The 257,181-nt window shown below is 39.7% G+C and overlaps 10 protein-coding genes and 2 pseudogenes across 27 annotated transcripts; 6 read left to right on the top strand and 6 right to left on the bottom strand.

Annotated features, from left to right (window-relative positions):
* Positions 1-2,928: 2,928 nt before the first annotated feature.
* Positions 2,929-24,774, top strand: ATR (Ataxia telangiectasia-mutated and RAD3-like protein). 3 transcript variants are annotated; one of them, XM_088948250.1, is made up of 15 exons: positions 2,929-4,165; positions 4,241-4,385; positions 6,255-6,367; positions 7,338-7,672; positions 7,785-7,909; positions 8,461-8,605; positions 8,719-9,291; positions 9,367-9,442; positions 13,755-14,070; positions 15,251-16,507; positions 16,950-20,340; positions 20,437-21,000; positions 22,282-22,905; positions 22,999-23,193; positions 24,147-24,774. In XM_088948250.1, the coding sequence occupies exons 1-15, from the start codon at positions 4,006-4,008 to the stop codon at positions 24,312-24,314; spliced, it is 8,187 nt and encodes a 2,728-aa protein (XP_088804376.1). In that variant the 5' UTR covers positions 2,929-4,005; the 3' UTR covers positions 24,315-24,774. The 3 variants fall into 3 exon arrangements, with proteins under 3 accessions (XP_088804376.1, XP_088804375.1, XP_088804377.1); XM_088948249.1 differs by having other exon boundaries at positions 8,455-8,605; XM_088948251.1 differs by lacking the exon at positions 6,255-6,367 and having other exon boundaries at positions 4,026-4,165; positions 8,455-8,605.
* Positions 24,775-44,503: 19,729 nt separating this feature from the next.
* On the bottom strand, positions 44,504-91,181 carry LOC148849375 (Wound-responsive family protein). Of its 9 annotated transcripts, XM_088950840.1 has the most exons (11): positions 90,173-90,406; positions 89,975-90,062; positions 73,371-73,583; positions 73,201-73,253; positions 73,038-73,094; positions 62,968-63,033; positions 62,732-62,803; positions 46,648-46,757; positions 45,239-45,316; positions 44,985-45,037; positions 44,504-44,764 (listed from the first exon to the last, which is right to left on the bottom strand). In XM_088950840.1, exons 1-11 carry the CDS (start codon positions 90,176-90,178, stop codon positions 44,616-44,618), a joined length of 945 nt encoding a protein of 314 aa, XP_088806966.1. In that variant the 5' UTR covers positions 90,179-90,406; the 3' UTR covers positions 44,504-44,615. The 9 variants fall into 9 exon arrangements, with proteins under 9 accessions (XP_088806966.1, XP_088806965.1, XP_088806959.1 ...); XM_088950839.1 differs by having other exon boundaries at positions 45,225-45,316; positions 89,975-91,181; XM_088950833.1 differs by having other exon boundaries at positions 44,973-45,037; positions 45,225-45,316; positions 89,975-90,443.
* A 1,114-nt stretch (positions 91,182-92,295) lies between these two features.
* AKRP (ankyrin repeat protein) lies at positions 92,296-117,239 on the bottom strand. The gene is made up of 7 exons (XM_088952482.1): positions 116,299-117,239; positions 112,877-112,953; positions 94,908-95,006; positions 94,687-94,785; positions 94,006-94,104; positions 93,812-93,910; positions 92,296-92,915 (listed from the first exon to the last, which is right to left on the bottom strand). Exons 1-7 carry the CDS (start codon positions 117,023-117,025, stop codon positions 92,817-92,819), a joined length of 1,299 nt encoding a protein of 432 aa, XP_088808608.1. The 5' UTR covers positions 117,026-117,239; the 3' UTR covers positions 92,296-92,816.
* Positions 113,592-114,334, top strand: LOC148849374 (large ribosomal subunit protein eL36x pseudogene; annotated as a pseudogene).
* A 2,123-nt stretch (positions 117,240-119,362) lies between the features above and the next one.
* Positions 119,363-123,787, bottom strand: LOC148849372 (RNA-binding (RRM/RBD/RNP motifs) family protein). The gene is made up of 7 exons (XM_088948917.1): positions 123,306-123,787; positions 123,159-123,178; positions 120,966-121,079; positions 120,779-120,878; positions 120,545-120,694; positions 119,827-119,896; positions 119,363-119,718 (listed from the first exon to the last, which is right to left on the bottom strand). Exons 1-7 carry the CDS (start codon positions 123,306-123,308, stop codon positions 119,501-119,503), a joined length of 675 nt encoding a protein of 224 aa, XP_088805043.1. The 5' UTR covers positions 123,309-123,787; the 3' UTR covers positions 119,363-119,500.
* Positions 123,788-127,235: 3,448 nt separating this feature from the next.
* On the top strand, positions 127,236-134,562 carry LOC148849371 (uncharacterized). 3 transcript variants are annotated; one of them, XM_088948915.1, is made up of 5 exons: positions 127,236-127,742; positions 129,307-129,558; positions 131,140-131,283; positions 131,582-132,334; positions 134,097-134,562. In XM_088948915.1, the coding sequence occupies exons 1-5, from the start codon at positions 127,623-127,625 to the stop codon at positions 134,340-134,342; spliced, it is 1,515 nt and encodes a 504-aa protein (XP_088805041.1). In that variant the 5' UTR covers positions 127,236-127,622; the 3' UTR covers positions 134,343-134,562. The 3 variants fall into 3 exon arrangements, with proteins under 3 accessions (XP_088805041.1, XP_088805040.1, XP_088805042.1); XM_088948914.1 differs by having other exon boundaries at positions 127,246-127,742; positions 133,773-134,562; XM_088948916.1 differs by having other exon boundaries at positions 127,267-127,742; positions 133,375-134,562.
* Positions 134,563-146,606: 12,044 nt separating this feature from the next.
* Positions 146,607-157,024, top strand: LOC148849370 (Zim17-type zinc finger protein). 4 transcript variants are annotated; one of them, XM_088950827.1, is made up of 5 exons: positions 146,607-147,031; positions 147,109-147,200; positions 147,340-147,597; positions 147,694-147,884; positions 156,828-157,024. In XM_088950827.1, exons 1-4 carry the CDS (start codon positions 146,917-146,919, stop codon positions 147,859-147,861), a joined length of 633 nt encoding a protein of 210 aa, XP_088806953.1. In that variant the 5' UTR covers positions 146,607-146,916; the 3' UTR covers positions 147,862-147,884; positions 156,828-157,024. The 4 variants fall into 4 exon arrangements, with proteins under 4 accessions (XP_088806953.1, XP_088806955.1, XP_088806954.1 ...); XM_088950829.1 differs by lacking the exon at positions 156,828-157,024 and adding an exon at positions 149,510-149,959; XM_088950828.1 differs by lacking the exon at positions 156,828-157,024 and adding an exon at positions 148,598-148,972.
* Positions 157,025-169,437: 12,413 nt separating this feature from the next.
* On the top strand, positions 169,438-170,915 carry LOC148849369 (plastocyanin B'/B''). The gene has a single exon (XM_088950825.1). The coding sequence runs from the start codon at positions 170,113-170,115 to the stop codon at positions 170,611-170,613; it is 501 nt and encodes a 166-aa protein (XP_088806951.1). The 5' UTR covers positions 169,438-170,112; the 3' UTR covers positions 170,614-170,915.
* Positions 170,916-173,013: 2,098 nt separating this feature from the next.
* LOC148849368 (plastocyanin B, chloroplastic-like) lies at positions 173,014-175,564 on the top strand. The gene is made up of 2 exons (XM_088950824.1): positions 173,014-173,677; positions 174,798-175,564. The coding sequence occupies exons 1-2, from the start codon at positions 173,335-173,337 to the stop codon at positions 175,325-175,327; spliced, it is 873 nt and encodes a 290-aa protein (XP_088806950.1). The 5' UTR covers positions 173,014-173,334; the 3' UTR covers positions 175,328-175,564.
* Positions 175,565-177,714: 2,150 nt separating this feature from the next.
* On the bottom strand, positions 177,715-190,326 carry PLDDELTA (phospholipase D delta). Its single transcript, XM_088950796.1, has 10 exons — positions 189,106-190,326; positions 184,954-185,070; positions 183,574-183,768; positions 182,478-182,759; positions 182,303-182,374; positions 182,008-182,155; positions 181,270-181,418; positions 179,917-180,084; positions 178,495-178,695; positions 177,715-178,258 (listed from the first exon to the last, which is right to left on the bottom strand). Exons 1-10 carry the CDS (start codon positions 190,063-190,065, stop codon positions 177,965-177,967), a joined length of 2,586 nt encoding a protein of 861 aa, XP_088806922.1. The 5' UTR covers positions 190,066-190,326; the 3' UTR covers positions 177,715-177,964.
* Positions 190,327-216,677: 26,351 nt separating this feature from the next.
* Positions 216,678-228,255, bottom strand: LOC148849366 (uncharacterized). Of its 2 annotated transcripts, none has more exons than XM_088949098.1 (15): positions 228,034-228,255; positions 227,732-227,939; positions 224,379-224,490; positions 223,125-223,237; positions 221,461-221,583; positions 221,119-221,321; positions 220,482-220,557; positions 218,651-218,737; positions 218,480-218,560; positions 218,310-218,342; positions 218,035-218,088; positions 217,903-217,944; positions 217,551-217,629; positions 217,401-217,471; positions 216,678-217,155 (listed from the first exon to the last, which is right to left on the bottom strand). In XM_088949098.1, exons 2-15 carry the CDS (start codon positions 227,891-227,893, stop codon positions 217,075-217,077), a joined length of 1,317 nt encoding a protein of 438 aa, XP_088805224.1. In that variant the 5' UTR covers positions 227,894-227,939; positions 228,034-228,255; the 3' UTR covers positions 216,678-217,074. The 2 variants fall into 2 exon arrangements, with proteins under 2 accessions (XP_088805224.1, XP_088805223.1); XM_088949097.1 differs by having other exon boundaries at positions 228,056-228,255.
* Positions 228,256-232,238: 3,983 nt separating this feature from the next.
* LOC148849365 (uncharacterized) lies at positions 232,239-233,860 on the bottom strand (annotated as a pseudogene). The gene has a single exon (XR_016101053.1). The product of XR_016101053.1 is annotated as an uncharacterized LOC148849365 (transcript).
* Between the last annotated feature and the right edge of the window lie 23,321 nt (positions 233,861-257,181).

The following is a 257,181-nucleotide window of genomic DNA, read 5'->3' as shown; positions in this document are numbered from 1 at the left end:
CCAGCTAACCAACCCTAATTCGTCTAATATGTCTATTATGGAGGCTATGCAGCTGAGCATTTGAAATGCAAGTTACCCATGGTCTAATATATTAGTTACTCCAACTTCTGGCAGTCAAACATGCAAGGTTAATACTAGGGGTGCAAGTTAAATACTTGATTTGAAGAATTTACGTTATGTCAGGTTTTTTGGGCAGAGCTCGTTCAAATCTTAACAATAGAAAATGGTTTCTAATTCCTTGAAATCGCTGGACTTCGGCTTCTATTTTCGGTGTAAGACCTTAAAAACTCTTAAAGTTTGTAAGCTTTTAGAGCCCATAGAACAAATCCCACATGTCAATATTAATGTTGCTACTACCACCAGAAATCAAGATACGCTTTGGTTAGAACATTTAAGTTTCAATAATTAAGCCAGCCAGCATATATGAGTGGGTTTCAAGAACCAATACGTATCATACCATTAGCACCAATACCTATGTTTGCTTTAAACCTAGCTACTAATAATAAATCTTGTTTGCTTAACACAATCTTTTTTCTTCTTCTTCTTTTTTTTATTTTTATTTTTATTTATTATTATTGTAAGTCTGTTGTAAGATAAAAAAGCTTAACCCAAACTGATTGGAGATCGTAGACTCTCTCTAGCTAAATGAGATAGGCTTGAGGCTGAGGCTCAGCTCATTGATAGTCCTTCATTCCTTTATATGGGGGCTATATGGGTGGGTTTGGATTTTTGGTCTTTGGGCTGAATTTGGACAAAAAAAATTCGGGTTATTTAATTATTTTTAGCTGGATTCAGGCCTAGCCCTTTATGTAACCCAAATCCAATCATGTCCAGCTCAACCTTATCTCAATTCAATTCTAGTCCGATTATATACATGTATATATGTATATACATGGTTTTTTAATAAATTATATATATACACATATATGTATATCAAATTTTAGTGTGGACTGATTTACTAACCCAAGTCTAACCCAAGCCCAAACCCAACCCAAATGCATCAAATTTTAGTGCAGGCCAGGCTTGGATTGGATGGTTTAGGCTTAAACTTTAGGCCCAATTCTTAGGGATGGGCTTGGGTTAAGCTAAAACCGCCCCAGCCCACCCAACTTGCACGCTTACCTGCAGAGTTCGGATGTGGATGTAATAGCCTTCTCAAAATTGAGCCTGGAATATGAGTGGCAATGGGGCAGAAGGTTCCTATCGCTGCAAAAAACCCCATCCCTGTCCCCAAGGGGATCTCAGTGCCTGTGGGGATCCCCACTCCCTGCCATTTTTTTTTTTTTTATGATTTCATGTTCACTTTATTTTTATTTATATTTCATTCCATTTTTCAAATAAAATAGTTATAATTTATAATCATATTAAAACATATGCAATTATATTCAGTCATATTTTTAAAGATATTAATACAAATTCTTAACATAAATCCATAGGAATGCTCTCTTCGTCTCCGTCCCATCCCTGCTAATAGAAATGAAAATTTCCCATCCCAATTCACATAAGAGAAAATCCTCCCACTTTAGTAGGAAACGGAGAAATGAGAAAAATTGTCATCCCTTGTCCGAATCTACTGCTCATACTTCTTATATCACCTGTTAGGAAAAATCTATGATATAGAAAAGATATGGTATGAAAAGAGTATTGAACAATCAAAACCCACCCATAAATTTTAATAAATAATACCTGATTGGCTACTTGGCTACCGATCAGAAAATTTTCAGATATCATATCTTTTCCATAAGTAATTGATTATTTATCAAGTAATATACACAGCGGTGTCAGCAGCAGATCTTAGTGTACAAAATCACCCTTTACCTTGAGCAGTATTACAGCCCTACTACTTTTTTTATTATCCACATTAATTCTAATTTCTATAGCTAAAACTCCAGCGCCACGCTCGGAGGATTTATCCATAAAATTAGAAAATTTCCGGCAAGTCTCCCTATTATCTTTTTTAGGCAAGGGTAAGTCTCCTTATCCAACCAACGTAAAAGTTAAAACGTCATATTAATAATTCGTTCCTGTAAAGCCAATCAGTATAGATAGAGCAGATGAAAATGAGAGCCTTCATTGCAGTAACAGCAGAGCTCCGGGATGAGTAGGGGGTAAGGCCATTTCAGGCTTCTTGGTTTTCAAGTGTTAGGCCGCCCGGACGCCGGGAGTACTTAGGACCGGTGATGGGTCAATGCGCTTCGAGGCGATCGATGGACGGAGAAGGGTGGGACGAATCTCCGTTAGACAGACGTGGGTGTTGGGCGATGGCGAAGGAACGACGAGCCAGATTTTACATTTTGAGGAAATGCGTGCTTATGCTTCTCTGCTGGCGTAAATACGACAAGTATTCCAAGTAATGACGTGTGTTTTGTTCTTACTATCTGGTTGTATATTAGAAGACTGAGTTAGCAAGATCTCGTGTATTTCCAATTTTCCATATGAAAAATGAAATTTACAATCTGTGATTTCTCCTTTTTCTCTGCCTTTCTGAGTTTTTCTTCATTTTTGAGTTGGTGTTTGAACCTTGAACCGAAATATAAGTGGGAAAATCGACACACACCAGAGATGGTAAGGATTAATTAAGGTGCAGTTTGGCAAGTCTTTTAGGAAGATCTTCTAACAGCTTAATCTTGTCTATAAAGATCTAAATCGTTTGGTAAGTATCGTGGTCTGTCATGATCTGTTAAATGAAAAATTTTAGGTGCAGAAATACTATTCTGTGAGTTTTTTGGTTTCTTGTTATTTTATTGCGAAATACAGAAAGGCCAAAGTTTGATCTTCCAACTTTGAAAATCTCAGAAGACCACACCAAAAGAATTATCAAAACGCCCCGTATCACTTTTTGAATACCTTGATTCAATAATTCATAAAAAAAAAACACAGATTTAAAGATGGATGCCACCCATTAAATCAAGGCAGGATGGACAAAGTGAAGGGTGTATGAATGTATACAGTCTCATGTGATAGTGTCAGCACTCAACATTTTCACGTGCTTCTCTCAGGTTTCAGCTACTTGGGTTCTTGATAGGGACCGGCCACCGGGTGTGTATGGGCCCTAGGGTCAACGAAGCAGCGTATCAACTGTTAACCACGGCATAAACATTCGTTCTCAACGTCTTACTGTTGTATGGAAACTTTTGATTCAATCAAAACATAATGGGAGATGCAGATGAAAGTAAATCCTTTCTTGTCTATACTGATTTCTACTTTGGCACTCGAAAGTTTTCAAAATTGGCTAATGGCCTATCAGAAGAAGCTCTCAGGCGTTCTATTATCGTCCCTCCTCAAATTGTCTTCACGAAAAACAACATATTATCATCAAATTCCAAGAGACGATTTCTCGCTTGCGCATTTCGCCTAACAGCTGATGCGCTTTGGCGATCTCAGTGTCTTTGACGCATCCACCGATCATGGAGTTCCACGTAACAGTGTTACGGTGCTGCATTTCGTCAAAAGTTCCCCTCGTTTCGTTGAGTCGAGCAGTTCGAATTCAATGGGAGATTGTCTACATCCATGGACGGAAATCTTGAATTTTCGGATTCCGAAGAAGTGACGACATCTTAATTTTTACACGTCCATTCGTGTGAACGCATATAAAGAACGTTGAGAGTTGAGACATCTTATTTTCATGGTTGATTCACCACCGTGCCGATCCACCAGGGATGAACGAGTCACGACTGTCCACTGGAGTTTAGTGGACTCGGAGGAGTTAGGATTAGAGTACGTCCTATCATATCTCCTGTTTCTACGATTACTTTTACTTCTTCGTTGCTCATTCTACTGTATACACGTACAAAACGTCATTGTGGCCCACGGCAACGCGCGAGTAGGAATGGTGGGTCCACCCAGAACTCGGTCATAATCTCGAGAGTCGAGAGTCGAAACTCGAAAGAGAAATGAATAGTGAAAATGTCGCTTAGGTCGGTTGTTTTAAAATAGGGAGGGAAATACCGGAGGAGGGAGACTTGAGAGTAGAAAGGGAGAATTGTGCTGGAATGTGGAGGGGCCATGGCGAACCTCTCCAGCCTCATTCACGAGCTACGCGAGCGCATCGCTGCTTCTTCCTCATCACCTCCAAACAACAATGGCGAGGATGATCCCTTGGAGAGCAGGTTCCGTGCAGTACTTCCAAATCTCCTCCAAGCCTACGTCATCCCTTCTTCCTCAGGTCTCTCTCTCTCTCTCTCTCCCTGAATTTCTAAGACAAAAAGAAAGAAAGTTCACTTCTGGTGTTTTGTTGCAGCCAAGGAGAGAGAGGTTATTGCAGTCCTGAAGCTCCTCTCTCAAACCGCGAAGAATTTCCCTGGAGTCTTTTTCTATGGCAAAGCCACTGCTGTCCTCCCAGTCGTTGGTCGTATCTTGCCCTTCTTTGCTGAACCTGCATTTCGGTAACCCATTTCTGGACATATTACCTTGTTTATCGGAAAAATTGACCGCATTTTCTTTTGTTGAGTTTGTGTTGGATGTATTGTGATAAAGAAATAGTATCATTCCGATAGATTCGAACTCTTTTTAAGTCCAAATTTAAATAATACAAATGATATCGGTGTTAATTGCGAGCATGCTTAATCCTATGGTCCGATGCAATTCCTTGAACATTCCATTCTAATATCATCTTTTACCCTGGAAAACTTTGGTTACTTTAGCTATTGCATGCTGAACATTATTTGCAAGTTTAGGAGTTTTGTATAGCGAGATTTGACAATGTTAATGTATTTTATACAGATTAGACAACAGCCTAAAACTTACCTCAATGAGTCAATGTGTAGAGAATGAAGACCACTATTATGAATTTTGTTTATCACAAAGTAAATGGTAATTGACCTGATAAACTGCTTACCTAATTATTATGTAAGGTGTTTTGCCTTTTGATTTTCCATTCAGTTTAGTTGCTAATACTTTATGCAGAGGCTACTGGAATGATTAATTCCAACACTCTTTATTTTATTTGCTTTAGCAAGGACTGGCTGAAGATAAATGTTACTAATGAATCCATCAATAAACATAGTCTTCTCCTACCCATTTAGGGTCAGGTACAAAAATCCTGTTCCACACTTTGGCTCCATTCAGTGCAATCAATCTTATGTTAAAATGGCAGTTTGAATTGCATTTTGGAATCGAGATTCTGTCTAGAATCAGATTCTAGTAATTGTGTCTGTTTTGAATTCTACATGTATATTCTATATCCAATTCTAACTTGGCATTATCCAGAATCCACCTGTAAGTCTGTAGTGCATTTATGGGATTGTTTGGAAGTAGATTTTGGCAAATGATAAGAATCTAAATAGTCCATGTCATATGGGATTTCTAATCAATCCAACCAGATTTTAGGATGTTATTAATATGCATAGTTGTCAAGACGTTGTCTTGGTGATTAGGCTTTCTTTCGGACTGCTTTGTGCCTTGCCTTGGTGTTTCCATATGGGAGGCACAATATTTTAGGTACAGTGCAGCTAAACCATATCACGATACAACTAAGGTAGAAGGGTGTAAAAGGGCATTATAAAAGACATTTTCTTTTTCAATTTGGAGATACAAAATGGGCTTTGCCTTTTCTATTGTTCCTTTTTCTTTGTAAAATCCTTTGTAGTTACTTCTTGTCCTTTTCCTTGTGACTAGATTAAGGGCTCTGCCCCTTCATTTTCCCCCTTTTCTCTGCAATTGATGCATCCACATATTCTCTCTTTTATGTTGTTGCATTCAAAATGACAAGGTTCTGTCTCTTCATGTGTTTGTTTTCTTTAATTCTTTGATCTGACACATGCATATTCTCTCTGTATTATTCTCCTGTCTTAACAGAACACAGAGCCATTCCCTAGTTCTTCGTAGGCTGTACTGTTGTTTTACACTTTTAGTTCTACTTTTAAATTTTCTCTTTACTATAAAAGATGTTTTGTCATTGCTACACAAACTAGGGAAACAAGCTAATTCATAAGAGAATAGGGAATCATCCAAACTTTATACATAAAAAACGCCCAGTCACCTAAATCCTTTTTGGGTCTAGCCCTTGTCTTTGTCCACTACTGATTTTTTTTTTTTTTTTTCTTGTGAGTCTCTTTTTGGATTTTTCTCACTATTAGGAGAGGAAAAAAGTTTTTCTCCTGGTACATGCAATCATGTATTTTCCTGTTATAAAATCATAACTTATAACTATGTTCTTCTTTATTATTCACCTTTTTATATTGCTACAATGTACAATAGAGAATATTTGTCTTTCTTAATCATCCTTTGAGGAATCATACAATTTGTTCTTCCAGCTCCCGCCATGGAGTGATTTTCGAGACAGTTGGTTCTCTTTTATCCTTACTCCGTACTGGAGAACGAGAAGCATATTGCCAGTTTTTCTTAGATGGGATGTCAGTGGTTGAAGGTATGACACCTTTGAAGTTATTCATCTAAAAAGACAGTAATCTTGTGTATTCTAGTTCATTTCATAGTTGGTACACAGGCTCATGAAGGGCACAGTGTTGGAACTACCACATCATGAATTTCATGTGCTGATACTGTCCTATGAACCTAGATGGTTCTATCTTTCTGTGGCGTTTTGCTTGCAACCATGTTAATTGGGTTGGTTGCAGGCACCTGGTGCAGATATGTGTCAAGGAGTCAGAATTGTTTGCTCTCAAGTCTTGGAACATAAAGCTCTGCTATGTTAAGATTGGTCCACCAATGAATTCAAAAAACAAATGTGGTAAATGAATTTGTAATATGATAGTTCCAAACTAAACTATAATAAAGCATTTGGAGTATACCATCACATGACACTAACGGAGCCCTCCTGGTTGGGAATTGCATGGATCTAAATTTCAGTTTCTAATTCTGATAGTCTTTTAACAATATGAATTAATAGTTAATACCAGATGGCAGTTGGCAGATGCATGCCCAATTAAGGTTTTACCTGCAGAATCTGTCAATTGTCAAACTTCACATTGGAAAAAAAGGGTACAGATTTGGTGGTTTGAATACATATCCCATATCCACACTCACCTGTGTGCTTTGTTGTCCAGCATAGGTACTTGGGTAAAATGGAGTCAAAAGAGTGGGATTGGCCCAGAAGTTGTGCAATATGAATCTCATTAGGATTCATAACCATCCAAACTCCTAAATGGATGGTCATGATTGATGGGCTTTTGGGTAGATGAACAACAGTTTGGGGGTCTAGAATATTTATTTTCTAGACCATCTGTATATAAAGGGCAGAAAAATATTTTTTGTCCAACCTTTAGCCTTGTTTCTCTTATTCATTTATTGCTATTTTTCTATTCCTTAAATGCTGAATAGTCATTAGTTAAGATTTTATGAAAAAAAAACTGTGTCCTTTACTCCTTGCTTGTGTGCAGATCTTTTATATGTAGCATCAGTGTGTGTTGACAAATCGAGTATTGCTGCTTCCACTAGAGTGTCTTTGAGGTGTTTCTGTGAGTCCCTTGCTAGAATTGCTAAAAGTCCAGCTCTTTTTGGTGATCTTCCAACATGTTGCAGACCTACAGATGGCCCTGGAATCTTAATTGATGTCACAGATAAGCCAAGGTGGAAGCTTTTTGCCACATGGGCCATTAAGATTCTTAGCAAATGCCTGACTGATGGAACCCTATATGTGGAAGGACTCATCAATTCATCATTTGTTTCTGCTGCATGTGCCCTTTTATGTTATGGAGATGCTGATTTACATATGGTGGGTAGCATCTTAATTACAATTTAGGTGCTGGTTCTCTTTGTTATTTAATGGCTAATTTGTCATTTCACTTTTTTTTTTCATATTTCTCTAATTTTATATCCTGTGGTAGGCTTGTTTTGATTTTGCCCGAATTGCAACAGCAGTGATGGATGTTGAGTTTGTTCCCTGTGAGAAATTTATTCGGTCAATCTCCACTATATTAGGTGAAAATGAGGAGGAGCTTTCAGAATTCAGGTATAGAATTAAAATGTAATCCCTAATGTTTATAATCTCTCAAATTTGGATGTCATGCTGCTTAAAATCTAACTGGAACAAGTAAAGAATTAGAACCTTTGGCCCTTTCACTATCTCTGTCTGCCTGAGTTAGAGAGAGAGAACCCATTTTCTTTTGCAATCTGAAGCAACTTGCTTTTAGATCTTTGTGTCAAAGGTTGGTAAAAGAATTAGCATCTGCATTTTCGTCAAGTCAGTAAAATTAGTATAGCTATTACGACAGGTAATTTATACTTAGAATTTAACAGTATTGTATATATTATCAATCAAAAATAGTATTGTATATTTTGAAAACAAAATGGTTGGGATCTGCCATTCATTGCAACCAATTAGGAGATCTTGTAGTTCAAGTGAAAGTTGTGTTGTTGTACCATGTCCATGATTGCAACTTGTAGATCTTCACATTATTTTTGCTTTCACAAGATCTGGGAAATGGTCCAGGTAGACACATATGGTACATACTTTTTTTTGCTTATTTTCTTCTAGGAACTTATAATGGGCTTTAGTTGCAGAAGCACAGTTTATGATTCCTCCATGGGAGCATGCCTTCATGCACTATACTCTATTTGTTCGGATGATGTTGTTGAATGCACAGCTGGAGATATAATCAATATTTTTCCTCAATCATTGCAAAGCACTGAAAGTCCAGAACTTAAGGTTAAATTGATATCTCAATTGTGTTATTTTAGATAAACATTGTCTTTGTTTCTGTTCCATTCATTGGTTAATATATCTGTTGAAAGGAGTTAATTGATTGCTTTGACTTTCAGGTAGCCATGTGCAGTGCATACATTCGGATTGCTAAAACTTGCCCCGTTCATCTATGGAGGCCAGAATCTCTTCTCAACATGCTTTGCTACTCAAATCCTTGTTTGCCATTGATAGATTGCATTTGTATAGTGGTAGATCTACTTGGGCCTGATCTTCTTGGAGAGGGAGCAACCAGTGATTGCAATATATCAGTTTCAAGTGGCAAAGCAAATAAAAGCTTGAAAACTGAAGAGAAGAGACCTGGTCAGAACTTGGCCTCTATGAAGATTAAGCGCCAAAAAGTGGATAATGATATATTGGTTTCCAATCCTAATGCCCAAATGGGGTTGGAGCTTAGTTGTAGATATACATGTGAAAGAGAGAGAGATTATGCAGATTATATGCGGAGATTACTTTTTCTGTTTGTTGGCCTTCTAAAACCTCTTGAGGATAAAGTTGATTTGTTGAGACCAGAGGTTGCCTTAAGGGCCCTTAGCATACTTTCAATTGTGTTTTGTAACTATCCGCAAACCAATTTGTCACTATGCTTTTTTCAGCAGATGCACTTGTGGATGCCTTGGATATGTGAGCAGGTACACTGTTATTCCTAGAATAGATTCACTGGCTTGACTTTCACTTTTTTGCTAATGGAGAAATGCATTTTGTAGGCAAAGGAAAAAAGTCCGATCACATTTGACTTATCCATATATTTGGAAGCAGTTCACAGCATACTACTTTTGCAAAGTAAGAGAATAATCTTACCTTCATTTCATTCTGAGACATGATTTTATTAAAATTGAATTCACTAATGCCTCTGCTTGTTATATCATATTTTTTAAAGTCCTGTAAATCATATTTCACAGGAAAGGATTCAGACATAAGGTTCAGATTGAAACCCTTTGGATTTATGATTTGAATTGTTAATTGTATAGTGAAGTGTAACATTATGATATAGATGTATATGCACACACTCAGCTAAGCCTTAATGCCTGTATGTCACCTATTTTGGGTTGGCTGCATGAATACTGTCCTGCCATTCTGCTCTACAAGAGCCATGTACCTTTCTCATTTATCCCATACTTATTTTTGAGAAAGAAGGTAAAGTATTGTATTACTCGTAAAAACCACAAAAGTCAAATCTGCACAGAAAGGAGCTGTGCAGTGCCCAAGTTAATTCTGTTGACCTTCTATTTTGTGTATTCGGTGTGCATAGATACAAAAAAGAGAGCCAAAGTAGAAAAAAGAGCTAAGTGGCCTATTCCTGAAAAGTTTGTGTGTTCCTACCCAAGAATAGGGGTGTCAATTGGACTGGATTTGGTCCAATCTAATCCAATCCAATACTAGTCTATTGCAGATGGATCAGTTTTAATCCAATCCGATGAATAGTCTGGACCATTTTGGACCAGTCCAATTCAATGTCTAGACCATCCAATCTGTTCAAATTGGTTTTAATTTAGATTTGTTCCAATCCAGACCTGGTCCATTGACACCTGTATTCTTATCTTCTATCAATGGACCAGATATTGATTCAACCCAACCCAATCGGCCAATCCAATATAAATCCATTACAGATGGACCAGGTCCAGTCCAATCCAATAAATACTTTGGACCATTAAGTCTGGACTGGTCTAATTAAATATGTCTTATTGGTCTGTCCAATCCGTTCAAATTGATTTTGATTTGGATGGGGTCCAACCTAAAACTGATCCATTGACACACCTACCCAAGAATACAGCCTACCCAAAAAAATTTTCAGCAAATTTTCTTCTGTAATATATTTATTTTCAAACAATCTCTTATTTTTTCCACCCAAATTGTCAAAACAACTGTAGCATGTCCTATCCCCCAAACAACCTTATCTTCTTTTGATAGACCATTCAGCCTCCAACCCCATAACAATGCCATCAAATTTTCTAGAAAGCAAAACTGTACCTCAAACAGCCCCAGAAACTTTGCCCATAGACTTCTTGCAACTCTACAGTTAAAAAACAATGATCTGAATCTTCTGAAGCTTCTTCACACATACATACCTACTGGGCAACCTTCTCAGATCTCTCACTGTCAGAACATTCGCTGTTAAGCATTTTCCCAACACTGCAATCCATAACAGAAAAGCAACTTTTGGAGGTGCTACAGTGTTGCACACTTCAGCTTCTGGAAAGCCCTCCATCTCCACTTCAGCGAGTCTGTTGTAAATCTTCCTGCTTTGTCTCATTTCCAAATTCGTTTGTCCCTACTCAGATTATCAGTACAATGGCACCGATTTGCTGCATCAGCTCCAACCACTGCCCGACCTCCCAATCATTTAGGTTGAAGGAACCGTTCATACTCATCACGCGGAACACTCACCATCTCCCTCCCAGAAGTAGATGTAGATGTGGGAGGTGTTAGGTCTGCCAGTTTACTGTCACTAATAGCAACCTCGCCTGCTACAACATGATTAGCCCATTTAGAGGGAGGGCCATGTAGGTCATAACAGAAATTCACTGTGTATCCATCCCTACCACAATGAGTACACTTCCTTGTAGAGTTATTTTTTCCTCTACCACGACCTCCCCTGAGTCACGGCCACCCCGACCAATCATGGAATTGCCACGACCCCCTCTGGAATGACCTCCCCCCCTTGTACTATGTCCACCACCTCTAGTTGTCACAAGTGCTGATCTATCATACTGTGTGGGGTTCTCTGTCTGGCCCAAAGAGATTCAACGAAGTCTTGAGAATACTTTCTCAAGTGTAGGAAGAGTAGAGCCCCCCAATATTTGAGCTCTAACTGGTTCATATTCCGACTTCAGCTTCATTAAAAATCTTGTAACATCTAGTTGCTCCCTTTGCTGTTGCTGAACTTGAATATCTGGAGTAAGGGGATGATAGACATTGAGTTCATTCCTTATATTCTTCATGCAGGCATAGTACTCTTCTAGTGTTTTGGTTCTTTGTTGTAAATCAAAGTACTCCTGATACAGCTGATATACTCTTGTTGTGTTATCTTGTATAGCTTCTTAGCATGCTCCCATATATCTTTAGCCGTATCAAGGAACATGAAGTTGGCACTGATTTTGGGTTCCATACTATTCCACAGTCAAGTCATGATTTGAGCATCTTCTTGTTCCCAATCATCAAACCCTGGAGAGTCAACCGGTGGCTTCTCATCTCTAACATGCTTTACTTTCTTCTTTGCCTTGAGAAAAAATTCCACTGATTTAGCCCATGGAACATAGTTCTCCCCATTTAGCTTAATTGAGGTCATTTGTACCCCTAGGTAGTCGGAGGAAATTACTACACTAGGTTTCTGATCATTGTAGCCATCTCCTATTGCTGCCATTGAACTCTTTCACTGTTATCTCTAACTTTACTTCTCAACTACAAGCTGATTGATGTTGTTCACAGTTTGATATTTCAACACCTATTGCAGCCTCTACACACCACTGCTGACTTCACACACTTGTTCTTATTCACACTACTGCTGACTTCACACACTTACGTCCCACATAAGCATCAGTTTACCATTCACTAATCACAAGTAGAGGCCCTCTTACAACCACTCAAGCACCACAACACAGCCAAATCTGCTGCACCCAGTTCAGACTTGTTTAACACACTTAAGAGGGCATTACACAACCACAAGGAGTTCGGCAAGGTCACTGCATTCTACCTTACACCACTCGGCCACTTACAGCAGCTCTAACACCATTCAACAACTTACAGCAGCCCTACACCATTCGGCTACTGCACACACAACCCTTCCTAGGGCAACAATGAACCTAGTCCTCTAGGTTCTACTTAGTACTAACAACTTCTTGTAGGGTTTCTACCTAGAAATATAAGTAACACTAGAAGAAGAAGAGAGAACCGACCTCCCTTTGAGAATATCAATCAACCATTCACTGCTGAAGTCACTTTCCTTGTTGAAGAAGGTTATGCGCAACAGAGAGACAAGCTGTAATGTTTCTGACCTAGAGCGAACCAGTTCTTCTCCATCGACTGACCATAAACGAAGGTGAAGAGTCACGAACAATGCTGAGGTGCTTTACCAACTGACTTAGGTAAGGAGCATGGCTCTGATACCATGTTTCGACTGCTGCTACAGTAGTCCGAACATGAAGAAGAAGAAGAAGAAGAAGAAGAAGAAGGGTCTGTCGAAAATCTGATGGTTAATCCATCCAGTCGACCCCCTTAATCTATATTAGATTCTAATAATGTTTACGAAGACAGAAATGCCCTTACTTAAGTGTGGGGCAGAGTAACTCTAATAACACTGCCACATAAGCAAGTTACTTAATAAACAGAAGAAGGGCATTTCTGCTACATCTCCTTAACACTACTAAATACAGGGTACCAAACTGCTACATCTCCTTCCCAAGAAACAGCCTCAGCTACCAAAAATTATTTATTTTGTGCGATCTCAAAAAGGATGGGGAAACTCTCTTTATGCAGCTGATCTCCACTCCAAGTATCACACCAAAATTTTATCCTTGTACCATCTCCCACCATATACTTAATCCATTTATCACATACCTGGTTGCTGATGCAGCATGTCATCATTTGGAGAGAAAGTCCTAGCATTTTCAAACATGAATGACGATTTGTATTAATATTGAATATGCTAAAGTTTTTTATTCTGGCTGGCATCCTGACACAAGCCTTTTTTATCCTGCTTGGGACTGTCGGTGTAAGACAAGCTAAAACTGGCAGAGTTATACATGCATAATCTTTTAGATTAAATCTGCAACAATATTCCTTTAATTTTATTTTCTTGAAAAAAGCCTTATTTTCCATATTCCAATATTGCACTTTTCCTTTATAATTGTTCTGGGTTTTCCAGGTAGAATAAAAAAAAAAAACACAACAACATCATCATAATCACTATTATCACCACAGCAACAGACAATGTTGTTGATCTTGATGACAAGATTTAAGACTGACCAAGTGTTGCAACCCTTTGAAATTGCCCTCTAATTAAACTTAGATCTTATACTCTTGAAACCTGTTATTTAAACTTACTTTTTATATGCTATGTTTTATGATTTATATTAAGAGCATTCTTTTTATTTAGGTTCCCTTCCTATGGAGAACAGAATTTTCAGAAATAAAGGTGATGATGCAGATCATATAATTTCAGTGCTAAAGCTTCCATGGACACATTCTCTTGCCATTCCTCAAGCTCATCCTCTTTGGAAGGCAAAATGTATCTCTATTCAAATTTTCTCCAAGATTGGCATTAGATTAAATACTGAAAATGACCTTGAGATTTTTGATTTGGCTCTTCATGATGGAGCTGAGGAAGTTAGAGTTGAAGCTGTTTTGTCTATTCCAATGATTGTCTTATGGTCTGGTTTTGACCTGCTAGTACATATTTTTGAAAAGCTAGAGTAAGTAAAATGGATTTCCACATGTTTATACTTTATTTTGTAAGAGAAGCTACAAGATTTAAGAGCAAAATATGTGAACATTTGGATGCTGATTATTTAAATACTTTATTCACAAATTACTAACTTCTTTTTTTATCACTAACAGATATAAACCTTATCTATGAGAAGTAATTTACAGTTAGTAATTCATTTTGTACATTCTATTTTCAAATGTTATATAAGAGCCAGCTGCTTCCCCGCAGCTCCAGATAATGCTTCAGACTTAGTTGGATCATTCTGTCTTGTAAAATTTTCTTTTTAGTCTAATTTGGTTATTCCAGTCATATACCATACTAGGTACACCACTCTATTTAAACCCCCTAAACTAATTTTATGGGCAGTATCCTCTATAATGGAATTATGTTGGATTGGGTCGGGTAGAACAATTATCTAGTCCATGACAGAAGCTAAGGGTAGGGGTGTCGATGGATCAGGTTTGGGTTGGACACAATCTGAATTAAAACCAATTTGAACAGGTTTAATGGTCCAATAAGATATTGAATTGGACCAGTCCAATCCAAAATATTTATTGGATTGGATTGGACCAATATCCGGTTCATTGACAGTCTCATGTTTATGAGCCATTTAAAATTTAATACAATACTTTACCATTTCTCAAAAAAAAAAAAAAAACAGAGATGTACTAGGGTTTCTATACTATGCTCAATATGAGAGGAAAGGAAAGGTTATATGAAAAAATCAAGAGTAAAGGAATGATATAATCTTTAGAGACAAAGCTCAGACCAAATAATTACTGATAGAAAGTGCTTCTGTGAAGGTAGCCCATTAGATGATGACATTGGAAGCCTTTGAGCCTTTCTCCACTGATGACATCATCCGGAATTGGCACATTGTGACACATTAGTTGTTGACTAGGGTGGTCACATTAAACTACCGGCTCTACCAAAACTAACTATTGAACTTTATTTCCTTGCCTTGTTCAATCGTCAGATGTCTATTTTGCTTTATTTGGCTTTTAGTTAAACTATGTTATGATGGACGCATTTTCACATTATAATCTCAGACACTAGGTGATATCTAGTGTGACATATAAGGGCATCTGGGTCCTGTCACAAGATGGTCTTCTAACTCATTCTTGTTCCTCCTTAAAGAGCAAACTCATTATCGTTCAATTTTGCAGAATCCTAGTGAAAGAAAAGCATGACCAAGTGAACAGAATTGTCCCATTTTCTATTGGGTTTTTGGCTTGTCTCTTTGGATCTTCTGATGCTATTGATGATCAAAATGGAGGAATGTGTAAATTGTTCTTAAGTGATGACAATGTGAGACATTATCGGACAGTTAATCACCTATTGCAAGGATTCTGGTGTCCAATGTGTGATAAAAGAATTGTACAGGATCATAAACAATGTCCTAAAGTCATTAAGTTGTCCAACATTCAAAGCTTGGAAAATGGTCTGGACTGTGATTTTGGTAACTTGCAGTCTCTATTTTTTGAACTTCTTCTAAATGAGTCATCAGAAGAGGTTCAAGTTGCATGTGTGGGAGTCATCCAAAGGATACTGATGCATGGGACCAAAGATATCCTGCTTAAAACAAGGTCTCAATGGATTCAATGCATTGGATTTCTACTCCTCAACAGGAAGAAGGCTGTAAGAGAAGCATTTTGCTCACAGATTAGTTGGTTCATTGAAGGTCCCATTTTGAATTGTTTGTTTGAGGATGGGGAGGCATCAAATAAAACAAAAGAACAGAAATTTCTGGACCAAATAAAGCATGCTTTGGCAGTGGCAGAAGATCCCCAGATCTTTGAAACTCTTTTGGAATCAACAGCTGAGATTATGAATGCAGTTGATATCCATGCACAACTTTTCTTTTTCTCACTTATTCTTTTGGTTGATCAGCTTGATAATCCACATATTACAGTGCGGATAATTGCATCAAGGTTAATACATCGATCTTGCTACTTCCATCTAAAAGGAGGATTTGAACTTCTTCTTTCTAGGGTTGTCCATATTCGCAATGAACTGTTTGATTATCTATGCATGAGGCTGGTGAACCGTCCTGCAATGGTAAGAGAGTTTGCAGAAGCTGTTCTTAGTGTTAAAATTGAGGAACTGGCCAAGAAAATGGTTCCTGTTGTTCTTCCAAAGCTTGTTGTCACTCAGCAGGATAATGATCAAGCACTTGTCATACTGCATGAGCTGGCCATGCATTTGGACATGGATTTGGTGCCATTGGTAGTCAATTGGTTACCTAAAGTACTTGCCTTCGCTCTTCTTCAAGTTGATGGGCGAGAATTATCCTCTGCTTTACAGTTTTACCAAGCACAAACTGGCTCTAACAACCAAGAAATATTTGCAGCAGCATTACCAGCCCTTCTAGATGAACTTGTCTGCTTTCTAGGTGATGGTGATTCAGATGAGACCAACAGAAGGTAGGAGTACTCTGTATCAGTTTTCTTGTACTAGGTAATCTTAGACAGAACTTGGCAAACTTATATTCTGATCAGTTCTAAACCTATGCGGTGTCAGATCCGCCAAATCTATGCCCATTTTGAGTCCTATGTTCATTGAATTCGGTACATATCCGCTTAATTGGAATGTACCCAAAAATAAGTTATCCACTAATTGATTTTTAAACAAATATGCAATTCTCAATCAGTATTTTTTTCCAACTTAATGCAGTGGTTTTTTTTTTCTTTTTTTGGTAGATATACAGTTTGATTTTCCTTCTAATTTGAATTTTCAAATATCATATTGGAACTTTATTTATTTCATCTGAAATATAATAAATAACTTGTTAGCATGTTTGGCAATTAATATTGGTTATCCAATATACCATGTATTCATATATTCATATTAATTTTCTATTTGTAGGTTGGTGAGAGTTCCTCAGATGATACAAGAAGTTGCAAGAGTCCTGACAGGTTCCGATGATCTTCCAGGATTTTTGAGGAATCATTTTGTTGGTCTTCTTAACAGCATTGATAGAAAAATGCTTCATACAGAAGACCTATTTCTCCAGAAACAAGCCTTGAAACGCATAGAAATGCTGATTGAAATGATGGGTTCTCAACTTAGCACTTATGTGCCTAAAATTATGGTTCTTCTCATGCATGCCGTTCAGAAAGAAGCACTTCAAAGCAAGGGTCTCTCTGTCTTGCATTATTTCATCAAACAGTTGGCAAAGGTATCCCCATCCAGCACTAAGCATGTTGTCTCTCAAGTCTTCGCTGCTCTCATCCCCTTCCTGGAACGAAATAAAGACAACCCTTCTTTGCATTTGAATAAAGTTGTTGAAATCTTGGAAGAACTCGTGGTTGAGAACAGGGTTCTTCTAAAGCAGCATATCCGTGAGCTTCCTATGTTACCAAGTGTCCCTGTTCTAACTGAAGTAAATAAATTGATACAAGAAGCAAGGGGGTCAATGACTTTGAAGGATCAATTGCAGGATATGGTTGATGGTTTGAATCATGAGAGCTTGAATGTAAGGTACATGGTGGCCTGTGAGTTGTGTAAGCTGTTGAAATTAAGATGGCCGGATGTTGCAGCAGTGATTGCTGCAGAAACTAGCTCTGATCTGGATGTCTTAAGCTCTTTGGTTTCATCCTTGCTTAGAGGATGTGCAGAAGAATCAAGAACTGCAGTGGGACAGAGGTTGAAATTAGTGTGTGCAGATTGCCTTGGAGCACTTGGTGCAGTGGATCCTGCCAAGGTGAAGGGGATTTCGTGCCAGCGCTTCAAAATTGAATGCTCAGATGATGATCTTATCTTTGAATTAATCCACAAGCATCTGGCTAGGGCTTTTAGAGCCGCATCTGATACCATTGTCCAAGACTCGGCTGCATTGGCCATACAGGAACTGCTGAAGATTGCAGGTTGTGAGGCATCAATGGATGAGAATGTTTCAGCTTCTACCTCACAGGCACCAAAGGGAAAGGAAAATCTGATAATTGCCTCGTCTGGGAGTAGGAAAATAGATAATTGCAGTGAGATGAACAAGAGGGGCCAAAGATTATGGGGCCGTTTCTCTAATTATATTAAGGAGATAATTGCCCCGTGTCTTACCTCAAGATTCCAACTTCCCAAGGTTGCTGACTCCACATCTGTAGGCCCCATATACCGACCTTCTATGTCATTCAGAAGATGGATATTCTTTTGGATCAGGAAGTTGACTGTGCATGCAACAGGATCTCGTGCAAGTATTTTTAATGCATGTCGGGGTATTGTACGCCATGATATGCAAACAGCAATGTATTTGTTACCTTATTTAGTCCTTAACGCTGTCTGCCATGGCACTGAGGAGGCACGCCATGGCATAACAGAGGAGATACTATCTGTCCTCAATGCTGCAGCTTCAGAGAATAGCGAAGCTGCAGTCCATGGAATCACTGGTGGACAGAATGAAGTTTGCATGCAGGCTGTGTTCACTCTTCTTGATAATCTTGGACAATGGGTGGATGATGTTAAACAAGAAATGACTCTTTCCCATTCTCTTCCTTATTCAGTTTCTAAACCACCCTCCAAGGCAAAAGTTCAAATTGCAGATCCTTCAATGGTTCCAGATCAACTCCTGGTGCAATGTAATAATGTGTTGGAGCTGTTGGCTGCTATTCCAAAGATTACCCTTTCCAGGGCTTCCTTTAGGTGTCAGGCTTATGCTAGATCTTTGCTATACTTTGAATCTCACGTTCAGGTGAAGTCAGGGTCCTTCAATCCAGCAGCTGAGAGGAGCGGGGTATTTGAAGATGATGATGTTTCATTTCTAATGGAGATATATAGTAACTTGGATGAGCCTGATGGCCTGTCTGGCTTGGCACATCTAAGGAAATCAGCCAACTTACACGATCAGCTCCTAATCAACAAGAAAGCAGGCAACTGGGCAGAAGTGTTAACTTCCTGTGAACAGGCTTTACAGATGGAACCTACTTCGATTCAGAGGCATTCAGATGTGCTCAATTGTTTACTAAACATGTGCCACCTTCAAGCTATGGTTACTCATGTAGATGGATTAATTTCTAGGATTCCTCAGTACAAGAAGACTTGGTGTATGCAAGGTGTCCAGGCAGCTTGGAGACTTGGTAGGTGGAACCTAATGGATGAATACCTTTCTGGAGCAGAGGAAGAAGGTCTACTTTGTAGCAGTGCTGAGAGTAATGCTTCCTTTGATATGGATGTGGCCAAGATTCTCCAGGCAATGATGAAGAAAGACCAGTTCTGTGTTGCTGAGAAAATTGCCCAGTCTAAACAAGCTCTGCTTGCACATCTAGCTGCTGCTGGCATGGACTCCTATGAGAGGGCTTATCCTTTTGTTGTAAGACTTCACATGCTACATGAACTGGAAGACTTCCATAATCTCCTTGTTGATGATTCTTTCTTAGAGAGATCATTCCATCTTGACGACCCAGGATTCTCAAGAATAATAAAAGAATGGGATAATCGGCTTAGACTTACACAACCTTCGCTTTGGACAAGGGAGACACTATTGGCCTTCAGGAGGTTGGTATTCAATGCAAGTGGTCTTGATCCACATGCTGGAAATTGCTGGCTTCAATATGCAAAGCTTTGTCGTTCTGCTGGTCATTATGAGACAGCCAACCGAGCAATTTTGGCAGCCCATACTTTAGGCACACCAAATGTTCACATGGAGAAGGCTAAGCTCCTTTGGAGCACAAGACGATCTGATGGTGCCATCGCAGAACTGCAACAGTCTCTCCTCAATATGCCTGTAGATATTGTGGGTTCTGCAGCAATCTCATCAATTACTAGCCTCTCTCTGGTCCCTCTCAACCCACCGTCACTTTGTTTAACTCAAGTTTCAAATAAGAACAAAGATGTTGCCAAGACCCTCCTCCTATATTCCAGATGGATCCATTACACTGGACAGAAGCAGAAGGAAGATGTGATAAATCTTTATTCCAAGGTGAAGGAACTGCAACCCACATGGGAAAAAGTATACTTCTATATGGCAAAATATTTTGATGATGTGCTTGCTGATGCCAGAAAGCGGCAGGAAGAGAATCTTGAACCAGGAACTAGAATCACACCATCATCTTCTTTTGGTGCTAATATAAATACAAATACTGAGAGACCTTGGTGGTCTTACCTCCCTGATGTCATGTTAAATTATGCAAAAGGACTTCATAGGGGCCACAAGAATCTTTTTCAAGCTCTTCCAAGGTTGTTAACATTATGGTTTGATTTTGGGAGCAAATATCCTAGAGTTGATTCGTCATCCAATAAAGATTTGAGAAATGTCCATGGAAAGGTAGAAATGTCAGTGCCACAATGAATTTGATTCCTGATTTCTCTGGTTTCTTTCTTTACTGTCTCGTTTATTCTTTTCTGTTCCCTATTTTTTCAGGTCATGAGCATCATGAGAGGCTGCCTTAAGGATTTGCCAACATATCAATGGCTAACAGTCCTTTCACAGTTGGTCTCTAGAATTTGCCACCAAAATGATGAAATTGTCCGGTTAGTGAAACACATTATCACTTCTGTTCTCCGTGAATACCCACAGCAAGCTCTTTGGATGATGGCAGCAGTTTCGAAGTCTACAGTTTCTGCAAGACGTGAGGCAGCAGCTGAGATCATACAAGCTGCACACAAAGGGTCCCGTGAAGAAAATAGTAGTTTGTTTGTTCAATTCTGTAGCTTGATTGATCATCTAATCAAGCTGTGCTTCCATGGGGGACAGCAAAAGGCAAGGGCTCTTAACATTTCAACCGAATTCAGTGCTTTGAAACGGATGATGCCACTTGGAATCATAATGCCTACACAACAAGCACTTACTGTCGCCCTGCAAACATATGATACAAATCTGGCTGAACCACTTAAGATTGACATATTTTCGGCCACTGATCTTCCTACCATATCTGGAATAGCTGATGAGGCGGAGATCTTGTCTTCTCTTCAGCGACCTAAAAAGGTATTTCTAGCTACTATCATTATTAGTTTTCATTATTATTAGTTTAGAGGTTTGGTTGTCATATATTTTTTATACCTTAATGGGTCCATCAAGGAGAGCTCTCTTTCTCTGCATCAATGTTTTAAAATGTGGAGGCATGACACAAGGCATTCCACTACTTGGAGGCCTGAGGCATAGTTCAGAATGTAAAAGCTGTAAGCCTCCTAATACCCCTAAACATAAGGAGGCTTACACCTCCTTGTGGAGGGGGATGAGGATGGAGGGTGAGGAGGAAGAAGAGGAAGGAGGATCTCATCTCTCTCTCTCTCTCTCTTAATAAAGATCTTTCATATTAAGAAGAATGAAGATGTATAATACTTTCTTTCCCATTCTTTTTCCTTCCCTTCCCTTCCCTTCCCTTTTCATTTCTTTCTTTTCTCTTTTTTTTTCTTTTCTTTTGTTTCTTTCTTTTTTCTTACCCTTCCTTTCATTCCTATTTTTCCTTTCTTTTGTCTTATTTTGTATGAGTGGGTGAGGCATATGAGACATAAACCTCTTGCACCTGAGGGCGTTTTGGGGGTGCCTCGCCTGGAGGTGTGCCTCTAGGCATATGCGGTATGCCTCCCACACCTTTTAGAACATTGCTCTGAATGTCTGTTTGCTTGGATTGATGTATAACTAAATTGAACCATTCAGATGATTTTGCCCTTTCAGTCATATTTCTTAATTTCATTGTTTTTTATATTTTTAAGAACAAAAAAAAATGAAGAAACATGTCAAATGTAGCTTCAATATTTTATTGAAGCCTTGGTGTATTTCAGCCAAACCGTTCAGCTTGAATTTTGATAGAACAAATAGAAAGATAAAAATTTTATATAAACATATTTATTTAAACCTTTTATAAAGGGTTTTTAAAAATTAGGATGAGAAGAAAATGGAATTTTGATTTTGTAACAAATGGTATAATGAAGTTATATAATATACATGTAGTAAAAATGTGCCAAGGCTTTCTTGAGATGTCTATCACACAAAGCAACTCTCTTTGTTAAAGTTCTGAAAAGCAAGACCATCACTACCAAGGTTTTATACAGATAGGAATGTAGAACTGATGGTACTAAGTCATGTCAGTTTTTTAGACCATTTTTAGTTTTGTTTCTTTTACCCTATTCTTTGATCTCTTTGGAGACCCTTATTGAATGGCTGGTTGTATCACCTATTAATCTTGGTAGATTGTCTTTATGGTCTATCAATTTGGTCCCGAGTTTCCTATGCATTAAAATGACTACTATTTTGGATTTTCAGGTGGTTTTTCTTGGTAGTGATGGTGTTGAACGTCCATTCCTCTGCAAACCAAAGGATGACCTTCGGAAAGATGCACGTATGATGGAATTCACTGCAATGATCAACCATCTATTATCTAAATACCCTGAAAGCCGTCGGAGGAAGCTCTACATACGCACCTTTGCAGTGATTCCACTAACAGAGGACTGTGGCATGGTAGAGTGGGTTCCCCACACCCGTGGGCTTAGACATATACTTCAGGACATCTATATAGCTTGTGGAAAATTTGATAGACAGAAGACAAATCCTCTGATTAAGCGAATATATGACCAGTGTCAGGGGAAAATCCCTGAAGATGAAATGCTGAAGACCAAGATTTTTCCCATGTTCCCTCCAGTCTTTCATAGATGGTTCTTAACCACATTTTCTGAGCCGGCTGCTTGGTTCAGGGCTCGGGTTGCTTATGCACACACGTCTGCTGTTTGGTCAATGGTTGGACATATAGTGGGACTTGGTGACAGGCATGGTGAGAATATCCTATTTGATTCCACAAGTGGTGATTGTGTTCATGTTGATTTCAGTTGCTTATTTGACAAGGGCCTGCAATTGGAGAAACCTGAGCTGGTACCATTCAGGCTAACACAGGTAAATAGAAAAGCATATTTCCTGTGCCCATTCTGACTATAGAAGCATGAGTGATATGAGATTTTCATTAATATTATTTGATGGGGCATGCAGAATATGATTGATGGATTAGGTATTACGGGATACAAAGGGATTTTCTTGCGGGTTTGTGAAATCACACTTTCAGTACTAAGGACACACCGGGAGACTTTGTTGAGTATCCTGGAAACTTTCATCCATGATCCTCTTGTAGAATGGACAAAGTCTCACAAGTCCAGCAGAGTAGAAGTCCAGAATCCCCATGCTCAGGTTTGAACCTTCATCCATGTGTTCTGGATTTAACCATACTTGGAAACATCATCTGGTCAATTTATGATATGTTTAGATTGACACTTAGGGGCTGTTCTTTTTTGAGATTTTGAGAGGGGGAAAGTTGGTCAATGGGATTTTGGTTCCCATTGGCCAAGAACCCCATGTTCTTTTTTCAGATTTATGTGGAGACCAGGGAAAGCTTATTTTCCTGGGTACCATCCCCTAGGTGGGTAAATAACTTTTCCACCTAGAGGGAAAATTGCCAACACCTGAATGGGACAAAAATGCCCCTTTTAATAGTGGATTTTTATGGCTAAAATGGTCATTGCATTATTTACCTGGGAAATAAAAGAACATGGGTAAATGCACTTACCCAGGTAAATGTTTTCCAGCAAAAACTTACTCAGGTAATTGCATTTACCTGGGTAAATACTTTACTGAAAAGCGAACGAGGCCTTAGAAGACAAAATGGAATGGAAAGTGACTTGTTTAGGGTAAAAAAATTTGTCCCAATAAAGCTTCGGGGAGTTACTGCCTTGAATTAAGGTTGCCAACTCACTGAGTTGACAATGATAGTTCATGACTCGTACTTTTAGCATTTTTCGTTGCTTTTATGGAAAATGAAATAATGGTTAGCATTAGTTTGTATATTCTTCTTGGCAAGAATTGTTTTACATATATTTATTTCAACTGAATGAGATGGGAGTGCTAGAAGCAAATGCATGGAATGCACATTGATAACCCACATATATATATTATATTATTCCATTCATATAGTCATAATCCTTGTATTCTATTATCTGTGCTTAATGCACATTTTGTCAGCATTCCTGGATGGGATGTGTATCTACTCAATCTTTTTTGGGATCCTGTTTCCAACAAATTGAATTATAAGAAAAGCATTTATTGGGTTAATTAACTAGGAAAGTTGTGATGTTTGAACATTACAGAGGGCCATCAGCAACATTGAAGCACGGCTGCAGGGTGTTGTGGTTGGTGTTGGAGCAGCACCATCTTTGCCTCTAGCTGTAGAAGGCCAGGCTCAGCGCTTGATTGCTGAAGCAGTATCACACAAAAACCTTGGGAAGATGTATATATGGTGGATGCCCTGGTTTTAGGTCTTCATATACTAAGATATCCTGAATGTATCATCAGTGATTGGTATGTCGCATCATTCCATTGTCTTGGCATTTTCATGGCTGTGGTTGTGTTAGAAGAGCTTATGGCAGTCCATTTATGGAGGTGGCATTTTGGATTAACCATAGGATAGGTCTTCTCTTCTAATATGATGAACCAAAGCGTATATAATTTATATTGGTTGTTAGAAGCAACCTAACTAACTGATAATCCAAAAAAAAAAGAAGCAACCTAACCAACTAATAATCCAAAAAAGAAGGTTATCTTGTATGATAGAAGTCGAGGTGGAGTTTGCTGCCTACTTGGATACTAGTGTTGTGGATAGTTATTATGATCTAAAGCCAGTGAGCATTCAAATGTACATAGATATTGCTTGTGTTATTGAAACTTGACATGATCAATTTATCTAATCAGAAATTTAGTTTCCCTATTTTTTTATCAGCAATTTTAGTTTCCTTTTTCATGCGTCTTTTTTATGTAATATCATTGAGTTATTGAACCTCCAATATTTGTTCATTTACCACAGTTGCTCTTCGATCTTGTAATTCCGAATCAGAAATTAGGTTTTCGAACACTCCTACCCAGTGTTAGTCTGTTAACTGCCCCTTCGTTTTTGACCAGTCTTCCTCCTGTGCAAATCGTCAATATTTTGGTCAACAGGTTATCCTTTCGACTGGACATACTTGTTCACGGGCTACCCAATCGTATCAGGGGCTTCCCAATACGCCCTTACAGGGGGTGTTTCGGGTCAGACCATGGTTCAGAGGGTAGACGGCCTGAAACTGACCCTCTGAATCAGATTGAACAAAAAAACTAAAAAAAATGGACAAATGAGCCTTGATATATGGCCTATATATATATATTTTTATCAGTAACAGTGAAATTTTATTAATGATAAAAACACGATTACAACGGGATGGAGCTAACAAGTCTAAACTCCAGTTACTCTGTCTCTATTTACCCTTGCCTAGCTAGTCCGTTAGCCAATGCATTTTCACTTCTCTTAATCCAATTACATTGAATTTCCATTTCCTTGGTTAATCATTTATATTTTCTCTTTTCATTGCTGTATTTCCACATCATAGCACTGTTGTCTTCTGTTAGTCATTTCACCACCTTTGCAGAATCACTTTCTATAACCACCTTTTTGATATATGGCCTACATCGATATTTTGAACATTGCTTGGATTGACTAGGGTCCAAAAGTTAGTTCTCCTTTTTATTATTTATTTTTTGAGCAATAGAGTTTTATTGATTGGGACTAGGGGTGGCCAGGAGTGGAGTTTTTCACGAGTTATTCAAGCTCAATTTATGAGGCTCACGGTATATATATATATATATATAAAACGTTTGGCTCACAGTTGAGCTCGAGCTGAGCCAAGCTTGAACTTACACCTAATTAGGGCTGAACATCATAATTCAATGTTACCTGCAAAGCTACAACGCCAAATCAACACTCAACTGCAATAAGGTCTTATCCCGTTCCCATCTATTTGTGATTGGCTTCGTAAATCCTATGTTGGCATTTAACCTAATTGTTAACAATTAGACCTGGCAATTGGGTTGGGTGGGTTGGGTTTGGCTTGGGTCAAGACACTTCGGGTTGATTTCATGTTGGGTTGCCAAATGCTACATCCTAATCCTAAATTTTTAGGTTAGAGTTGACCCATGGGTCAATTCGGGTCATCCCAAAAAATAATTAAAATTTATAAAATAAAGAATAAATATATGAAAAATGCCAACTAAATAGTAAAAAATAAAGAGTGGAAGCTTCTAACAGTGCAAAAATAATCCCAATTAGACCTGACAATTGGGTCAATGGGTTGATCCATGACCCAACCCAATTTTTCCAGGTTGGGTTGGATTGGGTCATTCTCAAATTCAGGTAGTTCAATATGAGCCCCTAACCCTATTTTTTTGAGTTGGGTTGGGTCGAGTTTGTGAGTTGGGTCAACTTTTTGCCGAGTTTAGTTACAATTGAAATTGAGACAATTCTTCATTCGCGCATGTAATAAAAAGACTATTTAATAGTAAATTAGTAAGAAAAAGGGAAAATGTCTTTAATGGGAAACTTTAAAATGCGACAATGTAGTAACCGAAACTTTCATTTTGCCATAATTTAGTTCATATCTTTAATGGGTTTTGAAAACGTCAAAATTATTCTTCAAAATAAAATACACTGTTCATCATCTTCTTTCTCAAAAAATTAACAGAATCCAAAGAGTTTGCCGCTCTATTGTTGCGTAGCGAATTTTTTATCTGCTTTATTGTTGCGTATAAGCCTGCTAATGCTGCTTGGCGGCGTTTTTTCGCCTTCTCTTCGCTTTGGATGGGAGCACTAATGGACACGGGGAGAGAGCAGGCGAAGCGTGTCGTTCGTAATGGAAAGAAAGATATTTGCCTCTTTTTTGGACCACCAGCGCGAACACTGTGGTCTCTGAAGGAAAAGAGGAGTGCCGCCGCTGTTCAGGAGACGATGAACAGTGGCGATGAACAGTCAGAAACCATGGGCGCAGATGACCCCGACGAAACGAGGAGTGGCACCACTGTTCAACGAAGGAGACGATGAACAGTGACGGTGAACATTTTAGAAACGATGGGCGCAGGCGACCCCGACGAAACGAGGAGTGCCGCCGCTGTTCAATGAAAGAGACGATGAATAGTAGCGGTGAACAGCCCGGAAATCACAGGCGCAGGCGACCCTGACGAACAAGGAGTGCTGCCACGATGAACCGAAAAGACTCCACGACGCCGACGAAACGAAAAGACGCCACGTCGCCGGTGTTTTAAACCAAACAGCAGTTGATGTGATTTTTCCTTTTTTTTTTTTTTCTTTGAAACATTGGCGTATTCGCATTTTATTGAGGGGTGGTCTCTCTGAATTATCATCTAACGATGTTTTTTTTTTTTTTTTTTTCTTTTGATTTCTTCTATCATCTAACATCTAATGCTATCTTCCCTTCTATTGTCCAATAAATTTGAAGGCTTTTGTGGGTTAGGTTTACTTGGGAGTTGGGCTGAAATTAAGCCTAAAACGCAATTTTAGGGGCCGAATTTTGGGATTCTAGACACAACAAAAAGCTTATATCAAAATTGTCCTTTAGTGTTGGGTAATTGGAAAATATAAAAAGAGTTTTTAGTTTCTCTTCCACTTTCTCTCTATCTATCTCCCTCCCCCTCTCTCACTCTCAAAGTCGTCTCTCTCTCCTCACGAGTATGTGATTTGAAAATAAATAAAAATGGTTTTTAGTTTTTGTATTTGCGTTCTCTCTATCAATTTCTCTTGTTCTCTTTCACTTTCTACCTATTGTTCTTACCCAATCTCTCTCATTCTCTTTCTTGGTCGATCTCTCATTCTCCCTTAGGCTCCATTTGGTTTGTGGGATGGGGATGAGAAAATGGGAGTATTCCAAAAATATTCCCTTTTCTCTTATTTGTTTTGAGGGAAATAGAGGGATGGGATGAGAAAAATGTGGGATGTGAGATCCCAAAATCGTGGAATTGGGGTCACACCAAAACAGTACGACCCCGGTGGAAAAACTCAAGAAAACTCAAGTTTTCTTCATTCGTGGGATGGGCCTTCTTCTTCAACTGTAGTAAGGTGACGAACCAGCAACGACGAACGGCAGAGGAACCACTGGTTTCTATTATCCACTGTTTTCTTCAACTGGAGTAAGGCGACAAACCAGTGACGATGATGAATAGTGCAACCCAATCTATTCTCCTATGTTTTCTTCACCAGATATTGGCAAGGAACCACTGTTCATTGCCTTCCCCGCTCGAATAAAGGTGGTAGCGGTGGCAAGAGAACCAGTGCGAGGGGCAACAACGATCTACTATCATCGAACAAAAGAGGCGACGACAGAGGACGCGGCAGTGGCAAGAGAACCAGTGTGAGGGGCAGTGGCGATCTACTACCATCGAACAAAAGAGGCAATGACAGAGGAAGCGGCGGTGGCAAGAGAACCAGTGTGAGGGGCAACAACAATATGCTACCTTCCCTATTCTCTGTCTCTCCCTCCATCTCCCTCTTCTCTCTTCTCTCTTCTCTCTTCTCTCTTCTCCCTCACCTTCTTCATCCTATTCTTCTCATCTTCCTCCCTCACCTTCTTCTTCTTCTTCTTCTTCTTAATTTTACATGAATCTGACAAAGAACCAGGTCGTGACAGTGCTTATTATTTTCCCATATATAAAACCAAACACTAGAAAGTTAAATTTTTACACTTTCCCATCCCATCCCACCCAAATCTTCCCACAAACCAAATAGAGCCTTAATTTCTATCATTCTCCATCAATTTCTCTCCCGCTCCCTTTCTCGTTCTTTTTTAATTTTCTTACACACTCATATGGTATTTGATAAAGGAAAATTTGGCCCGACCTCTTTATTATGAGACACGTGGCAGAAACGACAGCTCGACAAAAGGGGTCAAGCCAAGGCGGCAACAAGGGCACACTTCGCCGAACTAACCCACCTTGTAACACATCGGGGTAGACTTCGCCCAACCGCCTTGTAACAGCTCGGGATAGACTTCGCCGAACTACCATCTTGTAACAGCTCGGGGTAGACTTCGCCGAACTGCCACCTTGTAACAGCTCGGGGTAGACTTCGCCGAACTGACCGCCTTGTAACAGCTCGGGGTAGACTTCGCCGAACTACCACCTTGTAACAGCTCGGGGTAGACTTCGCCGAACTGCCACCTTGTAACAGCTCGGGGTAGACTTCGCCGAACCGCCACCTTGTAACAGCTCGGGACACACTTCGCCGAACTGACCCACCTTGTTACAGTTCAGGATACCTTCGAGCTCAAGACCACCTCGCTCAACACTTCGCATCATCTTCTAGGCACCAAAGCCAAACAAGTCGTACCATGCCTGGCACCAGGGAATTCCGTGCCCGAGGGCGCCACGCCTAACTGACTTGGGATCTGACGTTTTGGCAGCAGCACTCTAAACGGCCACCTGCCACCGCCACTGACGCCGCCATCTCCAGTTAAACGGTTAGGCAGTGACGGTTCTGTCTCAGCAGAAGGGACGACAGCCGAGTTGACAAGCGCCAGAGTAATCATACCCGATCTGACAAGGGCCTCGGGACGAGTACGCGAAGCGACTATAAGAGCCCCCTGCCCCCCGATAAGAGAGGTATGCAAAAACTTTGCGCTATCTGGTATTACCTTGCTTTTGAAAGATTCTAACTTGAGCTTCGGAGCCTCTATACCGGGTTCCCCCCGGAGCTTTCCCATCTCTCCCATTTCAGGATCCCTGCTACCTCGTTCGAAAGCAAGGCAGCGGACAGCTAAGACCAGCCGGATCGCGCTCCATCAATTGGCGCCGTCTGTGGGAACGCTTCAAAAAGCCTCCCTCCAAACTTCGATACCCCCTTTCTTCTTTAAAAATCCCAATACTCATGGCCTCCTCCAGCAACACCAGACGCGGCACGGAGACAAACGCCACCGGGGAGCAACTTCAGGTCCCCGTAGTGTGCGTTGGACAGTTCACCATCCCCCTTTCGGCGGATGGGATCCCCATCCTGAACACGACACAAGCAGTGGCACCCGTAAACCCTCCTACCACAAACGTCCCCTTTCATCTCCCCATTGAGACAACTTTCACTGAACCAACTGCCGTCCCCCTGGCAGCTAGCCAAGACCGGTTGGAGGACCTGGTGCAGTGCATGCGGGCAGTGCAAGCCCAAATGCAACAGTTCCAGCAACACCAGCTTCACCAGCACCAAGTGCTGCACAACATCTCCCAGTATCACTACCAACAGCAGTTCCCCCAACTGCCACTGAACCAACCACTACTTCCACCTCGCCACCCCGCTCCGAGGCCGGTCAAGGCCTCCCCGCAGGATGGGCGTCCCCGCCAGGCGAAGGCCTCCCGGCCCCAAAACCACCCCAACAGCCAGGCCTTGTCCCCAGGCCGAAGAGAGAGAAATGTCATCCCCGCCTCGCAACCCACGGGTGGGTCGGGAACCTCGCCCGCGAGGTCGGCACCCCGGCACTCCAAGCCCGAGCTCCCGCTCACCGAAAATCGATTCAGCGCCCTGGCGGCGGACTACCAGCATTCTGGGCCCATCGAAGTCGGTAACACGGAGGCCAGCAGCGCCAGCACAAGGCCCGCTCAACGGCGAAGGCACCGGCGAAGCTGCCAGACCGCCACCCGCGCCTTGTCGGAAGTCAGAGGCAAAGCCACGAGCTCGGACGAGGTAGGAGCTACCCCGGCTCTCTCCGTTCCTTCCCCCCTCGCATCGGAACTCCCAGCGGTCCCCTTACCCAGAGACTTCAAACTCCCACCTCTGGACAAGTACGACGGGTCCTTCGACCCCAACGACCACGTTGACGCCTTTCAGTCACAAATGCACCTCGCCAGGGCTAGCGAATCGTGCATGTGCGTGGCCTTTACCACCACCCTCAGGGGGGTAGCCCGCACTTGGTACAGGAACCTGGCCCCCGGGTCGATAAAGTGCTGGGCCCAGTTCGTGCAAGTCTTCACCACACACTTCGTCACCAGTCGACGGTGCCCCAGAACAGAGGAAAGCATCTTCGGAGTGGTCCAAAGAGAAGGAGAGTCTATTCGGGGCTACATCAAGCGGTTCAACGAGGCATGCTTGCAAATACCACGGTTGGACCCCGCAGTGCAGCTCGCGGCGGCCAAAAGAGGGGTGACACACAAAGAGTTCAAATGGCACATGGTGGCCAACCAGCCCACGACCGTGGCCGAACTCCTCAAACTCGTGGATAAGTTCATGAGGACTGAGGAAGAGATCAACCAACGAACCGAAGGCGGGAACGAGAAAAGAAAGAGAGAAGGCGAGCTCTCTAACCCGGTGAGTAGAAAAAACCCGACCCGGGAGCCGAAGCCGAACCAGTCCTTTCGGGCCCCCTTAGCAGTTCGGACGGACTACACGCAGTTGAACACGAGGCGGACAGAGATCTTAATGACGATCAAAGACGCTCCGTACGTTAAGTGGCCACCTCGCCTGAAGGGAAATCCGAACGATAGAAACAAGAATCTGTATTGTAGTTTCCATCGAGACCATGGTCATAGCACCGAACAGTGTAATAACCTCCGCGACGAGATAGAGGGACTCATCCGTCGCGGATACTTGAGAAATTTTGTACAGCACAATAACAATAAAGCAGGTCGGCAAGGGGAGCAAGAAAATGATGCACCCGAGTCTAGCAACAGACCTGCCGAACCGTTGCAGAAGCAGCCTCCGGAAGAGAGGCCAGTTCGGGGAACCATCCATGTAATAGTGGGAGGATCCGTAGTAGCGGGGTGTACCTCGGCAGCAGCCCGGACTTCAGTTCGCGAAGTGTCCCTCGAAGAAAGGAACCCCCCAAAGAGGCCAAAGACCGAAGAGCCAAATCTTTTTCACGGAGGACGACGCGTGAGGAGTCCACTACCCCCATGATGACGCGCTTGTCATTAAGCTAAGGATTAGCGATTTCGAGGTTAGGCGCGTGCTCGTAGATTCGGGCAGCTCAGCGGACATCCTCTTCAAATCGGCATTTGACCAGCTGCAGTTAAAGAGGAGCAAGCTGAAGCCCGCGAACACTCCCCTGGTAGGTTTCAGCGGAGAGGAAGTTAGGCCCCTCGGGAAAATAACTGTCCCTGTGGAAGTCGGCACATGGCCTTGTGCGGTCAGACTCAACCATGATTTCCTGGTAGTCGCGACCCCCTCCCCATACAATGCCATAATAGGGCGGCCGATCACGCATGTCCTACGGGTGGCGGTCTCCACCTACTATTTGGCCATGAAGTTCCCTACGGACTTCGGTATAGGGGTAGCGCGGGGCGACCAGCTCGAGTCCCGCAAGTGCTACGTTGCCGCCCTAAAGGGAAAAACCAAGACGGACGACGACCTCGAGCTGGAGCGGCCGGTGGAGCAAGGTGAGGAGCGAGCTTCGCCCACGGAGGAAACAGTCGCAATCCAGGCTTCAGCTACGGGCCCAGCTCGCACACTAAGCATCGGAGCTTCCATCGAAGATCCCCTACGAGCCGAACTGGTAAGTTTTTTACTCCAAAATTTAGATATTTTTGCCTGGTCCATGGCCGACATGCCCGGCATTAGCCCCGGACTGATAACTCACAAGCTTAATACTGACCCTGTAGTCAGACCCGTTAGACAGAAGAAACGCAACCTAGCCCCAGAACGCTGGAGAGCGATCGACGAGGAGGTTGAGAAGCTCCTCGCAACAAACTTCATACGGGAAGTCCACTACCCGAGCTGGGTGGCCAACCCGGTGTTGGTAAAAAAGGCAAACGGCAAGTGGCGCATGTGCGTCGACTATACCGACCTGAACCAAGCTTGCCCGAAAGGCTGCTTCCCCCTCCCCAGAATTGACCGCCTAGTGGACGCGACCTCGAGAAACGAGTTGCTAAGCTTCCTGGACGCCTACTCGGGCTACAACCAAGTTAGGATGGACCCATCCGACGAGGAAAAAACCAGCTTCATTACCGAGTTCGGCCTGTATTGCTACAAAGTCATGCCCTTCGGACTAAAAAACGCCGGGGCAACTTTCCAAAGACTTGTAAATAAGCTATTTCGGCCCCTGATTGGTACGAAGATAGAGTGCTATGTAGACGACATGGTCGTCAAAACTCAGTTTTCACAAGAGTTAATACAAGACTTAGATTCTGTTTTCCAAATCCTGCGACACTTTAGCATGAAGTTGAATCCCAACAAGTGTGTCTTCGGCGTCACCTCGGGCAAGTTCCTAGGCTACATTGTCAATCGGCGCGGTATTAAGGCCAACCCGGACAAAGTAAAAGCCGTTCTAGATATGAAACCACCTTGGAAAGTAAAAGAGGTCCAGAGGCTAAACGGCCACATAGCCGCTCTAAGCCGCTTCTTATCCAAGTCAGCAAACCGCTGCCTACCCTTCTTCAAGGCAGTCAAAGGCAAAGGGTTCGAATGGACCCAGGACTGCCAGTTCACGTTCGACGAACTAAAAGGTTACCTCGCTAGTATACCAACCTTAGCCCGGCCCGTGGTGGGCGAGGTCTTACAACTGTACCTCTCGGCGAGCGACGAGGCGGTCAGTTCGGTACTAATAAAGGAAACAGACCGGGTCCAACGACCCATATATTATGTTAGTAAGATTTTGCAGGGAGCAGAGGCAAGGTACCCGGAGATAGAAAAACTAGCATACGCCCTAGTAATAGCAGCTCGGAAACTCCGCCTGTACTTCCAGGCTCATACAGTCATCGTCCTAACTGACAAGCCTCTCAGACAAGTTTTACTCAAACCCGAAGTCTCCGGTCGACTGACGAAATGGGCCATCGAACTCAGCGAGTATGATCTCCAGTACAAACCAAGAACCGCTATCAAGGCCCAAGCTCTGGCAGATTTTATCGCCGAGTGCACTTTCAGCCACGAAGCCCCGCAGGTCGAGCCCGAGGTCCCCATTTGCGGCGAACCCGGAGCTCATGAGCCCATAGAGTTCGAACCCCGTGAAGTAGCATCCAGTGTGGCATCTCTCCTGATCAGGCGAAGAGTGAATTGGGATGAGGAGCCCTGGATCCTTCACGTGGATGGTTCCTCGAACCGGCAGGGCAGCGGAGCTGGAATAGTCTTGTGCGGCCCGAGCGGCACAAAAGTAGAGTACGCGCTATGCTTTGAGTTCGCGGCATCCAACAACGAGGCAGAGTACGAAGCACTAATCGTCGGGCTGGACCTAGCGCGAAAGTTAAAGGCAAAACACTTGGTCATCTGCAGCGATTCTCAGCTCGTGGTAAACCAAGTTACCGGCGAGTATGAAGCACGCGATCTCTCCATGATCGCATATTTGGCCAAAGTAAAAGAAGCCCTGCTCAACTTCCGGTCACACATCATCAGGAAAATCCCGAGGTCCGAAAACACTGAGGCCGACGCCCTGTCCCGGTTAGCCAGCACGAGTCACAACAATATGAGAACCGTGTACATAGAGGACTTACCTCGGCCTAGTATTCTCGGGGGGACAGAGGAGGTCGCTCCCATCTTAGAAGCAGAGCCGAGCTGGATCGATCCACTCGCGAGCTTCCTGATAGACGGAACCCTCCCTGTAGAACGCAATGCCGCCAAAAGGGTGCAGCGCCAGGCGTATGTCATAATAGACGAACGGTTATACCGACGGTCGTACACGCTCCCCTATTTGCGGTGCCTGCGACCTACCGAAGCCGAGTTTGTACTCCGTGACACTCATGAAGGCCTGTGCGGCGGACACTTGGGGGGCAGAGCACTCACCCAAAAGGCACTTCGACAAGGATACTATTGGCCAACGATGAAGGCAGAAGTTGTCGAGCTCGTCAGAAAATGCGACAAGTGTCAGAAGCACGCTAACATCCACCATCAACCTGCCTCCGACCTCAAATACCTCGCCAGCCCGTGGCCCTTTGCACAATGGGGCATCGACCTCCTCGGGCCATTCCCACCAGCAGCAGGCGGGCGAAAATTCTTAGTTGTTGCGGTAGATTATTTTACGAAGTGGATAGAAGCCGAACCTCTGGCAATTGTTACGGCCCGAAACATACAGAACTTCTTTTGGAAGAACATAGTATGTCGCTTCGGATTACCTCGGGTTCTAATTTCCGACAACGGCAAACAGTTCGAGGATATCAAGTTCCAAGAGTGGTGCCAGGACATGGGGATTCGGAAAAATTTCACGTCAGTCGCGCACCCACAGGAAAACGGTCAGACGGAAGTAATGAACAGAGCCATCCTACGCGGACTGAAAGCACATCTGGATCGAGCTAAGGGATTGTGGGCCGAAGAGCTACCAAGTGTCTTATGGGCTCACCGAACGACCGAAAAAGCAGCCACGGGAGAAAACCCCTTCAACCTCACCTACGGCACTGAAGCGGTGATCCCGACGGAAATCGAAATACCAACGTTGCGATTAGAAACATACGACGATCGGACGAATAGAGACGAGTTACGCACCAACCTTGACCTACTGGACGAGGTAAGGGACCTCGCGCACATCCGAACAGCGGCACACCAGCAACAGGTAGCCCGCTACTACAATAGCAGAGTAAAGCGACGAAGCTTCCGAGTCGGCGACCTGGTCCTCCGAAAAATTATGGTGCCCGAACCCGGCGTCGGCAAGCTTGGACCTAATTGGGAAGGTCCCTATAAAGTAAAAATAGCGCTCGGGGGCGCATATGAACTCGAAACCTTGGAAAGCAAACGAGTACCCCGAACGTGGAACATCGTGAACTTGAGGTGATACTACCTATAAACCACCTAGCGAAGTGGACAAAGTCAGGCCGTGCCACAAGGCAAGCCGAGGAACTTCAGCACATTATCAGCTCGGCAAAAAATCAGTTCGCGGCATAAAAGACCACGAAAATCTAAAAACCCGGCAAAGAAACAGCACGGGGAAGATGAGCAAGGGGAAAAAGACACTCCATTGCAAGAAACAGTACATTGGCAAAAAAAAAAAAAATTACATGCCCGGAGCAACTTCTTCGCCATCGGAAGACACTTCAACAACACCCGAAGGCCCTGCCTCTCCTTCAGAGTCCGGCTCGCCATCGGCAGCATTGGCCATCTCCTGAGTTATGCGCGAAGTGGTTATGGCACTTACATCGAGGTCGGGGTATGTATTCCGGATCATCCACCGGCTCAACTTGAACCCCCTCCTGTAAGAGTCCACCATCAGATCGTCAAAACGCAGGGAGGCAATATAGTCTTCAACTGCCTTCTTTTTGGCATCTTCAATGCCTTGGGAGAATATCTGTGTTCTCTCCCTAATGTCCTCCTGAAGATACTCGACTTGATGCTGCAAATCCAACTTTAAGTCTGCCATGTGCTTGACAACTACCCCCATGGCCTCGGCGTCACGCTGAGACCTCGCCTGTCTGGCCATCGCGACGCGAGCAGCCTTTTCAGTAGTGTAAGCAGCCGCCTCAGCAGCCCGGGTATTTGCCTCTGCAGCACGGAAGGCTTCTTCAGCCGCATGAGTAGCAGCCTCAGCAGCTCGCGCCTGTCGCGAGCTCCTCTCCACTTGGGCAGCCAAGGCATGAATTGAAGAATTCACCTACCAAAAGAAACAAGTGAGCAAATAACAGCAGAAGCAACAGAATAAAAAAGGAAGACGGCATCTCACTTACCACCATGGCATGTGTTACGGCGCGGCAAGCGACCTGATTCAAGGGAAGATCGGTCCACGCCGCGACCTCCTCGGGGAAAGTAGCATCCCTACTCTTTTGAAGAGCGTAGTTCGGCATCAACATGCTCCTAAACTCCCCTTGAGCTCCCGAGCCTGAGGGCCCAGCCCGCGTATGAGCAGACCTGGAGTGAGGAGCACTTGAGTACGCAGGAGCGCCCGTATGAGTGGTTTCAGCGAAAGGCGTCCCGATAGTCTCGTGCACCGGTGGAGTCACTTCGGGCTCCCTGGGCAGATCCTCTGTCGTATGGTCTGGGGCTTGGGGCTCCTCATCTAGGGGCAGCTCGGTACGAGTTTGCTCGGCGACCCGCTTCCTCCTCTTCATACCTTGGAACAAACGCCCGCCGCGAGTTCTCTCCGCATCCATCACACCTGCAGAACGAGTTCGACATCAGAAAAAACGAAGGAACAGAGCAAGCAAGAAACCGCATAGCCAGAAACCTACCCGGACTTAGGCCGGCTGCAAAAAGCTTAGCCTCCGTTAAGTAGTGGTGGCACTTTAAGCCTTGTCGTGCCCACTGCTGGAGACCCTTCACCGTCTCTTTATCAAGAGTTACGCCCGAGTCGGGAGCGGCCTCACCCCACCCGGTCTGAAAGGACCATCCTTGTGCACTTCGCACGCCGAAATAGTCCCGCTTCCAAGCCGGGACCTTGTTAGGGAGATCGTGCAGAAGCTTAAAACCCTGGTGAGGAGTAAGGTAATACGCCCGTCTCCCCCCAGGAAGAAGACCCGCCTGTCTCTTGAGCATCAAGATAGAGGAGAATATCTCCAAGTCCAAGGGGAAATTCTGCTCGCAAAAAAGGGATATCGTCCCCACCAGGTTCCGAATAGAGTTCGGATGAAGCTGGCCAATGGTGACACCGAAGTGGTTTATGACTTCGACGAGGAGGGGATGGAAAGGAAGTCGCAACCCTGCGGCGAGCTGCTCTCGAAAAATCACGATCTCGTCAGGACCGTGTTCCCAAGGAAAGCTACCCGAAGGAATGAAATATGTGTACCCCCCAGGAAGATTGTAGCACAGAAGTATGGATTGAAGCCCCTCAGGCGTCATGGTCGAAGGACCAAACCTGTCTAGCATCCGACCTCGGCGGGAGGTAGACGCCAAACTGCCCGAAGCAACTCGGCTCGCTAGTTCATAGTCTTCAAGCTCCACCTCGGGGTCACTGAGGCAGTCTGGGGACACGGCTTGGTTGGTGGAACCTACGTCGGCCCTACTCGAAGAATCGTCTGAGCTATCAAAGCTAGACATTAAGGAAAAGATAGGTTCAAGAAAGTACTCACCGGAAAGTTTGAAGAACAAGCTAAAGAACCGTGAAGACTGTATAACCAGCCTTGACGCGAGCTGGAAGAGAGACGCGAGTTGGAAGGTTGGACGCGAACTCGATAGACAACCGCAGAAGTGACAAACCAACCGGGGTCCCCCACTATTTATAGCTACAGTAACCAAGAATCGACCGTGCAGACTGAAGACGATCCGACGGCCCACGTTCTTACCAACCGCGCAACCCTTAAAGTCGAGACGTGATTGGCGCACGTCTTTCCGAAAAAAGCGAAACGTCAGCACGTCTTTTTGAAACCGACGTCGCTTCGACACGCGTCTCTTCGAATCTGACACGCCGCACGTCTCCCTGACAGTCGACGGCGTACGTACAGCAGTGGCGTGCCTTTTTGAAATGACCCGCTGTCACGTCCCAGCGGCGCGAGTTGGTTTGAAATTTAAAACGCACGGTCACAACCACCAGCATTTTTGAGTAAGGCACGTTTCTAGCCTTCTCGAAAACCGAAAAAACCCTAGCCAATGCGTCTCGTACAGTGAAGGTTTGAAGGACGGGACAAATCTACAACCACCTCGTGAAAACTCCCCGCACCATGGCAAGGCCCTCGGTGCAAGGAGTGGGGGGCAATTGATAAAGGAAAATTTGGCCCGACCTCTTTATTATGAGACACGTGGCAGAAACGACAGCTCGGCAAAAGGGGTCAAGCCTAGGCGGCAACAAGGGCACACTCCGCCGAACTAACCCACCTTGTAACAGCTCGGGGTAGACTTCGCCCAACCGCCTTGTAACAGCTCGGGATAGACTTCGCCGAACTACCATCTTGTAACAGCTCGGGGTAGACTTCGCCGAACTGCCACCTTGTAACAGCTCGGGGTAGACTTCACCGAACTACCACCTTGTAACAGCTCGGGGTAGACTTCGCCGAACTGCCACCTTGTAACAGCTCGGGGTAGACTTCGCCGAACTGCCACCTTGTAACAGCTCGGGACACACTTCGCCGAACTGACCCACCTTGTTACAGTTCAGGATACCTTCGAGCTCAAGACCACCTCGTCAACACTTCGCATCATCTTCTAGGCACCAAAGCCAAACAAGTCGTACCATGCCTGGCACCAGGGAATTCCGTGCCCGAGGGCGCCACGCCTGACTGACTTGGGATCTGACGTTTTGGCAGCAGCACTCTAAACGGCCACCTGCCACCGCCACTGACGCCGCCATCTCCAGTTAGACGGTTAGGCAGTGACGGTTCTGTCTCAGCAGAAGAGACGACAGCCGAGTTGACAAGCGCCAGAGTAATCATACCCGATCTGACAAGGGCCTCGGGACGAGTACGCGAAGCGACTATAAGAGCCCACTGCCCCCCGATAAGAGAGGTATGCAAAAACTTTGCGCTATCTGGTATTACCTTGCTTTTGAAAGATTCTAACTTGAGCTTCGGAGCCTCTACACCGGGTTCCCCCCGGAGCTTTCCCATCTCTCCCGTTTCAGGATCCCTGCTACCTCATTCGAAAGCAAGGCAGCGGACAGCTAAGACCAGCCGGATCGCGCTCCATCAGTATTAATCAGACCATATAAAAGAACATAATACTAACTTGGTATGGTTCAAAAATCATTACGCCAATTTGATAAAAATTCACAAGAAACACTTGGTTGTGAAGTTTACACCAACTTGATAGGAATTTATAACTTGATTATACAAGTGTTGGTATCTTTAGTTCTTTTATACGGTCTAGTTAATATTATATATAAGTTTGTAAGAAAAATAAAAACGAATGAGAGAAAGTCTAAGGGAGAACGATAGTGGTTGAGGGAGAAGGAGATATTGATATATATATATATATATATAGAGAGAGAGAGAGAGAGAGAGAGAGAGAGAGAGAGAGGGAAAGAAATAGAAGTTTTGATTTGGCTACAGACCAAAGCTAAGAGAGTGGGAAAGACAAAGGGAGCGACAAATCGAGACATGACTGTGAGAGTGAGAGAGAACGGATGGAGATTGAGAGACAGACGGAGCGGGATAGAAATTGAAAACCTATTTTTGGTATAGGCTTTTTGCTGTGTTTAACATGAATTAAGTGTCTCATGTTGACAACAACCACATAAGCCTCCGATGACATGGCATGGGGTTTTTATAATTTGAAATGTAGAGTCAGTTGTCAAAGTTTTGTTGGTTTCTAGGCCATCCTACAACCTAATTTTAAATGTACAACTAGCTTTGACTATAGTTTTCCCTTTAAACTATATATTTCATTTACATTATATAAATAATTTTACTTATTACACTTAATTTTTGTTTGTCTATGATATGATTGGACCCAAACCACTAACCACCATCCAAAAAGAAAAATAGTTTAATTTCTAGGTAGATATTAAATTTTGTATTACATTTGCATAATTGATAAAATTATTTCTTATGTATAATACTTATTTTTGTTTAATATAACGAATGCATAATATTAGAGATGTACCCAATATTTTATTGTATATATGCATCCAAATTTTTTCTATTTTTATTTTTGTGATTCTTTGTATTTTCTATTTTTTTAAAATTTATTATTTGACTATGAAAAGCCTTTCTATCGTAATTATTTTTCCACAAGAAATCTCTCTACTTCTTGTCTAATTCCTCAAGGGCACTTTTTGGGATTTTAAAAACCCTCATTATGTACTAAAGAACCATATTTGTTGATGCTTTTATGAGGGTGATTTTGCCAGCAAGGGACGGAGAGGTTTTCTTCCAACCAGCCAGCTTACTTGTGATCTTCTCATTTAGAAACTTGAAAGTATTCTTACAATATCTGCTATTAAAAACGAGTACACCCAAGTACAAGCCATTTTTTGCTTATAGGATTTTGAGCATTCTTGATAATATTTTCTACAATCTAGGATGAATACTTTATTGAAAACATGATATTCGACTTAGCAAAATTTAGAGTTTGCCCTAAGGCTCTGGCAAATCAGAAAAGCAATTAGGAATGCAGCCTTTGGAGGAAGCCAAACTTTTGTGATTTATTACACATAAGCACCACTAGGCTTTACATAGGTAAAAAAGAAACGCAACAATGAAAACCTCAAATGATATTTCCTCCCAAAGTGAGCTTCACATAATCCAAGACAGAACATTTATACCTAATTAACCTACCAAATAAAAGTCAAATATGTTTATATAGCGTTGATGTATCATTAAAACAGAATCATAAACACATGACACCATGATACTAAAAACTTATATATTCGATTAAAGTTCCATACTACTGCACCCAGGTTTGATCTATAAATGCATTAGGTCGGGTAGCCAATCAACTGGTATCATCATAAACGTGATAGTCAATCAAGTGCTATTTATCAAAATTTATGAATGGGTTTTGATTGGTCAAAACTCTTCATATGAATTTTCTCATCCAACAAATGCCGTTTCAAAAGCAATTTGCTAGGCTGACTCGGGGAAAAGTTGGGTATTTGAATTTGAGCGTTTTAAGTGATATTCATAGTTCGCACAAGGTTTAACAAACCAAACTAACCGGTACAATATGGCTGATACATGGCGTGTCGTATCGGATTTTCAAGGGATTAGCATTTGGCAGAACGTCCTATCGGATTGTCAAGGGATTTCATTTGGTAGAACCGCACAAGTGAAATACAGGAATCGGATGCTACAGTGCAACCAGAGAATCCAGGGTCCTTGGATCTTTTTGAAATGCATCTGGATATTGGATCTCATTGATAAAAAATTCTCCCGGCCGATATCATAGTCGAATCCTATAACAATTACAGAGGTTTTTCCCTTAAAAAAACTTAAAGGAGGACTTTAATTAGGGATAGCAACAGGTCAGCTATGAGCCTACGAAACCGATTGGGCTTTAACCTGAACCTAATCAAATTCATTTTCATTGATACCTGATCTTGCCCCGCTCCATTATTAGACAATAGAGCAGCACCAAGCAGTGCCGTAGCATGAAGAGGGGAAAGGTGGAGCGAGATAAAATATAAAAATACTAATAGAAAAAAATAATAATAAGAGAAAAAGTACGACATTTTAGGGGGCTTCAATGGGTCATGTCCATCCGATAGATTTGAACCGACTGAATCAATTATAATGATTCTGGTTTCATGATTTTGTCTTGGATCAGTTCGACTTCCGATTCTTGCCCATCTCGAATAGATTCAGGCCCAGAACCAATTATTTTATTAAACATATAATACTTTATTAATTTTTTTTTATAATTTTTATCATATTTCAAGTTTAAAATGATAAATTCTATAGATAATAAAATTTATTAATATATAAAAATTTAGTATTTTTCTATGAGACTAATTCTCCTCTAGACCCGATCACGGGTTGAATGGCAAATTATGGGTGGCAGACACTCTATACCATAATGAGAACCCATCACGGGTTGGAATCTATAGATGCCTATTTAGCTCTTTCACGAAAGTAGGCTGTAGGCACTTCCATTGTTGACGTGGATGTTAAAGCCATCTCATCTAACATTCAATTTTTTTTCAAAAATAAAGAGGCATGGCCTTATCATCAAGTTCACATTGGCAGCCCACAAGCGCCCCACATGCATTGGGAACATCTTCAACACTTGTCATTGGGAGATGGGAGATGTTCCTAATACATGATTGGGATGTGACGTGGGGTGCCCATGGGGCGTGCTCTGTGGGGCATTGCAATTGATACGAATTCTTTGTCATGCGGTGTGAAAAAAAGTGGAAGTACCCAGTAAGCAATTGTTTTTATTTTTGGAGATTTTGCAACCTGAACCCAACCACACTAACATTAATATCAAACCGAATAGGAAGTGCAACACAACACTCTGCATGGACTTTTGGGAATGCAGCCTTTGGAGGAAGCCAATTTTTTAGCTTCCTCAGATACCCGAGCTACTCAGCCGACATATCATTGACATGTCATCATCCTACATGGATACAATGGTTATCATCAATCCAATCCGGTGCATCGCAACCATACACAATCTCAAGAGCCCAATAAATACGAAACATGAAACATTACTTGGCAGTTGGCACTACCAGCTCTCCGGTCTTATTTAAGGTTTACCGTGCAAACCGGGCTTACCATCCGTAGGAGGGCCTCAAAATTCCGGATACAAGCTCCGCCATCACTTAAATATCTTAGACATCTCTGTTTCATCTTAATCTCTTCTGTAGTTTACTAGATTTTGTTCAGTTTTATTATTTTTTTCTTGATTTTGGTTTCCCAGTTTTTGACTTTGCATTGTTTTCAATCTGGGGTTATAGGCGAGTTTACTGAATAATATTAGTGACTTTGCATTGTTTTTAATCTCTTCTGTAGTTTACTGAATAATATTTGCTTCGACTGTCACAATTGCATCAAATCTAGCAGTCAATAATAGCCCTTCTTTGGCTTTTGGTTTGAAGTTTGATGTGAGGAGAAGAAATTGGGGATTGAAACAGCTGCAGGAGCTGTTTCTGAAATTAGTGACAAGAAGGGTAGGAGGCTGGAAGTATAAAGGATTTGAATCAAGAGGCTGAAAGATTTATTGCAGGTGAAGAAGAATATAATCAATTTGACAGTTCACTGTTCCTAGTGTTCAAACTTTTCATGAAGAATTTCGTGCTACTTTTTGCCGTGGTTGGTTGAGATGATTAGCAAGTTAGCTCTTGTATGAAAATAGTGTGTCAGGTCAGACGGGCAACTTGGATTTTGAAGGGAGGGTACCAAAAGCCCAGGAGTTTGTGAAGAACATGGATGCTAGAGCTAATGAGAGGGTAGCAAAAGTCCAGGTTCAGGTGGATGTGTTGGATAAGAAAATGAGAGAAGTTGAAGAGAGAGATGGGTGTTTTGCTTGATGGCAAGGTGAAGAACATGGATGCTAGAACTAATAGATTGGATGCATCATTGAGAGAATTGAGGGATGTTGGTTTCATTACAAAGGAGGATTTCAATACATTTTCTGAAGTTGAAGAAGGGTAGTATCAGAGAAAAGTGACAAGATTTATTTATTACTTATTTAATTTTTTTGGTAACAAGAAAAGTGACAATTAATGGAGCTTGGATGATACAAGGCTTCCGCAAGGGAAATTATCAAGAAAGAAATTATTGAAAAGAATGCAATGGATGTTTTATGTACGGATTTTTGTGGTGATGACCACTGTTTGATATACAAAAAAAAATCCTAATGGGAATATGGGATATGGATAAAGATCCTACGATTATTCTCTGAATTTCAAGCAGGTGAATTATATTTGATGTCATTTAGGAACTGCTGTTATATAGGATCTAGCCCTCTCTACTAACTACATACCAACAGATACCATCAGGAGTAGTGTTAAATTATATATTTTCAATATACGGCAGTCCAAGTTTTATGAAATAAATAATATTGTTAGTAATAATACTAAAGAAAAATTTATGAAATAAATTTCCAAACAATGAGAGACATTGAAAAGGAACCTTCACTGCAAATGGATTGAATGACCAATGAAAAGTGATGTACCCTATTTAGGTGTGAACAGTTTTAAATGTTTCAATATCATCCAAACAGGTTGCAACTTTAAACATTGCAAAATCGCCTAATCAGCACACTACACTGCCAAACGTGTTTCAACCCAAAACGTCGACACATTATTGTAGGGGTTGTGGTACTAATGCAGTAATGCCAAACGCCCACTAGGTGGTAGAACTCAATGATGCCACGTTTAACAAGTAAAGCAAAGAGATGGTTATTCTTAGAAAATCAGGTCAAGGGAAAGACTTGCTAATAAATTTTATCAGATATTTCATTTACCAAGACATACATATATTTTGTCAGAAAAGATGGATCACCCAACAACCTAGAACCAATAAGAGTTAGCATCATTTCATATTTACATGGTAAAAACATTTCTATTCATAGGAGCTGTACATACCATTCTCTGGAAGATACAAAGTGTTCTATCATGTTCTGCAGGATTATGGTTCCTCTGACTCCATTTAAGAGGAAAACACCCAATCAGAAACACAAAGTAATATGCACCTGTTAAAGTTGCAGATGGTAAATGCCAATAACAGTAGTCACATAAACCTAAACATCAACTACTCTAACAAAAAATTAACGTGATAGCAAGTCATATTAAAATACCATCCAAAACTCGCCTGGTCTTCTCTGGACTTTTTCAATTCTAATAATAATAAAAAAATGGAAAATATTGTAGCAAGCATGCAGCCAAATTAAATGTTTGTACCTTAGGACCTACCTAAGGTTCTTTGCTTGATGCCCACAGCCTTGAGAGTCTGTCTCTCCACATTGCTGCAGGAACCAATAACCAATTATATTTATCAATAGTAGCTGATAATAAAAAATTATATTTATCACTAGTATGACAGTGCCACATCAGTAACCATTTCCAGGACAATGCAAGATCAAAAGAATACAATCAATGGAGCAATACCATCCGTTATGTAAAAAAGAATGGAGGCTGTTTTATTTCTAATACCTGCATCTTTGTACCTTTCCTCTTTAACGGCCAAGTTCATATTCTTCACCATATTGAGTTCCTCAGCTAGTAAATCAGGACCATCTGCAGCACTGGAGAAGATATGCTCCATGTTTAGAATTAAGCCTTGTTCATATTTCTCACCAATAGAAAGCCTTAAAAGGCAAGCAGAAATACAGTGAACAGTTGTTATTTAGGGGGCATTCTACAACATGAATCATTTTTCTTGTTACCAGTTACAAAAACAAATCAAAACCATCTTGTTTGAAAACATATTGTTTCTTAAAACAAAAATATAAGAAACATGTTCTTGATTGTGTATGTGTTTTTTGTTTTCAGAACTGAAACCAAAAGCACATTCTTGAATCTAGTTTTAAGAGCATGTTTTCATTTGATTATTCAACATCATGTTCCATAAATCATATAATTTCTATACTAGAAAATTATTTTTGTTTTAAAAACTAATATTTTGTTGATTCCAAAAAACATGTATTGTTTTTTGAAACAAAATCAACTTGTTTTTTCCCTTTGAAAACAAAAACAGAGTTCAAAAACATGTTTTTGTTTTTCCCTTTGTAGAACACCCCCCTTAATCTCTCCAATAGAAATGCCAGACATTGTAGAATGGCATAGGCACACTTTCTGTCATATAGCTCTATAATTTGGTTTAGACCAGAAAGAACCCATAAGAATTATAAAACATTTTCTGAAATTTAGCCACATTGGTTGATTCGTTATCTAAGCAAGGGATAATGAGGGATCAGTTGTTTGGGCACACTTGTAAATTTCATGCTGTTTTTTCTTTAAGAGTGAGGCTGCAGCTCGCGCCTCCCTTTGGGATGCTTGTAGCAGTTGCTTATCCTTTTCTATATCAATGAAATTTTAATGAACTTTTACTTATCAAAAAAAAAGCCATGTTGGCCACCATGTCATATCATGCGCCATAGAAATGCTCACACTAGAATTTTTCACCAATATGCCTCTTGTTTTCAGTTCATTCAACAAATTCCCATGTGCATTGACTACTCAAAAATGCGTACTTTCATATCACATATTTGGATGAACTAAAAATGATGTTGGAAGAATGACACAAGAACTAATTGTGAGGATGAAAACTAGCTAGTTGGCAAAGTCTTTGGGGAGTAATTATTCCTACACCCTGGGATCAAATTTTGTCATTCTGTCCTTTCTTTCTAACAAACTGACTACTGCCCTGCTTGACCACAAAGGGAAATTGGTAAATGAAATAATCCATATAGGCATTTTGTACATTGATGCACATATTTGTTGTTCTGAAGGCAAAGGGAAAAAATAACTGAAATAGAAGAAAAAAAAAACATGATAAAAGGCAGATATGCTGGAATTACAAATCACAGAAATAAGACAGCAGCAGCAATAGTGAAGTCTAATAATGATTATGTACCTGTCCAAGGATACATCATAAACTGATTTCACATTGTTTCCTCTTGATGCTCCATAAAGAATTCTAATAGCATCAGACAAGACAATTCGTCTGTTTACATAAATTGGCACCTGCATTCAGTACAATTATAAGAAACCATGCTTATGAAGCAAATAAAACGTGTCCAATTTAAATTACATTACACTTCCAATTCAGTAAAATTTAGAAAAAAAAAATCAAGAGCTTCTAATATTCCTTTGAATAGTTTAACCAAGATGGTCTATAATTTATTATGCACTTGTATTTGGGAAGTTTCGAGAGTGAGCCTTGGTGCAATGGTTGGGTTGCTCCATTGCAACCTGGGTGACCAGGGTTCAAATCTTGGAAACAGCCTGACTGTATGTGCAGGGGTAAGGCTGCGTACATCTGTCCCTCCCCAGTCCTGTTGGCAGGAGCCTTGTGCACTGGGATACCCTTTCTTATTTGAGAAGTTTCAGAATAGTAAGGTAGAAAATTATTTGAAAAATGACTACTATGAATGCATTGTCCAGAGTGAGCCATCCTAGTTTGTTAATGTCTTTTTTTTTTTTTTTTTGAGCAAAAGTAACTGAGATTTTATTAAAAGAAAAGCGGTACATGAGAAGATGTACATCAAGGTGCAAATCCAAAGAAAGCAAAAATTACAAAAGCAGAAAACTGTCACTAAACAAGAAGGCTCTATGAGCACCAGTTTTAGGTAGGCCATCTACTAGAGTGTTTTGTTCCCTGGGTTCCAACTCAGCTTCACATTCATTGAGCCAATGATTTCTCTAGCTACTGCTAAAAATAAGCCAACCTCCAAGGTACACCCGCTCTTTCCTTTAGCCATCTTATAGTATTAGAAAAATCACCCTCAATTGCTAGGAATGGCAACAGCGGGGGGGGGGGGGCTGGGTTTTGGATGCCCTGTCCCCGTTCCCGAACTCAAATGCCCCACCCCGAGCCTCATCGGGGCTAAAATCCCAATCCCATCCCCATCCCCGTCCCCATGGGGAATGGGTATCCCCAAATTATCCCTGCCCTACCCCTGTACTATATTATATTTTGTAATAATATAATATTATAATATAAAGTAATATATATATTAACAATTATATATATGTATAATGTAATATAATATAGTTAGGGCAGGTTCAGGGCCGGGGCCGGGTGGACAAATACAAATCCCTGCCCGGTTCCTGGTCCTTGATCCCCAAAGTTTCGGGTTTTCCAGAAACACGCTTTGGACCTTGATCAATGGTCAAAAACCCTGCACTGATCGAGGCAGGGCAAGGCGGAGCCCCATGCGGACGGGTCAAATTGCCCTCTATCAATGACTAGAGAGGAAAAACCTAACATTTTAGCACAACGAAGCCCGATGAGGGCCGCCAAAATTTCTGCCTTTGTAGAATCAGAACTTCCTATCGGACCACTGAAAACCCAACAAATATTCCCCTCTCTATCCCGGATAATACCTCAAATCCCTGCTAAACTAATGATCCCTTGGGTGCTTCCATCAAAACCTAATCTCGTCATGATTTTTACAGAGATCACTGAAAGAGATACCAAAAAACTCTTCTAAATTAACTGCCAAACATTACAAAGAAAGGTGATAGAGGATATCAAGTCTTCAACTGTTCTGGCTTTATTCTCAAAGGTCCTATTGTTTCTTTCTTCCCATACACCCCACATAATTGCTTGGTCTACCAAACTTCAAATCTTTTTTTATCAATAACAGCAACTTTTATTAAGAAAAGTACAATATGAAGGGAGGGGTAAAAGCTCTTAACCCTCCGTAACATTAAAGATCAGATTACAACAATGCCCAAAAAAGATTTGCTCTTCCCACCCCTTGTTTATCCAAAGTGTCTGCCAGAGAATTAGCACTCCTCTTGGCCCACTGAACCTGAATTTGCGTGTTTCGAGTTAGCTGGTTGATTTTCTTTTTTTTTCATTGGAGAACATCCACAGACTAGAATCTTCCTTCTGCAGCCAGCTAACAGTCAGTCTAGAGTCGCCTTCCACCAAAAGCTTGCTGATTTTCAGCTGCTAGGCTCTTTTAATCCCTTCTAGAGCTGCCAAAATTCCAGCTCTCAATGAATCACCCCAGCCTACTGGTCCTGAGAACATGGCAATAATTCGACCTTCTTCATCCCTGAATACTCCACCTATACCTGAAAGGCCTGGGTTTCCTTCACTGCTGCCATCAAAGTTCAATTTAATGAACCCCGAAGCTGGAGGAGTCCAAGCTGGACTAAGGGAAGTAGTCAAGGGAGCAGACCAAGCCACTTCTTTCCATTTTCTAATGATGTCTCCTGCTGAATAACCTTCGAAGAGCTTCATAGACTTGACCCAGTGAACCACCCTAACATAAATTAATTCAATGATGGCTTCCTTATTTTTTTTCTTTTTCATGAAAAGTTCTTTGATTTCTTTCCTCCCACACTGTCCAGCATACAGCTGCTCTAACACATCTTCACAAGATTTTACCTCTTTTTTAAACCCCTCACTGATGTAGAATTAAGCAAGCTCTACACACTTGAAGGAGAGGGCCACCTGCAACCAAAAAGAGAGAAAAACCAACACCAGATTTCTGATACAAGGGCAAGAAACTAATAAGTGATAACAGCTCTCACCACTCTTCTTGCATAAAATGCACCAGTGTGGGGATAAACACCAATTAGGCCTTTTCTTTTGAAGTAGGTCACAAGTGTTACACATTTCTAAGATAGCTTCCCAGCAAAAGGCACCTACTTTGGGAGGAATTGGTCTACCCCAAACTTCCAAGACTGGGAAAGGAGAACCAAGGACCGGATTGGATTGTCTTAGTTCTTTGAAAAAATAAGAGCAAGAGAAGATACCCGACGAAGCAAGAGACCAAACCCTACTGTCCACTTTGGAGAGGTCAATAACTACCTCGTCCAAAATCTTAAGCAAGTTAGAGATGGAGTCCAATTCAGAATCTCTAAGAGGACTTCTAAAACCCAGATTCCAATTAACAGTAGAATTAGACAAGGTTAGGAAGGTGGCTACGGGCTCATTTTTAAACCTTGAGACAGAAAACAAAAAGGGGAACTGCTCTTTCAAAGGAGTGTCTCCCACCCAAATATGTTCCTAAAATTTCACAAACATACCAGAGCAAAGTTCATACCTGATAAAAGGAAGAAAGGAAGGAAGGATAGCATGAATAGACTTCTAGGGAGAAGCTCTCGTGGCCCTAGATGAGATCCCGTATCCCAACCATCTGCCTCTTGCCCATGAATACTTAGGATTATTTTAGCCCACAAATTCTCCCTTTCTTTAGTCAATCTCCATAACCATTTCCCCAAAAGAGCTTCATTCTTCTTCTATAAGTTACCCAAACCATCACTTTTGGCTTTTGTAACCATGTCCCACCTAACTCTATGGTCCCTTTTCTCCTCCCTTGATTCCCATAAGAAATCCCCCATTAGTTTTTCCAAAACCCTACATACTCCCACAAGAATTCTAAACATAGACAGAAAGTGAACCGGGAGGTTTGCCAAGGTGAACTTAATCAAAGTTATCCTACCACTAAAATTGAAATTCAAATTAAAAATTATGCATTAATTACAGGAGTAATTAACTAGTTAATGAGAGAGAAATTGCACTTAACCATAGGAGTAAATATACAATTAATGAGAGGTAATTCGGCCCTAAATATAATTTAATGAAATTAATGAGAGAGAAGGGGATTTGTATCAGGCTGTATCGGACTGTTTCGGAACCGTATCGCCTGAAACAGGACTGTTTCAGAACCATATCGGCCGATACAGACTTGAAACAATCTGATACAGGGCCCAATATAGACCGATACATACGTAAAGGAACGCTATAGATAATTTCTATGCGTTCCATGTATCGGACTTATATCGGAACGATACGTATCGGCTGATACGGTCTAATACGTTGCGAAATTTTGAACCTTGCCTACCACCCAAAGAAAGGTAGTTTTCTTCCAAGAGGCTAACCTTTTTGTGAATTTGTCAATTACCAGGTTCCAAAAGCTCCTCTTGCTAGGATTATCCCCTAATGGAAGCCCCAAATATTTCAATGGCCATTGAGCAATCTCACAACCCAAAACCTAATCCCTTTCTTCCACCTCTCCGGCACTCATATTAATGCCAATCACACAACTCTTATCAAGGTTTACTTTGAGGTTAGTCACTTGTTCAAACACATTAATCACCAACTTTAAATTACTAACCTACCTAATCTCATTCCCACCATAAAACAGAATTGTGTCATCCACAAATTGTAAATGAGTGACCGGAACCCTATCCCTCCCAATTCTCCAACCACTTACTAAGCTTCTAGAATCTGCCCTCTCAATAAGCCTCCCTAAAACTTCAGCAATCAGGGTAAAAACGAAGGGGGAGTGGGGGTCCCCTTGTCTAATACCCCTAATAGCTAGGAAATGATCTACCACCTTGCCATTCACCAGTATAGAGTAGTGGCATGTTCTGATACACCCTTTTATCCACTTACACCACTTACCAAACTTCAAATCTCCAATACAATTTGCCTCTACTTCCTAACCCTCTACCTTACCATTGCCACATAAACTCTAACACTCAACTGAGACCAACTAACCTGAAGAAGTGCACCAAATCCCCTTGGTTATAGAACAATGCAGAAGAAGGTGCTCAACTAACTCACCATCACTAAGACACAGAGAGAATACATGCAGAGAGATACACCATCTACCTTTGTTCTTTTGTAACAGGTCACAAGTATTTATTTTCTTTACGCGTGCCTCCCACACAAAGAAAGAAACTTTAGGAGGGATGGGAACACCGTAATTTTTTGATAAATAATTTAAGATTTCATTAAGAGAAAGAGAACTGGAGATACAAGCTTCCCCCGAAGAGGCGCAAGCTACATCCTCTCCAAAGAACAAGAAGAAACAGAAAACAGAAACAAATTCAAACTACAAATGAGCCCAATACAATTGTTCTCTGTTTACCCCTTGCTTTGCTAGACAATCAGCCAAGGCATTTGCTGATCTCCCCACCCATTGTATTCTTACAAGTTACAATCGAGCTCCTTATGAGCTACTTAAATTTTTTTATTTCATTCATAAATCACCACACTATAGATTCTGGATCCTGTAGCCAGCCCACTACCACCTTGGGATCCCCTTCAATTAGCAGTTGTTGCACACCTAGCTGAAGTGCAAACTGTACTCCCTAGATGGAAGCTAGCAATTCTGCCCTAGTAGAGTTCCCAACACCTAGAGGACCCCAGTAAAAGAGAACCACATGACTAAATTCATTCCTTCGCACCCCTCCCATTCCAGAGGGGCCTGGATTACCTTGACTGCTACCCATCAAAAAACCTTCAGGAGAAGGCTCCCAACTCAACCTCACTCTAATCTTTAGAGAGGAGTAGCTTGCAACTGCTGACCAATTCCTCCAGATATCATTAAGGCTCAGTTTGGAAGCAGTACAAATGCAAATATGTACAGCGTAAATACATATAAAATAATACAAAATATAAGGTTTTGCACTCTACATATTTGCATTTGTACTGCTTCCAAACTGAGCCTAAAGGAATTGGTGGAATGAATCCAGGGGTTTTAGCCACCAAATCACCCTATTTGGAATGCACTCCTTCAATTCTTGTACACCTCCACATAATTCTTCCTCTTTTTTGACGCCAAGGGAAGGTAGAAGGATCAAAAAGCAAGCTTACTTCTGTTGGCCTATGCCATCTACACCCAAACATCAAGAAGAACCACTTCCATAACTCTCTAGTAAAGGAACAAGAAATTAGTAAATGGTAACAATCCTCACCATGAAGTCTATAGAGGATACACCAATTAGGTGAGAAACAAAGGAAGGGTCTTCTCTGTTGTAGAATATACAAGGTGCTTATTTTCCCATAATACATACTTCCTAGCAAAAGGCCATGACCTTAGGGGGAATAGGCTTGCACCAAATTTCCTTAACAAGGAAGAGCTGGTTGGAAGGAGACTGAGAAAGGGACTTGAAAAAAGCAGCACAAGAAAAAGACCCATTCAGCTGGGTGTCCAAACACAATTATCTACTTCAAAAGGGTCCAAGCAAACTTTATCAAGGAGGCTTAAAATGCTAGTTAGACAATCAATTTCCTCCTCCATTAAGCCTAAACGAAACCCAAAATCCCAATTAAGTGCCAATGGATTTTCTAGAGGGGAGAAAAATCTTGATACAAGGTCTTTTTTATACCGAAAAACAGAGAATAAATAAGGGAAGAGATCCTTCAAGGAGCCTCTTCTACCTAAATATCCTCCCAAAAAAGGAGTTACCAGCATAGACATCATACTTGGCAAACCTGAGAAATTGAGGAAGAATACCATGAATCACATTCCATGGTGTTGCCGATGTTGCCCATCACGATACTCCAACATCCCACCCATTATACTTCCTACCACCTCATGCCATCTCTCTCCAAGGGACACTTCCCCAGTAATGATGTATTCTTTTGAAGCAAGTTCCTTAATCCCAATCCCCCCTCTTCTTTATTCCAACATACCACCTCCTACTTTATCAAATGATCCTTCCTACTTTCCACCAGTTCCCAAAGAAAGTCTCGTATCAATTTCTCCAATTTATTGGCTTCCTTAGGTGGAACCGTAAAGACAAACAAGAAGTAGGTTGATGGGTTAGCATGTGTGGCTCTTATCAAAGCGATTCTACCCCCCAACGAAATATAATTCTTTTCCCATGAGGCCAACTTCTTTTGAAACCTCTCTACTACTGGGCACCAAAAGCTACTCTCCTTAGGGATTGCCCCTAACGGAAGCCCAAATTAGGTCACGGGCCAGGAAAAGCTGGAACACTATAAACATCTTGCAATAGCCTCTACCTCATTAGTCTCTATATGTTGACACAAGCTACACAACTCTTTCTAAGGTTGATTCTCAAATTGGACAAACTGTCAAAGCTTCTAACCAACTCCTTAAGATTGTTCACCTTCTCAAGATTACCCCCATCATAGAAAATCAGCAAATCATCTATAAATTGGAGATGGGTAACCGGAATACCATCTCTTCCTACTCTCCACCCTTGCACTACATCCTTCCCGCCCAGCCTTTGAGATCATTCTACTAAGCACATCTGCTATTAAAGTGAAGAGGAAAGGTGAAAGAGGGTCCCCTTGTCTAATACCTCTACAAGCTGGGAAGAAATCCTTCACCACTCCATTGACCAAGATAGAGTAATGACGGGAGCTAACACAGCCAAAGACCCAGTTACACCACTTGTCCCCAAAGCCACAATTTCTCAATACTTGTAAAAGGAAATGCCAATCCACCCAAAGATTTAAAAGGCGCGCCTAGGTGCACAAGCGAGGCACATTTTGGGGTATGCGCCTCGCCCAGGTCCTGGGCGCACCCCTTTCAAAAGGTGCGCACCTGGTGCGCCTCAGCCCAGGCGTGTGCCTTGCGCTTTTAAAACACTGCATTAGTAAGCACCCAACAAAAACCATCTTCCACATTATTCAATTTAATGGAGATAAAGAATCTCCTTATTAGTTCCTCCACAACTTCCACGACCTCATCCCTCCATACTGTATTGAGTCCCCCGAAGGCTCTCTAGGACGAAGCCAAAGACCAACTTACTCCCCTGGACCTCCAAAAGCTTTTGACCCGATCAAAAAGCTTCATCTCTTGTACCATCACATTATCAAGTTTTTCTCTCTTCAAAAGATCTTTAATCACCCTCCTTTTTCTAACACTTCCAAACCTCTCACAATTCAACTAACAATCTTCTTCATAGCTATACTTCACAAATCAACCCTCCTTAAACCGAGCTTCTTACCCAGTGTACCTTCTCCTCTCTCTCCCCTTCTGCCAAACTCAAGATCACCTTCAATGTCAAAAATTAACCTGTGTACCTCAATTCTTTTCTTCTTTTTCTTTTTTTTTTTTCTCAATTTTCCTATGGCATGTTTTAACACATCCCTTGCCCACAACAGATTCAGCATTTTGGATACACCTTCCAATTTTAGGAGTTGATTGTCCCCTTACAACCTTTCTCTCTCTTTTTTTTTTTTTTTGATAAGTGTCATATTCCATTAATTCAAAGATCGATTACATGAAAATCCCCTTAGAGAGGCACGGGGTGCTGCCTCTCCATACAGAAAACACAAAAACTACATCAAAAAGTGCATGACTGTTAAAAAGACACAAATTGCAGTTGCACCCAGAACAACGTTTCCCTATTTGTCCCTTGTTTTTTCCAAGACATCAGCAAATGCATTAGCTGATCTCCCAACCCATTGTACTGTTACAGACATATTCCTTGTCAGCCATTTGAATTTCTTTATCTCATTCTTGTAGTCCCACAAGACATCCTCTGGATTATTTAACCAGTTCACCACTGTCTTAGAGTCCCCTTCAACCAAAAGTTGCTCCACACTCATTTCTTTTGCAAGAATTATTCCTTGTATTGCAGCTAACAGCTCTGCCCAAATAGAGCTCCCAACACCTAAAGGGCCAAAGTATAGTAAGACAGCATATCCAGGATACTTCCATCAAAATTCAGCTTCAAAGAACCGTGAGGAGGGGGGACCCAGCTTGTCATTGCCTTTATCTTTGAGGAGGAACAACTTGTTACTAATAACCAATCCCTCCAACAGTCAGTAAAGGAGAAATGATCAAACCAATCCAGAGTCTTTAACCAATGTATTGCCCTATACAAAATGCAGGCCTTCAAGGTCTAACTACTTCTCCCCTTTTCCTAGAAGATCCTGGCATTCCTTTCTTCCCAAACTGTCCATAACAATGCTGCTCGTGCAAACCTCCACATTTTCCTTCCTCTTTTATGGGGCCAATAGAACATAGAAGGGTTAAAGATTGTACTTACTTCTGTTGGCATATCCCATCTACATCCAAACAATGATAGAAGCCAAACCCAAAGCTCTGTAGTGACACTACAAGATAAAAATAAGTGATAACGGTCCTCACCATGAGATCTGCAAAGAGTGCACTGGTTTGGAGAAATACAAAGGAAGGGTCTTCTCTTTTGTAGGTTATCCATTGTGCTTACTTTACCATGCCACACTTCCCAACACAATGCCATAACCTTGGGGGGAATTGGTCTACACCAGACTTCTTTAGAAGGGAAACTTTTTTGAGAGGAGGTTTGGCACAGGAAATTAAAAAAGGAACCACAAGAAAAAGACCCATTAGGGTGAATGGCCCAAATCCTCTTAACAGGCTTCAAAGGATCCAACCAAACATTATTGAGAAGACCAAGAAGAGCAGACAAACAATCAACTTCATCCTCCCTAACCCTCTACAGAAACCAAAATCCCAAGACAAAGATGACAAATTTAAAATTGAAGGAATTAATTTTGAAATCACCTCTTTTTCATACAAAGAAATAGAGTACAAGGACGGAAAAAGGTCTTTTAGGGGAAGATCTCTAGCCCAAATATCCTCCCAAAACCGAATAGAGTTACCAGAACAAGCATTATACCTGATACAATTGAGGAATTGCATAAGAATTTTGTGAATTGCTTTCCAAGGTGTTGCTAGGTTAGCCCTCCTTGAAGCACCAACATTCTATCCACTCTCTGAGCATCCATGAATACTCTTCACCACTTCATGCCACAACCTATCTTGCTCCATAGGCCACCTCCACAACCACTTCACTAACAAAGCTCAAGCCCTAATCCTCCTTCCTCTTTGCTTCTACCCACAGCCTCCCAACTGATTAAGTGGTCTTTTTTACCTTCCTCTTCAACAGCCTCTCCTTCCTCACTAACCAAACTCTCCTTCTAAGAATTCTCTTCCAAGTAACCTTCCTTCTGCCTAAGTTCCAAATTCTATACAAATTAGGCTCCATATTCTCTCCACCTCCTCTCCAAATCCCTCTAAAAGTTTCAAACCATCCTACTCTTTAATCTCCTGGTTACAACCCTCAATCCCTCCCTTGGATTGAAGGGAAGGGAGATCCATCATGTGGATGGCCGAACCTTGCAGGGAGGTTGGGTGAAATTTCAAAAATTTTCTTTTTCCCTTCCGGGAATCCAATTCCCCAATTTAGAAAACTTCATTTTCAAGGTCCGTTCTTGAAACAAACCGGACCAAATCTGAAACCAAAAGGAAGCAAGTAGGGATGTACCTGATACAGAATAACAGTAACTGAATTCTCAAACTGTCCCAACATACCCAGGTTTTGACCCCCTCTGAGGATCTCACTGATTGGCATATCGAAGACAGCCCAATCCACACCTAGTGCAGTACCTTAATTGAGACTAGGGGTCAGGTGTAACATTCCAGTTTTGCCCATCTATCTCCAAGGTCCAGGGCAATACTGGAATTTGGTCCGGTTCAGGGTTTCAAAAAAACCCACACTGCATGTACCTCAGGTCTCACCTTGGCAGCTGAAACAAGCCACCCCAACCCACTTGGCGGCACGTCAGTGTCAGCCTTGGCAATATAAATCTACCTAGATCTATCCAGCGATTGTGAAGATTCTAAACTAACACAAGTCTCATAAGTGTCTAGTTTAAGGGTATTACAAAGAAACACACCAAAATAACATGAATCAATTATGCACCTTATTCATTTACAATAAATGACAATAAGTATATCAATCTGATTGGAGCTAAGGGCATACACTATCTAACATGGATGCCATATCTACCCCTTTAAGGTGAGACACTAGAGTATCTGTAGCAGGTTGAATACACAAGTTAGTAACAAAAACAAATAGGACACCCATACCTGAAGGCAAAGTAGTTGAACACGGAATACTAGAGTCTTGCAACTAATAATTTACAACTGATGCCTAGTCCTTTCCCTTAACAGGTGTTTGCAGTGAAATGGTTACAGTTAAAGTTACACTCTTGTCTAATCTAATCATTGGAGAATCTTGTCCTTGTTCCTTCCTAGCCTATCTTCACAAACCACCAGAGAGTCATGTCCCCCTATACTAATATCATTTCTAAACTAAAATGCTGTAGTAGCTCCCTTGAAGGGGAATGTATTTAGCTCAATATCAGTAGTCTTTTCAATCCTTCGCCCCTCCCTAGCATCCCCGTTAGAACTTACTTCTTCTAGAAATAGTATTTGTGTGTTGAAGATCTCTTCCTATAGTAAGTCCACCTTTGCTTTCAGATCAACACTTCCTAAGTTCACTGTATCACTGGAATCCGAATCATCGCTACCCTCTTTCACCAAATCAATCACCTTTTTCTAGAAGCTCTAGATTTCGTCGTTTAATGCACCTAGGATTTTGTTTATCCAGCAAGAGAATCTGCACCATCTTGACTGAAAACCACTGCAATGAACTACTTGAAGTCGAACTTGCACCTAGAACACATAATCGAGAGGAGGAGCTCAAAGAATAAAAGTTAATACTGCCCTCCATTATTTCACAGAACCAAGGAGCTTTTGTGAAAAAGGGGAGACAAATTACTGATCAAATCTTAATTGCAAATGAAAGTGTGGAGAATTTTAAGAAGGTTAGGAAGAAGGGAGTGGTTTGTAAATTGGATTTAGGAAAAGGCCTATGACTTGGTTGATTGGTTCCTTTTGAGGGAGGTGATAATCAATTTTGGGTTTGGGGGAAGATGGTGTAAATGGATCATGGAATGTGTTCGGAATTGTCACTAATTTGTGTTAGTAAATGGGAAAATGGTGGATTTCTTTCCAGCTATAACAGGAATAAGACAAGGAGATCCACTCTCTCCCTTCTTTTTTACCCTGGTGGCAGATGTTCTAAGAAGGTTGATTCAGAGAGCAAACTCGAGAAATTTGCTACAAGGGTGAAGACTAGGAAGGGAGGAGGTTCTACTTACCCACTTACAATTTGCAGATGACAATCCTATTTTGTGAGGGAGGGGACCCAAGTTGGATTAGAAATCTGAAAATGGTGATACAACTCTTTGAACAGATGTCCAATTTTAAGGTGAATTTTGAGAAGAGTTGTGTAGTGAGTGTGAACGTGGAGGAAGGGGAGATCAGTGAGTATGCAGATTTGCTAGGTTGTACAGTCTCAAGTTGGCCCCTAAATTATTTAGGCTAACCCCTAAGAGATAATCCCAAGAAAAGTAGCATTTGGAGTCCAATGGTAGAAAGGTTTGAGAAGAGACTTGCTTCCTGGAAGAAGAATTATCTATCTCTTGGGGGGAGGGTCACATTGGTTAGGGCTACCCTAGCCAATTTACCCATATATTTCTTGTTTGTGTTCAAGATTCCAGCAGAGGTGTCTAATAGGTTGGAAAAGCTAATGAGGGACTTTTTGTGGGAGTCAGGAGAGGAAAAGAGGGACCATAGAGTGGGTTGGGAGGTGGTAACGAAAAGCAAGAAATTAGGAGGGCTCAGGATAGGGAACATTAAGAAAAGGAATATCGCTTTATTGGGAAAGTAGTTATGGAGGTCCCCTCTACAGAAGGAGAAGCTATGGCTAGGATAATTGTTAGAATTCATGGGCTCGAGGACAATGGATGGGATCCTGAAATTCTAGCACGGATTGCAAGTGCTTCACCTTGGAAAGCCATTCATGATCTGCTACCAGCCTTCTCCCCTCTGATTAGGTACGATTTAAATTCGGGCAACCTTATAAAGTTTTGGGAACAAACCTGGGTGGGGAATACCCCTTTGAAGGACCAATTCCCTTCTTTGTATGCTGTTTTTGAACTAAAAAATGAGCCCATCTCCTCCTTCATTGTCCCTTTTACCTCCAATTCTGGGATTGGGTGGAATTTAGGGTTAAGAAGAGCTATAAGGGATACAAATATGGACAACACCTTGTCTTTGTTGGGTATTCTTGAAAATGTGTTCTTGGACCCTACAAAGGAAGATGCCAAAATCTGGACTCCATCCCCTTCGGGTTATTTCTCTTGTGCCTCCTTTTTCCAAATCTTAACTCAACCATCCGGTCCCATTGGCTTTTCCTTCCCTGTGAAAGAGATCTGGTGTAAGCCAATTACCCCTAGGATTGGGAGTTCTTGTTGGAAAACTTTCCTAGAAAGAATCAACACTGGTGATTTGCTTCAAAGAAAGAGACTCAAGACTTGCTTATCCCTGCATAGGTGCATTCTCTACAAAGCTGATGGGGAGATTGGTTATCACCTTTTAGCTACTTGCCATTTTGCCAAAACAATTTGGGAGTGGGTCTTCTCCCTTTTTAGGTGTAGGTGGAACCCCCCATTGAATGTGCAAATTTTATTTTCTTCCTCTTATCTCAGGTGGCATTTGAAAAGAGGAAGGATCATATGGGGATGCTTAAGGGCTGTTGTATGTTGGACCTTGTGGGAAGAAAGAAACTCAAGAATCTTCTCAAAAAGGAAAAGGGAACACTGAAAATGTAATAGAACTAATCCACTTAAGGGCGGCAGAATGGCTGAAATCATCAGCTTTAATTACTGACTTTACTGTAGATGACTTGCTGCGAAAGTGGGAAGAGATTGCCAGTTCTGCCCAGGTTAGAACTGGGCTAAGTCCTTCTTGGACCCCTCCCCCTACTGGATATATAAAGCTGAACTTTGATGCCAATAGTAGAGGGAACCCATGGCAATCTGGTATTGGGGGAGTATTCAGGGATGAGAATGGAAATGTTTCAGCCATGTTTCCAAGCCCAATAAGTGTAGGTGATCCCCTCAGGGCTGAGATTCTTGCGGTATCAGAAAGAGCCCGAAGGGCAAAGGAATTGAATATAAGGAGGCTTGTGGTTGAAGGTGACTTGGAGTTGGTAGTAGGGTGGCTGAAAGAAGATAAGGCTGGATTGTGGAACTATAGCAATGAAAAGAAAATTTTCAAGTGGCTGGCTAAGGATATGGAAGTAAAGTACAATTGGGTGAAGAGATCTGCCAACTCTTTTGCTGATGGGTTAGCCAAGCAACGGATGGTTTGGGAATCTATGTTTTGGGCTCTTTTGTAATTCTGTTTTATTCCTTTTCTGGGGGCTCTTGCCCCTGCCTGGGGAGTTCAGATAGGTCATCCCCCCCTCCTTGTAATTAATATTTTTATCATTTAAAGGAAAGCTTCTATTATAGATAAAAAAAGAGAGATAGATAGGTCTTACCATCTATTAGAGTTGCCCCTCCTTCAATCACATGTTCTTTGAATGAGTTGTGTGTCGTGCCTTTAGAGCCTTCAGGCACGAGGCTTTTGGTTGGGTCATAGGTCACAGGTCACAGTTTGGGCCGATTTAAGTCCATTGCTTGGCCCAACAATCATCTGTAGTGAGACCAGCTTGTTTTAGTAACCCACTTGAAATTGCCTGCACTGGCACGTGAGCCTTTAAAGTGTCATGCCTGACTGCCAATAGGCCCAGTTTAGGCCCCCTTTGCTTGGTTCAATATTGTTTAAACCCCTTGTCCCCCCTTCTTTTACTGATTTTAAAGAAGAGTTTTACTGCCTTTTACCACTTGAGCATAAGACCTGCTGCTTCTATGGAAGAGGCCAGCCACACTGAGTAGAAGCAACCCTTCACTCTTATCTCCATGTTCCTTGGAATTTCTTATGGTTCTACTCCATTTAATAAGAGTTGTTGAGCATAGGTCAGAAGCCTTCCACAGACTGAATGAAAGGCCAAATACTCTCAGTTCAACGCTCCCTTCCTCCATCTCTTTCTCATTACATGATGGGATCCAGTTCTCAATCAGTATGAAGCCTTCTCTGGTGTTCAATCAGACCACTTCGGTTATTGTCAAAATGAATCAACCTCATTATGGCAGTGACCAGAAGAGCCTCTGAAATTTCAGCCAGCATTCCTTTCCAATCCTCCACCTTGTTTGCCCTTACCACCTTTCTATTCCTCCAGTCCTCGACCTTCCCTGCAAACAAGACTTCTGGTACACCTGAGAGGCCACAAAACACTTCATCCTTCAATGTTCCTGACCTGTCCTTTTCACCCTCCTCTGTTTCATTCCCCATCACATTCTCCAACTTCATCTGTTCCTTCGTCAGTATACTGTTTGCAGTCTGGAAACACTCTCTTCTACGTGCGAACTCATCCAAAGCTTCTGAAACTTTATGCCACCCCATTTTTCCCCTCCCTTCTGGAAAACAAACGATCTGTCTCCTTCCAACCCCAAATCTTTCAGTGAGCATGATGAATGAACCCTTGTCATTTCGCTTAATTCCTGCTATGAAAACCTTTCCTTCATTCCTTCTACACTGCTTACACATTGGAACATAAGAGGCCTATCTAATAAAGGAAAGGAGTTTCTATGTAGGATAGTTGGAACTATAGTATTCTAGAGCCTGGTTCACAATGAGATTTTTGAGCAGCATACAACTCTGCTTAGGTTTTGAAAATTTGACAGAGACAAATACAGATAGGAAAAGAAGCATACCTGTATATCTCATTGCACATAATCATTTTGTACGCGGATTATGTTTATAAATAAGTATTCTCTTACTGAAAGATACACACATGCATACATTACATGAACATGACCATATATCCACATGCAACACACAAAACACAAACAACACATCAACTTACACAACAAGTATCTAGCATTTTATACAGGGAGGGGGGAAGTTTATCCCTCCTCAGTTTGCCTTCCCATGCCTCTGTCCCCAACTAGAGCCAATTACTAAGAACTGGTAAGATCATGAAGCCTCTTGGCCTCATTATCTTGGTTTATTTCTTTTTATCTTCTCAAGTTAACACATTGTCTCTTTCCATCAATTTTGTATATACACACGCTTAGTTGAGAGGTGATTTCTTTGTGTTGATCATTACCACACCTTAAGGAATTTAGGGTTACTTCACTACAATCACCAACTCCATATGGTCAGGACAAGGTTTAGTTGAGTTGAAGGTTACTTCACTACAGTGCTAGTGATAATTCAGTGATTCTCCATTGTTGGTTTTATTTAGTTTGAGGCTACATTCTTGTGCAATTTGTTCATTGAGAAATCAACCTTGGGAGTTCAAACCTTCTGCTGCAAACAAGCAGTCCAACCCTTTTTAACTGAACCACCACAGCTTCATATGAATCAAGAAGCATCTTTAGGACTCTGAGTGCTATTAGATAAGCATACCAACCATCTCCAGTGCTTCCAAACTTAATAACATCAGTGGTTTTCAAGCAACAGAAAATGTGCTATAAACATTACCTTGCATCTTTTTGCTATATTTATGGCATCTGATGGGCGTGCATCCACGCTTAGGAGCAGCTTTTCTCCTGGCTGCAGATATAGAAGCTTCATTAAGTTTTAAAAATAAAAATGAGATTTCCCAATTAAAATTCTTATGAAAAGGAAACTAAAAGTAACTGGTGCAAGGCAATTTCAATATCATGACCATGCCAACAAACTCTAAGAAACTTGTTTAGCAAAAGTTTTACATTTACCTTGCTAAAGTATATTCTGGCATAATAAGTATTTACAACCCTTTCAGTAATACGAACCATTTTTACCTGAAATTGAAGAAAAAATGAATTCAAAATAATAGAAGAGAGTACAGCATCTCATAGACACACTCAACACTCTATATAATCAAAACAATTACGTTTTAGACTCTCAGCAAATTCTAAATGTCTAGTATAGCTTGAAAAGTTTAACAAAATTGTTGCCTTCATGCAATGCCTATGCTATAAATTGCTTATCAGTTATCAATAATTATGATAATCAGGTTCCCAACTTTGAAGACTCTGAATTATTGAAGTTCCAAAAACTCAGAAGTTTTGTACGACTGCTAAACTTCTTTTAGACCAACTACAAAGTTAGCATTATCCATCATTATGTTGTATGTCTACTACATCATCACACCTATCAAGCATCAGGGCCAAAAGAATTGAATTTCCAATGCCTTAGCAATAAGATTCTAAACCACCATCAGGCCTTAAGAAAGTGTACTAAGATGTTATCATGATACAAACCTGTGCAGCAGAACATTCAAACCAACTTTACTAATAGATACATAGTAATTTTCTGTAGATATAAGCATAAATGTAAATGTTCAAATATTATCAGATAAAATCAAATTATATCAGATCGGATTGGGGTAGATCCATATTTGATAAACAGATCAAATTCAGATCACCTTAATCGGATTGGATTTGAATTCAAAATTAGAAAAAAGGATACTGATGAGGGGTAATTTGGCCCGACCTATCAAGACCAGGACACGTGGAAGCGACCTGCTGACTGGAAGACAACTCGATGCTCCTTGCCACCTTAGCAAGCCAGGTCAGCTAGGGTACCTCAGGCACCTCGGCCAAGACGGAGGTCCGAGCAGCTTGTAATGGCCCGACCTGTCGAGATGACACGTAGCCAACTTCTAGAAGCTTGCCAACTGTCTCCGGTCTCTCTGGGATCATGTCGCACATTTGCAAACCTTATCCTTATCCCACCCAGATCGGACGGACTCAATAAGCCTTATCAGCCCACCTGAAGTCCACCTCCTGGTGCAGAACGGATTCCTAGTAGCACGCACTGGGGATCTTGGAGGTGTTTCATAATACCTACTACAGCTCACCAATATAAGGGCACCAACCCCAACATCACAAGGTACACGCGATTATTTGCTTACTAGCCTTCTAGCATACAAGCTTTCAGCTCGCATACCGGATTACTAACTTAAGCATCGGAGAACCCACACCGGGTAAGCCATCCCGGGTCCTCTAAGCCTTCTTCTTTTGCAGTTCGACCGGCCAACAAAGCAGATTGGCATCCGAGCTGCCCTCCAGCTAGGAGCATTCAGATCGTGCACCGTCAAATACCATTTGCAGCCCCTGACCCGATTGTCCTTTTCCTTGGGGCCAAACTATTTCACTGCAATTTAGAAAAGTATAATAAAATCATCAAGGCCAAAAGGATACCTCGTTGTACTGATAAAAAAGAGGCTATCTCATGGTCAGTTTCAGCAGTTCATGATTTCATGGGTGTCAAAGTTGAGAGGAAGGACCACAATAACATAAACAACCCCCAGGCTGATCCCAAACCAAGTCATCTATAAATATACTAATCCAACAGATCTACCCAGCAATCTAAAGAGTCTCTCATGTCTCGAAAAGATACTTTCCAAGGAACTGAACAACCTCAGAATTTAATTAAACAAGAATTTCATTCCAGATGCCAACAATCTTGCCTCCATGAAGTGATGTTGAAGATTGAAGACTTAATACTCTCTCTAGGCCAAAAATGTTGAAGACTTAATACTCCAGCCTTACAGGAGACAAATGGTCCCTTCCCTTACAGCCATGCTTTCCCTAATAGGGCCAAAGTATGCAACAATGACTACTCAAATGTCCCCAAAACGTTTCATGAACCTGTAATGAGCTTGGGGTCTCTAGAGAGCAACCATCAAAATTGAGTTTTAATCCAGCCTTGAGGAGAGAGGCCTCCCTTTGTACTAGTTTCCTATGACTAGAAAAATAGCAACCATCCACCAATCTATCAAAATAGAGTAAAGGAGGAATCCTCTAAACTCTTCTCTCATAGAGATCTATAGAGAAGATGGGCCGAATGGCCCATAGGCAGTTTATCCTTCTTTATTTTTTATGTTCTTTGCTGTAATGGACCTTAAATCTGGGCTTTATTCTTTCTTGTGCTAGTTTTTTAATTTTCTGCCCAACTAAGGGCCTCTCTGTAAATTATTAAAGTTTAACTTAATGAAATGGAATTAGGAGTGTAAGAGAGAAGGTTATGTTTGAAAATCTCTCTCTCTAAACCCTAGTTGCCGCCACCTTCTTCTTCTTCTCTCTTCTAGAAACCTGATTTCTACTACTTTCTTTTGATTTTCTTCAACTTTTTAAACAGTCCTTTCTTTTCAAAAGGCTGTTTTTCTTCTTGGTATCAGAGCAGGCTCGTTTTTCCTACTTTTCACCTCTTTTTTCCCATACACAGTGTATGGAGAACTGAATCATATGAATAGTTAAAGAAACATATTTCAGCCCAATTGTTAGTGGTTTCTGGAGAGAAGGGGACTGGTTTTGTCGTCCTCCTGACAGATTCAAGTGTGTTGCCCAAAACCCTAATTTTTTGGAGAAATCTGATTGCAGGCCCCATAGGGAGTTTGACCTGGGCTCTCAGTGATTGAAGGTCTCCTCATCCTTCATCTTGAATATCGAATCAAGTGGATTGGTGTTCTGTGAAGTCTACAAGGAGCGGCTGAGATTTCTCTGTATCTCTCGGCTTCTAGGTGTGATGCAGGTAGCTGGTACGGCTACATAGAGGTTGGCTCACAACACGGTTTTTGTTCAGTCTTCATTTGTTGTTATTCGAAGCTGTTAGAAGTTATTTTCGAAGTATTTAAGGAGATGACCCCTTCAGAAGTTGAAAACAAGCATGTTGCTGAATCCGGACAGGTTCTGGGAGCCTCTATAGACACTCTACTAGTTGTGACCACAGTCAAGCTGGATAGAACTAATTATCTGGCTTGGTCACAATCAGTAAAAATTCATATCTACAGTAGAAGCAAATGGAGTTTTATCTCCGGGAGCAAGAAGGCTCCTTCGGAAGATGATCCATCATATGAAAAACAAATGCAAGAAAATTATACTGTTATTGGATGGTTTGTGAACTCAATGCAACCACGTATTAGTCAACACTATTTGTGGATGAATTCAATAAAAAGGAAATTTGGGATAGTGTTGTTGAAACCTATTCCCAGAAATTAAATGTGGCCAGGGTTTACAAGCTGAGAAATGATGTGAAGAATTTGAGACGGGGAGAAACCATTAGCTGTATATTTCTCAACACTGAAGTATTTATGGCAAGAAATAGATTTGATAAAACCTGTAGCCTGGGACACCACTAATGATGTTGAGACCTACAGGAAACTTGTTGAGAGAAATAGGGTGTTTGAGTTCTTGACAGGGTTGAATCCAGAGTATGACATCACAAAGCAAAATATTTTATCCAAGGATAGTGTTTCACTGCCTCAAGCCTATGCCTTGGTAAGTAATGAAGAAAGAAAAAGACTTGTCCAGGTCCAAGAGGCTGGTCTAAATGATCACTTGGCTAATATGGGAGTGAAACCCAAGGGAGTTGCAAGGACTCCAAGTAGCTCAGGGAAGAAAGAGATTATTTGTGAGTACTGTAAAAAGCCAAAACACACTAAAGACAAGTGTTGGAAATTGCATCCTGAACTTCTTTCTCTTCGGTTTCAAAAGAAGTCTGATAATATGAAGGAAGGGAGTGCCAATATTGCTACTAGTCCAGATAGTAACAGATACCAAACTGAAGAGATGACAACTAGTGAGCAGTTAGCAACTATGAAGGAAGAATATGAAAAGTTTGGGAGGATGATTAGTCACCTAAAGGGTGTGGCCTCTTCTTCCAACCCTCCAGGAAATTTGACCTCTTCTGCATTTGCACATTCAGGTATACGGGCTTCTGCCAATCATGCAATTATTTCAGGTAATCGTAGGATCCCTTGGATTATTGATTATGGTGCTTCTAATCATATGACCAGCCTTTCCACTTTGTTTGTTTCTTATGATTTACTTCTTGGTCGTGATAAAATCACCCTAGCCAATGGCTATCTTGCCCCTATCTCCGGCAAGGGAACCATCAAGGCTACAGATTCCTTGGTACTTCCTTTTGCTCTTCATGTACCCAAGCTAAATACAAACTTGTTATCTGTAAGTAGCCTAATTAAGTCATTGAACTGTTGTGTATCCTTCTTTCCTTCCAACTGTGCCTTTTAGGATCTGGAGTCTCAGAAAGTGATTGGGTGTGGCCATGAGGCGAATGGAATATATCTGCTGGACAATCCTGGATAGAGCCATGAACAACCTAGAAAAGTTGCTTTTGGGTCTACATCTATAGAGTCCATCAGTCGAGTCATGTTATGTCATTTTCGTTTGGGTCATCTTTCTTTTTCTGCATTAAGTCATTTATTCCCATAATTGTTTAAGGGAATTAGTCTGTCCAGTCTTCATTGAGTCGTGTAAATTTTCAAAACATTGTAGAAACAGTTATCCTCTGAGTAATAAAAGATCTTCTCCTTTTCATATTGTGCACTCTGATGTGTGGGGGCCTTGCCATTTACCTTCTATGGGTGGCTACAAATATTTTATCTTGTTCATTGATGACTTTTCTCGATTCACTTGGATATTTTTTATTAAGTCCCGTGATAAAGTTCCCAGACTTGTGAGGCAATTCCATGAATTTGTCCTAACCAGTTTGATACCAGATTTAAAATTTTCAGATCCGACAATGCAAAAGAATATTTTCAGAAAAACATGACCTATTATCTCACTGATTTGGGGGTTATTCACCAAACCTCTTGTGTTAGGACCCCAGAACAGAATGGAGTTGCTGAAAGAAAAAATAGGCATATTGTTGAAGTTGTAAGAAGTATTCTATTTGCCTCACATGTCCCTACAAAATTTTGGGGTGATGTTCTCACTGCAACCTACCTTATCAACCGTATGCCATCCAAGGTTTTGGGGTTTAAGTCTCCCTTCAGTCTTCTTCATCCGGACAAAGATCTTTTTCCTATTCCTCTTCGTGTCTTTGGTTGCACTTGTTATGTACATATCCCAAATGTCCAGAGACATAAATTTGAACCAAATCCCCACAAGTGTATCTTACTTGGTTATTCCCCCACACAAAAGGGTTGTTGTTGTTTTGATCCGAAGACTGGCACTCGGTATGTCTCAATGGATGTCACCTTTGATGAGCTCTCCTCCTTTTATGATTCTTCTCAGGAGAGGCATTGTCCAAAGGGGGAGAATTTGTCACAGTTGTTTGCTCTTCCCCTTCCTGTCCCAGTTGAGACTTTTGCTGAGACTCTTCCTCCTTCAAATGAGTCGAGGAACAGTCATTTCACTCTCATTCAAGTGTTCCTATTCCTCCTCCTTTACCTCCTTGCTATGGGCCGGGCGTAGGATCTCGTCATGGGTCGGTCCACGGGGAAAACTCCTAGCCTTCCCTTGCCCGTCCCTTTGCGTGCTGACCCTATTGTGGCGAACTAGGGGGTGATTTGTCCAAGAGATCACCCGAACTCTCCTTATACCTTTCTTGGTCGAAAACTCAATGCCTTTACTTCAATTCGTAGCTCCTTAAATAGGAGGTTACAGAAGGAAATTCCTTGTTGGATTTGACTAGGCTAGGGTAATCCAACTCAAACTCAAACTCCTAATTACCTACTCCTAATGGTAACACAACTCTTACTTAAGAAGATAAGATAAGGATAAGGGATGAGGAATGATGTAGCTGGCGGCGAGTTGGCGAGCAGAGCTGTTGTGGTAAGATGAGTGTGGACCCACCCTGATGAGCTATCGTGTGGGCCCCGCTCTACTGCTGCTACCGGGCGGTGAACGCGTCTCACAGTGCTACTGCTGTGTGGTGCGTACTGCTGTCGTGCGGTGTGTGTTGTTGTCTAGTGTTGTTGTCGTGCAGTGCGTGCTGCTACCTAGTGCTGCTGCCGGGCGGTGCGTGTTGCATGCTGCCGGGCAGTGCGTGCTGTGCGCTGCCGGGCGGTGCGTGCTGCGCGCTGCCGGGCGCGGTGGTTAGGCTCACCTACGAGTGTGTCTACTGCTTTTGTATCTGCAACACTCCTCACCCTCTTTTTAATCCCAGGTTGTACCAACGATAGAGAACCAGAAATGAGCAGATTGTTTCTCCTACAACACATGAGCCTCTTGCACTTCCAATCACAAAAGAGACAAAAGGTACTGATACAACCCCTTTGGAGCCATCCTTCCCAGACCTTGATATCCCTATTGCTATTAGGAAAGGAAAAAGGATGTGTGTTGCACATTGCATTTCCAAACACCTTTCTTATAGTTTGCTCTCTCCTTCATATTTTGCCTACATTTCTTCTATTGCTTCTAACCCAATTCCTAGGTCTATGTCAGAAGCTCTTACTATTCCAGAATGGAGGGATGCTATGAGAATAGAAATTGATGCCCTGCACAAGAATGACACTTGGTAAGTGGTTGATTTTCTTTAAGGGAATGACCCAATAGGTTGTAAGTGGGTTTTTACTATCAAATATCATGTTGATGGCACCATTGAAAGGTACAAGGCTAGGCTGGTTGCAAAAGGTTATACACAGACATGTGGGATTGATTATCTGGAGACCTTTGCTCCTATTGCCAAGATGACTTCTGTAAGAGTTCTGTTATCTCTAACTGCACACTTAGACTGGCCACTTTATCAGCTGGATGTAAAGAATGCATTTCTGAATGGAGAGTTACATGAGGAGGTCTATATGTCTCTTCCTCCAGAGATGTATGAAACAGATATGAAAGGAAAGGTCTGTAGGCTGAAGAAATCTCTTTATGGACTTAAACAGTCCCCTAGAGCATGGTTTCAAAGGTTTAGGGCTGCCCTTGTAAGCTTTCGCTATGTACAGACAGTCTGATCATACCCTCTTTGTGAAGAGGAGAGGATCATCGGTCGTTTACCTGATTGTGTATGTTGATGATATTTTTGTGACTGGTAATCATGTATCAGGGATTAATGATCTCAAATCCTTCCTTCATATAGAGTTTGAGATCAAAGATTTGGGGGAATTGAGATACTTTCTTGGCATAGAAGTTGTCAGATCCAAAGATTGGATACTTATCTCTCAGAGAAAGTATGTATTTGATTTGCTCTCTGAAACAGGGAAGATGGGTGCTAAACAGTTGCTACTCCTATTGATATGAGCGATAAACTCTCTGCTTCAGATGGACTATTGTTGAAAGATAAGGGAGTCTTCCAGAGACTACTTGGAAAACTTCTCTATCTATGCATGACTCGACCAGACATTGCATATGCTGTCAATTGCATTAGTCAGTTCATTCATGCTCCCAGGGATACTCACCTGGCAGCAGTAGAGCGGATTTTGTGTTATTTGAAGGGTTCCCATAGAAAGGGAATTCTATTTGCTAAGCATGACCATATGAAGCTTGAAGCCTACAAAGATGTTGACTGGGCGGGAAACATTGATGACAAAAGATCTACCTCTAGGTACTGTAGCTTGGTGGTAAGTAATATCGTCTCTTGGATAAGTAAGAAACAAACAGTTGTTGCTCGATCTTCAGCCGAAGATGAATATAGAGCCATGGCTCATGAAGTTTTTGAACTACTATGACTTAAATCCTTGATGGAGGAACTGGGTATTGAGCATTATAAGCCAATGATGTTATATTGTGATAATCAAGCTACCATCAACATTGCTCACAAACCAATGCAACATGACAAAACTAAACATATTGAAGTTGACAAACACTTCATTCGAGAAAGAATGGCTTCTGGAGAAGTGTGTCTCTACCTTTCATCACCTCTGAAGGACAGTTAGTTGATTTCCTCACCAAGGGCATTCCCAAGGCTAAACTTCAGCATGATACTGGCAAGCTTGGCATGATTGACATCTATTCTCAACTTGAAGGGGAGTGTAGAGAAGATGGGCCGAATGGCCCATCGGCTGTTTATCCTTCTTTATTTTTTATGTTCTTTGCTGTAATGGGCCTTAATTTGGGCTTTATTCTTTCTTGTGTTAAGTTTTTTAATTTTCTGCCCAACTAGGGACCTCTCTGTAAACTATTAAAGTTTAAATTAATGAAATGGAATTAGGGGTGTAAGAGTTATGTTCAAAAATCTCTCTTTGAACCCTAGTTGCCACAACCTTCTTCTTCTCTCTTCTTGAAACCTAATTTCTGCTACTTTCTTTTGATTTTCTGCAACTTTTTAAACAGTCCTTTCTTTTCAAAAGGTTGTTTTTCTTCTAGATCCAATGAAATACTCTTGCAGTGACCAGTCTACGAAGAAATTGCCTCCCCACTCCATATAATCACTACTCTAGTGCATCTCTACATAACAATATAACATTGTATAGAACATCTATTATCAAAGGAACAAAAATAGTTTCAATGGAAGTTAGTCTTGGAACTGATCTTTTTTCCATTGACAACAAAATTATCATTGAAAAGGAAAGAGCAAGCTACAACCTAGTACAACCAAAATCAACTATAATAAACTGATTCTGTCATCACATTATCCAACCTTGGAACAAGGGATGATAAGTTGCTCAAATAAAACCATGACTCCTTAAAATAATTCATTATGTAGGAAAGGACCTGTTTTTTTCCTTGGATCCCAACAAAATGTTGTTGTTAAAATTGTTGTTGTTCATAAATGTGAACCCATTTCTAAGTTTGCGAATTTCTCAGCCTCAAGGATAAATTGGGATTTGAGATTTAGAAGAGGTCTAAGGGAAATGGAGTCTGATTCTCTCATCCTCCTTTTGGCCAAACTTGATTCCATTTTTTAGGATCAAAGTGATGAGGACAACAGAGTGTGATCCATTTCCTTAGATGGTCAATGGTCTTTTTACTTGTTCATCCTTTTTCAACTTCCTAATTCAGCCTAATGCCTTGGGGGTGAATTTCCCACTGAGAAATGTGGAACAAGAAAATCCCTCCTAAGATTCAGGTCTTTTGTTGGGAAGTTTTCCTTGGAAAGATTAACACCAATGGCATGCTGCAAAAGAGAAGGCCAAATACATGCATTTCTCCTCACATGTACTTTCTTTGCAAGAACAATGGTGAAACTATTCCCCATATTTTCTTATCCTGCCCTTTTGTGCTTTGTATTTGGGAGCATCTTTGTTCTCTCTTTGGGTGCAGGTGGTCTCCTCCTCAGGATGTGGTAGGGCTCTTTGATCCAACCTCTTGAGACAATCAAAGTTTAGAGAAAGGCTGATGTGGAAAGCTGTGAGAGATGCATTGATTTGGACTGTTTGGGAAGAAAGAAATGGAAGGATATTCAATGAAAAGAGTAGGACAGAATTGGAAGTCCTGGAAAGACTAAAATAAAGGTAGCTCATTGAGTAAAGTCAATGGAGGACTTAAATCTCTCTCTAAATGATGTTCTGAGAAAGTGGAAGGAAGTGGCGATGTCAGCTCAAAACAAGGAAAGAACAGTGATGGAATGGAGACAACCAACAGCCAACTGTGTAAAACTCAACTTTGATGGAAGCTACATAGGCAATCAAGCTATAGCTGGGATGGGTGGGGTCTTTCAAGACTCAGAAGGGAAGGTGTTTGCATTATATTCAGGACCTGTAGCCAATGGTGATGCAGTGACAGTAGAGTTGTCTAGTCTTCTTCAGGATCTAAAATTCGGTAAGCAGATTGGGTTTCTTAACTTGGAAGTGGAAGGGGATTCACAAGTGGTTATCTCATGGGCAAGGAATAGTACCCAAATATCCCATGGGATTTCACAGGCATACAGTTTGTGAAATAGAATCGTTAGCAAGGGGGAAGAACTTCCCACCTTGATGTAATTCCTTCTTTTGATGTTAATAAAATTATATCTTTATTGATAAAAAAATGTTTTCGTTCACTAAAAGAAATTTATTTTTTCAAAAGATCTGTTAAATCCTTTTTCTTTTTTGTGAAACGGCAAGTAAAAATTAGAAAAGCTTGAGTGGTGCAATAAATAATATATTGAGATGAATAACATGTATCTAGCTCCTTACTTCGTAGTCAAGTTTCTCAACAAGATTTCTCACAAACTGGAACTGGTCAGGAGAATGCTGCACCAAGCCCAAAATTTAGTGCCAACTTGAAGGTCAAATAGCCAAAATTGTGCAAATTGGAAACTCAATTAACAATAAATGAAACTGAACGATGAAATTTTACCCCATTGACATCCTCCTTGAAGGCATCTATTAATTTTTCAACAGCAAATTCACCTGCACTAGTAGTCAGAGTTACCAATACATAAAATTTGCACAAAAAATGGTAATGAAAATACCAAAAGCAATGATTAATAGGCATGATACTAAAATGCAGCAACATCATCTACATACCAACAATAATTGGCAACAAGAAGTCTCCATCACAAGAAACTTTTAGAAAAATTGTGGGGTTCTGAAAACGACGGAGAAACCCATGACCAACCAAATGAAGATCAGCTTTGGACTGGTTTCCTTTGATGGGGAAAGGAAGTAATTGACCAGATGATTGCCACTTTGTTTCTTCTACAAAACCCTGCCTACGCAACTGGTAATGCCTGGTAGTCTCTGCACTAGTTAAGGTAATGAAAAGATGACTTTCAAGAGTAAAGAAATATGCCTAGAACTAGATGGAGGAAGAAACCTTTAATTATCAGTATAATAATATTCTAAACAATGTTAAATAAAAGAATGAGAAACTGGAAAAGAAAAAGATGGTTGGTTTTTAAATAATTTCCTGAGGTGCTTCTTAAACAGTGCATGAAAGGTTCTGTCATAAGAAATCTTCCCTCTTTAAAACTTTCACAAACATGTTTATTAGAGCAAAATATTAGTGACAGAAGAGTGAGAAACCACAGAAGTCCTCATGTCATATAAGGATAAAATGTAAACAGTTTTTTTTCTTGCAAATATGCTGGGTTATGGGTGTCTTATGTCTTGTCCTTCTGCAATTTCAAGGCTTCCATGGTGTTAATTCCTGTAACACAAGCATGAAGCCATTTATTAAGATGCCTTAGTATCTCCAAAAGGATTATACCAATAAAGTAAAATAGATCTAGAAAACATTACTCTTTTGTTCATATGAAGACAAAATTTGCAAGAATAATTATTCACCCTGATTTGTTTAAGATAATAGAAGATAATAACAGATATTGATGCTAGAAATTTGAACATTATTTTAATCTTAAAAACCTAAGTAGGACTAGTTACAAGGTGTTATATATATATATATATACACACACACAAAAAAAAAAACATGAAATGCCAGTAAGCAACTCAGCCACCTTGTAACCCTGCTAACACAAAATAGCCCCATGTGAAGACAACTAAAATATTACTTTTCTTGCACTAACCCTGTCTATTGCAAGGCTGAAAAAGTAGCTGAGCTTCCTGATAGCATTATACATATGAAAAAGGTTCCCTCATCAGGTCAAGTAGGGAACATTTCTGCCACATGGAGGGATCATGTCGCCAGTTCCGGTTGTCGACCAATTAAAGGACCCTCCAAATTGGCCACCTGTTCAATCCTCTAATACAAATCAGCCCTGTACATCACATCTTTTTTTTATGAATAACAGAAACTAATTTATTATAATAAATAATGAAAGTGTACAAAGGAGATAAGGGGAGAGGAATTCTCTTAACTCTCCCAAATACAAACAGAAAATTTACAATACAGCTCAAAATAAACGATCCTTCCCACCCCCTGCTTTGCTAATGTATCAGCGAATGAATTAGCATTTCTTTTCACCTATTGCACATTGATGTCCATTCCCCAAGACAGCCAAGTACTCCTTTTCTCGTTAATATAGCACCACCATCCATTCTCCTCTTCCTTCTTCAACCACTCAATAACTAACTTTGCCCTCAATTACTAGCTTCCGAATGTTCAGTTCTTCTAGCCCTTTGAAGACCTTCCATCACAGTCATTATTTCAGCCCTCAAAGAATCTCCAACACTAATCGATCCTGAGTAGACAGTAATGGTTCTTCCTTCCTCGTTTCTAAAGACACCTCATATGCCTAAGGGACCCGGATCTCCTTCACTACTCCCATTAAAATTCAGCTTAACAAAGCCACGTGGAGGAGGCAACCAAGTTGGTCTTACCATAACCTTACTAGGAGCTGAATCAACAACTTTCCAATTCCTCACCAAATCATCTGCCAAGATTCCTTCAAAAAGATCAAGAGACTTCACCCAATGGATAACCCTAATTGTAATGATTTCAATTAGGGATTCCCTACTTCTCTACTTATCAAGAAAGATCCTCTAATTCCTTTCTTCCAATGCTGTCCAACACACAGCTGCCCTTGTACATCTCCATAAATATCTTCCCCTTTTCTTCGGCTAACTAAAAAAGGTAGAGGCAAACAAGCTTCACACATTTGGCGGGAGGTTCCACCTACACCTAAACAAAGAGAGAAACCATTCCCATATTGATGAAATAAAAGGGCAAGAGTGAATAAGTGGTAGAAAGACTCACCATCCACATTACAAAGAGAAAGGTTAGGGGATAAGCACCAATTTTGTCTTTTTGTATAAAGCAAATTGAGAGTGTTATTTCTCTCCAAATAGGCTTCCCAACAAAAAGCACCCACACAAGGTAGGATAGGCTTGCTCCAAACCTCCCTAATAGGAAAAGGCGTCCCCAAACTATCTCCTGGCTGAACTAAGGCTGAAACGAAAGAGGCACAAGAGAATGACCCAGAAGAACTAAGAGTCCAAATTAGACTATCCCATTTAATGGGATCCAAGAAAACCCCAACCAACCTCTGGAGTAGACACAACAGCACTCATTTCCAACTCACGAAGCCCTCTCCTGAATCCCAAGTCCCAATCAAAACCAGATGCAAACTAGAAGGAACAATGAAAGAAGAAATAGGCTCATCCTTATGATTGGAAATGGCATAAAGAGAGGGGAATTGCTCCTTCAAAGGAGAAATATCCAACCATGCATGATCCTAGAATTTGACAAAATTTCTAGAATAGGGATTATACCTAACAAATGGCAAGAAAGATGGTAAAATCACATGGATGGACTTCGAGGGAGAAGCTCTAGAGGCCCCAGCCAAGATCCGGGAATTCCAACCATCAGCTGCAAGCCTTAGGTAATCTCCACAGTCATTTCCCTAACAAAGCAGCATTCCTCTCTTGGATGTTCCCTAACCCTAATCCACTAAACTTCTTGCTTCTACTAACCACTTCCCACATTAATCTATGGTCCTCCTCACCCGGCTACCAAAGAAAGTCTCTCATCAATTTTTCAATTTTTCTACTAAGCACTTCAGGAATCCTAAATACTAACAAAAAATACACCAGCAAGTTAGCAAGAGTAAACCTAATAAGAAGCATAATTCTTCCCCCAAAGATAAGATAACTCCTCTTCCAAGACACCAGAATCTTTGTGAATCTTTCACAAATAAGCATAATTCCAAAAACTACTTTTCCTCGGATTATCCCCCAACAGTAACCCCAAATAGGCAAGGTTCAAAGTATCAATATGATACGCCCCGTATCGGGTGTATCGCATCGTATCTTTTGGTCTCGATACACCTATTTACAAGTGTTTCAGGACCCTCATTTATTTTAGTAAAAAAACACTTAGAAAACATCTTCAAAAATCAAATTTTGAAAAAAAAAACACATTGAGCGGTGATTTTTTAGTACCGATACACAGGGGCATATCGATACTTTGAACCTTGCAAATAGGTCAAAAGCCATTGAGCCACCTCACAACCCAAAACCTGAGCATTTTCATCTATCTCCCTCTCATTCAAATTCATTCCCACAAGAAAGCTTTTATCAAAATTAATTTCCAGGTTAGACATCTACTCTAAAACATGGACGAACATCTTCAAATTCCTTACCCACCCAAGATTACCACCTTTACAAAAAAAAAAAAAAAATAGTATCATCAACAAGCTGCAAGTGAGTAAGAAGCACATCATTCCTACCTACCCTCCAACCCCTCACCAAGTTCCTACTGTTAGCCCTAGTCACAAGTCTTCCAAACAAATCAGCAATCAATGCGAACAAAACGGCTGACAAGGGATCCCCTTGTCTAAGATCTCTTAGCACTGGAAAGTGGTCCACCACAAATCCATTCACCAAAATCAAATAATAAGTCTTCATGCACCCTAAGATCCATTTGCACCATCTATCACCAAACCCAAAATTCCTCATTACTTCAAGCAGAAAACCCCAATCAACCAAATCATAAGCCTTCTCCAAATCCAATTTATAGATGAAGCCCTTTTTCTAGTCCTTCTCATCTCCTCAATACTTTCATTGGCAATTAGAATTTGATCAATGATTTGTTTATCATTTATAAAGGCCCCTTAAGATTGTGAGATTATATGAGGGGGGACCACTCTAATTCTTCGAGAGAGAACCTTGGCAATGATCTTGTATAAGCTACTAACCAAGCTAACCAGTGTGAAATCCTTTGGGTGCAAAGCATCATCTTTTTTGGTATCAATGTAATAAATGTTGAGTTGAGCCTTGAAATAATCGTTGCCCTATCATAGAACTCTTCAAACACCTTCCACAAATCACCTTTCAATACTTCCCAACAATCTTGATAGAAAGCCATAGTGAAACCATCCAATCCAGGAGCTTTAGATCTATCCATAGAGAACACAATTTCCTTGATTTCATTCAACTCAAACCTTCTCTCAATTCACTCTCCTCTAATCTTGACCACTCCAGACCCTCAATCCATATTTTCTCATTCAGAGGTCTCCTAAAAATAGCTTTAAAGTGATACACAAAAACCCAGCCAATCTCACCCTGTCAGGATATGGTCATACCATTCACCACAACTTTAGAAATAAAGTTTTTTTTTCTGCATCCATTAGCCAAAGCATGGAAAATTTTGGTATTCTTATCTCCCTCCTCCAACCATTTAACCCGAGATTTCTTCCTCCAACTAACCTCCTCTTTAAGTAAGATATCCTCCAAATGTTTCCTCAAAGACCACCTCTCTTCCTTATCTCTTTCTTCAAAATGCCTATAGCTTCTTCCAAGTCCAGATTCCCAATCTTGTTTATTACCTCTTGCTTTTTCTCTTCCGATCTCCCAAATTGTTGGATGTTCCAATCTTTAATTTTGGACTTAGGGTCCTTCAATTTCCAATGAAACTTCATTCCTTCCCATTTGGCCCTAGGATTGCTACCTTCACCTTCTCCACAAATCCCATGTTATACAACCACATATTCTCAAACTTAAAAGAAACCGGACGCCTCCCACCATCATTTTCTTTAAAGATGGATATTGGCCAATGATTTGAGAAGACTCTTGGTAAAGATTTGGACCCAATGCTCCCCTAATGTTCCTCACAATTTGTAGTAAACAAGAATCTATCCAGTTTGAACAAATTGGGTTAGCTTGCAAATTTGACCAAGTAAAATTGTTGTAGGCAATGGGAAATTCCTTGAGTTCAAACCCATCAATGAACTGATTAAACTTCCCCACGCTTGTACTTGTTCCCTACCTCGGATTATTTGACTCATCCGTGAATCTAATCACATTAAAGTCTCTTCCGAAACACCAAGGCCCATCCCAAAGACCCCTAATATCTCCCAATTCCTCCCACAATTCATTCATTTCCCTATATCCATTGGGGCCACAAACATTAGTTAGAACCTACTTAAAGTCATCTTCAACTTCTTGGATTTGAATTGAAACTATAAATTTTCCCACAAGTTCTTCAACTCCGACCACAAAGTCATTGTTCCAAATTGTCACAATGCCACCCGAGGTACCCAAAGCTAGGGACATAGCCTAACTAAGGCCCCTTCCCCTAGCTCTCCAAATGCTTTTAGCCCACCTTCTATCAAAATCAGCCAATTTAGATTCCTGAATTAATGCTACATCTGGCTTTTTTGTCCTTAGTATTTCTTTAATGGTGGTTTTTTTTTAGCCTTCCCTAACCCTCTGGTATTCCAACTAATGATCTTCATTACATCACCTAATTTCAAAACACCCCTTAACTCTACACCACCTATTTGTTTCCCCTGACCCTTCCCCTTCTCATACTAAACTCCTTGTCCCATTCTACAATCTACATCTTTCTCCAATCCATCAACCTCACTCATCTTCCTTTTCCTAACCTTGCCTTCTTCCTTATCTTTCTTTAGGAAAACTTTCAAATCATTTGGGTTCTTTAGCCTGCACCCTTGCTTAGATACGAACTCAATCACTTGTCTCAACACCATCCGCCTCCTCTCTTGGATAATCAAAGAGATCTCTCGACTTTCCTTCAGTGATCAATGACTTTTCCTTTCCCCTACTTCCCCCCAATTCTCTCTCATGTTCTAATTTTGTCTTCCTGTACACCACATCTTATTAGTGTTTTCCCAAGTAGACTTGACTATCAAAAGTTTCATTATGGTAAATTACTCAAAGAAAAGATGGGTTTAATTTGGCAATGTGGCAAGGGGTTTGTGCTCAAATTTGCCCTCATTAAAAGAGGATAGTAAGAGGAGCATGCAGGGGCATTTAAAACTGCAAATTAAGTTTCCACTTGGATTCCTTGGTCATTCAACTTTCTTTGTAAAATGGCAAGACTGGAGACCAGCTCCCACATATAAAAGTGCTCATGCAAAAAAATGACCCACTTCCTATCAAGTAAAACTAAAGTAGAAATTCTTTTTCCTATGTCCCAATATACAACAATTACCCCTTTTAACTTGAAGATCCAACTTATGTAACAAAGAAATTGCCAGATTTTACAATGGAGATGTTTGGAAAGAATGTGTTTCACAACCAATTCATTGCACCAGCTTGCCACATCAACATTTATGTAGAATCAGTAATGTATCAAATTTGGTAACACTAATTCCTACAAAAATGGTGGTGCAAGAATCAACTTAGAATTTTGGGATCAAAGGTGATTCTTTAATTACCATTCTTAATGTTTAAGTAGAAATCTGCTGAATTAAAAAAATATAAAAGAAAATTAGTTTTTTGAAGAGAGAAGAAAGAGAGAAGGAGAAGAAGAGAAGAAGAGAAGTTGGAAAGAAAAGAGAGTTGTGATCTGGCCGCCCCCTTACATTTATTATTTATACTAAAATAATAGAACAGTACAAAGACAACTATGCCCTTATAGGGCGGCAAAACATAAAACAGCCTATATAACACTCAAAAACATAATAAAATTTGGACTCACATAAATATTGTGGTCCCCACCCCCTATCTAACAACCTAACATAAAACATCTACTTAGAAAAGCATCATAAAACCAATTAATCTTCAGCACTCCCCCTCAAGTTGGGAGTAAATGTCAGACATTCCCAACTTGCATAGATCATGTTCAAGCTTGTTCTTTGCCACCCCTTTAGTGAGAACATCAGCCAGCTGCAACTCTAAAGAGACATAAGGCAAACAAACTTCTCTGGTTGCTACCCTTTCTCTTATAAAGTGTCTATCAACTTCAATGTGTTTTGTCCTATCATGCTGAATTGGATTGTGGGCAATATTGACTGCAGCCCGATTGTCACAATATAACATCATAGGGTCCTCTACTTTCACCCTAATCTCACTCAAAAGAGATATAACCCCAAGAAGTTCTGAGACACCATGAACCATGGATCTATACTCAACCTCTGCACTTGACCTTACCACAACTGCTTGCTTCTTACTCTTCCAAGAGATCAAGTTTCCACCTACAAAGGTACACACTCCTGATGTAGACCTCCTGTCATCTAAGCATCCTGCCCAGTCTGCATTTCTATAGGATTCCAGCTTCAGATTCTCATGATTTGAGAAAAGAATGCCTCTGCCAGGGTGCTTTTTCAGATATGCAAGTATTCTCACAATAGCTTCCTAGTGTTGAACCCGAGGTGCATGCATGTACTGACTCACAACACTGACAGCATAAGAAATATCTGGTCGTGTCAAACACAAATACAGCAGTCAGCCCACCATTCTTTGATATCTCCTCACATCCGTTACCAACTCACCATCCACACCATTAATTATGTGATTTGGATCAATAGGAGTGTCTGCTGGTTTGGTCCCCAGCTTCCCAATCTCCCGCAGTAGGTCAAGTACATACTTTGATCCCATGCTTGGATCTTGCAACTTCAATCCCTAAGAAGTATTTGAGCTCACTAAGATCTTTGATCTCAAATTCTTGTTGCAATGATTTTTTGAGATCATCAATCTCCTCCAGATCATTTCTTGTCACCACTATATCATCCACATACACAATCAGAATTGACACCAGAGCACCTCTCCTCTTCACAAAGAGGGTGTGATCAGACTGTGTCTATGTGTATCCAAAACAGATGAGTGCCCCTCTGAACCTGTCAAACCAAGCCCTAGGTGACTGTTTCAGTCCATACAGAGATTTTCTGACTGCACACCTTTCCTTTACCAACATTTCATTAAAGCCTGCTGGAATGTCCATATATACCTCCTATAAATCACCATTGAGGAAAGCATTTTTGACATCAAGCTAGAACAAGGGCCATGAATAGGTGGTTGCTAGAGATAAAATGATACGAACTGAACTCATCTTAGCTACTGGTGCAAAGGTTTTCAGATAATCAACACCATAGGTCTGAGCATACCCTTTTGCTACCAACCTTGCCTTGTACCTCTCTATCTTGTCGCCGGCCTTATACTTCACTGTGAATACCCATCTACATCCGATTGTCTCCTTGTCTGAGGGGAGATCAACTATTTCCCAAGTTTGGTTTTTGACCAAAGCATCCATCTCATCTTGCATGGTTGTTTTCCACTCAGGTTTGGAGAGAGCCCCAATAACATTCCTGGGTATAGACACAGAATCCAAGGGAGAAAGAAAAGCACGGTAGGAGGGTGATAAGGCACGGTAGGAAAGATAGTGTAAAATGCAATGGGTTGTACACTTTCTCTTCCCCTTACAAAATGCAATGGGAAGATCAAGGTCAGTGGAATCAGCTGCAACAATGGTGTTAGGGACAAAAACATTATCATCAGAAAACATAACAGGCTCAGGCTCAAGAAGAATACCTGGAACTGTATCTGCCGAATCTGGAGTTTCAAAAGGACTGACGGAGAATGGTGTGGGTTGAGGATGTGTGGAGTCAACCATCATCTGCCGGTGCTGATATTTCTGTGAGGCTGCCCGTAGTGGCTCAGGTAATGAAACTAGAGGTGCAGGTGCTAGTTGAACTGATATAGATGATGGCTGAACCGATGGAAGCACCACAGAAACAGGAAGAGGAACAGATTGTGAGTTCTCCTCCCCAAAACTCTGCCCTTGAGGAGAACCACTCAAGAAGAATGTGGATTCAAAGAAGGTAACATCCATAGTGACAAATCTGCTCCTCGACACTGGGTCATAACAGCAATACCCCTTTTGGTTCTGAGCATACCCAAGAAAAACACATTTCTTGGCCTTAGGATCCAATTTCTTGCGATGAGGGCCAAGAATGTGAACAAAAGAAACACAACCAAAAACTCTCAGAGGTATATGAAATATCTCTCCATCTGGAAAAAGAAGGCTAAATGGCACCTTAAACCCCAAAGCCCGTGAAGGAACACAATTAATCAAATGCACGGCTGTAAGAACTGCATCTCCCCAGAACTGCACAAGAACTGAAGCACACACCATAAGACTCCTTGCCACCTCCACAATGTGTCTGTTTTTTCCTCTCAGCAATTCCATTCTGTTGCGGTGTATATGCACAACTACTCTAATGAACAACACTATGTTCTAAGAGATACGTGGTCAGGTCCTTCTCAAAGTACTCTCTGGCATTATCTGATCTAAAAGCCTTATTTCCCACTCCAAATTGTGTGAGAACCATCTGGTGGAACTGTCGTACCAAGTTAGGAACCTTATCACGTGATTTCATCAAATATATCCAAGATTATCGTGTGTAATCATCCACAAACAAGAGAAAGTAACGGAATCCTCCCATAAAAGGGATATGATATGGCCCCCATACATTAGTGTGAACAATATCAAAAGTAGTACTTTTATTACTTGGTTTAAAAAACTGTCTACAATGCTTTTCTAACTGACAACTCTCACACTCCAAAGTAGATAATTGAACAGACTCAAACAACTTTGGGAAAAAGACATTTCAAAGAAGTAAAAGAAAGATGTCCCAAGCGATTGTGCCAAAGCATAATCTGGTTCACTGACTCTAACCCACTACTACTGTTGCTGCTAACATGATGGTTCCGATGTCTCGGAATCTCATCCAGAAGGTAGACTCCATTCACCTCACGACCACTCCCAATCATCTTCTTTGACTCCAGATCCTGCAAAACACAATTACCAGGAAGAAAGGTCACGGAACAATTCAAATTTTTTGTCAAAGAACTAACAGACAGTAGGTTGGTATAAAGTCTAGGGACATGTAAAACAGAAGACAAAGTTATATCATCGGTCACTCTAACTGTCCCCTTCCCAGCAATGGGCATATGTGAACCATCTGTTGTTGAGACTCTGTCTCTACCAGAGCACAACTGATAGGAACTGAAAATGGTAAGGGCATTAGTCATATGCTCAGATGCTCCTGAGTCTATAATCCAGGGAGGTCCCTCCTCACCTGAAGTGGATGCAAGATTTGTAGTTGTATATGAACTACCTGCATATGTGCAAAGGAAGTGGTGTAGTTGGCTCCTGCATTCTGCTGTCCATCTGGAAGGCTAGAGCCAGGTGAATCGTTCTTACTCATAAGTTGTCCAAACCTCTCCAATTCTGTTCTCACTGCTGCTACTACAATGGATTCCCAATCAGTTTTGGAGAGAAGGGTTGAAGACTCTCCTGTAGTGGCTACATTTGCATTTCCCTTCTTGTTTCTTATCTAAGCAAGCATAAGATTTGGATGAAGCTTCCAACAAGTGTCCCTAGTATGCTTAGGCTTCTTGCAATAATCACACCAAGTCCTTCTTATCCTCCCTTCTAGTCTCACTACTCCCCCTGTCTCCATTCGGCTTAGGTTTTGTTGTACCAACCATAGCTGACTGGTCAATCCCAGGCTGTCTCAGCATTACATTCCTCCTACTCTCCTCTCCAAAGACAAAGGCATAGGCCTGAGAGAGTGTCACACCCTCCCTAGAAAGATGATGCTGCCTAGCAATGTCAAATTCAGGGTTCAGCCCTGCCAAGAACTCAAAAACCCTATTCCTCTCTACCAATCTGTGATAAGTTGGTGCATCATTTACACTTTCCCATACCATAGTTTCTAAGTGATCTATTTCCTGCCATAGGGTTTTCAGCATGGAGAAATACACAGCAAGAGGTTTTTCTCCCTGTTTCATACTTATCACCTGATTTCTTAACTGATAGAATCTGACTTCATTTTGCTTCTAAGAGTAGGTTTCAATCACTCCATCCCAAATCTCCTTAGCAGTATTAGCCCATAGGAAATTTTTTGCAATATGAGGTAACATAGAATTACATAGCCAAGACATTACCATGTAATTCTATTGCACCCATCAGGAAGAGTCTGTATCAGGTTTCTTGTCCTCCCTAATGAGATACCCTAATTTTCCACAAGCACCAATAGCCATCTTAGCTAATTATACCGACTCCAAATAATTTGTACCATCAAGTTTTACTGTAGTAATGATACCAGACCCAAAAATATCACTACTACCTCTAACATCCAGTCCCACAGTACCGGTAGATTTCATCTCAATATTCCAACTCTCCATCTTACTTCAAACAGTTCAACAGTAAGGAAAAAAATAGATTGGAGACCTTCAAAAAATAATTTAATATCTCACACACAGAAACCAACCCTTCCGAAAGAAGAAAGCCCTATCTAGAGGGAAATCTCTCTCCTCCCCACGCCTCCCAATAGAGAGAAAAGTGAATTGATCACTCCGGGAGGCCGAAAAAATTCCAGAAACCAAACCGCCCTCTTCAGAAAATCAAAAGAAGACTAACAATACCTGGGCGCCCAAGATCAGATCAAAAACAAAGAGTCCAACTTTTCTGGGACTCTTCCCTGTATTCCGGTTCTTCCTGATTTTGATGCCAAACAATAGATCACCTTCTTGATGACTAGATCCCACCAAAAACTCCAAGGACTTGGCAATCTATAGCAAATCGATCAGCCCTTTACTACTTCATGCAGTCGGCTAATCTAGGGCTGCATGGGAATGCTTCAAGAAACCCTAGTCGATGCTCTGATACCAAGTAGAAATCTGCTGAATTAAAAAATATAAAAGAAAAGTAATTTCTTGAAGAGAGAAGGAGAAGAAGAGAAGAGAAGTTGGAAAGAAAAGAGAGTTGTGATCCGACCGCCCCCTTCGCTTATTATTTATACTAAAATAATAGAATAGTACAAAGACAACTATGCCCTTATAGGGCGGCAAAACATAAAACAGCCTACATAACACTCAAAAACATAATAAAATTTGGACTCGCATAACTATTGTGGTCCCCACCCCTATCTAACAACTAACATAAAACATCTACTCAAAAAAACATCATAAAACTAATTAATCTTCAACAGTTTATTGAATCACCATTTTGATGTGGCAAAAATACTTTTCTGAGATGTCATATATCTATTGCAACAGAATGTTTAATAATAAAACGTGAGAGTAATTTAAACACCTCATCAGCATGTCTTAACAAGACATGATTTTGACAGACAATGCATAGTTGGGGGTTTTATGCTCCTAATTCATTGTGAAATGCATTAGTAGTGAAAACATCCCTATATATCACTGTCAAACGCTCTAATAGGACAAGGGGATGACCAGTAAAACAAGGGTTCAGGTACAAGTAAAGATATGAAAACAAAAAGAATTAGCTCCTAATAAAGAATATGGCAAATTTCTTAAACTACCCCTACTATTTAGCTAATTGACAAATTGTACCTTTACTGTTTAACTATTGTCTTAAACCACCCCTACCATTTCTGACAATTGACTATCCCTACCCCTGTTGTTAGCGTCCATTAATGTTCCGTCAAAATCCGTACGCACATGACACCACATGATGTATAAAATTTTTTTATAACCCTTCGTCCCTCTTTTGTAAGCTAGGCAAGAATCACCACATGTGAGTAGGAATGTTACACCAGTTTTTAGATCCAACATTTCAAAGGAGGGAGGAGGAGACACACAGGAGAGAGAGAGAGAGAGAGGATTACCCTTTGTCCCTCTTCTGTAAGCCAGGCAAGAATCACCGCCTGTGAGCGGAAATGTTATGTCAGTTTTTAGATCCGACATTTCAGACGAGGGAGGAGCAGACACAGGATAAGGGAAGGGAGAGAGAGGGTCTCCAAGAAACAATACTGACGAAGCATGCTGTCGGCGAGTTGTCGGCTACGGTCTTTTGCTCTGAGAAACAACTTAACAAGCTAATAATAAGTGGGTGGTGGCAAAGACGGGGTAGCTGGCGAAGGCGGTGGTGGTGGTGGCACTGTTGCTAAGGCTGCAACTGATGAATACACCAAGTCTAAAGGAGAGAGGAGGGTAGTAGAAAAAGAAGAAGAGTCGGTATGTAAGAAGTTTGACATGGCTTGATGCAACCATATTGGGGTCTTTAGGAACTTAACATAGTGAATGGACTCCTCTAGCATGGAAACGATGTCCATCTTGGTGCCTCCTAGTACTAAGCTATGCAAGATCTTGAAGCAATCGCTGATACGGTGCCTCCTTTGTCAGGCTGCTACACTTTGTGGGTCCGACGACAGCTTCACTCCTTTGCTTCTCTTGCCACCTCTCTTCTTCTCCTTGGAGTTGGCAGAGGCCATCGATGTCGTTGAAACAGGTGGGTTGGGTTTACAAGGGAAGTTGTCCATCCATGGGTCTATCGTAGTTATGGGGGAAATACTTGTTGATGATCTTCAAAGAACATGTCATCCAGTCCTTTCTAACAAGTAGCGGTGGTCTAGTTACGTCTTCCTCTCTTCGCTGTGGTAAGCATTTGACTGATCCTGCCCCAACATGGTCTGAAGTTTGAACAATTGTTGTGCGATCCACCAGCTCTATTTTTTTCAATTTCTTTATTTGGTGTGGCAATCTTGTCGATTTCAGGTGAACTGAAATAACAAACCATCTAGTATCATATTTGTTGCATCTTTTGCTTCCGACTTCTGAAGCAGATTTAAGAAAGCTTTCTCCACGTCTTGTAATCGCAGATTCCCCTTATTTTTGGGCAGAATCGCAAGACTTGGATTCAGACTCATTGGAATCGCAGATTCCCAGGTCAAAGTTGCCAGAGCTTCTACTTGAAGCCAAACAATCTGGGGTTGAGCAAAGGCGTTTTGATCAGAAGCAACAAGAGCTTCCCTTTCGTAGGACCCACGAAGTTGTTCAATGAGGGGATCCATATTGACTATTGACCAAAGAGGCACTTGTTGTAGTTGCAACCACTACAGCATCTGATGGTGACTCATAGAGAATGACAATGCCTCATTCATGATAGAGAAGAATGATTTGATCTAATCTACTTGTTGCTTCCAGACCAATTGTGTTTCTGAGACAAATTCTAAGGGTTGTATGAACAAGATGATGGTGATCTTATTTTCCACATATTTTGATCAGATTAAGTAGAGAATAACAAGACCTAGAGAGATGAGGTGTTTAAATCCATCGCTGAGTTTAAATCCTTTTTTGCTGCTGAGTTCACATCTGCCGCTGCAACGAGTTGCAGTGGCGGTGATGAAATAGGGGAAGGGAACAACGGAGAACAAAAGGGAAGAAGAGAGAGAGAGAGAGAGAGGGGGCATAGGTGGAGGGGGTTAACGCATCGCCGCCCATCTCTTTCGAAGAAGAGGGACTACCGTCTCTTTCAGTTTGTCGCTGTGCATATAGAGGAAGGGGAGAATGAACAGTAGAGACCAAGGGAAAAAAGGATATTTCATATTTTCTGTTGTAATTTAACGACGACGACAATTTTCATAAACAGTAGGGGTGGTTTAAGACAACAGTTAAACAGTTTGTCAATTAGCTAAGCAGTAAGGGTAGTTTAAGAAATTTGCCCTAAAGAATAATGTAGGAAAAAGATTCATGAATTTTGTAAGTCTTAATAACTACTTTTTACATACTCAGAAAAAAAAATCATGTAGCACTTGTCCCAACACAGAAATGAACTAAATAATGATGGCTACACATTACTGTATAAAGATTTAAAAGTCCTTGTACAGGTTACGTTTTTTTTTTTTATAATTGAATTATAATTTCATTAATCAGAGAATATAAGCTATTACAAGCATCCCTTGGAGAGGCGCAAGTTGCAACCTCTCCTAAACATTACAGAGAAAACAGAATAAACCAGAAAAAGTTAGACTTGCCCAGAATAGATCTTTCCCTAGATACCCCTTGTTTGGCAAGAGAGTCGATCAAAGCATTTGCCGACCAACCCACACATTGGACTCCAATTATCATGTGTCAAGTCAACCATTTTAATTTTTTTCATGAAATTCCTATAGCTCCAAGTAACTGAATCAGGGTTCTGCAACCAACCCACAATCACCTTAGAGTCCCCTTCAATCATTAACTTCTCTATCCCAAGTTGGTTGGCAAACTGAACTCCTTGTACTGCAGCCAACAATTCAGCCCTTGTAGAATCACCCACTCCCACCAGGCCTGAAAACATAGATAAGATATTACTTTCCTCAGTTCTCAAGACTCCTCCAATTCCTGACAAGCCCGGATTGCCCCAGCTGCTCCCATCAAAATTCAGTTTAATAAAACCTTCCAAAGGAGGTACCCAAACTGCTACAGATTTTTTTTCTGAGAAGTCGTGTTAACTATTACAGCCTAGTTTCTCCAGAAATCATCAAAGGAAAAAGGAGTGAAGGAGTCTAGGGTTCTCAACCAGTGTATAGCTCTAGTTAATATACACTCCTTCACTACTGGAAGGGTTCTCTCCTTGTCGAGAAAGATTCTAGAATTCATTTCTTCCCAAATAGTCCACAATGTAGCTGCTCTAATGCGTCTCCACATGCATTTCCCTTTTATTGTCGGCCAAACAAAGATAGACGAGCTTAACAACAATTTTACTTCCGATGGCAGAATTCACCTACCACCAAACAAATCAGAAATACAATCCCACAGAACTGTAGCAAAGGGATAGGAAATCAGTAAGTGGTAGCAGTCCTCACTATAGGTTTTGCAAAATGTGCACCAGTTTGGGGATAGACACAAGAAAGGCCTTTTCTTTTTCAAGTTTTCCAAAGTAATAATCTTAGCACGGTACACCTCCCAACAAAAGACAGCTATTTTAGGGGAACAGGTTCGGTCCAAACTTCTCGCACAGTGAAAGACCAATTAGAAGAAAAAGGGTCCAAACAAACCTAATCGAGAGAAGAAAGCAACTCAGTGACACAAAGAAGTTCAGCCTCCCGCAAACCTCTGTGAAATCAGAAGTCCCCGGTTCGAAGAAAGAGGGAGGATTGTACAGGTTACGTATAGATTTCATTTATTCTTTTGGGTGCCAAAGCTGGACTTAGAACAAGCAGTCTCATGGTTGATGCGGTACAGCAACCTTTTAAGCTATGGGCTACAGCACTCAGAAGCTTATAGTAGCATGATGCTTGGGGGAAAAGGACAACTTGAAGTTAATCCAGGATGCTAAGAATTTACAATTTATTTTCGCGTCGACAAAGATGAAAATGAATTTGATAAGAAAGGATAAATAAAGTAAGAGAGGTTGACAGTCGTTTCTAATGTGCATGACTACAAAGAGAGACTAAACAAAGAGAATGTTTCCAAGAAAAGACATAACAAGAAAATAAGCAATAGTGGTATGCGGCATTAAGCAGAAACAGAGCGACTGTAATCAATCCAACAATCAATTGATGACAAAAATAGATGATGACGATGGTGATAAGAAGAGGAGGAGGAGGAGGCATATCACAGAACAATAACGACAATAAATAAATAATCAAATCATGCCAATTACCTAATTTCTACAGTTGTTTACAAAATTGAAGATAATTAATATTAAAAGAATGGAAAGAAGTTAGGGAAAAGAAAAGGCGAATTCGGACCTGAAACCATGATGAAGGCTTCGAGGTATTCGTCATCGCGTTCTTTGCCATCATTGTTGGATTTCCCGCCAAAGCTTCGACGAGAAGCCTTACAATAAATGACAAACGATTTGGGTCCGTGAGATTTTCTGGTCTGGCATCCTAATTGAAATGAAAGGGGAGACGAAGAGCAACTCAGCGAATTCGAAATAGAACGACCTGCATTTGCTTGATCGATTGAAGAAGCTCCCATACCGGAGAGCGTACGAACGTGGAATTGAATTCCGAGCATTCTCTTCTCTTATCTTCTCTTCTCTTCTCTTATCTTCTCTTATCTTCTCTTCTGATGACAGCGGCAATACTCCAGGAGACACACGACAGACGGGCAGAGCTCAAAAAAGCAGTCGTGGAAGATGATCACAAACGAACAGAGAAGGGAGGAAATGGCCAACTGAATCCCGCTTTTTCTTGTATTTTATTTATAGGAGGGGGAGGGGGCCGAAAACTCCTGGTTTAATTTTCCATCTTCACAAAATCACCCCTTGTTCCAGTCGCTCTCAGTCACTGCCTCCTGCTAAGGTACACGTGTACGATAAGGACAGGATGAAAGAGGCTACAGCTGCTTGGATTGGGAAGAAAACCCTCGACTAGTCATGTTCAACAGGCCAAGCAAGCCACTTGAATAGCAGTACAACACAATAGCAAGCTACTTGGATCGGGTTATATATGATTCTTTACCCGATAAATTCGGGTCAAATCAGATCTGCCCGATCCAGATTTCCTCCTCACATCAATTGCAACTCTCCCCACGAAGGAAAACATTATGGTAGACGTTACCGAATTCTGCGAAGAAGAAATCTGGATTTGCCATGAACGCCGAGAACAAGCTCAGATCTGCCACCCACAAAGACGTTATATGTACCCATAAAACAACACCATTCATATGGTGGGAATATTTCCACGAATGACAACTGACATTTTCCGAAGTATAGCTATAGTGTTTTTGAGTATTGTTGTGGATGGCAGATCCAGACTCCCCAATGACATCCACACAAACAGCTCGTTTTAGGACCTTGTTGTGATATTAATTTTTTCCATGGCGGATGGGGACCCGATGGGATTGGGGATGGGATTGTTTTGGCAGGATAGGGACGGGGACGAGGATTAATAAGAATTCTTGATTGGGTCAAGGTCGGGGATGGGATTGAGATCCCTGCACCAATCCCAATTATTTATATTAAATATATATATATATATATTAAAATATATTTAAAACATTATTTATATTTACAATTTTTTATTTATTTTAAGTAAATTTATTTTCAAAAATTACTGTTATCTAACAAAATTTTAGGGATTCGGGTTCCCATAGGGAACCCGTCCCCTTCAGGGATTGAGGATGGAGGACAACTTTTATCCCTAATAAGGATCGGGGATGAGAACGGGGATTAATTTCAGAATCAAAGTTGGGGACAAAAAATATGATCTCCACCCCATTGTCATTCTTACAATCATTCATATTTTCTATCATTCTCACTTAGTAATTGATTACAAACCTTGTATTCTTATGCCACCGTACTGAGTTCCATGAAAAGCAAACTTTCCAAGACCGAATTTCCAATCCTGAAAACCAAAATTCTTTAAAACCGAATTAACAGAACCAAAAAAACCGAAAACCAAAAAACTGAACCAAACAAACCGAAACTGAAAATTTCAGTTCGGTTTTTCGATTTTAACCGAAGAATGTTCACCCCTAGGCCTTAGAGTTAAAACAGAAACTCAAATTAGTTCAATCACGAATTTTCTTAACAAAGTGGTTTCCTTTTCTACTAAGCACTCGTTAGCTAGTCCAAATGAGATGCACTGCATGCTCAATGAATCTGGCCTTCAAAACAAACTAGGATCATCCAAGTATATTGTGGTTTCTTGGACAAGACCCATTGAAAAGTACCGGCTAAAAAATTGCAAAATGCAAGTTCGTGATGTCTACTCAGTATGCACAATCAAACAAATGTTTTATGGCTGATATATTACACACAAGTTTTCGCCCCTTTAGCCTTTTGAACCCATTCATTCGATAGTAGATATCCATCATGTACGTAAAGTAGAAAAAATAATGAAGGAGCCATCCAAAGCTTTATTGGTTAAAGAACCTTTAATTGTACCACTTCTCTCGGTTATGTATGGTCCGTGTGCATTCACCAAATACGATCAAAGCAAAAAACCAACACAAGCACAAATGAGCAGATATGGCCGACTTTCATGTATCAACAGACCAAGGCCATATTGCCTTTGGGCTTCACATACACGTCAAACACAATTGCTATCACCTGAATGATGTATTTTCTGTGAGAACAATAGCATGAATAACGCAAAAAGATACAATATGGATGCTCAATCCTTCAAATTCCCTCAAGTCCATTATAATTCATATAAAATAAATGGCATAAAAAGATCCACCCAGAGAAATCCCCATTTTGCACCCTGATATCCTTTACAGTCAACCTCTTTCCAGTTTTAATGGACGAACAGACTGTCTTCCATCGCACAGACCTGAAGATCCATAATGGTTGATGGCTAATTCACACCTTGACAGTTGAAGCTTGATCAAACTCAGGTTGCGGTGTTCAAAATCATTACTAATTGCCACATTGCCTAAAGGAACAAAGTTTCTCTTCTCCCATCTGGCATGTCTTTCACACCATTAACTTGAGTGATCCAGATTGATGAATTGGCGGACCCATTAAACCAAGGAAAGATGTAATGTACAACCAAAGAACTCTGCAATGTTGGAACAAAGATATACAGGTTGAATTTACACATTTTACAGAGTGCCTGAAGCATGGCTAGTTGTCAAAACTGGTCACTGTGACTTGGGTAGCTGCTTCAGTAACTTGATAAGCTCATAAGTCCTCAGGTCTCGACCCAAATAGAAACAGAGGTCAAGAGGGGTTAAACCATCCTGAAAAACGAAGTTAATGTCAATTATACAGTATTTTGCAAGCGACTGACTATAAATACATTTCAAGACAACTGATCCAGATCAAGGTAGAGGGATCTCCACCCCTATCATGTTCAATTGATGTTAAGGTGCCTACACTAATTATACATGCTGGATCACAGAGCAGCAGTCCAACTTTATAGCATAATAAAAAATGAAGTAATAAATTATAAATATTATATATCCAGACATGAGACATTACAGCATTTATGAGAACAACCATAATTATATATAATATAAAGATGCACTTAGATGGGTTTTGTATTCTCCAATCAAATGGTCATCAACCAGACACTTAATTTTGCGAAGGCATCAACCAAACACTTAGAGAAGAGTTATTGTGCCACGTACATGGTCTGCAAATAATAAATGCCCTAATCGTCCACAATAAATGACACCATATGCTGTTATCATTTGGCATATTCATAGAACCAAGAGATGCATATGCTGAGATGGATTAGTGGAAAAACTAAAAAGGATAGGATCAGAAATGAAGTCATTCAAAAGAATGTAGAATTAGCTAAAAAGGTGATGACTGAGAAAAAGTACACTAAGATGGTTTAGTGACGTGCATAGAAGACCACCAACAGCACCTGTGAGAAGAAGTGATTTGTTGCAAATTGAACGGTTAGAAATGATTTTAAGTGCCCATGATTTAACAATGAATATGGCTTTAAACAGAATAGAATGGTGAAACAGGATTCATTTAGCCAACCCCATATAGTTGGGAGAAGGCTTGGATGATAATGATGACGATGATGATGATGATGATGATGATGTGATATCATGATAGACCAAGAGGGAATAAAAGACTGAATGGACCTAATCACATGATAAAGACACCAGTAAGTCATTACCTGGTTTTTTGAAGTCTTATCAGCTCCTTTAATCAACAAAAGCCTCACCAAATCTGTTCTTTGGGTTTGAACAGCAAGATGCAATGGTGTCCAACCATCCTGCACATAACAGAAACAGGTAATAGGCATATTTTCAGAAGAATTGTTGCAGCTAGAAAAAGTGATTTCAGGGCCAAGAAACAACAGAAGCGTACATCATCTGGAAGGTTTATGTCAACATTATACAGAAGAAGAATTTTAATTGTCTGGATAGATGCAGTTTGGACAGCATAGTGCATCAAAGTGGCACCCTCCTGTTGTAGGCAAAAATTGGAAGTGAAATAAAATTAGTAATCCTGCAAACACATCATCTTGTTCAACTTCGGAGTTCAATACAGGATGACTATTACCCATTACAAAATTCACCAACAGCATTGATATGTTACCAGGTCTTTTTACATTAGAATGTCAAGGGAAGGGCTTATCATGAGATGGCATGGTCATAGCAGCATTAACACTTGATATTGATGTATCAAACACAAATTAAGACAGTGTGGTAGACAGGTAGCTGGTGGCAATTATTGCCCTCTATTATGGGAAGTAACACAATTACAGCGTTTACACTTAAAACTGATGTTCAAACACAAAGAAGACATACAGAGGAGTCAGTATGGACTCCATTTTGAGAAGGAATAGCAGAAACTAAAATAAAAAGAAAACTTCAAACTAAACCAACCCTCTTTCACAAATACAAAAATAGATTCTCAACTTTAAAACAGGTGCTGAGTTTTGAATTGACAATTCTGTCAAAGGATACATAATTAATCATTAGGGAAGTGCATAGAAATTGGATAGAATTTTGATGCTTAAATGGATCTCATAAAATTGAAACTCACTTTATCTCGGACAAAAGGATTTGCAGATTCTCTCAAAAGATAGTTGATAATTGCTTGCTTTTTGCAAATTATGGCTCTGTGCAATGCAGTCAAACCATCCTGTATAAGAACGTAAGAGAGGAAACCATCTCTCAAAGCTCAAGGCAAGAGGGAATATACTAAAATAAGCAGAAAATAATAATAAAGATTTGGTCTCATTAGATTGCGATCATAACTAATACCTTATCAGCAGCATTGATATCAACATTATGTTTCAACAATGCATCCATAAGGTAAAATTCTCCTGATGCAGCAAGGGTATGCAGAGGTAGCCATTTTCCCTGAATTGTAGACCATCTTAGTTCAAAGCCAGCCAAAACATAGAAGAAACTAAAGCACATTAACCACAAAAACTCTGGAACATATAAGGTATAAAGGTTTATCCTTCATGAGAATAACATTCTCTGACAGTCCAAGGATTGAGATGCACATCAACCAAAATGTAGAACTCATTTACCATTGGAATGTGGATGTTATCACATTTCATCAATATCTGAGCATATTCTTTCAATACTGAATCACAATATTTCACATCTGTGCCTCCATAAAAGCTCTATAAGGAGATCTATCTACAAGACACTGACTTTCCTGGGTTACACAAAATTCTTAATTCACAGATTGGTTAGAGAAAATTGCACAAAATTGTTTTCTTGTTAATTGCTTGCTTAATTGAAATACTGTGTATCCTAAACACAACCTGGGTGTACATGGTCAATAGTTGAATCCTTTCTACCAAAAAAAAAAGGTCAGTAGTTGTATTCCTACTTCTTGTTAATAATACAATACTTTACCTCATCAAAAATTTTAAAAAAAAAATGCACGAATTTTGTGCATTAATAGCTGCTGCTTAAATGACATCTTTGTTGATTTCCAAATAGCAGGTTATTGACTAGCAGATAGTTCAAATATATGAAACTTTGACTGATCATCAAAGTAAAAGTGACAAAGTTATCATTAAAATTTATAAAACACAAACATATTGTTTTTAGTTTCTTCATATTTTATTTACTACAATCCATTAAGTATTATGAAATTAAAAAAAAAATGGCAGAGTAACCAGATCTTGTCCTTCTATAATCAATGTGAATGTTAAATTAGAAGATCAAGACTGTAATCAGTCTTGAATCCTAATAGATTTTAGGTTTACAAAAGCAGAAGAAGAGTGAGAGAAAGGAGAAGGAAGAGAAGAGAAATAAGAGAATACAAGGGGTTGAAAGGAGAGACAGATTCTAACACATCTGCCGCCGCCACTCTCTTAGTATTTATAGGTTATGTTCAGTACATAAAGGAAATGACAGATCTGCCCTTAGTACTTACATGATAAATAAAGTAAATAAAAACTGAAATAAATAACAACTGAATTAACAAACTGACCCAAACTGACACTACTATAACTGAAACAAATAACTACACATGCTGTCCTACGAACACAGTGGGGACCACTGCTGTGGGGCCCACATCAGTGTTCTCTACACTCCCCCTCAAGTTGGGAGTAGATATCTATCATTCCCAACTTAGATAGGTTTGTCTCTAACTTCTTCCTTGGTACAGACTTGGTGAGGATATCCGCGAGCTGCATATTAGATGTGATATACGGGAGACACACTTCTTGTGATGTGACCCTCTCTCGCACAAAATGTCGATCAACCTTGATATGTTTAGTTCTGTCATGCTGCACTGGGTTGTGGGCAATATTAATAGCTGCCTGATTATCACAATACAGCATTAAGGGCTTTTCCTAGTCAATACCCAACTCTTCAAGTAGTGATCTCAGTCATAAGATTTCAGCCACTCCGTTAACCATTGACCTGTATTCTGCTTCAGCATTGGAGCGGGAAACAACACTCTGCTTCTTACTCCTCCAAGAGACAAGGTTACCTCCCACAAAGGCACAATATCCAGAGGTAGACCTTCTGTCATCAACACTCCCAGCCCAATCGGCATCTGTAAGACCTCCACCCTCGTGTTATTATTGTTCTTGAGCAGTATACCTCTACCCGGGCATCTCTTCAAGTATGCTAATATTCTCTCTGCCGCAAGAAGATGAGAAGTTCTAGGGGAATGCATGTACTGGCTAACAACACTAACTGTATAACTGATATTTGGCCGAGTGAAGCAGAGATAATAGGAGCTTTCCAACCAACCGTTGGAACATAACTTTGTCTTCAAGAGGCTCCCCGCCCTCTGCACTATCTTGTGATTTTGTTCAATGGGTGTATCAGCAGGCTTAACACCCAACATTCCAGTTTCTGCCAACAGATCTAGAACATATTTTCTCTGAGAGATAAAAATCCCCTGTTTGGATCTAGCAACCTCAATACCCAAAAAGTACCGTAGTGCACCAAGATCTTTCACCTCAAACTCTTGATGAAGGAGCTGCTTGAGGGACTCAATCTCATGGCTATCATTTCCTGTCACCACAATATCATCAACATATACTGCAAGTAGTGTCAGAGAGGACTCCACCCTCTTGATGAATAATGTATGATCTGACTGGGCCTGTACATAACCGAACTTTCCAAGGGCTAATCTGAACCTATCAAATCAGGCTCTAGGTGACTGCTTCAATCCATACAATGCCTTGTTCAGTCGGAAAACCTTCTTACATATCTCTGTATCATAGAATCCAGGAGGCAACTGCATGTAGACCTCTTTCTGTAAGTCTCCATTCAGAAAGGCATTTTTAACATCCATCTGGAACAAGGGCCAAGGATGATTTACTGCAAGGGATAATAGAACTCGGATGGTGGTCATCTTGGTTACTGGGGCAAAGGCCTCCAAGTAGTCTATACCATAAGTCTGGGTGAACCCCTTTGCGACCAACCGGGCTTTGTACCTTTCAATAGAGCCATCAGCATTATGCTTCACAGTGAACACCCATCTACATCCCACTGGTTTCTTTCCTTTTGGTGGGTCAACCAGTACCCAAGTATTATTCTTCAACAGGGCATCCATTTCGACTTGCATTGCATGTTTCCATTCTGGAACTGATAAGGCTTCTTGCACTGTTCTTGGAATAGGGACATTGGCAATGGAAGTGAGATAGGACCGGTAAGAGGGAGATAGGCGATCATAGGATAAGAACTGTGAGATGTTGTGAGCTGTAGATGTGGTGCAATGGCATTTCCCTTTGCGGATGGCAATAGGGAGATCAAGGTCATCCACAGGTGGGAAAGTGGCAACAGTGGAAGGTGTCTCAGTAGGCTCTGGATCTGGAGCCGTAGAAGGAACTGGAACTGGCCGGGACTGCCGATGGCTAGGATCAACCTGCCTGCATCGCCTGTGATAGACTCTCAACTCCTGATCCCTCTGACCACCCTCACCACTACAGCCTTCATCACCTAGTGGAATAGGTAAAGGAACAACCCCACTCCCACTACGCTCACCCTGAGGAAAGAGACTCAAAACAGCCCCACTCTCACTGCTCTCCCCCTGAGGAGAAACCCTAGGATAATAGGGTGTCTCCTCAAAGAAGGTGACATCCATGGAGACACACATTTTCCCTGAAACCGGATCATAGTAGCAATAACCCTTTTGAGTTTGTGCATAACCGAGGAAAATGCATTTGGAGGCCTTAGGTTCAAACTTGGAATGATGAGGCCCGAGAAACTGAACGAAACAGGTACAACCAAAGGTTTTAAGGGGAACAATTAACAACTCATCGTCTGGGTATAGAAGGGAAAAAGGGGTTTTCATATCAAGAACCCAAGAAGGAACCCAATTAATGAGATATACTGCCGTGAGGATAGCATCACCCCAGAAGCGAATAGGTACATTGGAGGTAAACATAATGCTTCTAGCCACCTCCAAGATATGCCTATTCTTCCTTTCGGCAACGCCGTTCTGCTGTTGTGTATAAGGGCAAGTGCTCTGGTGAATAACTCCATGGCTAAGAAGGTAGGAGGTCAATGGCTTAACAAAATATTCAGTTGCATTATCAGATCTAAGGACTTTGATTTTGGCCCCAAACTGAGTGAGAACCATCTGATGGAAGTTTTGAGTCAGAGCAGGAACCTCATCCCGAGAACGCATAAAATAGACCCAAGAAAATCGGGTATGGTCATCAACAAACAGTAAAAAATATTTGTACCCACCCATAGAAGAGATATGATATGGCCCCCAAACATCAGTATGCACAATATCAAAAGAGGAATTATTCCTTTTATTACTCAAAGAATAAGAGGTTCTACAATGTTTGGCAAACTCACAACTCTCACACCTCAACTTTGATAACTCAACAGACAATAAAGCAGGAAACAGACTCTTCAAAGACCTGAAAGATAAATGGCCTAATTGATTATGCCAAAGCATAACCGAACTCACAGACTGAGAAACAAATGACTTCTTATCCACTGACTCCTCCCGACGAGAACTTTCTCCAAAAAGATAGATCTCGTTTGTCTCACGGCCAGTCCCAATCACCTTCCTCGTCTCCAAGTCCTGAAAAACACATCTGTCAGGGAAAAAGGTTACTAAACAATTCATGTGTTTGGTAATACTACTGACTAAAAGCAGGTTAGTATCAAGCTTAGGAACATAAAAGACAGAAGATAAAGAGATAGATCCGATGGCTTGATGTCACCCTTGCCTGAAATGGGAACAAGAGAGCCATCAGCAATGGATACTCTTATCTCGGCCAGAGGACAAGTGATAAGAAGTGAACAATGATGGCAAGCTAGTCATATGATCGGATGCACCTGAATCTATTACCCAGCAGTGGTCAGTATTACCTGGAGCTGAAGCATGGTAAGCTGAGGCTCGAGTACCTGAACGTGCAAATGCAGATGTGGCAGGAGCTGATGGTGACTGAGATGGCTGAGCTGAACTCCCAACTTCCTTTTCCAATTGTATGAGAGCAGCCCAAATAGCGGCTAAAGTCTCTAGGGATGTGTCTGATGAGGATGTTGAATCAGTGTTCACGGCCACATGAGCATTACCCTTCTTATTTCTTAGTTTTGTTGGGACCAAGTGAGGATGTAGCTTCCAACAAGTATCTTTTGTGTGCTTGGGTTTCTTGCAATGTTCGCATACCAAGTGCCGTTTATCTTCCTTCTTCCGGTCCCTTTCTGGATCACCCCCCGACTTAGGTTTAATAGCTATCAGGGCTGGGAAAGGGGGTTGAGGCTGCATCATGACTTTCCTCCTGGTCTCTTCACTATGCACCAGGGAGTATGCTTGAGAAAGGGTCACACTATCTCTTGTCAATATCTGTTGTTGCACAATGTCATATTCTGAATTCAAACCAACCAGAAACTCAAACACCCTATTTGTCTTGACTTGCTTTCTATGAGTCTGTGCATCTTTGGAACTCTCCCACTCAAGAGTCTCTAGATGGCCAATCTCATGCCACAAGGATTTCAAGGTAGAGATGTAGACAGAAACTGGCTTCTCTCCTTGTTTAAGGTTGTTTACCTCACACTTCAGTTCATAGGCTCTGGCAACATTAAGGGGTTGGGAATAGGTTTCTTTCACAACATCCCATATCTCTTTGGTTGTCTTTGCCCACAAGTAATTTCAGTTGATATGTGTCTGCACAAAATTACACAGCCATGCCATAACCAAATAGTTCTCTTGAACCCACTTGGTGTATGTTGGGTCCTCCTTGGAAGGTTCTTTCACATCTCCCAAGAAGTAACCCAGTTTTCCCCTTCCTCCAATAGCCATCATGGCTGACTGAGCCCATTCCAAGTAATTTGACCCATCAAATCTCACAGTTGTAATCCGAAACCCGGTTTCAGATACACTACCATAACTATTGTTCCCAAAACTACTTTCTCCCTGACCTTTAAACTCCATCTTTGGTCAAGAATCAATAGCTACAAATTGTTAGAGCCACTACACCAGAAAACAGAGTGAAACCAATGCAGGTCTTATCTGAAACCAATCGGCTATCACAGTATATGCAGGAAACCAACACAAATCTGATCTGAAATCAATCGGCTATTAGAGTATATGCAAGAAACCAACACAAATCTGATCTGAAATCAATCGACAAGCACAGTACCAGGCAGTCTGTCAAGTTTGTATCCTCTAGAAGGGCAATCTGAGATGCTATTTTCTAAAACCACTGCTATGGGGCCCACTGCTGCGGGAGCAAATTAGGGTTTCAACTGTAGGTCTGAAATAAGTGCTCAGCTACATTCAACAAACAGTCCGTACAAGTGGGACCTGTCGTAGGGTCAATATGAAACCCTAAAACTGATTACCTCTGAGAGAAGGGGGGTTCGGCCCAACAGTCAAACCCTAGAAATAAACTTAAAACAGTTCGGCCTCTCCTTCTAGATAGGTCCAACCTATCTCGACTGATTACAGTCTCTGAAACTAAATAAAAAACTTACTTATGGATTTCGGTTTACTGCCTTCCAGGGTTACCTGAACCCTAACCTTCGCTGCTTCTTCCTGATTACCAACTCTCTGCAAGTCGCAGCAAGTCCTCAACTGTTGTGAACCTCTCCTAGTAATCTCCAAGAATCAGCCGCCGAATACTTCTTCATAAGCTTCCAGCCCTAGCTAGTCCTCATGTGGTCGGCTGGACTAGACACACATGAGAAGCCCTAGATAGGCTCTAATACCAAGTAGAAGATCAAGACTGTAATCAGTCTTGAATCCTAATAGATTTTAGGTTTACAAAAGCAGAAGAAGAGTGAGAGAAAGGAAAAGGAAGAGAAGAGAAACAGGAGAACACAAGGGGTTGAAAGGAGGGACAGATTCTAACACATCTGCCGCCGCCACTCTCTTAGCATTTATAGGTTATGTTCAGTACATAAAGGAAAGGACAGATCTGCCCTTAGTACTTACATGATAAATAAAGTAAATAACAACTGAATTAACAAACTGACACTACTATAACTGAAACAAATAACTACACAAGTTGTCCTACGAACACAGTGGGGACCACTGCTGTGGGGCCCACATCAGTGTTCTCTACAGTTAAGAGGTAAAATGGCCTATGCATTAAAATGCCACAGAACTTCTGCCATGAAAGTAAAGTAGCACATATCTACTTATTGCTAGCTATGTGATTAATGAATTTGCTTTGCCTGGTTATTTGGTTAATGTCCACGGTGCCAATAGAATCTATTGACCATATATAAAAATCGGAATGGAAAACAAGAAAATCATCGAACAGCCTGATTTGCCATTTCCAATAGTACCCCTTGTAACTGGAGTAAAGCCTCATTTTACTTTCCATTTTTACCCTTTATGTTTTCTGTTTTCCCAGCAACTGACCAATCATGGGCCTGTAATGTGGGACACTTGTTAGGAAACCGAATAAAAGCCAACAAGTGTTCTCCTGTTCAAGAGGGAATATATAATAAAACTTTCCCAACATCTGAAGGTCTTCTCTCCGATCTCCCTTAGACTCCCACTGCAAGGTACTCTCCGATCTTTACCACTATGTTTATTTGTTATACTTTTCTTTGGGTTTCAAGAATCAATATCATTATATCAATAACCTAACAAATGTTGAAGTGTTAAAAGAAATATTGGAAGAAGGTAGTAAGAAATTCGTTTTTGCTATTATCATTTTGTAAGCTGCTTTGTAAGGTCTCTCTCTCCCGCCTAGCGACAGTACAATATTCCATTTCAGGTCTAGACCAGTTGAACATTTTAGTTGTTTTACTTCGGAATTTCAGTTTCGTCGGTGTGGTCTTCTTTTATTGCTTTATTGGGTTGCTCCATGGGGTGAGTTTGGCTTGCCTACTTTGTTGGGTTGCATAATTTGATGGATCATTTATGCGGCCCTTTTGTCAAGGTTATTTTTTTGTAGAAATTGGTTATTGCTTTAATTTCTTTTTTTTTTTGTTCTAGGAGAGTTTATACTTTCATTTGCTCTTTGAATGACTTTGAAATTTATATAATGAGTTGGTGGATTTTAGGGGTTGTAGTCTTCTATTTTGTGAGAAAAGGGATGAACCTAAATGGTTATTGTTTTAATTCATTCTTTGTTTATGGTAAGAAATTGGTTGTTGTTTTAATTGGGTTTTTGCATTTAAATTAATAATATTATCTGAATTTAATGATTTTAGGAGTGTTTTGACTCCTCTTTGAATACTCCTCTTTTAAATTTTTCTTGATGGTTATCGGGGTTTTTTTGGTAAACATTTCTTGATGGTTATCGGGGGTTTTTTGGTAAAAATTTCTTGATGGTTACCAGCTTAAGATCAAATTTTGATTTCTATTTGGAAAGCTTTTGATTGGGGTAGTGTGTTTTCTTATTAGTTTGGAATTGTATTTTCATTTTTAATTTTTGCTTGAACTACATCTTGCAATGATTTCTAGGAGTCCAAGTATGATTTTGGGCTTCTCTCTCTTGTCATTATCCTTTCTTTTATGGGTTATTCTTTTTATTATTCATTTTTTTATGAATTATTCTTTTTATTATTCATATGTTGAAGCTTGTTTTGATTGGTACGATTTGGAGATGAAAATGCTTTTAAACAAAACAAAGGGGTTGACTTCTCATTGCAACCAAGAAAACGTTTTTCAAGTTCTCTTACAAATTTTAAAATCTGTAGTTTCCTCATTCTCTCTAAATCAGTGTTTTCAGCAAGAAACATATTCCAACCTCAAAAAACTCCTTTTATTCCTAATTACACCCTTCCAATTTTCTTTATTACATGATTTATTTTGATTGTTTACCTCTTATTCCTATCAGTTTTAACTATTATTTTGTACTCATTAGAAGCAGAAAACTGTTGAAAAACCAAAAGCTTCCCCGGTGACACTTCCAATACAGACTCGATGATATATTTGTTGCTAGCTTTGACAAAAGTTTTGAAGAGCACCTAGCTATGTTGGATTCAGTTTATTTGGATCTAAGGCTCAGTTTGGAGGAATACAAATACAAATATGTAGAGTGCAAAACCTTACATTTTGTATTATTTTGTATGTGTTTACATTGTACATGTTTGTATTTGTACTCTTTCCAAACTAAGCCTAAAGCTTTCAAAAGCCATGGAGTTAGTTGATAGACACTTACAAGTGAAATGATGAAGCTGCACAGTCATTGGTTGATAATTCACTTTTATCTTTTTTGTCTTATTGATGTATGTATGCCTCCAAAGTGTGTAAAAAGATGTAGAAGAAATCTCTTCATCTACTCAATATGGCAGGGAGGAGCAGTTTATTATCTATTTCCCCATGATTTTCATATTTTTTTGTCCCTCTGCACATCTGTATGTGTGGAGTTCAAAAGCTTTTTATCAAAATCACAGAAAGAATTTCTTTTGTGCCAGCATGTTTATTTTCTAATTGCAACTTCCCGAGAGTTTTCCCTTTTTTAAGTATATAGATGACAAATATGAAAACTAAACAAGGAAAATATAATTCATTACTACTATAACTAATCTCCATTTAGACTAACAAATTTGCACATGATGTGGCCGAATAGAAGGTGCCCAAGCTAAAGGGATTAGAAGCATGAGCAGGGAAATAAAAAAGATCAGCCGACCTAAGGCTCATAATCTAATAATTGTTATGGCACTTTAGAAAATGGAATGGCAAAACAAGATTTGGGAAGACAACTCTGTATGGTTGGGATAAGGTTTTATTGAGCTGAGTTGTATACAAGTTCTGTCTTTTTAATAACAATATTTTTTATGGATCAAGTTCATAACATATTACCATTCTATGAATGGGAAAAGAAGAAAAGATACCCAATAAAACTTATGAACAATAGCACTAAACCATGGTAAACTCATGAACGGTGACTACCAGTAACATCCATCCTTTCTAAATGGTTGCTCCTTGAGATCATTGGTCACATTGTTGAGCTCATGATGGGTCCTTTGGAAATTACTTTGTCCAGAAGCTTTTTCAAGTTTGTGATGAGGACCAGAAAGTACAGATACCCCATGCAATCACTAAAAAAACTAGAGACTTTGTTAGAACTTCTTGTGACATGCATAGATCAGTTCATCTTTTCTTGCCTTGTTATGCTTTTGGTTTGTTTTTTCAATATCTTTTAACCTGCACAGAGGTTTTGCTCCTCACATTTGATATCTTTCCAAAAACAGAATTTGGACTGTGCAGAAACTGATTAAAACCACTAAGACTCTAGAACAAGTTTCCATGGTTCTCTGCTTAAGTAGTCTATTTGTACCTCTAATTTTATCCATATATTATAATTCAATGAAGATTTCTGATCTCTTGAATGATAACCTATCCATCTATCTATCTAGATTTCTACATAATTATTGACATCATTGGTCACATTGTTGAGCTTCTTGAAGTCTGTGATGAGCACCAGAAAATCCAGATACTCCATACAATCACTAGAAAAACTGGAGACCTTGTTAGAATTTCTTGTAACATGCATGGGTCAGTTCATCTTTTCCTGCCTTGTTATGTTTGTGGTCTGTTTTTCCAATAAAGATTTCTGGTTTATTTCCACAGAATGTGGAACCTGAACAGTTAGCCCCCCCCCCCCCCTCCCATCACTCAACAACTGAAATTGCATTCATGATTCCATAGAACCCAAAGCCAAAGGGTCTAGCCTTAAACCCTGAATAAAGGATAAGATCTCAGCCAAATTGAATCTCCAAGACATATGGAACCTGAATAGCCCAATTATGTGTTTACCTAAAGCTAATACAGATCCCATAGATCTAAGATATCAAATATAGTACAAATAAACAAGGCAAATCCTGAATTGTTAAGAGCTTACTATTTGACAGAAAACATGGCTCTTCAAAGGGAGCACAATGACATGATAGGAGTTTAGTTGAAGTGCCCAAATTTTCTTTTTTTTTTTATTTTTTTTGGGTAGTAGCCCAAAATGGATATGGAGTAAATATAAGGTATACATGGCTAACCAAGATTGTGCTTCTCTGGTTAAAACATGGCTAATCATGGCTAACCAAGGTATACATGGCTAATCATGGCTAACCAAGATTGTACTTTGGGGATTGATACAAGACAATAAGGTGAATATTTATAATACAGAAAAAAAAATCTTGTATTAAACCTTGTATCTTGGCTTACAGGGGACTGAAGATCCTTTCCCTGAAATACCATCCAATGGTATGGTTTTAGGCTAAAAAGTAAGCATAGAATGTGTTCCATTCCCAAAGAGGATGTTATAATGTCCCTATAACATATGCTATTAAGAGATGTTTTGCCACGTTAACATCAAAAGTGCCAAACTTGTTCAAATATTAGATAACACCAAAGATGCTCTATTTATCTACTCAAGACCTCGAGCATCATGAAGATATTATCTTTTTACTGTTTGTTCATTTTGGTTAGCATCACAATTAATTACACTTTTCTTCTATCTGTTGAATACCTAAACTGCATAATTCCATTTATCAAATCTTCCATTATGTTGATAACTTTACATCCATTTCTTGGATTTTTTTTCTTTTTTTCTTTATTTTTCTGATCTCATGACCCAGCCCCTGGTTTAGATTTTGTATGACATCTTATAATTCTTTTAAACTTTTAGTTACATAATTATACCTTTATGATTTTTTAGGACACATCTCCATTTTAATGGTAAGCATCTTCTGATTATTTTGTGGTATTTGTGGGACAAAATTGTTTTCTGTGTACAGATTGGTTTTCAAACCATAGCAAATGTTCTTGGATTGGCAGCTACTAAGGCAATTGTTGCTATCACTACCATAGTTGCTGGTGAGCGCTTCTTAATTTTCTACATTAAGATATTGCCTCTGCATGAGTAATGGTTCATAGCTTTCTTCTTATTTTGCATTTGTAGTTATAACATGTTAGAACTGTTATAACTGAATTTTGAATTAACATGTTATAACAGTTCTATCCTTTAAATTAGTATGAACTAAAACATCATGAAAACTGAATTTTGAATTAACATGTTATAACAGTTCTATCCTTTAAATTAGTATGAACTAAAACATCATGAAAACTGAATTTTGAATTAAGGTTAAGCATAGAACTGTGCCATCAGATTTTCTTAATTTATTTGAGTCCTGGTTCAAATATCACATGGGCCATTCTACTAGTTTACCAAAAATAAGCAAAAATGTAACAAATCTGAATATTCAACAATCCAAGGCACTGGAACAAATATATTACCAAAGTGATCACTGTGATCCAACCAAAACTTAACCATATGGAATTATGTTAGGGCCCAGCCCAACAGTGGGCATATATCAACAGAGGCCCAAACCAGCTCAGACCCAATGCAGCGAGTCTTTCATCGCAGGCCACGTCAACCCAAGAACCACTGAGACCATGATTGTTCACAGATGCCTTTTTTATTCTGTTATTGCCATTAGTCTGTTATGTATCCTGCCAATCATGGGAGAGAGCTCCTATATATAGCCTACCCCCCACTGTATCGAAGGAACAAGAGAGAATTACCCCAATCCCCTTTTCTTCTTCTCTAAGGAGGCTGATCTCCCTCGAAGAGGCTCCTGTGTTGGGCAGTAACCCAACATTTGGTATCAGAGCTCGGTTCTGGGCTACCATCATGCCAAACACCAGAGGCTCTTCAATGGAAGAACGAATGGACGAGATAGAAGTAGAAGTGTGCACAAGGTGACCTCTGAGCTGAAGGAAATCAAGGAGACGTCATCTGCTCTTGTTCTGTATGGGGAGAAGGCTCCACAGCAGCCAGTCATGAATCAGACATGGAGGAGAGCACTCAGGGTAGCATTCAAAGAGGTAACTTCATTCCAGCTGCCTTACTAAATTAGACTTTCCTACTTGTGCTAGAGAAGATCCAATCACATGGATCTACAGGGCGGAGAAGTATTTTGAGTACCATCAAACTCCTGGACACCAGAGAATAATGATTGCTACCTTTCATTTAGAAGGAGGAGCTATTTTTATAGTTCCAGTGGTTTCAGAGGTCTCACCCGTAGATCTCCTAGGACTTCACCAAGGCCATTTGCCTTCAATTTGGACTGACTGCTTATAAAGACTATGTTGAAGTCCTAACAAAACATAAGCAGGTCGGGACTATGAGACAGTATCAAATGAAGTTTGAAAGGTTGGCCACCCAGACGAGAAAAGGTCCTTGTAAGGTATTTTATTGGAGGGCTTCGGGAGGACATCAGAGTAGAGGTAAAGGCTTTGCAGCCAAGCTCAGTCATGGTGGCTGTGGGACTTGCCAGACTTCAGGAACAAAGATTGGGCTGCCTAAAGCAGACCAACAAATCCATGGACCCGATACTCAAAACCCCAAACCCTAAGACTGAATCAGTCTCACCTGGACCGAAGCCCCAAAATATGGTACCCTTCAAATGCCAAACATGGGCTGAGATGTAGGTCCGGAGGGAGAAGGGGCTCTGCTATAATTGTGATGACAAATTTGCCCCGGAACATAGGTGCCCTAAGACTGAATCAGTCTCACCTGGACCAAAGCCCCAAAATATGGTACCCTTCAAATGCCAAACATGGGCTGAGATGTAGGTCCGGAGGGAGAAGGGGCTCTGCTATAATTGTGATGGCAAATTTGCCCCGGAACATAGGTGCATTCCTCTTACAGTGTGAAGACTCAAAGGAGAGGGGGAAATAGGGGTAGGAGAACCCAAATTCAAAGAGGCCAAGGAAAGCCCGGAAATCTCATTACACACCCTAACTGGGGACCATGGGCCAAAAACTATGAAGGTCAAGGGACAATTAATGGGTAGGACTGTTACCATATTGATGGAGATGTAAATCAGTCCTCTAATATCAAGATTAAACTTAGTCATTAGCAGAATAAAACAGGTCTGAATAACTGTATAAGAGAGGAAGATGGCGAAGAGAAGAGGTAAGAGAAGAAGAAGTCAAATTATTCTCCCTTCTCCTCTAACCCTGTTTTATTAATATCTAAATATTTGATGATGACAAGAATACCCTTAAGTGGGCGGCCAGCTTGGCAGTTACATAAAGAAAATAAAACAAGAATAAATAACAGGCCCATTAAGTGAGGCCCATCAACATAAGATAAAAGATAAAATAAAAGATATCATGAGAGAGGCTGTTAGGGCCCATTCGGCCCAGTCTCTTTACAGATGGATAGTGGCAACACCTTTAACTTCATAACCACCATTTTGGCTCATCAGTTGGGCCTGACAATCCAACCCATTCCACATTTTAAGGTGCAAGTGGCCGATGGCAACATTCTAGGATATGAGGGAGTCTACCAAGGGGTGAGAATTAAGGTCCAAGGACACCAATTTCAAATGGATCTTCACCCATTGTAGTTCAGGGGAGTGGACCTGGTGCAAGGAGTACAGTGGCTATGCTAGTTTGGGCATGTAGTTTGTGACTGAGCCCGATTAACAATGGATTTCCCAGTGGATTGACAGTCGTGCCATTTTAAGTAGGGTTAATCCCAATTCCCCTCATATTGTGGACTTGGTTTCCATCATTAAGGACTGCCTCTATACCAATCAACCTATTCTAATACACATTTCAGCATCAAAGAACCTTCTTACCACACCACAGAACCAGCAGGACCTTACCCAGCTCCTACAATAGTACCAAGATGTTTTCTCTAAACCACAAGAACTACCACCAATATGCAGACAAGACCACTGCATACCCACCCTACCAACTCCAGACCCTACCAGTACCCCCATTACCAAAAGGCTGAGATAGAAAAACCTGTTCATGAATTGCTTACCAAAGGGTACATTCAACCGCCCACCAGCCCTATTCATCCCCCACCTTATTGGTTAAAAAGAAAGATGGCACATGGAGATTCTGCGTAGAGTATTGTTCCTTGAATAAAATTACGATCAAGGACCACTTCCCCATACCGGTAGTGGATGAGTTAAGGGCAGCTACAGTGTTTTTTAAGCTGGATTTGAGGGTAGACTATCACCATATACAGGTGCACCCTGAAAATGTGCCCAAGACAACCTTCAAGACTCACATAGGACACTATGAATTCTGGAGATGCCCTTTGGTCTCACCAATGCCCCTTCAACTTTTCAGTCATTGATGAACGAGATCTTTAAGCCATATTGGTGTACAGCCCAGATTGGACCCAACACCTAGAACACCTTGCCACTACCTTGTACACCCTCAAGCAATACCAGCTTTCTGCTAAGCCCAGTAAATGTGTATTTGGACAAGGGAAGGTCCATTACTTGGGCCACATAGTAGAAGCAGGAAGGGTACATGCCAATCCAAAGAAGATTAAGCACATGATTGATTGGACCCAACCCACCACAGTAAAGGGCCTACATGGGTTTTGGGTTTAACCGGTTATTATCGTCGGTTTATACAAGGGTACGACTCCATTGCTGCCCCCCTCACATAGTTGTTAAAAAAGGAAGCCTTCACTTGAAACCCTCAAGCTCAATGGGCCTTCGAAGACCTCAAGCAGGCTGCCACTTCACCCCCAACACTAGCATTGCCTGACTTCACTAAATGATTTGTGGTTGAGTATGATGCCTCCGGAATAGGTATCAAGGTAGTTCTGATGCAGGATGAACATCTAGTTGCCTTCTTTAGCCAGGTCCTCTCACCTCAAGCCTATGCCCAATCCTCATATGAGAAGGAACTTATGGTAGTGATGTTAGCGGTTACTGGGTGGAGATCTTATTTACTAGGTTGGCGGTTCACCATTAAGACCGACCAATGAAGCCATAAGTATTAGTTGGGCCAGCCCTCTCTCAATCCAAAACAGCAACATAGGGTGGCGAAACTCACGAGGTTCGACTATAAAATAGAATATAAGCCTAGGCCCACTAACAAGGCCACAAAGGCTCTATCACGGATAATGGAATTGAACCAACTCGCCGTCACTGAGCCCATCTACCTATTGGCTAACCAACTCAAAGAGGAAGCCTGAGTCAACCCAGAACTTGCTTGGATTTGTAAAGCCTAGGGATGGCAATTTCTACCCTACTCAATGGCTACCCGCCCTGTCAGGGAGGGTTTTGGAGCGGGGACAGGATTTAGGATTCTACAACCCATACAAGTATGGGTAGGGTACAGTATTAGGCTAAACCCGACCCTCCCAAACCCGCATATTGTTGGAAAGCATATAAATTTTATGTGTTTTTTACATGTCTTAATCAAATGATTGGAAAATTTGTTGTTTGTTTTTGTTATTTTATTTATTGCTTATATATAACAAGAAATAATAGGAAATTAGATACAAGTTCTAAACTCAACCCACCCCCACCCTTGAATGTGGTGAGGAACTGAGGATAGGGTCAAGGAGGGTTTTGCATTTTCATGTGTGGAGGAGGGTTTGGATTCTCAAAATCCAACCCACTATGGGTTTTGAGGTAGGTACGGGTTGGGAGGTTTAGGGAGGCAGGTACAGTCTAGAATTTACAAAACCTTCCCCGAACTCACCCCATTGCCATCCCTAGTAAAGCTTGGGCCCAAGACCCCTAGTCCACTCCAAGGTATAAGGTGCTTCAAGAGGATTTATTTTACAAGGAGTGCCTAATTATCCCTAATTCACCTAAGTATACATCAAAGCTTCTCCAGCTATTCCACAGTTCACCATTAAGCGAGTATTCTGGCATACTAAGAACCTATAGACACTTTGCCTCTCATTACTTTTGGAGAGGGATGAAGAAATTGGTCAGAAATTTTGAAGCCATGGCCCCAGCAGGTTTACTTTATCCTCTCAATATTCCCGAACTGGTATGGAATGAAATCTCCATGGATTTCATAACCGGACCCCCCAACTTCAAATGGTAAGTCGGTGATTTTAGTTACAGTTGATAGACTTACAAAATCTCACTTCTCAGCTCTTCCTCATCCCTACACTGCACCGCATGTGGTTGAGGTCTTCTTGAGAGCCGTAGCCAAGATGCACGGCACTCCCTAGTCTAAAGTATCAAATAGGGATGCAACCTCTATGAACAGGTTCTGGCAGGAGTATTTTTGCCTTCAAGGAACCAATCTCCACAGTTCCACCAGCTACCACCCTCAACCAGATGATCAGATAGAGGTGGTTAATCACTGCCTGAAGACCAACCTCAACCTCAAGTGCTTTCTAGGAGATGGACCCAAACAATGGGCATGGGTGGAATACTGGTATAACACCACTTACCAGTCCTCGGCAGGCTTGACACCCTTTAAGGCATTGTATGGGAGAGAGGCCCCTTCTATTGTTCTCCATGAGAAAGGAGCTACAGATGTGGCAACAGTGGAGGAACAACTCCTAGCCCAAAATGAGATAGTTAAATGTTTGAATTCAATCTACAATAAGATCAACAACAGAAAGAAGCACTATGACAAGAAGTCAGTTCCTTGAATTCCAAGTGGGGGAACAAGTATATCTCAAGCTTCAGTCTCACCGCCAGATTTCCATTTCTAAGAGGGCTTGGAAAAAACCTTCCCCCAGGTATTTCAGGCCATACACCATTTTAGAAAAGGTTGGGACAGTTCCTTACAAACTGAATTTACCCCCCACCTCAAAAATCCACCCAGTCTTCCACATCTCCCACCTTCAAAAAAGCCTGGGACCAGCTAATGTAGCATGCCAAACTTTGCCCGCATTCACTGAGGAAGGCCAGCTCCTAGTGGAATCCACGAAAATCATTGATTTTAGGTGGACCAGATCAGGGTACAAGATAATTCAAGAAGCCAAGGTAGTCTGGTGTAACTTACTGGAGGAAGATACAACATGGGAACAATAATTACAGTTACAGAACCAATTCCCTCATATAGACCTTGTGGTCAAGGTCCAACTCAAGAGGGAGAGACTATTAGGGCCCAGCCCAACAGTGGCCATACATCAACAATGGCTCAAGCCAACTCAGATCTAGTGCAACAAGTCTTCCAATCACAGGCCACGTCAGCTCAAGGACCAGTGAGACCATGATTGTTCACAGATGCCTTTTTTATTCTGTTATTGCTTTTTGGTTACTTTTTGTTATTGCCTTTAGTCTGTTATGTATCTTGCCAATCATGGGAGAGCTCCTATAATACAGCTCACTCCCACCCTATCAAAGGAACAAGAGAGAATTATCCAAATTCCCTTTTTCTCTTCTTCTCCGAGGCTGAGCTCCCTCAAAGAGGCTCCTGTGTTGGGAAGTAACCCAACAAATTAAAAATCTTAATGATAAATTTACTATGAACATTCTTAGACCAAATAAAGTATCAGCATCCAATGAAGATGCTCACAAACAAAAATTGAAATAAAGAATGAAAAACAGAAAACACTTAAAATATCTGGAGGAGTTTGGCTACATGGAAAACTTACAGATGTAGCATCAGTCAGTGTAGGTGTTCGCTTATTCAGAAGAACCTTTTCCTCCTTGGTGAACAACTTACGAGATCCTATTCATTTAAGCATACAATAACAAGATATTGGAAATTCATATTTCAAATATCATATACAATAAAGACAATAAACCGATTTTAGCAACTTAAACAGCAATTCAACTAAGGATTTCTAATGCTATACCATAACACTAGATTTATATACATACATACATACATATACATATATATATATATATATATATATATATACACATCAAATTATTTGTTAAAAAAGCAACTTATGTGTTCCTTTTGTTGTTGGGGAGTTAAGATAGTTTACCTCCCCCTTTTGTAATTAAAGTTTCACAAAACTTATTCATTAATAAAGCTTATTGTTATTGATAAAAAAAAAAGCAACTTATGCGCTCATTAAGTGCATAATAGTGAATTATGCTTTTTATCAACAACAAATATTCTAGGAGAAAAAAAAAAAAAAAAAAGAAAACATAAGTACAAAGTCTTCATTCCCCAAAAGCAAAGGATATCCAGATATTTATAGAGCCATTATGTACAACAAGATATGACAACCAACCCATTAAAAAGTGGAAATAGAGAAGATACCAAAGGTGAGGAGGAGCAGGCAATGGCTCCACAGTTTCACATTAGGGATTTCCTGAATGATCTTCACCGGATCATGTCAGGAGGAGCAAGCAATGGCTTCACAGCAGCCAAAGAGTGGCCTCTTTGTGGGATTGAACAAAGGTCATACTGTAACAAAGAAAGAATTGGCTCCACACCCATCTGACAGAAAGGGAAAAACAAGTAAGAGGGTACACTTCGTGACGAACCTGACCAGGGAAGTTGCCGAGTTTGCACCTTATGAGAAGAGAATTACTGAACTTCTCAAAGTTGGGGAAGACAAGTGTGCCTTAAAGGTGGAAAAGAAGAAGCTTGGTACTCACAAGAGAGCAAAAAAGAAGCATGAGAAATGTCAAGTGTCCTGCACAAGATGAGGTCTGCTGGTGTTGACCACAAGAAGAAGTGAGAGCATGCATCAGCTGCAAAAATTATTAGAACAAGTAGAGCTCAACTGTTTTCTGTTTTGATTCCAATGAAAGTTCATTAGTTAAGAGGTGTTTGGTTTTTGTAACTTGGATCTGAAGTGAAGATTTAAATTTTGTGCTTAACTTGTTTTAGTCTATATTCAGATCCAATTGTGGACTTCTTTAGATGGCAAGGGAAAATTATTAGATTCTATCTTTACATATCTTTCGTGATAGAATGCACCAAGTGGTCCTACAGCTCTGAATGTGTGAACTAGAGTTTGCATGTGTTGTTACTGGACTGATTATTGGTTTATGATGACCTAATCCATCACAGGATTTCATGTATTAGATTCTATCTTAAGATAAGATACAATTATGGCCTTCTTTAGATGGCAAAGGAAAATTATTAGATTCTATCTTTATATATCTTTTTTTATCAGTAAAAATCTTTCATTAATAACAGAGAGATTAAGATACAATAGTTAAAGATTGCATAGGAAATTGCAATCTCCAGCAATCAGTTACAATTCTGCCCAATACAATGAAGATCTATTTGCCCCTTGTTTTGCTAGGGTATCTGCCATCCCATTTGCATCCCTTTTAACCCAACCAAACTGAGAGTTGAACTTCCTTGCAAGTGTGTCAATTTCTCTGAAAATAAACTTGAGCTTCCAAGGTGCTGATGTGATGTTTTTGGCCCAAGAGATGACCAATAGAGAGTCTCCTTCAATTTCTAAGTCCGTTGTTCCTATCTGCCCAGCCATCTTTAGACCTTGAAGTAGGACTAGAGATTCAGCCTGTATTGAGTCACCATAACCTATTGGTCCAGAGTAGAGTGCCACCACCACACCCAGATAATTTCTAAACACACCCTCTATGCCTGCCCTTCCAGGGTTGCCAAGAGAACTCCCATCGAAATTCAGTTTTAGTTTGTACCATGCTGGTGGCTTCCATTCCATGCTTACAAGAACTTTGGGTACATCTGTTCTATCTTTATATATCTTTTGTGATAGAATGCACCAAGTGGTCTTACTGCTCTGAATGTGTGTACTAGAGTTTGCATGTGTTGTTACTGGACTGATTATTGGCTTATGATGGCTTAATCCACCACAGGATTTCAGTAAAAAAAAGTCATCATGATTAACCTTAGGGAGTTGGAGCAGAAATTAACAGATTAAGAAATGCTGCTGCAGAAAAATCACATGCACAGCAGCTTTACCTTGATACATGGCATGGATGGTGCCAAGTACTCAAGTGTCTAAAGATGCCCAACACTTCCAGGGGCACGTTGATAAATAAATACTAAATCATTATAAATATTGCCAATAAAATACTAAATTATAATAAATAATGTTAATATATTAGTAAAATAGGAAAACTAGTCAAAAATATTGAAAATCAAACCACTTAAAACTCATTGGATGTGTCATCTTTTGCGACACATTGTGTAACAGTGTTTTTCCTTTTTTTTTATTATGTAACAGTGTGAAGTATGAAAATTCACGGCCAACTTCAGCTTGGATTACTATTAGCATGTTATCCCAAGCGATGGCACAGTCTCCAAGTGCCAGCAGAACTAGACTGAATAGCTTTGGCATGCCTTGATTATACTATACATCAGATACATCACAGAAATGGGTAAACTAATAATCTTTGAATTAGTTCTCAACATTAAGCAGATATTTTAATAAGAAATGGCACCAAGCATATACAAAAAGCTAGTTGGGTTTGGAAGCTACAAGGTAAAGGCACTATTAAGGATAATGTATTCTAGGATGCTTATCCTCATTGAGAAATAGCAGACCACAATTGTGAAGTGAAATGCGGCAAGGTTTTCAATTAGTTTTCAGTTCTACCATCACTTCCTTTATACCATCCTTACGTATTACAGCCGCAGCCACCAGAATTCCCCACCCCCACTCCCAGAGAGAGAGAGAGAGAGAGAAACTTTCAAAACAATAAAGTCTTCTCAAAAGAGTCCTCCATTTATAAGTGAAGGAGATATTGATTTTTGTGATCAAATATGTAAATTAAGCAGCATTGTCTTTCCAGTTAGAATTATGCCTTGGCAATTAGTAGCTTCATGTCTATAAGTGCCCCAACCTTAAATTCTTTCTCTACAAAAACAAAGGTTATTGAAATATAACCATAGATTCAAGGTCCATGCTGAAATTCACTTACAACTATGATGTCAACAATAAGGCTATGTTTGGTTTGAAGGAAAAGGTAGGGAAAGGAAGGGAAAGACAGGAAAACCTATACAAGGTTTGTAAAGGTTTCCTTACCTTTCCCTTCCTTTCCCTACCTTTTCCTTCAAACCAAACATAGCCTAAAGGAACAAAATAACGCATGCAACATCCAAAAGAGAAGTTACCTTGGGATTTTTTGCTAGAGTTTTCCCCTGGATTATATTTCCCGCTATTAAAGAACTCTGAAATGTCCTCCAGTGTTCCCTTATAAACGGCCAATCTGGGATTCCTAGGCACCACTCGACTACTCGAAGGCAATTCAGCCTCCCCTAGTTGATTCACTTCTTTATCCTCCTTACCCACCTCCTCTTTCACAGGAAAAGTAGGATTGTCAAGAACCAACGGACTCAGCTGTGACAACTTGGCATCCCGATATGCCAAGTTCTCCTCCATATCCTTGAAGTGGGCCGCCGCCGCCGCCTTTTTCTTCTCAATGCGACTTCCAAATTCCAATTTCTGAGCAATTTTACGCTTCTCTTTTTTAGTTATATTGATTTCAGCCTGCAATTCCTTCCACTTATCAGGAACCAAGTTCTCCGGCTTCGCCACTGCAGTTGGCTTCTTCTTCTCATCGAATTTGTTTTGAAGATAAGGGTCTTCGAAGATGCCTTCCTCGAAAACAACACAATCGCCAACAACAAGTTCATCTTCGTAGTCGCCTTCTACTTGTTGCTGGGATGACTGCGAGAAGGAAGTAGAAAAAGCAGAGAGAGAAAGTGATGGGATGTTTCTTGAGAAAGTGAGGGTTTGGACTGAGAGACGGTCAGCAATGGAGAGGGAAAATGGAGAGTTGGGAATTGAAAAGAAAACTCGGGGGAATTGAGGTTTCAGTGAGAGGTTGGGCGGGGTCATCTTCTAGTTCTACGAATTGTTTCGCAAAAGAACGTTCGGTTGCTATTCGTTGCTAATAGCAACACGACGCAATATAGCCCAATTCTAAAAGGATCAAGGGTAAGGGTGCCCTTTGGACCGGGATGATCGGACTGGTTTCGGTCGAGCCAGATTTTTTGGTTTAAACTGAAATTTATGGGCGAGGATAGGGATGGATGCTTTGGTTCCTATGTATATGTTCTATAACCACATAATTCGTTCTATATATTAAAATGAAAACTAGTGTAAAAATATCTGAAATATTGTTCTTCTCTCAATGGTTGTGTGGTTCGTGATTGCTCTATGACCATTAACCAGTAAACTGATACTGAATGAATTTGGGTTCTCGAGTTTCAGTGGTTCAGCCAAGGGGCGTCAATGGATCGGTTTTGGGTTTGGCCTCGTCTAAATTAAAATCAATTTGGATGGATGGTCCAAGGTATCTTATTGGATGGACCAATAAGATATATTTAATTGGACCAGTACAAAATTAATTGTCCAAAGTGTTTATTGGATTGGATTGCATCCATAATCGATTTATTTATATTGGATTAAATCAATATCTAATCCATTGATAGAAGATAAGAATATAGGTGTCAATGGACCAGGCTTGGGTTGGAAATCGGTACCAATCTAAATTAAAATCAATTTGAATAGATTGGACAGTCCATCCATAATGGATTTATATATGTTGGATTATATTGGATTTAATCAATATCTGATCCATTGATACAAAATAAGAATACAGGTGTCAATAGATCAGACTTGGGTTGGAACCAATCTAAATTAAAACCAATTTGAATAGATTAGACGGTTCAAACATTGAATTGAAGTGGTACAAAATGATCCTAAGTATTCATCAGATTGGATTGGATTTGGACCTGGTCCGTTTATAATAGATTCATATTGAATCGGATTGAATTGGACCAAATCCGATTCAATTGACACCTCTGGTTCAACCTATAAAGATACTCAATACGTGAGCTTAAGGTTTAAATTCTAACACTGATTGAACACCATGAATCCGACCCGGTTACAGTACAGCCCTACCTACCCGGCCACCCCTTAACCCCCGGCAATGCGTAATATATAATACCAAAAGAAAAGGAGTAGAAAACATAATTTAGCCAAAAGTAGTGTTTGCGAAGAATTGCTCTTAAAAACATTACAATGTTAAGTCAAACACTTTTAGTCCCACAGCAAAAAGGTAATTGGGACTTTGTACTCTTGAGCTTTAAAATGTTGAAGCCCATCCAAGCGCAACCTTAATTAGTAATGTTGAAACGGACTACTTGTAAGGCAGCAAGACCCATACAAACGGAAGGTCCTGAAGGTTGTAGAAGACGAGACAATGGCGTAAAATAAGAATCAAGTAGAAAAGAAACCGTCCTAATGGTCTTATTGTCATTTACCAAAGCAGACTATATAACCTATCAAAAAAAAGATCATATAAAATATTCTCCTTGCTTGCACACTTTGGCAATACTTTAATGTGCTATTGAAGCATCGTATCAACCAAGGTTTATGAGCACCCCAATATGCCCCTACAGAGGGTGTATCGTGATTCTGACCAGTTCAGGGGGTTGATGAAACTTAAACCAACCCCTCTGAACCGACTTCGAAAAAATTTAAAAAATATATATATCAGATGTATCGATATTTAGAAATTTGTTTATCAACAGAGTTCCCAGAGAAGCGATATAGACAGACCTCCCAATGAAAAGTTGCGCAGTAGATGGTGTGGTAAAGAAGATAAGTTTTTCTTTTGTTGCAGATGAATGGGTTTGAGTTTCTTAAAAGTCTCCTCACCCTTGCTCTATGGTTCTCTTGTTTGCTTTCTCTACATGCAATAGGAATGTAGGATGGCGATAGAAGATCTAAGCCTCAGTGAACCTTGCAGGCATGTGACAAGTTCTTTGTAACCATCAATAATCACCATCCAGGAATCTCAAGTTTATGAGATCAGTATCAGTGTTGTTTAGAAAGAACGAAAGAAAAATAGATTCAAGACTAGATGGACATTTTGCTTTTGCCCCCACCTGTCGCAACAAGGCAGCAACACTATCTAATTAAAACTACATTACCACGCCAACTGAATAGTGGCTTGGTTGATACTTAGTCCAGGTAGTCTAGAAACCGAACTGATGATCATGTCAATGACACAGAGAGCTCATCCCACGAAACAAGTTTTAGTGATTAAATTTGGCCAAGAAAAAACCGTGATTAAAAAGAGATATAGTCCACAAGCTCCTCGTCCTTCTAGATCCAAAACCATTACGATGAGATAGTTGAAGAGGAAAATGTCTCTAACAGAAGATAGAATACCAAACTTGCTTAAATTTATACTAAACCCAAATTCAGAGCAAGGAGCGTGAATCTCTGTAGATGTGTCAAACCCTTAACTAGGTGTAGTTTTTATCAATCCCTCAAATAGGAGTCATGAGACATGAGAACCAACTATCTTGCATAAACATTCGGTCGACGGCCATAACCTCTTTCTGGGCTACCATAAGGAGAATAGGGTAGAGATCGAGAGCGCTCTCTTCTTGATCTGCCTCCATAAGGTGAGCGTCGAGGAGAATAATCACGGCCTCCTCGATATGGTGACCGCCTTGGAGACCGCCGGTACCCATAGTCATCACGACCACGGTATCTACCACGATCACCTCGATATCCTGACACAGACCCAATAACCAAAACAAGGAGAAAAACTTGTGATGACACAAATAAGAAGCAACATCCCATTGATACTAGAATCCAAGAATAAAAATTGATAAACTAACCCGATTCTCGGCTGCTTTTCACCCCAAGATAGTTTCCAGGTGTAGGTGTCCTTGGGCGCTTCCTCCTTGACTGAAAGGTAACAAAGGAACCTCAATTCTCTATTTTTCCCAACTAAATTTCAGGTTCAGCAAAGTATTTGCATCAAAATAATAGATCAATAATAAGAATTGCATACACCAGAGGCACCACCACATCAAAGACAAGGGTAAATTAAAAATAAGTGCACAAGTATAAATAACTAAACCTAACTAAGGGGAACCCGTAGTTATCAAAAAAACCAACGAGGGGAACCCGTGGAAGACACAAGAAGGCCAAAGGAAGAAAAGAGGACAAAACAAACGCACAAAACATACTCAGGCACAAGAGCAATAGCACCATTAAATGAATGCCAGGTGTAAGGTACCATAAATGCCCGATTAGAGAGAGTTGGTGGTATTGTCCGTTGATTAGTTGATAGAGTTGGAGGTGAACCCTGAGGTTGTTTAGTTGTTGGGCTATTGTTTAAGCTGATCAGATGCATGAGAAAAGCTGTTAAGCTGGCCACTGATCAAGCTGTGTGACTTAAGTTGAGATGGATGAACTCATCATCTTTGATTGCTGCCAATAAAGCTGACGCAATGTCTTCTGAATATAATCAACCAAAAACCTCCAAGTCAAAACCAATAAAAATTCATCACTCGATATTACCTCCTGAACCGAAGGTACAAAAAGATTTACCTTCTCAACAGTTATGTACCGGCCTTCCAAAACTGACTGGTTCAAATGCTTGATGCAGCGGTCCGCATCCTCGATCGTGTCCATAGTAACAAAGGCAAAACCCCGTGATGCACGTGAACGAGGTTCCACAACCAGACGACATGAAATTACCTAACAGAAGAAAAGAAGGCAATTAGAACAGTGATTATGAAATAATAATAGGAGCAGTGCTTATGCACACTTTTAGAGACTCACCTTTCCCTCTTTTGAGAAATGATCCTCAAGCTCTCTTTCTGTGACCCTTGTAGACAGACCAGTCACATAGAGTGTATTGCCAGGATTTGAAGCATTATCCCTGCCATGTAGTCGCTAATAATAGTTGAATGTTCCTTAAACAACAGTATGCTAGCTTATAAGAAATGATTCCAAAAGTGAAACAAACCTTCCACGACTTCCAGACCTTGATCTGGACTGGGATCGGGACCTAGGCCTTGACCTGGATCTGGATCTAGACCTTGATCGTGCTCTCAAAGGGGGGGAAGGAGATCTTGAATACCTGTAATATCCAGAGCATTAAAAATGTAAAATGAGGATATAAAAGTATACAAATATGGAAGACAGAGAGAGAGAGATGCTTTAATGAAATGGTCTGACAGTTTCCATCTGGGTTTCATGATGCATCTTCATACATTGGAAGTTAAGCCTAGTTTGCTTGCAATACAATGTGATTTGCAGTGGTGCAAAAGTCTGGGAGTGCAAATGAGTTGAATGTAAACTCTGATTTATTTTGTTTTAAAGTTTACTTTGAATTGTTTGATTGGTATGTAAATGAAGTAAAATAAAACCCAAAGTAAAGTGAAGTAAAATCCGAAGCAAAAGAAAATCAGAATTTACACTCCACCCACATGCATTTGTATTAGTGTAAATGAAATTGCTTTGCAAACAAATGGAGCCTTAACTGTGTTAAAAAAAGGAAGAGCAAAAGGCCAAAAAACATGGTCAGTTCGAGGCATATGATTCAAGTTTGAAGGAAGAAAAGCCTCATGCCCACCAAAATGTAACAAAATTGGAAAGAAAACTTTAATAAAATAGTGAAATCTGGTAATACTTGTATAGAAGTGCATGTGTGATATATGGATGCGTGCATGTAAAGCTGAAATGCATATTTATCATGTGATACAATGAGAGAGACAGAGAGGTCAATAGGATCAAAAGATGATTCAACTAAGATTTGTTTTTTGTCTGCTACTCTGCTTACACACCAACAAGAAGAAAATTGTTTGGCCATGCAATTGCAAAGAAAACAAAGATAGGTTATAAACCACTTTATCCTAACCCTAAGAAAAGTCTTAAGAATTTGGTGTTGTTCAAATATCTTCAAATAGATGACGGATGATAGAGAATTTAACTCACTCCATCCACCATATAGGCCTTTTCCCTTTTGAAATCTTGGGCATATTACTTCGAAATGGTCCAGCATACCGCAAAACAGAGCAACCTCCACAAAAAAATTGCTTCTTGCATCTTTTTAACAACACTAACAAGAATCCTATAAGGCTTCCACACCAACTATACCTTCATTTCATCTTCCAAAGTGCCTTTGCTTTTTTGCGATAATCCAAACCACATTTTCTTCTGAGGTTAATAAAGAAAGCAACTCCAAGTGATTGCACATTCTCTAAAGAGTTTTTTTTATTGTTTTCTACAGAGAACCTATTAAAACATCATTTATAGTCCCTAAAAACCAATATATAACGCACCTAGAATAAATTTAGAAGTTAAAACCAAATAATCTAGCCCATAGTAAAGACTTGGTATGATACCAAGCCTAGACTAAGAATTTTAAGTAATCACCAGAATCCACTACTCACTTTGAAGCATCCCAGTAACATAGTTCCTAAAATCCCAGTGCTTGTCCCTAACTCCTAACTTCTAAGAAACCACCCTGTCTCTAGAGAAAGCAGACCTTTCTAAGACCTCAAAAGTACAACTAATGCTTATGACTGTTAAAAGACAGAGAAGTCTTAACTGCCAAGTTACTGTTTTAGTGATTCAACGAGAGGGTAATGTGAGACAGAACACACATAGTAAAAGATGGATACACCGTAAGCACACATTATTAATTCACCAAACATAGAAAATCCAAAACAAGTCACCCAACTAAATGTTTATTGCATGATTACTCAGACTGAACTCTTTCATTGCAGCTTCGCGTAACTGCAATTCTATTGTTCAGTGCTTTTGGAGCTTTACTGGCGAATACTTAACCTAAATGCCTTCACTCTAAAGCGTGATAAGATAAATTAAATAGTCATTCTCGTGGTGATCGTAACCAAGGTTCTTTTTCTCTGTCGGGCCAAAAACAACAAATTACCACCAAGGTTACGTGAATTTGCAGTTCAATCTAGAACACCCGATCTTTCGCATCATATAAACCGAAAAACCCTAGATCCGTGCAAAAGAAGAAAAAAAAAAGATGAAATGAGATCGGCATATTAGCAGCATGAAGGATGTGAAAAATGCCAACAAACAACCCTAAGATTACAGACCAAATAAAGTGGAGCTTTGTTTCAGTTCAAACTGCTCTGGGTACCAGAAGAAATAGAGACCAAATAAAAGGTTTCTTGGTGGTTACCTTTTACGAGGCGAATCAGCCTGCGGCAAGAAGGAAAGAAAAATAAAGGAATACAGAGTCAAACGAAATACGTTACGAAAGAGATGGTGATTAAATAAAAAAAGAAGTAAGGCAAATTGCAAAGAGAGAGAAGGAAAAGGAGCTTGCCATCTTCAGAGTTCAGACGAGCGCAATAAAACCCTAGAATGCCAGAAAGGAAGCTAGGTTTTTGCTACAGTGCGCGCTCGGTGGGTGTTTTGCACGCCTGGATCAGGGGCTTGCTCTTTACCCGAACTTTGCCTACTAAAAGCGACAGGCTTGTTTAGATATCAAGAAATCGCGATCGGCTTCTACCAGGTCCAACCTTGCATTCAAATATCTACGCATCTAATAAAGCATACGGAGATATTCTCAATACAAGGCAGCAAAGGCTGCAAGCATTAAGTGAAGTCGAATGATACGATAAGCGTGCAAATTAAATGGTTTGCCTACTGATGATGAACCCTTGTATCCCTTGTATCATGGGGCTGGGGAGATTGATAAATCCCGTTATGAATCGTCAAGTATTAAATGTGAGCCAGATAAACCTGAATGAAGGATTCGTAATTCCTGATTAGTATCATGTATTTTGGGCTTAATGTTACTTTTCTTCCCGAGACAATTTAGTATCTAAATTTTTAAAGCATGATAATCCAGCACTTGTTGTTAACTAGTTGTTAACCAGTCGTTAAGTGGTATTTGAAAAATACATAAATGTCCTTCGAGTGTTATTAAGAGTCTCAAATCTTTGCCTCTTCTATTCAATAAATATGGGGTTACTAGAATGCCCACTCAAACGCGACCCCAACTTTCTTGAATGGAAAAGGCAAGGATTTAGGACTATTATTTTTTGTCAATGTTTATATGGTTGATAAAGAAAACTAAGTAACACTTGAAGGGCATTTGTATCTTTTTCAAATGCCACTTAACAGTTGGTTAACAACTAGTTAATGGTGAGCACTGGATTATAACATTTTAAAAGTTTGGGTATTGAGTTGTCACATTTTAAAGTCCGATGACTAAAGTGGCACTAGGCCCAAAGTACAGGGTACTAATTGGGAATTTTCCCTAAACATTAATCCCACTTTTACATGATTGGGCCCTAGCAAGATGTCGAGAGGATTGGACGGCTAAGAAAACTTGTGCAAGGGGGTTGGACGATGATTTAGCACAGTCTGCCATGAAAATGAAACAAAGGTTTCACACCATAGAAGAAGCCAAGAGGGGGCATGAAACATGTGTGTGCTTTTTTAAGGTATTTTCTAAAGGTTTGGGTAGGGGTGGCCACGAGTTGAGCTTCTCATAAGTTATTTGAGATCAACTCATGAAAAGCTTGGCTCAGCTCATTTAAACCAAGCTCCGAGTCAAGCTCAAGCCCAATATATAGGCTCGTTTGCTAATCGAGCTGTGTTCAAGTCAAGTGAAGCCCAGCTCGTAAGGCTCGCAAGCCTAATCGAGCCTAGTATAATAAAAACATAATTTATATATGCATATTTATATGTATATGTATACATACATACATATACATATATATAATAAATTATTTTTATTATATATAATAATACTTTTATTTTTTATGTATAATAGTAAATAATTTTTATAAATCTTAAAATTTTGTATGTAAAATAACAAAATTATTTTTATGTATATTTTTTATTTTTTAAAAAGCTTGACTTGTCGAGCTTGAGCCGAGCCAAGCTCAAACTTGCAAGCTTTTGAACCGAGCTAAGCTCGAGCTCAAGTCTAACATTATTTCTACAAGCCAAGCTCGAATAGCCAAGTATTCGACTCGGCACAACTCGAATCCACCCCCAATATTGGGTGTAAGTTTAAGCTAATAATATGCATATGGTAAATAATTAGATATAATTTGAGATGTATATGGTGGTGTAAATATGGAATATATAAATACAATATATATATAATGAAGCAGGACGATCCATGTAAACAATCCTCTCATTTTAGTTTCATCATAGGTATTTATCTACTTTAGGCTGATTTCTTAAACTACCTCTACTATTTAGCTAATTGACTAACTCTACCCTTACTGTTTAACTATTGTCTTAAACCCCTATTGTTTCTAACATTTTTTTTGAAAGGTAAATATTGTATTAACAAGAAGAAAGAAGTACAAAGTCCTCTACCCTAGGTATCCCATCTTGATAATCATTTAATACAAAAGATGATAATGAGTGAGATTTAGCTATTTGGGACACCTTATGGGCTAGACTATTAAAGTTTCTATGTACAAAACAGAAATTAACTTTACTGAAGTTAAGAATTAGGTTCCTAGTCCTAAATAAAAGCCAATGGCAGGACCAGGGAAGATCCGTTGCGTTTTGCAAAGCCCTTACAACTTGTTGGGCATTTGAACAAATACAGAGCACTTCTCCAAAATTCCAGCACTGAAGCTCCAGTAAGCCCTGCATAATCACAAATAGTTCAGCCTGGACAATAGAAGTAACTTGATTAGTTCGACCTCCAATAATTTTTAAACAGGATAAGTTTCTTGATAGAATAATGAAACCATAACTAAATAAAGAGTCAGAATTTTTCCCTGCATAAGTAAACACAATTAGATCAGTAGCAAGAGTTATGGCTAGGAAAAGTTTCTCTTTTGAAAAGGTGAACCCTAGGAGCTTGAGTAGCATTCAAACTACTCATGGACTATTGGAAAGATTGGTTGACTAGGTTGGTACTTGCACGCTTACTAGTGATAGTGATGATGATGATAGTAGCATATTGTTATAAAACAATGAAAAAATATAATTAATCCAATCCTATCTAATTTTGTATTTCACTCCAAGTTCTAGCACGCTTAAGCTTGGACCTTGGCCTGGTGCACCAAGTGGAGTTGAGTTTACATGCATATAAGAAAAAGTTGGTGTAAGTTTTGGCCCAAGTCTGGCCTCTTCTTGATGCATGAGTGCTAGGCTTGTCAGTGATACCTGAAAATTCGAGGCCCGATCTGACATCCGATCCGATTATCTTGGATTCAGATGATGTATTTATGTAATCAAATCGAATTCAAATGTTAGAATCTACATCCGATTAATAATCGGATTGGATTTAGATTTGACCCCATTGCTCCATTTATTTGTGAAGCAAATGCCGAACTGCGTATCTTCTAACATTTTGTACTCTAAGGAGAGAGCATTACTATGCCTATTTTTTGGATACAATTTTGTGCTCTTCATTGATTTGCTTTTTGACCAAAGTTTAAGGAATTGGAGCATAGGTAGTGTAACATTTTGTGCTATTCATAATTTTGTACTTAACATTTTTTGACCAAACAAGATGAGTGCAAAAACAGTTTAAAAATGTGAATCGCATTTACATTTATGAATTGAAAATAAAGTAATTATGCAGAGTACATATTTGTGTTTATATCGCAAACAAACACATCCCATCTAATCCGATTATATTATAATATTTATTAATTTTAATATATAAATTTTATATTATATTTAATTTATAAAAATACATCCTATATATTATATATATGAATTTATATATAATAAATTTAATATGTTATATTTATATGAATTTGTTATATAAACAAGTTGAAAAATAAATAAAATTTTACTTTTTTGATATTTTTAAATCCGAATCCGTTAGGATTCGAATTCAAATTCGAGTCTTTAAATCCGATCAATTTGGATGTAAGTTAATCATATCATATGCGAATTTTTCTGCATCCAATCCGAGTTCCCTAATGAGTGATAGTAGATTAGTACGTGGCCGGCTGGCCCGAGCCCATCTTGGTCGAGCATGGCCATGACTCATGTTCATTAACCTCAATCTGTTCATCCACAGAAAGACAAAAGCAATTTTGATTTAGGGTCACCCATCCATAAAAAGTTGGTTTAGAAACTTTCAAAACGGTTCCAACATAATCTGTGTGCGCACATCTCACCATAAGACTAAGACTCATATGAGACGTGCGGCCACAGATTATGTTGGGAGAGTTTGTATTGGCAGCAGATCCGCCCGTGATTGACCAGACACTAAACATTTTTTCATCCTGGTTAAACTTGTATCCGGAATAGAGTTATGATTATTATCAAATATCCGATGTACGTGGCCATTCCCGACATGCTTGGTTATAGTCAGCAAGAAGAGAAAGACAGAACGACAATAGTTGAGAGAGAGAGAGAGAGAGAGAGAGAGAGAGAGAGAGAAGGGGGAAAGGGGGATGTCTCTGTTATCCATAGTTCTATACAAAGCTTGACGGAAACTGTCTCACCAAAAATCTAAGTTCTAGAGAAAGAGAGAGAGAGAGGAGGAGGAGGAGTACCTGTTTGTGCAGTTCTTCCATGCCACAGCGAATCCGTGTCGTCTATGATGCCTTCGACCTGAGGAATTCCATACCTCTTATATATTGTTGAAACTATCATCCGAAGTCGATCAATTGATTGTACTGCCAGTAGATCGCCACAGAGAAGCATGGGCAGGATGTTGAAGAGGGCAAAGACAAACCCTGTAAAGGAATTCCTGGATGTATATGAACGACAGGTCGGCGAGCTCTCACCCAGAAAATTTGCTCATCGTGTTGGAGGCTCTGAGGTACTCCCATTTAATAACCTGTTCACCTTTATCAATATGTGTTTCTTTCGTGCTTTGCATTGATGGTGCCCTTTCAGTTTGTTTCAGAGTATAACATTGTTAACCCCATCCCCCCCCCCCCCCCCCGCACCCTTCTCTCTCTGTCTGTATAGCTGATGTAAAAGATTAATCTTTTATTATTAAAGAACCTTCATCTGACATCCATGGGTGATTTGGATCGGATGATGGGTCTTGTGTCTGTGCAGAAGCCTGATGTTTTTTTTTTTGTTAGTAGAATCCCTGTCTTTGATATCAAATTTAACTTAAACCAAAGATAAAAACAGATTTAACAAGGGAGGAGAGGAAAAGGAGAAAAATTGAATCTGATGAAGAGCAAAATTTTGTAACCTGATTGTTGCATTTTCACGTTCGGCCTTTACACAAGTCAATGCCCATTTATAATGTATGCTTTTAATTGTTTTAGGGGTGAATCCCGATTAGGGGGTTAAATTGTGCTGCGCAAGGAGAATTTAACTGCATTGTTGTTAATAATCTGGGGAGGGTTGTTAAGGAAGCAGAAGTGCATTCTATTCTATCTCCATAGACTCCACAACCAAAATCCGATAGACAAAAATTGAAATATTCTCAACCACCTTACCGATCAATAGAAAAAGAAAGAAAAAAAAAAAAGTGAAAACCCACCTTGCACTTGCAATATTCGTAGTATTTAAAATGTATCATCTCAAATTTCCTCCTCCTTTGCTTTAATATTCACCATTTTAGAGCAGCTGACAAAGGCGTGGACAACATGATGCTATTGGGAGTGCATTATTTCGTGCTTCATCAAATAAAAATAATCCAACCATATTGTTTAGTCCATTTTCTGAGCTTGCCTTTTTACTTCATGGACATGACGTCTTACTGCTTACTTGATCAGACGGTTTTTCATGGACTCTCCTAAATGGATGAAGTGAATGTTTTGAACACATATAAGACTTCGATACTCTGGATTCTTGAAGGACACTTCTATTTGATTTCGACATTTTTTCTTTTCTTTTCTTTTTTTTTTTTCTCTTTGCTCATTCATGTTGAATGAGAAGCTAAAGCACACAATGAATGCCATGTTTCCTATAAAATGTTATTAAGTAACAAAGTTTATCTTTAAACCTTTTTCTGCAATGTATTATGGGTTTTAATCAAAGGGCATGGTTATAATCTCTTTACATGGCTGCTATCAGCACTGAGAAATGGCCTTTTACATAGATTCAATGTCAAGTTAAAAAATACTTGATGGCATCATCCAAACCTTAAACAGATAGCATTAGGTATTTTGGCATCAGGTGTACAGGTGTCAGGTAATGCAGGGGGATGAAAAAAAAATAGCTGAGAGGATGGTAGATACAATAGCCAGAGTCATTACTAAGAACTCTTTGATGAGTGTATATTGTATAATTTCCTTACATATTGGTTTAATTACCGTGTGATGAGTGGATATTTCCTTACATACTGTTCTTTGCTTTGTATTGCCTTACTGTATAAGATTCCATATTCCTTTGCGTTAACTTGTTGCTGCTTTTCTGTTCAGAATTTTGTGCTGCGACTTGATCTCTACAAAAAACTTGAAAAGCATAGAGGTTGTGTGAATACTGTGAGTTTTAATGCAGAAGGTGACATCCTCGTCTCAGGATCTGATGACAGGCTGGTTGTTCTTTGGGATTGGGATGCTGGGAATGTCAAACTCTCATTTCATTCGGGGCATACCAACAATGTTTTCCAAGCAAAAATTATTCCATATACTGGTAATCGTAGCATTGTCACTTGTGCGGCAGATGGCCAGGTAATTATATTTGTGTAAGAGGGAACTCAATTTAGGATACCATGATGGGAGGTAGCTAATTAGCTATCTACCTCTCTTGTAGGAGGGGTTTCTATTCAAGATAGCATGATGGGAATTAACATTTACTCTTTTTGTAGTAAATATGGTGTGTACACTGCAGGCCTGGGCCTCATGTCCTCACCTTTTAATGACTGAATTCCATATAAATAAATTACAGGTGCTTGCAAGCCACACTCACACACACACACACACATACATACATACACACTTGCTTACTTTTTGTTTTATTTTTTTTTCTTCTATTTGCTGTCTATACAAGAAGATCTAGTGTTTTATTATAGATATTGTTTTGAAGATGAAATTTGATACAGTGTTTGATCATGTAGCAAGTTGATTCCAATTCCAATTCACTTCCATCCAAGCAAAGTATTTAAATCTCTGCACATGGATTTTCTAAAATTGGAATTCCAAAATCCAATTCCAATTATGTGCATAAAAAATTCATCCTGCTCAGTTGATCCTAACTAATGTTGACTAATGTTTAAAGAGTTAGAGGAACAATGCGAGATGGCTGTAAGTGTGAATAATGGAGATCTTCGAACACATCTACCTGTGACTAATGAGAGTTATAATGACTTGAGTATGATTAGACCAGAAGATGCTGATAACGAAAGAACTACAGCATTGGTTGATGCTCAGTTTTTTTTGAGAAAAACATAGTTCTGGAGCTGGAAAGGATCAATGAGAACTCTTCTTGCCCATTGGAGTCCAGGAAGATTGTTGCAGCAAATAGAAAATTTAAAAAACGAAGTGAACACAGAAATATGTTGGTTTCAAAGGCTTTTGCCAGACTAAAAAGGAGTCTCTTTGGGATTGGACCAAACAAGAAGTTGTTGATGATCAAGAAAACCGTAAGAAGGCATTAGTATTTTTCAGATCAAAGGCTGTAGTTTCTTAAGATGGTTGTGGTTGTTTGGTTGTTCTCGAGGTTAGATGTATGATGGTGGGATTTTATTTTTTTCTTGTCTTTGTTGGCCTGAGTTTTTGAGCTTTTTATGTGGGCTCTGGTTTCTGCTGGCTTTTTGGAGGCTAGGCTGGCTTGGAGTGTCTGTGTTGAGTATTGTACTTATGTTTCTCCTCTATTCTCTCTCGAGTGACTTCTGGTCACTCCCCTCTGTAGTTTCTTTTTTTTTTTTTCTTTTAAGAAATTTTATTTTATTACCAAAAAAACGTTGACTATGATTTTGATCATGGCTAATTTGTTCTGGACGTTCCAAAATGTGAAATAGGTCTAATAGTATCTTTTAAACTTTTGTAGTAGATCACAAAAGTTCTTGGTCCTATCACCCTTAACTAACTGATGAGTGGACTAAGATTTTGATCATGGTTAATGTGTTCTAGACCTTCCAAGATGTGTAGTTGATCTTGGCCCTATCATCCAGACTTGAGCATTCCATACTTCGTTCCTCCTTTTTAAAATAGATCTAGTTTTCTTTCTTCAAGAACCATCATAGATATCTTCTTTCGGTCCACATAATGTAGATTGCTAATGAGAATTGTCTTATGCTTGCCAAATTTTAGGTGAGGCATGCTCAGATCCCAGAATGTGGACGAGTGGAGATGGTAACGTTGGGAAAGCATCAGGGAAGGGCTCACAAGTTGGCTATTGAACCTGGAAACCCTCACGTATTTTACACCTGTGGTGAGGATGGGGTGGTTCAGCATGTAAGTTGTCATATTTTTTCTCCCCTCCTCTTCATCTTTGATTGACTTTGAATTTCCTTTTTATCTCATGGAATAAATCTGTGGAAGTACCTATTGGACCTTAAGGATGGTGGTATCTGGAAATTAGATGTAGGTCATACAGGATATCATGTGTTTTCTTCGATGACTTTTAGTTTGACAAGAATATGCCCAATGGAACCCTTTCTTTAGCCTCCCCCCGTTCATCTTGACTTTTCTTTGGGTTTCTATTCTTGTATGGTTTGTACTTCTATGTGATGCTAACAAAGGCTTCTTGCAGTTTGATCTGAGGACTGGAGCTTCTACAGAGCTCTTCACATGCAAATCTTTTGACGATAAGTCAAGATATGTGCCAGTTGTCCATCTAAATGCAATTGCAATTGATCCAAGGAATCCAAATTTCTTTGCAATTGCGGGATCTGATGAATATGCTCGACTTTATGACATCCGGAAGTACAGGTGGGATGGATCTACCAATTTTGGTCAACCCACAGACTGCTTCTGTCCTTCAAAACTCATAGGTGATGAGCAGGTGGGGATAACAGGTTTGGCTTTCTCGGACCAAAGTGAGCTGCTTGTCTCTTACAATGAGGATAACATCTATCTTTTCACAAGGGATATGGGACTTGGACCTGATCCATTTCAGGTATCTCGATCATTTGTGGACAGTAATACTGCTGGAATGGGATCTGATCCTGTTTCCACAGCATCTTCATCATCCAAGGGTGCTGGTAATATAGCTGAGCCCCAAGTCTATGAAGGCCATATCAATAGAGATACGGTGAAGGGTGTGAATTTCTTTGGCCCTAATTGTGAGTATGTAGTAAGTGGATCCGACTGCGGTCATATCTTTATTTGGAGGAAGAAGGGTGGACAGCTCCTACGTGCTATGGAAGCAGACAAGGATGTTGTTAACTGTATTGAATCACACCCTCATGCCACCATGCTTGCCAGCAGTGGAATTGAGAGTGACATAAAGCTGTGGACTCCCAAGAGCGCTGAAAGAGCCACCCTACCTGTAAAAGTTGAACCGGTACAATCCCTTATCTTGTTAATTGCTTGCATCATGAATCCTGAGATATGATTCTAGTTATTTTGTTGCCTCAAATTGCAAATACTATGATTACGAAGTGTTCTTTTGTATCTTGAATGTTTTTGAAGAATGAGTAGAACCAATTTTGGTGCATCTTGGCTGGGCTTCAGTGTCAGTTGAATGATCCTAGCCCTTGTGCATCTTCTTCCAAAGGCAGTCAGTAAAAAAGTGCATACCATTTCATGTAGTAGGCTCCTGCCTCTTCCTCTTCCTCTTCCCCCCAACCCCACCCCAAAGGACAACCATGCTTAGGGACCCTTGATTTGATGTTAGCATCTGGACCTGAGATTCTTTTGCTGGAAATCAACTTCACCGGATAATCATAACCATCCATTTTGAATGATTTGCTTCAACTCATTTTCTTTTTTTCCATGTATCACACAAACACCATGTTGAGTCCGGCCACCGTGAGAACGTTATCAATTTAGGCAGAGGTATCCTAAAATGGTTGCCCTACCATGTTGCATTGTGCAAACCATTCCACCCCTCCTTGGCATGCCCTGTCGTTTTCACAAGATGGTGTCCTTGAGTCTCCTCAAATTAATTTTCAGGCTATGTTAGTTTATATTCTATTGATTTAGTGAGTTCTGTTCTTTTACTAAATGATTTTGTAGACTTACCATGTTATGTTTATTTTGAATGAAATCTTCTAAAAACTTTTCCTTCTGGCAAAAGATTTCTAACTCTTCCCAGATTGTTTCTCTTTATTTGTGCGCGTTTTGTCTTAGCATTATTTCTTTTCATTTGAGCAGTAATTGAATGAGGTGACAAGGTGTCATATGTGTGGTATGCACATAACTGTGTCTCTGAATTAAATTTTCTTTAAAATGCTTTGTTTGCATGATGCTTATTTTTGCACGTTCTTACTCTTTAAGAATCGAGAATTGAAAATATGATCGATTATTTCTTTGACTGTCTAAACTTGAAGTTGAACCTGACAGTTGCTGAGATGATGGCTGTACATAATCTTGTGCATGTAGGTAGTTGAACATGTCATTGGATGTGTACTACCTAGGCGAGGTTTTGCACTCAAAGCCCAACCCATACAGTTGATGGGGTGTCAATAAAACTATTACATTCTCCTCCACTGTTTGGAATATTGTTCCAGATGCTTCCTCCACCTTAGATCAGATTTCCATGTTTTTTTGGGGTAAATTAGACCAGACTTCCATGATCGCAATGTCAATTTTCCATTATGCCATTTGACTTGGTAGAGCATGGTGTCCGAGTGCCTGTACCCATGCACTCTTCAGGTACAGGCCATGTTATTATAGACTCTAGACAGGATAAGAGTCTAAAACCTAGGATATGGATCATCTAAGAATTACTATGAGCAGCAGAGGAAGTTCTGATTTCTCTGCTGTTACTTGTTGGAAAGGTTAAGAAACATGATGGAATTGATCGCTTCCTCTGTCACAATGTCTTTATTTTTGACGATGACGATGACGACGATGATGGTGGCTACGATGATGATGACGATGACGATGACGGTGACGACGATGGTGGCTCTGACGATGATGACGGTGACGACAATGACTACGATGACAATGACAATGATGATGATGACGACGGCAATGATGATGATGGTGGTGATGACAATGACATTGATGCTGCTTCTGATGATGACCATGACAATCTTAACCATTTGTAATGATGATACTTGTGGTGGTATTGGCAATGGCACTCTGGTTCAAATATCCAGGCGAAAGAGAGGAGGAGAAGGGGCTGGATGCTAAACTTTTCGTATCCTGAAGAATTGTTATTGCAACTCATCCCATTACAAAGGCGGAGGCGAAGGAGGAGATCAGGCTCAGACGGAAGTGGGGAAGAAGATGCAATGGCAAACAGGGACTTGCTAGAGCTTTTAATGGCTATTAATGACAACTTTGATGGCGCTGATGATGGGGGAGGTAGCTCAAGCAATGCAGGGGACTGTATAGTTAACTGATGTTGCTGATGGGAATGATCCATTTGATCTGGCGAATGAAAAAAAAAATTGTACATAGTGCAGGGAATAAATTGGACTGTTTGAACTTGGGCAGTGAGCCCTGCCATGCAACTTTTCTTGATTGTTTTGTATTTTATTTCTAGTACTTATTTCCTTCACTTGAAATTTCTCCTTTTTAACTGTAGATTGGCTGGGTATATATAATAGTCATATTTCAGTATCTCGATTGCTAGTATTTTTGTACTATAGTATAACTGTTTTAACTGAATTAGGCTCTAAGTATTCGAGGTTTTGCTTAAATGCATTCCTAAAAATCTGATTACATGTGTTTTTTTTCAAGATTCAAGTGCATGGTTTGGGCCTACGATGCTTGGAGAACGGGTCTCAATGTTTCATTGTTAACAAGAGTATGTTTTCTTCAATTAGATTCTTCATGCAGTAGCAGTAGGTAGACGGAAGAAGCCTTAAACATACGAAATCCTTAGATTCTTTCTTTCTGTTTTCTTTTATTAAAAATGAAAGTGTTGCCACTTAACCCATCTCGTTCTCCTCCAAACCCCTTTTTCTCCATCATCGCCGTTCACTCCACTTGTTCTATTTTCCTCTTCAGCCATTTTCTTTGTTCACGGTGATATGTTTACCTAAGTTCTTTCTCTCATTTCCATTTCCAAATCCTTTGGAACCATAACATGTGAATATAAATCTCTTGTGATTAGGTTATTCTTAAGGCAATGTTTGGTTTGAAGGAAAAAGTAGGGAAATGAAGGGACAGGCAAGGAAACTTTTACAAACTTTTGTATAGGTTTTCATACCTTTCCCTACCTTTTCCTTCAAACCAAATATTGCCCAACTTTTTGTTTTGTTCTCAAAAACAATTACTCCTTGGACCACCGAGCTTCGTTAACCCTGGGAGTTTATAATGCTTGGGAAAACAGGAGAATCAATGATGGACAGAATGGTGGTGTTACTGCTCTTCACAATCCGCTAGACCATTTACCCCATATTGTGCAAACAGAAATCACCTCTGTCTCCCCTCTTTTTATTTTGCTTTTTTTTTTGTTTTTAACATTTAGAAACAAAATAAATAGCCTTTCTCTTTCCTTGACTTTCTCATTTGTTGGTTTCTTTCTCTGAGATGATGAATCCACAATTATAAAAGAGAATATAGCGGTAGAGCAACCCTGAGACAGTGTGCGGGAAGTAGGGAGAGGTGTGCTCTCAGTGTGCTCACGCACTCTTTGTTTATAGGAAATCCGGTTTATATTTTTTTTACCTCTAAGCTCTAACTACTCCTTTACGTCCACACCCCAAAAGGTAGGGGTGCAAATGTGATCATCTGAGATCCAATTCTATTTGGTCAAATTTGGATAACCCCTAAAGGTAGGTATTGTCTGAGTCGACAGTTTGACTGCCTGGGTGAGTGGCTCACTAACCAAATTAATGTTTTTTAGGCCAAAAGCGGTTTTGGGGTAAAATGGAACCTATCAGATGACCGGTTCTTGGTTTTTTTCGATCTGACCATCCAGTCTGGTCTGGTTTTGAAAATCATGCTTCTAGTAACACAATAGTGAAGTATGAGGTGATTCACTCACTCGCAAACCTACAAACACAAGAGACATGCATGAGGAGAAAGAGAAACTTTGCCAAATCTTTTCTTTTGCCTAGCATTGCAGGTATTGATCTTTCCGAGACAAACTTCCTAGTGAGGTTCTTGATCCTCCTTAGGGTGTTCTTCTTTTCTTTCTTTGTTTCTCAAAAAAAAAAAAAAAAAGAAGGAAAGAAAGAAAGAAAAGCTTCCTAGAGTTATAAATTGGGTCGTGTCGTTGTGACTCAGCACGATGACATGCAAGCTGTGCCAGACTTGCATTTCTAGGCCCATGGGCCGGCATGACCTAACACACAGCATGGCCCATGGGCTTGTAGTGGGCTGAGCGCAGTCCACCCATAGAAATATAGCCATTGGGGGGTCCCAATGGCTAGTTTTTGTTTTTTAGGTTATATATATATATATATATATATATATATATATATATATATATATATATATATATATATATATATATATAAATACCCCCAACAGCTATAAACAACTAGTTAGGGGGGGATGTATGTATTTTGGTTTGGGGGGGATGATAATAATGCTCCCAACAACTAGTTTGTGGGCATTTGGATAAAGTGATAATTAACTTTATAATGACCAAAACATCCCTCCCAACAACTAACTAATTTTTCAAGGCATTTAGGATAATTAAATCATTTTCAATTTCTATAAATACCCCTATCCCCTACCATTCTTATCACACCAATTCTCATACTCTCTCATACTCTCATATACTCTCTTTATTCTCCAATTCTCAACTTTATTCAAGTTTCAACAAGAAGAAGGTTTGCTCAAGTATTTCAAGTTAGAAGTTTGGAAGGCTTAGAGGCTTCAACCATTGAAATCAAGTTAAGATTCTGAATTGATAGTCTGAGTAAGTTGCGATTAAATTAATTTTTATTTAGTTATAATTAAAAAAAATGCCTAGCTCCTCCCAAAACATTTTTTCCAACATGTTCAATGTTGATGATGTTCAATTACAATATGATAGTGCTAACACTGTTATGGATGCTATTGATATTAGGGCTGTTCATAAGAATGCCCAACCCGACCAAACCGACCAACCCGAGTCGGCCGGGTTTTCATCCGTACCGATCGGTTTCGGGTTGGGCACATACAAAAACCGATATATCGGGTCGGTTTCGAACCGACCTAGAGATCTACTAGTTTGGTAATTCCTACTTCCTAGTTTGAGTAGTTTCCTAATTCCTACTAGTCTTCTACTTCTAGACTTCTACTAGAACTAGAACTCTAGAAGGCCCATTAGGCAATTACAATTAGAATTCAATTAGGTGTCCTTTTTTATTTTTTTACCTAGATTAGAATTTAGAAGGTTTCTAATTTTTTATTTTATTGACCACTTTTGTCTTCTCTTAAAATCTTCATTTCTCTAACTTGGTTGGTCGGCCCCCCTCATTCCCTCAAGCTCAACTGCTCAAGTCTCATTCTCAAAGTCTCAACTTCAGTCATTCAAAGGTTAGTATTTATTTATGTATTTTTTAATTTAATGCATGTTACAAGTTGATATATTTTATTTGTGTTTTGTTTAAGTTTAAGCTTTGAAAAAAATCCAGTTAATGATGATATATTTGCACAAAAAACTTCAGTTTTGTATGAAAAACCTAACCTATTTAAAATTTTAAGTATATATTTCGGTTTTAATTTAAATATATTTTATATTTAAAACTATTAAATAAAGATATTTCAATTTTACATAAAAACCGAAATATCTGAAAAGTTTTATATCTAAAAAATTTATATTCTGAAATATATGAGATATATATTTCCAGAAAATATATATTCCAAATTTCCAATATATTTTATTTGTATGTATATTTTTGTTTATATATATATATATATTTTTTTTAAATACATATTTCAGTTTTATTCGGCTTTGTACAGGGGCAAAACCGAAACCGACCCAACCCGACTCAAACCGACCAGGTCGGTTTGGCCTATCAGTGGGTCGGTTTCGGTTCCCACCTTAGGTAACCCAACCAGGTCGGGTCGGTTGGGAAAATCCCACTAAACCGACCCAACCCGACCCATGAACACCCCTAATTGATATTGTTGGAGTTTCCACCCTAGTACTGCTACTAAGGGAAAAAAAAAGAAGGGCACTAAGTTGACTAGACTTGTTTAGGAAGTAATTATCATAGAAAAAGTTGTGGGCAAGGGAAAAGAGTCATTTGCCGTAAATGTAGGAGTGGATTTAGTTATGGTAGCAATGGTGGTATTAGCCACTTGGGCACGCATATTCTTAGTCATCAAAAATGAAGAAGAAGAAGAAGAAGAAGAAGAAGAAGAAGAAGAAGAAGAAGAAGAAGAAGTAGAAGAAGGGAAATAGTAATCATAAATACAAATTGGGCATGGGTTTTTTTTTGGTAATTTTAAATATTCTCAAGAAAGATGTTGCAAGAATTAGCAAAATCTATTGTACATGATGAACACCCATTTTTATTAGCTAAAGATACTACCTTGAAAGATTTTTACAATATTATATAAATCCCCAATTTAAAAAAGTTTATAGAAATACTATTATATTGGATACTTTAATTTCTTTTATTCATATAAATAAAATTTAATTTCTACTTTATTAACTTTTACTTCTAAAGTTGCAATTACTTCTGATCTTCTGATATTTGGACTTTTAAATATAAGTTATATTTGTGTTACTGAAAATTGGCTCTTACAAAAAAGAATTTTTAAGTTTTACTAGGCTTGAATGGCCACATACTGGCCCATCAATTGCTGAAAGTATTTTAAATACTTTACATAATTATGGAATTGAACATTAACTTTTTTCTGTTAGTTTTGATAATGACAGTAATACTGATTGAACAATAGATATTTTAAAATCTCAAATAAAACCATGTGTAAATGGTAAATTACTTCATATTAGATGTGAATGCAACATCTTAAATTTATGATTTTAAGATGCTTTAAATATTATTTCTCATCATATTTCTATAGTTAGAAATTGTATTATATATATATATATATATATATATTATAAGTTATGTAACAAGAAAAAGCAACAATTTAAATATTTATATAAAAATATAGTTTAAAATGTCAAAATTTTGTATTAGATGTTCAATATAGGTAGAATTCTACCTGTTCTATGTTAGAAAGTTATATTTCATACAAAGATATTCTTACTATTTTTTATAATAAAAAATTGCCACATGATTTTATAACTGAAGATGATCGGAAAATGACAATTTGTATAAAAGAATTGTCACAAATTTTTTATCATACAACTAATTAACTTTCTAGTGTTTATTACACAACTAGTTGGATTTTAGTTAATCATTTATTTATGTTTAGTGAATATTTTGCAAAACATAGAAATAATTCAAATTTTAAAAGTATTATTTAAATAATAGAACTTAAGTTTAAAAAATATTTTTCCTCTATATTGCTTAGCTGCAATATTAGATCATAGGATTAGGAAAAATGTTTTAGTTATTATATTTAAATCACATTGTGAAAATATGAATAATGAATTGGAAATAAAAAAGAAGAAATTAATAATTTATTATTTGAAATCTACAATTTATATGATTGTAGGTTATTTGAAATCTACATATTGTGAAAGCTTCAACTTGTACCGCTGCAACTTCCACTTTTGAAACATCTAGTTCTAGACTTTTAGAAGTGGGACAAGAGTAGTTGCATGAATGATGAAAGTTTTGAGATGTGCATATATTTGAAAGATTGATTGGATGTTGAGGATAGACTACAAGATAAAGGAGGGTATGGCACTTCACTTGATGTTTCACCAAAAGTAGATGATGATCAGTGTCAAGGAGATGTAGGTGAAACATGAAGAAAAATGATGAAGTCAACATTTTTTTTTTGTATACTCAATACTTGTATAACATTTTTAAAATTATAGTAATTTTTTCAATTTTATTTAAATTATTTGTCATTTTATCAACGATACCACTGTAATTTTTCATTTTCAATTTATAATTTTATCATATTGTTTTTATATTTTATTCTATTTCCAATATTCCATTCATCCATTGTATTGTTCAAATTGAAATGAAATAAAATTTCTATTTTTTCTAATTTGTTGTCTATTTTGTATTTTTAAGTATTTCTGTTAATTTTTATTTTTCCCAAAGTTTTTATCACTTTGACACTTTACTTAGCAAAAAAAAAATAATAATAATAATAAAAAAAAATCAAAGTGTTAGAAAAACTGGACTGATACAGACTGGGCCCGCTTGGGCTTGTGCTGGGCCAAACCTCTGAAGTATTCCAGAGGAGGGAAACACAGCCTATCTCAGCCTGATCTACACCTCTAAAGCTTTCCAAACAAACATGGCAACTTTGGTAGGGACCCATTAGTTCCAAACCTTCTTCGTTGGAAAAGCAAGACTCAAGATTAAGCACCTTGCAAAAAGAATTGGTCGAGAAGAGGCCCGAGGGATGGTCCATCCAAATTCTTGTCTTGTTTAATGGGATCAACGTAGACTTCAAACAAGGGAGACAAGAGGTTTGAAAGCTCATGGGTTTCTAGGCCTCTAAGAGGTTTGCACCACAAGAAGCTCCAAGAAAATGGGGAAGAGAGGGAAGAAAGCATGGTCTCCCAGGAAAGGTATTATCTCCCTTTACCCCCTATTCTTTGCTCATATTAGATACTTATTTGGAATGATGCTAAAAGTAAGTGTTGACTAATCTTTGGTGTGGGTGATAGATCCCTCTCTCTTCCATTCCCTCGTTTGTTTAGATTGTCCCTTAACCTGGAAGCCCACATTGTCAATAGAAATTTATAAGCAAATTTGACATTGTACTTGAGAGTTGAGACAATATTATGTATCCATGTCACTTCATCTTTCTGTAACGAGTTCACATCTTCTCCCCACAACGCTCCACAACACATCCCCGCTGTGTATTGAGAGCATCATCGGTTCTAGTACATCATCAGGAGATGTTCCCAATACATGGCAAGGATATGCTGTGGGGCATTGTGGGGCGGAGATGTGGTCTCTTCTGTAATTGGGTGAAAGAATGTATCTTCACTATCTCATCACCATGTTGGGAGGGAAGAAGTGGTTGAGAGCTTGTGAATTCCATCACCCATTAGACTTCAATATACCTATTGCTCTTAAAGATTTTGCTATGTCCATAATGGTTCATCTTTCCATTAGGTGGCCAATGGTGACCATGACAGAAGTGGCTCACAAAATTAAACCTGACCTACCAATCAATGATTTTAATTAATTTTTTTTGGGCTTCACTATGATACTCTACAAAGACATGATACTAGAAAACTTTATAACCAATCAACCTGTGTCATAGAAGTGTTAATCAATCAAGTTGTATTCATCAAAATTCAAAGCTCTTCTAGTATCATACCTTTTGACATCATAGGTTTACCCTACTCTTAGTTCATTTTTTCCTCTATTTTATGTTGATTCATTTCACGAAACATCAATGTTTTACTTCACCTTCTCATTCAGACTAAATAGGTTTTAGTTCACCTCTAGATCAACCATCAAGTGAATAATCAAGGGTATTTTGATTTAAAAGGATAGAGATGAACAGAGGGGGTCCTGTGATGATCTTGTAGACAATGTCTTTCTTTTAGGGTCTGTTCATTTTTTTTTTGGATTTTGAGATGGTGGAAGTTGGTTAGTGGGATTTTGATTCCTATTGACCAAGATGCCCATGCTCTTTTTTGAGATTTATGTGGGGTTGATGGAAAATTAATTTCCCTGGGTATCACTTACCCGGTAGTGATACTCATTGATGAAGGAAGATTTGGCCCGACCTCTCTATTACGTGACATGTGGTAGAAACAACAGCTCGGCAAAAGGGGCCAAGCCTAGGCGGGAACAAGGGGACACGAGCGGACTGAACTCCCTACCGGGGGCCCGAACTGACCACCTTGTAACAACTCGGGTTATACTTGCCAAACTAACCTTGTAACAGCTCGGGTTATACTTGTCAAACTAACCTTGTAACAGCTCGGGATACACTTCGCCGAACTGACCCACTTTGTAACAGCCCGGGATACACTTCGCCGAACTGACCCACCCTGTAACAGCTCGGGATACACTTCGCCGAACTGACCCACCTTGTAACAGCTCGGGATACACTTCGCCGAACTGACCCACCTTGTAACAGCTCGGGATACACTTCGCCGAACTGACCTGCCCTACAGATACCTCCGAGCTCAAGACCGCATCGCTCAGCACTTCGCATCACTTGGCACCAAAACCAAACAAGTCGTACCACACCTGACACTAAGGAAGTTCATGCCCAAGGGCGCTGCGCCTGACTGAGATCTGACGTTTGGCGGTAGCACCCTAAACGGCCACCTGCCATCGCCACTGACACTGCCATCTCCAGTTAGATGACGGTTAGGCAGTGACGGTTCTGTCTCAGCAGAAAGGACGACGACCGAATTGACAAGCACAAGGGTAACCATAATTGACCTGACAAGGGCCCCGGGACGAGTGCACGAAGTGACTATAAGAGCCCCCTGCCCCCCGACAACGGAGATATGCAAACTTTGCGCTATCTGGTATTACCTTGCTTTTGAAGGATTCTAACTTGAGCTTTGGAGCCTCTACACCGGGTTCCCCCCGGAGCTTCTCCATCTCCTCCATTTCAGGTTCCCTGCTACCCCGTTCGGAAGCAAGGCAGCGGACAGCTAAGACCGGCCGGATTGCGCTCCATCACTCATCTCCCATGTGGGTAAGTAATTTTCCCACCTTGGGAAAAGTTGTCAATACTTGGATGGGACAAAATTACCCCTTTTAATAATGGCTTTTAATGGCCAAAATGGCCATTGTCTTATTTACCTAGGAAATAAGGAACATGAAATTGTGTTTGGTTTGTGGGAAGATTTTGGTGGGATGGGAAAGGGAAAATGGGTGGAAAGTTTTCATGTACCATTGTTTGGTTGCAAAAGGGAAAATAGTGGGAAAATCAACCCTAGTAACAATTATTTTGTATTTTATTATTATTAACAATTAATTATAAGTATTTTAATGAAATATTTTTATAATTAATTAATAATGATAATTATATAATTAATTATTAATATTTTAAAATTTATTTTATTAATACTTACTATGAATTAATTAATAATTTTATTTTTATTTATTTAACATCTTTATTATTTAATTAATTTTATTGAATCCTTAGTTAAATTAATAATAAAATCCTTATTTATTTATTCATTAATTACTTAGTTAATTAATAATTAACTATTTTTGTTAATTATTAATTAGTTAATAATACATTTTATTATTTCATATTTTATTATTATTTATATATCAATTATTTAAAACCCATAATTAGTTAATTAATTGTTTTAATGAATTAATATTATAAATTTTATTAGTAAGTTATTATTAATATTATATTTTGTTAATATCCATGATTTAATTAATAATTTTAATATTAATTATTCATAAATTATTGAATTATTTTTCATTGATAAGTTATTTCTTTTAATTTATTTTAATTAAATTATGAATTACAAAATCATTATTTAATTATTAATTATTTAGTAAATTAAATAATTATTAAATATTATTAATTCATTAATAAATTTTTATGATATTAATTATTAAAATTTTATTTATTAATACTTATGATTTTATTAATAATTTTAATATTTTATTCTTAAAAATAATTAATTATTAAATTATTTATTGATTAGTATTTTTATTAATCATTTATTTAAGTTATTTATTGTTTTCTTTTATTAATATCTTATTAAATAATTAATAATGTATTTTGGGGTCACGGATCTAGTATTAATTCATAGAAAAACTACAAGGAACAAGTTTCCCCTACATTCCCACATGTTTCCCACCAAAATGGTGGGGCTCCACATCCCATGAATTGGGATGTATAATCCCACATTTTTCTCATCCCACAGACCAAACATGGGAAGGAAGGAATATTCCATATTTTCCCTTCCCATCCTACAAACCAAACAGAGTAAATACATTTATTCGGGCAAGTATTTCCCAAGAAACATTTACTAGGGTAAGTAATTTCCCAAAAAGTGAATAAGGCCTTAATAGAAAGAATGCTAGGGTAAATTTAAGAATATCTTGGAAAAAAGAGGGACAGTTTTAGATAAAAATGTAAAGCATGGTTTTTAAAACCGACTCGGTGACCGAACCGATCAGGGGTCTAGTTATCGTTCGGTTCAAACATTCGACCTGAACGGTTGGCCTATTCTAACAAAAAAAAAAAAATTAAAAAATTAAAAAAATTGAAAAACGATCAAAACCGTTTGAATGGTTAACCGATCGGTTCAACGGTTTGCTGACCAAAATCAACGGTTTTGAGAAAAAACTGAATTGGTTAGGTGACCGGTTCCTAGTTTTTCTTGTCTAACTGTCTGGACCAGTCCGGTTTTAAAAACCACGATCTAAACAATAAAAAATATCCATGCCGGATTATCATCAATAGTATGACTAGAACTCATGTTTTTCCCTAGAGCTTTGCAAGTTGATATGCTTATGCTGGGTGTAGTGTCTTAGAAAGGTGTTCTTATGCCTGCAAAACGTAGATTCTGGAATGCAAATTTAGGCCCCTTTGAGAAATCTATTAGCTGTGATATTGACGATCTTCATATATTGCAGAGGTATCATTGCAAATTGAAAAATTGACACATTTACCCCTTTTCGTGCTCAAGGTCTATGATTTGTGTGCTACTTTGAAGATGAAAAGAAATGCCAGCTTATCCACAGTCGTGCTGTCTAACAGTCCACGCTGGGTTGGAGTAGGATTTGTTCATGCGAAGTCTGCCATGTCCAAATGGAAGGATAGGCAAGTCAGTTTTTAATGAATCCATACCACTTGCAAACAAAACAAGTTCCAATATTCTACCAACTCGCACATCTCATATATGATAGTCGAATCCGGATCTACTCTTCACAGAGCACTCCTCACACCGATCTTATAGCATGCTTCAGCTGCACATCGAGAACACCTCCTGTATTATTAAGGGATTTTTGGACTGCAGTTCCCCTTAGAAATTTGAATTGCAGCCTATTCCTAGTTTATTAGTAGCTCCCTTATAAACCACATCCTGCCCCTGTATTTGGCATCAATCCACGGGCAGGATTCAGTCTATTTCTAGAAATCCTAGCTCGACCCTTGGGGTGGGCTGAACTATAAAAATCCCTATTATTAATGGGAGCATGGGTGGAACTAAAAATTTTTTATGAGGGAAGCCAAAACCTAAGGCTATGTTAGTTTTGAAGGAAAAGGTAGGGAAAGGAAGAGAAAGGTGAGAAAACCTTTACAAACCTTGTATAGATTTACTTGTATTTCCCTTCCTTTCCTTACCTTTTTCTTTAAACCAAACATAGCCCAATTCGATTGGGGGAAGGGGAGTTATGGATGACCATTAGGGGGGGGGAGGACCATTGGAATGTAGAGTGGGAAAAGGGGGAAAATGTGGGGTTGACCTCAACTTGACCTATCCAGGCCCAATTTGCACCCAAATCCAACTCGATCTCAATCCAACCCAAAAACTTTGGATTAGGTTAGGGCTGATCTCAACCTGACCTAATCCGGCTCAACTTGCACCCAACCCCAACTCGATCTCAATCCAACCCAAGAACTTTGGATTGGGTTAGGATTGACCTCAACCTAACTTAGCCCGGCCCAACATTAATTGACAAATCTTTCTCTGACTACACTAACCAATCAAGGTGTGACAGGTGTTCACATATATGCAACGTATACATGATATGTGTGAGAGTACAACTTTTGGGCCTTAATATCAGTAAAAGTAATATTTTTAAAAAATATCAAAAATAGGATAACTTTTGAAAAATAATATCAGACAGAATCACTGTTCATCTTCTTCCTCCTTGCAGTCTATTCACTAGTGCCACCGCTCGCCGTCGTCTGCCGCCGCTTCCGGCAATGCCTCCACCCACCTCAACCTCCGCTTCCAGCAATATTATCGGAGGTGGGCGGAGGCAGAGGCGGCGATGACAGTGCTGGTGATTATTTCTTTGCCCAACGCTGCCACCTCCGCCCACCTCCACCTACGCCTTTGGCAATGTTATCGGAGGTGGGTGGAGACAAAGTCGGCGGCGACACTGGTGAGTGGAGGTGGTGGCGTTGGGTTGAGAAATAACCACCAGCACCGTTGTCGCCACCGCCTTCACCCACTTCCGGCAATATTACTGGAAGCGGAGGCTGAGGTGGGCGGAGATAGGTGGAGGTATTGCCAGAGGCTACGGCGAGTGGCAGCCCTGGTGAATAGAGTGCAACAGGAAAAAGATGAACGGTAATTCTACCCTTATTTTTCAAAAAGTTACTATATTTTTTAAAATTTTTTAACAATATTACTTTTACTGATAGGCATAAAAGTTGCTCTTATATCTTTTATCCCATTTTTTTTTACTGACGTTGAATGAGTTTAGGCGTTTAGCGGCAGTTAAAATTTTAATGCATCGAGTCCACTTGAATCTAACGAATCAGCTCAAGCGTGGAGCAGGCCCGAGCCCAACTCATGTGTCTTAAATTTTAGTTCGAACTGATCGGGCTTGATTTCCAGGCTGTTACTTGGGCCTGGGTTGATCATAAAATTTTAATCGAGGCCCAGTCCGCTCTTGTCGCACATCTACCCTTAATAACAACCGACTGATATGCTTCCTCGATTTAAACGATGACGTATCCGTGTTTTATTGGATAACAAGAAATTGCAGCGACCGTGTGATCTCCTCTCATTTTCCTTGGCGGTGGATATTGCTAGATATTTAACTCACGATCACCAACTTGAGGAATGGGGGAGAGAGTCGTGGTGCGACCAAACTTCACCAAGCATAACCACTTGTTGAATAAAGAGACACCTGTAAACAAGTGAAAGGCATCCCGCGCTACATCATATTGCACGTCGCCGGAGCTCTCTGCAACGACGGTTGAACATCGGGGAAAGAGGAAAAGAACAGAAACCTATTTTCCTTCATCGCTATGGAAACCTTAGGGTCTTCTGCGACGATCATGTCTTCATCTTCGCCTCTCTCGATTTTCTCTCCAAAAAAGAAATTCTTGACCAAGCCTCTTCGGTTCCCCATCGCCTCCAAAAGTACGATCATTTCCTTTTACCCTTTTGCGTCATTTTCTCAAAATTTTAAAATTTAACAGTCTTAGATTTCGGATCAGATAAGGACGGCGACGCCGAACAAACGAATTCGAACGAAATGAACATCGTTCCCCTCTTGAACAATCGCATGCCCCTTTCCCCCCTTTCTAAGGTCTCTTTCTTCTTGTGTTTCCTTTTCTTTTACTCGGTTTCGTTCTATTAGTTTTCTTTTTTCTTTTTTTTTCTTTTCTGTTTTTAAATTTATGTTTTTTTTTTTTGTTTTATTTTATTGGAATTCTTTGATATATTAGGATGCTGCGATGGGTTTGGTTCTGAGTGCGGCAGCGGGCCGAGGATGGACTACGGGTTCTGGGATGGAAGGTCCCTCCGTTCCTGCTGGCGCGGAATCTGAGTCCAGCACCGAGAAGATCTCGACCTTCCCATGGTCTCTTTTCACTAAATCGCCTCGTCGGAGAATGCGCGTGGCCTTCACCTGTAACGTCTGTGGCCAGCGAACTACTCGTGCCATAAATCCTCACGCCTACACCGACGGTACCGTCTTCGTGCAGGTAAATTATTCGATTTTCTGACTTTTCTTCCATTTGTGCACATGTCATCGTTATAAGGATTCCTAATATGGCATCTTTCCCATTTCTTCTATATAGTGTTGTGGATGCAACGTGTTCCATAAGCTGGTCGATAATCTGAATCTCTTTCATGAGATGAAGTGCTACGTGAACCCGAGTTTCAGTTACAGGGATCCGAACGGAGATGTTAGCTTCAAGTACCTGGACATGGATGACGACAATGATGATGTTTTCCCTATCTTATGAGGTTGAAGGGTGGCTGTTAGACGGTGTGTACATTCATGTAACTTTGTACTGTCCATGCATTGTTAGCTTATATCATCGCCATTGTAAATATTCCATGTTTATTATTTATGTTCATATATAATTATGGTCCATATTGTGGTGTTAGATTATTCTAGATAGGCCTTAGATAAATTGCTGGAGAATATTTCCTGTCTAGATAGTTGGCGTCTTTGACTTTGTGTTCATCTGTATCATCGTTTCCTTTTATTGTTCCTTGGGGTTGTGTTGCTCATTTGCTTTCTTCAGGGAGGACATAGTGTCATAGTGTACTTTTTGAAGATTTAGATTCTCTACCCTAATACCCTTCAACTAATCAACCATGCTATAAGCACTGCATCAGGAACTGTATTTACAATGAAAGAGCACATTTTGGTTTTATCTTTGTTGGAATCTGTCAAGTCGCATGCTTTTCCATGTTCAGTGCTTAATTGTTTCTGCATTGTGGTTGTTCCTGTTTTTGTAGACTGTAGAAGATAACTACCACACCCCCTAGTCAAATCCTTCCTTGACCAAAATAGGTGTTCGTTATTGCATCTTGTAAAAGAGTAAACACTTAAGTTGTTGCTACATCTGGTAACTGTAAACTGTTGATGCGCTTACCTCTGGTTGGGTTTCATTTCATAGCTGTTGTATATCTATCTTGTTTGTAGCTGAACTAGTGTCATGGTCGACATTTTTAACAAATCTATTTGCATAGTTAGAAGAAGCTTCCGAGTTCCGGGAAACTATTCTTGAACGTCACAAAGATTATCAACAATATACTGCAAGCTCCAATCTACTAGGTTCCTGTTTCTTTAATGTACAACTGCTATGTAGGAGTCTGATTCTGAAAATCAATTTGGTGGGTGGTATCTAAGTGCTTCCCCTAATTGAAGACCCTCCAACAGGGCTTTTAACTCGGTTTTCTAAGTTTCAATGACATGCTTTGATGACACATTTTTCTGCCATAAAAGAGATCAGTGTGAGTTCTTATGAAAGAACTATATGAATCCATATTTTCCCATTGTAATTAATTTCATTCCAGTGCTGTATGGGTTCCTGACATAGCAAATCTGTTTTCTGGTCTAACAAATTTTCAAGCAGCAGACCAATTTCTTTCAATTGCAACATCTGGTATTGTTGAAAGACCTATTAGTTTTCAATTGTAGCATCTGGTCCATACAGAGTGAGTTATTTTGAATGATTTAGGGTGGATTTGGCTGTATTTCTTGAAACAATAGATCATTTCTGAGCTTTCAAATATCACACATAACAATAGCAAAAAAGGGTGATACACCTTTCCTTTCCGAATTATGTATGTGGGTTCTTTTTAAGTCTTTAAGACTCCAAGAAAACCTGAAATGAGTATTTAGTTCAAGCTGTAACATGCATTCCAAGAACTGGGCTAAATTGTCGTGCTTTAGCAAAGAACAACATATGAAGACATGATCTACTGATTTAGCCTTTCTGTGCTACCTTGGTATTTGAACTTACAAGATTAGCTTTTATTCCTAGAAGCCCTTTCAAAAATATGAGTAACCATTCTCTTTGTGGGATCTTTATAGACCAAAGTCACCAAACTACTCTCTACAATGTTTGCTCCGTATTTGATGCCTCCTTGTTCTAACAGTTTGAGGTTGTGATTCATCCATTGGATGGGACAAGAAAACATAATGGAACAGAGATTCAAGCTGGCTTTGTTGGATGTGAACTGGAGTGAGTGAACAATTAGAAAAGAGGAGCCTCTGGGAGTAGAAGGGGCACTCTATTTAGATGCATGTTATCACATGTTGGATTAGCATTACTAGTGTCTTGCGTTGCTTCTTTAGGTGCGTGGAGAGAGGAAAGTGCAAGCATTGATAAATTTTCTTTACAGTGTTTCATATTTGGTACTAGGGCAAACTACCTGGTTAAAGATATGGATTTTCTGGAGTTTGCTTTTTGTATTTTGTCTGATGTTCCATAAAAAACTTCCACGATGATCATCTCATTGGGGGTTTGTCCTGAATACATTGATGTCAAGTAGGACAGGTGCCCAAGTTGGTAACCGTTGTTCTTTCTATTCAATTGATGATTGATAAGGGAAGTAATTGGGCCATCTTAGCAAATTAAGATTCTTTGAGTAACAGGAAACAACGGATGAAAGTGGGGAAAATCCGCTTTTGTAAGAACTGTGTAATGCAATCACTTGCTAGGCTTAATAAGGCTAGAAGTTTTAGTATAGAACTAACAAATTTTGACCAGCTGGATCTATTCAACGATGTTTTTAAAGTGAACCAAAAACAAGAATATCATGAACATCTTACTGGGTGTGGCTCTACAAATGAAATCCTTGTTAGTTGTTAGAGACAACATGATCAGAACTGTAGTTTCCGAGTACTTTTTTTTACTAGAAAGCAATCAGATACTTGATAATTCAGTCTTGTTTTTTGGTAAATAGGAAGCTGCATACAGGTTAGAGGAGCACAATCTATCATGCTACAGTTTTTTATTTGAAGTTATTTTCTAATTCCATAAATCCTGAACCCCATTACAAGGCTTGATTTTTTATCATGAATTTATGAAATGATCACTGTCTTTTCCTCCCAGGGTAATTTTTAGGCTGCGTGCAAGTTGATTTTTGTTTGACGGCCGTTTTAACTTTTAAATAATAAATACATGCGCTTAAGTAAAATCCGTGGTTTGATTTATCCTGTTAATCCTTTTTAGTGAAAGGTTCTGGCTTAATTGTGTCTAGTCATTTTAGGCCTTTGTAGGTGTGAAATAGATAATGGAAAAGAAAACGCTACCGCTTGGGCAGGGCGGAGCTAGTATTCATCTTTTCTGAGGTCACTGTACAACTCTAGTAGGGTAGAGTCCGACCTGTCAGGGCTGTAAATCGGGCTGCCTGATTCGGCCCATGGAAAAATTAACGAATCCCAAACCCACAAGTTGTACCAGGTACCCCTTCCTGTTACCCCCTGGGCTTAAGAGTTGAAGACGTGCATATAAAGGATTTATAAGAATTAGAGGTAGGTCGAGTTACCAAAAAAAAAAAAACTAGAGGCACGTCGGAAAGGACTGGCTTGAAGTAATGGAAATTGATTGATTTGAGTATTTATAATTTAAAAATAGATATGGCACTGAAGAGTAGAATGGTGGAAGTAGAATTAGATTCTTGTAGCCAATCCCATATGGTTCGAACAAAGATTTAATTGAGTTTGGGTTGGCGGTGACTGCAAGGGGGATCATCCAATTGAAATATATAGAACAAGATTTTCGCTGGTTAGCTCACCTTTTCTCATAAAGTCTGAAATTACTATTGGGCTGTAATATGCTGTAATGTGTGAATATTGTTATGGTTATTGATGATGCGCATTTGGGCAGCTTGGACGCCGTGTTAGATAGTTCCTAGTTGGAAGATGATTCGGATGCCTAACTGTACAATTCTTACTTGAAAAGTGGCTCAGATGTTTGGTTGAATAGATCCTAGTTGGAAGGCGGCTCGGATGTCTAGTTGAAGAGTTCCTATTTGGAAGGTGGCTTGGATGCCTAGTTGAAGATTTTCTACTTGGAAGGTGGCTCTAGCGCCTAATTGAACAATGACGAGCTGTATGGTTTATTGGGGCGGTTTGCAAGGAAACAATGTCAAAGTACCTAGGTTTCTTTACCCGGGTGAGCATTCCAATGCTTAAGTTAGTGAATCGGAGAATTTTGAGAGAGCTAAAAGCGAAAGAGATGAGAGCTGTGAGCGCATGTACCTTGTGAGATTGGAGGTAGGGCCCTTATATAAGCATTGTTTGGCGTGGGTTTCACGCATTGTGTCTGAAATTTTAGGGAAAATGTGCTTAACCGATCCGAAATCCTCGGAGGTCGTCGTGCACATAGACCAGTCTTTGCGCCTTATTCAGTTTCCTCCATAATACCTAGTGCGAGAGCCAATTTTCGAGAGACCTGGGAGTGACGAGATGCATACAGAATTCGTCGGCGAGCATGTTTCGCAGGTTGCCACCTGGACCTCAATTAGGATGGCAATCCCTCGAGGGAGGTCGCTCATCATGTCGAGGTCACTTCGGCCGGTACTAACGAGGTACCACGGGTCGGCCTTGGATGAGGTGTTGCTAGTCGCTTTGAGTTGTGGATGAGGTCGCCAGGTCGCCAAGTCAGTAGAGGCAGATCGCCAGGTTGGCGGAGGTATGTCACCAGCTGGGACTCCATTTTGGCTAAGGCAAGTCATCACCTAGGTGGTTTTGGGGTGTCACCCAGTTGTTTCGAGATACTATGTGTCATAATGTCAGTGGAGGGCCAAAATTGTCCTCATAAATTGCCCCCCACTCTCGAGTTTAGGTCAGTTCGGCGAAGGGAGTAGCTTGTTGTAGGTCCTTTGGCTCGGAGTGACTAGTTTGATGAGTTTATAAGTATTGGCCCAAGTTGCCAAAGTAGGGGAGCAACTTGGGCTGGCCTAGACTGAGCCTGAATTGGCCCAACCTGGAATTTTACATGGGTTGGGCTTGGATTTTCGGTCCTTGGGCTCAAGAAGTCAGGCTTTTTTATTTTTTAGGTCGGGCTCGGGCCTAACCCATTGGTAGCCCGAACTCGGCCTGAGCCCGTGCCAAGTATATTGCATACATATATATAACATTTGTATAGATATTTTGCATACATATTTTTACATACATACATACATAAATATATGTATATATATTGCATAAATACATTTATATATGTATAGTTTTAGAGTGGGTTCATTGACCAACCCGAGCCCAATTCGAATGCATCAAATTACACGGTGGACTAGGCTCGGATTGGGAAAATTGGGCCTGACCTTGGGCTCAGGCCTTAAGCCCAAATTTTAGGGTCGAGCTTGGGTTAACCATAAACTTGGCCTAACCTTCTCGACTTGCACTCCTACGCCAAAGCGGTTATAATTTTAGCTACTGGATAGATGGGGGCTGACCTGCATAGGTTGGCCTACCTGTTACCAACACATTTCGAAATTGGCGTAGGGGGCCTTGATGCTGAAAGCGGTTTGGCTTCCCCTTGTGATACGTGTTGCTATTGGCATTTGAATAGCAAGTCGGTGCCATGGCTGCACTGTGTCAGTCCTCGGAGGTGCTGGTCGTTTACTCTTACGAAAAGCCACATGGAGCTCAACCTACGGGGGCGGCTCTACTAATTGTAGGTTGCCAACTCGCACTGGAACCTTGAAAGGCTTGACCCACAAGGAGCCACGAAGGGCTAGATCTGTAGGGGAGACGTCGCGAACAAGGTTGACGAGGCTCGTCCGAGCTGAGTACGTGTCTCACCAGGTCGACGATGGAGGCATATCGCTAGGTCGGCGGAAGCAGGTCGCCAGGTCAGTGGTGGAGGCAGGTCGCCAAAGCGAGTCTTCATTAGGTTGTCAAAAATTTGACAATATGGTTTGCTCTTAGTACCTCGACCTATAGACACTTCATCACCTTGGCAGGGCTGACCTGCGAGGGAGCAGTTCCACAACCTGTTGGTCGTCAACTCCCATATAGAGCATGGAGGGCTCGACTTGCGGGGCAGCCTCGTAGTTTGTTGGCTATCAACTCCCACGGGAACCACAAAGGGCTCAACCTATGGGGGTGGCCTCACATTCTGTTGGCCGTCAACTCTTGCAGAGAGCATGTAGGGTTCGACCTATTATTGGCTATCAACTTCCACGGGAACCACAGAGGGCTCAACCTACAATGGTGGCCTCACATTATGTTGGCCGTCAACTCTCGCAGAGAGCATGTAGGGCTTGACCTATGGGGGTGGCTTCACAGTTATGGAGATTTTGTCCGAGCAAGACTGTGAGAACTTGTTTGGGCTAATCATTTTGATTCTGCCCCCTTGGGGTTCCTTTGATCCAGGCGTTGTTATTGTTGTTTGAGGATGCCATTATTTGAGGCTCAAAAAATGGGTGAGAACTTAGCTTTTGTGTAGAGGTTCTCACAGACGACACCAATTGATGATGCACATTTGGGTAGGTCCCTACTAGACAGCAGCTCGGACGCCGCGCTAGACAGTTCCTAGCTGGAAGGTGGCTTGAATGCCTGGCTAAACAGTTCCTAGCTAGAAGGCGGCTCGGATGCCTAGCTGAAGAGTTCCTACGTAGAAGGTGGCTCGGATGCCTGGCTGAAGAGTTCCTACCCGGAAGGTGGCTCTGGTGCCTAACTGAACAATGACGAGCTGTATAGTTTACTGGGGCGACTTGCAAGGAAACTGTCAGAGTGCCGGAGTTTCTTTACCTGGGTGGGCACTTCGATGCTTAAGTCAGTGAATCGGAGATTTTTGAGAGAGCTAAAAGTGAAAGAGATAAGAGAGCTGCGAGAGCTAAATTGCGCATGTATCTTGTGAGGTTGGAGGTAGGGCCCTTATATAGGCATTGCTTGGCGTAGGCTTCATGCATCGCGTCTGATATCTCTGGGAAGATGTGCCTAATTGGTTCGAAGTCCTTGGAGGTAGTCGTATACCGGTCTTTGCACCTTATTCGGTTTCCTCCACAACACCTAATGCGGGAGCCAACTTTCGAAAGACCTGGGAGTGACGGGATGCATGCAGAATTCGTCGGTGAGCACCTCTCGCAAGTTGCCACTTGAATCTCAATCAGGTCGGAAAGCCCTCGAGGGAGGTCACTCCTCATGTTGAGGTCACTTCAGCTGGTACTAACGAGGTACCACAGGTCGGCCCTGGATGAGGTGCTGCTAGCCGCCTTGAGTTTTGGACGAGGTCGCCAGTTAGGTTTCAACTATGTCAGCGGAGGCAGGTCGCCAAGTCGGCGGAGGTAGGTCGCTAGATAGGACTCCATCATTTTGACTAAGGCAAGTTATCGCCTAGGTGGTTTCGGGGTGTCACCCAGCTGTTCCAAGATGCCATGTATCATGATGTCGGTGGAGGGTCAAATCTGCCTTCATCAGTTAGTTACCGTAAGTTAGCCCGTTCCTTGCATTTTGCACTTATTACAAGAGAGAATGTTATGATTACCATCAAGTTTTAGGATGACTAGCTACCCTCGAGGATTTGAAAATGTGCTAAAATAAGAGAGAATGTAACAATAATTTCAATCTTCTTCAGGAGCAGAGATCTCTTTTTGAATCTTCAACAACAAAACACAGTGATGTAGTGCTATGCCTGGCCAAGGGAGTCTTTGAGGGGCATTTGTTTCAAACTTCAAACATCTATAGAATTTGATCACCAAAATGCCTTTGAGAGACTCTCTAAGTCAATTAGAACATTTTAGCAGCTCGTTGTGCTAAAGAAATTCAGCAACAGGTTTAAACTTGGATATGGCACTTAAAAAACAGAATGTCAGAATAGGATATGATTCATATAGCTTATCCTGTATAGTCAGGACAAGGGTTAGACGATGATGATGATCTTTTTTTATTGAAGATTTTTATTTTCAGACTTTGAAGGTGTCAGAGAACATGCTGGTAAGGTCTTCGGCTGATTGTAGCAGGGAGACTTAGGATTGAATCCCCTTTCACCCGGGTTTGGGTCTGGGGTGGGGTTACAGGTTTGCTTGTGTAGCCAATTTGTCTACGAAATATGCTTTAATTGCAAGAATCATAGAAAAGACAGCTTTCGTATGTTTTATTGAGGATTCCATTTGATGGACCATGTTGAAATTTTAAAGGCTATACCAAGCACAAGCACGAAAAAAGGGTTATGTTTAGTATTTATAAATATTAAAAATTTATGTATTTATAAGAGAAAAAAACAGTTTTTACCTACCCCCATGCCATGCTTCAACCAATGGTTATAATATAAGTTCTAAATTCTAATTTATATATGCTCTTCTTAGTGCATGCCTATCAACAAATTTTAAGGACTAATTGATTATTAAAATTTTATGTATTTATAAATATTAACAATGGTTATACATTTTCCAATATGTCTTTATAAATATTAAAAATTTATCTATTTATAAACTAATATAAACTGATGATGCGCAATCTGGTCTTTCCCTCGTGTCCTATGACTGGGCCTGAACAAGGTTCTTATATGGCAGTGACGAGCTGCACGATCGAGCTAGTAGTTGTGTGTTCGAGCTGGAAAAAGCTGTAAAAAGAGAAGGGTGAGAGTGCTCGGGTAGGTTTTACCTAGGAGAAGACTCCGATGCTTAAGTCAGTATTGGAATTTTGTGGGAATGTGTGAGAGAGCTTAAGTGCACATACTTTTCTGGGTGGATCTAGATGTCCTATATAGGCTCCTGGGCTCTAGGGGTTCAGGGTAATAGTCTTGAGCTCTTTGTAGAGCTGTTTCCTTATTTTTGGAAATATTAAGGTGTCAGTTGAGAGATCTTTGCGGGAGTTACGATTGGTCCAAGTGAAGTCAAGGCGCGTGACACGGTAAGTCATTCTAATGGTCATGCTATTAGCGCCTTTGGTAACGAGTTGTTGGGGACGGTTAGTGAGCTCTTCCTTGTAGGTCGCCTAAGGTCTTCTCAGTTTAGCCGGCTCCTAGAATAGGTCGCTACCAACTCGACTAAGCCGAGGTGGAATTGTAGAGGGTGGTTAGCGAGCTCTCCTTAGCAGGTCACCTTAAGTCCCTATAGCTTGATCGACTCATAGGACAGTTCGTCGTAATCCTACGGGGTCAGCAAGTTCGATCTCGCCAAGGTAGAGGTCAGCCTGGGTGAAATGCTCCGAGCTAATTTTACTGAGCTAGCTTGCTAATTTGGCGTTGAGATGTCATCTAGAAGCCACATGTCGCTTTGCGATTAGAAGGACCAAATTACCCCTTATCATAAACTATTAGAGTATGTGTTGTTTTATGTTTATATACATAATGGTTGTCTAAGACTTATATTTGGTGTTGTTGTAAATGTAACTTTTGGAATCTATTTGAATTTTCTAATATATCCATGCATGTGTCTCTTAATTTTTTCACCAAATCCATACATATCCAAAACAAATCTAATATGCCTCTTCAAATTGCCTTTATCATACTCCTTGCAGATCTGACATTTCGAAACTTGGATAGAAAATAAAAGACAAAAGGTCGAGAGAAGGTTCTTGTCATCTTGTGTGAATAAAACATATATCACATGACTACCGTACAAGGAAAGTTTGTGTCTATTAAAAAGAAGTTTGTGCCTAGAATGTTTTTATGAAAACAATTATGGTAAAAATTCGATTAACCATTATTTTCTCCAGGTTAATATGGTCAAAACAAATATTTCCATGTTATTAACCATTCTTTTTTGCCAAATTAATAATTTTATTAGGGGTCATAGCGGGGCAACTTTTGGGATTTAATATCAATAAAGGTAATATATTTAAAAAAAATTCAAAAGTAGGTTAACTTTTTAAAAATAATATCAAAAAATTCAAAAGTCTATTAATCCATCTCTTTGTTTGTTATGCTTCTTTAAGTGTGTATGTACTTTGCATGGGACAATTTTAATATGTTTTCAAATGTTTTATATTTCTATGGCTATAAGAATTATTTTTATTTGTCACACTTATTTTTATTTAAAAGATGGATATATGATATTAAAAATGTGCCTAAATGTTTTTACAATTTTTTTAGATTTTGTACTTTTTTATATTTTGATCTTTTTCAATTATTATTATTATTATGATTATTATTACGGTATCAAAGGATGATACATTTGACCAAAAAGGTTGAATTGTTGATTTGTCAACTAACAAAAAAAATCCTTTTGGGGTTGGTTTTAAATTTGTTTTTTATTTCTATCATCAATAGAAACAATTATTCTTTGTCGCATTTATTTTGCTTTAATATGGTTAATAAATACAGAAATAGGAGTTAATAATTTAAATAATGACTTAATGAGAGGGAATTGAATAAGGAAAAATGTAGTGATTCAAATTACATTTATGAGGGACCAAATTAAAAAATTGGGATATTTTAATTAAACAAAAGCTCCACACTATCATTTACACTTTTAATAGTAGTATAGATATAGATATATTGATTTGATACACCATCATTTAGAAACTAGCCATCCATTCATCACATGCAACTATGCAAGTGTAATCATGTGCGGAAAAGATATGATATGGGAAAAGTTTTGACCAATCAAAGCCCATCCATGAATTTTGATAAATAACACTTGATTGGCTGTCACATTTATAATTCCAGTTGATTGGTCAGAAAATTTTCAGATATCATATCTTTTCCATATCATAGTCGAACCCAAAATGAGAAAATATATTATATATAATATTTGCATATACATTTAAGCCTCTAAACCTTTCTGGTTTTTCTTTCAGTTCTCTGAACATTACAATTAACAATTTAAAATATTCACAGAACTCAGAATTACTTAATTGAATTCCAAGTCGTGGTCTTTCTTTTTGAGAAAATGACAATAATACCAAACACCATTACAGCGGTAAGAAATTTCACTTTAGAGCCCAAAATAACCAACAAATTAAAGAATTTATTTGCAGCCAACAAGAAATTTCCTTCTTTGGAATAAACAATAAAACCAAAAGTCCCTTTTTGAAATAGGATCTCTTACGATAAAATCGTACTCACTCCTACCCACAAAACGCCACATCTGTACATTGTTAATATCTCCAATAAGGAAGCCATTACATTTTATAATTACTTCCTCGTCGAACGTTTGATCTTTAATCCCATATGCACGAAACCGCTAAGCTTTTCACTCATAGATAAATCACCAGATCTGATGCAAGATACAAAAGAATTGTGGATATTTAAAAGATATCCAATTTGTTCAAAATACTACAATCGGAAATTGGAATCAGTCAGTGCAAGGCCCTTTGGAACAAACTTTATAGCCTTGCATTAGAAATATGTACAGGTTCCAATCCACAGAAATTGTAATTGCAATTCTGTGACTCATAACTCGCCATGTGTTTGATATTTATAGGTGAATCCATAGATTTTATTCTTAACAGAACTATGTATATAGGCAAAAGTTTCATTAGTTCTAGAATATTCTTAATAGGAACTTTGAAATATCACAAATATTTTGCGGTGCTTCAAATGTTCGCAGTGTAAATGATTTATAATAAATTATTTAAAAAATGTTGATGCCTTTACTTGTCGACTGAAATACAGAAAAACCTTGGATGAATTCACCAGCACGATCAGATTAATTTCAAAATGGGCTGATTTGGGCCCTGTTAAGTGCCTGAACCAGGGCTGTCAGCAAAGTTAAAAAATTCAGGTTGTTTTTAATGATTCAATTATTTCTAGAAGAGCCGTTTTTTTTAATGGGCTACAACAGGAGTGGTCATCCCCTAAAAAACTCAAAAAACCCTATGGGATTTAATCCAAAGCCTCCGCTACAACCAATTAGAGGCTTTAACTAGTTACAGTAGGCTTAGCCAGCACCTTTGAAGAATCGAACTTGAATCCATCTAATAGTTAGATCGACTACAGATAACAGATCTAATCCGATTCCATCCTATTAAAATGGTTGTGAGTAGCTCATGTTTTATTTTATTTTATTTTTTAAAAAATCACAATTCTAAGGGGATGAGGAACCAAGAGAGAGTAGGTTGGCGTGGGCAATTGCATTTTAAAACGTTCAATTTCAAATATCAACAAATCAAAATTGAGTCTTGGTGTAACCGTTTCTAGTCACATCAGTTTTTTTTATTTTTTTTATTTTTTATTTTTTATTTTTTGTGATGTATCAATTTTTTGCTAAATACCTTGTCATCTCGTCTGCTCCCATGTAGTTGGTGACTCGGAGGCTGAAGTGGAGCTCCCTGGTGGCGAGCTGCCTGATGGTGAGCTACCTGGTGGCCAACTGCCTAGTGCCAAGCTGTCTGGTGGTGAGCTACCTTGATACCGAGTTCCCTGGTGGTGAGCTCCCTTGATGCTGAGCTCCCTGGTGGTGAGTTACCTTGATGAGCTTTGTTGCTCTTTTAGATGCCTACAAGGAACCAAATGTTAAAGGACCCAGGGTGGCTTACCTGGCGGGGACACTCCGATGGCTAAGTTAGCACAGTATAGTAGTAGAGAGCTTGAAGATGATATAAGAGAATGAGAGAGCTAAAGAGCAAAGATTACCATCATTCCCTCCTTTCCCTCTAGGAGTGAGGTCTTTATATACTGGAGTCCCCGTGGGTTAGGTGGAGCAGTTCCTAGATTCCCATTGTGATGGGACCTGCTTTCTTGTTAGGTGGGGATAAAGCCACCAACTGTTAGATTGCCCATTTCCGCCTGACTCGGGGAGTGGGTGAGTTAATATAGTTGTTACAAGTCACTCTCGTAAAATGCGGGGTATGGTGGTGAGCTCCTTGGGGTTGTTAGGTCGGTGCCTGGGCCAGGCTGCCAGGTTGCGCCAGGGCTAGTTGCCAGGTCATGCCAAGGCCAGGTCGCGCTAGGGCCAAGCCACCAGGTTGTGCCTGTGCCAGGTTGTGCCTGTACCGGGCCACGCCTGTGCCAGGCCGCACTTGTGCCAGGCTACGCCTAGTGGGACACCATCAACTTAGCAAAGGAAAGTTGTTGCCAAAGTGGTTTCGGGTGTCACCTAGTTGTTCTAAGGTGCTAGGTGTCACAAGATCATTGGAGGGCCAAATTCGTCCTCATCATTTGCCCCCCACTCCTGAGTCGAAAATAACTCGGCGAAGGGAGTAGATTTCTCCTTTTGGCTTGGAATTCGATGAGCTCGTAAGCGCTAATTCAATTCCTTAGGTTTTGGGAGCGACTCGCAGTCCACTCCTAGATTTTGCCCATGCCGAAGAGGCAACTAGGTTTTATACGGTGAGGAGGTCTCCGCTAGTTTGGTACTTTGTCCCTTAGGTCTCAGCGAGTGACTCGTAGTCCACTCTCCTAGATCTTGCCCATGCCGAAAAGGTGACTTGGTCTTAAGTGACGCCAAGATTTCTGTGAGGTGTCGGGTTGACCAGGTGCCGAGCTGCCTGTGAGGTGTCAGGCTGACCAGGTGCCAAGCTGCCTGTGAGGTGCCGGGCTGACCAGGTGTCGAGCTGCCTGTGAGGTGTTGGGCTGACCGGGTGCCGAATTGCCTGTAAAGTGTCGGGTTGACCAGGTGTCGAGCTGCCTGTGAGGTGTCGGGCTGACAGGGTGCCGAGCTGCCTGTGAGGTGTTGGGCTGACCGGGTGCTGAGCTGCTTGTGAGGTGTCGGGCTGACTGGCTGTCGAGCTGCCTGTGAGGTGTCGGGATGACTGGCTGTCGAGCTGCCTGTGAGGTGTCGGGCTGACCGGGTGTCGAGGTCTTTGCCAGTTTGGTACTATAGCCCTTAGGCTCTGGGGGCAACTTATAGTCCACTTTTGTTGATTTTGCCCATGCCTACGAGGCGACTGGGTCTTGTGCAGTATTGTAGCCTTTAGGCTTTGGGAGTGACTCGTTGTCCACTCCTGGACTTTGCCCATGCCGAAGAGGCGTCTGGGTCTTAAATGATGAGGAAGTCTTTATCTGTTCGTGCCAGGGCCAGGCCACCAGGTCGTGCCCGTGCCCGGTCGTGCCTGTGCCGGGCCACGCCGGTTTCTAAAAAGTGATGATGTCTTATCCAAATTGAAAGTAAAGTTGGTAGAACTGCTTATTCTGTTAGCTCCCTGCATAGTCTTTGAGTTCATAAAAAATGGAAACCATAAAGCGAGAGTTTCAGTTCCTAAAAAGTGAGGACTTAGTTTTCTGGGAGAAGAGGACTTAGCTTTTGTAGGATGAGAACATAGCTTTTTGTAGCGTTTCCCACAGACGACGCCAAATGATGTAATCGTTTCTGGTCACGTATCAGTTTTTTTTTTGTGATGTATAAATTTTTGGCTAAGCACCTCGTCATCTTGCCTGCTCCCATGTGGTCGGTGACTCAGAGGCTAAAGTGGAGCTTCCTGGTGGCGAGTTGCCTGGTGGCAAACTGCCTAGTGCCGAGCTACCTGGTGGTGAACTACCTTGATGTTGAACTCCCTGGTGGTGAGCTACCTTGATGCCGAGCTCCCTGGTGGTGAGCTGCCTTGATGAGCTTTGTTGCTCTTTTAGAGGCTTGCAAGGAACCAAATGTCAGAGGACCCGGGGTGGCTTACCCGACGGGGACACTTCGATGGCTAAGTTAGCACAATATAGTAGTAGAGAGCTTGAAGATGATATAAGCGAATGAGAGAACTAGAGAGCAGAGATTACCATTCACCCCCCTTTCCCTTTGGGGGGTGAGGTCTTTATATCCTGGAGTCTTCGTGGGTTAGGTGGAGCAGTTCCTGGATTCCCGCTGTGATGGGACTTGCTTTCGTGTTAGGTGGGGATAAAGCCACCAACTGGTAAGGTTGCCCATTTCCGCCCGACTCGGGGAGTGGGTGAGCTCCTCGGGGTTATTAGGTCGGTGCCTAGGCCAGGTCGCGCCAGCGCCAGGCCACCAGGTCACGCCTGTGCCAAGTTGCGCCTGTGCCGGGCCGCGCCTGTGCCAGGCCACGCCTATGCCAGGCTACACCTGGTGGGACACCATCAACTTAGCAAATGCAAGTTGTTACCAAAGTGGTCCCGCGTGTCACCTATTTGTTCTGAGGTGCCAGGTGTCACAAGATCATTGGAGGGCCAAATCCACCCTCATCAAGTCTATCTATCATCCATTTGCAGTACTACCTCAAATAATAAAGTCTTCATCATGTTTCCAATTTTCCATCAATTCCCCATGCACACGGAATGCAAAATGTGGTGTGGCCATATCAAATTAAATCACTTATGGTGTATTCATATCAAACTAAATTGCCCAAATGTGGTGTGTTCAAATCATTTCTGTGTCAAAAGTCAAATCATTTTGGGGTACCTTGTCATCTCGTCTGCTCCCATGTAGTTGGTGACTCAGAGGCTGAAGTGGAGCTCCCTGGTGGTGAGCTACCTGGTGGCAAACTGCCTAATGCCAAGCTGTCTAGTGGTGAGCTACCTTGATGAGCTTTGTTGCTCTTTTAGAGGCCTACAAGGAACCAAATGTCAGAGGACCCAGGGTGGCTTACCCGGTGGGGACACTTCGATGACTAAGTTAGCACAATATAGTAGTAAAGAGCTTGAAGATGATATAAGAGAATGTGAGAGCTAAAGAGCAAAGGTTACCACCCTTCCCCCTTTTCCCTCTAGGGGGTGAGGTCTTTATATACTGGAGTCCTCGTGGGTTAGGTGGAGCACTTTCTGGATTCCCGTTGTGATGGGACCTGCTTTCTTGTTAGGTGGGGATAAAGCCACCAATTGGTAAGATTGCCCATTTCTGCCTGACTCGAGGAGTGGGTGAGCTAATATAGTCGTTACAAGTCACACTCTCGTAAAATGCGAGGTACGGTGGTGAGCTCCTCGGGGTTGTCAGGTCGGTGCCTGGGCCAGGCCGCCAGGTCGCGCCAGGGCCAGTTGCCAGGTCGTGCCAAGGCCAGGTCGTGCCAGGGCCAGGCCACCAGGTCGTGCCTGTGCCAGGTTGCGCCTGTGTCGGGCTATGCCTGGTGGGACACCATCAACTTAGCAAAGGAAAGTTGTTGCCAAAGTGGTCCCGGGTGTCACCTAGTTGTTCTGAGGTGCCAGGTGTCAACTTATGTGCTTTATTTCATGGGGACATGTTTGCCCTAATGGAAGTCGATATCCATGTACTATGGGGTTAGTGACAATTACCCCTTAAACTTTCACTTTTTGACAATACCCTAAACTGTTATCTGTTAAGTTAAATGACAAAGTGCATCAAATTACCAAAATATCCACATGATTTTTTTTTCTTTTTCTTGCCCCTTTTTCTTAAACCCTAATTAACCCAAAAATACTTTCATTTTCTCCCAAACAAAATTAGCTAGAATAACAAGAATCATTTCAATGACATAGAAAAAACAATGTTTTAAATTCTTGTTTCATTTCACTGATATGAATGACTCTTCATCTTAAAATATAAAAAGTATATACTCCTTTCTCCAATAAAAAAAAAAACAAATGAAACCTTAACTTTATACCTGTTAAAAAGCAATCTCTACCATTTTATTTGAATGTTGAGTCTAGCTAGAAATTTTCAAGGATCCATTTGAACAACTGAGAGGATTTCAATATTATATATAGAAAGTTAATCAAATTATAAATCATTCAAATAAAGAAGAAAATAATAGTTTGGGGATTGAAAAAAATTTAAACAGCTGAATGAGATTTTTTTTTCTAGAATTTAATTGATGAAATGAAACTTTAACGAAAGGGGTATTTGTTGCAAAGTAAAAAATCATGAGATCTTTATCGTAAATGAAAGATTAAGAGGTAATTGTCATTGAGTATGGGGGTGTTTGTAATTTGGTCTAAACCATACGGGTCAGACCCGATACTGATTTTGTGGACGTTTTTTCAATTGCCCCTTTGTCACGGGGCTAGTCGACGGCGCCCCGTGCGGCGCTCGATTGGGGTCGAGAAAGCCTACAAATGCAAGCAACAACACACAAAAGGAAACAAGAGTGCACACAAATTAGACAAAAGGCCACTTGTATTGCATTAATCAGTGGTAAGCACAAGCACACAGTACAGTGTCGAGGGGATCTCGTGCTTAACCTTTACACGCTTATGAGCTCACTCGACTACCTACCTCCCCTCAAAGAGTACGTTAAGCTTTTGGGGGAGTGACAGAATAATACATCAAAATACTGTACATGCATACTACTATTTACATAATTGCCATTGGCATAACCCCTTACAAAAAGAGTACAAGGACCCAACCCAAAACACTTAGATGGCATGCTGATGGCGCTGATGGTGGCTGAACCGTCACAGTCTCCCCCACTCAATTCAATCTTCGTCCTCGAAGATTCTTCCTCAGGTACTCGTCCAGCTTCTCTGCGAACGGAAGGAGGTCTTCTGCTAGCTCCCATGTGTCTTCTTCTGCAGGTCCCTTCCACTTCACCAAGTACTCCCATTTTGATGTTTGGGAGGATTGGTACAACCTATGGTTGATGATGGAGTCAAGGGATCGGTTTTTGGGTGGTTGGTAGGATGGGTGTGTGCGTTGACTTTGGTTTCAGGAGGTATCTTGGCTGTTGGCATGGTAGGGTTTAAGTTGGCTTACATGAAAGACAGTGTGTACTTTTAGCCAGGGGGGTAATTTGAGTCTATAGGCTGAAGCTCCTACTTTGGCTATTATTTTGCAAGGTCCCTCATATTTTCTCACAAGCCCAGGGTGTATTCTTCGAAAGAACCTAAGGCAATGGGTATGGAGTTTTACTAAGGCCAGGTCACCTATTTGGAAGTTCTCGGGTCGTCTACCCAAATCGACCAATTTCTTCATTCTTCTGGAGGCTTTCTCTAGGGAGGCTCGAGTGATGTCAAGGCATTCTTTCTATTCCCTGGTGAAAGTGAAGGCTCGAGGGCTTCTTCCTTGATGGTCGTTGACGATGCTGTGCGGACATCTTAGTAGTTGGCCGGTGATGACTTCAAAAGGACTTTGATTGGTGGAGGAGCTCTTTTGTGAGTTGACGGTGAATTGTGCAATGTCCAGCAATCGAACCCAATTCTTCTGTGTAGCTGATACAAAATGGCGGAGGTACTCTTCAAGGAGGGAATTCATTCTCTCTGTCTGCCCATCTGACTCTGGATGGCTGCTGCTGGAGAAGCTCAAGTTCGAGCCAAGAAGCTTGAATAGTTCTGTCCAGAAAGCACTAGTGAATCGGGGATCTCGATCACTAACAATGTTCTGTGGGACTCCCCAATATTTCACCACGTGCTTGAAGAAAAGGTATGCCGTGTCTTCAGCTGAAAGGTGCCTTGGTGCTAGGGTGAAAGTGACATACTTGAAAAATCTATTAACGACAACAATGATGGATGCATAGTCTCCCACTTTAGGAAGACCGCTGATGAAGTCCATGGAAACACTCTCCCAAGGTTGTGAGGGAGTTGGAAGAGGTTGTAGGAGTCCAAGAGGCTTGGCACGCTCAGGCTTGTCTTGCTGGAAAATCAGGCATGTCCTTGTGTATTCTCGAACATCTTGCTCCATATGAGGCCAATAGTAGGTATATTGTAGAAGTGCCAAGGTACGCTGCCACCCGGGGTGTCCTGCCCATAAGCTGTCATGACATTCACGTAGGAGAGTCTTCCTTAAGTCTTCAACTCTCGGTACAAATATCCACCTTCCCTTTGTCAAAAGAAGGCCTTCTTCAACGCAAAACCGCATAGTCTTCCCTTCACGAGCCGTTGTCAATAGGCTCTGAGCGATGGGGTCCTTCTGGAGTCCTTCCTTGATGCTCTTAATGATATCCAGTCTGATCTGGCTTTGAGAGGGACTTTCACCTGTGGATAGTGTTGCAAGCTCGGCCTTCCTGCTAAGTGCATCAGCAACCCTGTTCATCGGCCCTGGCTTGTACCCTAGAGTCATGTCAAACTCCGCTAAGAAATCTTGCCATCGAGCTTGCTTAGGGCTCAGCTTCTTCTGTGACTGAAAATAACTAGTAGCTATGTTGTCAGTCTTGACCACGAACTTGGAGCCAAGCAGGTAGTGTCACCATGTGCGGAGGCAGTGGATGATGGCTGTCATCTCCTTCTCTTGCACAGTGTACCTCCTCTCTGTATCATTCAACTTGCGGCTTTCAAAGGCGATGGGATGTCCTTCTTGCATCAAGACCCCACCAATGGCAAAATCAGAAGCATCTGTGTGTAGCTCATACGGCTTGCTTGGATCAGGCAAGTCAAGGACAGGTTCTGCTGAGACAGCTCTCTTCAAGTCATCAAAAGCTGTTTGGCAACATTCACTCTAGGTCCACGTACTAGTCTTCTTTAGTAAGTTGGTGAGGGCGGTGGCTCGTGCTGAGAAACTAGAGATGAATCTTCGATAGTAGTTCATGAGGCCAAGGAAGGAGCGAATTTCAGTGACCCTGGTGGGCGGTTTCCAATCTTGAATGGCCTTGACTTTAGCTGGATCCATGCTGATTGTGCCTGCTCAGATTATATGTCCGAGGAAGGCCACCTCTTTTGTGGCGAAAGAACATTTCTCCTTCTTAACAAACAGATTGTTGTCCCGCAAGACCTGGAAAACAGTACGGAGGTGGTCAACATGTTCCTCCAAGGTTCTACTATAAATTACAATGTCATCAATATACACAACCACAAATTGGTCTAGGTAGGGATGAAATATTCTGTTCATCAAAGTACAAAGGTGGCTGGAGCATTGGTGAGCCCAAAGGGCATGACCCGAAATTCGAAGGACCCATATCGTGTAACACAAGCTGTTTTGTGTTCATCTCCTTCAGCTATGCGCACTTGATAGCACCCCGACCTCAGGTCTAGCTTGGTGAAGTACTTGGCCCTGTTGAGCTGGTCAAAGAGGTCAGCCACCAAAGGTATGGGATATTTGTTCTTGATGGTGAGCTTGTTGAGAGCTCGGTAGTCAATACAGAGCCGAAGAGATCCATCATGCTTCTTTTGAAACAGGACTGGTGCTCCAAAAGGGGCCTTAGAAGGCCGAATCAATCCAGCATCCAACAACTCATTCAACTGCCTTCGTAGCTCGGCCAGCTCGGGAGGAGACATTCTGTATGGCGGGCGTGCTGGTGGTTTGGTTACAGGCTCCAACTCAATCTTGTGATCAACTTCTCTCCTTGGGGGAAGCTTCTTCGGCAATGTGGGAGGCATGACATCCTGAAATTCTTCTAGTGCCATAGCAATCGCTGGCGGGATATGCCCGGTTGGTGGGTCAGGCAGGTCGGAGTCCACCAATGTGGCTAGGTAAGTGGCATGTCCTTTCCGCACTCCATCCTTGAGTTGCAATGTTGAGAGCATCTTGGGGGTGGACGTGGTCTCTGGCACAACTGGAACCATGCAAGGGGTCTAATCTTCGAATATGCACACTTTGTTGAGGAAAGGCATGGGCACCGCCTTTACTTGAGTTAAGAAGTCCATGCCGAGAACAACCTGAAAATCATCCATGGGCATGACAGAGAGGTCTATCGTCCCTTCCCAGTCACCAAGTTGCAAGACCACCTCATGAGCTACACCTTGTATGGGTTTGGCATTAGAGTTCACAGCCTTCAACCATCCGACTTCCTTGGTAGGTGCAAGTTCTACTCGGGATGCCTCCTCCATAGAGATAAAGTTGTGGGTAGCACCTGTATCCACCATGGCTCTTGTTGGCTTACCATTCAAGCGAATGTCTACATACATCAGTCCTTTCGGCTTGAACTTCGATGCTCCTTGTAGGCTCGTCTTCTTCTTCATTGCATTGAGTCTTTGTAGAGCCCCCATTCTTGTCTCCCCTGGTTCCTTCTCCTCCTCGCTATGCTCATCATCACTAAGCTTTGCGAGCAAGGCATTGAGCTTCCCCTGACTAGGACAATCCTTAGTCCAATGTTTTCCCTCACAGATGAAGCATGGTGCCGGAGGTGTTCTCTTCACAAACTGGCCACCCCTGTAACCAGAGTCTCCTTCGGGTCTCCTATAGAACTTTATAGTGTTGGGTTTACTTGGCCCAAAGTCTCCCTTGGGCGCGTAGTAAGGTTTCCTATCACCTCCAACCTTCCCTACGCCTTGATATGAGTTGGGTTTGGGGCCGTCTTTGCTTGGTCGTCTGTTGTCTACCAGTTGTTCAGCAATGGCCATGGCTGTGGCGTGGTCCTTCACACCTCGTCTCTGGAGTTCAAGCTCGGCCCATTGTTGTAGGCCGTCCATGAAGTTGAAGAGCAGGTCCTTATCTGACATGTCCGTGATCTCGAGAGATAGTGCGGAGAACTCCTTCACGTACTCATGCAATGAGCCCGTGTGTTTTAGGTTTTTGAGCTTCCGACGGGCTTGGTACTCCACGTTCTCTGGATAGAACTGGCGCTTTATCTCGCTCTTGAACACGGACCAGGTATTAATGGAGCATAATCCTCGCTCCGCATCGGCACATCTCCTGCGCCACCATAACATAGCAACATCAGTAAGATACATAGCAACTGTACGCACCTTGGCTGCCTCCTCAACAAGTTCGGCGGTGGTGAAATATTGTTCCATTTCCCACAAGAAGTTGTCAAGCTCCCGAGCATCGCGGTTCCCTGCATATGAGGTAGGCTCGCGGACTTTGATCTTTGGAGGGGCTGGAGCAGCAGGTGTGCTGGCTGTATTGGCCATTAGCCTCTTCAGAAGGGTGACTTCGCCCTTCAAATCTTCGAGCTGGATCTGTAGGCACTTCACCAGGTCTTCTAGTGGGTTGTCTAGCTTGTTGGAGCTATCACCAGACTGGTCCTCCAATCTTTCCACGACCGAAGCTACGGTCTCAAGGTTGAGTTGAAGCTCGTCCACGCGGTCACGAGTTTCTCCAACCACTGCTTCACAGCGCATGATGCGCTTGTCCATGGTCGCAAGCTTGTCAACTGACTTGTCACGTTTGCTATGCTTTGAGCTGACGCCTTTGTCTTTGGGAGAGCTATCTCTAGGCTCGTCCTCATAATAAACCCGTGAGATCCCTTCTTGGATCTCCTCTTGCGTGTCACGGTTCTTCATTGGGCTAGTGTTGTTGCGGGGCACGACAGGGACTCGTTGGGCTTGACAACCACTAGTGTCAATGTGGCTCTGATAACAACTGACGAGGCTAATCGACGGCACCCCGTGCGGCGCTCGATTGGGGTCGAGAAAGCCTACAAATGCAAGCAACAACACACAAAAGGAAACAAGAGTGCACACAAATTAGACAAAATGCCACTTGTATTGCACTAATCAGTGGTAAGCACAAGCACACAGTACAGTGTCGAGGGGATCTCGTGCTTAACCTTTACACACTTATGAGCTCACTCGACTACCTACCTCCCCTCAAAGAGTACGTTAAGCTTTTGGGGGAGTGACAGAATAATACATCAAAATACTGCACATGCATACTACCATTTACATAATCGCCATTGGCATACCCCCCTTACAAAAATAGTACAAGGACCCAACCCAAAACAATTAGATGGCATGCTGATGGCGTTGATGGTGGCTGAACCGTCACACCTTGGTCTTCTCATGTGAGGACTGAAGACTAAGTAAGGTAGGAAAGAGAAAGTGGGTTTTTATTTCCTCCGGTCGTTTAGTGTGGTGTGGGGTGGGGTGGTGAGCTCCTCCTTCGCACTCTCAACCATCAGTGCCACATCATCGGATAGTATTCCATCCCAGCCAGTGGGATGAAGCCGCAGAAGATAAGCCTCTCACTCTCGCCCTCCTATTGTCAATCCGTTATCCAATCACTCACCCATCAATTCTATAACCACACAAACTCAAGCCCTCATCTCATCCTTACATTCACTCTATTAAAATCTTCCTCTCCTTTTCTTATACTTTGATTTCCTTCCCCACCCACAGGCCACAGCCAAGAGCGTTACGCCCCAAAAGAAAACAATGGCTACTGTCACCTCTGCTGCCGTCGCCATCCCTTCATTCACCGGCCTAAAGGCCGGCGCCACCGCCAAGATCTGCGGTGCCTCCAAGGTGGCTGCTTCTCCTGCCCCCATGGTCGGTGTTAAGGCTTCGCTAAAAGAGGTTGGAGTGGCTGTCGTCGCCACCGCTGCCAGCGCAGTGCTTGCCAGCAACGCCATGGCCATCGAGGTCCTTCTGGGCAGCGACGATGGAGGATTGGCGTTCGTGCCCAGCAACTTCAGTGTAAGCGTTGGGGAAAAGATCGTCTTCAAAAACAATGCTGGGTTCCCCCACAATGTGGTGTTCGACGAGGACGAAATTCCTTCCGGCGTCGACGCCGGTGCCATCTCCATGTCCGAGGATAACCTTCTCAATGGCCCCGGCGAGACCTACTCCGTGACGTTGAGAGAGAAAGGTACCTACACTTTCTACTGTGCTCCTCACCAGGGAGCTGGCATGGTTGGCAAAGTGACTGTTAACTAAGTCATCATGGATGCCTTTTGTAAGGATGCCTAGCTCTCATTTTTTTTTCTTTTCTTTTTACTACTACTCAATTAAGGATTAAGGTCGGTCATGGGCTTTGTTGTTTTCTCGTTTCTATTTCTTTTCGGATAGTAGAATTCTGAGGCTGAGGAGAGAATGGATGAATGAATATGAAATGATGAATCAAAGTTCAAAGCACCTTCTACCTGTAATTTCATTTTCTCCATCTAAACTTGTAGATTTCGTGTTGTTCTTATATCAAGCCTTTATGTATATCTAATACTACTACTCCTGTTTGCAAATTCCATGTCCTTTTGCTTTGAATGAAAAAAAAAAGAAAATTTTCAACTTCCTTTCCATTTACAGTTTGTGTGTGTGGGGGTGGGGGGTGGGGTGTTTGGACTTAGGAAGAATTTGTTAGGCTCTGTCTGGATAAATTTTTTTGTTTTTCAGCTTTGGACTATCAAGTGGGCATACCCCCTTGTTCTTTTTTTTCTATTTTGGGTAGTTTGCTGAAACCTCCCCTGAAGCTTAAGTTTAGTAATTGCAATCACATCCCCTGAACTTTCGAATACAGTTTCAAGTATACCCTCTCTAGTAGAATCTTGGAAAAAAAGGCATGAAAAAGTCTAAAGTACTCGTGCAGACTTACTATTAAGGCTGGTTCCTAAAAAAAATACAAACTTTATGAACAAGAAAAACAAAGAGAATTTATGGCAGCTTTGGTGATTGATATGAAAGGAAAATTTGGAAAATAAAACAATTTCAAAAAAGAGATTGTAAGGGTTTGAGGCAATGATTCATATGAAGAGAAGATTTGAAAAAATAAACATTTTTGTTAAAAGTAATTTCATGGGCATTTTGGACATTTTCATGCCTTTTTTTTAAGAAAATCAATTCTACCAAAGATGTCTACTTGCAACTATGTCAAAAAGTTCAGGAGAGGTGATTGCAATTACCAAACTTTAGGAAAGGTTTCAACAACAACCAAAAGCTTTAGGGGAGGTTTCAACAATTAACCTTTATTTTATTTTTAATAAAGAATGCATTTTGAGTATGCTTGGGGTGGATTGGGCCATTCTAAAGCTACATGAAGCCTTTGCCTCAAGCCAAACATGAGTTTAGGTTAAACTGGAAATTTCAGGAGTAAGCCCAGACTAGAACACGAGAATCCAAAATCCAACCTGTTTTAATATGTGGGCTAAGCTTAGGGGTGTCAAAAGTATTTGAAAATTCGATTTCGAATTCGAGATTCAACATAATTGAATCGAATTCGAATATCTAACCGGTTGAATTTGGTTATCCTATTCATACTAAATAGCTAATTGGATTCGGATTCAGATATGACCTTATTCGATTTGACAAATATCCGAATTCAATCAATTATTTAATTCTTATATATAATATATAAAATTTTTAAATGTTTTATATAATTTATATATAATAATTATATTATATAAATAATTTATATATTTATATACTTTATATAAATAAAATATTTATTTTATATATTTATTAATTACCTAAAATAATTAATTAATCGAATTCGAATCAAATCAAATATTCAAATATTTAATCGAATTTGAATTTAATTATTAATTTTCAATATTCATCAAATATCGAATCAAATTCGAATATTAGATTTTTTTAATTGGATTCAAATTCGGATATTACCTGATCAAATCCGAATTCAATCCGTTTACACCCTAGCTGAGCTCACCCATATTACAGTCTCTTAAAAACGACCATGTATTTATTTTATCATGTTCATGAATGGAGTTTGTTCACTTATTTAATCATGAGCCAAATTCTAAGTCTTCGCTTCAACACCAAAAAAGGCAAATGCTATTGGTAAATTTTACCTTAAATTCAGTATTAGGTTGTCCACTTGTGACTTAAGCCCCCATAAATTCTGAGGCAGAGGTTTAGCTTTACGGTGACTTCACCGTAGAATCATGCAAGAAAACCATCAATACTTCAATAGAACAGAGTCTGACATTTAAGTAAGGGGTTGTTTGATTAGTGTTTCTAAGCAGATCTTTCAATAGCCCCATTGACAATAAGACCATTGTACTTTTGGGGTTTTGTTTTTAAAGACCAAAACCGTTTGGTTCGCATTCTGGCCTATCGGGCAGTTATAAACAGTTTTTTTTTCGGTATTTAACACAATACATTAATAACTCACAGAGATAATTGGTAATTGCAGGATTCCAATCCACATATCTTCGAATCTTTCGATCTATGCAATATCGAATGAAAAAATCCATTTCTTGAAATGATCTTTTGAAATTCCCATAGAGTGAAAGATGCATAAAAAAATGCCCCAAACAGCACCTAAATTTTCGTTGTTTATTATCAAGGGAGAACAATAAAAGAAAGTAAGGTCACTAACTTTTCTCCACACTCTTCATGTTTGACATTGTCGACCACGAATTAACCAAGCGCTAACTGCCATCATCCGATCAGAACAGATTAGACAGAGGAAAGGGAGAAGTGGCTACAGCAGATAACCAGTCATTATCATTCCTGCACTCAATCCTCTTCTAAAGCAAGTAAAAAACACCACACGCAACACCCATCAAAGCATAATCACACGCAACCAAGAACTCAGCGTACACAATTAATTAAGACCCTACCTATATATATTCCCACTTAGCTTTCCCAATTTCCTTCATCCCCGAAATATAAAACGTTATTACAATTTACAAACCATAAGCCAAAATGGCTGTTCTCAGCTGTGCTGCCGTAGCTCTGCCCTCATTCACAAGGCTGAGGGCCGATGCAACTCCTAAAACCGGTGGCGCTGCGAAGGTGGCCGTCTCGCCCACCCCTGTGGCTGTGGTCGGTGCCAGGGCTTCGCTAAAGAAGGTTGGAGCGGCGGTTGTTGCCACCACTCTTGGCACAATCCTTGCTACCAATGCCTTGGCGACCGACGTCCTACTTGGCGGGTCGTCGGGGTTGATGCCCAGCAACTTCGCCGCGAGCCCCAGAGAGATGGTGTTCGACAAAGATGCAGGGGTGTCTCATAATGTGGTGTTCGAGGACAGTCTCCTCCATAAGGAAGGTAACTACACTGTCAACTCTGCCTCTTTTGATCATCACAAATTATAGTGTTAGAGCGAGGGCCGAGGTAGTGAGTTGAGAAATTAAAATAGACAAGACTACAAGTACAGGGCTATCAGAGAATAATCGGAAAAAAAAATGGCTATCATTGTTCGGCAGCCTCTGCTGTCTACAAGACTACAAGTACAGGGCTCTCCTTGCCTGACAGCCCTTTTACTGTATATCAGTAAAGTGGCATGATTGAATGAACACACGTTCACGAGAAGAGAGCCCTATAAGCAGTAGAGGCTGTGAAAAGAATTGGCTGAGGTGCTCGCTCTTGCTATCATAATTGTTGCTCCTTTTGAACTCAAGGTGTTTGTGATTTTGCTCCAACCATTTTGCTTCATTTCTTGGACATGTGAGGAGTCTCTTTGCATTAAGCCCATCAATATCTTCTTTCTAGTGGGGTCTTTGTAGTGCATAGGCCATGTGTTTCCAGAATTTACAGATACAACCCAAAATTGATTAATCCCCACATTATCCTATCCCCATTAAGATTCAACTTGAAGTACATTGATTGATTATAAAAGAAACCCTGGGGGCTCTGCTCCTGCAAAAGCAGGGCCATTCTCTAGTAAGCTGCTGTATGCGGTGTTAAGCTAGTTATTCATTCCCTAGTGCAGTTGATGTAGTCAAGGATTAAAATTTGGTAACATATTAGGGTGTTTCGAGGTTTGACCTGTTTGCAGGCAGATCAAAATTTTGATACGATATATTCCATATTGGGCGTATCATATCGTATCTTTTGAGCAGGTGTTTGGAGAATCCTCTCTTGGGTAGATGTTTTTAGTACCGATAGACCTCTGTATATTGATACTTTGAACCTTAGTTTCAGGGTAAATGGGCTTAAACTCATCCTCTTCAAGCTTCAACCAGTTTGAAAAAACTGACAAAAAGTAAAAGGTGGTTAAAGATACCTCCCCATCGGCCTGAATCCATACTCAAAACCTTGGATGTGGTATAGTTGAACAGAGAACAAAATCAGAACACCATGCATTCTTATTTTTTTAATTTTGCATTCTAAATCTGTTCCACTAGAGGGATATTAAAAGGTACAACGCCATATTGCAAAAATGCAGAATCAGGTCGTCCGCGTGGGAGGCCATACAACATGATTTTCCATCCACCAACTGGTCTCTGTGTCCTGAGAAAGTCTCTGACGGAGCCACTACAGCTAGGTTCTTGTGCTGAATCGGAACCCTGGAAGTATTCACCACAACAGAATTTGTTTCTCAAGGGAACATACTTTTGCATGCAAGCTGATGGATTGGGCAAACCAGCCAAGCTTGGAATCATATGCACTGATCCTGGCTCGAATTGGGATGTGATATCAGACGGTAATATGCATCTTTCATCGAATCTCGTCGACGGTACTGCTGTGTGCTTGGATGTTGACTCTAACAACAACATTGTCACCAATTCATGCAAATACTCGAGCGAGGATCATACTCTTGATTCCGCAAGCCAGTGGTTTGAAATTGTTAGAAACTTGAAAACTCAACTCCCTCTACCAGTGAGAAATTCTCCATTGAATCCACTTCATCCGGAAGAGCAAATTCAACCGGAGAGAGATGTTCGACATGGGGAAGAAGGGTTAAGCAACCAGTAATTACGTCTCTGATTCGTTATGTTAGAGTGCCTTCCCTTGTAGGTTTGTACAATTATGTTACGTAAGGAGAATAAACAATATATATATATATATATATATATATATGTTAGCTTTCTTGTACATGTAAAAGCTCTGATGTCTGCTTGTACATAATCTGATGTCAATTACTGTTTTTTATTTCATTTTATTTTCCATAATAGGAAAATTAATGTAATCTCCTTTTGTGTCCTCCATTCAGACACCCTCTTTCTCTCTCTTTCTTTCTTAATTGATAACGAATAATTAGATTTTTTCCATTAATATGTGGATGTATGAAAAAATGACAATTATAGTGGTGTTTGGTGGTCTTTGGTGTGTCTTCTGGCTTGTGGGAGGTTCAAAAGACCAAAAATTGGTCTTTTCCCATTTGATATCGTGTAGACCGAAAGATCCTAAGATCAACACACAGAAAGATCAAAAAATCCAACTTAGGAAGCTTCGAATGGTTAAATTGGGCCGTGTCCTCCGTGGCCCGTGCGGGGCATGGCATGATCATACGGATTGTGCTGGGCCTAGGATTTCAGGTCCATGGGCCAGCACGACACAACACAACTGTGTGCTGTGTTGCCTGTGACCTGCCTGCCAACACAGCCCAGTACATGGCATGGTTCAACCCGGCCCATATATATATATATATATATATATTACATGATAATATAAAATATATAACATATTAATACAAGGTTTTAAAAATCGATCCGGAAATGGAATCATTCTAGCTACCAGTTTCCGGGTCAATGATTCAACTGTATGGGTCAAACGGTTCGGACGGTTTGTATATTAGGGTTAGGGCAAATATTTTATATGAGATTTGGAAAAGGAGAACTGGATTGGAGAAGAGATGTCAGCTGAGAAAGAAAAAAAAAAGGAAGAAGAAAAGAAAGAAAGAGAGAAAGGAAGGAGAAAGGAAAAAAAGAAAAGAAGAGAAAGGAAAAGGAGGGAAGAAGAAAAAAGAGGAGGATGGTTCGACGTCATTGGCGACGACAACAGCGAAGCGGTAGCAACACAGATCTAAGATCTGAGTTCTTGGATCTCAAATATTAGATTGTCTACAACCTCTTCTTCTTCTTCTTCTTCTTCTTCTTCTTCTTCTTCCACAGATCTGACACACGAACTTAGATCTGAGTGTGTGTTTCTCTACATCTTTATACAATGAACCGCTGTCCGGGTCAAACGAGTTGATGGTTCGACCGCCTAGGTCAGTGGTTTTCTAACAAAGTCAACGGTTTTTTACCCAAGAACGGGTTAGGGTTGAAATGGAACCGGTTGCTTAGACGGTTTTCGGGCCAAACGGTCTGACCGTCTGTGTCAACGACAGTTAAAAAACATTGTATTAATATATATATTTTCCAATTTTATTATTGCATATATTAACAATTGTATACATCAAAATTCATATTAAATAAAAATTTAGGATTTTTTTAATTTTTTTGTCTATATTATTAATTTACTTTAATTTTTTATTATTTTTTCAAGTTTTTAAGAAAATATAACTCTCATGGCTTGATCAGTCCGCATCTTGGCCTAGACTAAGGCTTGGCCTGCGGACCAACCTGACCAGTAGCACGCCATGGCCATGGCCGTGCTGTGCCTGCCCAATTTACACCTCTAAAAATAGCCTTCCTAGCTGTTTTTAATAGTATAGTAACCACAACACGAATCGAACAGTATTGGTCTTTAAAAGATAAAGACCCCAAAAGCATAATATGTCTAGGGATGCAAATCGATTGAGTCATGATCTGATCCGAGATTCAATCCTATTTGGTCAAATTCAGATCTTTGAATCGGATCGGATTGGATTAAGATCACCCCTTATCCAATTCGAGAAGATCAGATCCAATATATGTTATATATATTTATAAATATAAATATATGTTATTTATTTATAAATATACTATTTATATTATATTTTTATAAATTTGTTATATTATTTATTTTTTATAAAAACATGTACAAGCCAGATCAGTGATTAAATCAAATCCAAAAATCCAACTTACTGATATGATTTGAATTCAAATTGAGGCCTATCAAATCTGATCAGATCTTCGGATTGGATCCAATCCGATATGAACAGTGTCAAATCAGATTCTAATATACCCTGATTTGAATCCGAGCTGATCCATTTGCATCCCTAAATACGTCTTCGTGTCTACTAGGCTGTTTGGAGGATCTACCTACAAAGACTTGCCATACAGCCCCGAATTGGGCTCTTGGTTCTATCTTTAGATCTTATGGATTCATGGCCTCCGAGGACACAATGGAAACCAGTCGAGCAACAGAATCAAAGGTTGATCCTGTAATTCCTCATTTCCTATTAAAAACAGAACCATGCGAGACAAGCCCGAAACTTTCAAGAACAGCTTCTTTGCCTTTCTCTTTTTATTAATTCCTGAAATTTAGAATTCTTGGTGCTCTTGATTAGTCATATTACAAATTACAGAGGAAGGTAATAAAAGAAAGATAGAAGTTGACTTATTCTTCTGTACAAGTGCAAAAGTATGACTACAAGATGGCACATCGGTCTTAACTCTCGTCTCTCTGTGACAAGTTACTGACTTTAGAAGTCCCTTCCCTTCATCAAGGAGGAAATGGCTGGAGCTATGTGGTTAGAGCATCCGGAAGAGATGTGTAGTCACCGAGTACCTTGCCACCAACATCTGGGAAATTTTCATGTCCAGGCAAAGGGCTTACCTTCCCATCAGCTTCCACCAGGATCGGATACTTGAGAAGGTGGCCACACAATGGTGTCACCTCCTCAGCTGTGAACTTCTTCCAGTTATCCTCAGCTATACCATTCACTGTCCTTACACATTCCAATCTCTGAGGCTCCAAGAAGCTTTCATTGACCACACCAAGGTGCTCTGCCCACAAGGACATCCTATATCCATATACCTGCACACATAACCTACATAGTTTGATCTTTTTGCTTGGATTACCACAACTTTGGCAACAAAACTACAAGAAAACAAAACTGCTGGCTGCAGTTCCATTGATCCCTAACCAACAACCCATGCATGTGACCTAGATTGTTAACCTGAACTGCTTTGCTTTGACTGGCTGGGCAACATCTTAGATTCCCTAGAAAGTGAAATATGCTTAACTGAAAACCATGTATAAACATTACTAACCTGGCCATGTGGGTGTTTCTTCTTCACAGCCCATGTGTGATGGGGCTGATATGCACCCATAGCTATCTCAGTGTCCCTTGCACCAGACATAGATCGTTCGTTGATATTGGCTGACCCTAAAATGACATATTCGTCATCTACTATCATTCCCTTGGCATGTACATAAATCATAAATCGCCTGTTTTTTTGGGCAGCTGATGCCTGAAAGAATAGTTTTGGATTTAACCAAGTCAAATTTGTTGCTAGTGTAAATAACAAAGTCATGCTTATATCATTCTAGCAACTCATCCACTTTGGCATTAATATTCAGAAAAACAAAAAGAAAGTAATTAGGATGGCACATTTAATGGATAGCAAGATAGCATTTTGTTTTCTTTTATTTGATAACAGTTAAGTAATACTGATTTTGAGAATTCACACAAACCTAGGGCAGCTAAGTAGTTTATATCAAGGTCAAGGGCAATATCCTGACGCTCTATGTTAAAATGGATTCAGGTGTTGTCATGTGGGTGTGGGTGCAGGTATGCATCTGGGAGTTGCATTCATCTCACTGTCAATGTGTTAGGATAATGAAACTTTGCCAATATGTATGCCAACTAGGACATGGTAGACTGAACATGAGATATATATTTTCCAACTAAGCAAACAATTATAAAGACCTTGCAGCAAAAGATGACAATTAAAGAACTTTAACATGCAACAAAAGAAGCATTGACAAAGGATGCAATAAAGAACTTTAAAAATGACAAAGAACAAATAAGAGGACAATAGGATGTATCTGGTCCTGTCTTGTATAACAAAATGCAGATTTAATCCCTCATGGTGAAGGGTTGGGGTTGAAGATGGAGACATGCTGAAGACGTGCAGGAGAATTTTTTTCCCTTATGTTTCCAAATTTCTACTCCATGAAATGCAGATTGAATCCTGTAGCTAGTCACATGGTGAAGGGCTGAGGTTGAAGAAGATGACATGCTGAAGACGTGCAAGAGAATCTTTTCCCTTTTGGTAAAGGCAAGTCAAATATCTTTAAAGTAGCAACAAGAAAAAGTCAAATGTCTTTATAAAGAATTCTTTTAAGGAATATTAGCTATTAGAAAGTGGAGACCATGTTACAGCTTATTTTAGGACGTTTTATTTCTAATTTAAATAAATAATTCATTTTGGTAGCTTAGGCCTATAGCTTTTTGTTAGGATCTAGCATGCAAAAATAGTTTTTTTCCCGTTTCACACATATGGCCAAAAGAAATTGGGTTTGACATTTTTACATGGAAGGACATGTCAGGATGAGTGAATATGAATTACTAAGTAGTAGCATACTAAAACTAAGATGCATCACCAAAGATCAGACGATAGGTGTGATATTGCAACTAAGTGGATAATTGGAATTTGCAGGCATGTAGCATTGTCTTGTCGTATAATTACCGCACCACCATTAGTGGATGGACTAATTGATTCAGGTATGTCCTTAGGTATTTGTTCCCTATTACCCAGACAATAGAAATTCAGGTAGTCTTGAGGATGTGAATTCTCAAGCTGCATGGATTTTAGTTCCTTAGCAACAACTTCATACATCATTTGCATTGTCTGACCCTGCAAAAGCAAAGAAGCAAAAAGTCAAAACTACTTTCAAATCAGGTTTTATACTCATGTTTGATTTCTATACAAGTTCCTGATAAATTCATGTAAAAATATATCAAAGACACACACACACCAACCATATTTAAGGTTTAAAATGAACCATATCGGTATCATACTATCATCATTCTGAAAATGCAAATATAATTGTTTTTCTTTCATTTTTTGATGGATAGTGTGAAGGTCTCAGTTAATACATAACCTTTCAACAGAAAAAGTGAAAATCTCAAGCTGACAAGTAAAATGCAGGTTTGAGTCTTGAGCAGCTACTTTGTGCCACAAAAGCCAAATATTAGGCCCATATCCATTTCACCCCTCCCAAGACCCTAGATAGCTAGGATCGAATTTGGGTAATGGTACTCTTTAATGTGAAAACTTCATTAAACCAAAAATAAGACGGGAAAAGTATAACTATAAATGGCCGATGGAAACATACCCCAAGAAGACAGACAAGTTCACAACAAAACAAACTAGTGTTAACTGTAGTATCCTAACATAACTCAGACCTATTTACACCATTCCTTGCTAGGTTTTTTGGTAAAGAATTGGCCAATCTTGATGACATGGCATACAAAGAGGATGATATTCATTGTTATTTATGAGTTATTCAAACTTAAACCGAAAATCAAAAGAGGCCTCTTCAAGTCCATCGCTCTACTTGTGGCTTAAATAATTTCGCTTCGTTTTGGTATTGTTATTCGATTACCTATGTAGTAAGATCAAGATTAGGCAATTTGGAGGTCAAGTCAGTGAATTAGGGCCAATTTAAGGATAATTCAAGATTTTGTATTGTTTTTTGGTTATGTTGAGTTTTCTGAATTAGAATTTTATTATTTTTATTGTTTTGGTAGGTATTGGTTTTAGAAACAAACTTGTAATGTATCAAAATATAAACGTCAGAAGGTTGTTTAGGAGTTCTAGTAGATTCTAAGACATTCCAGCTATAGGTAGTGCTGGAAAGTACTTAAGAGCCATTAGATTAGGGATAAGCCTATATGAGGTCCACAATGTTGCTAAAAGGATTTATTCAAGAACTCCATTGTGAATGATATTTGGTCATCAACATTAAACACCTGGTATAATTTTGTAAACAAGTAAAGTTGTGGATTGAATCATTTAATAGTTGACAAATCACATTACCTGCCAATAGAGAATTTCTTGCACAGATGCATCAGTAGGGAAACCCTCAGGCCACATTGGTATTACAATATACACTGCAAATCTCTCCTTAACTCTTATTTTGCTAGCAATTTTCAGTGCCAACTCCATTGGTATTAGATTATCAGCACCTGATAAGACCAAGAACACTAAACTTGAGAAATTTAAGATGCCAACTCCATGGGTGATTTCTGTTGGTCATTCATAAGTTAAGCTTTTATGGGCAGGCATTTATTTTGAACTCTTGTATTCAGTTCCAGCCCTTGGATTGGAGCCTCACCAAACAAAGCAAGGGAAAAAAACCCTAGATTGCAACATAAGCAACCTTAAAATGAAAATACAAAATCCAAGAAAACTGAAATATCTTTGAGAAAGGAATCTTTTTTGGTGCCCAAGCCCATGCAAGCATGTCCAACACCATTCTCCCTCAAAGAATTGGGTCTGCTTGAGTGGGTTTACTTGTAGCTCATGCTAAAAGAATCATAAGCTTATATCTGGAGCATAAACCTTTAGTCCTTTTGATTGGATAGCATTGCAATATTTGCTGAACCAATCAAGCTATATAATTTAACAAGAAAACGAACAAAGATTGTAAGCACGGATTGGGACATAAGATGCACCATTACAATATAAGTTCAGTGGAAGAGAGTCTCTCCTGTAAGTGATGATACTTCAAAGTATATGAACTGTGTAATCCATATAGAAGAAGTTTCTACGAACCTGCATTTTTGTAAGATGGCCATCCATATGATGATCCAAGAAAATATTGATTTTCAATATATATGAAGTGCTGGGCAGATCTGATTGCTTGGACATATCCTGTTTGAATGCTCTTATCTATCACCAAGTTTTTCTCACAGATAAGTTTCTGCAATAGAATGTTACAAATTACACTTCACCCAAATTTCCTTTTCGCAATGAAAATTGAATAAAGAACAGGTTTCAATGTAAAATCTTAGTCAATTACTTTGAAAACCCACCATAACCCTATTCAATAATGGTTTAATAGATATACCTGGTCATGAGCTAATTGAACATCTTTGGTAGGAAACCCTTTTACCGATCCAGAGTCAATAGATCGAAAAACCTGCCAAAGAAGAGAAAGTCAACCAAGGCTCGTAAATGCAAACCAATGAAATTAAATAAAGTAGTGTCACTATAGCAAGGAATTTGCACCATCCAAATCCAACCTGAACATGCCAGTTTTCAGCATCATCTTCCTTAGAAACCCACAAGATAGGATCATCATTTGCAATATATGGGGATGGGCTAAGTATCCACGAAATTCTTTCCAATTTTATCAAAGCATCATCATCCCAACGAGAAACCCTTTTGAAACGTTTTCCAAATTCTGTCCATTTTGTTGCTTTCATCCAGCGCTGCTCAAAGTTTTTAAGCACATCATATGCAGCAGGGCCTTCAATTTTGCAGTGCAAATCATGCCATGGTTGCCTTGGACCCTTAGTTTCTGCCTATTATTGAGATAGCCAAAAGACAAATGATCCAGATGATAAAAACTATTGGAATGAGATTATCATCAAATATTAAACTGTATAAACCAAGAAGTTCAAGACCAACTGTCCGCATACACTATAATGGTAAATATAAAGTTCTAGATGGTGAATTGCACTTTCATAGAAAGGCATGGTATTTTAGTATTGATAAGATAATACACACAATTCAAATCTTTTTTTCCTAGAAACACTATTAACAGGCGACTGGTATAATGTACCCCCAATGTTTTCAAACATGGAGGTGTGATGCAAGGTGTTCCACTATCTGGTGGTGTGAGGCATAGTTCAGAACGCAAGAAGTGTAAACCCTCCAGAGCACAAGGAGGTTTTTCTTCTTTCCTTTTGGTGAAAACTGACTTGTATTAATAATGAGGATGCATAACCCAGAACCCAGCCCGGGCTCAGGCTATAGGCCTTAAGCCCAGCCTGTAGTCACCCCTACCCCTAAATAGGTTGGATGTCATATTTTCACTAAAGAATTATATAAGTTAAAGTTTTTTGTGTTAACAATGTATAATATCAGTCATTTTAATTCATTTTATTATAATATATAATATTCAATCATTTTAGTTTATTTTACTTATACTATTCAATATCTGACTGCGATCTGAATCCAATTAAAATCTGATAGAAATCTAACAGTTGAAGTTCAATTAAATCTGAATATAAACGAATCAAATTTGGATCTACGTATGTCCTATTCAATCTGATCCATTTGCAGCGCTGGTTAAATGAAAGTCCAAAAATAGGAAAAATGAATTGATCTACTCACAGGAAATGTTGGGTTATGATAATCATCCCGAAACACAGTGTCAAGATCACTAAACAGTCGATGCTCAGGTGTGTCATAGCGACCAACACAAAGATCAAGACCTCCTATAAAAGCAGTTATCTTTCGGTTATTTCCAGATGCCTGTGTATCCACCAGAACACATTTCTGATGATGTGTAAAAAGGGTCCCAACAACCTGGATGCAGACATTACAAAGTAATTGCAGCAAAAAAAAAAAACAAATATTATTAAGAAGAAAAGATCATAATGTGGATATAAAATAAACAAAAGAAAACTGAACCAAATAACATAAATGAATAATGTTAACATGCACAAAAAGTCTCACTAATCATTTAACTTGTAAATACATTTGTGATTGTCCCTTACCACAAACAGACGATATACACTATTTAAACACTTATGCTGAAACAGCCCCACAAGATGCATTTTGAAAGTCCGGCATCTGTTAGAAGTTAGCTATTCTTTTTGATAGGTAAGGCAAGAATTTTTTACGACAAGAATTTGAGCTCCACATAGAAAACCACAAGCTATGGCCACTAAAACTCACATACAAGATATACATCTAGAAACCAAGAGATGAGAAAATAATCTCATGCCATTTGGTATAAAAGTAAGAGAAGTTAATATCAGATAAATCCAGAAATACAGATGAGCATAAATGTATCATGCAATGTAAACATTGAGTAGCCCTTTAAATCCAAAGTCTTGGGGGAATTATGGTCTATCATTTTTCTAGAGGTGTAACAGAACCTACAAGGATACTTGTACTTAGAGTAGGTCGGTTCCTCTCATGATTGAGGAATTCATGTGGCTGGTTTTACTTGATAAAGTCCTTGTTGTCAACAAATTGGACCATAGAGGGCTCCAAATTACTGTAGGGAACTTTGATTTAGATGTTAACTGCTCACTGATTTAGCCAACAAGGAGAATTTTGCATTGAACTGAGAACCTCAATGTAAAGCTCCCCCGGAAAGTGATAGATTTAGAAGAGATAGCCCGATCCGTGATGCCAAGACAAAGCTAGGCAACTGGGGAGTGCCTTGTCGCCTAGGAACCTAAAATGGCTTTTTTAAAATAAAAAAGGCTAAATCCTAGGATAGTTCCCTAGGTTTCATAGCAACAAGCAATCATTTTTACTAATAATCACCAGTGATCTTAATCAGATAAACATAAACTTCATATCAAAATTATCAATAGATTCCTACTCTTAAATTAACAGAATTGATAGAACAAACACTTTAGAACCAGTATTTATTACTTCTGCTGTGGCAGTGGACACAACTACCATAGTAAAATGGTCAGAAAAGATTTTCCAAGTTCCAACAAATTAATACAACTGAACAAATGGTGTAATGCCTGCCTGTTGCTTGACAATGCTAAGCTTACTGCTGGCATAACGAGGGGCCAGCACACAAATAACAGATGAATGCTTGAAAAATTTCCTAGTTTCTTCATCATGAGTTTCCATAACTCCAGCCTGCAACCAATGCCAAGCCAATATTAATATTAAGAATATGAAATGGCACCTAGTTTTAGAGAAAAATAACACTAATATTTGGTCACAATAAACTATATTATATCTGAACAATAACAGCACCAGAATTGCAAAAATAACATATAAGGGCAACATCCATGGAGAAGTTGCCAATTTGATGTAGTTGAATGACAGGGAATAAGCAGGTAAAAGAATAATAAATAATATAATAATATAATCTAAGTATACTGAGTGGCTAGACATGAGTAATCATAATTCATAAGCTCAGATAAAAATAGTTACACTCAACCAATTGCAGGGGTTTCTGAATTCAGTGTTGTGTTAAATTCATGTTTACACAGAAAGAAATTGTATGAGAAGTAACTGGAGAAAAAAACCAACAACTTAAAAAATAATTCCTTTTTTCAAACATGAAAGTGCCTACTAACTACTGGGTATAATCTTTTTTCCCTCTTCTTTGTTAGACAGTGTATGCCCTTAGTTCTAATCAGCATGATGTACATTATGACATTTATTGTAAATGAATAAAATACATATTCGATTCATGTTATTGTGGTGTGTTTTTGTGTAATACCCTTAAACTGGACACATATGAGACTCGTGTTAGTTTAGAACCTTCATAGCCGTTGGTTAGATTTGGGGAGATTTGTCCTGCCAAAGTTGACACTGATGTACCGCCAAGTTGGTTGGAGTGGCTTGTCTCAACTGCCAGGGTGAGACCTGAGGTGCATGCAATGTGGGTTTTCTTGAAACCCTGAACCAGACCAAATTCTAGTATTACCTTGGACCTTGGAAACAGATGGGCAAAACTGGAATGTAACACCTGACCTCTAGACTCGATTATGATACTGTATTAGGTGTCGGATTGGGCTATCTTTGATATGCCAATCAGTGAGATCCTTAAAGGGGGTCAAAACCTGGGTATGTTTGGATAGTTCGAGAATTCACCTGGGTGGGTGATCATGGTGACAGGATCAGCCCCTTTGTCGGACAAAGTGAATGATCGGGGAAATGCACTTTCTCTTATGGAAACCTAAACTGTCGGCAATGGATTTCAAATGTGTTTGAAATTTGGTTTTGCAAAATATATTTATATAGAGATATACTTATATATTATGGTTTCACAAATTGTTTGCAAAAGGTTTTAATTCCCGGGATCCATGTGAGTAGAGAGTGCAACACTATACCTTGCAGCCGGGGGAGAGGTCCTCTCTTGTCGGACAGTGTTTGATCATTAAGGGCTGAGAGGTTAAGTGTAAGACCATTGAGGGTTATACCTGATGGGCTAATCTTGCATCTGCCCACAATCCTTGGGCCTTCAAAAAATGGCTAGACTTAGGGGCTATTTAGTGTAAATATTCGGCCCATTAAGAGCCCATAGTGATGGACTCATGGGTTCACTGTATTCAACAGTGAATCCGGCCAGGCCTTGTAACAGAGACTAGGCTGAACCCATGTGGCTGATGTGTAGATCAATGTTAGGGTCCCACGCCATACAAAGAGAACCAAGCTAGCCAGCATTAAAAGGAAGTGAGCCTGAAAGATTAATGGGCCTAAAGCCCATTTTGAACTGGGTTAATTGGGTTAATTAAATTGGGGCGGATCTGGGTTTGGATTAGTAGATAAGGATAAGAAGATAACTCTTATCCATTTAAAGAGTCTAGATCCAAATAAAGATTTGGATTAGGGAATTCCTAATTTGATTAGGAATATGTTGATCCTAAACTGCAAATAAGATAAGGGATTATCCTTATCACTTAAAGAGTTCAGATCTAAATAAAGATTTGGATCAAAAGACTCCTAATCAGATTAGGAGGTTGTCTCTTTATGGCTATAAATAGAGAGTAGGGCAGATCTGAAAAAGACACACAGACATTACAGAATATAATTCAGTTTGACTAATTTTGCCTTCAGTTCTTTTTCTCCCTACTCTTGCTGCTCTACCCTGTTCGATCTCCAATTCTTGGAACTGACCAAGATTTGATCTTGATATTGTTTATTATTAGAAAAAAGAATTCTGAAGTTGTGCTCACTACCCCATTCGGTTCTTGTTGAAGAATCAAAAGGTTCTTGGTGAAGAACTACATGTTGATCCTACCTCATCCTAAATTGTGTCATCTTCAGTGGAAGGAGGATTTGGTACATTCTTTGGGCGTGAACATCTGCGTTGGGAGGAGCTTTTTGTGTGGATTCCATATCAAATATATCCCTCCCTAATCTTGGTTTCAGATTTGGTCAGGTTTGATTACAAGAACGAACCTTGAAAATGCAGTTTTCTAAATTGAGAATAGGATTCTCGGATGGGAGTAAAGAAATTTTTGAAATTTTGCCTAACCTTATAGGATTTGGCTATCCATATGATGGACCTTCCATCCCTTCATTCTTTTCATTTGTTTGGAGGGTCAAGGTGGCTGTTTAGATTTAGGATTGAGTCATCCCTTCAGCCAAACCTTCAGTATTCTAATGATTGACTGCTGGCCATTGATACATTGTCCATCAAGAAAAATAACTTTCAAACTATAATTTGCAACATAATTAGGTTAAATTTGACAAACAAAATGACAAGACATTGTATCTATTACATTACAGCTTCATTGCACATGTATATCAGAAGATGACAGGCAACAACGAATTTGTTTGTAGCAGAACTTTACAGTTTATAAGTGTAATGAAAGGCAGTAACCTTGTCACCTAGGCACTCCATGGTTGCCAGCTAATGCGCTGCCCATGTGCCTGCCTGAGTCTACTGCAGAAAGTCAAAGCAGATTAAGCTAGGTACATAGAGCCAAAGTTTCCTAGTATATGAATCTCCCTATAATTATCTGAAACACCCGTCCACTTTTCTAATTTTCTCTTAACCTTACCCCGACATTTTTGATACCTCCAGATATCCTGTCAGACATTTTCCATTAAAAAACTAATGGTATTTGCAAGATTATAGTGATGGTTGAGAGATGAATGAAAATTCCAAAAGAAAGGCCCACCCATTCACTAAAATCCAATTGTTGTTGGTTGAGAGATGAATGAACATAAAATAGGCAATAAAATAGGGAAGAGAAATGAACTAACATTAACTTTATCATACCAAAATAAGTTAATAGAGTAGATTAGTTGGTCAAGGTTTGTTTTGTCATTGAAAAATAGAATGGCACATGTGGACCACATGGTCACTGAGGTTGACTGATCGAAGGTATGCATGTCATTAAATAAAAAGTTAGGATAAATTTAAGAGAATGCTAGAAAAGTGAAGGGAATTTTCAGATAATAAGCCCAACTTCAATTGTAAGCAAGAAAGCTTTATTGACCGTATCAAGATTTACATAGCCAAACATAACTTTGCGTCTAAATACCCTCCAAACTCCACGGCTAAGTAAAAATGGTAATAAAGTTTCTTTCTGATTAAATGCCCATATAGAAGGCGAAAAAAGTCAGAAGCGAGAGAGACAGATTTAGGCTGTGTTTGGGAGTACTTTTTGGCCTAGACAAGTGTTTTTTTTTAAAGCGCTTTTCTAGTCTTTGTCTGATCGCCGGTTTTTCTGTTCAAAATAACTTCTTGCAAATTTGAAAAGTTAAATGAGTTTTTTTTTTCCTGCTTTTTTCTACGCGCTTTTTTAATTAATAAGCCGTTTAGTGCCTTCTTTTATCGGCGTTTGGTTTCCAGAAGCACAAACAAGCTATTCGGAGAATCACTCCCGACCAATAGCACTCAGAACTAAGGCCATATCTGATATCTATCTCGGTGCTAAGACAAGAACAGCCAGTCACCGGCATGACACAATACCAGATCCAAATTTCTCCTCAATTCTAGCTTCAATTTTCCACCGAAGCAGCAAATGGATCCAAACTAAATTTTGTAATATTAATTATAAAGATTAACAGTGATGATGGAATGAGAAAAAGAAACGATAAATTTTCTACTGAGCAATTTATGGAGAAGAGAAGAGCAGGGCAGAGACCAGAATTGGATGGAAGTCTACCAGAAAATCTGCAACCACTGGTGATAGTAAAATTTCTTACCGTATTGATGAGGATATTACTGTGAGAAGTCTTATCATCCCAAAGCAGAAGCAGCACCCGTACCCCTTCTTGCGACTTGTACTTAAGCAGCTCGCCCAGAGTCAGATCCCCACCGCTCGGCAACGGCCGGGTGGATTCTCTGACCAGCTTCACCTTATGGTAAACAGACCAACCTACGATATAGACCAAGTGATGAGCTTCCAATATCGCATGACAAATATCTCCCCAGCATTTGTTGTGACGGAAGACTTCTCCGTTCTCCAGTTTAATCTCGGGAAGCATCCCGTCGGGAACATGTGCGTCCTGGTAAAGCGTCACAGATCCTCCTTTCCTGACAGGAAAGTAAGTGTCTCGAACACCCAAATGTTTCGGGTTCGCTGCAATGCCGTGGCGATACAAAGGATTACTCTCTATGGGGGTAAATTTCATCTCGAGGTTGAGAGCCGAATTGGGCTTCGGCGGCTTCCCGGACGGTCCAATCACCGAAAACCATTCACTAATGAGCTCTCCGGACTTGATCCTCTGAGCAGGAATGGAAACAACTCCGATAACCTGAGCACCAAACATATCGTTATCCTTGACATGGAACTCGACATGAGCAGCGGGATGGGCGAGGGGGATGTTAAACTCTTCGTTCCACTGAGGGTTTTCAGAATTTGGAATAACTCGGGTACGGGCGACCGTAGCTCCGGAGAGAGAAACAGTAACATAAGAATCGCTTGTGATCATTTTCCGGTGTTCCTGGTCCCGGGGCTGCTTAGGGGCAGCCGGATGTAGGCAGGTGCCGCAAACGGTAAAGCAACGACGGCAACGCTCGAAGATTAAATCCATGTTTGGTAAGCTTCGAGCTCCGAGAATCTTCAAATCAAGGTCTCCGTGAAGGTAAATGATTTGGTCCGAAGGATTGTTGTTGGCCATTGAAGCTGAGACTTGAAGGTTCCCGTCAGAATTGGAAGCCATGAGAGCTGTGGAAGAGCTAGGGTACGTCACAGACAATCAAGATTCAAAGGAGAGCACCGAACAGCATATTACAGGAATAAAAAGCAGGTTGCAGGAATAATAGCATGTTAAATTCAACTTCTCCTAAGTTCACACTCGGGCAGCAGGGATACTCAACCGTTCCAACATATTCCAACATCGATCTGCGTCCGCACACCTCACAGGTCCCAAGATTATGTCACGGTGAGATATGCTGATACGGATGATGTTAGAAGTAACGATGGGCGGGGCCCGGGGCGGGTTTTGTCTATGTTTTAAATTCGAGTCCAGCCCTCACAGAAAGTTCCAGGGCATGAGTCCATAGAAATTTGAAAATATATATTAAATTTTTTTAAATTTAAAAATAATAAAAGATCTCATTATTATTTAAAAAAAAGAAGAGGAAAAAATGTCGTATATATATATATTTATTTATTAAATAAAATATTTTTTTTATTATTTAATATATATTATTAAGTCAGGTTCAAACGCGAGTCAAGCTCTTTTGAGAAAATTCAAGTTCAGCATGAAAAAAGGTCGGGCTATATGATATTAGAGATATGTCAAGTGTTTTCTTCAAAATTTATTGTATTTTTATATTTATTATTATTATTATTATTATTTAATTACGACATCAAGAGTTGACACATTATTTAATTATTGACTCGCTACCAAACAAGAAAAACTCAATTTTTTTATTGGTTTTAAAATTTGTATTTTATTTTTATCATCAATAAAATAATTATTTTTTATCACCTTTTTTTTCTTTACTATAGTTAATTAATATAAAATATTAGAGATATGCCCAAATGTTTTATACATAATTTATATATTATATCTTTTTATTTTTCAAAACTTTATTATTTAATTATGACTTCACACATTGATACATTTGAACTGAAAGGTTGAATTGTTGATCTACTTCCAAATAGGTAAACAATTTCACTTCTATAGGTTAGTTTTAAATTCTGAATTTTATCTTTATTATCAATAAAATGTTCAAAATAATTATTGTTTATTGTGTTTAATTTTTTATGATATATATAAAATATTAGAAATGTGTCCAAATGTTTTTTACAAAGTTTCTATATTATTTCATATTTTTGTCTTTTGTCTATTTTTTATTATTTAATTATGAGATCAAGGGTTGATGCATATGAACCAAAAGGTTAAGTTGTTGACCTGCCTCCAGGAAAGAAAATTCATTATAAGGTTGGTTTTAAATGTAATATTTTATTTCTAACATTAATAAAAACAACCATTATTTATTAACTTATTTTTCATTACCACGATTAATATAAAATAATAGATAAGTGCCTAGATGTTTTCACAATTTTTAATCAATAGATGTTTCTTTTACTTTTTTTTTTGTATTACTACATAATGATTTTGTGTTTTTTATCTTTCTTATTTATTTATGATTTCAAGGGTTGAATTTTTGACTCAAAATGTTAAAATTGTTGACCCACCACCACGAAAAAAATTATTTTTGGATTGGTTTTAAATTTATATTTTATTCAAATATTAATAAGAATATATTTATTTTTATTTAATATGATTAATACAAAACATTAGAGATGTGCCCAATTTTCTATATTTTTTATTTATTTGTATTTAAAAGTTTTTTATTTAATTATAACATAATGGATTGACCCATTTGACCTAAATGGTTAAATTGCTTACTCACCACTAGGATGGAAGAAAGAATCCATGTTTTGTTCAATTTTAAAAAGCATATATTTTATATCATTAAACTTATTGATATTGATTTAATTAATAAAATTTATTGGTAAAATGAATAGTTTAAATATAGAATCCAATGAGAGAATGGGAATAATACCCTAAATATAAACCCAATGCATTAATTTTTTTTAAATACCCATTTTATCCTTATACCTCTCGTATTGGGATTTACTAAAATACTTTCAAAAAATTTTTAACCTTAAATTCAAAAATTCTCTAAGTTAGATTAAAAAGAGTAAAATAATTTTATTTTATAAATCCAATCTGATCGATTAAATTCTAAAAAGGCAAATCTGGCATTTTGATTATATTGAAAGATGTCCTAATAAATAATTAAGGTAGTTTTATAATTTCAAAATCTTTATTATTAAGATAATAATGTTTTTTTAATAATGAATAGAAATTATAATAAAAGGGGGTAAATGTATATTTTTCCAAAACAACAGGAGAGGTTTTTATTAAAATGAAACTTTAAGAACGTTTTTTTATATTTTACCCTTTATAATATAAACAAAATATTTTTTATTTAATTTATTTTGCAAAAATAACTTTTGTTTAATTAGTTTGTTACTTTGTATATCAATAAGCAAGAAGACGACGAAAGAGAAGGTGAAGAAAGAAAACAAGGGAAAGACGAGAGGAGAAGTCGCAGCCGGAAACGTCGCAATCAACTCAACGACGGAGAAGTCGGATCCCATCAAACAAAACAAGCAAACAAAATGCTCAATGATGAATGATTAAGGGGCTTTTCTGTCTGATAAAATCGCTCTCTCTCGCGGGGCCCACGAATTTATTACTGGCGTGGAACTTTATTATTGGTTCCACAGTCAGTAGAACAACTCAATCGATTATACGTTCACCTGATCCGAATTCTAATTAGTCGGGGTAAAATACTGCACATTCGGATCTGGATATCTTGCACTTTATGCTGCATTTTAAAGACTGTTTGACTTGAAAGAGAGGTGGGGAAAATATGGAAAAGGTAGTAGGGGTGCATCTTAAGTGGGATCAGCCCAAAATTATATTGGGGTTGGGTTTGGGCATAAGAAGTCAAGCTTTTTTATTTTTAGTTCGGATTCGGGTTTAGTTTTTAGATAGCCTGAACCTGGTTCAAGTATATATATATATATATATATATATGATATTTAAATACATATATTTTGTATAAATATATACGTGAACCAGCACAGGCCCAAGCCTAATTCAAATGTATCAAATTACGGTGTGGGTTGAGAAGATTAAGTTTGATGTCAGGCTCAGGTCTTAAGCCAAAATTTTAGGGCCGAGCCTGGGTTGACAATAAACTTGGCCTTACCTGCATGACTTGCACCTCTAAATGCTAGGCAACAAAGTTACATACGCAGCCTAAATTCTAAATATTCACATAGATTGTAAAAATATGATAAAAAGAGATTATATGCATTATATTTTTACTATAAAAAATAGTGAAAAATCGATTAAGCATCATTAGCTATAAATGAAGGTGTATATATAATACACATTAGAAATAAAAAGGAAAAAAACTATGTTTTAGAATATATTTGAAATTTATTAAAAATATTTATAATTATACTTATATACTATAATGTGTACTTAGAAATGAGACACCTAACATTTTGGTCTTGTGATCCTTGGACTACATTTAAAGTTTACTAGTTTTGAAATCAATTATTTAAAATTTAAAGAATAAATATTATTTAATATCAAATTAGAATTAGATATTTAAGATATGCAATTTCTTGTATTTCTTAAATTGATAAGCCTAAGGTACAATTAGGCCTAAAAATTGATTTAAACCACACTTTTTCCATACGAGTAGAGAAATGGCACTTACCATAAATCACATCCGGTGTAAATTGGGCCGTGCCACCCATGGCCCAGCATGAACTTGGACCGGCCTGGCACGGCCCAGCACGACGGTCTGTAGGTCGTGCCAGGCCTAACATGACAATGCGGGCCATGCTAGGCCTAGGATTTTAGGTCCACGGGCCGACACTACACGACTGACATTACCCACATATATATTATATATAATAATTTATAGTATATAATCATATAATAGTTTATAATATATTAATAAAATAAATATTTTGTTAATGTTATTATATTAATTTATTTAATTATTGCATATATAAGCAATTTTATACACAAAATCCATATAAAATTAAAATTTTAAGTTTTTTGTCAATTTTTTTAAATAAATAGCTTTGACTCGATGCACGGCCCGACCTGGCCCAAGGTTCGGCCCACGGGCCAGCCCAACTTGCAACATGGCATAAGCCCACACGGACCCAGGCTGTGGGCCATGATGGGCCAACCCCCAAATTTTTCACCAGGGAAAGCGACATGGCCCGTGATGGCCCGCGGGCCAACACGGCACAACCTACAAAAAGTGCGGGCTGCCCACGAGTTGTGCTGTGCCGCCCAATATAGCCCACTTTACACCTCTAATCCACATTATATAAGTTTAGGGTTGCAATAGAAAAGGTTGTATGGTCCCCAAACCATATCATGCTGCCGGACAAACATGACACCGTAAAGGTTTTGATCAATTAATCCCCACTTTTTGATAGATCCCATTGGTTATAAGTTTTTTTGATATCATATTCAGATTCTTTATTTTGACCAAATAATGTAAAAAGGTGTTTCTTTTCATTATTCTTTTCTTTTGAACTATATATTATATGAACATTGATTGAGAAATGCATGCCTATGATTAGACTTGTTTACAGGCCGAGTAGGGTTTTGCCTCTGCATTAACAAAATATGTTCAGGCATGGGCCCGAGCCTGGCTCGGCCATCGGGCCTAGGTCTTGAGCTTGAGCCCGACTGTCATATAAAGTTTGAAATCCAAACCTGAGCCCGAGCCCAGCCAAAAATTTAGAAAAAAGATTTTTTCTTTTACGTTTTAATTCAATTAAAAACTATTTTATTTATATTAAAACTAGAGACCTCAAAACCTAAAAAATAATGAAAGATCTCATTATTATTTGAAAAAATAGAAGAAAAATAAAGAAGAAATATTATATATATATATATATATATATGCTTTTTATTATATAAAATATATTTTTATTATATAATGCATTATCAAGTCAGGCTCGGGCTCGGGGTGGACATTTTTGAGAAAGCCCGACCCTGGCCGGAGAAAAGGTTGGGCTCGAACCCAAGCCCATGGAAATCTTGTCCAAATCCAACTTAAACCGGGCCAGGCTGGGCCAAGTTGGTCTACTAGGCTACCCGGCCCATGAATAGGTGTACCTATGATTCATTATTTGCTTTTGATTTTTTATAATTGGCATATTGGCATTTGATTATGTGGCGAGAATCAAATAAAAGCATCATGATTAGGGCCACAATAATGGACTAGACACACCATATAATTGCGATGTCATGTACTCTTAAATCAACAATCGATAGTCTGCCATGTCAGCATAGCTCTCCTTGCAGGAAACCCCCTTCCTAATTTTTTGTTTTTTTTTTTAATTTTTATTTTTTTAATTTCACATAATTACCCATTAAACCAAAAAGTAAATCACATATACCTAACTATTTCTAACAACCATAAAGCTTTTCTAATGTTTAGCCAAGTGTCACCACTTCCTCCTAAATTGTCTCTAATTCCTATTTATCTCCTAAAGTATCTCTATCTCCTATTTATCTCTTAAATTATCTCTAATTTAGTAGAGAGATTTTCTCCTAAACTATCTCTAATTCCTATTTATCCTCTCCCCCACTTTTTATCTATATCTATCTAAAGAAAGTTTCAATTAAAAAAATTCAGAACTATTTAAATGTTATAACAAAATTATATACTAAATTTAAAATATTTATCCAAAACACAAAAAATTAATATATTTAATAATATTCATATTATTAATAAGTCAATATTTTTACAAAATTCATCATGAAATTATATAGTAACAATATGAATTATAATTTTATGAATTATTCAATAATAAAAATTTAACATTAAAAAATAAAACATTATTTAAATATTTCAATAATTACAAATATTAAATAAAAACATTAAAAATATCTAAATAATATAATAAAATATTTAATATTATGTAATAACATTAAAATAAATAAAATTCAAATAATGAAAATTTTTAAATGTTTTACATACTATTTAAATACTTAAATAACAAAATATTTAACATGACAAAATTTTAAATAGTTAAAATAACGAAGTTATGTAATAAATTTTTAAAAAAATCTTAAAAGTAGAAAAATAATTATAATAGAATTCATAATATTCATATTAATAATAATTTAATATTTTACAAAATTAATAACGAATTATGTAATAATAGTATAATTATAATTTTACAGATTATTAAATTCAATAAATAATTAATATTTTAAAATTTTAAATAACAATATTATTACAATAACTAAATAACATTGTAAATAAGTAATTTCACTTATATCAATTAATTATTATAGAAAATAACTATAAAAAACTTATATTTATTAGTAATAATTACAATAATAGTGTATATTCATTATATATTTATATATACTATAATTAATATTTATTTTATTTTCAGTAATTATTTATTGTTTTTTTAAATATGCTTTCAATAATTATTTATAAATCTATTTTTATTTTTTATTTAATAGAAAATTATCAAAAATTATTTGAGATTAAACAACTATCATTTAACTTTTTAAATTTAATTTATCTTTTTTATTGTATTTTTGTTATAAATTTATTTTTTGTAATTATATATTTTTTATAATTTATAGATTAATACTTGATGAAGGAAGATTTGGCCCGACCTCTCTATTATGTGACACGTGGCAGAAACAACAGCTCGGCAAAAGGGGCCAAGCCTAGGCGGGAACAAGGGGACACACTTCGCCGAACTGACCCTTGTAACAGCTCGGGATACACTTCGCCGAACTGACCCACCTTGTGATAGCTCGGGATACACTTCGCCGAACTGACCCTTGTAACAGCTCGGGATACACTTCGCCGAACTGACCCACCTTGTAACAGCTCGGGATACACTTCGTCGAACTGACCCACCTTGTAACAGATCGGGATACACTTCGCCGAACTAACCCACCTTGTAACAGCTTGGGATACACTTCGCCGAACTGACCCACCTTGTAACAGCTCGGGATACACTTCGCCGAACTGACCCACTTTGTAACAACTCGGGATACACTTCACCGAACTGACCCACTTTGTAACAGCTCGGGATACACTTCGCCTAACTGACCCACCTTGTAACAGCTCGGGATACACTTCGCCGAACTGACCCACCTTGTAACAGTTCGGGATACACCTCGCCGAACTGACCTGCCCTATAGATACCTTCGAGCTCAAGACCGCCTCGCTCAGCACTTCGCATCACTTTCTGGGCACCAAAACCAAACAAGTCGTACCATGCCTGACACTAGGGAAGTTCGTGCCCGAGGGCGCCACGCCTGACTGACTTGGGATCTGACGTTTGGCAGCAGCACTCTAAACGGCCACCTGCCACCGCCACTAACACCGCCATCTACAGTTAGATGGTTAGGCAATGACGGTTCTGTCTCAGCAGAAAGGACGACGGCCGAATTGACAAGCACAAGGGTAATCATACCCGATCTGGCAAGGACCTCGGGACAAGTACACGAAGTGACTATAAGAGCCCCCTGCCCTCCGACAACGGAGGTATGCAAACTTTGTGCTATCCGGTATTACCTTCCTTTTGAAGGATTCTAACTTGAGCTTCGGAGCCTCTACACCGGGTTCCCCCGGAGCTTTCCCATCTCCTCCGTTTCAGGTTCCCTGCTACCCCGTTCGGAAGCAAGGCAGCGGACAGCTAAGACCAGCCGGATCGCGCTCCATCAATTGGCGCCGTCTGTGGGAACGCTTCAAAAAGCCTCCCTCCAAACTTCGATAACCCCTTTTTCTTCAAAAACCCAACACTCATGGCCTCCTCCAGCAACACCGGACGTGGCACGGAGACAAACGCCACCGGGGAGCAACTTCAGGTCCCCGTAGTGTGCGTTGGACAGTTCACCATCCCCCTTTCGGCGGATGGGATCCCCATCTTGAACGCGCCACAAGCAGTGGCACCCGTAAACCCTCCTACCACAAGCATCCCCTTTCCTCTCTCCATTGAGACAACCTCCACTGAACCAACTGCCGTCTCCCTGGCAGCTAGCCAAAACCGGTTGGAGGACCTGATGCAATGCATGCGGGCAATGCAAGCCCAAATGCAACAGTTCCAGCAACACCAGCTTCACCAGTACCAAGTGTTGCACAACATCTCCCAGTATCACTATCAACAGCAGTTCCCCCAACTGCCACTGAACCAACCACTACTTCCGCCTCGCCACCCCGCTCCGAGGCCGGTCAAGGCCTCCCCGCAGGATGGGCGCCCCCACCAGGCGAAGGCCTCCCGGCCCCAGAACCACCTCAATAGCCAGGCCTCGTCCCCAGGCCGAAGAGAGAAGAATGTCTTCCCTGCCTCGCAACCCGCAGGCGGGTCGGGAACCTCACCCGTGAGGTCGGCACCAAGGCGCTCCAAGCCCGAGCTCCCGCTCACCGAAAACCGATTCAGCGCCCTGGCGACAGACTACCAGCATCTCGGGCCCATCGAGCTCGGTAACACGGAGGCCAGCAGCGCCAGCACAAGGCCCGCTCAACAGCGAAGGCACCGGCGAAGTCGCCGAACCGCCACCCGCGCCTTGTCGGAATTCAGAGGCAAAGACACGAGCTCGGACGAGGTAGGGGCTGCTCCGGTTCTCTCAGTTCCTTCCCCCCTCGCATCGGAACTCCTGGCGGTCCCCTTACCCAGAGACTTCAAACTCCCACCTCTGGACAAGTACGACGGGTCCTTCGACCCCAACGACCACGTTGACGCCTTTCGGTCCCAAATGCACCTCGCCAGGGCCAGCGAATCGTGCATGTGCATGGCCTTTACCACCACCCTCAGGGGGGTAGCCCGCACTTGGTACAGGAACCTGGCCCCCGGGTCGATAAAGTGCTGGGCCCAGTTCGTGCAGGTCTTCACCGCACACTTCGTCACCAGCCAACGGTGCCCCATAACAGAGGAAAGCATCTTCGGAGTAGTCCAAAGAGAAGGAGAATCCATTCGGGGCTACATCAAGCGATTCAACGAAGCATGCCTGCAGATACCGCGGTTGGACCCCGCAGTGCAGCTCGCGGCAGCCAAAAGAGGGGTGACGCACAAAGAATTCAAATGGCACATGGTGGCCAACCAGCCCGCGACCGTAGCCGGATTCCTCAAACTCGCAGATAAGTTCATGAGGACAGAGGAAGAAATCAACCAACGAACCAAAGGCAGAAACGAGAAAAGAAAGAGAGAAGGCGAGCTCTCCAACCAGGTGAATAGAAAAAACCCGACCCGGGAGCCGAAGCCGAACCAGTCCTTCCGGGCCCCCCTAGCAGTTCGGACGGACTACACGCCGTTAAACACGAGGCGGACAGAGATCTTAATGACGATCAAAGACGCTCCGTATGTTAAGTGGCCACCTCGCCTAAAGGGAAATCCGAACGAAAGAAACAAGAGTTTGTATTGTAGTTTCCATAGAGACCATGGTCATAGCACCGAACAGTGTAATAACCTCCGGGACGAGATAGAGGGACTCATCTGTCGCGGATACTTGAGAAACTTTGTACAACACAACAATAACAATAAAGCATGTCGGCAAGGGAGCACGAAAAGGATGCCCCCGAGTCTAGCAATAGACCTGCTGAACCGTTGCAGAAGCAGCCTCCGGAAGAAAGGCCAGTTCAGGGAACCATCCATGTAATAGTGGGAGGTTCGGTGGTAGCCGGGTGTACCTCGACACCAGCCCGGACTTCAATTCGCGAAGCGGCCCACGAAGAACGGAACCCCCCGAAGAGACCAAAGACCGAAGAACCAATCTTTTTCACGGAGGACGACGCGCGAGGAGTCCACTACCCCCATGATGACACGCTTGTCATTAAACTAAGGATCAACGACTTCGAGGTCAGGCGCGTACTCGTAGATTCGGGCAGCTCAGCGGACATCCTCTTCAAATCAGCATTTGACCAGCTGCAGTTACAGAGGAGCGAGTTGAAGCCCGCGAACACTCCCCTGGTGGGTTTCAGCGGAGAGGAAGTCAGGCCCCTCGGAAAAGTAACTGTCCCTGTGGAAATCGACACATGGCCTTGTGCGGTCAGACTCAACCAAGATTTCCTGGTAGTCGTGACCCCCTCCCCATACAATGCCATAATAGGGCGGCCGATCACGCATATCCTACGGGCGGCGGTCTCCACCTACTATTTGGCCATGAAGTCCCTACGGACTTCAGTATAGGGGTAGTGCGGGGCGACCAGCTCGAGTCCTGCAAGTGCTACGTTGCCGCCTTGAAGGGAAAAACCAAGGCGGCTGACGACCTCGAACTGGAGCGGCCTGCGGAGCAAGGTGAGGAGCGAGCTTCGCCCACAGAGGAAACAGTCGCAATCCCGACTTCAGGTACGGACCCAACTCGCACGCTAAGCATCGGAGCTTCCATCGAAGACCCCCTACGAGCCGAACTGGTGAGTTTTTTACTTCAAAATTTAGATATTTTTGCCTGGTCCGCGGCCGACATGCCTGGCATTAGCCCCGGACTGATAACTCACAAACTTAATACTGACCCTGTAGTCAGACCCGTTAGACAGAAGAAACGCAACTTAGCCCCAGAACGCTGGAGAGCGGTCGACGAGGAGGTCGAGAAGCTCCTCGCAGGAAACTTCATAAGGGAAGTCCATTACCCGAGCTGGGTGGCCAACCCGGTGTTGGTAAAAAAGGCAAGCGGCAAATGGCGCAAGTGCGTCGACTATACCGACCTGAACCGAGCTTGCCCGAAAGATTGCTTCCCCCTCCCCAGAATTGACCGCCTAGTGGACGCGACCTCGGGAAACGAGTTGCTAAGCTTCCTGGACGCCTACTCAGGCTACAACCAAGTTAGGATGGACCCATCCGATGAGGAAAAAACCAGCTTCATAACCGAGTTCGGCCTGTATTGCTACAAAGTCATGCCCTTCGGACTAAAAAATGCCGGGGCGACTTTCCAAAGACTTGTAAATAAGTTATTTCGACCCCTGATTGGTACGAAGATAGAGTGCTATGTAGACGACATGGTCGTCAAGACTCAGTTTTCACAAGAGTTAATACAAGACTTAGATTCTGTTTTCCAAATCTTGCGTCAGTTTAGCATGAAGTTGAACCCCAACAAGTGTGTCTTCGGCGTCACCTCGGGCAAGTTCCTAGGCTACATTGTCAATCGGCGCGGTATTGAGGCCAACCCGGACAAAATAAAAGCCATTCTAGATATGAAACCACCTCGGAAAGTAAAAGAGGTTCAGAGGCTAAACGGCCGCATAGCCGCTCTAAGCCGCTTCTTGTCTAAGTCAGCAGACCGCTGCCTACCCTTCTTCAAGGCAGTCAAAGGCAAAGGGTTCGAGTGGACCCAGGACTGCCAGTTCGCGTTCGATGAACTAAAAGGTTACCTCGCTAGTGTGCCAACCTTAGCCCGACCCGAGGTGGGCGAGGTCTTAGAACTGTACCTCTCGGCGAGCGACGAGGCGGTCAGTTCGGTACTGATAAAGGAAACAGACCGGGTCCAACGACCCATATATTATGTTAGTAAAATTTTGCAGGGAGCAGAGGCAAGGTACCCGGAGATAGAAAAACTAGCATACGCCCTAGTAATAGCAGCTCGGAAACTCCGCCCGTACTTCCAGGCTCACACCGTCATCGTCCTAACTAACAAACCTCTTAGACAAGTTTTACTCAAACCCAAAGTCTCCGGTCGACTGACGAAATGGGCCATCGAACTCAGCGAGTATGACCTCCAGTACAAACCGAGAACCGCTATCAAGGCCCAAGCTTTGACAGATTTTATCGCCGAGTGCACTTTCAGCCACGAAGCCCCACAGGTCGAGCCCGAGGTCCCCAGTTGCGGCGAACCCGGAGCTCCTGAGCCCATAGATTCTGAACCCCGTGAAGTAGCAGCCAGTGTGGCATCTCTCCTGGTCAGGCGAAGCGCGAACTGGGATGAGGAGCCCTGGATCCTTCACATGGATGGTTCCTCGAACTGGCAAGGCAGCGGAGCTGGAATAGTCTTGTGCGGCCCAAGCGGCACAAAAGTAGAATACGCACTACGCTTTGAGTTCGTGGCATCCAACAACGAGGTAGAGTACGAAGCACTGATCGCCGTGCTGGACCTAGCGCGAAAGGTTAAGTCAAAACACTTGGTCATCTACAGCGATTCTCAGCTCATGGTAAACCAAGTTACCGGCGAATACGAAGCACACGATCTCTCCATGATCGCATATTTGGCCAAAGTAAAAGAAGCCCTGCTCAACTTCCGGTCACACATCATCAGGCAAATCCCGAGGTCAGAAAACACTGAGGCCGACGCCCTGTCCCAGTTAGCCAGCACGAGTCACAACAATATGAGAACTGTGTACATAGAGGACTTACCTCGGCCTAGTATTCTCGGGGGGACAGAGTAGGTCGCTCCCGTCTTAGAAGCAGAGCCGAGCTGGATCGATCCACACGCGAGCTTCCTGATAGACGGAACCCTCCCTGCAGAACGCAATGCGGCCAAGAGGGTGCAGCGCCAGGCGGCCAAATACGTCATCATAGACGAACGGTTATACCGACGGTCGTACACGCTCCCCTATTTGCGTTGCCTGCGACCTACCGAAGCCGAGTTCGTACTCCGTGACACTCATGATGGCTTGTGTGGCGGACACTTGGGGGGCAGAGCACTCGCCCAAAAGGCACTTCGACAAGGATACTACTGGCCAAGGATGAAGGCAGAAGCTGTCGAGCTCGTTAGAAAATGCGACAAATGTCAGAAGCACGCTAACATCCACCATCAACCCGCCTCCGACCTCAAATACCTCGCCAGCCCGTGGCCCTTCGCACAATGGGGCATCGACCTCCTAGGGCCATTCCCACCAGTAACAGGCGGAAGAAAATTCTTGGTTGTGGCGGTAGATTACTTTACGAAGTGGATAGAAGCCGAACCTCTGGCAACTGTTACGGCTCGAAGCATACAGAACTTCTTTTGGAAGAACATAGTATGTCGATTCGGGTTACCTCGGGTTCTAATATCCGACAACGACAAACAGTTCGAGGATACACTTCGCCGAACTGACCCTTGTAACAGCTCGGGATACACTTCGCCGAACTGACCCTTGTAACAGCTCGGGATACACTTCGCCAAACTGACCCACCTTGTAACAGCTCGGGATACACTTCGCCGAACTGACCCACCTTGTAACAGCTCAGGATACACTTTGCCGAACTAACCCACCTTGTAACAGCTCGGGATACACTTCGCCGAAATGACCCACTTTGTAACAGCTCGGGATACACTTCGCCGAACTGACCCACCTTGTAACAGTTCGGGATACACCTCGTCGAACTGATCTGCCCTATAGATACCTCTGAGCTCAAGACCGCCTCGCTCAGCACTTCGCACCACTTTCTGGGCACCAAAACCAAACAAGTCGTACCATGCCTGACACTAGGGAAGTCCGTGCCCGAGGGCGCCACGCCTGACTGACTTGGGATCTGACGTTTGGTAGCAGCACTCTAAACGGCCACCTGCCACCGCCACTGACACCGCCAATTACAGTTAGACGGTTAGGCAGTGACGGTTCTGTCTCAGCAGAAAGGACGACGGCCGAATTGACAAGCACAAGGGTAATCATACCCGATCTGGCAAGGGCCTCGGGATGAGTACACGAAGTGACTATAAGAGCCCCCTGCCCCCGACAACGGAGGTATGCAAACTTTGCGCTATCCGGTATTACCTTGCTTTTGAAGGATTCTAACTTGAGCTTCGGAGCCTCTACACCGGTTTCCCCCCGCTCCGTTTTAGGTTCCCTACTACCCCGTTCGGAAGCAAGGCAATGGACAGCTAAGACCAGCCGGATCGTGCTCCATCAATACTTATTAGAGATTAAACTATTAATTGAGATTACACTATTTATTCACTAATTTAGTATACTTTTTGTAATTATTGTATTTTTATTATATGTCTATTATATTTTCATTATAAACTTATTTTTCAATGATTGTGTATGTTTGCTATAAATTTTCAATAATTACTAGAGATTCAACTATTGTTGTTCATTAGAGATTAGACTATAAATTTAGTTGAAATTAGGAGTGTTCAATGATTGGTTCAGTTCGGTTGCAGGTTGTTTCGCCAACCAAATCGATTTGGTCAAGTCCACAGTTTATCACTCGAAATCGATTGACCATTACTGAAAACCCACCAACTCGAGTTGTATCAATTTGGGTCTATTTTTTGTTTAGTTTGTTTTTTCAAAAGATTTAAACTTAAAAATTAACTTTAAATTTCATAAATTACAATGATATTATTAAAAACTAAATTACAAAAATTAAATCTACGATATAAAATATTTTAGACTAATAAATTTGAGAAAGTAAATTTAAAATATAAAATATTAATATTTATTTATTAAACCAAAGCCAATCTGAAATATTAGAAACCCGACCAACTTTGATTGAGTTTGGTCAGATTGTTTATTAAAACGTTAAAATATAAATTAATTATATACTCTTATGTATTTTTATTGTTTAACTTTAACTTAACAAAGCCCTGCATCACACAGTCCCGTCACCATGACTCTCCTTGCGCCATTATCCCCACCTTGCGTTCTCTTTGACTTTCTCTCCTCTCCCCTTCCCACCACTCCCATTAAGCCATGTCACCCAACTACCCAAAAATATTCATATAATCTCTCTCCTAAGGTATCTTATTTAAACCAATAGGAAAGTATCGTGTTGCCCCACTCCCTAATCAATTCCTAAAATGCATCCCCGCATCTATACTCACTCTCCCTCATTTAAAATATTCATATTAATTAATAAATAGTTAAATACGGTTAATATTTAATCCCACCCATATTCAATGAATATTAAATAGTGTTATTACCAAAAGTTAATAAATACGGTTAGTAAATTACCAAAAATTAATAAATATTATTATTAATTAACTCATTAACATCATTTTATAGAAATTGAAAACCCTTTAACTAATTCCTATAAAATTGAGAATTATATTAAACAATTATCAAAAAGTATAAAATTTTAGTTATTGTTATTATTATAATTAATAACCAAATACAAATGGGGGAACAAAATATTATAATGTTAGAAAATGAAATTATTAATTAATTTATATTGAAAAGTAAAAGATAAATTAGTGTAATTTTGTTAGTAAACTACCAAATAAAAATGATGAGGGCAGATTTGGCCCTCCAGTGAAATTGTGACACATGGCACCTCGTGACAACTAGGAAAACACCCAGCCAACAAACTTGCGAAGTTGGTGACCCACCCGGGCACCAGTCTGGCCGGCCTGGTGCGACCTGCGCGTGGCCTAGCACACGGCCTAGGGCGCGGCCTGTGTGAACTGCACACGGCCTGCGCGACCTGGACCAGCCTAGCGCATGATCCAGCCAAGGCGCCCACCTACGACCTGATCTAGACACTAACCCGCTGACTGACACAGGCACCGACCTGACGACCTGGCCGACACTGACCCGCTGACTGACACAGGCGCTGACCTGACGACCTGGCCTAGACATTGATCCGCCAACTGACGCAGGCACCCCTCTGACAACCCGGCCCAGGCGCCGACCTGGGCGCCTGACACAAGCGCCAGCCTGACGACCTCGAGGAGTTCACCACCGTACCCCGGTTCTGACAGGATGCGACAAGTCTTATTGTTTGGAGGTTTTTCACCCACCTAACCTGCGAGGACTCCGGTATATAAAGACCTCACCCCCCAAAGGGGAGGGGGGAAAAAAGAAAGGGAAGTAACCCTGCTCTCTAGCTCTCTCATATTATCTTCAAAGCTCTCTACAATAAGAGTGCTAACTTAAGCATCGGAGAGCCCCCACCGGGAAAATACCCCCGGGACCTCTGATTCAGTTCTCACAGGTCCTTCAGCTCCCGCCGCCTACAAAGAGGAGGAAAAGATGCAGTTCTCGGAAGTCCCTCAGCTCCCGCTACCTACAAGGAGGAGGAAGAGATGGAGTTCTCGGAGGTCCCTCAGCTCCCGCCACCTACAAGGAGGAAAAGATGGAGTTCTCGGAGGTCCCTCAACTCCCGCCACCTACAAGGAGGAGGAAAAGATGGAGTTCTCGGAGGTCCCTTAGCTCCCGCCACCTACAAAGAGAAGGAAAAGATGGAGTTCCTGCAGGTCTCTCAGCTCCCGCCACCTACAAAGAGGAGGAAAAGATGAAGTTCTCGCAGGTCCCTCATCTCCCGCAGCCTACAAAGGAAAGAAGACCACCTCATGCTGAGGGCAGTCGGATTGCGCCGCACCAGGGAGCTCCAACATTCTCTAAGGCATCGGCCGCCTAGTAGGGAGTTTTCCAGGCAGTTCGCCACCAAGGCAGTTCGCCCCCAGGCAGTTCGCCACCAAGGCAGTTCGCCCCCAGGCAATTCGCCACCCAGGCAGTTCGCCCCCAGGCAGTTCGCCACCAAGGCAGTTCGCCCCCAGGCAGTTCGCCACCAAGGCAGTTCGCCCCAGGCAGTTTGCCACCACGGAGTTCGCCACCAGGCAGTTCGCCCCCAGGCAGTTCGCCACCTAGCAGTTCGCCACCAAGCAGTTCGCCACCAAGTAGCTCATCACTAAGGCACGCCACCACCAGGTCGAATAACGAGGTACTTTGCCAAAAAAAATTACATCACAAAACATTGGTACGTGGCCGAAAACGGTTACATCAAAAAATATATATTTAATAACAATTAAAAAAAAATCAATAAATCCCCATAGTTACATAAATGTAATAAAATTTTCAAAAATTTTCATAAAACTACATTTTTGTAAAATAACATTTTTGAAATTAACAGATATAAAGTATTTGAAAGTTTATTTAAAATGCATTAAATAATTATTGAAAATTATTAGAATATTTTGGAAACTTTAGGAAAATTTATTACATTTGATAGATTTTGGAAAACCATTGATACAACTAACTTTATTAAAAAAATATTTGTTCATATTCAATTAAAAATAATTATTTTTTATAGATCAACATTAAATGAAAAATAAAATTATTAAATCTTTCATATTTTCTCGTGCATCGCATGGGTCCCTACTAGTATATATAAAACAAGAAAGTTTAGAAATTTTCTCCTTTTTTGAAATTTTAAAATTTTTAATATATGCCATTTTCAAAGCTACCAATTAGAAACTTTACTTTCCCCCCTCTCTCTCTCTCTCTCTCTCTCTCTCACACACACACACACACACACGTTCCAATAACCTAAATAATCTAATATCCTAAATTTTCTCTTAAACAACCTCCCCCACTATCCCCAACTTTCTCCTAAGTTATCTCTAATTTAGTAGAGAAGTGCCTCTCCTAAATTATCTCTAATTAATATTTATCTTCTCCCCCCACTTTTTATCTCCATCCAAAGAAAGTTTGGATTAAAAAATTTAATAATTATTTAAATATTCCAACAAACTTATATAATAACTTTAAAATATTTATTAAAAAACAAAAAATAATTATAATTGATTTAAGGGTAAAATATAAAAAGCTCACCTAAAGTTTCTAACAATCATAAAAACCTCCCCTATAGTTTTACGTTAGCAAAAACCTCCCCTAAACTTTTAAGGATCTCGACAAAAACCTCCCTTGCGTCACTGATTTAGACGAGAAACCAATAAAATTATGAAATTGCCCCTAATTAATTGTCAGAGTCAATAAAATATTTTAAAATGTCAAAATTGCCCCTTCTTCCCCTTCCTCACGCAATAGAAGCCTAGAAGGGAACGTCATGAAATACTTCCCCCGATCTCCCCTCACTGGTTTTTCTCATTGATTTCTTCATCTTCTTCTTTGTCCCCACTGTCTCCACTTTATTCCATCAAATCAATTGAGTCGAAGCAACCAAAAGGCACTGTTCATCTACTTCATGGTAGTAGCTAATAGAGTTTCAACAACTATCAACGACGAACTCCTTGAAGCTCTTTCATTCTCTTATGAGAACTTGAGGTTTTAACTAAACCTACTAAAAATCAGTTTCAGGCTGCTGCCCAACACAAAGCAATAGAACTAAGTAGTGAACGAAAAAGAACTTGCAATTAGCAGCAATGGCAGCGAGTCCATCAATAGTGAAACCCTTACAAGACGAGAGGACCAAAACACTAAAATTCTTAAACAAACGTGAGATCGGTTCCAACACCTCATCAGTCACCACCATGTACTTAAAGCTCAACTCCTCTAACCACGGGTAAGCTTCGGCCTCCCCACCCCTCTGACACGAGATTGAAATCAGCAAAATGCGGTTTCCCCTTAGCGACACAGATCGGACCTCCAGGAATCGCTTGATTAGTTGTAGAGGGAGCTTGTCCCTTATCTCAATCTCTCTCCTTGTTGAATGGATCAATGTATCCGTTGTCCCGTTTGTCGTTTCCCTAATTTCTAAAATTTCTTAAATTTGATTCTGGCTCGGTTGGAGTCATCTTTTCTCTCCATTTTGTCTGCGCGTTTTTCTGCTTTCCTTTCTACATCTCTTGTGGGTTTAAACTTTCAAGTTAATCTTGTTATTGCTTTTTGGGTTTATTGAGTTTACCCTTTACCAATTCTAAGTTGAAATTTGTTGTCTTGCTCTTGGTTTTCATAAGAAATTGTGCAAATAGTAGATTTCGACGGTCAATCACCTCAGCTTCAATACATTCTATTAGAAACACAGTTGGCAATTTTGGGTATATGAATCAATCTTTTTGAGTTCTTTCATCTCCTGAATTATTCATCGTTTTCTGTTAATAGGTGCATCGATTGCTCTGACTCAATCGACTCAATGGAAGAGAGTGGGGACAATGGGGATGGTGAAGAGAGAGAAGAGTGGGGGCAGTGAGGGGCGACCAAGGGAAGGATTTCACATTGTTCCCTTCTATTGCAAGAGGAAGGGAAAGTAGGGGTAGTTCTGACATTTTGAAATATTTTATTGACTCCCTAACAATTAATTAGGGGCAATTTCATAATTTTATTGGTTTTCCATCTAAATCAGTGACGGAAGGGAGGTTTTTGTCGAGATCTTTAAAAGTTTAGGGGAGGTTTTTGCTAAAATAAAACTATAGGGGAGGTTTTTATGATTGCCAGAAACTTTAGGGGAGCTTTTTATATTTTACTCTTGATTTAATAACATTCATATTATTAATAATTATATATGTTTACAAAATTCATGACGAAATTGTGATTTTTTGGATTATTCAATCTAAATGTTATTCAAATAATAAAAATCTAACATTAAAAATGAAATATTATTTAAATATTTCAATAACTAAATATCTTAAATAAAAAAATTAAAATTAATATTTTAAATCAATTAATAATATATATTAAATATTTACTGAATAACTTTCAATTATAGTAAATAGATTAAGGTTTTAAATATTTAGTTAAATAACTAAATATTTAACATAGCTGGATTTTAAATAGTTAAAATAACAAAATTATGTATTAATAGTACTATAATTTTATGGATTATTATATTCAACATGTAATTAATATTTTAAAATTTAAATAATGATATTATTTCAATAAATAAACAAGTAATATTGTAAATAACTAATTTCATCTATACCAATTAATAATTATAGAAAATAACTTTCAAAAAAATTATTGTTTATTAGTAATAATTTTAAAATCTTATTTATTTATTATATATTTACCTATACTAAAATTAATATTTATTGTACTTTAGTAATTATTTATTATTTTTTGTGATAAAAAATAATTATTAGAGTTTAAACTACTGTTACTTAGCTTTTAAATTTAATTTATTGTGTATTTTCACTATAATCTTTTAATAATTATTGGAGATTAAACTATTGTTCACGGGTTGGTTTGGTTCAGTTGTAGGTCGTTTGGCTAACCAAATCGACCTGGTTGGGTTGGGGGTTGGTCACTCAAGTTATATTGGTTTGGGTCAATTTTCAGTTTGGTTAGTCGATTTAAAAAATTTCAACTTAAAAATTAAATTAAAATAAAATTACAATGGCATTATTAAAAAATAAATTTATCATATACTGTTTTAGCCTAAGAAATATTGGAAAATTTCCACTTTCCCGTATTAAAAAATATTTTTAAAATAATATATATATATATATTGAGCCGTTCGATTTTAGCAAATTTACAAATGGCCAAAGTGAAACCGATCTAATCTAGTTGAGTTGGGAAATTGTTGAACCAAAGCCAATTGAAAATAGTAGAAATCGGGTTGCTCAGTTTCATTAGTTTGATTGGGAATGGCAACGGGGTGGGGATGAGGAGCCAATCCCCATCCCCGCAGGGATCCCCGCTCCATGTGATTCTTTATAATGTCAACTATTATGTTTTTGTTTTATATTTTATTTAACAAGTAATTAAAATTTACAATCCTATTAGAAAATATTCAAACATATTCAACCATATTTTAAAAAAATATTAATATATAGACGTATGTGTACATATATACATATATAAACATATGCGCATATACATATATATTAGGAGTCCATGTAGGGCAGGAAATGCTCTCCCCGTCCCTGCACTGTCCCTGCCAATGGAGATGAAAATTTCTCCATCTCTGTCCCTATAGGGAAAAAAGCATCCCCGTCCATGCCCTATTCAAGGTAGATCCCAACGAAGATTGAAGAAATGAAAAAAAAATACCATTCCTAAATTTGATATATAATCTTATCTAAAATTAGTTATTACTATTTTTATACTATAAAAAAATTATTAAAATAAAATATAAAATATAAATAATTATTAATTATTGTACAAAATAATTATATAACTTACATATTTATAATGCTAGTATCATAATGGCACCGATTCACGCTGGAATGATAAATGATAAAAAGCACAGCTGGAATAGATCGTGGGTAACTTATCCAAATCCACAACAAGTAAGCAGTATAAATTTAAATAAATATTGCTGGATTGTATGATTCCATCTTAAAATGCGATTCAAAAAAAAAAAAAAAAACAAAAACAAAACGCTGGAATCTGGAAATTCAAAAGCTAGCGAATATAAAGGAATGCTTTTTGAACACACAGATTCATGCTGGATTCTGGACACATTTTGGGTCTGTGTCATCTCTCTCATTCCATGCTCTGATTCACGTGGGGGATCCTCGTGCATACACACAACTGACGTGCCGTATCAACATTTTACCCAATATGTATTATTTTCAAGCCTCCATCGAGGATCTCACTCAGTATTAACGGTAAGCGATTCAATCTCAACAAAAGAAAAATCCATAGTAGTACAGCGGCCCGTTCTGTTGGTAGGCAGTAAGCTGTTGGGCTCCTATTTTTGTATAAAATTGCACAAAGAAAAACAGAGGGGACGGGTGGCATGCCAAATTATTGCCGTTCTTCCCAAATACAGATTTTCACAGCAAATTAAGCAGCAGAGAGAGCATATGCCACGTGCCAATGTTTTTTACTTCATTCCTTGCTGTAGAATATGGTTCGGTTCATTAACAACACCCACCCTCACTACCATACACGTGATGGATGGTAAGGTTGTGTTTGGTATAATTGAAATAATTCTAATGTAAAGTTTAATCATTATAACTGAAATAATTTTGATGTGACCATACCTATCTCTTGTTAATTTGTCTCGATAAATATAATGTTTCAGATAAAAAAAATGATATCAAACACAACCTAAGTATTTGAAAGGGTTCAAATTTCAACGTATTTTGTTCTACTTTATATATTATTACAATTTACAAGTAACCTATGATATTGATTAAAGAATAGATTCAAGATCGGAAAAATCAATTATTTTAACAAAATTTTCTTTTGTTAATCCACTTCAATACATTACCTGAATGAAATAAACATATTGATGTAATTCAGATTGGTCCGAATCAGCATTTTACATTGTTTTTGGGGCTCAAAGCAGAAAACATCTCAACCCGGACCCGCCCAAATTCTGATTGTACCCCTAGAATGCTAGAAATTATAAATTAGGGGGGTGGGTGTTCTATTTTCTTTTGGGTTTTGAAAGGGAGGAAAGTTGGTCGATGAGATTTTGGTTTTCATTGACCAAGAATCTCATGTTTTTTTTTCTAAGGTTTTCAAATTGTAGTTGACCCGGACGATTGAACTATTTGGCCCGGTTCCGTTTTACCCCAAATCTAGTGTTTGGTAAAAAACCATTGAAAAAGTTAATAACCCATTGACCCGGGTAGTTGAACCATTGACCTGTTGACCAATTCAACAGTTTTGACCATTTTTTATTTTTTTAATTTGTTTGTCAGAATGGATAGTCCATTCGAACCGGACCGTCAGACCATCAACCTAAAAACCGGTGGTCAGAACGATTCCATTTCCGGATCATTTTTTAAAATGTTGCTTTTTTCAAATTTATGTGGGGACCAAGGAATGTTTATTTTTCTAGGTATCACTTACCCATCTCCTAGGTGGGTAAATAACTTTTCCACCTAAGGAGAAAGTTGTCAACACTTGAATGAGACAAAAATGATCTTTTTAATAATGTTTTTTTTTATGGTTTAAATGGTCATTACAATATTTATATGAAAAATAAAATAACATGAATAAATACATTTACCCCAATAAATAATTTATCAAAAACGAACGGAGCCTAGGAATGATGTGATTGAGCGTGTTATCAACCCGTAATTAAAATGGCCTTATTTCAGGTTTTAATCGGCGTTAACGCGGAAATCTTATCTCAGTTCCAAGGTGATAAACTTGGGCAGGATCAGATTCTATTAAAAAAAGGAACCAAAAACGAAATGATTCTCTTCCGGATTTCTTTCAAAAACCTCATTAAACCCCCCCATCATATAGGAGAATCAGATGTTATGTGCTCCTTCAATCATGGAAGCAGTGAGAGATGCCCTATTTTATATTGGGCCTCTCAAGGCCCTGGGCCCAGATGGAATTTCATCTCCTTTTAATAATGTGAGCTCATTGCTTTGATTGGGCAATTCAATGAAACTAATAATCTTCTCTGAGACTGAGATGGTGTCAGATTTACTCTCTATTGGACTTATCAATATGATTTACAAGATTATTACTTTCTCTCTCAAAGACTTAAAGAAAATCTGCCTTGATTGATTTCTCCTTTACAAAAAATACCTTTATCCTCAATTATAGATGATAGAATTATTGCCTTAGAAGTGGTTCATTCCCTCAAAAAGAAAATAAAAAGTAAGGTGATTTTTTAGATTGATTTGTTTAAAGCTTATGACAGATGGATCAATACTCCTTGCTCAAAGTTTCTTAGTTAAGAGGTTTCTCTCATGGTTTTTACATTCTCATATTTAATTGCATATCTATCCCACTTGTTCTTAATGGCTGCTTTGGCACTCATATCTCTCCTCAATAGGGTCTCGGAGAAAGTTGTCCTCTCTCCCCATATCTATTTAGATGATACTAAGGATCCATTTGATTTATAATTGAAATCAGAATTGGAATTAAATCAAAATAGTCTGTTCTTATAGTTTGTTTGGTTCAGGCAAAAACTGAAATGAGAATGGAATCAGTTGGAATAAAATTTTATTATCATTGGAGAGGAAGTCAAATGGAAGATTGTTATTCTACCAAAAATGGGAATGAGATTTTGATTCCATCCAACCAAACAATTGAAATTAGAATAGTCATTTTGATTCTGATTCTAAACTTCTATTCTTGTGAACCAAACGGGCCCTAATTTATATGAAGGCAAATCAATTGAAGTACAGACAATTGCAAGCGCATTTTCAAGCTGGCAAGAGTATATCGGTGAAGAATGTGATGGAATCCATTCCCTTTTTTATTTTATTCTATCAATTTCTATTATTTCACAACATGCTTATCGAATCAATTAACTTTCTTTCGAGAGGTTTCTGGTGGGGCCACGGATTTCATTCATGGATATTAACCTCAAAAGTCAAGAAGTGTTGATTGTTAAGTTGTGGTGTTTTTTTTTTTTTTTTTTTTTTTTTTTTGTCTTTTCCACAAAGCCTATGAACTATGGGCTCAGTTGGTGGTCTCGAAATATTTAGCACATGGAATATCTATTTGGTTGGCCAAAATTAATGTGATCTGTGGGATTACGTGGGCTAGCATGTTGGCTTTATTGACCTGTTTTGCAAACAAGGTGCTGAGGTCAAGATATTTGAGCATCCATGGATTGATTGTAACTGAGGGGTGTCAATGGATTAGTTTTGGGTTGAATTCTAAGTCAAAATCAGTTTGGATGGATTGGATGAATCAATAAGACATTGAATTGGACCGGTCCAGAGTGGTTCAATATATATTGGATTGAATTTAGATTGGACCTGGTCCATCCATAATGGATTTATATTGGGTTGAGTTGGATTGAATCAATATTCGATCCATTGATAGAATATAAGAATACGGTGTCAAATGACCAGATTTGAATTGAAACCAATCTAAATTAAAATCAATTTGAACAGATTAGATGGTCCAGACATTGAATTGGATTGATCCAATAATCCAAATTATTCATCCATTTGTAATTGACTCATAGTGGACCAGATTGGGTTGGACCAAATCCAGTTCAATTGACACCCCTTGTAACATGCATATAATTTTGAATCCTCTTATTACAGATGTGCCTACAGGTATCAAAGGAGTTCAAATCAGCCCCTCACAAGATTGCCCCCTGCAATGTCCAACAACACATTTCTGCCGTGTATTGGGAACATCTCCTGATGATAATATCATCATTTTTGGTATTAGCATCGGGAAATATTCCCAATACATGGCGGGGATGTGCCGTGGGATGTTGTGGGGGGCAATCTTGTGGGGGGCTGATTTAATCTCGTATCAAAGTTGCTGCTTTAATCGATCAGGTGAATCGCGTGTGGAATGTTGAGGAGCTACATAGATATTTCTCTCTTGATACTTGTCGTTTGGACTGTTTGGGATAGGGGTTCAGAATCAAAATCATAATGGGCCATTCCGATTCCAACTGTTTGATAGGGCAAAATTGGAATGCCATTCTCATTTCTGATAGAATGGTCATTTTCTCCCCCTCCCTTGGGAATGAAATCCCTTCCAGCTTATTCTAATTCCCATTCTAATTCCTGTTTGAAACAAGACTATGAGAATAGATCATTCCAATTCCGATTCAAATTCTGACCACAAATCAAACAAAGACCCTGAGATGGTTGCCTGCCACAGGCAAAAACCAGGAAACCAAACAAAACAAGCGACAACCCACCAAGAAACATCTACTAAACCAATAAAGAGAACCAACGCCAACAAAGTGCTCTCGAGACATCTCTTTTATGGCATCATATCACAAATTCCCTCCTAGTGGGTTAGCCCGTTGTTCTACTAAAATGGACCTAACTTGTGCTGTGCTCTCTTTCTCTCGTTAGGACTATGGAACATTTGTTCTTCAACTGCTTGATTTCTAGCTTGTTTTCTAGATTGGTTTGGTTATATGACGACCTTAAGAGTGGATAGCCATCCACAACGGACAATTCTGGGTTGATTTTCTTTCTGGTCAAAGTTGATGATCGTTGTTCGATGAGAGTTTCGAATAATTCCTCAGTTGGCTTTTGCTAAATGTGCTTGTCTAATGTGGCATTTGTTAACTCAGCTCATGTAGTCATGTTTTGATCCAAGATGTTAGCAGAGTTCTTCAGGAATCAGGAGGTTCTTCTCCCAGTTATCATGAAGTGCAGGACACCACTTACATTGCTCAGTGGATGAGACCTATGTAGGGTTTCTTTAAAATCAATTTTGATGGCACAACTAATGCTGGTGGACAGGAACACTGTCAAATACTCCCAGACGCATAAGATCTCTTGTGGCAGATTGCAAGGTGCTCATATCAAGAGTCCATTTGGTTCAGTCGGAATTGGAATCGAAATGGTTTATTTCCATAGCCTGTTCGGCTCAGGTAGGAATTAGAATGAGAACCAGAATCAGTTGGAATAAGATTTTATTCTCAAGAGAGTGGAAGTGGCCATTCCCTGAAATGAGGAAATGCCATTCCACCAGGAAAGAAAAATGAGATTCTAATTCTTTCCAACCAAACAGTGGAATCGGAATAGCCTATTCCATGGTTTTCAAAATTGGACCGGAAAAACCAGGAACCAGTTAGGTGATCGGTTCCGTTTTCCCCAAAAACTGAATTTTCCTTCAAAACCATTGATTTTGGTCAGCAAACCACTGAATTGGGCGGTTAAGCGTTCAAACTGTTTTGACCATTTTTTTTGTCAAAAACGAACCTAGCGTTTGGTTCGAATGGTCGAACCGTTCGACCCAGTAACTGGACCCCTGATGGGTTCGGTCTCCGGGTCGGTTTTAAAAACCATGGCCTATTCCAATTCTTATTCCAGAGTCCAGACCCCAATTCCCACAAACGAAACCAGCCCCAAGTCTCTCCTGCTACTAATTAAGTCCGGGAAATAACATAGCTCATCTCATTGCTAAGCATGCCCTTACTGTTTCAAATATTTTTGGGCGGCCAATGAAAGATGTAGTAGTTGAGATGGTCAGTCTACATCCCTCCAAAAATAGGCGGCGTGGAATCATGCCCACAGAGCAGCAGGCTCTAAATGGTATAGCATAGCCAGTGGGTCTCATGTGCACCCTGCCCTGTCCCCACCCATATGGGTTGTGGGAGTCCGGATATGCTCCTCAGACCAACCAGTATACCCTAACCGTAAATCAGGAACATCTCACATACTTGTATGTTATATTCATGGGGAGATATTCCTACTGCACAGTGGGACGTGCTGTGAGGTAGGTTGAGGAGCGCTCTGTGAAGAGAAAATCTGTGGAAGCCTCTTATTGCGCCAAACACATACCAATAATATGATAACAAAATACTAGGTTAGATTATAAGCATATAAGAATGGGCATTTACAAGCCAGATTATATACAGGCCAGAGAGAGAGAGAGCATTAGTATGTTTTCGGGGTTCAAAGTCAAAGTCATGGATTCCTGTAATGCGACTTCAACTTGCACTCGGCACCCAACTGGAAAGATTCTAACCACCAAATGCAGTCAAAATTCTATGAATGACAGGCATGAAATCTTAAGCTGTCTGATGACTGCTTGAGTCAAGATGATCAGCAACCAGTCTCAGCTTTTTTTTTTTTTTCCTGTGCTTAAAGGCGTTGAGGTTGCAATGGCTACTCCAGGAGTAATGTTAAAGGCCACAGACGGATCTTCTGTACTTTATAGGCATTCTCATCTTAAAAGACTAGGCCTTAACAGAGGCTGTTGCTGCTGATTTTGTGACTTGCAGTAGGAGGAACCCTAATCATAATACTCTGTATGAAGGCTACCATCTGCATGGGAAGAAAATGGCCTATGTAAAAATATGTCCACGAGTATGGTAATAACATATCACAAAAAGTATGGGTAAGAGCATTAAAAGAAAAATCTCCCATTGATTACAAGAATTTTAATTAGGCTCAAATAATATAGAGTGAGGCTTCTGGTCCAGTTTAGGGGAAAAGAAACAAATTATTCATGTAATGGTCATAAGCAAGCTATTAAACTCAAAATACTGTACCAACTTAGAAGGGCTTACCATTGCAAACCCAATGCACACAATACTGAAACCTGGGAAATGAAAAGGGGCATTTTCTGACAGGAACAAAGCTGCAAGAATAGAATAAACACAATTATTATATAATCAAATTTTAGATCATACGAAGTTGTAAAAGGATTTTCCTACTACCTGTTAGAGGAGTGAAAGCTAATGGAGAAACAACATTGGCAAAAGAACTTATGCCTGAGATGCACCCTTGAGCCTTCCCCTGCAATGAGAAATTTGATTCAATTATATAAGCTAGCATAGGACGAGAATTAGTTTTCTTGAGAAGGAAATTGGCTCTTCACTGTATGCTGTACACAGTATTATTTTTAAAGAAATTTGAGCATACATTGTGGGATTGTAAAATTGTAAATGGCTAAAAGCTTTGTTCTACAATTTAGAGATTAAAAATTGTAGGAACAAACTTTCAGCAGTCACACTCCAATGTACAATCAAAAGAAAATGCACCAGCCATTACATTTTGTAGAAAAGTTACCTGCTCATTGGGCCCAACTTGCTTAGATGCAATGCTCCTGATCTGCACAACATAGGAACTTTGCATAAGAAAAACTAATTCCTAATTCAACTATTCAGAAATTAAAACAAGTTAACATGGTAAAGCACTCACACAGGGGTTTGCAAGAACACCCAAAACAGAGAACATGGCTGAAACATAAGGAACCTGCAAGTTTTTGACATGTCAACTAAGAAATATGGTTTGAATGAAGCTAGTTAAGAAAGTATCAGAATAACTAGCGGAACAAAAACATGGCTACTATAAAGAAGAAGAAAAAACTCTTCTACCATGGAAACAAAGATAAAACAGATTATCAAAATACCAGGAATTTAAATTTTATGCTAATAACTTATGATTAGGAGAGGTGAGGGAGGAGGAGGAAGTACCCAAGAGGACCATGATATTCCATAAAGAAACATCTGCAGCATTCCATTCCATGGATCAGTAAGTCCAAGTTTATAATATAAAAGATAAGCTGAAAACAGCAAAGAGCCAAAGAAGACCATGAAGTATAAAGAAGTATCAGAACTGAATAACTAATCACCTAATTACTCACATGTGTGCAACTAGCGAAGAGCCCAATGGCTAGTAGCTTCTCCTCCCCGATAGCAGGTGCCAATGTGGGCATGAGAACCAGCTGCAGAGTGACTCAATTTTAGCTGCATCAATTGCCAGCTAGAATATTTCATGAATAGTACACATAAACACACAAACTATGTAAAATTACCTGTGAGAATGCCCCTGCAATCCCCACTATTAGCATTAGATCAGCAAACTGATCTTTGCTGAAGTGAAATGATGCCTTCAAATAGTACTGCCCAAGGCAATAATAAAAGTATGAATAATTAATCACAGAAAATTCTGAATGTTTATTTTAGAGAGACGATATAATTTATCTATTAATCTGTAAGACTCATTTAACAATGTAAGACACCAACTGAATTTTTACAGCGTACGTTTTGGTCAATGAATTTCTTGAGTTTTCTCAATAAATTCAAATTTCTATTTCCCAGATCACTAGCATGACTTGAATATGTATACCCACATTAAGACCACTCAAATTTCATAAGTGGCTGTATAGTTTTTATTTGAAAGACCACGGCAAGGTGGTATTTTATAGTTCCACCTATGGAAGATATTTGATATCAAAAGCAAAGGCCTTCACTTCTCAAAGAAAATTTATTCTTCTCATTTTTCTGCACTTGAATATTGGAAGCCAAGGCTTGACTGACAATAATTTGGTTCATTTCTTATAAGTAATAACCCTATTAATATGAATGACAACTTTAATAATCAACCTATTTCACCAATACCAAACATGATACGTTTCGGTGGTAGTTTTTCCATTCATTAAGGGAGTCTCATCCAATGTGAATTGTTTTTCTTGTTACGAGTTCCCAAAACAAACTGAAACCAAAAGCATGTTATTGAATTTTTGGTTTAAAGCACATGCTTTTCATCTGGTTATTTAATATCATATTCTATAAATAATATCATATAATTTCTATAACAAAATTTTCTTTCATTCTAAAAAGCAACTCATATTCTTGAACTTTATTTAAAAAACATGTATTGTTTTTTCGAAACAAAACCAACTCATTTTTTTTCTTTTAAAAACAAAAATACAGTTCAAGAATGTATTTTTGCTTTTCTTCTGATGTGGCAATTCCAAAACAAATGAAAGCAAAAACATTGATGTTGTAGAACACCCCCAAAGGGAAACATAGGGTGCAGGGTTAGGTCTAGCCTTGTAAAGTAGAACTTGGTATAGGAATCTGTTGTTTGAAATTGGTGGAGTAAGGTAATTTATGCAAACTAAACTTTCATTCTTCTCCATTTATTTTTTTTTAAGTCTGACTTCGATTCTAAAGATGAAGTTATTCCAAATAAAATGTTAATCATTCCTGCTGTGGGCCACAAAAATGACAATGGAAAGTTAACCAAATTCGTTGTAACAAGAACATTGGATGGAGCCATCCTGTTGTTTCTTGGGCTAAAGGTGTGTTGCTTTCATCAAATGGGAATAGCCGCCCATGATCTAACAAGGTTAGAATGGGTATTTTGGTGATTACTAATCTCTAGCCATTGCAGGGCCTCTATTGAAGGGGAGGGAGGGAGGGAGGAAAAGAGAGGAATAGTGTCTGAAGTGGTGAGACCAATGGATAAGATTATAGGAAGAATTTTCTTGTTGGAGTACGTTGTGCCAACTAAAAACTCTTCACCATTTTCTGTTATCAACCGAGTGTATGAATGAGATTACTAGATCATATATTGGGTCCATAGATCAACTAGCTAATGTTTAAAGTGGCTTATAAGAGAACGTTTGCAAGACTAAACTAAAGACAATCTCATGTACACTAGCTTGTGTAATACTATTGCATCACCCATTCCAAATAAGACTAATCTTTTCCTTTCTTCTAATATTCTCTTATTTATTCTATCTTGTGTATGAACATCTCAAAATTAATATATAGTGAATAATATCTGCCATAGAAACAATTTATCCATGCATCATACAATTAGATCTCAAGTAATGATTAATGGAGGGAGAAAAATACCAATAGTGAAGTATAAAGGCCACCCTCTGCAAGACTGGTGAAAAATGCGATAATTGCTGCTTGTGAGAATGTCAAGCTGCACAACAAATTCTCGGTAACCTTATCAAAACAGTTTAGATGGAAGAAACAATAAAAGAAAGAATCATTGCTTTAAAGAAGATTTGCAAAATGAATTCTAATACACCTGGCTATTGGATTTAGAATATAAGAATAGACTGAGTACCTACAAACTATTGATAAACATTGAGCAGAAGAAATTTTAGTCAATGCTTTAGGTCAACTCAACTAAGCCATGTCTGAGTTTTTAGTCAATATTTTAGGTCAACCAAATGAATGACGCAACAGCCATCTATGTGCTCTTCAGGTCTATCAAACGTGTATCTAATCAGGCATTTTGGAAAGCAAATGACAGAGGTTTGCTGAGTGGATTGTGACGATAAGATACCAATTGGGCTCCAGAACTCTGGGGCTTCCAGCCTTCCACTAATGTAAAATGAAGGATCAATTCTCTTTTTTACATAAATAACAATACTTCCTCCCATATTCATCATCAATTCCAGAGTCGCTGATTGTTTATAAGTAAGATTGCATCTTTGCAAAAAGAAAAGGTGAATTAAAACAAAATTAACATACATACCTACTCTTCAATAAACAAATCATATCTTCGATCGAGGGAATCGTTTTAAAGATTTTGCTTGAGGAATCTTCTCCATTGGAACAAGTAACAAGAGGGGTCTTTTGAGAGACATCTTGCTTCATATTCTCCAAATCTTCACAGGTCGATTCCTTGAGGAAAGCTTTCATGTACATAGCTGCGAGCACCGCTACAGACGCAGAAACCTGAAACACAAGTAATGATAATGATATTAGGCCACGGAAAAGGCTATTGAGAGTTGATTCACTGGTAAGTGATAACAACTCCGAAAGAGAATTCGAAAATGGATATTAAAAGAAGAGGAAAAGAAAAAGGTGGGAAGACCTGGAATGTGGAGGAAGTAGAGAGGAAGCGAGAAGTTAGAGTTCCACAGACAAAAGCCGCAGACCCGGTGCCTGCCAGAATTCCGAATGCCGATATTCGTTTGCCATGTGGAACATTGTCTGCCTGCAAAGTGCGAAAACAGAAAGAAGAAAATGGCTGAGTTAACCCGTTGCAAGCGCTAATATTTAGCTGGTCTCTAATCTCTAGCGACTTGGGCTTAGTTAACCCGAATTTTGAGTCCAGCTCCAGCAGTCCTTGGGCTTGGCTTGGGTCGAATCTCGGGTTTTTAGTGGGCTAGACAACAACCAACTGGGGTAGCCCATCCCCCAACCTTGGTAGCAGCGGGGTTAATCTTGGGGCCCGTTTGGCAAGTTTTTTTGAGAATATCTTTTCGTAGCTCTGACAGTCAATAGACGTATTGAGCTTTTGACATAAGATCTGGGCAGCCCGAAGATTATTTGGCAGATGCGCATCTTTCCGTGTATCGTCTCAGGTCTTTCCGCATGAGATTAAAACGCGGAAGACATGGGAAGCTTCATTTGGAGCTTCCCGAAATCAGCCCAAAATGGACTTCCCGTGTCTTTTCGGCACCCTGTCTTTTAACGGTGAGATCTTCCACGTGCCAAACGGGAATTGTCCGATTTTTGGTCTTCCCAGCTTGTAAGTAGCCGAAAGACCACACGGAAAGATGCACCAAACGGGGCCTTAATCTTTGCTATGAATAAACAGATAACCTACCAACTTAGGGCCCGTTTGGTTCATGGGAATAGGAGTTTTAAATCAAAATCCGAATAAACTATTTTCAATTCTAACTGTTTGGTTGGGCAGAATTTGAATCCGTTAATAGCATTCCCCTACTTGAAGGAATGCTCATTTCCTCCCCCTCTTTTGAAAATCAAATCCTATTACAACTGATTCCAATGTCTATTCTGATTCCTGTCGAACCAACACTATGGGAAATTGGGAATAGACCATTTCAAATGTGAACCCAGGAATTTTGATATTTTAGATTCTGACTGTGAACCAACCCAATATGTTTGTCAATTCAGAGTTCACTTGGCTTATGCACCTGTACTTCAGTGATAGGATGGAGATCAAATTCAGTCAGTGCAGGATCTGTTTGAACGAATTGGGATCTGTTCCTCACAGACCGAGTCTCACAGTCACATCCCACCCTGTATTGGAAATATCTCCCTGTGAATAATAAATACAAATACGGGAGATGTTCCCAATATGTGGTCAAGATATGCTGTAAGATCAATGTGAGGCACGCTCTATAAGGGGCAGATCCGGGCTCCGCTCTAACAGTCTTTACAGCCTTGCATTGGGGATATCTCCAGGCTTATGTGCTTTATTTCATGGGAAATATTCTCAATGCAAGGCTATAAAGACTGCTCAAACGGGCCTTTATACTGACTGAATCCGGTTTATAGGTTGTAAATATACCTCTACTGGCTCTACAAATTTATGTATCTAGCCTTATTTTGAATGGGCCATTAGAGAGCAGTTATGGGCTTGGATGTACCAGACCATGAAGCCCAATAAAATGAATTGCCCGTGGCTAAAACGTAAAAAGCACAAGCTCATGTTCTTGAGCTTGGATGAAGTGAGAACTTAGACGGGCCCAATGTTGATTGGAGTGAAGAGGGGTCGAGATATAATACCACGTAAGCCAAAGAAAGGCACTGAACGCTGCCCTCACAAATCATGGCTGTGAGTGTCTTGAGCACGTAGTATGCATAGAAGAAGCTCTTCGTCCTGCTGCATGCCAATATAGCTGCAAAATTGCATTTTGTTGTTATTATTAGATAAAATAAAACTGTATCCACCTTATTATTACTATTATCGACTGGTGCTCAAAGTAACCGAACCACTACCATTTTTGGAAAACTATGAACCAAAACCGATCGAAATCAATCGGTTAATCGGTTGATCAGTTCAGTTTTTCATTGGTTTGGTTTAAAGATTTTTCAATTTTTTGATGTATATAATATATATTATAAATAATAAATATTATATATATATAATTAAATAAGATCAAACTGGTACTTTTGATTTTTTAAAAATACCAAATCGATCAGTTTGATTAACTGAAATTTTTTATTCGATTTGATTTTTCATTTTCTCATTTTTGATGATTGCCCCTATAGAATATGTGATGTGAAGATTGTGGTCGTGGGAAAAACCTACAAATACAGTCACTATTTTTTTTTTTTTGCCAGAGTGCTAGGTTTGGACCCATCTACTTAAATTCAAGATTGAAATTCAGTCAGACCTCAGAGCTGAACCTGGATCAGGTAGGCATGCATTGTAAGCACGCTAAATGAGTTCTTTCAATTTTTTCTTTTTGACACTTTTCACTTGAAATACTCCCACCCTATTATTGAAAAATATTAAAGACAACTTTTAATAGTTGTCAAAATATTTCTAAAGTGCTCACTAAATGTTCTTCTTTTCTAAAGTGTTCATCAAAAACCGAACCAAAATTTTGAAAAAGAATCTTAATTTTTTGTCAACATTTGAATGATTAATAAAGAAAACCGTGATACTCAAAGGACATTTGTATCTTTTTAAATGTTACTTAATGACTGATTAATGGTAAGTACTGAATTGACACATCTTAAAAATTTGAGTATTAAATTATCGCAATTTAAAATTTGAGGACCAAAATAACACTAAACCCAAAATACATAGTACTAATTGGGAATTTTCCCTTTAATTTAATTTATACTAGCATCGATCAGTAGATTGGGGTGGGTCAAAACCAGTGATCCAGTATATTACTGAACGGCCAGCAAATTTTTTGGATCGTCTTGGTTTATAAACACCGGCACAAATGTGTTTGATGAATTTCTTGAAAGAAAAGCTGTTTATGATACATGTAATATAATATGCAGCAGTAAGGAAAGAGTACAGACCTAGTGGAACAACGGCGAGAATCATTGGGAGAGTGAGCAGAGTTTTCCTCCCGTACTCGTCGGAGAGGTTCCCAAGTAAAGGCATCATGACGAGCGACCCCACCCCTGTTATCTGCATCACAACAACATTCATCCCAAATTTTGACAGTCATCGCGCATGAGTGACCATCATAGAATCCACATGATCCAATAATATAAGCAATTTGGGTAGAATGAATTTTATTCACGATCATGGGTTTAAAAAATGACACGAAAACGAAAACGTTTTAGCTATCGGTTTCTGAATGATGGTTCGATCATCGGATTCGAATGGATGGCTCATTTTGATAAAAAATTAAAAGTAAAAAACAACCAAAAACCATTAAACTGATTGTCTGAATCAATGATTTTTTTACTAAAAACCGGATTTAAGGTAAAACAAAACCGACTACTTAGATGATTCCCAGGCCAAACGGTCCGACCATTCAAATCAACGACAGTTCAAAAACCATGTTCACAACAACATAAAAAATGTTTGAGGGTTTCAAGTTTGGAAGCACCCAAACCAAAAGCCCTTCTGGGTTATGCTTTTACTGGTTTAACCAGTGACTAAATTAACTGTGCAGCCTATAGAGGTAACCGGCGATCCGAACCGAATATGATAAATACTGGCTATGAGAGAGGAGGGAGGGGGCGTCTACTTCGTTGTCTGAATGGGTACCAAAAACTCGCATTGGTGAATGAGGCGTGCGTAATGGAGATGGAGAGCGTGGTCTGAGTGGGTACAAAAAACCATCATTGGTGAATGAGACGTGCGTAACGGAGATGGAGCGCGTCTACTTCGTGGTCTGAATGGGTAAGAAAAGCCCGTGGAGATAAGCCCCAAACTGAGAAGTGCGCTGGGCACTTGTGTAAAATATTTTAATGGCACATGTCATATTGTGTCATTTGTCTTCTTTAGAGTTAGACATTAAACCGATCAAAACCAACTAACCCAATTAATCAGTTTCTAATATTTTTAATTGGCTTTAATTCAGTCATTTTGTTAATTATAAGATTGGATTGGTTTGATTTGATTATATGTAAGTAGATTAAAACTGGCCCAAATTAATTATAAATATATATATATATATATATATATATATATATATATATTAATATTTTGTATTTTAAATTTAAAATTTTTAATGTAAAAAATTAAGAATTTTTCTATATTTTCTAATTTAAAATATTTTATATTATAAATTTATTTATTTTTTTTTAATTTAAACCTTTTGGATTGATTAACCAAACTGATAAATCAATTCAAACAAATCAACCCAAGTTGACTAATTTTTAATAATGATCAATTAGTTTCGAATAACCAACTCCCTAATATGATCAGATCGATTTAATTGGCCAAACAACTTGACACTAAACTAAAAACACCCCTAATCTTCCTAACCATTGCACGTATCATTTCAAAGATCATACCGGACACCATGGTGGTTCAGTTGTTAGATCTCTAACTCATTAACTGGTTTATTTCAATAATAACGCGAAATAGAATCCCCCAACCACCACTTTAAGTAAAGAAAAAGGTCAAGAGGAGGGTTTAGTGGTGCATGACACCAAATACAAAAAAAAAACCATTTTATTTTTTCCATACGACAAAGAGTCGACATACACACACCCAGCCTGCATTACATTGATGGTGCCCGTTTGATCCCTTTTCAAAAGCATTGATCACTTTCTTTACTTAAACTTTAAAAGCTAAAGAATAGAAACGTGCAGATTTGCCACTCATCCAGGATTAGTATAAAAAACAAAATTCAAAAGATTCATTTATTAAAACACCTATCTTATAACATTTCTTATAGTTTGTAATCATTTACTTAATCAATCTTTTATTAGTTGATAATAAAAAATAAAGATTCTAACACTAACATCCATTCAAATAAATTCAATTAAAAAGAAAATAAAGAAATACCATTTTTATCCTAATATAAGACACAAACAATAATTTTATTTTCTATAAAAAAACATTAGAAATATTTTTTGGAATAAACTTTTATGATCCATGCCTTTGAACATTTTCCACTCAGTTTAGGTGATTATATTACTATTTTCATATGAAAAAAATAAATAGTTATTAATAATAGGTTGCAAACTATATAAAGGGTGTTTAATAAAATAAGTTTAAATAAATCTATGAAACTATAGTGGAAAATGATACAATGAATTTGAATAAATCCGGGGTGTTCCTGCATATGACCCAAATTAAAAAGTAGAGATAGGGATGTCAAATGGGTTGGGTTTAACCGGATTTGCCTGAATCCAAACCTGACCCAATCAGACTAAATGATACTAGATCTTCAAACCAGCCGCGCCAACAGGCCAGGTTAGTACGGACACACCCCAACACGAATCCAACCAGTAAGACTAACCCGACCCAAATCCAATAGGGGTTGGGTAAGTGTGGGTTTATCACCTAACCCGACCCACTTGCATAGAAGGCGGAAACGAGTCCAGTGTCGTCTACTCAGACTGCACTCCTCACACCAACCTCACTTCAATCGCTCATCCTTGTATATTGTTATCCATGGTGAGATGTTCCCAATAGACGGTGAGATGTGCTGTGAGGTGTGATCCGTTAATTAGGTGTGCGACGTCAGCTGCCATAGTGCAGGGAAACCCACATAGCCACTAGCCAGGACCAGGTCTATATTGGTTAAGAAGTTGGCTTGACCTGGCACGCCAGTCGGTTGACGTTACGTCAAGGCTACAACCATGTCCACGGGGACAGGTTTCTCGATTCAAGCCGTTTCCCCGGCTACAAGACTTTTTGATTGTTGGTTCTGATTCACACATATCCTATTGCCCATTTCATCCCATTTGTTACACACTTTATCTTCTGACATCATCGCCCTACCACAAACATTCCACTCTTACGCCTTCTCGGAGGGATGACTACTGCCTACTGACATGGCCGGACTCTGTTCGCCGGTCGGACAAATTAATAACCATAACTTGTTGAGAGCAGGGAGTCATATCAGGAAGAAGAAGAAAGCAAAAACAACGGACTAACAAATTGCAACTCTAGCTCTAACGAGTGAGTAAATAAACTAAACATAGAATTTAAAAGAAAAAATGAAGGAAAGAAAGAAAGAGTCACTTCTGCAAGCTTGTACGTTGTAATTGTAATACTTGTTGCTGGGTCAAAACCCTAACTACATAGCAGTCCGATGCGTCATGAGCTAGGCTAATTACTGTGATACCAACGTCAGAAACCAAATTCGCTACGACCAGTTCATGAGATATGCGAGAGAGAAGAAGATAGAAGGAAAAAACAAAAAGGCAAGTTACTTTAATTGATTACAGTTGCAGAGACATACCGCCTGTTGGAATCCGCTGAGGTAAATGGCAATGGAGCATTCATCTTTTCCCGGGCAAATCGCCGACATTGTGACGTCGGTGATGGCCGGAACGACCATGAAGGTCGCGAAGTGATAGAGAAACACTGTAACAAAGAGGTGGATTAGCCCGGCATACACCATCTCTGTTTCTGTCTCTGTCTCTGTCCCTCGACTCCCTCCAAGAATCCTGCGCAAGGAACAAAAGAAAAAGAAAAGGAGGGTGAAGCCTGAAGGAGAGAAGAGAGACTCAGAGCAAGGACAGAGAAAACAGGAAACGAAACTTCGTCTTAAAGAGCAAGCTACCGGACTAAACACATCATCACTGCTCTGTCGAGTAGTACAAGTCTTGACGTTTTTGCTTTTACGCTTTACGACCTTTGCTTTCACTCTATTGATGTTTGGAGTGAAGAAGGAGAAATGGTGGTCTCTTTCTTGATTTTTACTTAAACAGACCGGGGTCAAGAGAATTAGAGAAGATTGAACTTTGAAGGAAATCATTACTTGGCTTCTAAGCGTAGAACTGTGAATTAACGACGAACAGACAGAGGCAAGCCGAATGAGTTATGACCAAATGATCCTCGTCCTTTCCCTCAAATTACCTCTATCTCCCTCACGTCACGTTTGGCCAATTAGTAACTCGTCTCGTCGGACTCGGATAAATGGATAATCATTCAGAGCAGCAGCAACTTCCAGGCAGCTTACAAAGGTCGTACATATACAGAGGAGAGGACACATTAAGTACCCACACTGAAATCTATATACACCTCGACACCATGTGTCATCTGAAGCAGAATGACTTTGGATGATTTGGGCCCACTAACTAAAATAAGGGTGTAACTGTGTCGGGCCAAACCGAATTTGTGTTTGTCTTGATTTGATCCGATTCAGATGTTATTATGTTAAATTTAAATCTAAACTGTTCAATTAAAGTTAAATTCCATTGTATTTTAAAATAAAGTAAAAATATTTTATCGTCAAAAGGATGGAATAATAAAAGCAAACCACTTTGATTTAAAATTCAACAAAAGCAACGATAGAAAGTATTGTTTTGGTCCAAGAGCCAAGCGTCCAGTATGAACCAATGAAAATTGGTTTTCTTGGCTTCACGTACAAAATCCATGTTTGGAAGAACCTAGTGCTCTCTTAACCAGAGTCGCCTTTGTCTCCGACGTCGCCTGAGCAGTATCAACCGGTGCAATGGTTTGAGATGAAGAATGCTTAATCAAGTTTAAGAATGAAAAGGGTAGTTTTCATCGATACCCTATGTTGCCATCTATACGATGTGTGGTTGTCTGTCTTGTTTGATTCAGAGAGGTGATCGATATGCTCAATCTATATATCAAACAAGGGGACTCGTCGGACATGCCATGTGTTAACTTCCCAGGATAGATGAGCTCTATGCTATCTAGCTTGATCATGTCTATCATCTATGATTTCTTCTCCATTCATTGATTCTAGCTAATAGAAGAACTCTTTTTTATATCAAAATTCCCATAAAATTATTTTGCTTAGTTATGAAGCATGTTTCTTTTTCCTTCGAAACTTGATAAAGCACCATGCATGAAGCATGGGTTACTTATTCTAAATCTTGCTCCATGAAAAATAACAAAGATAGCATGGGAGGAGGAACTTGTTTTGGCGAGGTTTCATAGAGGTTACAAATGATGCATTGGGGGACTTTGTGGTTGTTGATGAAGACTATCTGAGTTGGAAGATGTTGGATGCTATGAGATTGTTAGTCTAGGGGGCTTCACACAAGCGCTTTTTTTTTTCAAAGTTTTGGAGATTCATATTAAACAAAATAAGGTCTGGGTGAGTTTAGCATAGGAAAGGGAAGATACCTCTTTGGGGAGGAGGACTTCTTCACGATGAGGTAGGACAACAATGTTGCAGCCTGTGCTGATAAAGAGAGCTAATTTTGTTGGAAAATGGGGTCACTATAACTTTGGAGAAGCTTTGAGGTGCGTCTGAAGGCACTGTTTTTAGAACGTTATTTGTCTCCACTCAGTTTCATTGATTTTGCTGTTGGGTTACAGGCAAATCCGTTCCCAGGATACAACAGAGCCTTGGGTGAGAATCTACAACTAGCAAAGTTGAAGAATCTCCGAAGAAACCTTTTGTGAGACTGTAGTAGACCGGACTGAGAGAGAGAGAGAGGAAAAGCGGATTTTGAAAATGTGTGCTTTTGAAGTCTGATTCATGCTCCTTAAATAGTTTATGAAGAATTATGAAGAAAAGGTAGGTGTTGGTTCAGAGAAGGCACATTGAACAGCCACAATTTCAAACATTGTGATTGTTTAAAAGATAGTTAACGGTTAACTTTGAATTGTGCCTCTTGATCACACCTGATCGAATTGTGACCGTCAACGGTGATCAACAGTCAGCATCACACGGGTGCGAGCAAAGTGCGCCTCTAAAGCACCTCATTGCGCCGCACACATGCATGCGCGCACATTGTGCGGTATCAAACCTCCATACTCTACTATTTCTAAGGTGTGTAAATAAGCTCCTATTAAAATACTGAAAACAAAGCTTACAATTAATTAATGTGAGACAAGTTCAAAATTGGGTTTTGTAAGAGAAAAGTTAATCTCCAAACAAGTGTGCAGGTGAAATTTCTCATGTAATTGACCAATCAAACCCATTGGATTTAATCTATTATGAGATTAAAATCTAACAATTTTCAAGCAAGTGTACAAGAAACTAGGGGACGAAGTTAGCATGGGAAATCATATCATCATGTTTCGTGTTTCCAACAAAGGGGATGTCCTTCTAATGTGATTGACTAACCTGAGATGTTTGTTGTCGCCCCATGATTGACCATTCTTGTTACAAGTGGGAGTGCTTTAGTTGCTTATTCAAATTTAAATTCTATTAGTCATGGGCTGTCGACAGAGGTCTTTGGTGACAGTCATGGAGATGAAGAGGTGCACGTTGTGTTCCTCCTTGAATCAATGAAGTTTAGATGTGAGACTGCGTGTCTTCAGACTCGATAAATTGGGATAGGAAACGAGGGTAGAGAGGTTGACGGGAGAGAGGATAACATGCTAACAGGAATATTTCAATGAAATAGATGCAAACTAATTTGTAAATGGCTAATATAGGTATTTTGGAAAAAATGATTCATGGCTTTAACATTTTTCGTCTTGATCATTAACGGAATGGAGGTTTTTGTTGCATTCTTTAAAAATCTAGGGGAGGCTTTTGCTAAATTGAAACTATAGAGGAGGTTTTTATGATTGTCAGAGACTTCATGGGATGTTTTTGTCTTTTACCCAAATATCAATGCTTTAAAATTGATTTGGAACAGGAATCTCTTTGGCCAATGTATGGCATTGAAAATGGCACCACATCAGAGAAAGTGGTGTCCCAAACAATATCTTCTTGTTTGTTATTATTTTTCTAGAAAAACCGTTGTTTCAGACTACATGGGAAAGTGTGGTCTGGAGCAACACCAAACTCAATATTTTATGAGAAAATGGCACATTACTACCAGCTGTGCAATGATGTGACATCACTTTGGACGTTGAATAATATAGATCAATATTGAAAAAAGTTGATGCCAGCATTGGTACCAAACAAAACCAGTATTGTTTTCTCATAAAACACCTATATGGCAGCATTCGTTTCAAACAAAAAATAAGCACCGTTTTACAACTCCACATGTGCAACACCGATGCCAAACACCTACTTGACTTCTGATTTTTGGGTAAATGGTTTGACCATTCGATTTGAAATGATGATCCATTGTACCTTAAAAAGCCAAAGCCCATTATCAATCTTGGCTGAACGGTCCCACAATCTGAATCAACAACGTTTCAAAAAACATAAAAGATAACGCATTGTCAAATGAATATTGGCTTCAATAATTTGGAGTAATTGTAAATACTAAAACATAATGTCTTCATGAGTTTTAAATTCTCAAGCATATTTATATTTAACTCGATGCCCTTCGTAATAAGGTTTTTAAAATTAGATCGGACACGGAATCGTTATATGGATCAGTTCCTGGTCAAATGGCTCAATTACCTGACTTGACTTCCAGTTTTCCGGTCCGACAGGTTCTGAAAATCATGCTTCGTACTGTTATTTAATGGCTCCGTCAATTTGATAATTAGACAATTCCTTCGTAAGTAGCCACCCAACCAATTCCTAATAATGCATTAATCCATGTGACTGAGGTTGCTTCTGAAACACGTTTATTGTTGCTTTTGTTTTATAAATAAATTAATTAATAACACCCGACAAACTCCTAATTCTTCCTTTGCTCACATCCACCTCCCCAATTGAAATAAAAAATCAGCGTTTTAATTTATCTTTAACTGTTGGTATATTAACTCGTGTTCCATTGAGATGAACAAAAACAATAATTGGTATTACATATAATAAAGAAATGAGATAATTACTTATAACACCATTTTACATGCACATTAATTTTTGCATAGTCCTATTTTACCCTTAATCTTTTTCTCTTTTTGATAAATTACAAAAACCCCCCTGTATTATATGATCTTTGACAAAGATGTTAGTTTTCCGTTAAAGTCCATTATTGCAATATTTTTTAATCCCCATATTACCCTTCTAATAATTATTTAGATCGGAAGAAAAACACTGTTCAGAAAGACCCCTTCAGGATACACAAACAGCACCTCACATTTCTTCACATTTCTCTCTCTCCCATCTCTCTTCTTCCCCTTTCCCTTTCTTTCCTCCCCTTTCTTCTTCCCGCTTTCCGCTATTTTTCGTTCCTCTCGCGGCCAACTCGGTTGTTGAAATACCTCTATTCCTGTGACAATTCCTTCCAACCTTATTTCGTAGAGTGTTGTAAGCGCGTCTTTCTTCCCTCGCTTCGATCCATTCAAGAGCAAAGAAACCAATGGCGGGATGGCGCCGCACACACCGATAGAGATCTTGTTGTCTTCGATGAATGAGAGACTAAGCAGAGCACAAGCAGCGTTCTGCTTCGACACCTCTGTACCGGTTTTCAGAACATAAACAAGAGGCTTTATAGCTCCTGCGTTTGTGATGGGGACCTTGTTCCCCTCATGCAGAGAGAGGTTTAATAGAGCAGCTGCCGCGTGTTCTTCCCCCTCCTGCGTAATTATGCTGCAGCCGAGTGTTTTATCGTAATCGACGGGGATTGAAGACCGTCCACGTAGATTCTCACCACTGGTTTGAGATTTTCCTGGGAAGTGTTGTCAAATATATCTGATGAGAGGTTCTCTCGTTGCAGGAATCCTAACTACGTCTCGTTCTCGAGATCCGAGTCTTCACAGTTGTGTTGTTCTGCTGATGACGGAAGCGAAGCTAACCTCTGCAGTTCCCCTGAGATGTCGCTACTGCAAGCCGAAAAGTCACTAATAGCTTGGGAAATTTCGAGCAAATCAAAATCCGAAAACGAGGACTTAGTTGGTTTGTTGCTTTCCATGACAAACTCTCTACGCCTGAAATCGATAACGGATTTCGTTAAGGTTTCCGAGACTCGGGAGGAATTTCCATCGACCGGACCCGGACACGAGCAGGTATCTTCTTTTTGGAAGAGATTCGAGTGAATGGTTCTAATGGATCTACCTAAAGGCCTTTGAACCTTGGCTGAAGACAAAGAAGAAGCAAGAAGAAGAAGAATAGCGAGACTGCGTTGAAGGAAGCTGGTTGGAGTAAGATTCTCCAAGCGAGACCATGGCAGAAGCGGTGTCGTCTCAACCAGAAATTCGGGATTAACACGCATGCAGAACTGCAGAAGAAAGACTTCCAAGCATGGGAGATGAGTTTTCAAGATTAGTTCATGGTTTTTTATGGTTAATGCGAGAGATGCTGTATAATGGTGATTTCTATAAAAAGGAAGATCAAGCTCTGGAAGAGAGGAGTTTATGGGATTATAGCGGATCTGCACCGTCTGGTCTTGTCTACAATTTGGAGGTGGGCGGAGGCAGAGGTGTTGCCGGAAGCGGCGGCGGGCAGCTACGAGCGTCGGCATTGATGAATAGTTTACAGGAGGAACAGTGTTTCTGACCTTATTTTTATATTATTTTAAAAAATTGTACCAATTTTTAAAATTTTATTAATATTAACACTCAAAAGTTACCCTTCTAAACTATAATCCCAAAAAGTTTTCACAATTATCTTCATCAAAATTATCAACTTTTATTAACACATATATATGTTCTATGAGTATTGGTCACGTACCAATTTTTTGTGATGTATCAATTTTTTTGGCTAAGTATCTCGTCATTTGACCAAGTGGTGAAGTGCCTGGTGGTGAGCTACTTGGTAACGAGCTCCCTGATGGTGAGCTACCTGGTGACGAGCTCCCTAGTGGTGAGCTACCTGGTGACGAGTTCCTTGGTGGTGAGTTATTTGGTGATGAGCTACCTGGTGACTAGCTCCTTGGATGGACTCGCCATTTGACCTGCTCCTAGGCAGCTTGTAATTCAAGAGGGTGGTAGAGCTCCCTGGTGTAGTGCAACTCGACTGCCCTCTGCATGAGGTGATCTCCTCTCCTTTGTAGGCGGTGGGAGCTGAGAGACCTACGAGAACTCCATATTTTCCTCCTCTTTGTAGGCGACGAGAACTGAGGAACCTGTCAAAACTGAATCAGAGGACCCGGGGGTATTTACCCGGCGGGGACTCTCTGATGCCTAAGTTAGCATTCTGATTCCAAAGAGCTTGGAGAGAAATGAGAGAGCTAGAGAGCAGGGATTACCTCCATTTTTTCATCCTCTCCCCCTTGGCTTTGGGGGTCGGAGTCCTTATATAGTGGTGCCCAGTCACATTAGGCGTAACCGCCATTGCCCAAGCCATTACTGCCAAGACTGAGGTGACAGGTGCAAGCTGCTGCTGCAGAGTACGGACTTGTCAGGCGTGCCATGCTTTCCAGAGACAGCAATCACGACGCCGCCTGGCAAGAGATGTGGGCGTTGCCACTAGATCTATCAGGTACGGTTGTCAGACAGGAGATCTTCCTGCGATATGCCAAACTGCTCTTCTGTACCGAGCTACCCTGCAAGTGGCGAGCTGCCTATGGCGACGAGCTCCCTACTGGCTACTTGGTGACGAGCTCCTTGGCAAGCTCCTTGGAGAGTTGTCGAACTCCTTGGCGAGCTCCTTGGAGAGCGCCTAGCTCCTTGGTGAGCTGGCGAGCTCCTTGGAGAGCTGTCGAGCTCCTTGGTGAGCTGTCAAGCTCCTTGGCGAGCTCCTTGTAACCGCCATGCACGTTGACCAACTTCCGAAACGTGGGCCGGCCTCCACGTATCATGGGGTATGCATGCCGAGTTTATTGATGGGCACGTCTTATGGGTTGCCAGGTTGGCCAGGTTGGATCATGTGCCAGGTTGATCCAGGTCGGCTAGGTCAGCCAGGTCGAATCATGTGCCAGGCTGATCCAGGTCGGCCAGGTCATGCAGGCCACGCCAGGCCGCGTGTAGGCCGTGTGCCAGGCAACGTGTAGGCCGCGCTAGGCGTAACTGCCACTACCCAAGCCATTACTACTAGGACTGAGGTGACAGGTGCAGGCTGTTGCTGTAGGGTACGGACTCGTCAGGCGTGCCCTGCTTTTCAGAGACAACAGGCACAACGCCACCTGTTAAGAGATGTGGGTGCTGCCACCAGATCTGTTAGGTACGGTTGTCAAGCAGGAGATCTTCTTGCGATATGCCGAACTGCTCTTTTGTACCGATCAACCCTACAAGTAGCGAGCTGCCTATGGCGACGAGCTCCCTGGTGGCTACTTGGTGACAAGCCCCTTGGCGAGCTCCTTGGAGAGCTGGCGAGCTCCTTGGTGAGCTCCTTGGAGAGCTACCGAGCTCCTTGGCGAGCTCCTTGGTGAGCTGTCGAGCTCCTTAGAGGTAACTGCCATGCACGTTGACCAACTTCCGGAATGTGGGCCGGCCTCCACGTATCGCGAGGTATGCATGCCGAGTTTATCGGTGGGCACATCTTATGGGTTGCCAGGTCGGATCATGTGCCTGGCTGATCCAGGTCGGCTAGGTCGGCCAGGTCAGATTATGTGCTTGGCTGATCCAGGTCGGCCAGGTCGCGTAGGCCACGCCAGGCCGCGCGCCAGGCAACGCGCAAGCCGTGCCAGGCCGGTGCCCGGGTGAGACACCAACTTGGTAAGTTGTTGCCTGGGTGTCGCTTATTTGTCACGAGGTGCCACGTGTCGCAATTTCACTAAAGGGTCAAATCTACCCTCATCAATATTCATCCCCGTTTGCTTGTATCTCATACGGATAAGTTGGTCAATTGGGTAATTCACCAACTTCCTTGCATTCTCTCACCGTGCTCGGGAGATTCCTAGATTGGAAAGGGAGGGTGAGAAGAAGAATGAAAGTTTGAAGAAGGAGACCCATATGAGATGTTGAAGCATTAGGAACGAGAAAATCGCAAAAGAGAACATGATAGATGCATGGATATCTCAACTGATATGTTTATATTTTCATGGGACATCTCTCTCTTGTTGTTTCTCTCTCTTATTCTTGGAGTGGAGGATTTATTTTTTCTTTTTTCCCCTTTTCTTCTAATCCAGTTGAGATTTTGGCTGCATACAATTGGTGAGGCAGGGATGGAGGGACGGTGGGAAATTAGAACACTAATAATAATGAAATAATATAGGCTATTATTTGGTTGATATTTTGACTAAAAATTTTGAATTTCTTTTTATTGGTGGATAGGTTCAAGTTCAGCTAGGAGTTGAGAGAGAGAGAGAACAAGAGCCAAGCGGGAGGAAGGTGCTTCAGCCTCCAAGCTCTGGTTACAAACTTACAACTTGAAAGTTCAATGGGTGAAGAGTGTAGAGATTGAATCTCTGTTGTAACCAAATGATGGCGGTTTAGTTGGTAGCCTATAGGTTCTTTGGCTGTTTGTAGAGGAGATGTGAGATCAAATCCCAGAGGATTATGGGTTTGGGGATGGGTACCCCTGTTGGATACAATATTGAATAGTAGAGATGGAGATGATGGAGCGGAACTGACAGCCATGAAATCATGGAGGATTTTTTCGGAGGGTGTTCTCCGGCAAGTCAAGGGAGGGGCAGAGGGCTTTGAATGCCCAATGCTATTTGAGGTGCTCCAGCAAGTGAAGGGTATAGGCGTATAGCAAAGCTTTTAGGGTTCCTCTCCTTTTTAGTTTCAGATAGGGTTCTCTTTGAGTCAATGGAGTTTGGGGATGATAGGAGATTGAAAGAGGATAAAGAAGTCAAAGGGAGGTTTTTGTTGAGTTTCAAATAGGGTTATTTCTGTAAAATTGTATATAAAATCATTTAGAAAAGGGTATAATGAGTATTTGAAAAAAAAAAAAAAAAACTGATATATCAATCTAATGTTTCCCATTTGAGTCAATGACCAAAGGAAGGTTTTGTTGAGTTTTTTAAAATTTCAGGGGAGGTATTTGTTAAAATGAAACTAAAGGAAATGTTTTTATGATTGTCTAAAACCTTAAGGGAGGTTTTTATATTTTATCCAACAAACAAGGCCTTCGTCAAAATGATAAGCATCAGTGTGTTGTGATTGGAGAAATTCCACAACCTTCTCATTGTTTCTCATCATAATATTCCATATATATGTTATTGTCAAATGCCAATGAGGCAATAATAGAGAATGCTTAGAATGAATGCCTAAAGAACACATATTGGTACTAATGGTATAGTTGTAAAATGGGCTATACTAGGTTGGCACGGCACGACATTCGCAAAGTGTGAGTTTTCTCGGGTCGTGCCTCCCTTCCCTGAGATATTTTGGGGGGCTGGCCCGGCATGACCCACGGCTCGAGCCCGCACGGGCCCGTGCTATGCCATGCCATGCCACGAGCTGGGCTGGTCTGTGGGCTGAGCCTTAGGTCATGCTAGGCCATGGATCGAGTCAAAGCTATTTATTTTAAAAAAAAATCTTGAAATTTTTATTTTATATGAATTTTGATGTATTCAATTGTTTATATATATAACAATTAAATAAAATAGTATAATAAAATTGAAAACAATTGTTTATTTTATTAATATATTATATACTATATATTATTATATAATTATAATTTATATAATATATATAACTATATTAATAAAATATATAATATATATAAATATATATGGGTCGTGCCATGGCATAACATGCTCGGTTGTGTTAGGCCACGAGCGGCATAGCCCAATTTAAACCTCTAACTGATGGGTAGGATACTGTAATTTCACTAGTAACACAAACTTTGGTTACTAGAAATCAAGAATTTTTAGTACACTTGAAAACTGCAACAAGGTTCATGCATTTAGAAGCATTGGAAGAAGATAATAGGTTCTTGAGAGCATCTTTTAGGTTAGAAATAGTCTCTTTGGCCTCCTCCAAAGTCAGAACACCTCATGAAGACAAAAATGGTGGATTCTGGGGAGGCTTTTTGTGTTTCGGGATACCCTCTTCAAATTGATTTTGGGATTTAGAGGAATGCATGGAGGTTTATAGGAGTAAGGTCTTGCTATGGAGGGGATTGCGATTGAGCAAGAAATATAAAGGGATAATTTTTGGGGGGGTATTTTAGTAAATATACATCTAAACAAAGACGATTAAGGGTAAATCTAGTATTTCAAAAAATTAATGTCTTGCATGAGTTCAGCTTTGGTCAAGACAATGCCTGTTCCAACAGCCTTTGCAGCCTTGCATTGGGAATATCTCCGTACTTATGTGCTTTATTTCATGGGGAGATCTTCCCGATGCAAGGTTGCAAGAGGTTGTTCGTAGGGTGTGAGCACGGGCTTCCCCTGATTGAAGCCAATTTTGTCTTGCATCACATCATCATGAAAAGTGAAAACCCGCCAAATGGATATGTTTGCACAATTTTTCAAAATTACAAGGGAAGCTTTCATTATATTAACATGGGGGGTTTGTACGATTATCGTTAAACCCAAGCGAGGTTTTTATATTTTATCCAAAGGTAGAAATGAATCAAACTTTTCACAAGCTATTCAAGCTCGGCTTATGAAAAGCTTGATTCAGCTTGGTTTTAATTGAGCTTCGAGTCGAGCTTAAGCCTAGTGAAGCTCAGTTCATGAGGCTTGTGAGCCTAATCAAACCACACATACATACATGCATATACATGTATAATAAATAATTTTTATAATTCTTAATTTTTGTATGTAAAATAAAAATATATATTTTTCATATGTTTAGTTTTTTTATAGAAAACTTGGCTCATAATTGAACTCGAGTGTCGAACCGACCTCAAACTTGCAAGCTTTTAAGCTGAGCCAAATTTGAGATCAAGTCTCTGGCTTGAATCGAGCTTGAGCCTAACATTATTTTGGCAAGCCGAACTCGAATAATTAGGTATTTGGTTCGGCTTAGCTGGAATCCACCCTTAATTTTGCCCAAAGAGAAAAAAAAAATAAAAAAATTCACTTGGCCAAGGCCTACATATTTTAATCTTTATGGGCTTATGACCAAGTAGCAAACCAGCCTGAGAAGCCAAGGCACGCTATAGATTCTTAGCTAATTTGTACACATATATGCTTCATAGGGTTAGATAAGATTTGTTTGCATAAGCCATGAAGCTGATACGTAGAGTTGTTAATGGTTCCGGTCTGCTTTGGAACAGGGTGTACTAGTTCCAAACCAACTAATAAATGGTTTCCATAGATCTTGAATTGTTCCTATTATAATTAGGTTTGACCCAATTATATTTGAGATCTATAATTACTTATGCTAATAACAACTTAAAACTTATATTTGATAATTGTAGAGAAAATGATTGACCACCTTGTGGTCCCACTTCTTCATATGTTTCCTCTGATTATAGTGTTGTTAGAATGCTTTTTTTAGTTGTTGCTAGTAACAGGAGTATTCATGCCATTGTACCTCTTTTATTATAAGCCTAAAATAAATAGCACTTGGGGTGGCAGATTGAACATGTCTAAACCCCTTTTTCTCTTCTATTCTTTGTTCCTCCTCTCTTCTTCCTTTCTCTTCTCTTCTATTCATCTATGTTTTCTTCCTATTTTTTGATTACTAAACATGTTTGAACCTCATTGGTTTCAGACAACTCGGTATCAGAGTTGGCCTAAGACTAATTAGGGCTCTCATGTAGGTGTAGTCCAGCTGACTACATGAGAGCAGCTCTAGGGCTAGAAGTTTTAGCTATGTTCGCCTGGTTCTTGGATGTTGTTGGTGATTGAAGAAGGTGCCCAAGGTTTAGAAAACTTGGAGAGTTGTCTGATGGGCAAGAAGAATCAGAGAAAACAGGTTGGCTTTTGATTTAGGGCTTAAATCAAAGATTAGGAATGGCATTCAGTACTTTCTAAGTTGTTTTTCATTACTTTTTGGATTGACATACACCTATTTTTTTTTTGGAATCCTTTGGGAGGTTTGGCTATTTTCTTGGACTGTTTTTAGGGTTTCTTTGCAGACTGTACTTCTGGGCTATGTTGTTTGACAGTGTTGGTCATTTCATCCACCCACCTTGAGTTCATAGAAAAGCCTCTGAATATTTTTTTTATTATTATTTTAGGTGTTGTTGGACAATACTTGAAATTTTTTTTTGCTGGAAAAGGAGTCGGACAGTGTTGTACTTTCCATTCGGTGAATATCTATTATTCATTATAGCATCGAAATGGTTGGTAATGAGAACAAACAATATGGAGAAAGACTTGTAGGAGCTGGAAATTCTATTGATAGAACAAATTTGATAGAACAAACTATCAAATTCTATTGATAGAACAAATTTGATAGAACAGTGTTGTACTTTCAATTTTCATATTACTATGGTCAAATTTGATAGAACAAACTATTTGGAATGAGCCCAATCAGTTGTGATGGCCATTGGAGGAAGAGGAAAGCTAAAGTATGTAATGGGAGACACAAAGAAACCAGAACTGGAGGACCCTTCCCTTGCTAAATGGGTTTAAGAAAATTATCTGGTTATGACTTGGTTATGCAATTCCATGTAGCACCATATCAGTAGAAACTATCTTTGGGCGAAGACAACTAAAGAGATTTGGGACAATATGAACGAAATATATTCTCAGCCCCTTATTGCTAGAGCCTATGAACTGAAAATTAAGGTGAATAATCTTAAACAGGGGGAGAAACTTGTGTCAATTTATTTCTCCACCTTGAAGTCATTGTGGTATGAGATTGATCATCTTGACATTATTGAGTGGGAGGGCCAAAAAGATGCTGCCACATACAGGAAATTAATTGAGAAAAATAGGGTGTTTGAATTCCTAGTTGGGCTAAACTTTGGTTATTACATTGTAAGACAACAATTTCTCACTAGAGATAGTATCTCTTTATCTCAAGCCTACTCTCTGGTACATAGTGAGGAAAGTAGAAGAAAAGTTATGTTACAAATTCAATCTATGAGGTCGACTTTAGCAGCCATATAACCAAAGACTGAAGGTGATAAGGAGAGGGAAGTAAAGAAGAATGGAAAGAGGGATGTATTTTGTGACTATTGTAAGAAGCCAAAACATACTAAGGACACTTATTGGAAGCTTCATCCTTAGCTAATTCCAAAAAGACTTAGGAACAAGAAAGGAAATGCAAATGCAGTTGTAACCACAAGAGCTTCATCCACACCCAACACTAGATCCAGTTCTTTTGATGCAGCTATTGTTAGGCTACTTCATCTCAACTAGAGAGTGAAGTTGGCATCTCTGGACAATCTCATTTGATCCCGCCTCCCACTTCTACTTTTGCTTAATCAGGTACAAGGGGCATTGCTTATCATGCCTCAACCCTAGGTAACACTAGCCATTTTTGGATTGTAGATTCAGGAGCATCTGATCATATGATTAGTTTATCTTCCTTATTTCACACTTATTGCTTGTCCTCTGATAGAGACAAAGGGTCCATTGCTGATGGTTCTCTTGTCCCTATTTCAAGTAAGGGAGACATCAATTCTCTGATGCCATTTCCTTTTCCTTTGTTCTGCATGTTCTGAACTAAGTACTAATCTACTTTCAGCCAGTACTATCACTAAACACCAGAACTGTTCAGTGACCTTTTCCCCCGATCATTGTGTTTTTCAAGATCTGGCAACAAGGAGGGTGATTGGGACTGGCCATGAGATGAATGGGATCTACTTACTTAAACATCTTCATGGGAAGAGTAAAGATGTTGTGACGTCTTTTGTGTCATAGTCTGTGAGTCAGATTATGCTTTGACATAATTGATTGGGTCATCTTTCTTTTGGGTCTTTAAATAGTCTTTTTCCTATTTTGTTTAAGTTAATCTTGAGATGAGGTTCCCACTTTGACCTGTGTTTTTCATCAAATGATCTTAACTCATTTTGGGATTAAAATAAAAAATCTCAGATTTGATAATGCCAAAGAATATTTCGCAAAACCCTCATCTTCTTATCTCCTTGAACATAGAGTTATTCATCAGAGCACTTGTTCGCATACATCTCAACAGAATGGGGTAGCTGAGAGGACAAATAGGCACTTGTTCGCATATACGTTTCTAGGGGATGCCATTCTTACTGTTGTTTATCTCATTAACAGGATTCCTTCACGAGTCTTGGACATGAAAGCTCCTTTTAACTTGGTGTATCCTAATAAGGAGTAGTTTTCTATTCTTTCCAAAACTTTTGGTTGCACCTGTTTTGTCTAAATTCTTAGGCCTACCCGTTCAAAATTTGACCCTAAGGCTGCTAAATGTATCTTCTTTGGGTATGCACAAAATTAAATGGGGTATTATTGTTATGACTCTGTCTCGAGAACCAAATTTGTATTTATGGATGTCACATTCTTTGAAGATGTCCCCTGTTACCCTAGTGTTCCACCTCAAGGGGAGAGTGGTGAGTGGGGTACTTTTGCTCAAGATGTTCCTTTACCTATTCTTACAAATGGAGGGGAGTGTAATGAGGGGAGTTGTCAAAAGTGTAAAGAATTAAGGGTGTTTCACAAAAGATGGTGGAGGCAAGTTGGTTCCAGTAATGATTAGTCTAGGCATGTTCATGTCTCTTTTGCGACATCAGATTCAAGTATTGTCTCCTCCTTACCCATTCCTACTACTGGTGGCATACCCACTTCCACTGTTGAGCTTTAGCAATCCCCAGATGACCTTGACCTCCCAATTGCAGTTCGCAAGGGGAAGAGCCAATGTATCTTATCCACTGCCCATTGTATCTCCCAATTCATTTCTTATTCCTAGAACATTGCAAGAAGCCCTTGTTGTCCCTGAGTGGAAGGAAGCAATGAAGGTTGTGATGGATGCCCTTGTAAAAAATGGTACTTGGGAACTGGTTTATCAACCAAGAGGAAAGAAACTTGTTGGGTGTAGGTGGATATTCACAATAAATTATAATGTCGATGGTACAATTGAAAGATATAAATTTAGGGTAGTTGCTAAGGGATACACTCAAACTTATAGTATTTATTACATGGAAAACATTGCACTAGTTGCAAAAATGAACACCATCAAGGTTCTGTTGTCTCTTGCTGTTAACTTCTCATGGCCATTATTTTAGATGGATGTTAAGAATGCATTTCCAAATGATAACTTATAGGAAGAGGTGTATATGGAGTTGCCTCCTGGTTTTTATGATGCAGAGATTGGTAAGAAAGTTTCTAAATTGAAGAAAGCTTTGTATGATATAAAACAATCTCCAATGGCATGGTTTGATAGATTCAAACTTGCTCTAGAAATATTTGGATATGTTCAAACCCAATCTAATCACACTCTTCTCATTAAGAAGAAAGGATTTACTTTGACTCTCCTAGCTGTGTATGTTGATGACATTGTTGTGACAGGAAGTGATATTGATGAAATTAATTCTCTTAAGCAACTTCTTAATCAAGAATTTGAAGTAAAGGATCTAGGTGAGTTGAGGTATTTCCTTGGGATTGAAGTGGCCAGGTCCAAGCATGGCATTTTTATTTCTCAGAGGAAATATGTTCTTGATCTCTTTGAAGAAACAGGAAAATTGGGAGTTAAGCCTGTAGATACACCCATTGAGCAAAATCACAAAATAAATGCACAGGATGGTGAGCCTCTTGAAGATAAAGGTATGTATCAACAGCTTGTAGGAAGATTTCTCCACCTATGTCTGACTCGCCCTAACATTTCTTATGCTATCAGTGTTATTAGTCAGCAGATGCACTCTCTGAAGACCTCACACCTCCTTGATGTTGAGAGGATTTTAGCCTACTTGAAAAGGTGTATAGGCTGAAATATACTTTTTAAAAATAATGGCCATATGAAAAAAGAAGTATACGCTTATGCAAATTGGGCATGTTGTATTGATGATAGGAGATCTATTTCAAGGTATTGTGCCTTTGTTGGAGGAAATCTAGTTTTTGGAGGAGCAAGAAACAAAATGTTGTTGCTTGCTCCAGTACTGAAGCTAAATACATGCCTATAGCTAATGGTATTATTAAAATATTATGGCTGAAATCTCTCCTTACATAATTGAAAATTGAGTTTGAAAGACCCTCGATGCTGTATTGTGATAACTAGGCAGTCATAACATTGCTCACAACCCAATACAACATGATAGAACCAAACACATTGAAGTTGACAGGCATTTCATCTGAGAGAAAGTTGTTTGTCTATCAAGAAATATGCCTTATGCTACCACTAATATGTAGCTTGCCGATGTCTTCACCGAGGCAGTTAATAGAATCAAGTTTAAGATAAATTTAAGCAAGTTGGGAATGATAAATATATTTTCCCAACTTGAGGGGGAGTGCAGAGAAAATGATTGACCAGTTTGTGGTCCCACTTCTTCATATCTTTCCTCTGGTTATAGTGCTGTTTGAATTTTTTTTTTTAGTTGTTTCTTGTGACATGAGCATTCCTGTCATTGTACCTCTTTTATTATAAACCTAATATAAATAGCACTTGGGGCGGTAGATTGAACATGTCTGAACCCCTTTTTCTCTTCTATTCTTTCTTCCTCCTCTCTTCTTACTTTCTCTTATCTTTGTCTTTGTTTTCTTCTTCTTTTTTGATTACTAAACAAGTTTGAATCTCATTGGTTTTAGACAACTATTATATAGCCTTGATAAAATGACAACAAAAATGTAAATATGTTTTTAACCAAAATTATCTCATATACAATCTATAAAATTTATCCTTTTGGACATAAAATATGGCAAAATAATATAAGAAAACCAAGAGGCCGTTATATATTGTTGAATATGTAAATGGTTTGGATCTGAATTGGTTTGGAATAGCAAGAACTGGTCCAAACCAAATTACTAATTGGGACAAAACCATGAAACCAAAACTGACATAATTGGTTCGATCGGTTTAATTTTGTCAAATTGACCCAATCCAATAACAGCCATAGTTAGTGCTCAAATCTGCTGACCACAACACTAGTTACATCCCATGCACAAGACATTGCAGCTGCACATAGCATCTCCCCATGAATGGAAACAAAAGTCCGCAGATCTGAACTCGATATGTTACAACCAGGTCCACCACTTAGTTCTGTATAATATAGCGTATGTTTAGTTCCATGGGTGTTTTGATAAATGCCATCGTGTCATTGCCAAATCAACATTTATCCCATCATTTCCATTCATATGCATAGGTATTCACAAAATTTAGTCTTGATTTATGTGTGCACCAGCTGTTGGGGGAAGCTTCATTTTAGCGCTTCCCCCGACGTTGATCCTTTATTCATTGTTTCACTGATTGTATCGCCTACTTGTCAATAAATGCTTTATCAAATACTTTTCTCGGTTTTGAAGACAAATCAAGTACAAATATTTAGTTAATAAACGGAAGCTATATCAAACATATACATAATAAGATTAAGCCATGTTTGCCCTTGAGCACTATGAATATGCTGCATTATGTGGGCAGCAGACAATGAATTTTAGTTTTAAATATTAGGCCCCCATTATACAAATTAGGATTAGCTAAACATAGTAGCTATTTAGCAGGCTGTGGAACAAATGATGAAGTTCCATGCTAGTAATAATTTCATGGGCCCCACTATGAATGGTGTGGATTACATGTATTTTATTACTGATGTGGTCCACCGCTTGCTGAATAGCCATCACCCATTGCGTTCAGTTAAACCTTGCTCCCATGATACACCAGATCAACAATGTTCAAGGATATTATATGCAAATTCAGATAAACCAACTTACATGGATACACCAGATAAACAGTGTTCAAGGATATTATATGTAAATTCAGATAAACCAACTTATATGGAAACCAACTGATGCGGTTCAGTTGGTAGCTAGGGTTTTTGATCTATTGTAGCAGAGACCTAAGATCAAATCTCAATTCCTCCCGGGGATGGGGATGGACTACCCCATTGTGTGGCCCCATGAAGTAGGTTGGCTCAACTTGAATTTTCTAGCCCACTATGAGACTGGCCACATGTGAACCTGGACATCATTCCAAACCTCATCGCAGCATTGCCCAGCATCGCCCTTTCCTATTGTCATTAATCCACCAAGTTATTCATGAACTGAATTTGGATTAGCTGAATGCTTCGGCTGTTTAGCGAGCTATGGAACCAATGATGAGGTTCCACGCCAGTAATAAATTAATGGCCCCACTGTAAAATATGTGGGCCTCATGCATTTAAATACTGGCGTCGAATTTTATCAATGGTTCCAATAGCTAAAGCGTTCATTTAAACCTTGCTCTCATGAACTTGACAAATTTTTGAAAAAAAAAAAATCCATCAATTGCATATATTAAAATTTTTTTCTCAAAAAAAATTACTAATTATTCATGCACGAATAATTTGGGATAAAATAAATAAACTTTGTAATATTATCTTTTTTTTATAAATTGTAGATATGCTGATACTTATATATGAAGTTAGTAAATCTAAAAAGAAATTGCATATAAATAAAGGTAAAAAATTTCACCCAGAATTTATGGTTAGGTATTGAATTTCTTTACACCAATTTTGTTTTTCTTTTGATCCTTGAGAATGAATTAAATATGGCCAAATGATGATTATTTAGTATGCTCTTTTGCTGGTTGCTGGTTGCTGGTTGTAGCAGAGACTTATTCATGCTGAGATTGGGGGTTAATGATCCATTGGGCATATAAATTGCGAAAAGAATTAAATTGAGATTTTTTTTATATTACATTTTATCATAATAGTATGTGTTATGCACGTATGCAAATAAGTATTAACCGTTGAAATTGATTTTTATGAATTGCATCGAATCCAAAATCCTTCTATATAATTAGCTTACTTTTTCTTTTGTTATTTGGGAGTTGGGACCAAGAGGGCAGCAGGGGAGGAAGTCCATCCCTTTTGTGCAATGCCAAAGCTGATGAAAGGAGATCACATTGGCGCCCCACAGCACCACCCACTCATGTGTTGGAAACATCTCCCCATGATAGATAAACACAGGAGATGTTCCCTATGCATGGTGAGATTGGCATGTAGGGTGCCCCCTCTGTGGGACGCCAATGTGATGTCTGATGAAAAGCAGGATTCTAACCCAAGTCTCTGCTACGATTAAAATGCATTAATTGACATTTTTTTTATAAATTAGGTTACTTATTGAAGAAGTAAATATAAATTCACCTTTTTGCCACCCTTTTTTTTTTTCTTCTTCTTTAAGGAATAAAAGACTTAAAAGACTTATGCCTCTCCAAAAGTTTCATTATGCCCTACCTATCTGCACCAAACGATTGGTCTAGAAGAAATACAGTTTGTGCGTTCGTGTTGTGCTCTATATGATGGGCTGCATGGATTCTGAAAAACCTCTTGAAAATCTACAGAGCATGAATTAGATGCAATAATGAAGTAATATTGCAATTCAGTTGTCATTAAAAAAGAAGGAATATGATGATGGAAATCAGACCAAGTTGTAAGCTCATCCCTCGAAGCCATGAGGCGAGCCAACGCGTCGAATTAGGCATGACACATCATACATCCGCCTTAGAGCCTTAGAGGAACTGCAAATATCAGAAGCAAAGACGGAGAAACTCAGAAACAGAGACGATGACGGGCGTTGCAAAGAGGATGAGACCCAGTGGCACCATCCACAGCTGAGTGTTGGATTCATGGGTGCTCAAGCTAACAATGTATCTGCTCTGAATTTCTCTCCATTTCCTGATCCGTCTTCTTCCAAGAATGGACCAAACCCACCAAACTCTAACATGTCTATTCGGTTTTTACCTGATATTGCCAGCCAGCTTTTCGCCCTCCACAGCTGCAACGACTGTAACGGCAACTAGCAAAGACCAGATCGAGTACTAACTTGACATTTCCTGATCGTGTCACTAGCAACGACTGCAGAGCAGCACCATTCACTAGCCATTATATTACAATGGTCGGACCGTCGGAGAGCCGCCGGAAAACGAAACTGCCTCTGCTATCATGCCGTTGGCTAGGGTTTCATCACGTACTCTGATTCTAGAGCTTTTGGAACCCCGCTTTACCGGTGATCTGAGAGCGAGAATTGTTTGATTGACTGGAGGAAAAGATTCTGGGAGAAACTTTTGATTTGTTTCCGTTTCCGGCGGTGTTGGATGGTGATTCTGAGCATGGCTGCAGGAAAATGGAATTTTGAGAGAATTCAGATAGGCATTCGGATGGTAAGGTTGAAAAAATCCACACGTATCGGGTACCCCGATACGCCGTATGTATCGGGGTTATGACTATATAGTTTTGGACCAATTTGACATTTTTTGAAAATTTGAGTATTGCAGTGACATTTGAAAGTTTGAGTACCACTTTTACATTTTACACTACCCCAAAGTTTAGGACACGAAAGTGCAATTTTTCTTAAACATTAAAACCTCCCCTTTGTATTTTACAAGGACCAAAACCCTCCCCTATTGGAGAGACACGCTGTTATATCTAACAAAATCAATAAAGGTACTCATTTGCACTTAAATATTATTTAAATTTTCAAAACACGTTAAACTAACATGCCCATGCTTTTCAAAACCGGATTGGACCAGATGGTCGGACTGGAAAAATCGAGAACCGGTCAAGTGACTGGTTCCATTTTCATCAAAATCGGATTTTTGTTAAAAAACATTGATTCAGACAGTTGAACCATTTGAACCGTTCAACAATTTTGACTGTTTTTTACTTTTTTATTTTTTCAGAACAGACCATTCAACCTAAGAACCGGACCCCTAATTGGTTCGTTATTCGAGTCGATTTTAAAAACCTTGCTGAAACCTAAGGGACGTTTGCTTCTGTTAGTATCCCTCAACAGATAAGTTTACAAGCCTCCAGATAAACATTTCATTATTAGCTTAATTTATAATTGAATTAATTTTTCTAGACAATTATCATCAACAATTTTGTATCTTTGTTCATCAATTTCTCCTTTTTTTGGTTTTAAAGATTATTAAAATTTTATCAATGGCTAATTTCTTGGTCATTACAAACCAGACGGACCTTGTTGACAGGGTGAGTCTTTTCTTTTATCCATCTCTTCTTTCTTGTCGATTAATTTCTTCAATTGTATATAGCTTAGGATGTTCATTGTTTTGTATGCTGGTCCATACTAACCTTATATTTGTGGTTCTGAGCAGACATTGATACCAGATAACCTATCCAAACACTCCCAAATATTATCTTACCAAAAGTATTTGCTTGTTTCTTTCTTTTTTTTTTTTCTTCTTATTTTCTGAATATTCTAAAGTTGCCAAATGTCTTTTTCTTTTCAACACATGCTTTGTAAGATCTTGATGCCTTGTCCACACTCACTAGTATAGTAGGTATGTACTTCTGGTTTTCACTTAAATAAGGTGTGGTGTTCATTCATAACTTCAAACACAAATCGGATTCAATATATTTTTCATGAAATAAATCACTTAGGTATAAAAATATTCCCAATGCAAGGATGTAAAGACTGTTCGAACGACGGGTCTTGCATTGACTGAAGCAGATCTCCTATAAAAATTCATCAACCTGAATGTTCTTCTCCCAACAACAATCAGATGAAGTAACGTCTTGGTGGAGTCACAAGAATATGAGTGCAAATTGAAAAGGCAGGGCCAAGTTTAAGGTGAACCCAAACCCAACCCAACTTTCACAAATATGGATCGAATCTAAAATAATGGCTGAACAGCCAAACCCAGGCCTGACCCAAGGTTAAATTTAACACACTCGGGTGGGTCTATAGCAATGAAGAGACGATCCAAGAATTGGGAAAGTTAACCTTTTCTCCTGGTTTGTATTGCAGATTTGTAGGTCATGGTGTCCTGCAAAGAAGGGTAAGGAGAGATTGAGAGAGACCCCAATGCTTTTGTTTTTTCTCAACCCTATGTCTTTATGGAGACCGGAGAACTAAGATTTTGTTGCCGTTGCTGCCTGCTGGGGTCCAAATAATTTGTTGGCTAGTTTTCTGTTAATTAATTAGACTAGCGAAGGGAGCCCATGCTGAGCACAGGCGAATCTTAACCTGGAAACTCCAAGAGGGTATATCAAGAATTTCTTGGGACATCGGGCAGTGAAATTTATGTGGAGATGTAAAATGGGCCGGCATGGCACGGCCTGCCTCCGGCCCGTGCAAAGTGTGGGCTGTGTTGTACCGGTTCATGGGCTGTCCTGGGCTGTGCCACCCTCTCCAGGGGTGTTAGATTAGGCCATAGGTCGAGCTTTGGGTGTGGGCTGAATCGGATTAAATTGTTTTTTATTTTTGTTTTTTTTGACATTTTTATTTATTTTTATTTCTTTATTAAGTAAAACTAAAATATTTAACTTTCCTCTAACTTTTGGGAACTATGTGAAAAAATAAGAAATCTAACAAAAAAATGAAAAATAAAATACTTAATCAAATAAGAAGTCAAAGAGACAAAGACTCAAGGTGAGTGACAAATTAGAAGAAAAATAGGAATTTCATTTCATTTAAATTTGAATGATAAAAGTATACAATGTTTGGATGAATGAAATATGAAAATTGGAAAATGGAATACATTAATAAAATATTAAAAAAAACAATATAGTTATAGATTGAAAATAAAAATTATGTTATTAAAAAATATCAGATAAATTAAATAAAATTTACAATAATTTGAAAAAATGCTATACAACTATTGAGTATACATAAATACACCCCCCCCCCAAAACTAGCTGATATATAGCTGTTGGGAGGCATTTGTGTTATTCTTTCTCCCCCCCCCCCACCAAAATACAAAAATACCCCCTATATAGTTGTCTATAGTTGTTGGGGGTATTCCTGTAACCTCCAAAAAGCTGAAACTAGCTGCTAGGGACTAGTTTTTTATAAATATAAAAAACCAAAGATCGAAGAATTGAACCGATCAAAATCAAAACCGGCGGACCGGCTAACCAATGGTGTTGGTTCGGTTTTGGTTTGGAGAAATGGAAAAACTAGTACTACCGGTTTGGTTTGCAAAATATGCCCATGGTTCGGTTAATCAAACTATGGACACCCCTAGCTGAAAGAGAGATGGGACGATGGTTTCTGGTAGAGGTGTACCATGCAAGTCACAGGAGGTGTCATGCCAGCCCACGGGCCGTCTGTCCATTCTCAAGGATATTTCAGACAATTAGCTCGTGTCATGCTGTGCTGCAGGCTTGGGTTGAGCAAGCAACATGTTGTATCATGGGCTTAGGCCATGCTTGGTTGGGCTATGGGTTTGGCCTTGGAACTAGGTTTTTTGTTTTCTTTTTGACATTTTGATTTTTTTTTTCATTTTTCACTTAGTGTCAAAGTGATACAAACTTTTGAAAAAATTAAAAATTTAACAAAAATACTTAACAATTACAAAATAGGTAATAAATTGAAAAAAATAGAAATTTCATTTCATTTAAATTCGAACAATACAATGGATGAATGAAATATTAGAAATGGAATAAAATATAAAAACAATATATAAATTGAAAATAAAAATTACATTGTTGAAAAAAATAATGAATAATTTAAAAAAAATGTTATACAACTATTGAGTATATACAAAAAAATATTGACATCATAATTTTTCTTCAAGTTCTACCTGCATCTCCATGATTTGATCATTTGCTTCTTGTGAAACATCAAGTGAAGTACCATGTGCTCCTTTATCTTGCAATCTATCCTCAACATCCAGCCAATCTTTCAAGCATATGCACATTTCAAAACTGTTATCAGCCGTGCAGCTTCTCTTTTTGTCCAACACCCTAATACCTGCACTAAAACAAGACTCTGGTGGAACTGTAGACACCAAAGGGATTAGTAGGTCACGTGTCATGGCGGAAAAATCGGATACTTTTTTCCATGTTTACTCCACCAAGCTAAAATATCCAAATTATTTAGTTCTTCCAAGTCAAAGGAATCAACTAAATTGGAAAATTTTTCTTTTAAATAAAAATTAATTCTATAAATGAACTTATTGATGAAGTAGTAGTTGATTTCTGCCTTTTACTTATTAGACACCAAAGTTCTTCTTTTCCACTATTGGAACTAAATGTTTCAAAAGTGAAAGTTGCACCTATACAAGTTGTAATTTTCCTATGCCCTACCATTTGAGATTCATATAAATTTTACATTTTAAATAATAAATTATTAATTTCTTTTTATTCATTTTCAATTTCAACATTCATATTTTCATAATATGACTCAAGTAAAACATCTAAACCATCTCTCCTAATCTTAGGATCTAATACTATAGCTAAGCAATAAAGAAGAGTAATTTTCTTATAATATTTTTTAATTTTTTTTTCAATATCTCAACAATACTTTTAAATTATGGATTGTTTCTACATTTTTCAACACAATCATTAATCATAAATAAATTATTAAATAAAATACAACTAATTAGGAACTAAGCACCCGAAAATTCATTAGTTGTATAAAAAAAAAATTTGTAAAAAATCTTTTATACAAATTGCATTTGTGTTGATGCATTATAAAAATCAATAAGAATTTTTTTAACATATAATGTTAGAATTCCATCTATGTTGAACATCTAATACAATTTTTTTTATATTTTAAACCATAATTTTGATATAAATATTTAAATTCTTGTGTTCATGTTCCTGAACTTCTAATATACAAAATATAAATTCTAATTTTAAAAATATGAAGAAAATAATATTTAAAACAAACTGAACACATAAATTTAATATGTGACATGCACATCTTATAGGAAATAATTTACCATTTAAACATGGTTTTAATTGAGATTTTAAAATATTTATTGTTGCATCATCATTACTACCATGATCAAAACTAATAGAAAGAAGTTTATTTTCAATTCCATAATTATATAAAAGTACTTAAGATGCTTCTAGCAATTGTTGGGCTAATATGTGGCCATTCAAGTTCCTTTTTGTAAAAGTCAATTTCCATCAATAAAATTACTAATAATATAAATATAACTTATATTATACTTAAGTCCAAATATTAGAAGTAATTGCAACTTTAGAAAGATTTGATAAAGTAGAAAGTGTTTTTTGTTTTTATGAATAAAAATTTTTCAAAGCATGTGATTAATAGTATTTCTAGAAACTTTTTTAAATTGTGGATTTACAGAATGTTGTAAAAATATTTCAAGCTTAGTACCATCAACTAATAAAAATGGTTATTCAACATGTACAATATATTTTGTTAATTCCTGTCTCATTTTTTCTTGAGAATATTTAAAAGTACCAAAAAACCCACGCCCAATTTGTGTTTGTGATATTTGTTTTCCTTCTTCATTTTTCTTATGACTCGGAATATGTCTACTCAAGTGGCCAGTACCACCCTTACTACTATAACTAAACTCACTCTTACATTTAGTGCAAATGACTTTTTTTCCCTTGCCCCCAACTTCTTCTATTGTAAATACTTTCCAAACCGGGCTAATAAACTTACTATCAATCTTTTCCTTTCCCCTAATAGTAGTACAAGGGGTGGAAACTATAGCAATATTAGTAGCATCCATATCAGTGTCGATACTATTATATTGCGACTGAACAGCATTGACATTGAACATGTTGGGGAATTGGTTTCTGGATGAATCGACCATTTTTTAAATCTAAAAAAATAAAAATTAATTTAATTGCAATGTACCCAGATTGTCGATGGGCACTATTGTCATTTTCCTCTCCCAAAGCCAAAATACATCAATACACCCTAACTAGTTTTTGAGGGTATCAAAAAACCAAAAAACTAGTTGTTGGGGGGATCCCAATGGCTAGTTTCTTATGAGCGGGCTATGCTCGACCTGCTATAGGACCATAGGCAGGGCCATGGCAGGTCATGCCACAATATGAGCTATGGGTGATATGGCCTGCTTGGTCGTGTCATGTCAGGCTGGCCCATGAGCTTAGAAACCTAAGCCTGTCACGGCCCGATTTATATCTCTAGTTTATGGTGAATGGTTGAAGGAACTGCTGAATAGAGAAAAAGAGGGTTTGAGAAAGAGACGCTCAAACAGGAATAGACGGAGAATTGATGCTTTATTCATTTCAGTTTTTACCTTGCTCTTTTAGTAATTAGGGTTGATATGTGAAAGTTGAGCTAATACCAATAGATCAGAGATTCAGAATAAAATTATAATTTATTATTAAACGATTAGATTGGAATATATAGTGATATACCTAAACACTTAATAGAATCAGTTCAGGTTCAGTCTGGACAGGCTCTCATAGGTTTAGGCCTGAACCCAATCTAAAAATTAGAGAAGTCTAACTTTCTTGCTCTAGGCCCAGCACAAGGACAAAAATAGCTAAACACAATCCATGTAAAATTTCGGTCTGAATTAGTTCAGATTTGTGTGGAACCCCACCCAAATTATATGAGTTCACATCTCGGCCCAACAAGAGGTCACCCAGAATGTCTCACAGTACATCCCTGCTGTGTATTGGGAATATCTATCAATGATGATGTCATCATTTTCTGATACTATTATCAGGAGATGATAGCCATACACGGCAGGGATATGCTGTAGGAACGTTGTGGGGGAGCCCGTTGGGCGGAGATGTGAACTCAAATTATATCGTACACAACAATACATGTAAGGCCATCATCTCATTCTCAATTTTAGCCATGCACCGGATGGGCTGAAGACAATCATGCACACTCGACTATAACAACCTATCATGAGTGAACACACCACTATCCCATACACATGGGGCCTCACACCTAGTCTCTGTGTATATAATTTTTTTCTCCAACCAGTCCGGACTCCCATGCACAAAAATGAATTCAATTCAATGGATTCCACAATAAATAAAACGCTCACAATACTGTACCAACTAGCCATGACAATCGCACATCGGGAATATCTCCCTACCCTATGAATTATAAGGGAGATGTTCATGTTCCCAATGTGCAGCTGCAGTGGCCAGCTAGGACGGTGTTGGGAGCATTTTGTTGGTAATAGATTCCTACCCGCTCCATTCCCATCGTACCCGATTTGAAGCCTCATTCATCCATTATATGCTAGATTAACCTTTCAGCCTTTTGTCATGGACTCAGGAAGGCCTTGTGCCAAGTTGTGTTAATCTTACATTAACTCGTATGAATAGGGTGTGAGAACAAAGCCGTATGTGGCTAAGTTTAAGGAACTCAAGACTCATAATAAACAACAAGACAAACAAAACCAATTAGATACCACCAAGCATCAAAATAGAAACAACAACCTAGGTAAGCTGAGCACCAGGAGCATCAACAAGAAAGGTCTTCACAATCGGCATTAACGAGGAAATCGCCGGTAAAACGAAGGTCATAATTTTTCAACAAAAAGTACAAAACCCTTGAAGACTCCTGTAACAATGAAGGCACAACACAAACACTTAAACTCCTACCAATAAATGAGTCCAGTTCTCCTGCCCACGAGAACTCTGCCATATTTATCACAGTCGCACATGGAGAACATCTCATCCTCTCCATAGGGGAGAAAACACAAATACATACACACAAAAAGACCTAAACACACCTAAAAACCTTGACAATAACAAGAACATCAATTGAATGGGCTTGAGCCCACACTCCCTCCAGTTCCAAGCTCGGATCTTCTTGGTGCCTGTGGTGGCACCTTTGGACTTACCATCTCAGCCACTTCACAGTTCTGATTTGAGAATGGAGTATTTGTTGGTTGTGGGTCTTCTTTAGACAGGCATGTCCAATAGTAATCCCAGCATTGGCGCTTCCATGGGCGTCATGTTCAATTTCTTCCTCCTGCCCAGATTTCCTTTTTCCCTTCTGCCAAGTTGTTCGTGTAATAGTATTGTTAATAAATACATCTAAGGCTGCATTTGTCATTCCTTATTTTAAGGATTTATCTCCTTTTTTCTGTAAAAATTTAGTGTCCACAGAGACATTTTAACTGCAAAAAAGAGAATAGTTCTTAAAATAAGAAATGCCAAATGCAAATATCTAATGAGAGGGTAGAATAAGAGGATTTAGGCTGGGCTTCCACATTCCAAGTTCCTTGCTCAGCCCAATGAGTCCAACCTAATCCTTGTTCCATTGGATTAAATATGGCAAATTTGGGTTTATGCACATTATTAGGTTAATTGTCAGAATGGGTCAGAGACTCGGATCAATTTAGGCTCCAGTTGATTGGCCCAACCTACAACAAAATCCACCGCAAATGCACCCCTGCCGCTGTGAGCCCATGGCCCTCTCTATTTTGTATGGACAAAACCCATGTCCAATTAGAGATCAGATGTACTCATATCCATTTACAATCATGCATTGAAAGTATTTTCATGTTTATATGTTTTTATTTATGAGGGATATTTCTAATGCATAACTACAAGTGGCTGTGAGAACGGTATAAACACGGTCTTGTGAGCACCGAATCTAAATTCATCTAGCCCCACTGTGCCATATATAAATAAAACAGCCTGAGAAAAAAAAAAAAAATTCTTTTTTAAGTTTCATAAAAGCCATATTAGCTGCAACTTGCTTATGACAGAGGCAGAAAAAGGAATGATCTAAAGAAGGTAGAGTTAGGAGAATCTTGCAAGCGTATAATTATTGCATAACCAAATCCTTCCAGTACACAATACCCTCCTGTTTGACTCATACCATACCTCAACCAAGTATGTATAATACCCATAATTGGAGAGGTGGGGCGTCAATGTCAATCCCTTCTGTGGTTCGTTCATATGATATGCCGAGTTGTCAAGTTTGAGAGTACTTATTTCAAAAATAAGTAAGCATTAATAAACGTTCATGAGTATTTGGAGAAGTACTTATCTCAAATAAGGGTATTCTAGATACCTTGAAAATGAAGTGGTGGGTCAAGATAAGCTAGAAAAAAAAAAGTATTTATTAAATAAATACTTAAAAAATAATTTTGAATTTTAAAATTCTTTTTCTCAGAATAAACACTTATTTAAAGTTGTATTTTGAAGGCCAATAAGTGTTAGTTGATATGGTTCCAGTTCAAAATAAGTGCTTTTATTGAAGTAATGAATTAAGTACTTATTTTTAAGGTATCCCAACCTGCAGTAGTACGTAGTTACGTACCTCAAATTGAAGTTGGTTCAACTAATTGCTGGTTGACCCCGGGGTGGATCCCAAATGACAGCTGGAAATTGTGAGTGGTCAAAAGCAA

The sequence above is a fragment of the Nelumbo lutea genome, chromosome 6 (genome assembly GCF_056320005.1).
Source record: "Nelumbo lutea isolate HS-2025 chromosome 6, American lotus-T2T, whole genome shotgun sequence".
Taxonomy (NCBI): Eukaryota; Viridiplantae; Streptophyta; class Magnoliopsida; order Proteales; family Nelumbonaceae; genus Nelumbo; species Nelumbo lutea.
This window is presented reverse-complemented; position numbering and strand designations above follow the sequence as displayed.

Bases quoted from the DNA above. Each gene is read 5' to 3' on its own strand.
- ATR (XM_088948249.1), top strand. From the start codon at position 4,006: ATGGCGAACCTCTCCAGCCTCATTCACGAGCTACGCGAGCGCATCGCT. The intron at 6,368-7,337 runs GTATGACACCTT...GCTTGTGTGCAG, and splicing joins TGGGATGTCAGTGGTTGAAG to ATCTTTTATATGTAGCATCA. The intron at 16,508-16,949 runs GTAGGAGTACTC...TTCTATTTGTAG, and splicing joins TCAGATGAGACCAACAGAAG to GTTGGTGAGAGTTCCTCAGA.
- PLDDELTA (XM_088950796.1), bottom strand. From the start codon at position 190,065: ATGGCTTCCAATTCTGACGGGAACCTTCAAGTCTCAGCTTCAATGGCC. The intron at 182,375-182,477 runs GTTGGATTTGGA...CTTCTTTGGCAG, and splicing joins CTGAAAACTGGCATGTTCAG to GTTTTTCGATCTATTGACTC. The intron at 180,085-181,269 runs GTAATGTGATTT...TTGCTTTTGCAG, and splicing joins AAGAAATTCTCTATTGGCAG to GGTCAGACAATGCAAATGAT.
- AKRP (XM_088952482.1), bottom strand. From the start codon at position 117,025: ATGACCCCGCCCAACCTCTCACTGAAACCTCAATTCCCCCGAGTTTTC. The intron at 95,007-112,876 runs GTAAGTTTTCCA...TCTACAATTCAG, and splicing joins CACTGACTGATGCTACATCT to GGAAAATGGCTACCTCTGCA. The intron at 93,911-94,005 runs GTACGCTTCTGT...TGTTATGTGCAG, and splicing joins ACATAAACCTTCCAGATGAT to GATGGTTGGACACCATTGCA.
- LOC148849366 (XM_088949097.1), bottom strand. The intron at 221,584-223,124 runs GTATTATATCTC...CGCACTTTGCAG, and splicing joins GCCTTTCTTTGGCTTACGTG to GCAGACAATGTTCCACATGG. The intron at 218,343-218,479 runs GTGAGTAATTAG...GGAATGCTGCAG, and splicing joins TCTTCGCTAGTTGCACACAT to ATGTTTCTTTATGGAATATC.
- LOC148849370 (XM_088950827.1), top strand. From the start codon at position 146,917: ATGGAAACCTTAGGGTCTTCTGCGACGATCATGTCTTCATCTTCGCCT. The intron at 147,201-147,339 runs GTCTCTTTCTTC...TTGATATATTAG, and splicing joins CCCTTTCCCCCCTTTCTAAG to GATGCTGCGATGGGTTTGGT. The intron at 147,598-147,693 runs GTAAATTATTCG...TCTTCTATATAG, and splicing joins ACGGTACCGTCTTCGTGCAG to TGTTGTGGATGCAACGTGTT.
- LOC148849372 (XM_088948917.1), bottom strand. The intron at 121,080-123,158 runs GTAACCACCAAG...TGGATATTACAG, and splicing joins GCTGATTCGCCTCGTAAAAG to GTATTCAAGATCTCCTTCCC. The intron at 120,695-120,778 runs GTGAGTCTCTAA...TTCTTCTGTTAG, and splicing joins ATTTCTCAAAAGAGGGAAAG to GTAATTTCATGTCGTCTGGT.
- LOC148849371 (XM_088948914.1), top strand. From the start codon at position 127,623: ATGGGCAGGATGTTGAAGAGGGCAAAGACAAACCCTGTAAAGGAATTC. The intron at 127,743-129,306 runs GTACTCCCATTT...TTTTCTGTTCAG, and splicing joins ATCGTGTTGGAGGCTCTGAG to AATTTTGTGCTGCGACTTGA. The intron at 131,284-131,581 runs GTAAGTTGTCAT...GGCTTCTTGCAG, and splicing joins AGGATGGGGTGGTTCAGCAT to TTTGATCTGAGGACTGGAGC.
- LOC148849369 (XM_088950825.1), top strand. From the start codon at position 170,113: ATGGCTACTGTCACCTCTGCTGCCGTCGCCATCCCTTCATTCACCGGC.
- LOC148849375 (XM_088950831.1), bottom strand. From the start codon at position 90,245: ATGCTCGGAATTCAATTCCACGTTCGTACGCTCTCCGGTATGGGAGCT. The intron at 62,804-62,967 runs GTAAATGTAAAA...CTATATCTGCAG, and splicing joins CCAGAATATACTTTAGCAAG to CCAGGAGAAAAGCTGCTCCT. The intron at 45,038-45,238 runs GTACAAAGATGC...TGGTTCCTGCAG, and splicing joins TTGGCCGTTAAAGAGGAAAG to CAATGTGGAGAGACAGACTC.
- LOC148849368 (XM_088950824.1), top strand. From the start codon at position 173,335: ATGGCTGTTCTCAGCTGTGCTGCCGTAGCTCTGCCCTCATTCACAAGG. The intron at 173,678-174,797 runs GTAACTACACTG...GCAAAAATGCAG, and splicing joins CAGTCTCCTCCATAAGGAAG to AATCAGGTCGTCCGCGTGGG.